The 210,431-nt window shown below is 42.5% G+C and overlaps 2 protein-coding genes across 3 annotated transcripts; both read right to left on the minus strand.

Annotated features, from left to right (window-relative positions):
* Positions 1–36,149: 36,149 nt before the first annotated feature.
* On the minus strand, positions 36,150–144,765 carry SPTBN1 (spectrin beta, non-erythrocytic 1). 2 transcript variants are annotated; one of them, XM_072140548.1, is made up of 36 exons: positions 144,606–144,765; positions 119,537–119,721; positions 81,852–82,003; positions 78,506–78,679; positions 78,141–78,232; positions 75,944–76,024; positions 73,575–73,690; positions 72,174–72,286; positions 70,666–70,853; positions 70,068–70,185; positions 69,097–69,255; positions 67,849–68,151; positions 67,517–67,670; positions 66,285–67,155; positions 66,067–66,204; positions 65,217–65,973; positions 63,844–64,046; positions 63,622–63,712; positions 62,552–62,698; positions 61,194–61,457; positions 57,831–58,055; positions 57,592–57,681; positions 55,791–56,069; positions 55,067–55,197; positions 54,702–54,906; positions 52,753–53,127; positions 51,973–52,217; positions 51,663–51,801; positions 48,665–48,749; positions 48,302–48,498; positions 47,661–47,773; positions 47,504–47,570; positions 39,576–39,814; positions 38,295–38,468; positions 37,535–37,577; positions 36,150–36,577 (listed from the first exon to the last, which is right to left on the minus strand). In XM_072140548.1, the coding sequence occupies exons 2-36, from the start codon at positions 119,676–119,678 to the stop codon at positions 36,362–36,364; spliced, it is 7,086 nt and encodes a 2,361-aa protein (XP_071996649.1). In that variant the 5' UTR covers positions 119,679–119,721; positions 144,606–144,765; the 3' UTR covers positions 36,150–36,361. The 2 variants fall into 2 exon arrangements, with proteins under 2 accessions (XP_071996649.1, XP_071996650.1); XM_072140549.1 differs by lacking the exons at positions 119,537–119,721; positions 144,606–144,765 and adding an exon at positions 99,770–100,151.
* A 40,096-nt stretch (positions 144,766–184,861) lies between these two features.
* CIMIP6 (ciliary microtubule inner protein 6) lies at positions 184,862–196,975 on the minus strand. Its single transcript, XM_072140550.1, is given in 6 exon segments — positions 184,862–185,153; positions 185,155–185,340; positions 187,886–188,001; positions 191,366–191,522; positions 194,743–194,971; positions 196,833–196,975. Coding segments are annotated over 6 exon segments (810 nt in total). The 5' UTR covers positions 196,892–196,975; the 3' UTR covers positions 184,862–185,090.
* Between the last annotated feature and the right edge of the window lie 13,456 nt (positions 196,976–210,431).

The following is a 210,431-nucleotide window of genomic DNA, read 5'->3' on the forward strand; positions in this document are numbered from 1 at the left end:
AAACATGAGTGGATTTCTATTGTTGTTGGTTGTCAGGCAGCTGTTGTCAGGATTCCATATTTGTGTATGGATACCTGTGCAGCTGGGTCAATATGTTAGGTAAATAATACAGGTAGATGGAAAGCTGTTAGCGGAAGGGTTGTGACTTTTCTAAGCAGCATTCAAATGTACACTGCAAGAAACTCCTAAAAAATGTGCACCAGAGCCACTGCTAGCACCAATTTATCATCATTTAGGCAAATTGTGGTAAAAATGACCAAAATCAAGGATCAAGCTAGGAGCTGCTGAAGATTTTATTCAATATAATCTATGAAGACTTTGACAGACCCCAGACCATAGAATAGGTAATAATACAGATCACAGGCCAGCAGACAAATATAATACAGACCCCAGACCAGAGAATAGGTAACAATACAGATCACAGGCCAGCAGACAAATAATAATACAGACCCTAGACTAAAGAAAAGCTGATAATACAGACAGGAGACATTATATAATAATACAGACCCAGGGACATAAGATAATTGATGATATAGACTGCAGAGCAGACAATAATTAATACAGACCTCACACTAGACAACAGCCTTTTTAAAGGGAACCTACCACCACGAATCTACCTATAAAGGTAGATCGGGTAGTAGGTGGATCAATAGGAAAAGTTTTATTATCCCTATATTCAAATTTCCTTATGCGGCTACTGGGGTGTGGAGTAGCCGCATCTCAGGTTACATGGGGCGGCTACTCCACGCCACGGTAGCCTCTTTTCTCCTCCTACCGAAAATCTTTTCCTCGTAGCTGCGCGCCCTCGTCCGACTAATCTGCTGTCTGCGCATGCGCAGAACAGCAGGCCCGCGCCTGCGAGGTCACTGCTCCGAAGCCGGAGCTGCATAGACACCGGCCTGCTGTTCTGCGCATGCGCAGACATGAGCTGCGCGCCAAAAATTTTCGGTAGGAGGAGAAAAGAGGCTACCGAGGTAACCTCAGATGCGGCTACTCCACGCCCCAGTAGCCGCATAAGGAAATTTGAATATAGGGATAATAAAACTTTTCAAAACAGTGCGGGGACGTGAGGATTAGCCCTTAAAAGGGCTATCCTCACGTCCTATTGATCCACCTACCACCCGATCTACCTTTATAAGTAGATTCGTGGTGGTAGGTTCCCTTTAAGTTCCCATATCAATCAATAGCTTATACTGCAGACCCAGACAAGTCAACAACTTATAATACAGACTCTAGACCAGACAATAGCTCATAATACAGACCCCAGGCCAGACAATATCTTATAATACAAACCTCAGACCTGATAATACCTTATAGCGCAGACCCGACAATTAGAGATGGGAAATTTGACTCTTTATAGTGAGCTGGATCATTTGGCTCAACTCACTAAAACGAGCCAGCACTTCTGGCTCCTGAACAGTTGCCTCTGTAATAAAAAAGGACACAGATTTCAGGTGGTCAGGCACTCAGATCCACTTCACTTTTAACTCAAAACTATTCTGTTAAAATGGGGCATGGTCAATAGTAGTTTACAGTAAGCTCAGATCAGGCAATAACTTCAAATACAGACCCGAGACCAGACAATAACTCCTAATACAGACCCGAGACCAGACAATAACTCCTAATACAGACCCGAGACCAGACAATAACTTCTAATTCAGACCCAAAGATAGACTATAACTTGTAATACAGAACCCTAGATCAGACAATAACTTTTAATACAGACCCAAGAGCAGACAATAACTTCTAAGACAGACTATCATTTTTTTTTTAAACAATTTTTATTGGTTTTAAAACAGCAACAAATAACTGACATACAATATATGCCCTGTGGGCACCAATTACACATCTCATGGGAACAAATGGACAGAGTGGGGCTCATTTACTAATGGTCCGAATCGCGCGATTACGTCGGATGTCCCGCCGATTTCCGATTCGCGCCAATTTCCACTGGGATTTTGGCGCACACAAACGGATTTTGGCGCTGGGTTGCATGCGACGGAAATCGTGGGGCGTGGCCGTCGGAAAACCCAACAGATTCGGAAAAACATGGTGGACATCGGGTGCACGGACCTTAGTGATTCCCGGCCGGACCCGAATCAGCGTTGGAGAACCCGCCACTGGATCGCGACTGGACCGGGTAAGTAAATGTGCCCCAGTGTGTGAGATATATCATATCATTTACCAATGACAAAAATTTCTTGCTCTTCTTATATCTCTGAACATTTCTTTTGAAATTCTGTATTGATATTAGCTTAGATCATAAGAAGTCTAACACATGACAAAAAGTGGCCATAGGACAAATACAAAGATTAAAGGGTAACGAAAAAAACTAACATTAATATTGCATAACAAATAGAGATGAGCGAGCACTAAAATGCTCGGGTACTCGTTATTCGAGACGAACTTTTCCCGATGCTCGAGTGCTCGTCTCGAATAACGAGCCCCATTGAAGTCAATGGGAGACTCGAGCATTTTTCAAGGGGACCAAGGCTCTGCACAGGGAAGCTTGGCCAAACACCTGGGAACCTCAGAAAAGGATGGAAACACCACGGAAATGGACAGGAAACAGCAGGGGCAGCATGCATGGATGCCTCTGAGGCTGCTTAATCGCACCATTATGCCAAAATTATGGGCAACAGCATGGCCATGACAGAGTGACAGAATGAAGCTAGATAGCATGTAAAACATCCAATAATTGACCCTGACACTATAGGGGACGGCATGCAGAGGCAGCGGCAGCAGCGGCAGGCTAGAGAGTGGCATGGCGACATACTCTAAATGGACTCAGGCTTCAAACCAATGGGTGGCAGAGAGGAACCAAAGGAGGTGAGCAAGAAGCGCTCAAATAATATCGGTACATGATAAAAGTTTGCCAGTATATTTTGTGGATTACACAGCAGGGTGGCGACAAAGTTAACATGGAAGCCATGAAAACAACCCAAAATTCTGCCTGACACAGCTCGTTTGATAAGGGGACCATGTATGGAGGCAGTGAACTAGTAGTAGATTAAAGGTGCTGCAGTTAAAACTATGTTAGTTGGATCTTGGCATGGAGCTGGCGCTCCGCTGCCAGGCGAGCTTTCGCCAATCCAAGCCCCTGTCTCTAGGCTACTCCCCAAACAGCACTTCTAAGAACCTTTTGTATAAGATCAAGTGTAGTAGCGTTCTTATAAGTTTGGGATATGGCGGGTGAGGGGAATGTAAACAGATGCGCAAGAAGCGCATGATGCGCATGGAGCTGGCGCTCCGCTGCCAGGTGAGCTTTCGCCAATCCAAGCCCCTGTCTCTAGGCTACTCCCCAGACAGCACTTCTAAGAACCTTTTGTATAAGATCAAGTGTAGTAGCGTTCTTATAAGTTTAGGATATGACGGGTGAGGGGAATGTAAACAGATGCGCAAGAAGCGCTGAAATAATATCGGTAAATGATAAAAGTTTGCAAGTATATTTTGTGGATTACACAGCAGGGTGGCGACAAAGTTAACAAGTTTGATGTGGAATGCCCTGTAATAGCTCTTGGGCGGTGTGCCTTTTATCGCCTAGGCTCAGCAGTTTGAGCACCGCCTGCTGTCGCTTAGCGACGGCACTGCTGCTGTGCCTAGAGCTACCGACTGATGGCGCCATGGCCACGGATGGTAATTCGGAGGAGGAGGAGGTGGAGGAGGGGTGGGAGGAGGAGGAGGTATACTAGACCTTTGAGACCTGGACCGAGGTAGGCCCCGCAATTCGCTGCGTCGGCAGTATATGACCAGCCCCAGGGTCAGACTCGGTCCCAGCCTGCACCAAGTTAAGTGTAGTAGCGTTCTTATAAGTTTGGGATATGGCGGGTGAGGGGAATGTAAACAGATGCACAAGGAGCTGGCGCTCCGCTGCCAGGCGAGCTTTCGCCAATCCAAGCCCCTGTCTCTAGGCTACTCCCCAAACAGCACTTCTAAGAACCTTTTGTATAAGATCAAGTGTAGTAGCGTTCTTATAAGTTTAGGATATGCCGGGTGAGGGGAATGTAAACAGATGCTCAAGAAGCGCTGAAATAATATTGGTAAATGATAAAAGTTTGCCAGTATATTTTGTGGATAACACAGCAGGGTGGCGACAAAGTTAACAACTTTGATGTGGAATCCATGAAAACAACCCAAATTTCTGCCTGACACACCTCGTTTGATAAGAGGACGATGTATGGAGGCAGCTATATGGACGACTTTTGGAGGTAGCAATGGAGACAACGTGTGGAGGCTGCTATGGAGACAATTTAATTTGGATAGTGCCTGTATGTGGCAGTCCAAAAAAGTTTTCAAACCAGAGGAGCAGGTAGGTGGCCCTCCAGAAAAATGAAATAGATTGAGTGCCTGTATGTGGCAGTCCAAAAAAGTTTTCAAACCAGAGGAGCGGGTAGGTGGCCCTCCAGAAAAATGAAATAGATTGAGTGCCTGTATGTGGCAGTCCAAAAAACTTTTCAAACCAGAGGAGCAGGTAGGTGGCCCTCCAGTAAAATGGAATAGATTGAGTGCCTGTATGTGGCAGTCCAAAAAAGTTTTCAAACCAGAGGAGCGGGTAGGTGGCCCTCCAGAAAAATTGAATAGATTGAGTGCCTGTATGTGGCACTCCCAAAAATTGTTTAAAACAGAGGACCGGGTAGGTGGCCCTCCAGAAAAATTAAATGTATAAAGTACTATAGCTAGAGCCAGTGGGCCCTGTCAAAAAATAGCCAGTTTCCTCTGCTTTACTGTACAAAGAGGAGGAGAAGGAGGAAAATGAGGAGGAGGAGGAGTGGATCAATTATTCAGGTTGAGCTTCCTTCACCTGGTGGAGATTGGAAATTATGAGAAATCCAGGCTTTATTCATCTTAATAAGCGTCAGCCTGTCAGCGCTGTCAGTCGACAGGCGTGTACGCTTATCGGTGATGATGCCACCAGCTGCACTGAAAACCCGCTCGGACAACACGCTAGCGGCAGGGCAGGCAAGAACCTCCAAGGCGTACAGCGCCAGTTCGTGCCACATGTCCAGCTTTGAAACCCAGTAGTTGTAGGGAGCTGTGTGATCATTTAGGACGATGGTATGGTCAGCTACGTACTCCCTCACCATCTTTCTGTAAAGATCAGCCCTACTCTGCCGAGACTGGGGACAGGTGACAGTGTCTTGCTGGGGTGACATAAAGCTGGCAAAAGCCTTGTAAAGCGTACCCTTGCCAGTGCTGGACAAGCTGCCTGCTCGCCTACTCTCCCTCGCTACTTGTCCCGCAGAACTACGCACTCTGCCGCTAGCGCTGTCAGAAGGGAAATACTGTTTCAGCTTGTGAACCAGGGCCTGCTGGTATTCATGCATTCTCACACTCCTTTCCTCTCCAGGGATGAGAGTGGAAAGATTTTGCTTGTACCGTGGGTCCAGGAGAGTGAACACCCAGTAATCGGTGCTGGAATAAATTCTTTGAACGCGAGGGTCACGGGATAGGCAGCCTAGCATGAAATCTGCCATATGCGCCAGAGTACCAACGCGTAAGAATTCACTCCCCTCACTGGCCTGACTGTCCATTTCCTCCTCCTCCAACTCCTCCAACTCCTCTTCTTCTGCCCATACACGCTGAACAGTGAAGGACTCAACAATGGTCCCCTCTTGTGTCTCGCCAACATTCTCCTCCTCTTCCTCCTCATCCTCCTCCACCTCCACCTCCTCCGATATGCGCTGAGAAACAGACCTAAGGGTGCTTTGGCTATCAACAAGGGAATCTTCTTCCCCCGTCTCTTGTGACGAGCGCAAAGCTTCCGACTTCATGCTGATCAGAGAGTTTTTCAACAGGCCAAGCAGCGGGATGGTGAGGCTGATGATGGCGGCATCGCCACTGACCATCTGTGTTGACTCCTCAAAGTTACTCAGCACCTGACAGATATCAGACATCCACGTCCACTCCTCATTGTAGACTTGAGGAAGCTGACTGACCTGACTACCAGTTCTGGTGGAAGTTGACATCTGGCAGTCTACAATCGCTCGGCGCTGCTGGTAAACTCTGGATAACATGGTCAGTGTTGAATTCCACCTCGTGGGCACGTCGCACAACAGTCGGTGAGCGGGCAGTTGGAGGTGGCGCTGCGCTGCCCTGAGAGTGGCAGCATCTGTGCTGGACTTCCTGAAATGCGCACAGATGTGGCGCACCTTCGTGAGCAAATCAGACAGATTGGGGTATGTCTTGAGGAAACGCTGAACTATCAGATTTAACACATGGGCCAGGCATGGCACATGTGTCAGTCTGCCGAGTTGCAGAGCCGCCACCAGGTTACGGCCGTTGTCACACACAACCATGCCTGGCTTCAGGTTCAGCGGTGCCAGCCACAGATCAGTCTGCGCCGTGATGCCCTGTAATAGCTCTTGGGCGGTGTGCCTTTTATCGCCTAGGCTCAGCAGTTTGAGCACCGCCTGCTGTCGCTTAGCGACGGCACTGCTGCTGTGCCTAGAGCTACCGACTGATGGCGCAATGCCCACGGATGGTAATTCGGAGGAGGAGGAGGTGGAGGAGGGGTGGGAGGAGGAGGAGGCATAGTAGGCCTGAAACACCTGGACCGAGGTAGGCCCCGCAATCCTCGGCGTCGGCAGTATATGACCAGCCGCAGGGTCAGACTCGGTCCCAGCCTCCACCAAGTTAACCCAATGTGCCGTCAGCGATATATAGTGGCCCTGCCCGGCAGCACTCGTCCACGTGTCCGTGGTCAGGTGGACCTTGTCAGAAACGGCGTTGGTCAGGGCACGGATGATGTTGTCTGACACGTGCTGGTGCAGGGCTGGGACGGCACATCGGGAAAAGTAGTGGCGGCTGGGGAGCGAATACCGAGGGGCGGCCGCCGCCATGAGGTTGCGAAAGGCCTCGGTCTCTACTAGCCTATAGGGCAGCATCTCCAGGCTAAGCAATCTGGAGATGTGGACATTAAGGGCTTGGGCGTGCGGGTGGGTTGCACTATATTTGCGTTTCCGCTCCAGCGTCTGGGGTATGGAGAGCTGAACGCTGGTGGATGCTGTGGAGGATCGTGGAGGCGACGATGGGGTTTTTGTGGCAGGGTCCTGGGCAGGGGGCTGACTATCAGCTGACACAGGGGAAGGAGCAGTGGTGTGCACGGCCGGAGGTGAACGGGCTTGTTGCCACTGAGTGGGGTGTTTAGCATTCATATGCCTGCGCATACTGGTGGTAGTTAAGCTAGTAGTGGTGGAACCCCTGCTGATCCTGGTTTGGCAAATGTTGCACACCACAGTCCGTCGGTCATCCGGTGTTTCCTTAAAGAACCTCCAGACTTCGGAAAATCTAGCCCTCGCCGCAGGAGCCCTCGCCACGGGAGCTTCACTAGTTGACACATTTGGCGCTGATGCACCAGCTCTGGCCCTGCCTCTCCGTCTGGCCCCACCACTGCCTCTTCCAACCTGTTCTGGTCGAGGGCTCTCCTCTGTCTCAGAAGCACTGTGTTCACCCGGCCTATCAACCCAGCTTGGGTCTGTCACCTCATCATCCTCCGATCCCTCAGTCTGCTCCCCCCTCGGACTTCCTGCCCTGACAACAACTTCCCCACTGTCTGACAACCGTGTCTCCTCATCGTCGGACACCTCTTTAGACACTTCTTCCACTACGTCAAGAAGGTCATCATCACCCACAGACTGCGACTGGTGGAAAACCTGGGCATCGGAAAATTGCTCAGCAGCAACCGGACAAGTGGTTTGTGAGTGTGGGAAGGGTCCAGAAAACAGTTCCTCAGAGTATGCTGGTTCAAATGGCAAATTTTCCTGGGAGGGGGCAGACTGGGGGGGAGGAGGCTGAGGTGCAGGAGCTGGAGGAGTGCCGATTTCGGTGACATGGGTGGACTGCGTGGAAGACTGACTGGTGGACAAATTGCTCAAAGCATTGTCGGCAATCCACGACATCACCTGTTCGCACTGTTCTGGCCTCAACAGTGCTCTACCACGAGTCCCAGTAACTTCAGACATGAACCTAGGGAGTGTAGCTCTGCGGCGTTCCCCTGCTCCCTCATAAGCAGGTGGTGTCTCACCCCGGCCAGGACCACGGCCTCTGACCCCTGCAGTAGTTGGACGCCCACATCCCCGCCCTCGTCCTCTACCCCTAGCCCTCGGGTTAAACATTTTTAAAATGAGAGTTATAACTTTAATTTTTTTTTTACTTTTTTTGTGTTTTTTTGTTTTTTTTTGTGTTTTTTAGTTTTTAAAAGCAAACGATGCTATCCTATTGCTATGGCTATTTTCTAGCCAAGTATGAAAGCACACTACTATGCCAGATGAGATGACGCTGAGTTATTAAACAAAATAAACGTAAAATAAAAAAGGAAATGGCAGACTGTGCCTAATTGAAATCCAACCCCTAATAAATTTTCCCACTTCGGTCTTTGCAATGGATATGTGCGTCACTAAGCGCAAAACACAGCGGTCGCAAGTCTCACTACAAATTGCTCACAATTTGCTAGTAGATGCACTGCAGCAAGTACAGCCACCAGCAGATCAACCAGAAATCAAATATATATAACGCTATTGTAGGCGTAAGTAAGCCGTTTGGATTCTCCTATGGCTATTTTCTAGCCAAGTATGAAAGCACACTACTATGCCAGATGAGATGACGCTGAGTTATTAAACAAAATAAACGTAAAATAAAAAAGGAAATGGCAGACTGTGCCTAATTGAAATCCAACCCCTAATAAATTTTCCCACTTCGGTCTTTGCAATGGATATGTGCGTCACTAAGCGCAAAACACAGCGGTCGCAAGTCTCACTACAAATTGCTCACAATTTGCTAGTAGATGCACTGCAGCAAGTACAGCCACCAGCAGATCAACCAGAAATCAAATATATATAACGCTACTGTAGGCGTAAGTAAGCCGTTTGGATTCTCCTATGGCTATTTTCTAGCCAAGTATGAAAGCACACTACTATGCCAGATGAGATGACACTGAGTTATTAAAAAAATAAACGTAAAATAAAAAGTAAATGGCAGACTCTGCCTAATTGAAATCAAACCCCTAATAAATTTTCCCACTTTGGTGTTTGAGGTGGATATGTGTGTCACTAAGAGCTAAACACAACGGTAGCAAGTCCCCCTGCAAATTCCTCACAATATGGTACTAGCTGCAAATAAAAAAAAAAAAGTATAACGTTATTGTAGCCCTAAGAAGGGCTGTTGGGTTCTTGGAGAATCACTCCTGCCTAACAGTAAGCTAATAGAACACCCTAACGCTTTCCCTGACCAGCAGCAGCTCTCTCCCTAGCGGCATCCAGACACAGAATGATCCGAGCAGCGCGGGCAGCGGCTAGTCTATCCCAGGGTCACCTGATCTGGCCAGCCAACCACTGCTATCGACGTGTAAGGGTACCACGTCATGCTGGGTGGAGTGCAGAGTCTCCTGGCTTGTGATTGGCTCTGTTTCTGGCCGCCAAAAAGCAAAACGGCGGGAGCTGCCATTTTCTCGAGCGGGCGAAGTATTCGTCCGAGCAACGAGCAGTTTCGAGTACGCTAATGCTCGACCGAGCATCAAGCTCGGACGAGCATGTTCGCTCATCTCTAATAACAAACCATAATATTACACCTAGAGCTACTAATAATCCAGTTTCACTCTTGGAAGTAGACGCTTTGCATCCAAGTATCCCACTGTGTTTTTAAAGTAATGTAATTATCATTTTGTAGGGAAATAGCCTTTTTGTAGGAGCAAGTAGTGTTGATTTGTGTGATGACTTCCTTGATAGTTGGACTTCGAGTATCTTTCCAGTACCTTGTTAACGCCAGACCCGAGACCGGACAATAACTATAATTCAGAGCCAAAGACAGACTATAACTTCTAATACACAACCCAAGAACTAATTTATTGTAAAGACCTCAGATAAAAAATAAATACTCTCCGATCCTTGTTCCTCTGATGCTCTAAATACGGAGCACCCAGGATCACGGTTACACTATCCTCTCTCGCTTCAGGTGCAGTTTGCATAAAAGCAAAATTTACTCTGAGGCTTTCACCCATCATTCTGCCAAACAGTCGGGGGGATCCACTAAATTCCCAAAAGGGCATGCAGATATATTAAAGACTAAATACTGTCCAAATAGTGTCTGTAATTCTAAGACCGAATATTGGGGCAGATTTATAAAAAAGTTAGACTAGACAGCCTTATTCTGCACCAGATTCATATAAGTGTCTGGTGCTGGGTGATAAATCTCTCCTAGTATAAGACTGTCTAGTTGTACTCTGCACCTCCTATTAATTGGCTTACTTTACTGGCGTACTTTGCCGTGAGACCACACCCCCTTTTCTTAGGGCACGCCCCATTTGTTGAGCTAGTGGTAGGAGAGCCAGTCTAAAACTGTCTAAAACCCTTTATAAATGTGGTGCAGACTTTTTTTTCGTGCAAACTTCGACAGAAATCTGTTGTGGACAGATTAATAAATCTCCCCCAATTTTCCATGTATTCTAGATTAATCTGCTCCAGCACCTGTGGTCTTTGGTACCTGAGCTTCATTGGAAGTTCTAAGGGGTCATGGGACCTGCCAAAAAGTGAGAAATCCTGGGACCATGTGCAGTCTCACCGCACAAGCAAAAAAAGTGTATACGATACATAGTAAATGCTGTAAAACATGCTTGCCACCTGTTGGGACAGATTGCACCACAATTCCGGAACATTCAATTTGCAGATCTTCTCTCGTATGTCACTACAACAAAACATGCTGATTTTTACTAGGAGGGAAGATGGAAACGGTAAAATGATGGGGCATCCCCCAGCCGTAGTTGGCCTGTGGTCAGTGCTGGGTATAGGTTTAGGGCATACAGCCAATGGGCAGAAAGTTGGCATCAAGATTCTAGTTCTATTTTTGTTCAGCTTTATTTTGTGTTCTCTTGGCAAGAAAAAAGATTTCCCCGCAGTGTTTAAATAAATATTACAACTCTTCTTCTTATGACTTTTTATTATTCAATCATTCAAGGCTGAATCTAATCAGAACATTTAGATAGGAATAAATATTGATATAACAGCATATCTTTGGGTGGCACGTAAGAGGCGGAGAGTTGCAGCACCATCACAAAACACTCACATACTTAGACATTGCCTGTGAACTAAAAGCTTTGGTATGTAGTTATACATAAACATAAACAGTTTAAGACTGGCACACCATCAAAATGATGCCAAGTGATGGATGCATAGGGGCAAAACTAGCAAGCATGGGGCTCCATAGCATATACATAACACTAGTGTTTGGATAATGCACACTGTGATGTCATAGTACTGGTATAATTACAGAGTGATGGAAAAGTAAAGGAACACAAAGGTAATACATTTACACATACATTTCACAGTATAGAGATAATACACACAGTGACGTCAAAATACATGGATATTACAGACATAGATTTCACAGTGCACAATTAAAACACACAGGGGGTCATTTACTAAGGGCCCGATTCGCGTTTTCCCGACGTGTTACCCGAATATTTCCGATTTGCGCTAACTTTCCTTGAATTGCACCGGGATTTTGGCGCACGCGATCGGATTGTGGCGCATCGGTGCCGGCATGCACGCAACGGAAATCGGGGGACGTGGCCGAACGAAAACCCGACGGATTCGGAAAAACCGCCACATTGTAAAAAATAAAAAATTGTCGCTCGGTACGCGCTTACCTTCACTCAGCCAGGCTCGGTGTACTCCAGTGCGTTCCGATACTCTTCAGCGCAGCAGCGACATCTGGTGGACGGCGGAGGAACTACCTTAGTGAATCGCCGGAAGACCCGAATCCACCGCAGAGAACGCGCTGCTGGATCGCGAATGGGCCGGGTAAGTAAATCTGCCCCACAGTGATGTCACAGTAAAGTGATTATACACACAGTGATGTCACAGTAAGAGATAATACAATTCAAGTAACGATGGCTAAATTTAAAAGGTAATTCCAATAATAATCATTTTAAAAATATGAAAAAGTACACTTAATAAATAGATTAAGCCACACAAGGCAATCATCTACACATTCATATGTAGACACTGGTCCACATTGATCAAAAAAAGTGCAAACAGCATTATGCGCAGTTTGTGTGTGTAGTGTGCAGAAGGTGCCAGATTCATGAATTGTGGTGCACGTTCTTTATGAATCTCGTGCCCTCTGCACTGCCCTGACAGAGTGCACCAACTTTTTAGTGCACCTTTAACATAGGGCCCTGCAGCACATTTCTGTTGGACTCTGCATGATAAATGTGTCACACGGTCCGACTGAGCTTCCTAAATATATGTGTAGGCAGTTTGCACATATGCAAAGTCCGACAGAAAAGTGGCGCAGGGGTTTTAATAAATCAGGGGCACTGTATAGCCCTGCTGCCCACAAAAGTTAAAAAACTTGCTGTGCAAAGGAACCTGCCCAAATGAAATACTTCATTAAAAACTATCATTAAAAAGCATTGCCCTTGGGGGATATTTATCATACGCTGGCGCTCATGCGCCAGTGTATGATCGCCCCGCCGCTGCAAATTAGCAGCCCAATACATCAAGAGGCTTCTGCCTCTTGATCTATCGGGCTGCTAGCAGCGTTTAACCCACTCCCTTCCGTCAGCGCCCCCGCTCGGCCGGTCGCGCCCCCCCTTCACGCCCCTTCACGCCCCACTGGCGTGAAGGTGGCGGATTGGGGAAAATAATCGCAAAAGCTAACAATAAGCTAGCATTTGCGATTATTTCAGGGCCTCTGCGCCACTGGCGGTGCGCAGAGGTCCTGATAAATATGCCCCCTTGTGTCTAAGTGGCTCCTTTCATGGCTGCAATGTTTAAAAAAATCAGTTTGTATCTTAAATGCAAATCACCTGATGTGAGTCCAACAACAGTAAGGACCTTAGATGACCCTGGTCACATGACATGCTGAGAAGAGGCGAGGCATGGGACACGGTGAGGAGTGGATAGGAGGGGTTGGCCATGCAGAACACCCAGATTGATTGGCTTCAGGGGAGTAACTTGGGGGGGGGGGGGGGTGCAGAGGGTGCGAACGCAACTGGGCCCAGGAGGGGCCTAGAAGACTTGTACTAAAATCAATACATTATAGTTGGGGGCTTGGCACAGACTTCGCACTGGGGCCCATAGGCTTCAAGTTACGCCACTGAATGGGTTCATGAGAGGAATCTAAGTAAGAGAGTGCTACACTTATTTATCTCCCTAGGTACAGAGTTAGTACCGCTGTGCATACCTCCCAACCGTCCCGCTTTCAGCGTGACAGTCCCGTTTTATGGGCTCTGTCACGCTGCCACGGAAGGGGGAGAGAATGTCCCGGGCCCCGCCCACTTTTTCCGCTTTGTCCCGCCTCCTCCAGCCCCCGTAGTTTAGAGCTGCAGAGCAGCCAAGGCAATGGGGCCGGGAAGGAGGTGGGACCAGCCCCTGCTCCCTCCTCACATAATGTCTGCACCAATCATGTGAGGAGCGCGCTCCGCTCCCGGCTGGCCACGCCCCCTCCGCGAGTCCAGGGGAGAAGATGGAATGACAGAAGGAAAGAGACTAAGGGGACAGGGGGGCCACAGGGAGAGGAGCCAGGAGGAGGATGGAGGCTACAGAAAGGACAGGGGGGGCTGGGGCACAGGAGGAGGACAGGGGGGGGTGCTGGAGGCTACATGGGGGGGGCTGGGGCACAGGAGGAGGACAGGGGGGGTGCTGGAGGCTAGAAGGGGGGTGGAGGCTACTGGAGGAGGAAAGGGGGGCTGGGGCACAGTAAGAGGACAGGGGGGGTGCTGGAGGCTACAGGGGGGAGCTGGAGGCTACTGGAGGAGGAAAGGGGGAGCTGGGGCACAGGAAGAAGACAGGGGGTGCTGGAGGCTACAGGGGGGAGCTGGAGGCTACTGGAGGAGGAAAGGGGGGGCTGGGGCACAGGAAGAGGACAGGGGGGTGCTGGAGGCTACAGGGGGGAGCTGGAGGCTACTGGAGGAGGAAAGGGGGGGCTGGGGCACAGGAAGAGGACAGGGGGGGGGCTGGAGGCTACGGGGGGAGCTGGAGGCTACTGGAGGAGGAAAGAGGGTCTGGGGCACAGGAAGAGGACAGGGGGGTGCTGGAGGCTACAGGGGGCTGGAGGCTACTGGAGGAGGAAAGGGGGGCTGGGGCACAGGAAGAGGACAGGGGGTGCTGGAGGCTACAGGGGGGTGCTGGAGGCTACCGCAGGACAGGGGGGAGCTGGAGGCTACTGGAGGAGGAAAGAGGGTCTGGGGCACAGGAAGAGGACAGGGGGGTGCTGGAGGCTACGGGGGGCTGGAGGCTACTGGAGGAGGAAAGGGGGGGCTGGGGCACAGGAAGAGGACAGGGGGGGGATGGAGGCTACAGGGGGGGATGGAGGCTACTGGAGGAGGAAAGGGGGGGCTGGGGCACAGGAAGAGGACAGGGGGGTGCTGGAGGCTACGGGGGGCTGGAGGCTACTGGAGGAGGAAAGGGGGGGCTGGGGCACAGGAAGAAGACAGGGGGGTGCTGGAGGCTACGGGGGGCTGGAGGCTACTGGAGGAGGAAAGGGGGGGCTGGGGCACAGGAAGAGGACAGGAGGGGCTGGAGGCTACAGGGGGGGATGGAGGCTACTGGAGGAGGAAAGGGGGGGCTGGGGCACAGGAAGAGGACAGGGGGGTGCTGGAGGTTACTGGAGGAGGAAAGGGGGAGCTGGGGCACAGGAAGAGGACAGGGGGTGCTGGAGGCTACGGGGGGGGGGGGCTGGAGGCTACTGGAGGAGCAAAGGGGGGGCTGGGGCACAGGAAGAGGACAGGGGGGTGCTGGAGGCTACTGGAGGAGGAAAGGGGGAGCTGGGGCACAGGAAGAGGACAGGGGGGTGGTGGAGTCTACGGGGGGGCTGGAGGCTACTGGAGGAGGAAAGGGGGGGGCTGGGGCACAGGAAGAGGACAGGGGGGTGCTGGAGGCTACAGGGGGGGCTGGAGGGTACTGGAAGAGGAAAGGGGGAGCTGGGGCACAGGAAGAGGACAGGGGGGTGTCGGAGGCTACGGGGGGGCTGGAGGTTACTGGAGGAGGAAAGGGGGGGCTGGGACACAGGAAGAAGACAGGGGGGTGCTGGAGGCTACAGGGGGGCTGGAGGCTACTGGAGGAGGAAAGGGGGGGCTGGGGCACAGGAAGAGGACAGGGGGGGCTGGAGGCTACAGGGGGGGCTGGAGGTTACTGGAGGAGAAAAGGGGGGGCTGGGGCGCAGGATGAGGACAGAGGGGTGCTGGAGGCTACTGGAGGAGGAAAGGGGGAGCTGGGGCACAGGAAGAGGACAGGGGGGTGCTGGAGGCTGCAGGGGGGGCTGGAGGGTACTAGAGGAGGAAAGGGGGAGCTGGGGCACAGGAAGAGGACAGGTGGGTGCTGGAGGCTACTGGAGGAGGAAAGGGGGAGCTGGGGCACAGGAAGAGGACAGGGGGTGCTGGAGGCTACAGGGGGGGCTGGAGGCTACTGGAGGAGGAAAGGGGGAGCTGGGGCACAGGAAGAGGACAGGGGGGTGCTGGAGGCTACAGGGGGGGCTGGAGGGTACTGGAGAAGGAAAGGGGGGGCTGGGGCACAGGAAGAGGACAGGGGGGAGCTGGAGGCTACAGGAGGAGGAATGGGGGGGCTGGGGCACAGGAAGAAGACAGGGGGGTGCTGGAGGCCCCAGGGGGGAGCTGGAGGCTACTGGAGGAGGAAAGGGGGAGCTGGGGCACAGGAAGAGGACAGGGGGGTGCTGAAGGCTACAGGGGGGGCTGGAGGCTACTGGAGGACAGGGGGGGAGCTGGAAGCTACAGGAGGACAGGGGGGGCTGGAGGCTACAGGAGGACAGGGGGGGCTGGAGGCTACAGGAGCAGGACAGGGGGGCTGGAGACTACAGGAGGACAGGAGGAGGCTGCTGGTGGGCAGGAGGAGGCTCGTGGGGGACAGGAGGAGGCTGCTGGGGGACAGGAGTAGGCTGCTGGGGGACAGGAGGAGGATGCTGGAGGACAGGAGGAGGAGGCTGGGGACAGGAGGAGGATGCTGGAGGACAGGTGGAGGCTGAGGACAGGAGGATGCTCGAGTAGGCTGGGGGACAGAAGAAGGCTGGAGGGCAGGAGGAGGAGGCTGGGGGACAGGTGGAGGCTGCTGGGGGACAGGTGGAGGGGGGAGGAGGCTGCAGGAGGACAGGAGGAGGAGGCTGCAGGAGGACAGGAGGAGGAGGCTACAGGAGGAGGAGGCTACAGGAGCACAGGAGGAGGCGGCTGGGGGACAGGTGGAGGCGGCTGGGGGACAGGAGGAGGAGGCTGGGGGACAGGAGGAGGCTGCAGGAGGATGAGGCTGCAGGAGGGGGGACAGGTGGAGGCTGCTGTGGGACAGGAAGAGGAGGCTGGAGGACAGGAGGAGGAGGCTGGAGGACAGGAGGAGGAGGCTGGGGGACAGGAGGAGGCTGGAGGACAGGAGGAGGAGGCTGGGGGACAGGAGGAGGCTGGAGGACAGGAGGATACTTGAGGAGGCTGGAGGACAGGTGGAGACTGCTGGGGGACAGATGAAGGCTGGAGGACAGGAGGAGGAGGCTGGGGGACAGGAGGAGGAGGCTGGAGGACAGGAGGCTACAGGAGGAGGCTGGAGGACAGGGGGCTACAGGAGGAGGCTGGAGGACAGGGGGCTACAGGAGGAGGCTGGAGGACAGGGGGCTACAGGAGGAGCCTGGGGGACAGGAGGAGGAGACTGAAGGACAGGATGATTGAGGGGGAGGTCGGAGGACAGGAGGATTCTGGAGGGAACTGTGGGACTGGAGGACAGGTGGAGGATGCTGAAGGAGGAGGCTGGAGGACAGGAGGCTACAGGAGGACAGGGGGGGCTGGAGGCTACAGGAGGACAGGGGGGGCTGGAGGCTACAGGGAGGGCTGGGGCACAGGAGCAGGACAGGGGGGCTGGAAGCTACAGGAGGACAGGAGGAGGCTGCTGGTGGGCAGGAGGAGGCTGCTGGTGGGCAGGAGGAGGCTGCAGGGGGACAGGAGGATGCTTCCGGGGGACAGGAGGAGGCTGCTGCGGGACAGGAGGAGGATGCTGGAGGACAGGAGGAGGATGCTGGAGGACAGGAGGATGCTGGAGGACAGGAGGAGGATGCTGGAGGACAGGTGGAGGCTCAGGACAGGAGGATGCTTGAGTAGGCTGGGGGACAGAAGGAGGCTAAAGGGCAGGAGGAGGAGGCTGGGGGACAGGTGGAGGCTGCTGCGGGCCAGGAGGAGGAGGCTGGGGGACAGGAGGAGGCTGAAGGACAGGAGGATGCGTGAGGGGGAGGTCGGAGTACAGGAGGATTCTGGAGGGGACTGTGGGACTGGAGGACAGGTGGAGGATGCTGAAGGAGGAGGCTGGAGGACAGGAGGCTACAGAAGGAGGCTGGAGGACAGGGGGCTACAGGAGGAGGCTGGAGGACAGGGGTCTGCAGGAGGAGGCTGGAGGACAGGGGGCTACAGGAGGAGGCTGGAGGACAGGAGGCTACAGGAGGAGGCTGGAGGACAGGAGGCTACTGGAGGGGGGCAGGAGAGAAGGAGGCTACATTATGAGGAGGATAGAGAACAGGGACCACACCATGTGAGGAGGGGTGGGGGTAGGGGTACAGATAATATTATGTGTAAGTTTGGGGAGATAAATAAAAGTGGAAAACGAAATGTCAAGGGAGGATAAAATTAAAGATGGGTTTTATATGTTGCAGATTTGCTTTATGGGATATTATACGGGTCCATGGGGGTGAGGGGGTTGGCCAAAGTAAGGGGCACTGTACTATGTGGGGACCGTCAAGGTTGATATTATACTATGCTTGTGGGTGGGACAATGGGCGTGGTTTAGAAAAAGGGGGAGGGGCTTTTGTCCCTCTTTCTCGTCCAAAAGTTGGGAGGTATGCCGCTGTGGCCTACATTCACGCAACCCGTCCTGATGGCGTGCTGGTACTTGTGTGTGCACATGACCAATCTATATACAGAACATTTGTTATTTCCATGATTGTACTGACCCATAGAATAAAGGAGGGGTGTCAATTGGACCACATTCTGAAAGCTTTAAAAACAAAACCCATATAAAAAATGCAGATAAGCACACAAATAGATCTGTAAACAGGAAAATAATAAAAAAGGCTATTTTAGCAAGTATGTTTTTTTTTACTTTCTATCATTTTTAGTGACATAGTCGTCTTATAGAGACCATCTAATAAATCTCACAAAAAGGCTTCAGCTGCAATAAGAATTTATATCTGCTAATATTACCCAGCGATGCTTCAGCTAATCTGCAGAAGTCCATCCGTGGATGTCTGTGTAATTGGTGTGTAAGCTTCCAAACTTTACGTGACGTGGCACATTGCCAGCTGCGGCCATCTACCAGCCTTCTTCATGGGATTGTTGCAGCACTAGGGACAAACTAAATGGCTTCCATTAGCAAATTAATACGCAGCAGATATTTCCTTCCGTACCTCATTCTAGTTCAGTGCAATGAATCATGTGAGTTCGGGCAAGAAGAGAGTGGATGTACTTGTTCTCCATCTAACAACATTTATTATTGTGGACTTGGGAGGAGGTATTTGATGCCTACAAAAATGTGTGACAACGAACTTACCAATATACAGGCGGTCCCCTACTTACCCCGACTTACAGACGACCCCTGGTTACAAACGGACCTGGATGTTGGTAATTTACTGTACTTTAGCCTTAGGCTACAATGATCAGATGTAACAGTTATCAATGGTGTCTTAAATTCAGCTTTATTGTACAGCAAAAAAGATTAGCTAGAGGACCAAAAAATACCAAAAGCATAGATAAATACCACCAAATACTTGAAAGGAGAGAAAAATCAACCCTCCAAAGTATAATCTAATATCATTCTTTATTGAGACATAATAAAAACACAAACATCACAGAGCAATAATGAATGCACTACAATAAAGTTTAAAATACATGTGTCCAAAAGTAGTCGCCATAGAGGGCATAAAGGTAGGTAGTACAGTCAATACAGAGAGATGGACCACACGCAAATAACACGCAAATGTCATTTGCATGTGGTCCATCTCTCTGGTATGGTCTTTCTTCCAGTCATTAATCTTCTGTTTCATTGGTGTTCTTTATGTAGTGTATTCACCATGTGATATCTGTTACCCCTCAGCTTGATACCTGCATGGGATTTATTATTTTGTATTGACTGTACTACCTACCTGTTCCCCTGTATGGCGACTACTTTTGGTAATTTTTTAATACTTTGATTACCTACATTTTTTAATTATATTTAAAAACTTTTTTTTATCCATTACACTTTTCTGTGGTGCCCTTTTGACACGTATAGTACCCCTTTTCTGAAGACCCCAATTCATGACCCTTTTCTTAACACCCCCACTTATAATAACCGCAACCTTAATTCCATTTCAGCACATTTGAAAAAACAAAACAAATTCCCCTCTTTAAAATAAAAAAAACAATGAATCACTCCTTTCAGATCCTGCAGGACTGCTCCTAAAGGTATAACATCCTGCACCTCATACCGAACATTGGGGCACATTTATTAACCCGGTCCATTCGCGATCCTACGACGCGTTGTCCGACGTGGATTCGCGTCCTACCGGGATTCACAAAGGTCATGCGCCCGATATCCACCATGTGTCGCTGCTGCGCCGAGGTCCGCCGGAGTTCACCATCTTCTTCCTGGTGCTTGTAAGTGCGTGTCAAGCGACACAAATTGTTTTTAAATACCACGGTTTTTCCGAATCCTTCATGTTTTCCGACGGCCACGCCCACGATTTCCGTCGCACGCAGGTCGGCGCCGATGCGACACAATACGATCGCGTGCGCAAAAAACCCGAGGCAATTGCTAGCGCAAAAATGGTAAAATTCGGAAAACCCGACAGAAATGCGCTATTCAGACCCTTAGTAAATGAGCCTCATTATCTTCTGACAATTGCCATGGAGCTGTCCCTATTAGGCCCCATCCAAACTTGTGTTGCAGATCACGTCAGAGTCTGATCAGGGAGCGATCAGGGTTTGGTCAGTGAAAAACGCACATTTTGCATCAGAGTGCAATCAGTTTTCAGTCAGAGTTTGTTCAGTGTCTCAGTTTTTCATGCGCGTTTTCAATGCAATTTCAATGCGTTTTTCAAGCGCAGAAAATGTGTGTGAAAGGACTCAGGGCTGAGCTCTATCTTTTCTATGGAAATTAATGCTTGAAAAATGCATTGCACTTGCATGTGTCTCTGAGTGCAATGCGTTTTTGATGCGTCTCCATAGACTATGGTGCGTTTTTCACGCGTTAAAAAAAAACGCGCGTGTGTGCGTGAAAAAAAATGCAAGTCTGAAAAGACCCATTGGTTTCAATGGGTCAGAGTGCAATGCAAGATCTGCGCGTCAAAAGCACGCACAGAAAACGCGCAAGAAAAACGCAAGTGTGAAAGGGGCCTTAGTTAGTCCATTACCCACAATGACCTATGGCACACAACTGGAGATGGCGTTTTGTTCACAGACTTTTCGAGGTTTAGAAACTTTATCTGTTCTCTTGATTGCTGAGGTCTTGGGATTTTTCTGAAAGGAAAAGATTTTAGATGTTCGCAATAGTAAGATTTATACAATAACTACGGTAATAGTAACATAGCATTAAGAATTCCTACAAATTCCCTTCAACTGATAGGACATGAACAAGGGGCAATGAGAACAGATTGCATCTTCTGGGCCATATACACTCACCGACCACTTTATTAGGTACACCTGTCCAACTGCTCGTTAACACTTAATTTCTAATCAGCCAATCACATGACGGCAACTCAGTGCATTTAGGCATGTAGACATGGTCAAGACAATCTCCTGCAGTTCAAACCGAGCATCAGTATGGGGAAGAAAGGTGATTTGAGTGCCTTTGAACGTGGCATGGTTGTTGGTGCCAGAAGGGCTGGTCTGAGTATTTCAGAAACTGCTGATCTACTGGGATTTTCACGCACAACCATCTCTAGGGTTTACAGTGAATGGTCCGAAAAAGAAAAAACATCCAGTGAGCGGCAGTTCTGTGGGCGGAAATGCATTGTTGATGCCAGAGATCAGAGGAGAATGGGCAGACTGGTTCGAGCTGATAGAAAGGCAACAGTGACTCAAATCGCCACCTGTTACAACCAAGGTAGGCAGAAGAGCATCTCTGAACGCACAGTACGTAGAACTTTGAGGCAGATGGGCTACAGCAGCAGAAGACCACACCGGGTGCCACTCCTTTTAGTTAAGAACAGGAAACTGAGGCTACAATTTGCACAGGCTCAACGAAATTGGACAGTAGAAGATTGGAAAAACGTTGCCTGGTCTGATGAGTCTCGATTTCTGCTGCGACATTCGGATGGTAGGGTCAGAATTTGGCGTCAACAACATGAAAGCATGGATCCATCCTGCCTTGTATCAACGGTTCAGGCTGGTGGTGGTGGTGTCATGGTGTGGGGAATATTTTCTTGGCACTCTTTGGGCCCCTTGGTACAACGCCACAGCCTACCTGAGTATTGTTGCTGACCATGTCCATCCATTTATGACCACAATGTACCCAACATCTTGCTGGCTACTTTCAGCAGGATAATGCGCCATGTCATAAAGCTGGAATCATCTCAGACTGGTTTCTTGAACATGACAATGAGTTGACTGTACTCAAATGGACTCCACAGTCACCAGATCTCAATCCAATAGAGCATCTTTGGGATGTGGTGGAACGGGAGATTTGCATCATGGATGTGCAGCCGACAAATCTGCGGCAACTGTGTGATGCCATCATGTCAATATGGACCAAAATCTCTGAGGAATGCTTCCAGCACCTTGTTGAATCTATGCCACGAAGAATTGAGGCAGTTCTGAGGGCAAAAGGGGGTCCAACCCGTTACTAGCATGGTGTACCTAATAAAGTGGCCTGTGAGTGTATATGTCAGTTTGTCCTGCAGCGCTCCCTGTGTGATAAAGTAATGGCACCAGACTGGCCCCACCACCTGGCACTTTCCTCATGTCATCTGGCTCCATTAGTCCAATTAGTTACAAGAAGCAATTTTTCCCTTAATGCTGATGTGTTTCACTCGCTAAACATTATCTTAGTAACATTAAAAGAATGTCCAGTGATCAGATTCTAATATCTCACAGGCAACACTGTAATTGTCCTAAATACCAATGTAGCAGTTCTGATAAACCCACTTGTATAGTATATAAGGCCAAATTTATCTACACTGTCTAACACTAACATTGTGTTTGATTTCCATTGCAACCAATCCCAGTTTAGCATAAACCAAATTACACCTATCCTAGGCCCCATAGAGCAGCCGCTTGTAGCCATTCCTTCCTCAAGATCGAGATAAAAATGCAGTTTTAATTATTTCAGTACACACCCCATAGCTACACAATGGAGGAGAGGTATCCTGCGCCAGAGTATGATAGCAGCCGTGCCCCCCCACCCCCCACCCGGATGCGCACGCACCCTCTGCACCCCTCAAATTACACCCCTAGCCGCGGTGCAATGAGCCCCGTTACTGTGTGCTTGCATCTCCCATCTCTAGTCAGCTGCAATGGGCTGCACATATTTCCCTGTTTGCGCCTATTTCAGCACAGCGTTGTGTGCATGAGGCCTATAAACACCTTCCACCCTCTCAGCTAGTTCACGTATTTAGATGAGGAAGGAAACAGCATAAGAAAATCCTCACCAGCAAAAATAGGATTAAAAAGCAAAAAAAAAAATAGTACACGGTAACGTATTTTGGACAGGAATAAATTGTTGTCCTTAAAGGGAACCCGTCACCACTATTTTCACAAATACAGCTAGTGACAGGTTCCTATAGAGCTCTAATAACTATTTGACACCCTGCTTGTAGCTAAAAATTATGCCCCTGAGATTCCCATATATTCAACTTTATAGTTTTATCTGGTAACTAAGCATGGCTACAGCGAGTCCAGGTGGGCGTGGCCTCCTCGGGCTGAATCCAGCAGCTCCTCCCCATCCCTATCTCTGTATGCTGCTATAATGTCATGTGACCAGGGTGACATCATCGCAGGTCCTATAGCTTTTGTAGCATTAGGAACTGTACACTATGAAATCACAGCATATTTTATCACATGAAATCACAGCAGCCTGCATGGAGAGGAGTAGAAGTCCATGGAGGCTGCTGTGATGGTTTTATGTGGTCAGATATGTACATGGGGTATAGCTTTCATATTAAGTAGCTCAACGACCTTTGATGATGTCCCCCTGGTCACATGACATTAGGCCACGCCCCCGTGGACTCGCTCCAAAGCTGCATAGATACCAGGCAAGATTATAACTCTGATTTTATGGGGATCTGAGGGGAACAATTTTTAGCTAAAAGCAGGAGGTCAGATAGTTACTAGAGCTCTATAGGAACCTGCCACTACCTGTATTTGTGAAAATAGTGGTGACGGGTTCCCTTTAATCATACCTCATTCATGTATTTACACACATGTACTATGGCTGCTTTGTGAATGTTTGCCGTATCTGCTTTCTTTGCAGTGTTTGTCCATGATTGACAAACAGCTAATGTGACAGCTCAAGCAGCCCATCTGAACAAAAAGATGTAAGGACTGTACTCCGGTCCCTATACAAGCACCATGATCATAGCATGCCCAAGGCCGCATAATCCAGCCACTATGATATTCTGGGCCCCGGCTGTTTACAACCACCGAAGAAAGGTTAGGCCCCGGTGGGGGGATGCTGCGATGTCATCACGTGCCGACACTGCTACATACAGAAGCAGAAAAGAGGAGCTGCTGCGGGGGAACGTGGAAAGGTGAGTGTTTCTTTTTATTTTGGCAGGGGAACAGTGATAGTCCAGAGAGCTCCAGACTACTGGCTCCCTGCATAATCGCTGAAATCAGCGCTGTCGGTGTTAGGATGCTGACACTGCTGACTGATGCTATAATCCCAGCACATACCTCCAGCTGGGATTCAACCGGGACTGTCCCGCTGAATTCGGGGCAGTTAGGAGGTAGGTCTTCTTCTGTAGATTTTCCCGGGATGTGAAAATGGAATTGTCATAAATCCCTTAAACTACACTACTACTGTATTACACCACTGATTTACTGTGCAGATACCCTTAGAGGGATTGTAAAAAAAGTGTCTACCACTCAACAATATCCCAAGAGGTGTGAGTGTTGAGAAGTAGCCTCAGGGAGATTTTATTACAGTGCAACAAGGAAACCAATGTTATGCCCTCTTGATGCGATGTAGATTTTAAGGGGTGTAAACATGTAGCAATTGTTTTCATGTATTTAATCCACAATGTGCCTTCTTTATTGTACATTCTGTGTGAGATATGTTATAAACTCTTTACGTACGCCATGTTTGTTTTAGATATATTTATTCCTGATTGTTTCTTATATTTTTATTTTCCACGGAAACTTTATGGAGTCCTAGCTTCTATTTAGCTTCTAATGATTTGATTTCTATTGTTGTAATGCCACCTAGTGGCTAAATGCCTCATTACATTTTGTTGCAAAATCTATGGGTCTTTCTCCCGCAGTGCTGCTGGGTCATGTGGGCGAGCAGTGACTAGTGACATGGCCAACCAGCCTGGGACTAGTTTTACCAGACATCTATATATCTATGAGCAGTGCACTAAGGAAGCAGTGGGGAGGGTGAGACAGTGTAACAGCCTGTAAAGCCAGATCAGAGAGGGGCTTGGCTAATCCTTCAGACACATAAGCATCATAAACGTTGATTTTAGAAGGAAGGAGGCCATGGATAACAAATATAATATAAAATATACTACAGTCACGGTGCCTGGATCTATGAGTAAGTGTCCCTAGTTTATCATGATAGATTTTCATGGTAGATTTCCTTTATGCCTGTTGCCCATGAGTTTGTTTCAATAAATTCCATGTACATTGGCAGTTTTTGGTATTGCTGTTCAGCTTCACTTAAAGGGCTTGTCCGGAGGTTAAAAACATGGCTGCTTTCTTCAAAAAATGGCACCAAACCTGACCATAGTTTGTGGCAGTATAGCAGCTCAGCTGTATAAAGCTGAATGGATACCATGCACCACCCATGGTCAGGTGTGGTGCTATTTTATGAAGAAAGCAACCATGATTTCTGGACAACCCCTTTAAATGGGAACAGTAAGGTAGGCAATTGTAAGCACTATTTAAACTTTGCTGAGCATTGCAGAGATTCTTTAATCGCTTTCCCTTTAACCCTTTCATGTCTCTGCCCCTTTTTCAATTTTGAGTTTCTGTCCTTTCATCTGTCCTCCCGTCATTCCAAAATCCACACCTTTTTTGCGTGAGGCCTTGTTATCTGCGGGACAAATTGTACTTTTTAGTGGCGCTATTTAATATTCCATGCAATGTACTGGAAAGCTGGAGAAAAATTCCACGTGCAGTAAAATTTACATATTTGCAGCGTGTTCTCCTGGGCTCTATTTTTACGGTATTCACTGTGCGCTCCAATTGACACCTCCCCTTTACTTTTTGGGTCGGTGCAATCGCAGGGAGCCGATTTAAATAATGGTATTATCTTTTAGCAGATTTAAAAAGGTTAAAATCTTTTGCACCACATTTTTTTTGCAATTTTGCCAAATTCTGAGGGCCAATAACATTTTCAGACTCTGGTGTACGGACCTATACAAGGTGTCATTTCTTTTGCCGGACACGCTGATGTTTTCATCAATTTAATCAATTTGGGACCTAAGTAAACGTTTGACCATTTTTTAATCAAATATTTGTAAATGGAAAAATGGCAAAAAAGGGTTGATTCGGACATTTGGGCGCTATTTACTGTTACGGTTTTAACAGCTGGGAATAACCGTTTTTACATTTAGAATGGGCGATTTGGGACATGGTGATACCGAACATGTTTATGATTTTTACTGTTTATTTTTATATGTGTTTTAGGGAAAAGGGCGTGATTTCCACTTTTTACTATTATTTCAGGCCCTCTAGGGTACTTTAATCCTTACGGTCTGATTGCACATACAAAATATTGCATTACTACTGTATGTAAAAAGCATACATGGCTGGGCTCTAAAAATAATAAACGTCTTGTACGCACTTCCTCTGGGGCTCAGTGCGCCAGTGCAAATCCATATTTGTATACCGACAGGGCGCAACACCTGTAATAATAAGGAACCTGGGGGGTCTCTGTCCCTATGGGAGGCCTCTGACATTAATAGTAATAGTACTATAACCAGGATGTTGAAGTACTATCTCTTTAGCTGAAACAGTCAATGGCATCTGTGTCTTTAAGATGCAGATGCCGTTGTCAGAGTGCGACTGATGTCAGATATGTTGTTCCAAGTCTGTGATATGTAGGATACTGGTCACATGACATGAACTGTGACCAGTAAGGAGGCACAAGGCATGGGGAGGAGTAGGTGGGAGGGGCTGGCTGAGCAGGACACACCCCCTCTGATGCAAGGTAATATAAGATATAAGATAAAAGGTGTGGATGTAAGCAAAACAATTTGTAGCTAAAAGAAGGGTGTCAGTCAGTTAATAGAGCTCTATAGGAACCTGCTACTGGCTGTATATGTGCAAATGTGGTCTTCAGAGATGTTTATATTTCTATCTAGACACAAATGTATGCAAAGCAGGATACACAACACAAAAGGGCACAGGAAAACAATTGCAATAACGCAAATTAGATCAGGTAAACATCACATCACATAACCCCATTAGATTCCCAACTCAGGTATTCAGGTATTTAGGGACCTTCCTTTACATCCCAGGATCCATTTTACAGCAGATTTAATCCCCTAGTTAGGCTGCATGGTACAATACCACTACCAAGTGGCAAAAATCAGGGAAGTAACTAGGAGAGGCAGGGCCCCATATCAGACTTCTTAACTGGGCCCCCCCTACCTCCTCAGAAAATATACATATTTGTATCCTCATACACTTATACACTTATGCCCATTTAAAGGGAACCTACCACCACGAAACTACCTATAAAGGTAGATCGGGTGGTAGGTGGATGTAAGGGACGTGAGGAGAGCTCTTTTTAGAGCTAATCCTCACGTCCCCGCTAACTTTTGGGAAACTTTATTGACCTAATATGTAAATTTCGTTATGCGGCTACTGGGGCGTGGAGTAGCCGGCATGAGGCTACACGGCGCGGCTACTCCACGCCCCAGTAACCACATTACTCCTCCTACCCTGTTGCGTGCGGCGCGCAGCTCCTCGTAGCTGCGCGCCCTCGTCCGTCATGATGGCGTTCTGCGCATGTGCAGAACGCCGGCTGAGCAGTCCCAGCTCCGAGGCCGGAGCTACTGCGCATGCGCAGTAGCCGGCTTGTCGGACGAGGGCGGGCAGCTACGAGGAGCTGCGCACCGCACACAACAGGGTAGGAGGAGTAATGTGGCTACTGGGGCGTGGAGTAGCCGCGCCGTGTAGCCGCATATCCTCGCGTCCCTTACATCCACCTACCACCCGATCTACCTTTATAGGTAGATTCGTGGTGGTAGGTTCTCTTTAAGCACTGATACATACATGTATACACTTACAAAGATCTGTCCCGGGAATTAGAGATGAGAGATCCCTAGTCCTGTCATTTTGCTCTAATTTCTTATCTGAGCTGCCAATTCATGCTCTGTACTGTGGAAAATGTGTACTGTTATATAAATATTATGCTATGAGATGTGCAGCATAATATGTATGTAGTGGTGCATATCCTCCATTTTTAGTGTGTAATGTGGAATGTTGGGGCCCCCTTACACTGCCGGGCCCCATAGCAGCTGCTATGGCTACTACCGCTGTGGTTACACCACTCGCGAGGGTGCCACCATAGTCGTCCTCTGGTCCAGGCAGAGATTCCTCCTACCTGCCACTGTTCGAGTTTTCCTAATAAAGGATCTATGTATTTTTCAAGATCTCCATTGTGTCCGTCACTTGTGTGTGTTCCTGGCCTTCCCCCACCATTACTGGCTTCCTTCTTATCCATAGCGAATATGGCTACATTATGTGGTATTATATATGGACTCGACAGGGGGGCTTTTTACAGTCTGGTTGGTGGGCACGGGACAGGAAGCAATATAGTATTTGCAGGTCCATAATGGGGGGGGGGCAATATTCAATGTGAAGGGCATTAAGGGAGTTATTAATTTATACCAGTAGTGGATTATAATATAGGCACCTGTGGGCCCATGGCCACCCTGACCACCCACCAAGTTTTATACTGAGAAAATCCTGGTACATCCATTCCTGCTCTCAATACACATGTACACAAGCAGGGCCGCATCTGTCATGAGGCGGGGTGAAGTCCCGCGGATCGCCAGTAGTACGGACTTGCCAGACACTGGCAAGTCCGTACTACCAAAATAAAATCAATTACCTTGGTGCCTTTAAGACGTCGAAGTAATTGAGAGTCAGAGCGGCGCAGCACAGACTTGCCTGTGTCCCTTCACAGTCAGCGCGCAACTTCATGGGAGTGATGGGGCTGGAGCCTAAAGGTAAGGTTTTTTTTAATGTTCTACAGGGGGTCGCTATGTGCTGCTGGAGGAGGGGGAGCTGTATACCCTGTGCTGGTATATAATTATTAATTATGGGGTCCTGTATGTAATCACTGCAGGGGGTTTGGTATAAATAATAATTTGTGGGTACCGTACATACTATAAATTACTAAGGGGATTATATTAAGCATATTTACTCTTTTTTTTTGGGGGGGGGGCGGCATTTCAATTTCCTTCTAGCAATAAGGCTAGAAACGGTCATGTACACAAGAGCCATTTAAGGACCTTTGAGGGTTGTCCAAAGGTCCTGAAACACAGATTGAAAGCAGGCAGAAGGGACTCATCCTCCATTCCCCAAGAAGCTGATTCTAGTACCATAAGTAGTAAGTGAAATCCAGACTTGTAGGGACTATAATATTCATACAGCCCAGGGCTCATGGCAGGCTTATTCTGCCCCTGTTTAATACTGTGTTTCTAGATTGTCTGACACTACCGTATGATGTGTATATTCTGTAGTTTTAATCAGCCCAGTTATGCTTTATTCTGTCCATCATTTTTCACAATGTCCATACGTTTTATCTGTATTTTGTCACAGCCAATGAAATGATGGATAGAAATGGATTTCGCCATTAATCCTTTTTTAATCTGATGTCCTGTAGACTTTACCATAAGTAAAAACAGGAATGATTGGAATAACAGATTAAAAAACAAGACGCATCAATTTCCCAGAGCTGGGAGCTATATGATATAAACACGACCTACTACTGCATATACAAAGTAAACCAGACATCACCTATCACAACAGATTTTTAATTATTAACAAGAGGACAATCCCACAGTGTAAATATTGACAGTGAATGTGACCGGGTTATGGTTAGGAGCCTGGTGGAGGTGAAGGCTTCCATATAATGGGATTGTAAGCCACAGCATTGCATTGCCAAGGTGTTATTAAGCCATTGTCTACAGGGCAACGCTTGGTTTGGCACAGCAACAGTTACTACAGTTACTACAACACTAAAGCTGTTGTAAAGGGCAAGGACTGATCACAGTATAACAATAGGATTCCTTGCTGAAGGTTGCAAGAGGAACCACTCATTGATGGTGAGTTATTGGGGAAGGGGTACAAGAATGTCAGGGGGGGTCGTATTAACCTTCTCCCCGAGAAATATGTTCTGCAATTTCTGAGGCGGCCATAGTATCAAATGGAGCAGCAGGACACATTGGGGCTCATTTACTAAGGGTCTTGCTGCTCACTTTTGTCGGACTGTGCACCTTTTTTCGGGGATTACACGGCTTGCACAGGTATTTAACAAGTGTCTGCAATGGGTTTTTGGCACACGCAATTGTTTTTTGGCGCAGCTGCGCTGGCTTCCGTGTGACACAATTTAGGGGGGCGATACGAATGATTCGGACTGAGTGCGGGATTTAACTTTCAAATTGTGTCGCAAGAGCAAGCACTTACATGCACCAGGAAGAAGAAGGTGAACTCCGGCGGACCTGAGCGGGGAAGTGTCACATGCAGGATATCAGGCACACGATTTTAGTGAATCGCGGCACAGGGAATTGCGGCACAGTGCATTATCGTCATACAATGTACTTTCTGTGAACTCCGGGACCAGTTAAATAAATGTGCCCCATTGTTGATCTGTTACTTCTCTCTGTTACTTAGAACAAGACCCTCATTATTGTGAACTGTGGGGGTCCCAGCATTTGGAACTCCACTGGTCAGATTTTCATACTAAATCATGTGGAAAATACTTTGTACAATCCCTGTAATCCCTTTTAGTAAAATTAAAAAAAAATTCCACCCAAAAATAGTCCCGCTCTTGCCTGTGGCTGTGTTTGGTATTGCAGTTGACCCCCTTTTCATTTCACTGTGACGGAGATGCAATACGGTTTATGTTTTTCACAGTGAATACTCATTTTCACATGACTTTGGATAATGTAAAAATTGTAACAGTAACTGTAACTTTTGACCTACAGTACAAATACTGATGCATATGAGGTGGTGAGGATATTGCCCCTTTTATGTATAAATGTGTGAAAGAGGACCTCTCATGGCGATTTGGGACATTAAACAACCCACTAGTGGTTTAGTGTTTGAAATCACACTTTAGCGAATCCCTCCCGCCTGCTATTAAAAAAAAAACAAAACAACTTTTATACTTCCGTCAGTGAGGAATTCCGCGCCTGTACAGTGAAGCCGGCTTCTCGGACCCATCGCTAGGCAAGTATAAAGGTTTATTGTTTTAATAGCAGCATCAGAGAGGCTAGCTATCGTTCCATGTGCTTATGGGACGCACAGGACTGAACCTACAATCAATAAAATCAGTTTGTCCGTTCAGTTTGGTGATTCTACGTTTTATCTGGTCAATTCTGCAAACACGTGGTGCTAGTTTGTCAGACCAAACTGGCTTGAGGGCAATAAGCTTATAGAACATCTACCATCAGATTACCTGATACTTACAACTCACCTGACCACCCCTCACCAGTGCCTACCAAATAACACCAGGAAAGGTTGAAATAATATACCATCACCATATAAGCGTAAATAAAATAAAATACAGGGTTCATGGGAACCAAACTACCAATGAGCCTAATTCCTATTTTCCATTTCATCCCCCATAAAAGCCCCACCTGGAGGGACAGGACAGGACAGGAAGTCGAGAGAGGTTACATTTTCCTCCCTAGCAACTCCTCACCAGTGCTTCCTGTCTCTACCGGGAATATGTTGCGAGAGGTCTCTCCTCCAAATGGGGTGGGGGGAACGAAGACGTCACTACTGCCTAGATGTAACTCCAGGGAATTATCCTTCAGAAGGAAGATTCTCCAGGCAGCGATCCCTCCCGAAGTAATAATCAGGTGGAGGGGACATAAGGGACTAAATGGAAAATAGGAATTAGACTCATTGGTAGTTTGGTTTCCATAAAGCCACCATGACAGCCCCGCTTATTCCCTCCCCTATTCTAATGCTTATATGGAGACAGTATATTATTTCAACCTTTTCTGGTGTTATTTGGTAGGCACTGATGAGGGAGGAAAATTTAACCCTCTCTCGGGAGGGAATAGGTGCAGCCTCCAGGTGAGGCTGTCATAGTGGATTTATGGCACCAAATTACTGGTGAGTCTAATTCCGATTTTCTATCTTTTAGAAGTGCCAGATTTAGTAGAAATAACACTTTTTAAACTATGCAAATGAGCCAATAAGTAATTTATGCATGCCCCTACATTATGCTTGAGAGCTGGTGACCTCACCGGCTTTCCCTTTGCTATTCTAGTGCTTTGTACGATTATAGCGATATCTCACTGCATTCTTCTATGCGCGCAGTGTAGGCGTGCTAATTGGCATGCATAAATTTAGTTATCGGCTGATCCATGAGGCGAGCAGAAGAGCGCCTCAGGCTTATTTGCATAGTTTAAAAAGCTTGATTTCTCTGAAATCTGAATAGAAAAAGAAGGTAAATCTGCACTGCCAATAATTAGCATTACTTCTTGTATGGGTGGCAGGGCTTGGTACATGTTAAAATAACAATTGGCCTGTGTAAATGCTATAAAATGTGATGCTCATTTACTGATCATTCACAAGTCATTCAGACCCAAAATGATGAAACATTGAGGCTTAGCTTAAGGCTTGAATTTTGTTTTTGGCAGCCAGTGCCACTTTCCAATTAGCATATTGGGTGCAGGGCCCCCTTTAAAGCAACAGTTTTCTGATAACATTTATCTTTTTGAAACTCCCCTCATGATGTCCATTACATGCCTTTGTTAGTTCTTGCAGTAGCATCCTATATATCTGGACAGAACACCAATAATTTAGGATTTTCGCTGCACACTCGGTAATGTCTCAGGTGCTCTGAAGAGGGGTCCAGTCCTTTGTAGTTCCAGTAAAATATGGATTCCAGTCACATTATGTAATATAAAATAATTTATTGAAAATTCATAGCAAACTTTAGGTGACATTAGGCTCAGACAATCCACCTTCTTCAGACTGTTATGGAAAAACAGGTGGCATATAGCAGCATGTAGCATGTGTATAGTGGAATGGCAGATGAAGCCGCATGTGGAGAAAGCGCTTTCTCCACACACTACATGCTATATGCCACCTTTAGGCCCCTTCCACCCTTGCGTTTTTCACGCGTGTGTTCTGCGCATGCTTTTGCATTGCACTCTGACCCATTGTAATCAATTGGCTTTTTCAGACATTTTTTTCACTCACGCTTTTATCTCAACATGCTCTACTTTTGCAAGTCACGTGCGAGAAAAACGCACCATACAAGTCTATGGAGATGCATCAAAAACGCATTGCACTCTGAGACACATGCAAGGGCAATCGAAGTGCAATGCGTTTTTCACGCATCAATCGCCATAGAAAAGATAGAGCTCAGTCCCGAGTCCTTTTCATGCGCGTTATCTGTGCGTTAAAAACACATTTAAATTGCATTGAAAACGCGCATGAAAAACTGAAACACTGAACAAACTCTGACTGTAAACTGATTGAACTCTGATGCAAAATGTCAGTTTTTCACTGACCGCACCCTGATCAGACTCTGACGTGATCTGCAACGCAAGTGTAGAAGGGGCCTAAGTGTTTTTCCATAAGCAAACGTAGTCTGAAGAAGATCGATTTTCCGATCGAAACATCACCTAAAATTTGCTATAAATTTTCAATAAATTATTCTTCACAACAGTGTGACTGGAACCTTAATTTTACTAGAATACCAATAATGTCCTAAACAGGCTTTTATGGATAGTTAATATCCAAGATTTGTTCATATTTTATAGTGTGCAGACTGGTGAGATTTTGGGAGAAATATTGCATGAAACAAAGAAGACTTTGCTTCATTCATTTATACCATATGTGCCACAACTTCAGGCACTGAAGAGCTACTGGTAAAATTTTGTTTGGAAACTGTACATCACAGGATCTTTACATATAGGAGTCCGATTATTTGAACAAAAAAAAAAAAAGAAAGATGGTCAGGTCAATGTTGCAGATACTTTTGAAAATGAATAAAGTTGGCCATAGTACGAAAAGTCTTTAGCTCTGTCGAAGTACAGGTGTTCGTTTTCTTTTACATGTTTTCGTGATCGATGTCTGCAGAAATTATTCCTCAGCTGAAGACAAGCCATACAGTTGTACTCCTAGGGGTGTGTGGTTAAAATGACTAATCTATAGGGATATATGTAAAAATATGTCATAGTAATATATAATACAATCAGTTCTTCCTTCCCACAATACAGCAGCACAAGCTGTAATCCTGATTATAGAGGGGAAGTAGGGACTACTTGTAGGCATCCCACCCTCTGCAATGTGGTCGGTCAGTGAGACCCAGCCATCACTAAACCACCACAGTCACATGCCACCAGCCTTAGATAACAGGAAAATCCAGCCTTAAAGGGAACCTGTCGGCAGACATTGACCTAATAAACCTCTACCAGTATGTTGCCCAGTAGCTGAATATCTTCCAGATTGTGTTTCTTTCTTGACCCAATATGGTGGCATAATCAAAGTGAGATATAACTTGGTTGTATAAAGTCAAGAAGGTGGATATTTTAACCCTCAAGTCAAGCTCCCCCTGCCTCTGAAAGCCCCCTTCAGTGGAATTAATGGACCTGAATCCAGAAACATCACTAACCAGATCTCCTGAGGTCTGATGCTTTATGTTAATCACAGAGGAGGAGGCTTTCAGAGCTCCCCACCTTGACTTCAGTGTTAAACTCTCCGCCTCCTTGACTCTATACAACCAATTTACATCTCACTTCAAAGTTGATTTTCTGGACGGTGCAACGACACTGGGCCTTGAAAGAAATAACAACATACTGGTAGTACTTTATTAGGCCAATTCCTCATGAAAGGTTTCCTTTAAATCCATTGTGAATCCATATGTAATAAATGCAAATAAAGAGTAGATTTTGGGATAGACTTTGCTCTAGAATCCCTTAGAATTTCTTCTCTAAATTAAAGCAGAGATCTGCTGCAAATCCACAACTCACAGGCTGCAGATCTGTAGATTTTTTTTTAATTGCAAAGTTTTGTAATGCGCTAAAAATTGTGCCCATACATGTACCAATTTCAGCTTTCTTATTTTCCAGATAGTCCTATGCTGATGTCATATACATATCCGATCACACACACAATGGGGGGGATTTACTAATTGTGGCACAAGCACGCCTGTCGGCATCGGAGATCAGTCTCCGCAAAGCACAGCTCGATGTATTTAAGTGGGGCAAGGCTGTTCGTAATTAATGGGTAGACGGAACTATCAGTCGGGCGCCATAAAAAATGCCGACATCAATGAGATGTGCGCCAAACATGGACTGCGCCTTAATTTTGCCATCTGACCAATTTTTTTCCTGGTCTATCGCGTGCCAAAAAAAAAAATCGGCCTAAAAATGCTGACAAAATACACATTAATATGGAGGATAATGTGGAAACATTAGGCCACGCCCACTTGCGCCAAAAAAAAAAGACAGAGGTGTCGGGATAGTCGGAAACATGTTCTTTCTGGCGCAAACTCATTATAAATGATCCGCAACAATTCTGCGCCAAAAAAACATTAAAACATTTTTTTGGCGCAGATGCGATAATACATGTGCCCCAATGTATCAGAGGGGAAAAAAAAGGGATTGTTTTATTCATATTTCTTTGTACTAAAAATAATGACTGACCCAGCACCAGAGCCTAAAGTACGCAATAAATGAGACCGACGTCTTCCAGTATCTGTCATTTTTAAAAGCATTTAATGACATAGCATATATTTAACAGATAGGGCAAAAATTCTAGAGCAAGGGGGGGGTCGGCAACCCTCAGCAATCCGACACTTACTCAACTGAGCCTCCAAACGTCACAGGCAGGCGGAGTGCATCATGGAGGCTGGAGTTCAGCAATGGTCAAAAGTGCACGGTGCTACCCCGACTCTATAGGTACAAGTTCCATTCAACTGAAAGCCAGTTCCAGGAATACAGGCCCCAGTCATTGGGAGGATATCATTCCTAATAAAGGTCATTCTGATTGTGCAGTAAAATGTAAATTTTCATTACAATAGTTACAGTGACAGAAAAATGCACACTATGTATCAAAGAGCAAAATAATGTAGCAAAATGATAACACACAGTGCTGTAGCCGACAAGCAAGTAATCAATTGAGTAACGTTACTTTTTTGTTCCAGTAAATGCTTCGTTTCACTTGTACATTTAAACATCAATGGTTCCTTTAAAGGGTTTATTATACATCTAGTTATAGTTTGTACTAGAATTTAAATCAGAAACATACAATATAGTGTATTTCGGCAAAAAAAAAAAAAGAGGAAAATATATAAACAAAAAAACAGAAATGTCGTAAAATTACAGGAGTATTTAAAACTGCTAATCCTTTCCTTTAACACCAACATTCGGAAGATACACACGTGACGCTGGAAAGCTGTGTTGTGTTAATAAGTAGGTGCCTGACCAATCTACTGGCAAGAAAAAAAAAAAGTGTCTGCACTCTGCTACCGGGTGGGAAGGGTTCTCTCCGTAACCCCATGCTAGCTCTCGGGTGGGAATGGTCGTGAACAATGGGTCTGAACTTTATACATCTGTCGGTGATGTGAACAATCACACTTGAAGCACCGCTGCCTTGCATATCTGATCAATATTAGAAAGGTCGAGTCGTTGTCAAGTCAGCCTCACAAAATTGAGGACGTGTTCAAATATTTCGGTATATTCTACAATGCCTTTGGGGGAAAAAAAAAATAACCAAACCAATGGTCCTCTCTCTCACCCAGATGCCCAATGTCCCTCAAACTTGTGTGTCTCCATTTTTTTTTTAGCGTAATATAAATATTTTATTTTTTTGTTATTTTTTTTTTTTAAATGTTTTTCTATGATGTCGGGGGAACATTAGGCACGGAGTAATGTATTGGTTCTGAGCTTGCATGCTGACATTTCACTGAAAGAAAAATAAATGTAATAGAAGTGCAGTGGTTTTATAATTTTTTTCGGTTCTTTTTTTTCATTTTTAGGCTGTAGTTCACTTCTTTTTTCCAAAGAGGCTGAATCTCTTCTCCTTGTCCTTCTCTTTGTCTTTCTCCCGCTTGCCAGGACTGGACTCTGTGGTGACCGTTACGCTGGCCGGCAGAGTTTGGGCCCGGCTGGATGCTGGGGTGCTCTGCGTGCTCAGAGACACCTCTGTTTTATCGGCTGAGATTGCGTTGGTGATCGCCTGGATCCAGGTGTTCATTTCCTCCTGTGAAAGAGATGACAAGTCATGTATATGGACCACCACGGATACAATGTACAAAGCTGGCGAATGAGCAGATTCAATGTTTGCAGGCTACTCAATGTAAGATATCTGTAAGCTGCATGACAGAAGAGAACGGAAGCGTCGGGCAGATCCTGAAAAAGTTTAACGACGTTATGGAGGCTGTGTGTGGATTTCAATGACATTCCAACACGTCCAGCCATATCGGCCAAATTGTAATCCATTCAGGATGAAGGTTTGTATTGTAAGTAGTGAAATGTATCCTCACATGGACTCTACCACACTAAAAGATAGTCTGATATTCTCTTATGCAGCCATTGACACTTATGGAGTGAGGTATCCGACAAAACTCGCCCGCCACTATAGATCTCAGTGGGGAATATGTACACAATGAGCTGATATACTAAGAGGATATATTACGCCTGATCCTGCCCGGCCAGGCCCATTCCCTATCCCATTGACGTGAAGGTAGAGTAGGGGGATACATAGTTACAATTCCAGGAATTTAACTTTTTCATGGCTTGTACACCCGGAAACTTCCCCAGAATGTGTCATGATACGTCCACACGTGGCATTTCTGAATTCGTTTTTAAAACGCCTCTAAAATGCATGTGGTTTTATGTGTTACCATGCAATATTCTTCATTGCTGAAAGTATATGAAGCCGTGTCCTAAGGTTAACACATCTGCTTACACTGCCAGCAATACTGAAAACGCTTATAAAGCAGCCAATTGCATGGTAACATGTAAAAACATATGCGTTTATGATGCAAGTGTCTGTGGGTTGTGTTCAAAAACACTTGTGCGCAAAAGGCCTAAGATGATCGGTTTGCCACCACGTGCTGTAAAATACCAGACCAAAAATTCCTCCACAAATCATTGAGAGAAAAGTCTCCATGAAATACAAAGCATATGTACTGAAAAATAAATCGGAAGAACTTACATCATCTTTGGCTTGGAAGAGGTATTCATTACCATCATTCAATCTGTAGGAAAAAAAAAAAAAAGATCAATACATTGTGATCATTACATCAATAGATCTGATGTATCTGTGCAATTCTACAAAATGTAACACGTATTCATGTACAGAAAAAGACTGAGTATTGATGGTCAATGCAGCATGGCTGTCAATTTTTGTCCCCGTCTTTATATACTGAATAACATTTATGGAGCCAAAGAGTCTGTAGGAGACATCACTTTTCCTCTGCAGTCTGAAATCAGGTTGTGTCTCTATTAGTAGTCAAGAAAAAAAAACCCTGTAGAAAAAGGGCACGTGTGAGGATATTCCATACCCACGACAAGTGATCTTACCACTATGAATGGGTAGAAGCTGACAACAGAGAAATTAATTCACAATTTAACGAACAGCCCTGCCCACCCACAGAATAAAGGGGAATGAAGGATGCGTCCCTTCTGCCTGCTTTCAATCTGCAGTTTCGGGGCCTTTGGAGGACCTGCAAAGGTCTTCAAATGGCTCTTGTGTACATGGGTATTGAGAGCAAGAACAGATGTACGAGGATCTCGTGGGTGAAGGTCTTTTAACTATACAATTTGGTGGACGGTTTTGGAGGCCAAGGGCCCTGGGTTACCACCCAAACTGCCTATATTATAATACACTACCGCTTACGCCATATCACTATATCATCTTTCACATCAAACTAGAAAAATGGTCCCCACAAGGTGGACAGTGCGCAGTCACTTACTTCAGTTTAAACACATGTTTTTTCTTCTTGTAGTCAGTGGCTACTTCACAGACGGCTTCCTTCAGATTCACTGGGATCTCGTTGTGGTAGGTAATACCAGATGCGGCAGTCTTGGAGTCTTTATAAAATCCCATTTCTTGGTTATTTATCACACAATACACATTGTGCCAAGATCTAAATGAAAGAAAATACACATCTATCAGAAGATTCAAATAGCGACCCATTCTGCGATTATGAGCCAAATTGTGGACAAGCTTCTCTTGCTTTCTACTCTTTAGTGTGGATCATCAATATCCAAGGCTACATTCACACGACCATGAGTGACGTATGTAGGGCCGCAAGCTTAAGGTGGTCCATACGTCCCCCATAGGCCGGCAATGGCCCGCGGAGCGATACGGTGCTGCACATGTGCAGCTCTGTACAAGGAGAAAAGATAGGTCATGTCCTATTTTTCCCCGTGTTATGGCGCCATGGATCACTAAGCAGAGGGGAGGAGTCACCCTCATGCCGCCGGCCGTAGCTGAGCGGGCATACGTCAGTGTAAATGCAGCCTAATTCATGGGGGTGTTCTGAGGTATCGTGTAAAGAACGAGTGGTAGTGGCGGGGACTGTGTGTCTGCCCATCTTAAAACAGATATTAATAAATTATCATGTGATAGAACATACAAAGGGGCTTCAAACACCCAAAAATATAGTATTATTATAACCCATTCCCTCTACAAATAAGAGCTGTAGTGTTGTGGAGTTTACATTTTTTCTTCTAGTTAGGAGTCTGTAACACATAACAAAATTGAATAAAAGAATAGTGAAGATGAAAACAGTAAACTTTGTAATATGCTTTATAATAGAAATTTTCCTGAGACCTTCTTTTTCATCTGCCTTTCTTCCTGGCTCAGTTTGTGTAAGTCAGATGTCAGTCCGGTATCCACTGACAGCTGAGAGATAAAGGAACCTAATAAAGCGTTTAATGACTTATCTCTTAACAGACAGTCCCTGGATTGTCTAATCCCCTTATAGAGCTAAATCATGAAGGGAAATATTCTCAAGGTGTGGAATGCTCACTACAGGAGAAAGGAACAGGAAAATAAAGCTTAGCTGCTATGATCAACTGCTCTCTTCATTTCAATAGTAAAGATATTTTGGTACCAATTCAATCCATCGACTATTTTGACTAAACATTTGAAATTATAGAGAAATATAAAACTGAATTTATTTTCCTAGAGTCTGGAAGATCATAGTATAGGAGTGAAACATGTAAGGGTCACCAGGTATTGTACCTACCTGCTGGAGGCTTTCTTATTATGTGCCTCCCATTCATGTTTGCGATGCAGGAAACCTTCAAACTGAGCGGAAGGAATGTCCTGCGTCTTGGCTGGTAGAGTGGAGGCGGTCTGCGGCTGCATGCCCGATTTGGATTTACGGTCAGCAGTCGGTGAGGGGATCGGACTGGATTCTTTTGAACTTGACCTCTGCTCTGTGGATCCATTAACCATTTCATTGGTTTCAGCATTTTCTGCCATCTGAAAACATAAAAGACCAGCATAAGTATATTGTCCAAAATATGTTGAAAAGCCAAACTTGAGATGGTTACCTAAAGACTATTCACCCCTGCTGCACAGTCACCATCAGAAATGGCTGCCTGCAGTTTACGGATATAAAAGGACTGAAGTACAGCAGATCTGCTCATACACCAGACACCAGTATAAATAAGCAGAAAGTCAATTAGATTTATCAATACGATTAGTAATCATTTATAGACGTGGAAAAACAGGGGGTGCGCACTATGCATAACTGTACCTCAATCCTTTTTCTAGAGTATAGGGTATAGCCATCAGTCACAGAATAGGGTGCCAAACGGCAGCCAATCTGTCTGTCCTGTACCACACAAGAAATGGGAATTTACAACAGGTCAGTTCCCATAAGCATTGTCAGAAACGTACTAGTCAACGGCCCCGGTTTCTGAAAATGCTCCTATTTTACCAGAGGTAAAACAAAATCAGAAGACATGCAAAGATTAAAATGAAATTACACCATGCATTTCCACTTCCATCATCCTGGTTAGCTTGGATTTTCAGGAGAGCAGATGGGAAATTAGGAATTGTGAGATACAAATTGTATGGAAACCAAAGTTACGGTATTGTTCATCATTAAGTCAATCGGATTGAAGTTAAGAAGGGACGAGAGAAACCACCACAGTCACGCAACACCACACGACTATTTACCCCCAAAACAAAGACAGAACCAAGGCCTTTTCCCATCGCGGGCTTTGTTGATCTGGTTGTTCGCCGCTCGCTGTGACCGGGGATGGCTTCGAGAGCCAAGTTATCCGTCTGACGTCGTCTCCAGGAGCCGTTCACTTATAATGGATTCCTAGTATCTTTTCTCTACGGATAGGACTCACACCCTGACATTCAGTTCTGCTATTATATTGCTATTTAGTATCACTGAAGCAGCCGGAAGAGTGAGATTAGCGAGTTATGGAAGCTCAGTGCTACTTACTATTTAGTACAAATAACGCCAGTCCTATTGTATGCCAAAAAATAAAAATAAAGCAAAGTGCCAGCGCTTTATCATGATGGGATTAATGCCAAGCGCTCTATGGGAATATTTGTGTTTTTAGAAAAATCTCTCTGTATTTGATACAATATCCTGGTTTTTGCTCAAGACACTGGGTGGTGAAAAGTTGTACCTTAGAAGGGTTGTTTGACCATCTTAAGATAGGACACACAAAACTCCTGATCAACTTAAAGTGTGGCTAATCACATATCATATTTGATAGCGGGAGGTCTGTGGGCACCAGTGAAGGGGCTGAACATACTGATCTGGTTCTGTAAAGTTGGGTGAGAATGTGCTAGGGAAAAAAAATAAAATTAAGGGGGCTGCAGAAATTAGAGTGTGTCCTAGAGGCGAAACCGCTACCAGTCATGAACAAGGGACTAATCCTTTAATATTCTGAATTGCCGTTTTGGGGAAACTCATGAATGAGCTACTTTGAGAATTACTTGCCTATCCCTCCGAGAATATGTTTCCACCCTTTTAAAAGTTCAACTATTTTTGTATCTATAAAAGTTTTTCATAACACAAAACTGTTGTCTGGTGTGAAAAAACACTCAATGTCCTTTCTTAAAGGAAATCTACCACTAGACTCGAGGATTGCAAACCAAACACACTGACATACTGACGTGTGCCCCCTCTTGCAGGACCTGCTCTTCTTTAAGCTTCTTATGCCCTTGTCTTTAAGAAAAAAAAAGTTTTAAAAATTATGCAAATTAACCCAAGGTGCTCTAGGGATCATTAATGCCTATGGAGCCCAGAGCCCCATTAGGCTTATTTGCCTCATTTTAGAAACATTTTTTTGTAAAAACCAGGGAACAAAAGTCCTGACAGAGGGGGCACACACCAGTATGTCAGTGTGCTTGGTTTATAGTCCTTCAGGCTGGTGGTAGATGTCCTTTTAAAACACTACAGATTGCAAGGGGTATGTGCTTTGCCATGAGCTATTGTAAGGCACCATTCTGTTTTCCTTTAATAAAATTTTGTTGAAACTAAAAACACTACAGATAAATACTGCTATCAATATTTAATCTATGTAAATGCACATATGTAATATCTGTAGCCGGCAATTTTTCACTCCTTGGCTAATGGAGGGGTCTTGTAGGACATATATAAGGAAGAGGTCTATGGAAAACAAAGAAGGAGGCTCTGAAGACTGGCGTAGAAAACATCACTTTTCAAGAAACACCTGATTTATTAACCAGCTCAGGTCTATTAATAAATCTGTGCAGCTCCCGCACTCCATAGAGCAGAATTTCAAGTACATTTTCTGATGTAAATGATAGGAAATCCTAACCCTGGCCCTATTTCCCTCCAAACATCCTAAAAATTTTTTAAAAGTAGCATATAGGACACAAACGTGCAAAAAGCCGCAAAGTTTGCAACTATTTATACATTTTTATCTAGAAAGTGAAATGAAAGATAAATCCCTTGGACTCTTGTTAATATCACCAGAGCTCGGAGGATTCATGAATGGATTGGGATGTGGAAAATTATTTGTGGAAAGAGTGCAAGTCATAAAGCTGGAATTACAAAAACGGCTTGCAGCTCTACATGGTATTCAAAGGGAGTGTCTATTTTTGTACTGGATATGGGAAATATACAAGATACATTGGTGATTCATTCATTACAATTTTACATATATTAAGGGATATTTTACTATTCTTAGAAACATGATAATAATGTGTTAAGACACTCCCAGTAAACATAAGCAATCTCCAGATGAAGGCAGCCACTTCTTCCATTATCCAGGATCACTAAAGGGTTATAATGTGGTTGGGCCCATGATCTGGCTAAATTTCTGAGTGCAGCTACACCTGCATACTTAACAATGACCACAACTATTTTATGCCAAAATACTGTTATTTCATTGGTCCAATGCTAAAAATTAGGTTAACACTTGTTGATAATTGGCCCATTATAGCACCATTTATATTAGGAGCTATTGGGTGTCTTCAACGGTAAGTGATTCAATTTGTGATAAGAATGCTAAAATAAACCTAAAAGCAAATATAGTTAAAATAAATCTCCCACCAGGATCGGAAATTGTAAATCAGGGACACTTATCTGCTGGTGTATGCCCCCTCTGGCAAGATCTGCTCTTCTTTTTGCTACTCATGCCCTCGTTCTTACAAAACAAGGCTTTGAAAATTATGCAAATTAGTCTGCAGGGCTTTCCGACTCAACTGATCGCTATGGAGCCCAGAGCCCCTGGACTCTTTGCATTTGCATAATTTTTTAACTTTTTTTGTGTGAAAACTATGGCATTAAAAGCTAAAAGAAGGGAAAACCCTGCCAGCGGGGGCACACACCAGCAGGTAGGTGGTCTTGGTTTACAATCTTTGATCCTGGTGGTAGATTTCCTTTAACTATATTTGCTTTTAGCATTCTTATCACAAATTGAATTACTTACCGTTGAAGACTCCCAGTAGCTACTAATGTTAATGGTGTAATAATGGGCCGAATATTTTGGCATAAAATAGTTGTGGTCATTGTTTAATATGCAGGTGCACCAAGAAATTTAGCCATTCATGGACCCAACCACATTATAACCCCGTAGTGATGCCGGATAATGGAAGTAGCGGTTGCCTTCATCTGTAAATGTGCTTGGTTTACAATCCTTCATCCTAGTGGTAGATTTCCTTTAAGTATTTTGCCTATACACTTTCTATAGCTGGTTCATTTGACCTACAGTTTCTTCTCCAGACTCCCCATACTCATGAATGCCTGGCTGAGCGTGCTCTCAAAAAGTAGAGGGGAATACCAAGCTGCCTGGTCCATTGTCTCTTGTGAGAACCAAAGGCATTTGAAAATTTGAAACCCCCCCCCCATCCTACTGAAATAATCTGATGGGGTAGAGTCAAACAATCCCATAAGCATAAATGCTGTATGAGGCATTATAGATCTATACATCCCCTATATCGCACACTAAGAATAGGAGATCAGTAGATAAGAAAGCGGCATGTGCTGCACTGTGTATGCGAGCTGAAATAATTCACAAGCGGACTTATAAAAGCCAACACTAACTTCACGTTACCCGTAGACACTGAACATATACACATAGATATAAAAACATAATCTGGATTAACATAAAAGACACAAACATGCTGCACATGTAAAAAATGAACAAGCAAATAAACTTTAATGGACACATGCTGAGAGCATGCAGCGGTGACGATGACATTCACGTGGCGCGGTTGTTAGTGACGTGATCTGGTCAGTGACGGGTGATGAACGTCAATCATTAGTGTCATGCATGGCATGGTTCACTGGATCCAGATGCACAAAGCTAGGCTCCATTTCATTGACATGTTGGAGTCTCTGCACCATTTTATTGACTTTCTGGTAAAATATAGCTCAAGAATATAAGAATATTTTAAAATAGAATAGTCATATCTTCAGATAAGAAAATACATTCATATAAACTTAGCATTAGGATCATGAAGTCAGAACTGCTGCCTGCGACACGATGAGGCGGCCATATTGAATTTAGGACCATGGTCAATGAGGAAGGCATACTATTATATACAAGATCATTCAGAAGTAACTTTGGTTATATACCCTAGATCTGTGCTTACAACATGGCCCCCTTCAACGTGTGCAGGCAACAGGTGCAACTTAAAGGGGATATCCAGGAATACAAATTATTTTACATTTTAAAGAAAGCTCCATTCTTGTCCGTAGACTGAATTTGTTACTGTAGGCTCTACTTCATTTAAAGGTATGCTATAACCATATTTTATAGGATTTTTAAAGTCCAGTCAGGTAGGGTATGAAATGTCCTTTTTAGAATTGCCTCTTTAATTTGAATTATTGCTCATTTACATATATATATATATATATATATATATATATATATATATATAAAAAATACTCCCGAGGAGATGTAAAAATTAGCAAAGAAGAGTCACTTTTTGCTCAGGATGAGGCTGGAGGAGGAGCATCATTTCAGTCACCCCTATCTTTTATTCTGTAGGACCTTCAAACGTGGTTTTGGTGCCATATCAACGATAAGAATCTCCTTTGAGGTTCTTGTGGTTCTGTGAGGTACAGGCAGTTAAAGACTGAGTTGGAAATGCGAGCAGCAGATCTTGTCCATATCTCAGACGCCTAATGAGATCTTCAGTATGAGATTCTCATCTCTAATATACCAAAAGTATAGCTCTGGGTCCTACAGATTGGACATCTGAAATCATACTTAGAGTACCGCAACTCACTTGCATCTCATGCAATACATGACTCTCTTCTGCTCTTTTGCATACAATTTTGAAGGCAATTTTTTTTTTTTTTTGTAAAATGGGTGAAATAAAAAGAGGGAATACTACAAAGGATATTGCATACCTCACCTGAGGTCACTAGTAGTAAACTCTGCTGATAAAGTTACTTTAAGTAATGTAAAGGATTTGCAATACAACTATGAACAAGAGCGGTGCTTTCTCTGTGGTAAAAAAAAATCCCTTTTGAATCCTGGACAACTCCTTTAACAACATACATTCATGTAGTCATTTATAATTGATTTATCTCATAAAATAGTCAAATCAGCAATAATGAATTATAATATTGGGATCTGACAAAATGTAGAGAGACTCAATTTTTTTTGAAGGAGAAATAATTAAGGAACAAAATATAAGATACAAGCAAAAATAAAAAGATATGTGAAATTTTTCTGATAAAATGGGGGGGGGGACATGCACAGTGAAGAGAAGAAATGAATGATGAAATACATGGGTTATGTGACTGCAATGCGGATGTTGGGGGATTAGAAAAATCTGGATTAGCGGCTGCAATCTGAATTTCATAGATAAAACATCCTTAGAATCCTGGAGATCGCCAGTCACACATCTACTGCATCCTAAGAGGACGGAAAAACAATGTTCGGCTCCTTACGAGCTGTGGGACTACAAGACCCAGCAGGTGCCAGACTCCAAGGACCTGAATTCTACTTTATAGGTTGGTCCTTACAGATTCGACTACATCTCATCTGCAGCTTTTGTATCTACTAAAGTGCAAAAGTCAAAACCCGTTCTAAGACCTCATACACACAAGAGTCATTACAAAGGCACAGAGTCCCGTTGGAGATGCAAACACTCGCTCCATACAGCAGCTATTACACTATTTTGACATATACTAACCAGGTGGAGGCCAGAAGGTTGATTTTTTGGCCTCCATCTGACAGTAGGACACATTAAGCTGCCCAACAAGGTTGTACAGTCCAGTCATGTGTACGAGGCCTAGTTCTGTATAAAGCCTGAAATTTAGTATATCTAAACAAATCACATCTACTGCCATCTACTGAACAAAGGCAATATTACATCTCCTGCTGCAATACTAACTAGACAAGTGGCCAAAAGGCTCTAGGAAGCATTAGTATAGGCTATAAATAATATTCTAAATCTTAAGTCCTAGTTCTCTGCGCATACTGATATGTTAACATAATCCATTCTAAGTGTAAAAGTTGTAAATGCTATAAGGTCTGTAACAAGTCACTTTGGGAGTTACTTTCATTAAAGTATTATTGTAACTACTTAAATATTAGTTTACGTCTGTATTATTACAGGGGAAAGTGGTGAAATATTCCAATATATCCTTTGTAAAAGTTTACACCTCCCAACAAGGAGGGGGTCAGTCATAATGGGGAAGTGAAACTTTACTATGTTACTATGAAGGGGAATTGTGTGGGATCCTTTTAGATAGAGATAAAGAGATTATATATATATATATATATATTTTTTTTTTTTTTTTTTTTTTTTAAAGAACAATATTACATTCTGCTCAAGTAGGTTTCTGTCTGACAATATTACAATTTTGCAATAAACACAATCAAAAAATAAAGCTCCAGACAACAATGAAGAATTAGGGCATTGACAATACACCAGCTTGATGGCATATACAGTACAGACAAAGTATATAATCCTTCAACAAGTTGCATAGTTTGAGACACAGAATGGTAAAATGTCTAAAATGAGCTACGAGACATCTATGTTATGGTCGGAAGCCTCTCAATCTAGTTAAAGGGAAATTTGGGACACCAAACCACCCAAATGTCCTTAAAGACCAGAAATTTAGTGTTCAAAATTGCGCTACATAGGTGCCGTCCTGGGGTTATTTACCAATAAGGTATCTCATAGATGTCCGAAAGTTGGAGGATCGAGGAATGGAGATCCTCCAGACCGCACCTCATAGCGGTTCTGACTACAAATGTGGTAAACTACTCTCCTATGGGAGAAGCGCAATTATTTTGTGCACATGCAGAGGGAAATGGACTAAGCCACAAAAGTGCAGCCCCTGAGATGGGGGTCCTCTATTGCCTTGTTTGAGACCTGGAGACGCATTGGGACCTGCATCTTTCCGATATCTATGGCATAACCTTTGGACATTGGAATTCCCCTTTAATATAAATACAAGACATATACATACAAAAAATATATATCTCCAAGTACCTGCTATTAGTCAAGTCAAATAAACATGAACTCTATATATTAAATGTTATTAACAGTACATCTCAGTGGGTGTAGGGTAAAAAGTACCAGCGTTACTAGACATTTTTTGGGGGGAGGTGGATGAAAGATTTACAGTCCAGACCACTGCCGGTCGTTGGCTGTTCTTCGGCTAATCAAGTTTTTGTAGCTTTGGTAGTTTTGGGAGCGGTAACTAACCCGTGGTGAATCCTGGTCAGACGGCAATCCATTCTGGGAAATTTGTTCTCCTTCTTTTGTTCCGTCCCTACAAAAAACAGAAAGCAGTCAGGAGGCCAGAAAAGGAAAAAAAAAAAAAGAAGAATGGGGTCAAGTCCAGATGGGGTCAAGTCTTTACCATTGTTGTGGTGAATCCCCTTCGTCTGAAACTTTAGGGCTTAGCTCAGGAGTAGGGGGCTTCCTCTTCCTCTCCTCTTCTTCCTGTAGTCGACGAACTTCCAACAATTCCAACTAAGAGACATAATGCAAAGAGAATTACAATCAAGCTAGGTGTCTGACCAAAATTCAACACATTGGATAACCTAAGGATGAACTACATTCAGTATGTTGTGCACCATTGCTGCTTCCCCATTCTTATATGTCCTTAAAAGGGGTTGTTCGGGGCCGCCTTCCTCACAAAAAAAAAACAGTGGCGCGACACTCATCTTCAAGTTGTGTGGCTTTGCAGCCCAACAATGAAGTGAACACAAGTGATTGTGAAGTGAACACAATGCTATTTTGTAACTTCAGCAACCAAACTGGACAACCCCTTTAACAATAGTATTTTGCTTAGCTTAATACACTGTTATTGTAGGTGCTCAGGCCCCTGTTAACTATTCAGTTGAGGTAGCATGTATCGGACACCCAACAATCTGATACTGTTGACCTATTTTCAGGCTGTGTCATCATTACTGAAATCCTGGAGAATCGTGGTATTTTTTTTAATACCGCGAGTGTGTGGTCTATCAATAAAACACTCCAGAATGCAGAGATGATTACCGTAGTAAGTCTTTCCAAGGCTGAAAACCTTTCATCCCAAGTGGCTGCAGATTTCTCGAATGCTTCATGCCGTTTGATGAGTTTTTCCACTTCATCTACGCTCTGGCCTATTTCACGACTTGACAGATATGGCTCCTGTCCCAATAACCAGGCCTCTGCAACACTGGCATCTCGGGAAAACTGGTGCACCTCCAAAACTAAGAGCGAATTATAGAAGACAGACAAGTGATGATGAATATCTGACAGGCCGAGCAAAGGTTCAAATACACTAAATTTAGGGATTTCTTCTAAATGAAAACAGGAAAGAAACTTTTAGTGAACTTATACTGAGCTGCTGCCAACGGTATTAAACCATGAACTTACTCAGTCTGAGCCATTCCCACCGGTCCTCCCACTTGTCAATCATCTCTTTCCTCTTCTCAGTAAGTTGAAGTAACTTTTCTTTTATCTAGTGTTAAAGAGAATATAATAAACCTTATCAATTAATGAGATCAAGTCCTACATGTCCTTCATTAACCAGGAATGACCACCGGCCTGACTGTATACAAGAAGCTTCAGTATTAAACTTAACATCCAGGTGTGGCAGATAACACATATAATGCATAAATACATGCATGGTATGGCCCCCCTGAGGATCACCAGAATGGTAAGACTAAAAAGTAGTGTCAGGTTGGACATGCACGCTCCATTCATCTACAGCACTCCATCTACAGCACTGATGGAAGATGACTAGTACTGAGCTTGGTAATCTACATAAGTGCTAATAAGATGAAGAGAGAGGAAGGCGCATAAGCAAGTAGCTTCTCTATTCCTCTGGGGGTACAACAGCCATTCTCGTGATCCGTTGGGGTCCCACATCTGATCAGCAAGTTAACCCCTATCCTACGGATAAGGAAAAACTTGTAGTTACCGGACAAACAATGCTGTGACTACGGTCCAGGATCTGATGTTATTTTACTATGTTACAACAAAGTCACAGGGTAACAAGCAGTCCACCCATATTTGCCAATGTGAGGAGGAGGACAACCCGACTCATCACTATCTGACAGGTTTCAAGACAACATAGGTAATATCTGCACAGGGGCAGAAGCATTGTAGTTTCTGGGCATGTAAGTTCTTTTAATACTTTGGGGCAGATTTACTTACCCGGTCCATTTGCGATCCAGCGGCGCGTTCTCTGCGGTGGATTCGGGTCTTCCGGCGATTCACTAAGGCAGTTCCTCCGACGTCCACCAGGTGTCGCTGCTGCGCTGAAGTCCGCCGGAGTTCACAATCCGTTGCTGGGTGCAGGTAAGCGCGTGTCCAGCGACCCTTTTTTTAACCCCTTAACGCTCTGCGCCGTAGCTCTACGGCGCAGAGGTATAAGGGATGTATGAAGAGGGCTCACGGGCTGAGTCCTCTTCATACAAAGGTGGGGGTTTTTGCATATTGCACAAAACCCCCACCGCTAATAACCGCGGTCGGTGCTTGCACCGATCGCGGCTATTAACCCCTTCAACGCCACCGGCAAAGTCGCCGGCGGCGTTTAAAAGACGGCGGCGCGCGGGCGCCGCCATCTTTTTTCCGATCGCCACGCCCCCGAACGTCATCGGGGGGCGGCGATCGGTTGCCATGGTAGCCTCGTGTCTTCTTTTGACACGAGGCTATCTGGCAGCTGCAGATTCGTTACAATGAGCCAGTGGCTCATTGTAATGAATGTGCTGCAAAAATGCCATATATTGCAATACAGAAGTATTGCAGTATATGGTAGGAGCGATCTGACCATCTAGGGTTAATGTACCCTAGATGGTCTAAAAGATAGTGAAAAAAAAAATAAAAAAAAAAGTTTAAAAAATAAAAAAAATTAATAAAATATTAAAAGTTCAAATCACCCCCCTTTCCCTAGAACGGATATAAAACATAATAAACAGTAAAAATCACAAACATATTAGGTATCACCGCGTCCCAAAATGCCCGATCTATCAAAATATAAAAACGGTTACAGGCGGCGGTGACCTCCGAGGCAGGAAATGGCGCCCAAATGTCCGAAATGCGACTTTTACACCTTTTTACATAACATAAAAAATGAAATAAAAAATGATCAAAATGTCGCACAGACCTCAAAATGGTAGCAATGAAAACGTCGCCTCATTTCGTCGCCTCATTTCGTCCCCCAGCTCCGTGCGCCAAAGTATGAAAAAGTTATTAGCGTCAGAAGATGGCAAAAAATTTTTTTTCTTTTTTGTACACATTCGTTTAATTTTTGAAAATGTATTAAAACACAATAAAACCTATATAAATTTGGTATCACCGCGATCGCACCGAACCAAAGAATAAAGTAGGCGTATTATTTGGAGCGAAGAGTGAAAGTCGTAAAAACTGAGCCCACAAGAACGTGACGCACGTGCGGTTTTTTTTCAATTTTTCCACATTTGGAATTTTTTTTCAGCTTCGCAGTACACGGCATGTTAAAATAAATAACATTACGGGAAAGTAAAATTTGTTACGCACAAAATAAGCCCTCACACAGGTCTGTACACGGAAAAATGAAAAAGTTATGGATTTTTGAAGTTGGAGAGTGAGAAATGAGCCGGAAAACCCTCCGTCCTTAAGGGGTTAAAAAAAAAAGCGGCGTTTTTTCCGAATCCGTCGGGTTTTCGTTCGGCCACGCCCGCCGATTTCCGTCGCGTGCACACCGGAGCCGCTGCGCCACAATCCGATCGCGTGCACCAAAAACCCGGGGGAAAGTTGGGGAAAATCGCCGCAAAGCGGAAAAATTCGGGTAACTTGCCGTAAAAACGCGATTCGGGCCCTTAATACATGACCCCCTATGTGTTTGTAGAGTATGTATATGTAGTACAGGCAGTCCCTGGGCTACGGACAAGATAGGTTCTGTAGGTTTGTTCTTAAGTTGAATTTGTATGTCAGAAAGTCGGAACTGTATATTTTATAATTGTAACCCCAGACAAAATTTTTTGGTCTCTTTGACAATTGGATTTTAAAACTGTTGGATTGTCATAAGAACCAGGATTTACAACAACTTAATTGTAGACACCAGTGATAACTATTATAGCAGTTTATTTTAGTCTAAAGCTAAAATACAGTAAATTTCTAACATCTAGAGGCCATTTGTAGCTAGGGGTCATCTGTAAGTCGGTGTGTTCTTAACTAAGGGACTGCCAGTATATAAAATTAATCTCCATTAGTCATCTATGTGTATTCCTTTATTTTGCCTACACATAAAGCACAGCATTGAAGACTATAGGACATTAGCACAGAGAGAATGTCCTGCCAAGACCTTGCCTAGATAGGAGTCTTTGCTGCAGCCAAGTACATGCAGATCTGCAATGCAGCTGAGCTATAAATTATCCTGGCGCCTCACCTCTTCTGATGCGTAGTGCTTCCTTGCCAAGAGAGACTTGCCAAGCTCAATGCATGCAGTAAAGCTGTCGTTCCGGGCATCAATCTCCGCTTTAATGCCTTGGTGATTGTTCATTAGTAATTCTACTGAAGAAACATCCCTGTAACGACAGTCGATGCAATAATTCATTTCTGGTGCAGTATCTGACATGATGACTCCAGTATACTGTAAAATGTTCATAGTACACATACGCTTGACTTTTTTAAGATTTAGACAGATTACAGGAATAATGGAATATAGTAATTTTTTACCACTACTGGTAGACTAGTACCTTGGCTTCTCTTGAGCTTCAATCTGGCGGATGACATCTTCCATCCAGAGCATGAGATCCCGGACCATGCTGAAGAAGCGGAATTTATCGCCCGTGTCCACCAGTCTAAGCCGCCGTCCCTCGCATGCATCCAGCAATGCCTTCCAAGCCTCCAGAACCTCGCTCTCCCTCTTCTGGATATCATCAGCTTTATCTCCTGCATAAGCTGCCTGCAGTCGAGTTGCATCTTCTTGCAGCTGCCTCACCTAAAAATTTTAAGAAACCATGTGAGAATAATACTGTATGTATGAGTTCCGTTTATTAAAGAAAACTTGTGAGCGTGGTATGGGATACTAAACCACCAACAGGTCCTTGTTGACTGATAGTTTACAATCCCAATCACCCTTAAAGTTTCCATTTAAGTAATAGAAAGTCATAAAAATTTTGTAAAACTTTAGTCTCTTTAAGCGTTTATCATTTTAGTCTAGATTTGTTAATGCTCAGGAATTGGGGAGGGATGGGAGTCACCAACCTACCCATGTGAAAATGTCCACAATTTTTAGCCAGATTTAGTCATGGATCTCGGTGCAGAGAAGTTTGCAATGTGTGCAGGAGCCCCAATAAGGTTGTGTTCACATATATCAGTTCCTTCAGTTTGTTGTACCAGTACTTATGCTGATTTGAGGATTACAAAGGTAACGAACTATATGGAAACTTATACATGTGAAGCACTTAATCGATTATACAGGCTTCATCATTTTCCCCAGAAGTTTAATAGAGACTATTGACCCAGAAACAAACCTGTGTGCCCAAGGCCTGGATGTCATGTTCGAAGGTCGTATGCATCCTCTGTAGTGTTTCTACCGTGTTCTGATCCCTCCCAAGCTCCTCCGGAAGTTTCTTATGCTTATCCTGTATCCGTCCAAAGATCTCTTTAGCATCATGATAGAATTTATGGAGTTCATATGAGGCAGCCAGAATCTGTGTTCTGGTATCAATCAGTTCGAGAAGGTCTGCCCAGGCCTCATTGAGACCATCTTTCCATTCTGCTATGGTAGCAGCGTCAGAATGTCCTGAATTGATAAGGTCATCTGCCATGTGATTGACAGTATCCACCCTTTCCTGCCCAATGTGGCCAGTGTCACGTGCAAACTCCCTGAACCTTTCCTGTAGCATCTGCAAAAAAAGAAAAATGTTAGGAATTACAGTAAATTGAGGATTCAGAATTTCATTGTTGTGCTGCGCATATGGAATATATGGAATAAATCTGAAAATCTGAAGTAAACACACAATCTGAAAACGTACATCTAGATACAGATGTGTTCTCCTTTGCTAAAACCTAGATGAAAATTGTTTATCTCTACTATCTTCTACTATTGGCCCCAGCCGCCGGCTTCCCTGTTTCCTAGGTTTTAGTGGGAGCGTTCTGACAATGCAACGTCACAGCCGATGGTGACAGGAGCCACAGTACACCGGCTGGGGCCCAAAAGTCTAAACTTAAAGGGGTTGTCTGAGAGTTGTGACAAAAAAACTAAAGGTGGCCGGAGGGGGCTGCTTAAAAAAAATAAAGATCTACTTACCTTCCGGCGCCCTCTGGTGTCCCGCGCTGCTGTCGCTCTGGTCCGCCGGAGCAGTGCTGGATTCAGCTTCCGGCCGCCCGTGGCTGGCCACGCCTATCCGTCCCTATTCACAGCATTGTGTATAGGGGCCAAAAGGTTGTCGGGTCTGGCCGGAAGCTGAATCCATTACTGTTCCGGCGACAATGTTTGTTTACATGGCGCCCGGACCGGAGCGACAGCAGCGCGGGACACCGGAGGGCGTCGGAAGGTAAGTAGATCTTTATTTTTTTAAGCAGCCCCCTCCGGCTACCTTTAGTTTTTTTTCATAACTCTCGGACAACCCCTTTAATGAAATTTTTAAGGAATCTAGTTTTTCACAAAACAAATTTACATACAATAGTGGATATGGAATAGTTGGCCACCTTTATATTGATTTACCAAATAGACATGTTTTTCTTTAGCAAATACACTGAAATAACGAGTGCAATGAATTGCACAAAAATCAACAAGATAAAGTCTTTGCTAGAATGTAGCAAAGATGGTAAAAATATCCTTATTTTTGGGTCAGTTAGGTTTACACTTTCCATTTCAGCACATAAGAAATTATTTATTACATTAAGGAAAGCTATGCACTTCTCCATTACATTTTCTGTATTGATTCATTACTGGGTTTAGGATCTCTGCTTCCTAGGGTGACTTACAGTATTTAGTTTCAGGGAAAATGAAACTGTTCTGGACATGTGATGGACCCTCAGTGGTTTGGGTTTTTTCCTTTTAGAAACCTTTGGGGATGTTAATATAACAAGCCATGTACTGTTGTGTCCATCACCTAACCAGAATAGATCTATATTCCCTGAAACTAAATACTGAAAGTCACCCCTAAAAGACAGAAAGCAGAGATGTTAAAACTAGTAAGGAGTTAAGTAGTAAACAAAAGTTACGGTGAAGTGACAGCAATAAGATTGTTTAAAGGTGATGTATAGTCACAACAAGCTATCAGCCATCCAGAGGTCAGGGTCCCAGTGGAGGAACCACCATGGATCACGAGAATGGGGGTCTGTTGTACCCCAAAGGAATTAAGTGGCAGGCGCCGATCCAATCACTGTCTATAGAACCAATGGAGATGGCAAACAGACCTCAATCACCAACAAAAAGCTGTGCAGGATGGAAACGCTTATATAGAACACTTACTGTAACATGTTCGTAGTCTTGACCCAATTCATGAGAACCTGCCACGACTTCCCTCTCTGCAATCCATTGCTCCAGATCATCCACTTCACGGTTGAGCTGGAACAGCCTGTGTCGTTCGTCCAGTTTTCCTCTTCTCTCTTCAGACAAATCTTTCAGACCTGCATAGAGTTTATCCACTTGCGACTGCCGCATGCTGATTCGCTCACTGTATCCCAAATATAAAAAGGGGGACAGAGGATGATGTTATGTTACCCGGAGTCATGTAAAAGCATCTTCTCTACAAACGCTGCATGTTTACATTTACACGAGATTGTCTATCAGTGAAAGGTTATCTTCAACCAGCATATACAGGGACAACCGCTTACCTTTCCGGGTGTCCATCTGCCACCAAAGCTCTGCTTGTTTTGGAGAGCTGGTGCACTGTCTCCGCATAATCCTCTACCGCCTGCTCCAGTATCTGGTGCTTCTTCAGCATAGACACTGCGCTCTGCTCATCCTGCAAGCAAATACCAGGGGTCAGCAGGAACTTGATATATATGGGGATGGAAATGTTGTGCGCTAATGATGTGAAGTGAGGAAACAATAGACATCCCAAAGAGAGAAGCTAAAAAAAAATGCCCCCGAAGGTTACACTCATATCACATCTTTTGTATACGCTCAACCTATATGTAGACCTATACTGGCAGACAAAGGTATCTGTTTTTTCCTCCGTCTGTACAGTATACATCATACACGTCGGAAAACAAAAGAGGCCATTAAAGACGGATGCAAAGTATTGCATCCATCCCCCGTCCCCCACTGAGTGTATGCTCAAGAATGTCCTTCAAGATTTCACAGTCCATAGAAAGACAGCAACATCACTGGGGGAAAACACCATAAACAATGGTAGAAGCCATTCACTGGCTGGTGTTGATGTTAACTCCTCCGGCTTTCAGGGGTTAGGGAAAGGAACGGGATTGTGTATCCCATAGTATGTACACACAGTGGGATAAGATGTTGCCCTTCGCTGTAAGGACACACTGGGAATCCACCCAACATATCCATACAACAGAGGTGTGAATGCAGCCTATGGTCACCCATTTTAGTTACCTTTGCCTTCTCCTCAGACATCATGTACAGCTCTTGCTCGCTCATCCAGGCCTCTGCCTCGGCTGCATCAAAGTAGTATTGCTGAGCTTTGTGAGACTCTTCCAGCCGCTTGTGTCTCTTCTCCGTCTCTTCAATGAGTTGGTTCCACAAGGTCTCGAGATCCGCCAGCCTCTGTTGGATTGGCTCAGCATTCAGGTTGGCATCTTCCAGAATCTTGTCGCTCCTTTCGAAGATATCATCGTAGCGATGCTGGTGCCCTTGGATCTCCTTCTGAAGAGTCTGTTTCAAACATCCATGACCAGAATGTTAAATAGAATAATAAGTCATCCCGTTTACATATTACAAATTATAGTACAGGCTTCCACTCTCTAGGATTAGAGGGCGAGCACAAGTGCACCTCAGTCCATGTTCGCCATAGGACTTGCAAATTTCAGTAACTCAGGGCCAATTTAAATATTAGCACTATAGAGGAGATTTATGGGGCATAAGAAGGTGTTGTACATAGCGACCAATCACAAGCTTTATTATAAATGTTAAGAGCTACAGGGAAGTAAAAAAATTCTCTTTAGATTCTACCAGAAAAATACACTTATCACAAATCAACTGTATGAAAGGAAACAAGGCTACGAAGGGGCAAGAAAATAAAATCTGCTCCTCATCTCCACCGCTCTTACTAATGTTTACATGAGGGTGTAGCTGCCACTTCAGCAAGGAAGGAAATGACGCACATCACATTCCTCAGGATGAGTACTGAGAGGCGGGAAGAGGCATTTTTTCTAGTGCTTTGGGATCTATTCCAATTAAAACATAAAAACTTTTCTTGGAGGTTAACTATCCAGGGTCACAGGCCGGTTTTATATAAAGTGAAAGCGCTTTTACCAAGTTATCTTCTATCCTCAAGATAGGGGATAACAAGCTGATTGAGGCTCTGACTATTAGGACTCCCACCGATCACAAGAACTGACCCCCAGTTCGAATAGGTGGAGCGGCCACTGTGTCCTGCCACTACATTGAATAGTATGAGAGTGTTGGAACTATTGGAGCACAGCACTCAGCTATCTCCGACACTTGCATAGACCAACGCTGTGCTCTGCAGTTTTAAACACTCCCATACCATTGAGTAGAGAATCAGGACACATGCTTGGCCTCCCACACCACCTTTTAACAGGTGGGGTGGGAGAATAGGACCCCCGCTGGATGTCCTTGCATTGGACCCTCACAGATCACTTTGTTTGCATAGGTACAACCCCTTTTCAGTAATTTGCCCCTTATCCTGTTGGGATATTCTTTCATCAAAGTATGTGGAAGAACAATGTGATTATGGCTATACTCATAGGATGTACAAGGAATCTGGTGCAATAAACCGGGATCCCAAAAGGCTACAGCCACACTACTTAAAAACTGTGTATTACAACATAGTATCACTATTTATACTTTTTTTTTTTTTTTTTTTTAATTGATTCACCCAGAATAGAGGAAGCAGAAAACTAAACTGCATGTGTGTTTCCACCATATTTACTTTCTTTACTGCCAATATTTGCTTTGGATCACAAATGTTAATAATCTATTAAAAAAATATGTTTTTTTGTTCCCATTGCAGATTTTGAGTAAAAATAAAAATGCATAAAAAAATAAAATGTGTCCTCATCCTAAACCTGGCCATTCACTTTAGATTAGCAAACAACTACCCGTCCAATCTATGAAACAATTTTTTTTTTACTTTTTAAATATTTGCAACACCGAGTTATACAGGAATACAGGGCTTATCAACAAAGCACCGCACATTGGCCCAAACACTGACCTGATTCTTCTTTATTAGCAGCTGTACAGTCTGGAGGTTGTGGCCGTGGTCAGTGGATGTTGCGATAGGCATTCTCTCTTCTACCCAAAGCTGGAAATAGATGCAACCAAGTTACTTCTCTATCCAAAAAAACCCATTAGATTCTCCAATGTACTATAATAAACCCCAAAATTTACAGTGACACATAATTTGGATTACAGTTTTCGGAAAACTTCAGATAAGGTTTTTCATTTACTTACAATCTCATCCTCCACATCTCGGTTAAACTGATGAATCTCTTTAGAGGCCAAAAGGTATTTTTTCCTCTCGTTTAAGGGCGCAAGTAGTTCTACAAATCTCTGCTCCACCACCACCCGCTGGCCGTCCACTTCATCAGTGCTCTTTCCCTCCTGGCTGAGGGCCTGAGCTTGGCTCCGAAGCTCTTCCACCTCCTTCTTACGGACATCCATCTGATTTTCTAGCATCTACCAAAGAAATAAGAAAAAATGAGATTGAGGAAGGAATATTTTTTTGTTTTGTTAAAGCATACTCAGAATCCAAAGCAATGTCTTTAAGAAAAAAAAGTTTATCCTATATTAATCTTGTATTCCAATTATACTCCTATATTAATAGGTGAATATTAATTTTACCCAACTAACTTTAACACTGACATTTAATGCACTTTATAACTTTCATTTCAAATAATGTGTTATATAAAAAAGTAACCCATTCCAAATAGGGATAATGGGGGGTCTGTACTTGTAATGTTCACTTTATTGTGTTGTAAAATCAGAAAACTTCAATAAAAATATATCTGATTAAAAAATAAATAAATAAAGATAATAGGTATATTTAGAATAAATCTAATGTTTTATCATAAAACCAATTTTACTGTCATAATACTTATTATTTATATAGCGCCTACAGATTACGCAGCGCTGCACAAAGCATGACAAATCGGTCCCCGTCTCCATGGGGCTCACAATCTAATCAACCTACCAGGTTTTGTTTTTTTTTTTTTTGGAGTGTGGAGGAAACACGGAGAGAACATACAAACTCTTTGCAGATGTTGACCTGGGTGGGACTAGAACCCAGGACTCCAGTGCTAGCCCATCAGCCACCATGCTGCCCTATAATTTGCACCAAACTTGTCAAATGGGGAGCATTTGGTAGATTTGGCATACCAATAAGTCTATTCTGAAAAGTGACTCTACTTTCTCTACCTCCCACTTACTGGAGTAACCTTGAGAACCTTTTGAGAGCACATACTTTCCCCGAGAGTAAGTGTACTCTCTGGATGTCTTCATCCAGTAAATTATACTTAAGTAAATTATTTTAATTTTGGGTTAGCTTCTCCTCAGATCTGGTTCATTTAACACAGCCTACATTGCCAACAAGGCCTCTAGCTCTTCAGAGACAGATGGGTCTGAGTCTTACTACAATGACCTTGCTCTGACTCCTATGTAAGCAAGTCAAATGGTAGACAAAAACCAGAACTTGTGTCCTGAAAACAACCTATGCAGAGTTAGGGCAGTATCAGTTGACCATTAATCATGGACCATGCAGTGTCCGACCACGGTCCAACCACCATGCCGAAGATAGGATTTAGAAGATCATAGTGATCTATGATGTAAGGAGTCCCTGCTTCCCCACTGTTTAGCGGCATTGGAGTCTGTCCGTGATTCTTGCACCAACAATGCTCGTCTGAAACTGGCTTTCTCTCCACACCTGCTTGTGATGTTTTTCTCTGTCAGCCCTTGCATGTAGGAGGCAGGATAGGGAAGTGTAAATCCACCACACATTGGAATACATTGTAGATTCCGCACACAAATTTCAGACTAAATTAACAAATGCATCTTTCCATCGGCCACTCAACCCCCGCACATTCTTTATGTCTTAATATTAATCAAAATTCCCATACAGGCTAGAAAAGACCATGTATTGTGTTTGAAGTTACCTACCACCTGTCTCCTCTAATGCTACAGGAAATATTTGGGAATTAGAATTATGGAGCTATGCATCTAGTTTTTATTAGAGGGTATCCAGAACAGAAAAGGTTACATGGCGTTTTATCAAATGACCGCCACATACATTGTGTATTAGTGGATGCAGATACCTACAGCATACCTGACCATCTGTAATGGTATCTACACATGTTTCCAATGTAACATTGAGTCTTTGTCCCAGAGGGGTAAAAGCCTCTATAGCCAGATCTGTGCTAGACGAGCTAAATATAACACTGTACCCAGGGAAATCGGGAAGGGGGTGGAATCAAATCTGTGTTAATTCCTTATTTCCAGTATACAGTAGTCTCTCAGTGTTTCAAATCCTTTTAATATGTGACATTTCAGAGATCACATTCCGCCATAACAATAAATGTGCATAGAGAAGCGGCTGTGAGTCTGCGGCAGGCAGGGGCTGTGTAGGAGCTCTGAGCTGTTTACACATTCCCCTCCTTTGTTCTGGGTTTTCTGGCCTCTTATAAATGGCTTATGGACTAATGTATAAAGTCACTTTACTCACTCTTGGGGCTTTGTACAGATTTATCATTGAGCCTTTAAAAAGGATTTTGAAAACCGTGTAAAAAAAAAAATATATATATAAATGTATGGAATCTGAGTGATGTGCTGTAATCCGCACCAATGCCCGGCCTTATGTGACATGTTAATTCCTAGGGCGATTTGCTATCTTTACATAATAAGTATGTTAAATGTTGTCATATGTAAGCAGTCTTACAAATAAGGCTGCTGATACCTCTCAAATGCCAGCGGGAAAACCAGCTACAAAAAAGCTCTAAAAACTTGTGCAGTGTGGCCTATGAAAGAAGGCATTTTCTTGTTTGGATATCGGGGTAAATGACCACCTCAAAACTGATCTAAATAATGCTAAGTGAAACCCAATTTTATGGCAGTTGCACACAACCGTGGTTGGTTCACGAATCAGGGAATCAGATGGCAGAATTTCACGGACAAATGACAGTGCAGGGGACTGAACTCTGTGCTTCATAATCATGTGACATGAGGAGTCCCTGCTTCCCTGCCAATCGGCAATGCAAGAACTATAATTATGATTACATATAACTATGTTGCATCCTCTGCAATGTGGTTAGTCCATCAAACCAGTCATTGCATGGTCCCCAATTACGGTCCTACATAAAAAGTGTGCCATTGGTCTAAAGGAGTAGATTAAAAAAAAAAAATTACATAAAACAATTCTGTTCAAAGCAGAAAAATGTAACCTGTAGGCGAATCTGATAGACCTCAAGCCAGATTTAAAAGACAGTCATTGGGGTTTTCTATATTATTGACAGCAGGAATAGCTCTGCAGACTGCTAGAAATACTCTGACACCCCCTGATCTTTCCTCTAATATACAGAACACAGAGGATGTTCTGTGTTAGATGAAGAGAAGGTCACCCAGACAGACACAATTACTGCATTCAATTACTTTCCTGACTCCTGCATGGCTTTGTAATGTGACCCCCTACAGTCTCTTCATCCTGGAAGCATTAGTTTAACCCATTCCGCCCCACGATGTAATATTAGGTTGCGCTGACGTGTTAATTAAACCCGCAATGCGATGATGCTGGTGCTATTAGTCGTGACCATCAGGCTTCTCACTCACCTGCTGTTTCTTCAGGAGGATATTGACACTGGTAAGATCCTTTCCATAATCATCAGACTGAATCTGACTCTCCAGGCCATGGAGCCATTTGTCCAAATCTGCGCAGCTCTGGGTAAAGAGTTCAGCCTTGTTGGCATCAAAAAGTCTCTGGGCCTTTGTCTGTGTAGTGGATTCAAGTTCTTCCCACATCTTATTCAAGGCCGTCATCTTCTCCTTCACTATGGCTTCAGTTTCTGGCTTCTCTGCAACAAGCTGATTTCCTTCCTAAGAAAGAGCAAGACAGTCACAGAATTTAGTGGAAATCTCTGATGTAAAGCATACGGCTGAGGAAAACGTGTAGAAAACCAAAATTCTATGAAACCTTTCAATGGTCATCAACATCTACAAAAAAATAAATAAATAATCTTGTACATTGTGGTATCAAACATCAATTTGGGATTGGTGGACTGTGTAAAAATAGAATATTAAAGGCTGCATAAAATCTTATTGTAACCTAAAAGTGCAAAATGTGAGAGATATTCATTTGTCTCATGTATGTCCAGTTTGCATTCCAATTTATTTAATTGCTATGCACGGCCATCAATCCAATGACGCCTAAGCAAGCAGCACCTCTGCCTGCTGGAGGGACAGTGCAATTATCTTCCTCTCTATATTCTCCTATACAATCTAAGAGACCATAAGTCTAGAGTTGCGGAGCTGTACTGCCATCTTTTTTTCTTATTTTAAAGAAGTTATGGCCTATACACAGGATAGGATAAAACAAAGTGATAGGGGAGGGTCCAACTGTTGGGACCCCCATGGGCACCACTGATCCGGGGAACAGGGATCCTATTCTTACTAGTGGGTGGAGCAGAAAGAGTGAGCATGTGTCCCATTCTATGGGAGTGCTGGAGATACCCAAGCGCAGTGCTTTGCTATCTACGGCATTCACATAATCAATGAATGGAGCAGTAGGGTGTATGCTTTGCCTGCTGCTCCACCCATTAGAGGGGGTCCCTGCAGTCAGACCACACCAATCACTCCGTTACTTAAGTTAAAAAGGTTGTCAAAAGTTAACAAATTATGTGACTTCTGTAATAACTGCAATAGGAGGTTGTTTCCCCCCAGAACACAGGATATTAAATTTGCAGGTGATCACCATGAGAAGGGATTTTTAGATTGAAACAACTAAATAAGGCAATAATGACTGAATTGCATATATTGGGAATACAGAGATGTAAAGGGCAAAAACTACATTTTCAGGAGTATCTAGCGTGACGTGCTTCATAGAGTTTCACCTAGATACAAACATATGTAACTAACAGCTAGTGCTCATACCCGATGGCCCTGGTTATACTGAACTCGCTTATGTATATTACCTTTTCTATTTTGTCAAGCCATTCTTTGTTGGATGCCAGTTCGGCCATAAAAGCTTGGTGCTTCAGCCATTTACTATGCAAGTTCCTGGCCTCATCATAAGACATATCTCGAGCAGTGAGCATTTTCTCATTGATCCATAGGGACAGCTGAAAGAGAAAAAAAAACTTGTATTTTCACCAAATAACAGAAAAGGCCCCAATCTACTGCCGGTACATCTGGAACATATCAAAACCGCAAATAAACTGAAACATATGGAACACTTTTGATATGATCGAAGACTAATGCTGGATCCAATAGATGACACATCCAGCTCTTTCTGGAGAGGCGCCCACTTCTCCTAGGAGCTGCAGAATATCATCTTTAGGATACATTTTTCACCGCAGGTTAACAGTATATAAAAACAGATACATAAAAGATATTAAAAAGCAAGGCCATAAATAAATGCAAGGCCTTGGCTCCTAGTTATCTGCACCTTCATGTGATAAAGAAATTTGGCTTTATTTCCCCCTCCTCCACAATTCCACAGCTAAGCTCATAAATAAGTACAAAGCTCCTCATAGACTCCATACATCATTAATGTACAAGTATCATGGGACACCCGAGAAGAGAGATGTGCGCTCAGACTGAGGGCACCCAATCGTATCAGCAGCTTAATGTAACGTTAGTCAAGCAGAAGGGTTGAACACTAAAGGATCATGTTAGAAATCGGCAAGATCCATTGAAAATCTGTATCAGGCAGTAAATAAGATGCTAACCCCTTAACCACCAATATGCCTTTTTATGAAGTCCCTTACTTCACAGTGACATAGAATAATCCCTGGGGTTATAATCTCTGGCTTTAGCCTATAAAATGGGTTCAAGATAGAAAACTTACTGATCCCTGCTGCAACTACTTTGTCTGTACTTCTTGCTCATTCAGCTTCTTCTATACCCTTATATAATACTTTGGAGTTATGGACATCAGATATCAACATGCATTATATAGGTTACCAAAAATTCTATACAGGACCGTAAATAAATGCTGATCAGTACAGACACTTGTTTTAAGTATAAGGAGGGTGTGAGGTACCTCTTGGCAATCCTGCAGAAACTTCTGCATCTCTCGGTTGTCCTTCAGACGAGTCAAAAGGTCATTGGCTGCTTCTCGATTTCTCTTATGTCTAAAACGAAACCCAAAAACCATATAAGCAGGAAAGGCATTGTCTTAACTTTGGCAAACACGTTCAATGACGTTTAATCTCCCAATGCAACCGTTCAGTGCTCATGTCTGAATCTATAACCTAGAACATACCTGCTGTCAATAGAATCAACCTTTTCTTCTATCTTATCAGAGTTTATGTTGCCATCGTTGACCAGTCTCCTTCCAGTTTCTACAACAGCATTGATCTTCTCCTCGCTGGCGTCCATGGTGGTCATAAAGTCTTCCTGCTTCTTGATTGCTGCTTCAGCTGCTTCCAAGTTAGTCGGCATCTCAGTGTGGGCCAAAACGTATTCCTATGATGAGAAGAAAGAACAATAAATGAATACGCTCTAGGTGGTCTCTCGGGATTTAACATAATTAGCAGAAGTTTACGGCTTCATTTCGTAGTTAAAGGGGTTTTACATGGCCATATATGTATACACTAATGGGAGAGATTTATCAGAAGTGTCAGAGCAGATCGGTTCAAGTTGCCCATGGCAACCAATCAGAGCTCAGCTGTCATTTTCCCACAGCTGTTTATAAAGTTAAAGCTAAGCTCTAATTGGTTTCCAGGGGCAACTAGAACAGTTTTACCTCAGACACTTCTGATAAATCTCCCTCTTATAATATATTTGACATCTCAGAGTAGATCACTGATATACGATCCCCTGACGAGACATTATGTCCCACCTGCAACTCTTCTACACGCAGGATGGAGCCAAATTAAGACATCCTGACCAATTTGTAGTGGTCTCACAGTTTCGGGCTGGCTTTAGACGATGGGTGCAGCCCGTCGAAACAGACCCATGTGTCCATTCACACAGACTACACAGGACAAGAGTCCTTACATCATACAGAAATATGATACAAGGACTCACCATTTGTCAGCTGAACTGCAGCCGCTCCATTGTAACTGTTCTTACAGTTCGGCCAGCAAACAGGGAGTTCTTGTATCATATTTTTGTATGACGCAAGGACTCTCATCCTTGTAATGAGTTCTGCCAACTTTACTCATTCACTAGACTCTTAGTCTTTATTGGCACTACACATTGGACATGGACACTACGCCTCCCATCAATAACATACAACAAGCTATCCTAAAGAAAGGTCCTAGCAGTTGGATAATTTCATAGCGTGTTAAAATCCTCCCCCTTCCCCAGTGTGGCTTTAAGAGGTGAAAAACAGTAAAAGGATGTTTTTTATCTATGTTACCCAAATGGCAAGGAAACTAAAAAAATATCTAAATCTATATAGCAATCTGTATATACTGAAACTAAAAAAAAAAATAATTTCTTTCTTGCTTAAGGTTGTGGAAAAATATAGCAAAACAGAAATTAAGCAATAAACATGCAACCACCCACATAGAGTGTAGGTATGCACGGACAGCAAATTCACCACGGCTTACCAGCAGTGATAATAATACGTTTGTCCCCAGCCAAATAGTCGTGACATGAATTGCATTTCAGTGCAATTTCTCAACACACCTGGTTATTGAGGAAAGCTTCTGCCTGTTTGGTGTCTCTTAAGAAGAGCTGGTAGGCATGGGATTGGCTTAGGAGGTTCTGTCTGTTCTCCCACATTTTGTGAAGCTCGTTCCATCCAGTATCCAGAGCCTGGAGTCGCTGGCGCAAGAACATGTACTGTGCATCGGTCTGTCCTTGTGTCACCATCTCACCCATGTCTCTCATCTTTTGGTAGTCTTCCTCATAGTTGTTAATTTCATTTTTGATGTTCTCATGTTGAGTGAGTAACTTTTCTGCCTCGGCTAAAGTGTTTGGCATATCTTCTGAGGCAATAGCAGTCTGGGTCCTCGATAACCAGGATTGGAAGTCATCTAAGTCACGCAGGAATTGTTGAAGTTTGCTGGCTTCACCAAGTGATTCTTCTCTGTGCTTCAAGGTTGTTTTCATCTCTTCCCAAACTTCATTAATTTCTGCAAGTCTATTCATGATGGCTTGAGCTTGATCTGGATGCTCAGCTTCTAGTTTCTCAGCTTCCTTCTGGAGATCAGTCAATTTGGCTTCGATAGCAGCTAAGTCACGTTCCATGCCTGTTAACTTCCTCTGGAGGGCCATAACTCCGGCCAGGTCATTACCCAGCTCCTGAGTGGACTCAATAACCTTGGTCTTTTCCCTAATCCAGGACTTGGTCTCATTGCACTCGAGGTGGTAATTCTGAATACTGAGGGCTGAGCTGAGGGCATCTTTTGTTCGATCAACCAGTTCTCTGAACTGACTCCACCTAATTGTAATGAAATGAGAAGAAATACATAATGTACATTCACCATATATGGATACTGAAAACCCAAGTTTTTTAACCTGTTCACACTCTTACCTGGTGTTCAGCTTGTCTTGCTGTGCTTTGATTTCCTTCTCACTTGGATGCCCACTGTGTATTAGCTGACGGGCAATCTGGTTGACAACAGCCACCCGTGAAGCTTGATTGTTCATTTCTGGTTCCAAGCTCTCAAATCTAAAATTACAACCAATTGAGATTAAATAACACATTTTATAAACTCTCATGCATGTAAAGAGCAAGGAAAGTGTGACTACCTGTGCTGAATAACCTCCAGATCTTCCAGTTTCTCTGGTATCTGCATGTTATTCAACCATTGCTCCTTTTCGACAATCCAAAGCTCACAAGCATCAGCTTCACTGAACATCTTATACAGAGTAAGGGCATCCTGAAGAGCCTGCTTCCGGAGCCTTGTCAGCTCTGCCAGCTCCTTGTATCTCTCCTCTATTCCAGACAACCTGCTCTGTACTTCTGAAGACTCAAACTGCTCCTCGGGTAAGGCAGCCGCTTGCTCATGAAGAGCATCGATGGTGGATCTGTAACTTGAAATTTCCTCCGCTACATCTTTGTGTTTCTTCACTAGGGACTGCGTAGAGTATTCATCATGTCCAACATCATTACTGGATACAATTTTCAAGACGTCCAGCATCCATGCATCAATGTCATCAGCATCTGCTTGGAACTGATGGAAACTGGAGGTTTCTCCCAGACGTTTCTTCCGAATAGCAGACAGCTGCTCAAGGTTAGCCCACTGCTCCTGAATATCCTTTATTCTCTCGCGTATCTTCTCAGATCCAAAGTGTTCCTCAGCAATCATCTCCTCACCTTCCTTGATGGTCTGAAGCAAGTGACCACTCCGTCCACTCATCTCATCTTCAAATGCCTTATGCTTGCAAAGCAAACGGACGACACTGGTCAAATCCTTTCCATAGTCATCAGAAGACAAGATCTGCTCCTTTTCTCTTATCCATCCCTCCTCTTCCGCCATTTCCCAGAAAAACTTCCAAAGGCGCCTCGACTCTTCTAAACGTGCTCTTCTTTCAGCTGCCAGTTGACACAATTCTTGGTAGCAAAACTCCATGTGAGCAACACGATCCCGGATGATTTGTGGGTCACAGGGCTTATAACCTGCAAGAAATGATGATACCACATATGATTTCATGCACGGCCACTCTTTATTCAACTGTATTTAGACCCCACCGATCTCAGGAATGGGACCACTCTTGCTCTTTCTGCAGCTAGGCTGAACAGAGGGTATCACTCTCAACTGAGCTGTATAGGAGAGCCGAGCATAAAGATTCATCGCTCTCAAAGAGTCCCATGAATGTGTCAAAAACTCCTGATATCAAAATATAACATTCATCTCTGATGATACATTTACTTAAAAACAAGTTTCTACAAACAACAGTCGCATATACTGTACACTGGGCTGCTGTGTAGGTTTACAAGTTTTATAGTTATACAACAACCACAAAACATGGCTCTTTACCTTCTCCTTCTGTGGCAAATCTCTGGGCAGATGCATTAACCCCTCGTACTCGCTCGGCTTGAATGGCAATGTCTGCTTCCACCAATGCGTGCTTCTGTAACAAGTCCTCAACCCCTAGTAAATGTTTCCCGTAATCCTGAGACAATAGTAACACCTGCAAAAAATGAGAAGATGGTACCTTACTAACTTTCTAATAAATAGAATGGAATTATTTTACATTTTTGGTTCAGCCCAATTCACCAAAATGGCCCAAACCTCTAAGGTAATAATTGCCGATTCTGCTACACTTGCCAACAAGGATCTAAAATGCATAGGCAGCGACTCCAACAAACCTTCATCTCGTCCATCCAGTCCATGATGTAGAGCATCTCTTGGAAAACCTTCTGCAATCCGAGGTTCATTTCCAGGCGTTGTCGTCTTGCACGTAGCAGTTCCAAGAGATATTCCCAAAGTCGGATGACATTATCTTTACGAGCGGTGATGCGTTTGATGTCATGGTAGTTTTCGGCTTCCAGTTCTCGTGCCACTGCCACCACTGCCTGTACACGCTCTTCATAGGCGGCAATGTCGGTCTCGATGGCTTCATGTTTCTTAGTAGCGGCTTCCACAGCAGGGAGGTCAAAGCCAAAGTTATCCTGTAACATAAAAAATACAATATTTTAAGTCTTAAGGGTCAAACTTGAGATTTAACAGTTACTTTTCCCTAAGTTTTATCCTTTGCAGATTGTATATTTTTATGAGCAGCCTTAGGATGCCCACACGTCTTCAACAGCTGATGGCCTTGTTAACCCTTTCCGCAGACAAATAAAGTACGCTTGTAGCTTGTCTAGGTGACAAAGTATTTTATTTGCCAAGTTTTGTTAAAAAACTGCTGTTAAATTGTATCGAACCTTACTGTTTATAAGAAACTACATTATCATTTTAAACACTTTTCAACTACTCTCTAGAATGTGCCATGCAGTTGGCTGGGCATATGCCATGGGGTGACACATCTGGCAGCATCTGCTGGATTTACCCCAGCGGTAATTCTATTGGTTTCTGATCCATATAACACTACGGTTGCAAAAGTTGATTTTGGCCCCTCTATCCACCACAATAAGTGACGCATCATATTTCCTGATTATGAGAAATCTGCAGCAGTGCAGGTATACAGAAGTCAAAAATTCCCAAACCCTCTTTCTTCGCCCGTCATCATCTGCTGGCACACAGCCTACCTTGATAAAATCAAAAAGGTTAGCCCATTTTTCCTGTAAAACGACATAAAGGGGTTTCCTCCACCAAAGACATTTATCACCTTTCCTGGCATCAAATCACTAGGGGTTGGACTGCTGGGGCCTCTGTATTCATGTATACAAGTGGGATATTGGTTCCCTAGGGGTCTGATACTTATCCCATTTTCAGGGTATAAGTGTCTTCAGCAGGACAACCCTTTACATCTTTAATACGGATTACCTGGAGGAAAGTTTCTCAGGAAGTTTCAGCGATTTGTTGCCAGTAAAAGAATATGTATAATCACTAATACTGGGCACATTTCACAACTTTTTGAAATTCTTTTTTTTAATTTTCCCACAATATCATACCTGAGATACCAAGCGCTGGTTTTCACTCAGCCAGGTCTCTCTCATAGCTGCCTTACGATCGAATCTTCGTGCAAGTTGTTCCAGTTTCTCCTGGCGGATGAGCTCATTGCGCAGTGCCAGTTCTCTCTCATGTTCAGCTTTTTCCAGTCTTTCCCAGGCCTGGGTACATTGAATAAAAAGAGCTTTTTACTCAGAGATTGGGAAACTTATCTTCAATAAGTGAACTCCAAAGCAACACTTTCCTAGGCGGTAGTAATGCCAATTCTGAGGAACAGAGGACTATTCTCTGAGACTCGGCACAAAAGTCGGCAAGAACAGGAGGGACGGGAGTCTTTTGTAAGGGATAATTTAATAGAGAATGTGATGGGGTAGCAGTGGCCTCTGTAATACTCAGCTGAATGATGCAAACCCTGACCTCAGAAGCCAAAGAGCCGACTGTAAATACTATATAAAACGTGTTGAACCAGTGAACAATGACTATGGCCAACAAATAGACAAATGTTTCCATTTCTCTCCATGTTTCACATTTAAAAGATGACTTATCTACTCTATAATGCTTCTATCCCTATTACAAAACACTATTCTGGACCAGATTCTATTTCTTATATTATTCCTACCAGTTGTCAATTTACTGACCGATAAGGTCACCACTAACTGGAAGGTGTCAGTCTTTGACAAGTGGAACAGCAACACCCTGTCTTGTTTTATGAGGAAGAACGTTTAAATCTGTAAGAATGCACAATAAAATTAACAATCATTTATGCTACTGCATTACGCTGCAGATTTTGTGCATAAAAATCCACAACGTGTGCAGAAAGCCTAAGTGACCTAACCAGCAGGCAAACAGCAGCAGCCTGGGGCTCAGACCATATATTGTGCCATATATTCCTTAGGCATCAAAAGTTTTAAAATCCACTTGGAAAACACTCCATGTGAACAAACCCATAAGCATCTGTTGCTCCATTACTCACCTTGTTAATATCTGAGATGAGCTTGCCCTCTCTTGGCATGTATACTTTCTGGTTGTTTGCCCTCATTTTACTCTGAATGGTAAAGAGCAGCACTTCCAAGTTGCCCTTCTCAGTAAATCTATATTAATATAGAGGAAAGAAACCCGTTATGAAATGGTCCACTGGCTCCGAAAATCAGATCCTTATCTTGAATCATCTGCAAAATCTGACAGATTTAAAAATATGGTGCCATTCAATTGCAGATAATTCCACAGGACAACATTTGCATTTTGATGAATATCAAAAACTACATAGAACCTGTGTATAAACTTATTCCCATTAAAAAAAAATTAAAAAAATTGGGAAAAACCGAAAGTGAATCTTCCCTATATACTTTAACGGAACTCCTGTTACACATCTTTCATTGAAAGAGGGGCAAAATTAAAAACAAAAGAAAAAAAGGATGCAGGTGGATGTGCTATAATTTTGGTTATTGATAACGGAATGTGTGTGAAATATGTCGGTTTGTGAAATATTTCACCTTCACAGAATACAATATGGGTGCCGTATTTACTATACTTTCTCCTATAAACACAGCTCCGCCTTATTGTGTTCTTACTTTGGAGGTTTTTCCACTGTACGGTAGGTGTTGAAAGCTTGTAGCTGCTGCTGCACACCGACCAGTGAGTTGGCAAATTTCCGGTTGTTCAGGATGATGATGGTTTGCTCAATCCATTCAAGGAGGTCAGAGGCGAGGGATTCATACTTTTCAATCATCTTCTCAGTTTCAATTGCGTTATCCAGCACCTATAAGAACACAGAATATTCATCCACTGCAGAACATCGCACTTACTCTGAGCCATCTGTAATCTAAGGGGGAAATAATTATTCCATCCATAATTTTCCACCAAATATAATACAACCACAAACTATAGAGGGCATATACAGTCTATCTTGTGATGGCATCTATCTTTATATCCAACTAACCCTCAAATCTGCATCAGATTCAAGAGGTCATACATCTTATATGTAATTTACATTAGATTTTCAGAACGAGGAGACCATGATCCATGAACCAAAACGTACCAGTCTTTAAAAAGGGAGACATGTAAGGAACTAACAAAAAAAAAAAAAAAAGTTTAAAAAATGGGAAAAACTGGACTGGATATTTTCATAAATTCCTTTCCCCTGAATGAAACTCATATTGGCAACAATTACAAAAGAACCCAAAAAATGTTAGACAGGGAACCAGTGGAATTAAAAAGCTTTGGACTTTAGAGTTATAATGCCATGTGCATCATGGAAATCTACCACCAGGATGACGGATTGTGAAACAAGCGCTCTGACATACTGGTGTGTGCCCCATCTGGCACTTGCTTTTACAAAAAAAACGCTTTTAAAAATATGCAAATGAGCCTGAGGGGCTCCAGGCTCCATTGCTGTTAAAGGATCCTGAAGCCCCTAAGGTTCATTTGCATACATTTTAATAAGATTGGATCCTGCCAGAGGACTCACACATGTATATTTAAGAATGCTTGGTTTACAATCCTTCATACATTTTTAACACAATTGCGCACATAATACATCTTGCCATATACTTTACTATAGAAATTTGTTCCTGTGTCCTTTTTCCTCTGCTTTTTTTCCTTATTTAAGCAATTTGTATAAATCAGCTTTCTGTCCTGTATCCACTGACAGCTGAGAGATAAAGGGGCCTGATAAATTGTCTAATGACCAATTTCTTTACATACAGTCTCTAGATAGTCTCATCTCCTTATAGATCTGAAATATTCTCAAGGTATGGAAAGAGTTAATCTCTACCCTCCTCCTTCCTTATCTCTGTGCAGGACTGTGTGCTCACTACCGGAGAAAGAAGGAGCAGAAAAAAAAAAAAAGACAGAATTTGCTTTACTTAGTGAAGTATATTACAAAGTTTGTCATCACATGTCCTATTCATTTCTGGAAAAAAAAACCATTGGGTTATGCTTTGAGGATTGCTCATATACACAATGCTAACACACATCTGCTGCATATGAGCAATACAATATAAAATCTCATACTTCTGTAAGGTCAACTGCTGACATGGCGATTATGAAATTGAATAAATGAAAAATAAAAATCGCTTACTTTTCCAATACGTTTTCCTTCCACGGCAAGAGCCTTCATTTTTGAGAAGTAATGATAGTAAGTGACAACATAAGTGATGATTGACTTTTCATCAGGATGATCTACACTGATATCTAAAACAAACAGACAAAAAAAAACATAGTGACAATTGTCTGCATTATTGTATTTGAAGGAAAAATAAGATTATTGCATCTCTTCTTATCATTGAAAGAAGAAATGCCCTACTGCACACAAGTATAGCTTTAACTTTGACTTATCTACATGTTAAAACCCAGGTAGGTCACTTTTAATTTTTTGCTGTAATTAACTCTTAACAACCACTATAGATTAAGATATGTCTACAGTCCTGGTCGGCTGCAGGTTTCAGTAGGCCCCTGGGCGACATAGCCTCAGTAGGCCCCTGGGCAACACAGCCTCAATGGGCCCCTTTGCAGTGAACGTGACAGCATTAAAAATTCAGAAACTAAAAAACAGTCTCCTGTTCCCTAAAATATTCACTAATTAATCATACCTAACAGCCCCCATGATAGTTATTTTATATAAAGCCCCCCTCACTGTCTATGGATTGATTAGATATACCCCCCCCTTACCCCCATGGATTTCTTATGTGCAGCCTTATGTGGGCCCCCCCCCAGGGAGCCCTCGCCCACTTGCCCAGTGCTGGCGCCTGCCCCGTCTACAGTGTCTGAGTAGAACTAGGAGTTTCTATGGTTACATACAACCCTGTGTGTAGTCAGACTTTCACAGTGCTGCCACCTTCTACAATATGAAAGTTTGTAAAATGAGGGGATGGATGAAAGTCCGATATTACACATGCAGGGTTTTGGAGTTTGTAACCACAGGTTCACATACGAGATTTTACCAAGAATATATACATTTTTGTGAATTAAACCATGCTGCAATCTTTCTTTAAAAATGTCCTGGAGGGATCACTGACTGGTTAGTTCTAAAACAGACCTCACCAAATAGTTCAAAGAAATGCATTTCCCACTAACACCACTAAGGGTGCGGGTCACACATGGCAGGAATGCATGCATTTTCAAACACATCAGAACAGCAGAGAACAAGAGATTTGGCCGATTACATAGCTGTTAAGATATGCATGCGTTTATTAATGCTATGTTAACACGTTAACATTGGTTAAACGCATGCATTTTGTAATCGCAATGTTAACAGCTATGTAATCAGGCAAATCTTCTCTACTCAGCTGTTCTGATGCATGTGACCGCACCCTTAAGATTCTCACATGTGGTGGTGCATGTCCATAACTACTATTCATTGTTATGGGACTGAGATAATGGCAATCTGTGCGAACATAGATGTCAACGTTGTCCATTTACATGGGGTACTAAGAGGACCTCTCTTTAGTGATGGATTGTCTGTCAGACAGTTAGTGTTTACCTTCTGGATCCAGGAGCTTGGTGAGCCCAAGGTGCTGTTCTGCCAGGTTGAAGGCATTCTGGAGATTGTAGTGTGCATTGGACTTCTTCAGCTTGTCAAAATCAATTAGATCCGGCCTGTGTAGAGAACACAGCAACAAACATGTGAAGACAAGTAAAATAAATAGTTTAAAGGGCATCTAAGCATAGGAATCATTAAGATATAAATTAATAAATGACAAGTTATATACTTTAGCGGTAGGAGATGCTAAATATCAATCTGCTCTGCTCAACTTGTTCTAAAGCAAGCTTTTTGCAGATAGGACACTATGGACAATCTGTGGTGACCTGCTCTATAACATGCCGTTTGCAGATAGTATGCCATGTAGCATATGCTTGCCTCCTACTGCTCTATAACTTGCTGCCTTCATGTAGGACACTATGTACACTCTACTCCTTGCCCTATCTACTGGTAGCATGTTATTGAGCAGTGGTTTCTGAGCAGATTCTACATGGCGGCTCCTGCTCTACAACATGCTGCCTGCAGACAGGACTCTATGTACAATCTGCTCAGAAACCACTGCTCAATAACATGCTATCAGTCGATAGGGCAAGGAGTAGAGTGTACATAGGGTCCTATAAGAAGGCAACAAGTTATAGAGCAGGAGGAGGTAAGCATATTCTACATGGGATATAATCTGCAAACAACATGTTACACATGCTGCAAATAAGACTACATTTGCGACAGATTTACTGTAACTGACGATAACACCACCAAGGAGCACACTATATTTTTTTATGAAGCAGTAGTGAATGGATTTAAGGACAGAAAACAAGCATCAAGTTTTGAAAATGGTATTGGATACCTTGCATCAGAAATACAATCTGTAAGTACTATTCAGATTAAACAATGTAAAGGAATGCAAGTCTCTCCTGTTCTGACTATAAATCTCATTACAAAGCAAACTTCCTGAGAATCAGCTTCTCGACTGTTTCGCTGGGGCCTTCAACAAGTGGTTTGAATTATAAAGATCATGGTGGCAAAATGACGTCGTATCGGAGATAAATAACAGGAATGAATAGTGCACTGAATAACGGGATAACGGATATTTCCTGGCACATAATGAACGTCTGTCTCTAAAGGCCTTTAACCCCAACAAAAACCTCAACAGCCTAGAGATATACTGACTGGAGGAACTAATTAGGAAAATTCCTTCTAGGTCTGAGTGTACAGAGCAGAACTGGTCCCCCCCCCCCCATCCACCCTTTACTGCATTGATGAACTTCGCACTTCCCTGATCCATGTACAATGACTACTCACTATTCTACAAAACGGAATTATTTATTTTGCTGTAATTCCTGACATTTCTCCCTTAACAAGTGTTGTTTCTGTAAATTGATACAAAAACTTTTTCTTTTTTTAAGTATAGGGACACCTCCCTGATTTATACATTCCAGCTTGTTATTAAGGCCCCCAAGCTCCATATTATTCCATATGCCAAGAAGCAAGACTTCATCGTGTTTTATGTACTAAAAAGAAAACTACCATCTATCAAAACCAAGCATGATAAACCACTTACTCAAAGATCCAGGAACCGTGACTGTGGTAATCTTCTTATATTTGTTATCCATGGCCTCCTACCTTCTAAAGTTAACTTTTAAAATTATGCTAACGAGCCTGAAGGCCTCCTGTGGGTGTTGAGAGTCCCACAAAGCACTTCTCCCCTCCCACTGTTTGTTGAAACGTTCCCTGCTGCAGTGAGATTACATCAGGCAGAGGGAAGTACTGAGTGAGCAGAGGAGACAGTGTAACAGCATGTGCAGCTGCAGCATGGAGGGGCTCTGGTAAAACCCGCAGAAGCATTTTAAGCACATTAGCGTAATTTTAAAAGTTGATTTAAGGAAGGAAGGAGGCCATGGATAACGAATATAAAAAGATTACCACAGTCATACTGCCTGGATCTATGAGTAAGTGTCCCTAATTTATCATGATGGATTTTGCTGCAAGGAGAGTCACATAAATGGATACGATTATGTGATGGCAGCCATATTACTGTAAAAAGGACTTGGCTAAATAATAAGAGAAGACTCCTCCTGACAAAGGATCTACTACCAACTAGATTTTACTACAGCAGTGTTACAATTGGCCAACAAAGGCCTTGTTTCTCAACATGGGGTACATGTACTAAACATCAGGCCAATGCATTGCCCTAATGGTGAAGTTTTAATAAGCAGAACAGGTTTGGGGGTATATTTTATCCATTTGGTCTAGGGAAGAGCAACATATATAACCTAATAACTAGATCAATACAATTTTATATTTCCCCATAAAACATTATGACTGTCTGTTTTTTTGGAAAAAAAAAACAAAGTTATATTTCGTGCTCTCACCTGTGTTTATGAATGAGTGCATTGAATGCCATGCCATCCCTCCAGCTGGTTGTAAAGTTATGGATATTCACATTTGGATACCTGAAAAACAAAACACATTAATAAGAATACCAATTACCAAATATTGATCAGTTCCTTAAATGAGGTTGATGACAATGAAAATCAGTATCACAGCTCTGTGCACAAGGTACTGAAAGCACCAAGTTGTTGTGCATTTGTTGCGTTCTTGTACTAAATCTTATATATCAGCTATTCCTCCCAATCACCCATACACATGCATACACGGCCAAAAGGAGAGAGAAATAAGCTGCTGTGTCTATCAACATATTCAATCCTTCTTTATAAAAAAAAAAAATAAAACAAAAAATTACACAGAAAATATTACCATGACCAGGTGTCATGGGAACATAGCAAGATTGTAAGACAGAATAGCGGACTGGTCAACCATCCAAAACATACTGGTAGGTTGATTATATTGTGAGCCCCATTGGGGACAGGGACCGATCTAGAAAGCTCTGTGCAGCGCTGCGCAATCTGTGTGCGCTGTATAAATAAAGGAATTAATATTAAATCTAATGTGTATGGGGATGTCTAAAACACAAAGCCAAAGTGACAAAGAAATTTTTCATCCTGACTTCCGTTATTGGGAGACAGGTCAAATATTTAGGATTTTCTGGTTCCCAAGGACGGTTTCCTGCCACCAGATTGTCTACAGTGCGAGTGCCCACTACAGCCTACAAACAGTATGTAGTGGGCACGCGGCTGTGAATGTGATTTCACCAAAGAGCCACTGTATACAAAGAGTCTGTAGTTGGCGTGCGGCTGTGAACATGATGTCATTCAGTGAACAAAAATGTCATTCAGTCCAAAAATATGACCATACAGGTAACTTTGCACAAACGTGTTATTTTTACTTCCATACATTAACCATTAGAACTTTCATTTGTTCCATCAATACACATAGGAAATTGTACTTTTCTCATTAATGTTCATTTGCTTGCAATGATATTAATACCTTCGGATCGTATGCACCAGTTACTGTTTCAATTATTCAACACTTTGAGTCTGATATATACGGTACATAAAATAGTAGCATACTGGGCTAGACTCGCGTCAACTTGATCCCCAGGGCAGAGACTCAACCTCATTCAAACGCCGAGCCATGATCTAGTAAGCTCCATGTTGGTTGTGACGTTTCGAGGGACACGCCCCCTTCCTCAGATGTCTGAGGAGCATACTGGGCTAGACTCACGTCAACTTGAGTCTCATTCAAACGCCAACCAACATGGAGCTTACTAGATCATGGCTCGGCATTTGAATGAGGTTGAGTCTCTGCCCTGTGGATCAAGTTGACGTGAGTCTAGCCCAGTATGCTACTATTTTATGTACCGTATATATCGGACTCAAAGTGTTGAATAATTGAAACAGTAACTGGTGCATACGATCCGAAGGTATTAATATCATTGCAAGCAAATGAACATTAATGAGAAAAGTACAATTTCCTATGTGTATTGATGGAACAAATGAAAGTTCTAATGGTTAATGTATGGAAGTAAAAATAACACGTTTGTGCAAAGTTACCTGTGTGGTCATATTTTTGGACGTTGTTCACTGAATGCGGTTATAGAGGAGAAGTGGAGAATCTCCTGTCCTAGACCACTGCCTTAGAGAAACTCCACACACTGTGCTTTTTCGTTTTATGATGTGAATATGATGTCGCCACTATATACAAAGAGAGGCATGCAGTGACAGGGTGCACCGCGCTGGCTAAAGGAAAATATATACTGTTTGTTGTGTTCATTCCTCCAAAGTGGAAAAAAAAAATAACCTCAGACAAGCCCTTTAAAAATGTGTCTAAAACTGTAAGTGCGTAGAATATGATATAAATAGAAGACGTTAAAAGCTGAAAGATCTACTAGTCTTTGATTCACATAGAACATATGCCTATCCGTTAATATTAGTGATGGTGTGTTTGCTCACAATAGGCCTGAACCAGTCCTCACAAATACGGGATTAGTAAGTGACTCCATCTAATGTATGAATATTCCCACAATCCCGGTTCCGGAGACACAGAATACGGTCAGTTATGTGCACTGTAATAATCCAGTTACAGAGGACATGTTTGTAGCCAGTGCAATTGTTTTTGTGAAAACTCGGTAAGAAGATCTTTTGAGGTAATCTTTTAATCTCTACTCACCCAGCTGTCTTCATCTGGCACCATAAAAGCAGTGCATCCTTAGCAGATTTCTTCTCCTTGTTGTCCTCTGTTTCTACACTGATATCTTGGATCTAGCAGAGACAAAGGGCGGTCAGTAAGTAGATGCCAGCACACGGCCATCGGGTGGTATGTGGTGATTTTTTGTGTAAACCACAAATTCTAGAACCTAATATTTTAATTTTGCCCTATAGTACTGAATGGTGATCTGTCACTCCATTCAAACAAGAAACCTTGGGACCCTTGTGTGGCCATAGGTGGGAGTCCCAGTGATCAGACCCTTGTATGTAGTACAATTCCTCTAGGTGTGTGTGTGGGTGATGATCATCTACCATGGGCGATTTTACCTGGAATCTGAGGATAATGGTCCATATAAGGCCAAGTGTCAGTCTGTGGTTTCCATCGACTATATCATGTGATCCCATATTTTCAAGATGGACTCTCTGCTCCTTCAGGAATTGCAGAGCTTTATCGACATTCTCCAGACAGTGGATGCGCATTCTTCCCTTGGTGGGCTTGGGCTGTGGAAAATAAAAAAACAAAAATCAAAGTTCAGGGAAGAAATTAAACTCCACCTGTACAGGTTTACCGAGTCTTGAATGCTATATAGGCTCCCCCACAGAGAATTCTGGGTAAGAAATATGCTAGCTGGTTTTTAATTTGAGAAAAGGAAAAATATGCCTACTTTGAATGATTAATGCCTCTACATCAATGCTCAAACTTTCAAAAAAATCTTACATAGCTTGGGATAGAAGCCAAATTATTAAAGGAAATTTACCACTGGGATCAAAGATTGTAAACAAAGCGCACTTACATGCTGCTGTGTGCCCCCTCTGACAGGGTACATTCTTCTTTTGGCTTCTTATGCCCTTGCAAAAAAGAAAATGCTCAAAATTATGCAAATGAGCCATTTGAGCAGGCTTACTTTACTGCCCGACTCCTCCCGTGCCTCCCCAGCCAGAGAGACATTGCCAAACTGCAGAGGGGAGGAAGCGGCTATAAGCCTGCACAGAGGTCCTGCTGGCTCATTTGTATAAATTTTAAAGTTTTTTTTTTTTTTTTTTTTTTTTTAAACAAGAGCTAAAAAGAAGAGCAGATCCTGTCAGAGTATACAATCCTTCATCCTGGTGGCACTTATCACTTCCCACTCCTGCCAAGCTCACAAGTCCGTTTACATCATGTGACTGATCGGTCCATTGCTTGGTTGCAGGGTGCAAAATATACAGTGGGCGATAGAAAAACTAAACCCCGAAACCCCCACCCCTGTTCCTGCGATGGGAATAAGAGATATACAAAGGTAATTTAGCCAATATCTTTGTAAATGACTGAATTGTGGGCTGTCTAAACCGTATTAAACATATGGTGACCATGTCCATGATTATTTGGGTGTGCCGATAATACCTTGTTTGCATAGCCCTTTCCTCCCACTTCCCTTCCAGGAGAATGTATGTAGGAATGTCTAGTAAAAACATACGTTAATAAGATTGTTTTATTAATCTGTACCCAACAAGATTAAGAAAATGCGTAGGTTACACCCGAAACTTCTGTCTGCACTACATCACCAGCTTTAGAGCAACTGAACATATTTACATAAAATATTTAAGTGGGTAAGTCACAGGGATTTGGGTTACTAAACCAAGGTTGGTGTCCCAAATCTCCATAGATCATAAAGGTCTGTGGTCGTAACAAAAAAATGTCACTAAGCTGCACCAGACCAGTCTCTGGGACTCCAAATGTGGAACCAGGCAAGTATTATGTGTGGTTTTCTACCAGGATCAAGGATTGTAAACCAAGCACACTGACATACTGGGCACGTACAATATGGATGGCCCTATTGGGGGGATTGTGATTTTTTTTTTTGTGGCCAAGTGCTTTAATCTAATATTGTATCTCCAATTTGACATCTTAAGGCAGAAATTTATGCCAACATTTTGGCGCATTAGCAGAATTTTTGCAGCATTTAGCTATGCTGAAGAGCCCCGCTTCTTATAAAAAGGTCTTTTGTCATACTTGTCATAAAAGTGTTTTGATATACATGGTGCAAGGCATGTTAGCAATGCGAGACATATTTCTGCTGTAAACAGACTGACATATCTGCCCCAAATGATATTCCAGTCCAGAGCTACACAGTGCATCACAATGGAGCTTATCTGTATAGACCGGTGCAGAAGATGCCGGTGGCATTGTATTAACAACCAATGATAATCCAGATGATTTTTGATTTTCCTGTATATTGCTAGCTTCTAGAAGTCTTCACATGTCACGTGATGATGAATAATGTGTTCATTGTGTAAACACATTACACACCCACTGATAACAGCGCTATCTTGCACAATGCCTTTATGTTGCATAGCAATTCAGGCAAACAACTCTCACCAAATTACTGGGTGTACCAGGTAACCCTCACTTTTACAAGGACATGAACTTTTTCCATTATAGGGCGATGTCAGAGTAGATTTGTAGTAACTGAGGATTCTCTGTATAAGTTGATCATGTGTCTCTGGAGCTGCACATTATCTAGAAATACCAAGGCTATAATGGTTGTTTGTTTACAATGGACAATGTTCCTTTCATTCCAGACTGAAAGCCAACATTATGGAATGAGAATCGTTTATGAGATCTGCAGGTCTACATTATCTTCACTTATTACAGTAATGCAGTTTTCACAATAAGTTGCTTTTTTTTTTGCGGAAATTAAATAGTGAATATTTGTGGGAGATAGCAAAAATGTAAAAATAAAATAATTCAGGATTTCAGATCTCATGCAACTGCCCTTCCGGAAGGTTGTTTTCTCTTAGTAGCGTTGAACCAACTTTGATAGTTATCCCCTATCCTGTAGATATGGGATAACTATCTGATCAGTATGGTCCAACACGTTCATGAGGTCCCGTTCTCACTATTGAAATGAAAGGGCTTTTCCATCCATAATGTGGGAGTGCCCGAAACTGCAGAGCACAGTGTCCAACTAATTCAGAGATACCTGAGCGCTGTACTTGACAATTATTTACGAAACAGTTTTAGTACTGAATGGAGCGGCAGGACACATGCTTGATAGTTTGTGAGAATGGGACATTCTTGTGAATTGCAGGGATCTGTTCATCTGGATTGTGAAGGTCCAAGGAGTTGGACCCCCCAATCAATCAGATTGCCAAGATTGGTAACTGGTATGACCCCTTTTCGAAGTGAACTATAAAACATAATTTTCAGCTGAATGAGCTACTTAAATTGATCTACTTTATGCACACAGATACTTGACTCTTGCAAACAAGGAGAGAATAAACCTACAAAACACCCATCTAAACAAAAGATTGGGCATGATAGAAACGCAAAAATAAATGTGGTTAAGTTCCTTTGCTTCCCAACATCTGGACATCTTGATGCATATTAAATAATACAGTATTACACAGTCTGCACTGACAATAGTCAGAATATTTAGAATCATTGAATTTCTATATAAAGCAGACCATTGGGTTTACAGTAGCCAGATAGCGTCCACAGACACGGTGTCTTACACATGAATAGATGGAAGATTGCAGTATTGTGAGAAAACATGCAGTAAAATAGGTAGTGAAAACCTGCCACACCTCTGAGCTAAGCTAGGGAAGGAAATGAAGCTTCTGATAACCCCACGTGAACTAAGAAATGCAGAAACGAGTGGCCAGAGAATGACACCATTAGTCATTCCCTACTTACAAGTTTTTCTCCAGAGAGAACCTCCAACAGCTTGATAAGCATCCGTCCATCTCGAAGGTCTGTGTACAGATCTGTAATTCTGCAGGAGACGCGGGCCAGGTGTGAATTGACCCATTTTGTGAAGGTTTTCTTTTGGACAGCCTCACGCTCATCTAAAATACAAAAAAAAAGAAAAGAAAATCAATGATCAGTAAAGTTGTGCAGACATGGGTACAGCGCTAGTATATCCAGCAACTATATACATAATAGTGTCCTCCTCTCAAGGATGAAGACATCTCTGGATTTATTACATCTTTACAGCTTTAGATTACGTTCACACAGATCTGAAGAATGCAGACTTATTTTTTAGCATCAAAAAACAGCAAACAAGGCGTCTGTGAAGTGCACTTTGATATCTGTATGAAACCTGCAACAAAGTCTAACTTTCCCACAATGGGAAAATATGTTGGTTCCAAACCAGACCCTGCACCCAGCAGATCCTAAATTTCAGACAGGTTACCAACATATTATTGACACTTTTTCCCCCTCCCCTTTATAGACTTAGAGAAAGTCTACAAAAAAATGAAAATCAAGACTAATAAACCAGTGACACTCACAGATCCAGGCACCTTGACTGTGCTAATCTTCTATTTGTTATCCATGGCCTTTTTCCTCCAAATAGCAACTTTTAAAAATTGCGCTAATGAGCCTGAATTGCTACAGAGGGGTGTTACCAGAGTTCTGTTGTGCTGCAGCTTCACAGGCTGATACATTGTGCAGCCTCTGAAACTACAGTGCAATAGGCCCATCATTGACTTAATTTTTGAAAGTTGATTTTAGAAGGAAGGAGGCCGTGGATAACAAATATAAGAAGGTTACCACAGTCGCGGTGCCTGGATCTAGGAGTAGTTCAGCATGCTTGATGTTGATGGTATGTTACCTTTAAATAGATTATCGCGATAGTTCGAAAAAAAGAAAAATATAATGTAGAAGTGCAGCTAAAATCATAAAAACGTAACATTTCAATAAAAAACCTAGCAAAAGTTATGGCACCTTAAAATAGTTTATACGCAACATAAATCCAATATATGCGCTTGGACAAGCTCTATATGTTACATTAAACATCTAAAGTCCAAAGCGCATCAAGAAAATGTGATGCTCGGCTTCCTTCAAGTAATGTGTTGACATTAAGGAACAGAATTCTCTCTGATGAACTATAACACAGTAACTCCATTGTGTTGGCCGAGCAAGAAAACAAATGCGACAGCAAAGGAAATTCCTTCACTTCCTCCAGTGCTCAGACTCCAAGGAGGGAAGAGGACGTGCTTCTTCCATGGCCGAGGTATTTGATGTGGAGGAAGGTAGAATGTCAAATATTCGCATTCTACACAAAATATCACGGCATAAGCCATCAATCCCTGCCTGGTTTGTACTTCTACACATCATACTGAGTTGTCATCTACTTGTAAAATTAGTTCTTTTCTTATATCAGTCTTAATTTAGCAAAAAAAAAAAAATTTGTACAAAATTGTCCACTGTACACCAGGGTGAACATGCGTGTGTTTTCAAAAGGGAGTGAGGAATAAGGCTCATCTCTAATGGGAAATGTCCAAATTGAACATGTGTAACATAACAGACTTCGGACACTTTCAGGCAGCGTGTCGGTTTCACATACAAAAAAGAACGCATCCGTTTTCAGTCAGTGTTGTGTCAGTATTGTATGCACTTCAGTCTTATTTTTCCATGTCATCTGGATGGTTGGTAAAAATTAGATAACAAACATGGTCCCCCAGCATCAACTTCGAGAAAATGGACACGTTACATGTGTGCCATCCATTTTATGTTGTGGATGCATTGACCACTATGGAAATCCATGGTCCGAAGGGAAGAAAAGAAATGGAATGTGCTGCAAATTATTTTGCCCAGTGTTTTGGGTCAGTGTTCTAGGTGTAAAAAACTTGGATTGCATATGGACGTGGAAAACGCTTGTCTGAATGAGCCCTTCGTTGGTGGTCTCCGGACCTTGGATTTTGAGGTGGGAAGTAGAAAACAAACTATCACTATATGATATTATATAGTGATTGATTGTTTGTTTTCCCACCTCAGAATCCAAGGTCAGGAGACCACCAACGAAGGACTCATTCAGACAAGCGTTTTCCACGTCCGTATGCAATCCAAGTTCCACTATCACTATATGATATTATATAGCGATTGATTGATTGATTGTTTGTTTTCTACTTCCCACCTCAGAATGGAAGGTCAGGTGGTCCGAGACCAACACCAAAGGTCATATTCAGACAAGCGTTCGTGTGCTATATAATATACACATACACACATATATACATCCACACACATGTTTTGTGGTAGCCCATTCCCCCCACCCCACCCGAGGTAAGAATGTTAGTGAACATGCAAATAGCGCAGGAAATCGGAAGAAGAAAACATGTAACGGTTGGAGTAGAGCAGTTGGCGGTTATCTTACACTAACATGAGGAAGGAAGTTGCCAGTAAGGAAGGCAAGAAGGTCATATAACATCTCTGCCAAGATCTGTTTCCCCATTAAAAGATTTTGTAAATGCACAAGACCTACGAGCAGAAGATCAGCCAAAATCTAGATATAATATAACTCAACTAGTAATAACTAACAAGAGGTTCACGTGCCTCAGCTTAAGACCTCATGCACATGATTAACTGACGGGCCAAACAACTGACCCATGGTCCCTTCTTTGCGGTCCATGTGTCATTGGTGTGAGGTCCGCTCACACTTCTATGACAGTAGAAAAGATGGTCAGGAATAGGACCTGCTCTGAATTTTGTGGCTTGGGCATTCATCTCATACACGGGGCCATGGAAAACGTATGTATGAGCCTATACAAATACATGAGGTGTAATGTTGCATCTATTACGTGACATTTTGTGTCCTTGGTCTGTACAAAGGTTTTTCCCCAGATACAAGTTTCTCAATCATCTTGAAACTTCTAAAAAGTCTGATGCCGTTACATACAAAACCAACACCTGTTCCACATTACATTGCGATGCTATAGTGTATATTAATAGCTACAATCAAGAAATGTTTTGAATTATCACTTTGGGGATTTCTGTTTATTGTTATACAAAAAAATAAAAAAATTATTTCTACAAATGATATTTCTTTGTAAACACGTGATCCATACTAGGGTCGCCCCGCATCGGACATATTTTTACCTACCCAGATAATAACCATATTACTGGAGGACTCAAAGATGGGATGCCACAAAAATCACCAGAACCTTAGTTAAATTTTAAATTGGAATATCACTTTATCGACGCTCAAGTCAAATTCTATTCAACCGACTGAGAAAATGGTTTTGCCAATTCTGATGAACCCAGAGATATAAAGAGAGGGGCACATTATATGATCACCAATTCACTCAAACCTCTACTCAATGCAGGGTGAAAGGGAACTTTCTGTGATCAGTGTGGTCGACCGGGTATCACTTATCCTATCCTAAACACTGGGAATAACTGATGTACATGACCACATAAAACATAGGAAAAACATTTGTTCGGGGACAGGAGCCCTCCATGTTAAGGGATTAGAGGATCATTGACCCCCAACATACAGTGCACATTCCTAAGATGATGTATACTTTGCGTGCAATGGGCGATTTTATTGCAAATGACCTCGCGGTCTGTTCATGATCAAGTCATTTGGATTTTGTCAGGAGACCCAAAAAAAATAAATAAATAAAAATATACGGTTTACCATGGAAACTGTGTCAACAGTGAAACCACATGGCTAATATCTGCTGTCACTGTGTATGCATTATGTATAGCACGTGCTGCATCTTTGTCAGGAAACGCTCTGCATGTGACCCAAATGTCTAATGTCACAAAAGAGAAGCGACATCTATTAGTCACAATATCAGAATTCCTGATACTACATATGAACCAGATGGGTTAAAATATAGACTCATCAAAGAAAATCTTTCACCAAGACCAGAACAAGCTGATTGCTGATCCAACTGTTGGGAGCTGCAATGACTGGACCGCTGGGGGTCCTGTTCTCACAAATTGGTGGATCAGTAGGATGAGCATGCACCCTGCCCCTCATTAAATATTATAGGAGTACCGTCTATGCAAGTACTGAAGACACCCACTCGCTATTTTCACTACTTCTAATCTATTCTTTGTATAAAGAGAGCAGTAGTCACCGTTAAATCAACAAAGATCTGTAATTTCTAACGATCCCATTCCATTGAAAAGTGCGTAGGACCACTGCTCATCTTACCACTCCACCCATTAGCCAGAATTGGGACCCCCGTTATCCCTATTGTATGGGGTACCGTTCTCATGATTGGCGGGGTCCACACAGTCCGGCCCTCAATGATCAGCTGGTAATTCCTTACACCCCTCAAGCTTTGCCGCTAGATTTTCGTGTTCATATACACACAGTGCATCATACGGTCCAATAAGGAAGGGGAAAAAAAGACCATGAAATATCAAAAATAGAAAGAAATAACGCACAGGGGATGTGGACATGGGGTGAACTGCTGCAGCTGCAGGAACATTTCCTGCAAGTTTTGGCAGCTGCAGACAAACCAGAAATTGTGAGTATATTTATAGATTAGATTAAAATTGGCCACCTAAGGCCGCGTTCACACGCAATTCCAAGGCTCCGGGGTGAATCTTGGCCCAATTGCATATGAGTTTACACTAATACACTTGCAACTGGGAACAAGGACCCCATGTGTTGCATGGTCATACAATTGTGCAAAATTACAATTAAATTGGATGATTGGAGATGTGTCTCCATCGTGGAGTCTTGAGAATTCTGCTTTGGTCCTGGACTCTGACCAGGACTAGATCAAAATTGAAATCCTTTATGGTGTGTGGACACACTTGGACATATTTGACGGCCTACCCTTAGGATTCACAAAATAGGCCATCAATATCTGAACGATGGAGGAGAAAGCTATGAGAAACTGAAGGCCTACAAATGAAATTTCCACGTGTTTCCATTACCTTTGGTGACAACTTCCCGTTGTTGGCTTCACAATGCGGAAACACATCAAGACAATCCTTTTTCCCCCTTTAGATCTGTCCAAATAATGGTCAGCAAACCCCCAAAAGTTAGAGGATGTTTCCACTTTAGGGGGTTTTTATGGTGTGGTGAGACCTTGACTGCTTACTGCACCGTAAAACAGGTGCCATAGACCTCTCTGGGCGCTGTGATACAGCCGCAAATCGTGTGTCCATATCCCCCATATGGTCGTGTGCATGGGGTCTAGCTCCATACGCATTTATAGAGCAAAAATAAAACTAATATCTTATTCAGTATAATATCCTAAAAGAGGATATGCTGTAACTAGAATGGAAAGCACTTTTGTGAATCTATCCCTTTACTTCCATATCCCTTTACTCAGTATAAAATGTACAGCAGCAGGAAAATGACATGTGTGCAATGTACTACACCCACGTACAAGCGACTGCAGATAACAGGGCAGCATAAAGATGTGTGATTGTGCCAGAGAAAGAATTGCTTCCAGAGAAGATTTGCCTTTACTACACGTCAATGATAAATTCTCAAATGATTCACCGGCTTCGTAGATAACAGAATGATACTCCCGGCCTTATTTATATGTGTGTATTTAAATAAAATAACATTCAGCTCTATATTTATGTACTTTTAGCTTTGTGTTGTTTACATGATTTTTATCTGTATTATTTTAATTTAAATCAATGTATTTGCTTTACTTTACAGATATGGATATAAAAATATTGATCAGTATTAAGCTACATGCACTTGAATACACATTTGCTTTTTATCCCTGTGCTATCCGTTTTTTTTAAGTGATGGCACAGTGATACCATGGGGGAGCTTTACCAAATGCCAGGTCTACGTGTGCCACCGTATGATGGAACCCTGACCCCAGCCGGATACACTCTGTACAAGCCCTGATAAAAAGTTCCCATTGATTACAAAGGACCCATGCACATGAACACATTTTTAAGGGTCCATGTGGAGGCTGTAGAAAACTCAGAGCAGGTTCTATTCCTGGGTTTACGGCTCAGGCTTTCCCATAGAGTCTATAAAAACATCAAAAATATGGATGCCGAATGGAACGAACTAGTGGCATATTTTGCCAGCCTTCCAGGCATAAGGTTTGACAACAGATGACACTGCTCACACCTGGACCACAAAAATAAACCATGAATCCGGTCGGAGAACAGCAAACGCGTGTTTGTACACGATGGGCGGTTTACAAACCCATTTGAAGCGCAGCAGAGTGGCGTTACTCCCAAACGCGGATGGGTTGAGACCCCCATGACACACTTTTATGGTAAATACTTGTAAGAAAATCCACAGCAGGGAAAAAAAAAAAGTTCTCGTTGCTTAAAGAAGTGCAGAAACGTATCTGGTTATTTCCAAATTTTACTAAAATATCAAATTTACTAATATGCAGGGATAGTAAGGAGTTTCCTTTTTTCTACCTTTCCACTGAAGGAAAAAAAAAAAAGGAAGGTGAATAGAAATATGCATGGGCAATATTGGTTCAGTATTAAAGGGCATCTACCACCAGAATGAAAGACTGTATGCAAATAAGCCTCAGGGTTTCCAGGCTCCATAGGTGTTAGTTGAGTCTGGAGCCCCTCGGGCTTATTTGCATACAGTCTTTCATCCTGGTGGTAGATGCCCTTTAAGTATATATTATGCAACTTCGACTATGCAATATATCATACTGTACATAATGTATAGAATAGAACTGACATATAAAGCCGCCCTTATACATAAACACTTGCGCCGACCTTCACCGATCCCACGATGACACAATTTATGTTTGGTATAACACACACATAATGGGGAGCATTTCATAGCAGTCCAGGTTGATTTGATCACTGGCCCAGATATTATATTATATGACACAGGGATTACATAAGCATCTCTTCCCTCTGGATATCCAGGCTGCAAATATATTAAAAGGGATCTGCAACGATTCCAGGAATGGAGCGCGCTCCAGCTGGACGTCAGCACATAGACCGGGGAGTCCAATTAAAATGGGGTGTTTTATGGCTTAGTACAAGTCGTATGACTCATAAACATAAATCGCTGACTGAATGACTTGACAGATGCTAATCCGCACTGAACGCTGAGCAACACTTCTATTCTGTGCTGTGTATGGCCCATCATCCATCACTGCACACCTCTTTATTACATCTGCTAGGCTCACGTGAAGTGCAGCAAGAAGGACTTCTTATACCCTGCATAGAACATGCATAGTTTGCTATGCGCCTATTCACATCCTTTCCTTATAGAAATTTGTAGACCTTTAGCGGGATGGCCTAGTTAGGATAACCCCTTAACTCAAGGAGTCGTAACAAGTGCTATAAGGTCACCTGCACAGGATGATATAGGAAATACTTTCCAAATAAGTGAACTACATATTCATTTGGCATATGGACACATACAGATTAGTTTTCCCTTCCTGGCTTTAGTGATTTTTCACTGATGCCTTACTGACCCATTCTTTTTAATGGGATTTTTCACACTTCAGTTTCTTTCCACGGATCCAATGTTGTCCGTGAACACAAAGAACTGGTTCTAAACTGATCACTGATTTGTGAAAAAAACGGAAGTGTGAAAACCCACCAAAAGGAATGGTTCGGTGAGTGAAAAAACTCCCTGAAGCCAGGAAGAGGAAACCAATCTGTAAGTGTCCAAAAGCCAAAATGGATTCAGTGAAAAATCACTGATGTGAAAAAGAAAAAAACGCCAATGTGAAACCTCCCTTATAGGGAATTCCCTGGCCCGTCGCCATAAAGCAACTGTTGACTCTTGATAGGCAATAATCTTGGCGTGCCAAGCAGACTCTCCTAATCTGAGGGCAGTTCTTATTTAATAAGAATATTACAGCCGCCATATAACAAGAAATGGATTAGTTTGCCAGATGACTTGTAGACCTACTGCCTGGCTACACCGCCCAGTTATACAAGTCATCATTATCAACTATTCCCAAAGCTTAGACTTAGAGTTAACAGAACCTTCAAAAAAATTGGATGGGTAAGGCTGATGGCACATGATTGTGGGTGGTCTGTGAAGATCGATCCCTAAACTGTCTGGATTTCACTGACCTAAATTGGGACTTTCTGTATCAGCGATATAGGATGCCTGAGCCATTGAAATCTATAGGGGCCACGATCTAGTCACAAACATGCGACCAAATCACGGCCCCCATTGCGGCCGTGTGAATGATGCATAAAACACATACACACACTGCTTTACACACAGTATTACAACATTACATTGAACAATATATGAATCAAAGCTTTGGCCCCAGTATAAGGCGAGTAAAATATGCAACAAGATCACGTTGCAGATATAAATTATAACACAATCCACAATGTGAACGCTCGCAAATGAGACCCAGCCCAGCTCACAGAGTACTGCCGAGTGTAGCGTGCAAAGGTCACTGGATGAAAGTTTAGCCCATTTTCTTCCGGTATTTGTTCACATGTGACTGAAATAATGAAAGGTAACCTGTCACATGTAGTCCTATCTATGGCCACCATATAAGGAAAAGAATGTTCCACAGATTGGTGCGTAAAACTTTGTAGGAAATTCTGTGCAACTTTTATTTGCATTTTATACATTAAAATCCCTGACTGGTGTATGATTAGGAGCCTAGTGGACAGTCAACTCTTTGGACAACCCCTGTAAATGAGCATGTACACTTTCAGCAAATAATTTTTATGAAAGGTTCTACAATTTTCTCTAATACTTTCTTTATCAATCCCTCAGTTTTTTAGATCTCTGCTTGCTGTTATTCTATAGAAAGCTTCTGTGTATACTTCCAGTGGATAAAAAACTGTTCCTGGTCATGTGATATCACACAGGTTCACGGCTCAATTTATCATAGAGAGTTGTGCGTTATAACCAGCAGTGCATCTGTGTGACATCACATGACCAGGGACCATTTTTTACCACAGAAAAGTAAGGAAAGAACAACTTTACAAGCTACAATACTATGACATTTCTTGCACAATAAAAACACTCACAGGTAAGTAATCACAAGAACAGGGTATAAACGGTTCATATTAAAATGGAAACACCACATTTATACTGAGATAAGTTTAGGGTGTTTTAGGGTACAGCACCAGTTCTAAACCTAAAAGTTTACGAACTACATTAGCCCAAGTTACCTCATGGCGGTTACAGTACGTTTACTGCCAGAATTCACATCAACCAAAACTGGGAGCAGATGTGAAAGGTAATGCAGGTATAAAGGAAAGCTTTATAGATCTTCCTTTTTGGATCCATTCCCAGTTTAAAAGAAAAAAAGTGGACGGGAAAGACTTTGTGCGAATCAGGCCTTAGGGCTTTGTTTACACTGCTGTAATTGAGCTCTACAAAACCCCTCGAATTTAGTTTTTGCCAAAAACTCCACAATGGCCAACCATAAAAGCTTACAAAGCAGATGAGTCGCTGGAGCCATCAATCTTACCAAGAACACTTAGTGGCCTACACAGAAGGAGCGGAATGGACAGAGCAGGTAGGTAGTCACAATAACAGGAAAGGTGAGAAAGTCACTGGACCCCAGAAATGGACTCATGAATGTTGCTTACAATGAGGAAACTTGTGCTCGTCTAGTGATCGGAAGGAATGTATGACAGAAGATTTCCAGGGAACTTTGAAGCCTTAGCAAGAAATCTAAACTACCATGTTCCACTTTCACTGTAATTTTTCATCATTTCGAGAACAGAGAGGCATTGAGGAGACTGTGAGAATTGCCATGTGATAGTTATAGGATCCAAGCATGAACAACAGCCTCTGTGTGCCTGCGGACAATACAATGGTAACATGGTGGAGCATGTGAATGAACCATCTAAGACACCGTGTCATCATCATCATAGTCAACCATCAACTAGTGTATTTTTCTCACAATATGGTAAATTAAAAGAGTTTTATAAGGTAGAGTAACATAAGAAAAGGATGACCTTGAATGAAAACGGAAATGTAGGGGGAGATTTATCGGAAGCGTCTAAAGGCAAAACTGTTTTAGGTGCTTGTGGAAACCAGAGTTTGGCTTTCATCTTTCCCACAGAAGTTTAAAAAAGATCTCTGATTGGTTACCATGAGCAACTAGAACAGTTTTAGGCCTCATTCACATAGGCCGTAGTGGAGAGAATGCTCACTCCTCCTGAACTCAGAGAAGCCGGCGCCATTATACGGCACAATATAGAGCATGTCCAATATTTTTCCGTTCTCTATCACGGTGTGGTAAGACCCTCACACTGACCCTTTTCCTTTGTGTGCATGAGGTCTTCTGATAAATCTCCCCCCATAGTATTTACAATCCACTGGACCTCTTATACCGTAATTGAGTCACCTTCTACCATATAACTGATACACCTCCATTAATTCCAACCAAGGGTTAAAGAACTATGGATCCATAGGCACTCTACAGGCAGCCATGAACCTCATCATAGGTATCACACTGGTGGTGGGTTTGAGGCCTACCATCCTATTAACACACAAAAAAACCCCACAAATATTATACCTTAAATGAAACCTACCACCACGGATCTACCTATTAAGGTAGATCCGGTGGTAGGTGCATCCAATGTATGTTTTTAGGGCTAATCCTTTACGTGGAATAGTCGGAGCTGAGGCTACACGGCACAGCTACTTCACGCCCCAGTAGCCTCTTTGATCCTCCTACCAGATGGCTTCATTGCGCAGCTTGTCGTCTGCGAAATCGGAGTTCTGCGCATGCAGAACCTTAATAGGTAGATCCGTGGCGGTAGGTTTCCTTTAAATGGTTGGTTTAACAATTACAGAGTGTACAAATTACTAGTGGACTTTCAGCCTGAACATTTTACCCATCTGGGAGTTACACATCTTCTATTTTCACAGTCAAGATCTGATAAAGCCCAAACTTGTGGTCACAGATAAAAAATAAAAAAAACCACACACAATAGCGGACATCTACAGACATGTTCCAGAGCAATAGAACATCTCATCTCATTGTGATATACTTGGATAAGATGGGCCTGCACACATTTTAGTCTTCGGCCCTGGGATACCTTAGGCCCACCAGTAAAATCTGATCTTGGGGGCCCACCACAGCTATTAATTTGTTACATAATCTATTAATATAATCATATACATACATAGGATGGTTGAGATGCTCTATGCTAAACATATGTATAAATTACAGAGAGGGTACCTTGTCCAGCACTACTTATGCAGGATCTGGGGGCCCACCTAACTCAGGGGGCCACCAGTGGATCCACCTGCTCACCTGTGGGCCAGTCCGAGCCTACTTATATGTTGGTGGAAGTTACTGGCACTGACAGCAGCAATGCATAATAACGCAAGGCATCCCAAGTTTGAACTTTCTGGCTCACGTGGAAAGGAGACACGCTACCACTACATGGCAGGTTAATTTGTCTTCTGGAGATCTAATGACCCTACATTTTTAGAGAATCATGTAATATAGTTATTTACCCTGGAGAAGTAACATGATCTAGTCTTCTTTTCTACTTTAACGGTTATAAATGATACAAATAAAAAAAACCCCACAAAGATGAACAATGTAGAACAATGTACAACTATATTGACATCACATACACTTGCCTGTTCTCAGCTGAAGTTTGTTAGCTCACACTGGGCCACATAACCTTCCCCAGATGTGCGTAAGGAGAATAGAACAAGAAAGGTGAAGTGGGTTACTAGGGGAATTCCTCTAACTGGATAAAACACATTCCGAGAAGTAGGACTGCCACCTAGAAGTTGGGAACTGGATTAACTTTTATGTTCTCAACCACTATCCCTATATAAAAGTTGTAGGAAACCTATATAAAATATGGGGTATTCAAATTACTTCCAAGTACATCAACCTCTAGTAATTCAACACAGGAATCAGATCTATAAATATACTCTACAATAAGAAAACAAATCAGGGCACTGTCCCTTTAAACCCCTTATCAGACTTCATAGCTTGAATTGGAGACAATGGTGCTCAACAGTATAGCAAGAAAAATGGCCACAAGTCATCAAAGTTTTCTTCATGAAGCATTTACTTTACGTAAATCAGTACATACTCTCAGATTTTCCTCATACATTTTCTTTTTAATCTCACTAGTTCCAAGGTATACTTTTAACACCAGAAGATGGGTGGCATGAAGCAGCTTCCAAAATTGAGTTGGTCGCAGTAGGTTTAACATATGGTGTAACCTGTACCACTTCATCACTTTTCAAGGTAATATCAAGGAAGTGAATAAACACTGGAGTTAAAACCATAAGTGAACTTGAGGTCCATGTAATTGCTGATAATATAATTGACAAAGTTCATGGCTTGTGATTCCTTGCCCTCCCATATCAGTAGCAGGTCGTCAATATAACAACCATACCATGTTTAATCTTGCTTTTAAAAATAGATTATGTTCCGTGATTGCTGATAGCTAATTGGCTCAAACAAGTCACATGATCCTATACCAATGTTACATAACTTTAGAGTCACTGTTCAATCAGATGAACATCTGCATAGAGTTTGTATGTTCTCTCAGTGTCAGCATGGGCTTCTTTAGGGTTCTATGGTTTCCTTCCACACTCCTGGTAGGTTGATTAGATTGTGAGCTCCACGTGGGGACAGTAACCGATTTGGCAAGCAACCAATTTGCTGCTACATAAATTAAGGAATTATTGTAGCCAAGAATTAGGATAAAAGAGTTTATCCAAACGCGTAGGCCTTGACTTGGAGTAGATTACAAAAAAAAAAAAGTTTTGTATCTCTGAGCTTTTGTCTTTTTTTTTTTATTGCACTATGTCCATGCTGCAGAACTGTGGCGCACGTGGCCGTGATGATATACTGGCGCAGACACTTTATAAATACATGTGCAAGCAGTTTACACAGTCTTTTCAGTGCAAAATCAGACAGAAAACTGGTGCAAACACTAATAAAAACTACACCTCTCTGCAAGTAATATCAATTATTAATCATAAAAAAATTAACAGACATGGCCCCGCCCATGGGTCCCCAGTAAACTAATTTGCATGAATATTAAATCTGAATTTTCTGAAACATAACGAATCACTGAGAAACAGAAAAGGCATGTGTAGAAAGCATATAATGGTTCTTACATAAGGCGAGTTTTTCTTGTGGGGTGGTAAACTCCATTTAACCCCAGCCATACAAAGTGATTGACAGTTTTCCTTTAACAAATGATTGCCTTATTGGTAGGGTTAATCAGGACTCCTACTGGCCTCTCCTAGGAGTCCTAAACTATAACATAGTAATTCAGCTTTATCATCCTAAAATGTCAAACCTGGATATACAGAATGTGAAACCGTATTTCATAAGATATCGAGACTTGTTCTAACTACCCCCACCGAGAAGCAATGACATAATGAATCCTGCGCCGACAGGCTTGGGAGATGGTACACCCACTCTGTGCATCTGATTTAGAGGCTTGAATAATATCAGACACGATCTGGCAGGGATTCAAAGCCGTCCGGTTACAACATATAAAATAATTAACATCCACTGTTTTCATTGCCGAAGCATGACCCATATTTCTAATAGCCCAGACTGAATCTTTTGATACATAGGTCCCAAATGACCTAACATACAGTCACACAGAGTTCACTCAAAGTGGACCTGTCATTACTGTGGAGACGCTCCATCAGACAGTGGGCAAATATTTGCAAAGATGTCCATATACAGCACACACACACGAAAAAAAAAATGGTGATCAGACCATTAAGAAGATGGGGCTATTAGAGTAAGACAGGCTTAACTGGCTATAAATATTTTTGGCAAGCAAGATGTTTGTACAACATCTTAGGAGCAAGTATCTGCAATTGTGTGTGCAGTCGACTGGAAGCGTAATTCACTTTCAATCTTCTGTGTCACGCCAGGCCCCATATGCATCTCTTGACATGGGTCTCATGGGGGTTTCTATAATGTGTTGACGGCGTTTAACACACATCTAACAGAGGTCACCAATTCTGACTATTTTTGCTAAGATGTCAAGTTGTCTGGCGGATACAAAAGTGTAAAACGTTATAACTTTTAATGTGACTTTTTTCCCTTGCAACAAAATGACACAAATATATAAAAATATAAAACGTATAAAAAGATAAAATTAAAGAAATTCCAGCAGCAAGGAAATACCACCAATATCAAGGATGGTGGCAGGATTCACACTTCCTTTAGCTTCTTATTCCCTTGTTTTTTTTAAAAAAGGGCTTTAAAAATTATGCAAATGAGCCTGAGGGGATCCTTAGCTCTTAGCCTGGAGCCCACCAAGCACATTTACATAATTTTTAAAGACCTTTTTTGTAAAAACCAGGGCATAAGGAGCTTCCTTTAAAAATAGCAGAGGCAACATCAGGCGGGGAGGCTAAAGAAAGAGGTAGCGCCTTCTGCTGCACGATGGGCAACTTTATAAAAACACCATTTTCAATGGGTATTCCATTACCGAGACGTATGTTTGCAAACAACGGTACGTGTGACATCTGTATTTCATGCGTTTTTGCAGATGTGCAAGGCTGGCAAATTATGTCACTAGCTTGTTCTAACCCAACCCCACAAAGGGTCAAATGATATTGTTACTTCGCAATTGATCTGCAAATGCGGATCACACATGGATGAAACCCATGTGGCATCTGTATTTTTCGCATTCTCATAGAAAACTATGGGAAGGCCTGAGCTGCAAACCTGGGCAGGAATATGATCTTCTCTGAGTTTTCAGCAGTCTCCACAGTGATCTGTGGAAAACACATTTATGTACATGGGTCTATTAAAAGTAATGTGTCAAATAAAAGAAAAAAACAATAACACATTTGTGTACATGAAGCCTAATGAGGCCTGTTGCGGTTCTGTCAGGACATCTGTATTTCTGACAGGAAAAATGTCACTGAAGTGTGACCAGAACCTGCATATATCTTTGTGTGAAAGAAAGTTCCTCATTTTCCAAAAAAATAACATGACCACTTTGTTTTCCCTGAATAAGTATCTGGACCGCTCCCGGGATCCACAGCATGAAAAAGTCTGTCACAACCTGACAAATCACTAATGTATAAATTGTCTGGGTGGTGTAGACAAAATAAATTAAAATCAACTTTATCTATACATTTTAAGCACAAGTCTGGTTTTGGCATTATAATAGTAAGAATTCTGTGTCACCATCGGACCAGCTGTATAATATTGATGTGAGCAGACATTTCCACCGGAGTTTGCCAGGCACAAAACTAAAAAAAAAAAAATGTGAATGCAATTGTAAATGATGGATGGGTAGAAGCCGCGCCAACTTCTTACTCAGTCTAAGAATACTCAAGCAAAGACTAACACAATGTCTTTAACCATCTGCCCTCCCCACACACACAATATTACACAACTTCATGGAGGAACAACCGCAGAGGTTAGCGATGAGTTCCCTATTGCTGGGTGCAGCCGCGTCACAACTGACTTATGTTAAGGCTGACAAGTAACATTAGCAGGACTAAAACATCTGCACTGTCAAGTGGAAATGTGATGCTGTCCATATGCAGGGAATGTATTCCCAGGACGGGTCCGAATTCCACTACACCCTAGGTGTATGACTGGAGCAGCGGACCATCCTTCATACAGATGTCAGACATGAGGCCTTGGGCTTTGCTCGGGTAATTTAAAGTGTTTCCTGCATGTAGACCCCACCCTTGACAAGATCAGTGGCGGTCTTTCCTCTACCCCCCCCCTCCCACCAGAGTGCAGAGAATAAGCCGTCTTTTGTTAAGCAGACCCACACCTCTCACACCCCCCTCCCTCTGTTGGAACTAGAGCAGGACTTATAGATGATTTTCATTGTAAGGTTTGCTGATCAGACAACGGTTATCAAATGTTTAGAATGTAAGCAGATTCTTTTTTCCCTAAATTCTGACAATAGCCTTGCATGCCCTGTACAACCTGCTCGGCCCAGAAAGCCATCCCCAGTGAGGCGGGCACAACACGATCAGCAGCTCAGTCCAATCCAATCTACTTCCTGCTAGTCCCTGGCACACACCACAGCATGATCCAAACAATGAAGAGGCACAATCCTGTCACCACAAACCCCAATGCTGAGCAATCATTCCAGCTATGCAACCGGGTAACCACAACCAGAGCATGCCAATACCAGGACACCAGACTATAAAACATCAAGCCTGCCTGTTATGGTTGGAAAGCTTCTGGATAACTAGAACCCTGTGCGATCATTGATTTCGGTCGGAAGTGGCTGATTACAGGGAGAAATACTCAACTACCAATTATTTTTTTAAGCTCTCATCAATGTTTGTTTTTAGGTATGATCCAAAATAATTTTGTTCTATTAACTTATAAATACTGTGATTGGATATTCCTCTATTATTCATACAGGAAATGTATGACAAATTTATTGACAATTAAGTCTGTGCATGCACAATACGACAGTGACAGTGAGTGAGACAGCAGGGCCACCCCCAAAGGTTAACAGTTGACAACTTATGTATTTGTTTCTAGGAGGAATAACAGAGGAACAGCACAACATAGTTTAGAGAAAGATGAATTTTGCTATTTTTTTTGTCAGAGACAATACTATAATAAGGAGACAGCAGCTCTTAAAGATTTGTATAGTCACAAAATCAGTTAACTTGTACAAAAAGAAACAACTTAAAAACTTTCATATCTCAAAAACTTAAAACCACACAATACTAGTCCAAACATCTCCTGGATAAAGAGTGCAGCCACATCCATGTAGATTATTTCATTATGTAATAGACGTGAATGATGCTCAACAGACCCCATTGACTATTATAGGGTCCATCAATTTTTTGGGGGTATATGGCCCCTCATTTTATTAGTGCAGAATTCTTTACAAAATCTGGCACTCTATAACACACAATCAACATGTCTTAACATTTTATGTGATACTTTACTTAAAATTGTATCAACTAAAATCTTAGGAAGCAATAGTTATTTTGTAGTGCACTTCCCACCACATAACCAGTCTGGGAAAGCTGGGTGACAACCAAAGAGCAGAGTGACTTCAGCTGGTGATAATACATGGGACCTAAGTTGACTATATTCGGTCTGTCACTGAAAGGGTGCAACAAAATGTAAGTATTTACTATCCTAAAATTTCATCATACAATTCACATTCCTGTTTGTCCCCACTTCTCGAATCTTTATGTGCAAAAATGTTATCAAAAAAGTCACCGAGCAAACTTTTCTCACTATCCTATCAGGTGCAGGTATAGTATGTGCAAGGAATGTGGACGTCATAAAAACCCCTTATACAATGGCGTGCTGCTTACTCATGGGTAAATAGGACATCTTTACTATACATATATACTCAAAGTTGGTTAAACAGAACTCCTCGCTACTGGGTGTGTCCTATATAGAGGTCGAGGGCTGTGGGGTTCATTTACTGTGGTGACAGATGGCAGCGCTGGTGGGTTGGCATTGATCTCTGCAATGGTGGGCTTATGAAATTTCATTTTTCATATCTAAAAAAAAAAAATGAAAGTTCAAAAAGTCTACAGCCGCCATATGCCATGGGTTCTTAAACTTGACCCATGGTCTAAAATCATTCATTTATTTTCTGCAATCTGCTTGTGGGAATTGTCAAAATTTTAATAACCAGGTGCAGTGAAGCCCACCATAATTTGCTGAATTGCACACAAAAGACCACTCCTTCCCCACCATTGTTCCCCCATGTCTGTCCATTCCACTACATGGGGCGTGAACATGTCAATGACAGCTTTCCAGAAAATACACACGGAATGACCAAAACCCCAATCTATATATAATGTTTGGCAACCCTAATCCCTAATTTCTAGCGCTAAGGCATGTGAGACTAGGTGGTTACTATTATACTATTACAGCTCACCTGCATTATTTACACTGTAGCCCGGGCTTCAGATATCATAGCAACCCCTACTAACAAGAAGCCATTCTTACCTTGTAGCTGCTTAAATCTCCCCTCTAGCTGGTTGTAATTGTAGGGTACCTGCGCAGTATACCCCGGGGACAATGGCCCGGATAAGCTAGAGGTCCTTTGCAATTCCATCTGGAGATAATACGCCGAGTGCTCCCACCATAGATCCCAACAGCTCCAACGTGCTCGACACAAGAGCCTGAAGTGCTGAGCGCCAAGTCTGAGTCAATACAAGCACAGTACAAAATCCACGTAAGTGTCAGACTGTGTGCACTAGACGTAGTCATGTAACGGCCAGGTCCTGCGTGAGATCATCTCCATAGGGGGCTTCAGTGCTGATCTAATGCATCCCCCAGCATGCTGGATAGCCTCATAGGCACACACAGGGAGCGGGGATAGCAGCACACCTCCCAAAACCTTGCTTGGTGTGTAATTTAATCAGTAGCCACACTGTGTATTTAGTGGTGATGTCACTACATTAGCATAAGACATTGTAAAGGAAACGGAGGCTGTACCAATACTAGCTCAGGATAGGGTAGGAGGCTGCCCCTCGCAGGAGCAAAATGCAAAAATGCCAAACATGAGGACACATTTGTGGAATGAGGATCAGATGCTGAACTCCCTGCACACCCAGCCTGCAGCCAGGAGGCTCGCTCGCCTTGTCTAGCGTGGCTGCACAAAGAGGGAGACAATGGTATGCTCCCGAACAAAGCTGCTGGAATTACAACCTTTTGTTTAAGAGCCTCATGTAACGGAAAAGTCTCAGATTACCATCGGATAGAAATGAGTGCGGCTGTTCTCCTTGCCCCCCCTTCACTCCAAATCAATAGCTGTCACATATTTGTGTGGAGCAATTTATTAATGTCGGACAAAAGCCTTAGAGGACAGCATGACTGCGGCCATTGTAGTCCAGGGATTCTCTCAGATTAGTGCTGAGCGGACAGGGCGCCTAGGAAATCGTGTAGAAAAGGTATCTACGGAGAAATGTAATAGAATAATCAGAGCGGGATACTGTATACGGTAAACGGATCACCATTTACTACAGAGGTTACATGCACACGGCCGTATTACAGGTGCAGCTTGTAATCTTAAAAAATAAAATAAAAACGTGGGCTAATTTTTTTTTTGGATCGTACATACAGGCCCATTATCATGGACCAAGGTGTCCATTAAAGTAACTAAGTCTGGGCACCAAAGACATCACCCATGTCTACATGCATGAAGATTGACAGAGACAAGATTTAGCAAGATTAGTTATTATTTGAGACGATCTTAACCAAAATGTATAAAATCGATGGGGTAGATTTATCAATCGGTTAAAGGGGTTGCACCAAATTTGCAAGTTATCCCCTAAACAGAGTATTTGGCACAACATGCTGATTGGTGAGGGCCCAACAGCGGTGATTTTTCATACTATGGCGCTAGGTGCGCCAGTGTGTGGTTTCTTCTAAGGTCATCCGAATACCTACATACCTATTATACCTACATTTTTTGCGTCTTAAAGCAAACAGTACAGGTAGCCCGAGATGTTTGGTTCTCCTACACGAATGTATAGCTGCGCCCTCTACAAACAGCGCCCTCTCTATAGCAGCGGCACACTACCCTAGAGCGGCTCTAGATAAGGAAGACAAAGCAAGAGGGAGACATTTTTTTGTACTGAATGCAACCTTGGGTTTGGCATTAAGGAAATATATGTTATGTGGCTAAAGGAATTAAAAAGGCCAAAATAAACACAATGAGAGTGCCAAAGAGTACAAAAAAGTGTAATGTAACTGGCACCTTCTGCCCATCACTCCATGTCATTTCCATTATTTGTCCCAATGAAGAAGAGCGGAGGAGTCTGATATATAGGTTTATCAGAAAGTTTACAACTTGCAATATATAGGTTTAAATTCCATAGGAGTCAGGTGGGTAGACTCTTAAGTTAAGCAAAGCGGAAGTCAAATTAAAGAGGACCTTTCACCACCTCACATGTTTAATGGAACTCAAATGGCGCGCAAGCATAGCCGTGACGCAAAAGCCTTGTAAGCGTAAACGTGACGCAAAAGCCTTGTAAGCGTAAACGTGACGCAAAAGCCTTGTAAGCGTAAACGTGACGCAAAAGCCTTGTAAGCGTAAACGTGACGCAAAAGCCTTGTAAGCGTAAACGTGACGCAAAAGCCTTGTAAGCGTAAACGTGACGCAAAAGCCTTGTAAGCGTAAACGTGACGCAAAAGCCTTGTAAGCGTAAACGTGACGCAAAAGCCTTGTAAGCGTAAACGTGACGCAAAAGCCTTGTAAGCGAGAACGTGACGCAAAAGCCTTGTAAGCGTAAACGTGACGCAAAAGCCTTGTAAGCGAGAATGTGACGCAAAAGCCTTGTAAGCGTAAACGTGCCGCAAAAGCCTTGTAAGCGTAAACGTGCCGCAAAAGCCTTGTAAGCGTAAACGTGACGCTAAAGCCTTGTAAGCGTAAACGTGACGCTAAAGCTTTGTAAACGTGAAGCAAGCGCCTCGGAAGTGTAAACGTGCCGCAAACGCCGCGTAAGCGTAAATGTGACGCAAACACCTCGTAAAGGTAAAATGTGAAGCAAACTCTGCGTAAGCGTGACACAAACGCCGCATAAACGTGCCGCAAACGCAGTGTAAGCGTAAACGTGACAAACACTGCGTGAGTGCCACCATAAGCAAAACTGCCGATTATGTAAACACAATGTCAACAGAATATTAGCAGAATGTGTGTGAACACAGCCATTACCCGTAGAAAAAACTCACAGCTAAATATTCATAACAGCTTCTCTGACATTGCCTGCCCCTGATTGGACAGTATGAGAGAAGATTAGCATAACACACGCCTCCAGATGCAGCCCCAGCATCTCCTCTGTGACCATACACAGATTACAATGGTCAGATACTGGGAATTATATCTCTGCAACCGCGGGGGCTAGAAGGAAAATTCTAAGTGCCCCTGAATCTATGTAGCAGCATGGTATGATAATCTCCATATAAATGAGGTAGTGAAAGGTCCTCTAAGTAAATTAATAGAATTTTTCAAAGGTGCTTGTGCACTGGGATAAGTTCTTATTGATGTATAAGGTAGCACATGTAATGCTTCCCATGAGAAAGAACAGATGTACAAGTTACCCAAACCTCAACATATAGGATTTTACGGAATGGTTCAACAGAATACTAAAGGCCAATCCATTTCGTACATTTCCAACTAAATCTATGAAATGAGTCGTAAATATATGGCAGTACAAGTATGACCATTATCCTATATTCCTTAAATAGCATGCAAAGGTCAGATATTGAAGTCATCAAGGGTCACTGGGCCATCTCCAGTAGTCTCATACAAAGTTTCAGAAATACGGAAGCAACGATGCACACGGCACCCAGCAACCGCACCCCCACAATCATATTATCCCCTGATAACAATCAGACTTGCTACAAGCCCATTAGTTTACAAGGTTTTTTTTACCTATTAAACCCTAGTCAGGCAGTAAGTTTTATGGCCATCTAGTCTCCAAACCTATAAAACACACTAGGAAATTTTTGCAAGTTCACTACTGGATAAAACACAGTTTTTATGAGCATGCTCCACAATGGCGCTGTACATGAGCCATGTCCACCAATATGTTGTTGTGTCTCATTAAGGTAAATGTCACTTCGTGTTTTGGTCAGTGACTCATGTGAAGAGTCAGGAAAAGTAGGCCATAGCAAAACATGCTGAAATAATCAAGTTACAAGGAGACCAGGCTAAGCAGTGCTACATCCAGAAACCCCCTGCCCGTCATCTCCGAGGAGAAGGCGATTATTTCACGGATGATATTCATTTCCTGCTGCCAAGACAAAAATGAGGGTCATATCTGATCTAACAATCTTTATATAAGATGTGGACATGACTGGACATGGTAACCTAAATTATATTGATGTGGGAGGGGGAGGGCAATTGCTACATACCCTGTTTCCGTGAAAATAAGACCGTGTCTTATACTCATTTTTGCTCCTAAAACGCACTGGGTCTTATTTTCAGGAGGTGTTCAGGAGGTGTTCAAGAATTCATAGTTGTTGCTGAACATGGCCAGCCTATCAAGAATTTCTTGTGACTATTTCCATGTTCAATAATTAATTATTTTACGATCCTAGTATTTATTAACAAAAAGCAAACATTTTTTTTTATTTAAAGACCATCATGTCAACAACTTTTCTAACATCCTTATGTAGACTGACAGTCTTTGATTTTATCTGTGTATTCTGTACGTGGATTGCAACAATATGCCCCCTAGTGGCGGCAACCAAAAACATGTCCTGGGCTTCATTGACATGGCCAGGTGCTCGCCAAAACCGGATCCTGGGTGTAGCACACAGCGGGCAGAGAAGTGAGGCTTAGTGAGCGCTCCTCAACCCTGCCCTCTCCATTGAAAGCCATTGAAAGTCAGGCAAAATATAGGACGTGGGCCTTAAAGGACATTACCACTAGGATGAAAGATTGTAAACCAAGTATACTGACACACTGGATCTGCTGTTTTATCTTATAATGTCCTGTTTTTGTTTTTTAAAGTCTTTTAAAATTATGCAAATCCAAGGGCATAAGAAGCTGAAAAAAAGCAGATCCTGCCGGGTATAGAGGGGGGGGGGGGGCAAAGTGTATATGGTTTATAATCCTGCATCCTGGTGGTAGATGTCCTTTAATTATGAAACTGCCTTCAATAAAGCTACATGCGCACCTGACGTAGTTTTATACGACTTGAGAACAACTGATCCATTTTTCTTCAGTTTCTCTCCCGTATGATCAACATATTTAAAACACAGACATTTGTCAAATTATGTTATTGACTTGTTCCAGTCTCTTCATTTTGCGTTAGGCTACATGCCCACCCAGGCCGAATCCCATGCATAGCACACGACCATGTAGAAAGGAGGGAGCGCTTCTCACCCTCCACCTGAGCTATCCGGAAAAACATAAGACATGTCTTGTGCCTCGTGGTGTGGCTGCCCAGTCAAGGGTGCGGCCAGATCACAGCCACAAATATGGTCATGTACATGGGGCTTACCTAGCAACCGATCTACATATACAGACAGCATATGGATGGCACCTGTGAAACAACAGTATTTTTCACAGCTCCATAAACTACTATAGGAGGGCACAGGCCACAAATACAGACAGAATAGGACCTGCTTTAAAGAAAAAAAAAACACCATTAGTGTGAATGACCACTTTAAACATTGAAACGGGAGACTGTCGTCTAAGATAAGGATGGGACACGTTCATGAAACAGCATAGTGTGCATGTAGCCTGAAGCCTCTTACCCGGCCGAACGTGCAGAAACCAGAACTGAACTCAGCAAGTCAGGTCATTCCAGTAACGTTGCGTTCCGGTCCGGTTTCTGGGCCGGACATTGCAGCAAGCACACAATAGGAGATTGATGGGAGTTCAACGCATAAAACTCAAGCGTCAAGCGGCCACTGGAAATAAAAAATTTTTAGACAGCGAGAACTGTTTTTTGTAAAACAGAATCAAAGCGGACAGAGGCAGGTCATGGTCCATAGCATATGCGTTGCTATGCGAACGTATGCAATTGGCAACCAGCACCCACTGTCTAAATGCAAGAAACCAGGGTCTGGTTACCGATAACATGCATTCACATAGTAACAAATATGCGATTGGCCGTGGCACTTCCCTATACACTTTTATTCCATTTTTAAATAGTTTTTAAGCGCAATTGTGTGATGGCACCCTTAGATGTTAATAACATAATATCCTGCTCGACCAATATTAATGGTTCTTAACCGCTGTCTTGATATATAAAGTGAAGCCTCCTGTCTTTTACCTCATCTGCCAGACATTCCTTTCCATACAATGGCTGCAGATGGAGGGTCATGTGATCTCTATCTGTCCATGAACAATCTGCCTGCCAGGACCTTATGATAATATTCAATATACCAAACCAGATCCCATACCCAGATTATATTCTGGATGGAGAGAAAGAAGGCAGACTATTCAGTCAGAAAGAGAAGAGACGCATAAGAAATGAACCAAAACTTGTGTCAAAATGTACTTTTTACAATTCCAAAGGCAATACAATATGGATTGTGTCCACCCTGCCCAATTATGAATCTTCCCCAATATGAAAATGCAATGTATGTGCCAGCATATGGGTCCTCCGAGCTTCCATACCAGGTGGAAACGGTTCATTTTTATGTGATAGTCAACATTCCACTGTACACTTATTTTTAACCTAGGAATCACAAGGGTTTCATGTGAACACATCCCTACAGCTATTTCTCTCTCACGTACTTGAATTGGTGAATACGTTGTCTGTTTAATGCTACGGCCTCAGCTAATTTGAAAGTGATGATCTAAGGAATGCAAAACCACCTCATTATCATACTTTCTTTTACTCACATAAATTATACATATACATATCTATATCTACACATGTGAACAAAATTGTTGGTACCCCTTGTTTAATGAAAGAAAAGCCCACAATGGTCACAGAAATATATATAGAAAGGGATCATGATAAGGTTTGTAATATACTTCATTAAAGGGGTTCTCCAGTGACAAGTTAACCCCTATGCACAGGATAGAGGCCAACTTGCTGGAGTCTCCGTGATGGGACCCCCATGGATCACAAGAACAGAGTTCAGTTGTACCCCCTCTGTGGCAGAGCTGTCTCCATCAGCGCCATAGAGATGAATATTGCAGACGGCACATGCACAACTAGCAGCTTTGTGAATCAGGAGTGCAACAGACTACCGTTCCTGTGATCCGTGGGGGTCCCATCACTGAGCCCCCTCCCGCCCCGATCAGTAGATTAAACCCCTGTGGATAAGGGCTAATTTGTTGTCAATGGAGAACCCCTTTAAGTAAAGCAGCTTCTCTGTGACTTATTTTCAGCTCCTTCTTTCTCCTGTAGTGAGCAGAGAATCTGAAGTCCTGTACACAGCAAAGGGATATGGAAAGAAGGCTAAAGCTTAATTCTTTCCATACTTTTCCCTTGATGATTCTGCTTTGTAAAGGGATAAGACTATCTAGGAACGGCCCAAGGCCATTCCTGATCGCAAGTGCTTAGCTGTTAATACAAACGCATTCAGTACAAGACACTGACTGTCGTCTTTGAATTGTGTGTCAAAACACAATTCAAATGCAGAATTTGAACGTGGCCTAAAGAGTTATTAGACTATCAGGTTCCTTTCTCTCTCAGGTGTAAGTGGATACAGGACAAATATCTGAATTGTACAAACTGCTTAAAAGAAGTGAAAAGTGAAAAAGAAGTGTAAAGGAACATATTGCCTTAATAATACATATTACATATATCATCATAGCACTATTCATTATTGCAATTTTGTTAAAAAGATATGTGTCCTCTACTCCCTATTCTAATTTTTAAACAGACAACACATACTATACAGTACATTTTATCACTTTATTTTGTGTAAGGTGTGAACACATCTTACATTCCAAGACACACAAGAATTGGGTTACCAGGGAGTAATATCACCTGGCAGCGCTGTATAGCATTTCAACCTTTGGGCACATATATCTCCACAGCAAGGTAACATAATAGATGGTCTGCGCAGGGCTCAGGTGTGTAATCTTCAGAATAGATTTGATGTATTTTTAGTGCTTCTCTTCTTTATTTTGAGGAACCAAGATCCTTTCTTCAAGATTTTAACCCCACAACACATTTTTAATGTGCTTATGAAATTCTTAAGGTGAGGGCAAAAAATATATAAGTATCCAACAGCTAAAAGGTGGCCATACACCTTATATATCTGTAGGCAAAGCTTTTATTCCAACAACAGCTATTCCTCACAACTTTTCATACACATGAATGCTCTGTTAAGCCACTTATTTGGGTAATAAGTGACTGTCAAAACAACTCTAGCTGCAACATATAACTATAAGAATATACAAAAGGACATCTTTTAACGGGGTTGGCCACTTTAACTCACATTTTTTGTATGGGGGCAGGATCAGGGACGTCATCACTGGGCAAACCCGGGCAGCGCTGCTGGGGGGTGCCTAAATAAGGCTGTAAATAAGGAATCCATAGGGCTGAGGTGTGCTTTATATACAATAACCAAGATGGGGCTGTTTGGGATGATAAACTAGGGAAAATTTTAGGGAACAGGAGACGGTTTTATTTTCAAAATTTTTAATGCTGACATGTGATTTTACTGCGAAGGGCCCCACTGAGTCTCTGTCGCCCTGGGGCCTACTGAAAACTGGAGCCGACCACTGGCAGAATATTAGCAATACAGGCGGTCCCCTACTTAAGAACACTTGACTTACATACGACCCCTAGTTACAAACGGACCTCTGGATATTGGTAATTTATTGTACTTTAGTCCTAGGCTACAATGATCAGCTGTAACAGTTATCACAGGCGTCTGTAATGAAGCTTTATTGGTAATCCTGGTTCTTATGACAATCCAACATTTTTAAAATCCAATTGTCACAGAGACCAAAAAAGTTCTGGCTGGGATTACAATAATAAAATATACAGTTCCGACTTACATACAAATTTAACTTAAGAACAAACCTACAGACCCTATCTTGTATTTAACCCGGGGACTGCCTGTATACATCTAATAAAAGTTCTACACTGCTTCCTTGATATGTAAAGTGAAGCCTCCTGTCTTTTACCTCATCAGCCAGAAATTCCGGTCTATAACATGGCTGCAGATGGAGGATCATGTGAGCTCTATATGTCCATGAACAATCGCCAGTTAAAGATCACCTGACCCCCCTCCCTCCCCCCCCCCGCGCCCCCATCTGCAGCCATTTTATGGACAGGAATCTCTGGCTGATGAGGTAAAAGACAGGAGGCTTCACTTTACATATCAAGAAAGCAGTGTAGAACTTTTATTAGATGTATAATGGCAAATTACCCAATTTCCTGCCCCCCCACACTTACACACACACTACAAAAAACATGACGTAAATTGTTCAACACTTTTAAAAGATCAGAGTTGGAACACTGCATGGATATTTTGCAACTCTGCAGGTTTGTTCAATGTTTATGTAACATGTCTGACACCTTTCATCGTTATAAAGAACTTTCTGTAATATTTCAAGACATTTTTGGTCATATCTCATTACAGGCAGTCCCCTATTTAAAAACACCCGGCTTACAGACAACCCATAGTTACAGACAGACCACTCTGACCTCTGGTGACCTCTCTGGATGTTACTATAGTCCCAGACTGCAATGATGTAAGGTGTCTGTAATGAAGCTTTATTGATAATCCTTGGTCCCATTACACCAAAAAATGTTTAACCTCCAATTGTCACTGGGGCCAAATTTTTTGTTGTTCGACAATTATAAAATATACAGTTTCGACTTACATACAAATTCAACTTAAGAACAAACCTCCGGACCCTATCTTGTATGTAACCCAGGGACTGCCTGTATATAGATGAATATTTGACAAGGAAACCATCCCAAAAGACAAGGGTGGACCATGGAGAGTATGTGAAATATACTGAAAGGTCATCCGTTATCAACATATCAATGAAAGCCTAGGTTACAATAGTAAGGGGGAATATATTTTGACTGGCTGCTCCACCAAAGAACTTCCTTTCATCTGTTTCCCGCTTCTATGTCAACAAGGAAATGGCCTTTGAGGAAAAGCTCAGGCGACCGAAATGCGAGTATATCTCATCTCAACTTTTTTACGGACCCAACTAAACTGAATATGTAGGGCAAAAATGTTAGCATCTACTATATATAACTAAAATAGCTGTCTTTACAGATGGCATTATTTACTATGGACAAAATAAATGGATATAAAATATAAATGAGTGGGTTGCATCCCAGAAAACAATGTGAATCCCAGGGTTTTTTTTCCAAGTCTACGAACAAGCACCCGAAAACAACAGGGGTGCTAGGAGTGGCTGTCAATACATCCTACAAGCGAGAACTAGAGGCCTACAAACAGCACTTCTAATTCAGAGTCCATGTTCAGGCTCCAGAAGCAATTGCCCCCAGGATGGTAAACTGATTAAATGTACAGTGAGACAGACATCTGCTAATGTGGTTATTGTGGTTTAATGTTCCTCTCCTGTATCAAGTGAATCCTTCAGATGTCCTTCTCGTCTGACCTTGTTCTCTGATGCACTCAGCGCTGCGGCACGCTCGTTCATTATTCAGCAGCATCCCTCTGGCCTTGTATCCCCAGCTAAGATGATTTTCTCTTCAATCAATGTGTTTTCATATAGTCCTAAATCCAGCTCAGCTACAAGTATTTATCTATAAAATACTCTAGACCCTGCGGACATAGATTTGGGGTTTTCATATATTTTGGGCGGAGTTTCTGACTGGCTGTACAAAATTTCAGTCAAAGTTTAACTCTGCCACCATACAATTTACTAGTGATTTATAGCAAAAAGTCAACAAGACAAAGACTAGCACAAGTTCATATAAATGTGTGATATGTTAAAGGCAGCCAAATGTATATGGTGCACACACATCAAAATAACGGAGCAAAGCTAGAATGACTTTTGGTCAGGTGTGGTAGTGTCTCTAAGGTCTCTCATCCATAGTTTATTTGGTAATGTATGCTTTTCACAGATGCTTTTCACAGTCTGTTGATCAGATCATGATCAGGAAAAAAAACGCAGCATGCACGACTCTAATGGTCGAGTTTCATGCACGACTCCAGATCAAAGGACATCTACAATCATTCCTACTAAGAAGGACCTGAGGAATGATGCTCCTCAGGACTTCTTTTATGATGACTCTATATTCCGCGATTGTGTCAATATAGCATTATATAAAATTATCCTAATTAGCTTTGGGGGGGAGGGGGGGTGTTGTCTTTTAATTTACTCACTACCCCTGTTCCAATACTAGTCCGCCCATCACCTGCTCTTCACACTGTGGGCTAGTGAGACTGGGCCTGACTTGTATCAGAAAGAGGGGACTAAATAAATTAAAAAGACAGGGTGCTCTGATGTGTTCCGGTGAAGTAGTCAGAGCGGCCGGACTAATTAGCATAATTTTTATAACTCTATATTGCCGCAATCACAGAGTTATAATAAAAGAAGTCCTGAGGAGAGCTGTTCCTCAGGAACTTCTTAGTAGGACACGACTACCATCTGCAAAACGGATGTCCTTTAAAGTCAATGGGTGCCATCCTAGTGCAGTCAGTTTTACAAGCAAGTATTGTAAGAAAGTAGCTCATTGCTGTATACAAAGTCTGAAAAGCTGACACAATTAGGGTGTCATTAAGACTATTTTAAAAAAATTGATGTACCAGGAATCGGACAAACTAGGACAATTTTCATATACAAAAATTGGACAATTTAACACTGTGTGTAAGTAGCATTGACCTTTTTTCCCCCAAAACTAATCAGTACCAAAAGTTCGGCCCCAAATCAATGTTTCTACAATCAATGTTTCTACAATTAGACATGGGAATGAATTGTGTCTAAGTTCTGCCCCCATGATCCAATAACAGATCTGTATAATGTATTACCGTGAACTTCCTTACTATAGATTGATCCTTACTAATGGCTTCCTCTTCGTTCTGCTCTCAAATCGAGGCTCCAATGTACCAGTGTCTACAATACCATTAATCAGCATGAGCTAGTCAAAATGCATTTAAAGGGGACCTGACCACTCCCCTGACTAGTCCTGTGATATTCATCTATTTGTGGTTTTTTTACTTTTTTTTTTGATTAGTTGCGCACAATTTTGCTGAGATTTGCAACTTAAAACTTTTTAGCAAGACCAATAATGCTGAATAATAATACAGATTATTCTCAAATTTTACTTAGGGCGACAAACCTTTAATCAATTGAATATAGAGTATATTGTCATTGGATTTGGCACTGAAGTTGCATTAAATCCTTAACTTTAAGGTTAGTTTTCAAAAATAGCTCAAACTAAGTTTGGGCAATTTCTAACCAATAAAACAAAGGCCGAAACGTAAAAAAAAGGAACTAAAAATAGAGAAAATCTACATAACAGACACACACTCCTGAAATATCATCAGAGTCTTCACTGAAGACAATGACCACTAAGCAGCTTGGAGTACGTAGAGGGTGAGGTCGGGAAGACATCCTGTTTATCTCTGGAGGATTCTGACAGCCATGGGAATGACGACTGAAGGAAACACTCCAATAATAAGATGGGCTACAGTGCGGAAACTGGCCCCTCCAACTCATGAACAGGGGGACATGTGAAACAAGACTTCAGAAGCCACCCACTCACATTTCCTCTACCTAAGGGAATGCAACAAAAATACCGGATTCTGCCCCGGAGAGCTCAGTCGCAGAGATAAGGAGACATTTGTCCCTCTTTTGTTAAACTGCAATCTGTGGATAAAAATATTGGAAGGGACGTGCACAGGGACAACTGATAATCCATAAAACATATGGGCTTCAAATACATTTTATAGTTATGGTTGTTTTACTGCCAAGTATTATAAGAAAATAATATAATTGCCTTGTTCCATGTAATTTCAATAATTCCTTCTAAGCGTCGACACAGGGTGTGGCCACATTGAAAAGTACATGAAAGCAGCAGCATTTTTAATCTGATTTCAGATTTTATTTTCACGTTTAAGTCTCACTGCAAAATTCCTATTGTTGTGTAATCCAAGGCTTTTGATCGTCGGATGCCCAACTCCTTCCCGGGAAAGAAGCTTTACAAGCTTTATACCCTCACACATAAATGAATTTTCTAGATTTTCTGCACAGGATTTGTGCACAGGATCCTCAACTCTTGGGAAACAGACGGCCACTCCATCCTGCATTTCTGTACATAGACACCTCAATTTATTTTAACACGCTGCAGAGAAACTGTAAACTTACCGACCGGTCATCCCCACAGATAACATGATTGCTGGAGGTGCCTGCAGCAAAATACTTACGAAACAATTTATGAACAAGTTTACCGTCTAGTAGAACTTTTCACCAACTTCTGGGATTTACCCAACATAAAGTAAACTTACCACCCGGTCATCCCCACCGATCACATATAATTGCATTACACATTACAATTCTAATGAGACGCCAAAGGTCTAAATTACGACTAACCAGAAGTCGTACAAGATTATTCTACATGCCAGATCTCAACAACGGACAATCTCGCATGGAACTGCAGAATTCCTCAGCGAAGAGGTGATTCAACGCCTCAATCCACACAAGTGACAGCTGCTAATGGAGAGGAAATGGGAATGACATCACACGGCAATAATGATGGAGATCAGACTGAAAAGAAATACACCCACACACCCACAATTAAATATAATTGAAGCAGTTAGAGCCTTTATAAACTGGCGGAACATGAGAACCATAACACAACTTCCCATACTGCCGCATATTGGGCAAAGGAATGTCTGACAACATATTAGACTGGCGTACCAGCTTACACTGTGCCAGAAGCATGTAGAGGAGTACTTGTAGAGGAGTACTGAGCATGGCCAGTGATCAATCCCAGGCTGCGTCTGCCACCATTTATCACCACAAGCCATGGTTGCACAGCTGAAGCTTTGCACATGCACATAAGAGGGGGACGAGATACAGTAGCTTCCAGCTGAATACAATTTTGGCCAACAACTGAAGACATATAACCAGTATATGACATGGGTGAATGATCTGTGGTCCATTGGGTTCCAATCTTTGGAACCCCTATTGTTTTGACGAAAACCAGGAAAGACACAGCACTAAACTAATGTTGTGTAGCCTTCCAAGTTTTCCAAAATTTGGATGGCTGAGAGCACTTATATGCTGGGTCCAGGATGCTTAAGCGCTGATCTAAACCATAGCTTCATCCCTTCATTCTGTGTATTAATAAAAGTCCTAAATATAAAGTAATACCAGGTCTCCTCCTTTTAGTCCCTTATGCCCTTTTGGGGGTTTTTTTCGAGCTAAATTAACAGCTATGGATCGGTGGTGGTTTGGCCATGGAAGCGTGAGGCAGCACTGCTTGTGAGCTCCCATGCTGATTCCGAGAAATCTGGCTATTATAACCACCCACTGACTCCAAAATTGCTTCTAGCACCCATATAGGGAGCAGAAAGGGTCCTGGAGCAGCAACCAATCCTCTCCACCTCTCTGGCCGTACCTCTCCCGCACCCGTTCCAACAATGGAAGCAGTGCACCTCATCGATCTCACCCAGAGGATACCAACCAACTCATCCCGATCACCTGGAATGCACACACCAAGAGCAGGTCAGCCCCTACCGGACTTTCCCTTCAGAACCATGTGGAGCGTTGCCAGTGCTGCCTGCCCACGTGGAAAGTCTGAGATGGTGGCCGTGGGAGCAGAGCACTACTCTGCCCCAATTCTCCTCATTGGACCAACATTTCCCCATTAGGCACACCTCTGGCACCTGAGCAAGAACAGCCAGGCATCTCCACCATAACACACAAGATTTCTGGTTCATCATGACACTCCGTCCCAGTTATGCCCAGGACCTCTGAGGTCATCATACCTAAACCCCATTATGTCCTTCCATGACGCCCATTGGCAATCCCAGGCATTTAGGTACAGCTGTCATGCATCTACCTTTATAACCTGATCTTGCAAGATCCTTAAAGGGGTATTCAGTTTCACTAATCTGCCATTTATAAACATTTCTTCAATTGGATGTTATTAAAAAAAAAAATGCTCCAGTGTGAAGATAATTTCCTATAAACATAGCCATGTTGTCCCTTAGAAACGAGATCAGCTTCCTCGGTTACGACCACGTCACACTCTGGCAGCAGTGGCCAGACGTGTGCTATAGAGTCCTGCCTGACCACCAGGATTCAGCGTTCATTACAACAGGACGGCTGTGCGACATGTAGTAAATCCCGGACACTTCATATACAAAACCTTTTTGTTTATTTGTGCAATCTCTCAGGCAGAGGTGGCCGTATCTGAGGAAGCTATATCGTTTCCAAGTGACAAAATGACTACATTTATGAGAAATTATCTTCACACAGGAACCTTTTTTGTTTAATAACATCTAATTGAAGAAATGTTTATATATGGCAGATTTATCAAACTGAATGTGAATGCCCAGACGAGAATACCCCTTTAAGGTTTGTACCCTGTATTCTGTTTGTAATCTGGATTTGTACTTTCTGTTGTATGCAAGCCATTTTATTTTTAGTAACGTATATTGAATATAAATTAAGAGCTATGGAGCCCAAAGCCCCACAGCCTCAATTGCATAACTTGTAGAGCCATTTTTTGGTAAAAATTAGGGCATTAGAAGCCAAAATTAGAGGAGATCCTGCCAGAGAGGACACACACCAAGTGTGCTAGGTTTACAATCATTGATCCTGTTGGTAGATTTCCTGATTCCTTCTCCATTTCTAGTGGAGAATAGTGAAAGATTAATTAGTTTTGGGCATGACAAACTCTGAACAAAACGCTTATTGGCAAATCTAGACGATCATGCAGTTCTATTAGATATGCCGGGTTACATAGATCTTTCTAACAGACAAGTTAGTGCTATGAACTTTATCTTCATCATAACAGAGTCACATGCAGACCAATGACAAGTCACATATCCTATAAGATCAGCACCCTCATATGACAGCAAGAGTAAGCACGTTCTCCGATATCAGTTCCAGTTCCATACACTGAACTGGTTTGGAAAAAGCTGATCGTTGTGGGGTCCGGTTGTTGGACCCCCGGCCTATCACATTCTGGTCACCTATTCGGAGAATTTTGTCTTCATTATGAAAATTGCATAAAAGGTCAGCAAAGAAGCAGTCCTAAAATAGTAAAATGTGCATGGAGCTAAAAATCTATACAGCACAAAGTGCACTGGACAATTAAAGGAAGTATGTGCCATACTCATAAGTGCAATATGTCCCACAGCGCTGAGACATTCTGCTTCAAGGTCAGAAATACAGCAAGTAAGCATGGGACCTGGAGAATCATTTACAGATTGTGCCATTAGGGCGTGAGGCGGAGGATGACATAACCTCATACTTCCTCACATATGAATAATATACAGCATACGACTCTTGTTTGCCTTGAGCCTCCCTGTTACAATCTTATCAGACGTCTACTTCATAATAACCTTGTCTCACAATTATTTCTAGAATGTCTTCTGCTGATGGACGGTGGGTGGAAAATTCCAACTTATCCAAAATGCATCAGGGTATATTGAATTTGACAGTAAGTTGTCTATTTAACCCACAGCTCATTCTGCATCTTTTGTCTTATTGCTGCTGTAGCTTTAGCTTTGTGGTTCGCCTTTGCAATTAACTGGCCTAAACAGACCCAATGTAACCCTTAAATCAACAAAGGGACACTCCATCGAGCCAGATTTATTTTGCCTAAAGTGAGAGAAGATAATTTAATTAATCAACTGTGATAAATCGGTTACATTTAAGACTCGATCTTGTTTGACTCTGCATAATTTTACACACCATTATTATCCACCCAATGTGTGTCCTAAGAGCTCTTCTATTCACCTCAGCCTCTCCTCCTTAGGCTGCATACACACGTGTGAATAACGTGCCGCAAACAGGCCTCGTTTGCGGCCGTTTCGGCTCATGTCCAAAGGAAGAGAGTGGCCACAACCCAATCTGGGCAAATATAGGAACTACTCTATTTTTTTTGCTGCAGCTGCTCTGTAAATTCACAGAGCGGTGACATGTGGTGCATAGACCATGACCGCATGCAATAGGCCTCAATGGGGAGAGAGAGGTCAGGCTACCTTATAGCCCCCAAATACGGTTGTCGTGTCCTGTCACAGGTGATAAAAGTCAGTTGGCTGGAGCAGGAGCCTCCCTGCTGTGCCTTTAATGCACAACAGAAGATTGTTAAGCCTTATCCCATCAGCCAAAATTCATCAGCATTAGGTTAACTCTGGTGTTTTGTACAGAACATTTTGACCAGACTTTGAAAACAGACAAAGATAGTTCAATGGAAGCTATATTCCATGTTTATTCATTTTTAAAGGGGTTGTCCGAGTTTTAAAAAAATATATATATATGTGGCCGGGAGCGGGCTGCCTAAAACAATAAAGCTGTACTTACCTTCCGGCGCCCTCCGGTATCCAGCGCTGCTGTCGCTCCGGTCCGGGCGCAATGTAAACAAACATGGCCGCATTCAGCTTCCAGCCGGCCGTGGCCGGGTACGCCTATCCGTCCCTATACACAGCATTGTGTATGGGGGCTGGAAGGTTGTCGGGTCCGGCCGGAAGCTGAATGCAGCGCTTCTCCGGCGGCCATATTCTTGGGCGCTCCCGGCCACATATATTTTTTTTTTTTCAAAACTCGGACAACCCCTTTAAGTTTAGTCTCCATTGAAGCTCTAAGTTTGGGGTCCCTAAGGCTGCATTTACACAAACATGTGACCAGCTGGCAACGAGCGCACAAAGCCCAAGTTGCATGAAGACATTCTTGTGATTTAATGGTTCCAAATCTACTGACAGGTTCCCCTTAAACGGTTGTATAAAATCGGAACAAACATGTCTACCGTATTCCAAAAAAAAATGTTGCCACACGCGTCAATGGATTGGTGTCAAGTATTACAGCTTCAACTGATACAAAGCATCCAACCTGTGAAAAAACATGGCACTGTTGCTGGGAAAAAGCAGCCATGATTCTTTATATCCTATAACAAACCACTTAAATGTCCTAAGGGTATTTCCATTTCACGGTCAACAACAGAATTTTAAAGCAGAATGAACTGGTTCATACTCCTATGTCTATATCTAGAGTTTAGCACCCTAATCCTTTCCAACTTCAAAACCCTCTAAAGCAGGGGTCCCCAAACTTTTTACATAGGGGGCCGTTCACTCCCCCCTCAGACCGTTGGAGGGCCGGACTAAAGTTTAAAAATAAATAGCGGTACATGTGACCGCATCCATAATACACTGGTACCCCCTCAATTAATTAGTTCACAAGGGGGTGCAGTATATTAAATATTTTATATATTGGCCCAATTAATTAATTAATTGGGCTAATTAATTATTAAATATACTGAGATCCCTCTCCATTAATTATTGAATATGCCTCCCCCCCATTAATTACTAGACTGCCTCTCATAATTAATTATTTCCTATACCCCCACCATTAATTATTTCCTATGCTGCCCCTCATAATTAATTATTTCCTATACTCCCCCTCATAATTAATTATTTCCTATGCTGCCCCTCATAATTAATTATTTCCTATACTGCCCCTCATAATTAATTATTTCCTGTGCTGCCCCTCATAATTAATTATTTCCTATTCTGCCCCTCATAATTAATTATTTCCTATGCTGCCCCTCATAATTAATTAATCCCTATGCTGCCCCTCATAATTAATTATTTCCTAAGCTACCCCTCATAATTAATTATTTTCTAAGCTGCCCCTCATAACTAACTATTGGCACCGGCCACCACAATCTTTTTACTGCCCTTTTTGATATAAAAATAAAAAACCCTGCACTCACCTAACTTGTTGCCGCGTCCGGACAGGAAGGGGTGCGCGGCCGCGTGATGACGTCATCGCGCGGCCGCGCAGCCTAGTTCATGGAGCGATGTGCGCCGGGGTTGTATTCCGGCCACATCGCTCCAGTTATAGTGCCCGAGCACTATACAGTGACGGCCAGGAGCTTCCTGTCCGGACGGACGGAGGCTCCTGCCCGACTGTGGAGCGCCGTGGGGGCCCAGGTTTGGCGCGGCAAGCGTCGGGGGCCGGATCAAAACGGTCCGCGGGCCGCATGTGGCCCGCGGGCCGTAGTTTGGGGAACCCTGCTCTAAAGCCTGACCCATTACTAGGGTGGAGAATATGTCACAGTTCTCCTGGACTTTAAGTATTATAAACTTACAGCACATCCAGTTACAACAAGCGTGTAGAGGGTTAACTAAAGATGGCCCTCCTGACCTTGAAAAACAACTACTGTACTTGTAACATGGGTTTCAATCATGTGAACTTGTGGTTAGAGCTATTTGGCTGTGCTTTTCCACAAGAAAAAAAAAACCCAGTGTAAATCCTGCTCATTTTAGAACAGGAGAAAAACAACTACATCTCAGTTATATAGATTTTTTACTTGAACATGACATTTGTAGGCACAGAGGTGAAGATTCCATATTATTTTGCCTTATTTCAGCTCATAATGTGCAAAGTTCTATCCCTACTAAATATAAGAAATCTGAGGTCTATAATCTGTAGGTCTGAGGTGAGATTTATCAGAAACTAGGTAAAACTGTTGTAGTTGCTCATGGCAACCAAACAGAGCTCAGCTTTCATTTTCCCACAGCCGTTTACAAAATTATAGCAGAGCTCTAATTGGTTGCCACAACTAGAACAGTTTTACCTCAAACATTTCTGATAAATCTCCCCCAATGAGTCTATAACCTGTACAGGATAAACTGTATACAATGGATTCCAAGGAACACGCCAGACAATTACAGATGGATCCAAGACAATGAAATTTCAACAGATCCTCCATGTGTTGCATCATTGTTGGAATTTTCTCTCTAGCCCCCACTGTTTCCGAACAATCATTATTTTCCAATCACTAGTGTCAGATGGGTGGAGCCATACTGTAACTTCAGCTTAGGATCATCTACATGACAGTCTAATAAGCATATTGGTACAGAATTGGTGCAAAATTAGGCCATTGTCAAATGGGAGGTCCTAATCTAGAGCAGACAGCCTGGATCCACCCATTTGACAGAAGACAGATGAAAATATTCACATGGATTGCTCTCGAATGGGGGAGGAACTAAATATTTCAACAGTGGGAAAGTGGATTCAATTGTGGAATAGCTAAAGAATGTGAAATGTCTTCTTCAAATAAATAAATCTCCCCTAGGTACATGTACATGTGAAAATTCGTCCAATTCTGAACCTACCTGCTAATGCCTTGATGCGGGATCGTTCGAAGAGCCTGGCAGAGCTGTTCTCGTTGTCCCATTCGTCGTCCCAGCGATTGTTGACATCGCTGTACTGCTGTGTAATCTCAATGTTGTCATAGTCTGTCGCAACAGCCGTCATTCTGGATCTTCCTAACCGATCATCAGCTACAGCTCACTCAGATCTGAAAGGCAAGTGAAAGCGACGTAAAGTTATGCGACAGGACACTGGGGAATCATCCATGACATCTGAAACATTTCACTACCGGGACATGTAATGAAGAGCTGACGCCCAACAATGATGAAAAATACCCAATTATCTAAGCGTGCTTCCAATGCTGCGGCACACAGCCCTGCCGGGAAGGAAAGAACAATCCCAATCTATGTTCACCCAAGAACTTCAAAGTCCCTAAAATAAAATTGTTCTACTAGTTATTGAATTCTAACCCACAAGTTGTGTCCAATTATATTCAATAAAAGGCATTTTAATTTCAGTACATTTTTCTCAATGCTATGGTTTGCACATAACAGCCCCTAGAGAGTTTGGCCCAAAAAATTAAATTCCGATCCAGTGAAAGGTCCAATAAATGTGTATATAAATTAGGAAGAGAATGTTGGGTATGTGAACAAAAAAACCCTGTTTGCCTTTCATTTAAATTTTCAGTTAAATGCAGTCACCAGAATTTTACCCCTCACAGAAGTAATACCTTCTTGTAAAGGGTACATCACATCCTCCCCACATCAACTAAAATTATCTGCCACTAAAGCTGAGTCAGCCTCAAGAGAAGAGTCAAATTTTCTCCAGGCTGCCAGTGAACTATGGTGCACATTTACTTACCCGGTCCTGTCACGATCCCCGAGTTGCGTTGTCCGACGAGGATGAAATTCCGGCGCGATTCACGAAGATCGTGCATCCGATATCCTGCATGTGTCGCTTCCCCGCTGAGGTCCGTCGGAGTTCACCTTCTTTATCCCGGTGTATGTAAGTGCAAGTCTTGCGACACAATTTGAATTTTAAATCCTGCGTTTAGTCTGAATCAGTCGGGTTGTCCGACGGCCACGCCCCCCCGATTTGTGTCGCATGAAAAACCCCAGTTAAATGCGGCACAAATCGGAAATAGTTGGGAAATGCAGTCCGCGGGCCCTTAGTAAATATGCCCTTAAGTCTCCTTCTTTTGGTTGACCGAACAGTCTCTCTTTAGGGACCAGTGGGCGGAGCCAACAGACAAAGGCAGAAAAAGTTTGGAGCTTCCTTTTACTGGTGGGAGGGGCCAGATATAAGCTGGGACACCTGTACTGCACTTTTTTTATTTTTTTATTTTTTTTTTTTACAATTAAAGATAGGATTCCCACAAATGTATGTTCGCTGGGCCTTAGCCATGCTGGCATACATCCGACGCAATGGAGAGGAGGAGGGGTGACACGGGGAAACATGGGACATGTCGTATCTTTTTCACCATGTATGTAGTGGTACGGTGCCGCACACTCCACATCGCTCCGTGCAGCCATTGCCATCTTGCGGCCGTACATACATCCCCCATATGGTCATGTGAAATCGGCCTAAGGTTTATAGTGGCTGTTCTTGATGACAGGAAGCCCCATTACAGGTGTGAACTAAGCCTTGGGAATCAAGAATGGATTTTAAAACTATTATATGCAAAAGAACACAGAGCTGTGGAAGGTCCCCACGTACAAAAATAAAGTAATGTTGGGTTGTTTTTTGTTTGCGTTACCTAAATTTCTGAGCACAAGAATAAAGACAAGCAATTTTGCATATGTGCACTAGCCAATGTGTCCCTTCAGGTGCACCCGTGTGCATTGGCCATTGCGTCTCCCCGTGTGCACCCTTCTACCAGTGTGGTCATTTTTGTATACTCTTGCAAATAGCAAACACCTCTCCTATTATGCCGATGCCAACACAACCCTAAAGGCTTCTGGGAAAAACACATTAGTCTCTCTGCCAAGCCCCTAAAACAAAAGCAGCAATTGTAACAACCTTTATTTACAGCCTCAGGAATCACAGATTTACAACTCACACAATGTCACCTCTTTTTTGTGAGTCAAAGGAAATGGCTTTTCATGAATGTCAGGCAACTTGAGAATATCTTCAGAAAGTTAAGTGCAAGTGTAGTGACTTGTCAGCAACCTCCGCTCTATGTGTAGTAATCCGCTTCACCATGTATACAATGATTGTAGCCAGAGACAATGCGGTGCACAGGATGCCCATTATTCCCATGTTAAGAGAGGACTTCCCTGTTAGATTACTGCCATAGTGATTCATGTGCGCTTTCCAAATATTTGGAAAAATAAACAATATAATGGCTGACACCAGCTACTTTTGTGCTGATGAGATATTTTCTATACTGTATGTGTAAGCCCAACTTTTCCAAAATATAAAAATTATTTTAAAAGGGAAAATGGTTTGCAAGTTTTTTTTTTCTGGTAAGCTCCTCATCATGTCATTTAAAGGGATATGCTGAATATATTAAGTTATCACATAGAGGACCAAATTCTAAACTGCTGGGAAATCTTGTGGCTTGTACCCCAAAAAGAACAAAGCAGCTAAATCCATGAAAAGCCGCTGCCTACACGACTCATTTACTGCTACCTCCAGCATTCATATAGAAGAGAAATGAAGTGTGGGCTGAAGATCACAACATTCATTTGGCGGTGGGTGGCAAGAACCTTAAAGTCTTTAGCAACTCTCATCTTGGGTTCGTAGATTTCTCTTCCTCGCTGCTTTGCCATCAATCCCACGATGCCTCAGCACAGCATCACATTATTAGCCAATGATGAAACATCTCTGCCAGATCTAAATGCACTGAGACTATCCTTTTCATCTACTGTGTAATCTTCATAGGATAAGTATGCAGTCAGGGAGGCTGAGTGTTAGCTCCTTTTGAATAACTGCGCAATAGGAGCCTGTCTAATTATAAGTAGTAACTGTGATAGAGGTTTCTGCCCCTCTCTTTTACTATGGAAACCCAGAATGTTGCAGCCCATGTAATTTTCAAAATAAAAGGTAGAGACAATGGCTGTGATGGGCGACACATAAATCTCCATACTCTCAAGTAAAAAGGAGTCATCACACAATCATCCGAATGCAATATGAGAGATAGAAACAGCAAGAAAAACGTAACAGGTGATAGACCGACGCCTGTTTTACTATAGACCAGTGATGGAGAACCTTTTAGAGATCGAGTGCCCAAAATGAGACCCAAGACACACTAGCTTTTCCCAAAGTGCCAACACGGCAATTTAGGCAGTAACAAACTTATTGCTACCAGAATGTTTGAGCTCCAATTCCGCCCTGTCCACACCTTCTTACCCTTTGGACAGGACCATGCAGCACAGGATGGGTCACTTTAAAATAGCAGGACTGCCTGAGACTGCAGGAAGGTGCCACGTCAGGCAAACTCTGTGCCTAGGAGACAACCCGTGTGCCCACAGAGAGGTCTCCGAGTGCCATAGGTTCGCCACCACTGCTATAGACCGACGCCTGGTATACTATAAACCGACGCCTGGTATACTATAGACCGACGCCTGGTATACTCTGTAGTATAAAATTTTGTTTTGTACAAAGTGTCCATTACTTAAATTTAAAGGGTTTCCTTCTGACTTCCAATTTTCATAATGAATTTTACTACATAGACATCAATATAGTGAATAGAATGAACTTCTGTTTTTGTGCTTTAGATAAAAGCAGCAATAAAAAACACGCTTGGCGGAAAAAAAAATTAATATTTCAGCTATATTTCCAGTGAAGTCGTTTTCCGCAGACCATTCAAAATGCTGGACAGGATCCATTATCATCTGCTCCACCCAGGATGAAAGACGTACTTATTGATCCCTGCTACAGGAACAGATGAGTACAAGAGACCAAACCCATGAGAATAGGGCGTGAGCTCACTGTGAAATTGATTTATACATTGGTGGATAAAAAAAAAAAAAAAAAAAAGGCTTTACATCCAGCAAAATCGTGTCTGATGTGTACTTCTTGTGTTGTGACACAGTAGATGATCTAATGTATGTGCCACCTGTGTTTGTTATGCTTGAACTTTGTTTCCAAGATTCAATGGAGGGCCAACCTACTGTCCTGTGGTGCTCCCCTTTAAATTGAATCTACCACCAGGATGAAGGACTGTATACAAATGAGCCTGAGGGGTGTTAATAGAGCCTGAAGTCCCTCAGGCTCATTTGCATACAGTCTCATCCGGGTGGTAGATGTCCTTTAACTGGTTGGCAATCTCAGTCTGAGGAGATCCCTTTTACAGCACGATACCTACTGCGAAGGATGGGGTGGCAGCATGATGCTTTGGGGCCGTTTCTCTGCAAGAAGACCAGGACGACTAATTCATGTACATAAAATAATGGATACAGCTATGTGTTGTGAGATTTTGAGTGCAAAGGACACAACGAAGATGAAACACACCACCAGGGCAACTAAGGATTGGCTTCAGAAGAAGCATTTCAAAGTCCTGGAGTGGCCTGGCCAGTCTGCAGATCTCAACCTCATACAAAAACCTTTGGAGGGAGTGGAAAGTCTGTGTTCACCAGCAACAGCCCCAAAACTGCTCTAGAGGAGATCTACATGGAGCAATGGGCCAAAATACCAGCAACAGTGTGAGCCAACCTTGTGAAGATGTACAGAAAATGCTTGACCTCTGTCATTGCCAACAAATGATATATAAAAGTATCGAGATGAACTTTTGTTATTGACCAAATACTTATTTTCCACCATAATTTGCTAATTAATTCTTTAAAAATCAGACAAAATGAGCTTCATTTTGTCTCTCATACTTGGGGGTCTACCTATGATGTCAATTACAAGAAGTGTACATTGTACTGTAAACATTTCACCTTTGACCTCCAGTTGCGGTTAAGTAAAAATGCATCCTCCATAAAGTGGAACAGAATGTTCAGTTGCCTCTGGTAACCATCAAGTACCATGTCCTAAAGAGAAGTGGTAACTGGCAAGCCTTGTACCTAATTGTATCTGTAACCTCCAAGCTGTGTGCCTTGTACTGAATCCCTAACACCTTGCACATCCTAAAACAGAATGTTAAAATTCATCCACGGATATGGGCCCTGTAAAGTTGACTCCAAGTACTGACCTTACACTATATAGATCAGCCTAATTGCTTCTATATAATACATTTAGGTTCAAGAGTAGAATTAAAGTGTCAATATAAATGCATTTGTATGTAATATGATGCCTGACATTATGGGCATCATCTATCATGTTAATTACATGTTTATTCCCTATGATAAGCCACATCCTATAATGCACTAAGACACTAAAGGGAAAAATAATCAATTTCTAGGAAATACAGATCAGCTAATCTACTGCAGCCATGGTCACATTAAAATCAATAGGTCCTAATATCTATGAACAAAGGAACCATTTTAAAGAGTTTTATGGATATTATGCACTAAAGACAGAATACAAATAGTAACAAAAAACTTATATTCTTGTTACATGAGAAGCCTTCCAGGTAATACAATTATAATACAGTATATTGCCTTGTAATACACTATTTGGCCTTGTTGGAACTTACAAGAGACAACAATGGGGACTTTTTAGGCCTGTGACTAGTAACATACAAAATTATAATCCAGGTTTGTATCTGGATCACTGGTGTGTGAGAACACATTACAGACGATAAAGCAGTTAAAGGGGTTCTCCGGTCATAGAAAGTTAAGCTTTAACTTGCTCTGAGTGGAGAACCCATTTAAAAATTTCAGTGCACCAGAGTGCTCCGAGTCCAGCTACAATCTTGAAATACAAATGCATTTTTAATAGCCCTGCAGCTACTAACAACATACACAAAGTTAGTTACACAGCTGTTACCCAACACGGTCTGCAGCTTTGCACAATGAAAATTGCTGACCGATTCCCTTTAAGGTGGGTACCATGTACTAGGAAAAAAAAGAGACAACACCTATATTAACAACAACCCCCATCGATCATAATGGTCTGTGATGACAATAAAAGGGGATTCCTCCTAATCTACAGCACAATAATAAATCTTAATCAAATTACAAATAAGTTCCTGTAATTAAGATTAGCATTTTCTCAGATTCCGGCAAGATTAAATCTTTAGTCTTTTATTAACTATATGTTACAGTGACCCTCCAACCAGATCCAGCCTACACAATTACCTTCATATAATAGTTAGTACCTAAAGTGTCCTAAACTGCTTACCATTGACTTACCACATCATAAAGGAAAGGGTTAATAAGGCAGGGGGGCTGTAAATATACTGTACATGTGATAAGCCCCCCCAATGGCGACTTATAGAGACAAGTCAAGAGGAAAAAAAAAAAAAAAACTTTAAAAGATTATTTGAGGTCAAGTAACCAAAATGACAGAAGTATAAAAATAGAATTAAAAAAAATACAACAGTACTTTTAAAAAAAAAAAAAAAAACTTTATAATTTGCAAAAACAACCTAAAACTTTCACTACTTTTCCACTAAAAGAAATGAAACCATAAACCCTATAAGATAACATAACACCACTGCTGGAAACCACAAGCAGAAAAAAAGTGTTTTTACTGGTTCCTTTTTTGGCTACAGATTAGCAGAGCAACCACAACTCCAAAGATTTCTCTTTATCCACAAAATTATTTCCCTAGAAAGTTACTGCTGAAGATTACTATAGCACACTCCTAGTAACCGCAGACAGTCCTATCAAGTGCACAGAGATCTGCTGCCACCTACTGGCAAACACCCCATATAGGCCTACAAAGAAATGGAAGCACACAAATAGAACTTATAATAGGGATTTGACTAATATAAAGAAGTTTTTACATTCAGAGTTTACATAAATATTTCAGAGCAAAACTAAAAATTCTAAAAAAAAAAAAAAACATTGCCAATTCAAGGTCCTTGTACAAAACTGCACCTCTCTACATATTGTCATATTCATCGTTTTGGTTTCTCCTAAAAATACAACTGCCTACATTATGACAATGAACATAAAAATAAAAAGCATTTTTTATTAAGACCTATGGTGCAGATTGCTTACCAAATATAGATTATTTAGTAGTCATAGCTCAAAACTGAGCTCCAAATCCCCTGCATAGTCACCACTAGAGGGAGCTCTATGCATACTGTATTGGGAAGTTTAATGTGAAAACTTTACAGCACATAGGTGAGATCAAGGACTTAAAAGGGGTTAAACTTAAAAACATATGAAAGTAATCAATGTGAACATTAAAAATCTGTAGCTATCCCCAATGCCTCTCCCATGCTGTGCGTTTGTGACTCTTCTTTCTCAGGCTGGCAGTGAACCACGCCCCATTGTTGTCACTGACAGCTTTGTGTCTCTTCAAATCACTGCTCTGCCTCCTTAGGGTATATTCACACTGGAGAGGAGGAGCAGGTGACCCCTCTCCCCTCCATAGGAAACAGCGACGCATGGCCGCACAATTGGGTAAAGATAGAGCATGCTCTACCTTTTCCCCGTGTACAGCACAGAACATGTGTGGCAAGGTACTGCCTCCGGGCAGTGATTGCCGTCTATGGGGACGTATATGGGGCCGCATATACACCCACCCAGACAGTTGTGTAAATGCACCTTTATACTTAGGGACAGTCTGCTAAAATTCCAATACAGACATATATATAGCTTTATGTACTAATGCGAAATATTGTGGCAATTTTTTATTTGATTTTTAACACGGTGCCTTTTTTTACATTCATGTCATGTGACCAGTGATAACATCGCAGGTCTCTCAGCCTTCTAACATTAGCAAACTGTACACCATGTATGTGATTACATGAAATGACAGCAGCCTCCATGGAGGATGGAAAAGAAGAAAAGTCCATGGAGGCAGCTGTGACTTCATGTGGTCAGATACAGTACAGTGCAGGTACAGTCTGCTATTGTTAAGAGGCTAAAAGACCTGTGACAATGTCATCATGGTCACATGGCATGCTGAGCCATGGGGAGGTGTAGATGGGAGAGGCCAGCCAAGTAAGACAAGCCTTCTCTGATGCCAGGGAATATAAGATAAAAGGTGATTTATGTGGATGTAAGGGAAACAATGTGAAGCTAAAAGAAGGGGGTCAGTTAGTCATTAGAGCTCTATAGGAACCGGTCACTAACTGTATATGTGAAAATGTGGTGACAGGTTCCCTTTAAGTCTTGCACTTTTACAATACACCTACATTGTTTTGTGCAGTAAAGACATAAAGGTAACACTAGTTTGTTTTTTTTGAGTAGTAGTAGTAGTTAGGTAGTAGTAGTTTCAATGCCCTATAAGCGGCTGCAAAAATCCAAACTTTTAGTTAACCCAAAATGGAAACTAAATGATCTACGAGTACCACATTCACATAGTTTTCCATACTTAGAACCAAGTAATAAGAATACATAGCATCCATGTAGACGGAGCAGCAGAGAACTCAATATAAAGAAAGCCCTTTATGGGATCATGTTACCAAGGTAATGATGTAAGAACATTAGATCAAAGTTAGCGGGAAATGATCACATACAAACTAAACCGTGGGTTTCTTCTACTAGAATAGAATACACAGGCTCTAACAAGACAACTAATACAAGGGCAATTAGAATAATGACCTCATAGCCCCAATACACAATGCCCACAGGACTCTATTGTAATCCTACAAGCGTTCTCACAGAGAATAAAGACTGGGAGGATAGAAGCGCAAAACCAGCAAGAACCTAAATTATATCATCTGTATTTATAGCAAAACGTTAAAGGGGATGTCTATAAGTATCGTGACCTCTGACAAGACCGTTTACCAGACACTGCATTTTGCACCTTGTAGAAGATTTCTAATCCCATTCACTGGACTGTATAAACTCAATACGGATTAGACCCATTTACAAGAAAAATAATTTTCCACGTATTTCTATAGTACAGAACACTCCTTCCCAACGCTGAAGATTTATTTGTGCTGCAATGTACATTTCACTTGTGTCCGACACGTGATCAGAAATCACGGTGAGGCTAAATACGGTCACTTGAGGCTAAGCTCAAATCTGTGTTTTCTCCGAGTCCATCACACGACAAGAACAAAGTCTTAACCACAGGAAAAAAAAAAAAACTTTAAGTGTTCCTATTAAAGAGCAGCAAGCGGACATCTTGTAAATTGATAGGAAACTATTCAGAAAGTATTCTGGGAAACGACACATATTCGCTAAAACAGGAGAACATCTTTAACATTGATTATTTTGTCTATAAATGATATTCAAGATGAACTTTTACATTTAATAGGAAACCAAACCGGAGATATTAACCATGCAGGTGAATGTATGAGGCCGCACAATAAGCGGCTGCATCACAGCCCCCATATACGTCTATGGCACCCGATCACTATGCGGGGAGCATACACTGTCACAGCAATGTCACTGGAGCCAGGCAGGTAAAAAAAAAATAGGACATCTCGGGTGGGACGAGATGTCGGGCACTCTTGGCTATTATGCTAGGAGAGGGAGGTGTATTCACGGCTCTTGTATGATAGATGCCTCCCTCTCCCAGGCAGGTGAAATCACGCAGGGGGCGTGCATAATTAGCATCCCGAAACGCCGGACATCTCGTCCCCGTGCTCAGGCCTGCTAATTATAATTTTTCTTTTCGAGGCGATTCCGGTGTGTCACGCTAAGAGAAGACAAGCGCCGGGTTCAAGAGGAGGATGGGTGAGTATCTGCATGTTTTTTTTTTACTTTTTGGTAATGGTAGATTCCCTTTATACTCTTTAAAAAAATAAAGTTGCCATCACAGATGCTTCCAGTCAACGCTGTTAACGGTTATCACGACTTGTCTTTTAGGCCTCATGCAAAGATCTGTATTAACGGACCATAAGATGATGTTATGCCATCGTATGTGATTCGTCTCGACCTCAAACTTGGTCACCCGATTGGCCACACTCCACTTTCTCTTGTGTTCTTGTAGCACTGAGAGCTTTGTTAGACTCCATTGCTGCTCTGGCAGTGGTTAAAATTATTACTTGTTGGCACACTGCTCCTTGCACAATACTGCATTGCAAACACCTTCCAGACTATTCCCTCTCACCTGAAGGTCCCCCTGGTAACCATCCACAAATACAGGGCACGTACAGCTTGTGTGCGCCATAGACAACCCATATTTTTACATTTCCATAGACTTCTACTGGGGCTGAACAGGTTTTGGAAAATGGACATGTTTTCTATTTTACAGACACCATATAGTGCAGAGGTATATATACAGGACTCATTTTAGAGAACCCTATTTTACATTTAAATCTATGGGCCATGTTCCAGCTTCAGTATTTGCGGCTAACACTGACCCTAAACTTCTGGACGTGTGCATGAGGCTTAACAGCAGCGCCCTCGTGTCTGAGTAAATAGATGGACAAGAACATCGAACTATACAAAACATCTTATTTTTAACCTAAAGGTTAATGAACCTTATGTGAAAAATTAGTACAACTTATTTCGGTACTCTCACGCCAGATGATAATCCTACGCATCCCACACCTGCCCATCTGCAGCCTCCCCTGACAGCACCCTGCTAGACGGTCCACAATCCCACAAACAATCCCCCCCCCCCAAATAGTCCCATGGTGTCTCTTTCAGCTTGGATGACTACCAGGACCTGCAGCCTCTGTAAAGCTCCCGGCAAGTGAAAAGATGATCTGGAAAAAAAACCCCATTGGTGGCGCCTGGTCTCGGGAGCGTTACAGAAGACTACCCAGGCTGCCAGCTTTGCTCACAAACACAGTAAAGGAATAAATATGGATGTGCGAGTCATTGTCGAGATAAAAACAAATTAAAGGCTGCAGAGACATTAGGAAGTGGCACAATGAAACCGCGTTTATACGGGTTTATTTATATCGTGCGCATAAGACGTCCAGATGCATTAGTGGATTTAACAATTACATCTCTGCAGAAGGATCATTATCTCTGAGTAATATTGATGCAAGCGGAACAACTGCAGCAAAAAGCGCATTTGTGTAGCGGCTTGTATGAAAAATACCGCTTATTGATTTTCTGTTTAGGAAAAACTGATCTTGTGTTACTGGAAATCACGGGACAGTGAAGGACTTTTGAAAGATGAAAGATGAGTTTGAAACAAAATACTAACGGTAGAAGAAAAAAAAAAAAATAAATTACTGGAGTCCGTCGTCAAAATTACCAAAATCTGAAAACATTTAGATGCGTCTATGTCTGGTTTCATGTCTGTGGATGTGCAGAGTTTTTATTTCTTGATTCAATGAGTGGCAGATTACTGCATATGGTTATGTTACACAATATTACTCCATAGGAATTTCGAGTTAGACAACTACTAAATTAAAAGGGGTTTTCCACTTTCAGCAATTAACGGATATTGTTCCTGCAATGAAAAGTTGATACTTTCCAGATCTCTGCTTGCTGCCATTCAACAGGGATTTATTGTTTGCTTCTTGAGGATAGAAATCTGTCCCTGGTCATGTGATGTCACACTGGTGCGCGGCTCTTATATCACAAAGCCTAATCAGAGCTGTATGTTATAATGAGCCGTGCAACATCACATGATCAAGGAAAGGGTCTTATCCTCCGGAAGTAAACAATGAATCTTCCTGTTGGATGACAGCAAGCAGAGATCTAAAAAAAAAAAAAAAAAAACAGTGAGGAATTGATACAGAAAGTATAAAAGGAGTTATGGAAATTGTTGAGTCAGGACCTTGGGGCTTATTGACTCCCTGGGCAACCCCTTTATTAAGGCCAAATTGGAAGCAAGTGAAAACTTATTTACTCTTAACCAAAGGAGATAAGAATGGGGTAAGTTAGGACTTCATTAAGTCCAGGTTCACTTTATCGAGAGGCCAAAAGAAACCCACTGTATATAGGCACATTTCCGATCTCTGTGGATCAATGTCCCCTTATCCACAGGGCTTACAGATTCATTAATGGATGGTGACCAGTTAAATATATTTCCCTTTATTTATATTATGCTACGTCCATACATTGCATTTACGTTAACAGAGACCAAGATATCCAGTGCCAATGGAAGGAATTGGTGCAATACGTAACGGTGCAATCGGACAGCCCTGTGTACAAAGTGTAGGGAACAGAGGAGCACATCCTGGTGGTTCCATACTAAAGAGCCATTAGAAGTTCACATATCACACTGCATTATGCAATATGGCATCTAATATTTCTTCCGATTCATACATAAAACTAGGTAGATAGTCCTTTCGGTCATGAAAAGCTGGCTTTATGGGAAACACCGCTGATTGCAAGACATATATTCACAACTACGGTAGAGCAATATTTTTAACAGGATTCGGAAGAAGTTATACCTAGAACGCAAGAAAACTGTATGAATGAAGACTATGGATGGTGCTCCACTTGACACACTATGTGTTTTGGGATTCTCATCAGTGCCATAAGTGCTGCCAAAATTTTGAGTTTTGTGTTCTCAAAATGGTCCCCTCTCTCAGACACATCTCAATGTTAAGGAGGTGCTAAAGACTAATCAAGGCAATTAGGGGTTGTGTGTGACAGGGCAGCTGAAAAAACATGGAGGCCTATTAAGGATCATTTCCCCAGACACTGGAACCTTTGTTCAGAAACCTGCTCCCGAGCTTTATGTTACTCATGTGTCACCACGTAGCCTCTTCATCGATGACAACATTCAGCTGACATACAGCCGAGACACAGACGTTCCAGTTCCTTATTAAACAGATGAAGAAAAAAATAAAATCCATTATTTTGGAGTACAATGTCATGCATAGGTGGTGGTCTGTAATACCCTTCAAATAGAAATCTTTCTTTATGGTGTGTCCTACACTGACACTAGCAGCATTTGTTCAAATCTTGCACATAATATCTCAGGGGTTTTATATGGCTTTATAGTCATATTCACGCAATGCACTTCAATCGCATCAGGAGTTACTCCTCCACTAATGCATATACATTCAGACCCCAATCTGAACCCGGCCCAGGATTCTTCCGCCACTATGAACTCTGTCAAGGTAATGTGTGTGTTGTTTTTTTTGTGGGTTTTTTTGGGGAGGGGGTTGAATATTAAAGATGTCAAGATAATAATTTAAAAATACAGAAAAAAAAAGTCCAAAAAAAACTTTATACAATAATAACATTTATAATTAATGAAAAAAAAGTTTTAAAAATTCTATTTAAAAATAGATATTTGGTTACAAGTGAATTTATGCCAATTTAGAGCCCAAACTGTATTATCGTAACCTCATTTAGAGCCCAAATTGTATCAACCCCATTTACAACTCTATTTATATTTTTGGTTATTAACACTACCCTTCCTGTTGTGTCCAGCCCTGAGACAACTACCACAGGTCTTGACTTTTACAACTACATAACTAGAGGTTTGGTTTTAAAAAATAGATATTTGGTTACAAATGAGTTTACGCCAATTTACAGCCCCAACTGTATTACCGTAACCTGATTCAGAGCCCAAACTGTAATAACCCTGATTTAGAGCCCAAATTGTATTAACCCCATTTACAACTCTATTTATATTTTTGGTTATTAACACTACCCTTCCCGTTGTGTCCAGCCCTGAGACAACTACCACAGGTCTTGGCTTTTACAACTACATAACTAGAGGTTTGGTTTTAAAATATTTTTTCACAACATTAGGATTCTAATGCACTCCGTTTTGCAGGGATTAGGAAAATGTGGACCCTCCATGTTGAATTTCTTCAGTACTGTACTTATATATTCTTCTCCGCCTAATATTAGGAGTGAAAGGTGATCTTCCCACCATAAATGGCTACATGGATGTTTGGAGAAGATAAGTTGCATGTTCTACTCTCTTGGTAAGTTGCATGTTCTACGCTCTTGGCATTGCATTTAATGTACTCAATATACCATTTGGTATTGCACTTACATATCCTTAGGTCAATACAAAGCAAATAGACGCAAAGAAAATGTATTAGGAAAAAAAACCACCAGTATAGCGTAGGTTAGTTGAGCCGTGCCTTAATAACTTGGTAAATTTTGTCTTCCACTGCGCAAGACTAGTGACAAGTGGACTTGCACTTGCATGTGTGTTTGTAGCTGGAGACATTGCCAAAAATGGGCTTTAATTCCGAAATGCCAGCTAATTTTAGGTGCCAGGTTATCAGTCAAAGGGAAGTAAATGACAAGTTTATCTCATCTGATGACAATTCATTTAATCCAGGGTAACATGGAATTTAGGTGGATTTTCCTGGCAAGGGACAAAGGAATTCAACCTCTGTGTCATCTACCTTATGGCCTTACTTGTTCTCATGGATCGCAAGTTCCTAGGGACAGGACCCGCCTTTCCATTGTATCATCTGAGCGATTTGATTACCCTGTAATGTCACACAGTCAGCTTTGAGGACAGTACACAGTGCCTTGCAGGCAAGTACCTTCCACATAAATACTGGAGGTTGCAGAATGATAGAAGCACTCAAAATGATGACAAGTTTTACAAAAAGTCATTGCGGTTCTACAAAATATATTTAAAGGAAATCTACCACCAGTTTGATTTTTTTTTTTTTTTAGCAAAAGGCACTTTCTTCTGGGCTCAGTGCTGCAGATTCTGGAAAATGAAGCTCAGGTGCTCCTGCCAAGTCATAGCGCAGATTCGGCACTCCGTCGGGTTATAATTATGTATTCCTCGTCTTTCGCTGGCCTCCTCCCCCTGCCTTCGAGAGCCAGTAACGTCACCCAGCTCTCGCCACTTCTTGCACATGCGCATTATACTACACTTGTGCAGCCGGCTGTTTCAGGTTCTCACAGAGCCGCAGTAAGGACCAGCTATTCTGCACAAGTGTAGTATTATGTGCTGCATAATGAGCATGCGCAAGTAGTGCCGAGAGAAAGGCCCTCATTTCTATTTCACCTGAGCGATTTTATTTCTCGGTAAGGTCTTATTATAACAATGATAATAATTCTTTATTTATATAGTACACACAGCATATCAAATCAGTCCCTGTCCCCATGGGGCTCACAATCTAATCAACCTACCAGTATGTTTTGGAGTGTGGGAGGAAACCAGACTACCCGGAGAAAACCCACGCAAACACGGAGAGAACATACAAACTCTTTGCAGATGTTGACCTGGGTGGGAATCGGACCCAGAACTCCAGCGCTGCAAGGCAGAAGCGCTACTCACTCATCCACCGTGCCGCCCTGTTTTATTTACATATGTACCTAATGATCTGTAAAACACTGCAGTATATGATGGTGATATATAAAGATTAGTAGTAATAGTAGTAGTAGTACAATTCAGGCCAGGACACTAACTCTTTTAGTAGATTATGCTACATAGTACAACCTCTTTAGCAGGTTCCCTTTAAAGGGCAATTTAGTAATAGTAAGGTGCCTGCACCACGGTATACTACACACGGAGCACCAGATATGAGACCAATGCACCCTACAGGACTCATTTCTAAACTTTTGAATCTCACAAACCAAGATGTTACAGTATGATGCGAGACACTGTAGCACAGCTACTTAAGGACCTGTAGTTGGTTTAGGGACAGGCTCCCTTTAAAGGTTTTTACTCACTTATGCTCACGGCAAATGTTTTATATGCTTCTGGCAGCTTAAACAACATATGGTGGCTTTCAAGGGCATAAGGAACACCTTAAAGCAGACCCTTCACATGGCAGGGACCTTAAAGGCCAAAATATGTGCCATAATTCACTGCAGATATTACATTCTATTTTTTAGCCAAAATATAATAGCAAAATCTACAAATAAAAATGTAAAAGATGTAACCCTGGAACGTGAACGTACCCGCAATACTAAAACTTTAATTAAAATTCAAATGCCAGAATTAACAGCTGTGATATGTCACCTAGTGCGGAGGACATTCCTGCCCGGCATGGGAACACTGCTCCGCAGAACAGCCCTAAAAAGGTCACTTGTAGGTTAACAGCCTCCATCCACCAGAGCCGAGATGCTGCATCCCCAGAAGCCCTGCTGACTGCCTTTATTTACAGCAAACCGGCAGCAGCTGAAGAAACAGCCCAAGAAAAGTTTGGTATTTGCTTGACTATGTTCCTGACCCCTGAATGTCCTCCACCTGGTAATTCAGGCACTGAAGTAAATCAGTGAACCATGTCATGCTTAGCAAAGTGCAACCCTTTTATGGGAAGTTGTCGATCTATAAGGCTAGACACGAGCACGTTTTAACACTAGGCCGTAAACCGAAATTTCCCACATCAAGGATTTTTTTTACATTTTGGGGTTCTATGGATAAAATGAAAGAGTTGAGAGGATTATGAAAGTTTTGAATGTATGCTAGGAAGTTTTTTTTTTACTGATGGCACAGGAACACACCCATTTTAATGGACCCAAGCACATGAACGCGTTTTTCATAGATCCGTGTTGAGGCTGTAGAAAACGTAGAGTAAGCTCCATTCCTGGCCATTTTGGCGGCACGGGCCTTCCAACAAAAGTCTATGGGAACATTTGCTCACAAAGCTGTGACATTCGCCAGCCTTCAGTTTTTGCGGATATACGTCTCGGGCAAAAAAATTGCAGACTGATGACGCATGGATCATTAAAACAGACAAGGGACCTGTGGCTCGAGAACAGAAAACGATCATGTACATGTTGTGTTAGGTTAGTTTTTTCTCAGATGAGCAGCCCTCGCTGATCTTTCTGCCCATTGAAAACATTCACACCTAGCAGAACCACATGGAGATGGTCAATGTAGTCATTATCAACGGATCCCTCTATTTTGTGCCACTCACTTCACTGGATGCCCATCTCCTTTATTCAATTCAAATTAATCACCCTCACCCGCAAAGCTCTGCACTGTGCTAACGCTCCCTACCTCTCTTAGTATATCACCCAACACATGCTCTTCGATCCTCCAGTGATCTAAGATTACTTTCTTCCTTACATCGAACCTCCCACTCAAGTCTCCAGGACTTTTCCCAAGCTGCACCTATTCTCTGGAATGCACTACTATCAGGCTAATGCCTAACTACAAAACTTTACCTTCTGTGTCACTCCTTCATCCTCAAAGATTGTAAGCTCTATCGGGCATGGTCCTTTCTCCAATCATTTCACCTGACCTCTAGCTAGCCATAGACATGCATTTGCTGCCTTTTGATAAAGCAGCAAATGCATGGCTATGGCTAGCTAGAGGTCACCCAGTCAGTCTGAAGGAAGATGGACAAGTACATGTAGGCAAATAACCCAAATACTGCCACAACGGAGATATGGAAGGAAGATTTTTAGAATAATTTGCCAAATTGTCTGCTTTGGATCCATTCCAACCCAATAGGAGCTCGAGTTGTGCCAAAGTATCCACACGGCAATACAGGCAGTCCCCAGGTTACGTACAAGATAGGTTCCATAGGTTTCTTCTTAAGTTGAATTTGTATGCAAGTCGAAACTGTATATTTTATCATTGATTATCAGGATTATCTATGACGCTTCATTGCAGACACTTTACAGCTGATCATTGCAGTCTGGGGCTATAGAAGAACATTCATAGAGTTTCACCAGAGGTCACAGTGGGCAGGGGGGTCCGTCTTTAACTAGGGGTTGTCTGTAAGTCGTGTGCCCTTAAGTAGGGGACCGCCTGTACTCGTTAATGAAGCCATAAGTCAGACGCATCTAAAAACCTGATCCCACAAGGATCAGTCTGAGCAGTAAAACCCCAGAAATCTCCATGTTCTTTAGGGGGTGGGGGTTTGTACTGTAGAACAACCCAGCAAATCTGTATTTAGGAAGGTAAGAAATGAGAACAATAATCCTTATGTGATCAATGTTAAAAAGCCATCGTCTAGGCCAGTCGGTATAAGGTTACACACACATCTGTAAATGGTTTATGTAAAAGCTGTTAATTTCTCATCAAAAACTAGATCCCATCACAGAAACAAAGGAAACCGATCCCAAGGGTAGGATCCATTTCATAGAGATATACGTTTAGTGACCCCCAATGTTAGTCACAGGACTACTAGTAGTAAAATAAATGCGGCAATGTGTCTTTTACATTAACACGGAGCAGGAATTTGTAGGAAATTACTCATACTGTTATTATGTCATATTTTCTGGTACAGCCCTTTGCAGCCCGATCAGCCCAAGTCTCAGGGGACCGAGCCACACCTTACAGCAATAAGCCAGGGACTACACAGCCATGATCCCGAACAGGAATGGCCTCCTCTACTACACGCAAACCCAACTGCTTCAAGAGTTATTGCAGATGTACATTCCCATTTATCCATTTTACGGGAGAGGGCACCCTACACAAATGCAATTTAACAAATATTGGCCAAATTCACAATAAGCTTTTACCATGGAGCTCAATGCAAAAATTCCTTGAAGGGCATACAGTTACAAAAATGGTTTACAAGGCTGCAATGAGGCAGGTCCTCTTTCAATGGAGCTAATGTGTGCGTTTGGCCACCTTTAGCAAAGTATTTTCAAGAACTCTGTATTTCAGAAAAATTACCTTAATCCCAATCTACTGTAGATCAAGGCAATTATGCCGAAACACGCCAATTGGTCTTAAATAACAATGGATGGATTTTATCTAGTGTATATTAAACCCTAAAGCCTCAGGCTTCATCCCCTCACCAGGTGCCATCTTGGTTAGCTGGCACCTTTATATTTTGTGTAAACATCACAATAGTCCATGTATCTACAGGGAAGATAACTACGAGGCTGAGAGACCCAAGTCTGTGCCATCTGCAACATGGTGAAAATTGTGCACAATTTTTTTGGGGTTAATTACTTTCACAGGCCGAAAGCTATCGATCCATGGTCCAGTTTGTGGCCCGTGAGTCATCAGCATTCATAGTGCGTTCACACAACAATAACAGCAGAAAAGACTTTCCAAGCTTCAAAAATAGGAAGCAATAGGATCGGCTCTGAGGTCGTGTGCATGAGCCCATAAAAACACATGTACCCATGCGTTATCAGCTGATGCAACAAAATCCACTTCATGCGCATGAACACAGAACCCTAAAAAAAATTTTTTATAGAAATAAAAATATATTAAGAATTTTGGTGCACAGCAGGTCTAGGATATGTAGTTACTACGTTACCTATTACGCAGATACTAGGACGAGTGGTAAATGACACATATTCAAGGCTCAGACACCATTACCTCAGTTCTTGGGACCAGAGGAAGAGTCGTATCTAATTGCATATTGAGTGCAGAGCGGAAATGCAGGCTGCTGACATAAACCAGACAGCGCTACGAGTGGGTGGGAGAGTGGGCACAGGGAAAGGAATGCATTAAGGGAAGAAGAAGCAGAGATGCATGGATCTTCTCCGTAATCTTAAGCACTTAGTCTGTTTCACATCACTGACAGCTATACACACACATACACTCGTGTATGTATATAATGAATAAGACACACCCAATTTGTTAAAAAGAGGTCTTGTTAAGACAACCTGTGGGTCCTCCTCTCAGCTCCCCTTCTAGAGCAAAATCGATTATATTTTGTGAGCTGTACACATAATAATATATATCTTTATATAGATCCTTCATATTCCCCAGTTGCATACAGAACATGGGGTATGTATTCAATACAAACAAAATAAGACATTACAGAGTGATAACTTGGTCAAATTAACCAACAGGAATGAGAGTCCTGCTCCCGAGAGCTTACAACCTATAAATATCAGCCCATCATTACACTGGCTCCAATTTAGACGGGTTTTCCATCCCAGCCGGCAGCATAAGCGACACAGGAACCGGGTGGGCGAGAGATCTGATGGGTAGCAAGAAGACCATACACACAAACCAAGTGCTGTTCTTGTGCCACAAACGGATCAGTGATCCGTTTTTGCAGTCCATGTGTCATCTGTTGCTCAACATGTCCATAAAATGGTCCATGGGTCATCTCTACTTCATACGATTTTACAACAGGCTTATCTCAAACTCTTGATTTCCTTAACTGTTCCTCAAACATGGACGATACACAAATGAAATCTGTGTTTTCACATTTCCACAGACTTCTGTGGGAAGGCCAGAGCCACAAACACACAGGCAGGAATAGGAATTTTCTACAGCCTCTACATATATATGTGAAAAGGGAATCTCTAAGGTCCGATAGAAACAGCAGATTCACCATAAAAAAAAAAAATAATAAAAAAAAAAAAATTCTTTAGAATTTTCTGCAGAAAATCCACTGCAAATGACACCCAAATGCGTTAAAAAAAAAAAAAAAAGCGTTTCAACGTAGATATCGACCTAAAAAGGTTGTGGGTTCCTCTCAATACGAGATTCTGAGGGAATTCACTGTAGATTTCTATGAGCATTTAGGTGTAGTCTCTCTAACAGTGTGTAGTTACAAGATTCCTCATATCATCCTATGTTGACTCCACAAGGCCCCATAGTCTTCTTCAGAAATACAACTTCGTAATGGCACAATGAAGAACATCATGGGTCTATTTTGGAACATTTGATGTCTCATAAACATTTGGATAAAAATCATTTTAATATTCATTTGTTTACATGCTATATATCTCATAGGATGTATACCGATGGTTATGGTATAAGCATCACGCGCAAATAACATTTTTTCTTTTTTCCTGCTGCTTCTGTTGCTCCTAGGACTAAATGTACAATTTTAACTGCAAACTAGACAAGATGATATCCTATAAAAAGGATATTTTTGCCATTCTTATCCTCAGCTATAAAAAAAAAAAACACCCTGCCATGTGATCATTGTTACAGATAGGGGACCCATAACTAGTACAGGTAAGAATATGGTGTGAATAAACACTTGCAATGGTTTCCAATTTAGATTACAGGCAGTCGAAACTGTATATTTTATCATTGTAGATCCAGACAAAAAAAATTTTTTTTTTACCCCAGTGACAATTGGCGTTTCAAAGTTTTTGCTGTAATGGGACCAAGGATTATCAATAAGGCTTCATTACAGACACTATACAGCTGATCATTGCAGTCTGATCATTCAGAGAGCTTCATCAGAGGTCACAGTGGAAAGAGAGGTCCGTCTTTAACTAGGGGTCATCTGTAAGTTGAGTGTCCTTAAGTAGGGGACCGCCTGTAATGGTAGTTTGGGACCCACAATAACCACTGAAAGAAACCAGCTAAAAGACGAAGCAATTTGTTCCATCGAGTCTGTGTTCACATGTTGCTTTTCAATTAGATTTTGAGCCCCTCCGTTTGTTGTGTTTGAATTGCATTGTACAGCACAATAGAAATGCAATCTCACAGAAAGACTATGGCTTGTACCTCGCCCCGACCCAAGATCAGCCTGACTAATCCATTTGTACCAGCAACAGGTAGGTATCTGTCCCGAGATCCGCCACAATGAAAAGATCCAGAATGTCGCAATCCAGAGTGGTGGCAATAAAAACTACTATTTTGGCGGAGTTCTGGATCTACCAGTGTAACAGCCTGTGAAGACACACAGCACCCCGGAGTTCTGGTAACACTCCCCAGAACCCTTCAGTCTCATTAGAATACATTTTAAAAGATGATTTTAGAAGGAAGGAGGCCAATGATAACAAATATAAGATGATCACAGTGCCTGGATCTATAAGTAAGTGTCCCTGGTTTAACATGCTTACATTTGATGGTAGATTTCCTTTAAAAAAAAAAAAAAAAAAAAAAAAAAAAAAAAAAAATCGCAATATTCATGCAGAAATAAAGTGCAGAGCTCTGAAGTCAAAGCATATATTATATCAATGTGATAAGCATTATTATCCGCCCTTTGTAAATATTTAAAGTCTTTAATTTGCCAATTCCATCAATGTCAGAGCCACCAGTGCTGACAGCTGCCACTCGAACGTAATGCAGGGGGCATTCCTCAGCCAGGGTATGCTATGCCAAGCATTTAGCGCAGATGTCCTGCCCTATATGTCATTCCAATCTGACCAAGCATTATATATATATTGTTACACAATAATGGCTGTTCTATAAATGGACAGACATATACCGTATATCTAAGAAAAAAAAAGCAACACAAAAGTAACAAGAAGTTCTACTGTGGTGTCATAATATTCTCTCGGCCCGATCGCATATGCATTTCTATGGAAATGCATGTGATCGGTAACCAAAACCAGGTGTCATGTATGAAAACAATGCAAGACACTGGGTGCTACTTGCCGATTTCTTGCGTTTCCATCGAAACACATACGCAAACGGGTTGAGGCCGAGAGAATATTATGACACCACAATAGAACTTCTTGTTACTTTTTTGTGTGGTCATAATATTCTCTCGGCCGGATCACATTTGCGTTTCTGTGCATGAGCCCTTTGCAGTCAATAGTACCAAGGACAGGACAAAAACCATTCCTTGGATGGTTTCTATAGGCAACAAGGCTCCATCTTCTCTGAGTCACTTTTGAACCCTCTTAAACAGTGTCATAAAATAAAATCACTTATACATGTCAGACAGCTCATGAATAATATATCGCAGTAACGTCATTTCCAAAGCAAATGCGGATTCCAATATCCTGTGCAGAAAATCCATGTCTAAGCAAGAAACACACAATACGTGAACCTTTTTGGAAGGGCAAACCCCGTGAGCGGGTTATCCGGTGCGCAGTGTCTATACACACATGTACAAGCAAATGCGACACATACTTTAAATTATATAGCAACATATGATGTCCGTGAATATAAGATAGGTTCACATCTATATTGCTGCTGTCTTTTGGTGGAAGTTTTGAAAACGCATCCATTTTTGACCAGTTTGAATTTAGATAATTGGTCAAACCTGTCAAAAATGGATGCGTTTTTGACGGACTGCTTAAAAACAGGTGTAAAACGCGTTCAAAACGCCACGTGTGACATCACCCTTGGCAAAACAGGATGGACACAGATGAAGTTTTATAGAACAGGAGGTCAAATTCAGATTGTTCAGAATCTAACACTTGGACCCCCAGTTTTCACAACACAGAGAAAACAGAGCTAGAAATCAAGCTTCATCCTTTAAGTAGTGGCCAATGTTGGGAACTGCAGCTAAAGTTATGTCCATTTGAAAACTTCTGTCTCTCACTGCTCTGTTATTATACCATCCAGAATAATCCGATTGCCCCCTACCGATGTAATATTGTTTACTTCTATGAATAAAAGCTTGATATGCCTACTCTGGAAAAGCCCTTTAAATGCTCAACTGCATCAAAAGTTTGTTTGCTTCCTGTGTGGTTTTGAGTGTAGTTTTGAACCATCGCATCCAAATGCACCCTTATACTCTTCCTTCTTTTTTGATCCATTCTTGGCTACAGTTAAAATGTAAATAAATGTAATAAAAAACTGCCACCAAAAAGACGCATTTCTATAGCATTATTAAAGGGCTGCTTTCTTCCAAAAACAGTGCCACGCCAGACCATGGTTAGTGCCAGTATTGCAAATCACCTGTATGGTAAAATGGAGCTTAATTGCAATACCAATATTTGGTGTGGAGTCATTTTTGGAAGAAGGAAGAGATTTTTTTTAAGCCCTGGACAACGCCTTTAAGGATGGGAAGGAATGACCATCCAGGTATAATCTAGTAATGAGTAACAGAGCCACTAGGAACGGCCTGGAATTATTCAGGTGCTCACCTAACAGGAGTGCTGCATGCATACCTGTACGGTGGTAGTAAATTTCCACTATGACCCTTACATCGGACCACCATTAAAATAAATGTTAATATAGCAATTCCCCAAAAAACGTATATATTCACATCGATACAGTCCGCCACAGAGAGCAAGTCTGATAACATTGTGTGGAGACATCATAAATCATAATAACATCAGAACGGATACAAATAAAATCAAAATATAGATTATAATTATACTCAACATAAATGCAATACAATGATACATACTATAGTAGTAAACACCATACACTAGTAGTCTCCGCCAATAGTTATCCTTGCCCTGGTAGTTGTGCCAGGAATTCCATACATCCTGCCACGCCTGGGAACTATTCCGTGCATCCACTACCTCAACACATGGATTTCCCTGACATTCCTTACAAATACAGTTAAACAGGTGCAGAATTCCCAAGTTTCCAAGTTGGTGACATTGAGGAGTTCTCCAGAGCCTGGAGCAGAGAACTTGATGATATTAGCTCTCACTTGGCACCTTGTCAACAATAACTTGTCGTGTAATTATTCCTGACATAAAGACGTATGATGGAACTTATGCCCGCTCATCATGGATCTTAAACACAGACCCAATATTAAAAAAAAAAAAAAACACTGTATGAAATAAGTCGAAGTAGATGCAGCTAACTTGCGTAAACTCATCCGAATTTACGAATCGCCCCCTATAAACTCTTCCAGAAGTAAAACGGTTAATGTCCCAGACCTTGGGTCTGAATGCATCTCCATCTGACCGCATTAAATCTGCAGAACTGTAATTAACCAACCCCTCCTCCTTTATAACAGGGCACCACGACAAGCCATGAGCTACACACAAGTGCACCGAGCTCCCAATATTACAGCAGTAAATCAAGTGGATGTTCACAGCTTGACCAAAAGGAAGGGTGGCGGAGGGATGATATGGCTACAAACATCCTCCCAATCCTTGGGTGGGGTTGTACTGGGCACAGCAGCCTATGCCCAGGGAAGCTGCAGGCTACACACTGGGATTGTCAGTTTTGCTGCATAGTGCTGCATCATCCCCGCGCATGTAAACGCATACACTGCATCGCATTTCAGACACCCAGGTGGGATCCCTTCCAGACCAATACTTTGGAGGATTGGTGTATCCCAAATGTGCTACAATGGGCATAGGAGGGGGCACCTTGTAGAGTCATAACCTGAAGGGGCGATGGTTTGGACCTCTAAATGACACCATCATCCACCTGTACAACAACATTACTGATGACAAATAAGATGTAAGACTTGTTGAAGGAGGGGCAGCGGGGTATAATCAGGGGCAATATAGAAGATACATATTATAATGTGGAGGACCACGCCTGTACCGTTATCCCTGCACCCAGCACCCAGGGGGCACCCAGCAGGGACCAAGCCCCTCCTTGACATCTTCTTCCCCAGTAGAAGGAGAATAGAGACTGCAATGTAATGTAATGATGCAGACTGCAGCCCCCCTCCTCCTCCTCCTCACATCCAGTATACGGATGGCTACAGCGTGCAGCCCCCATCACCCCGGCACCTAGCGATGCGGCAGCCATTACCTGGAATGCACTGGAGTGTGGAGCCTGCAGGGTGGCAGCCGCCGGAGCACGGAGCACGGATGAAATGAAGGGAGTGGACTGGAGGAATCCGCCGCAGCCTCACACACAGCAACAGCTGCACTGATTCTTCTTCCCGGAGAGGGGCGGGGAGAGCCGGCGCCACAGCGACCCCAGCAGGAGACTGAGAGGCACAGCAGCCACCCTGCCCTGCCCCGCCCCCGCTCCATCATCATCACCATCAGCAGCAGCAGCAGCGGCAGTGCTCCACCCATCCCCCTCACTGCCAGGACACTGCGCTGCAGAGCATCGCGCCACATCCATCCCCGGACTGCTGCAGTGACAAGTTTACAATCTCAGCTGCTGCATCACTTCTTCAGACACTGCATCTAGTGTGAAGCTACCACATGTACACAACACACTGAAGAATGATGGTTTTTATACATTTCCTCATTACCTAAATTTTTTGTAAGCTCCGATCCTGCCATCTGACCATGTTTTGCTCTGTAATGTCTTATTGATCTGTAAACATCCAAGGGCGGATTCCCATTTGGCGTTTTTTGTCGCTTCCAAAACACAAGTAGGAGGAGGTTTGGCCGAAACGCAGTTGGGTTTCCCATGATGATGTTTTTCTATAAAGATTTTTCCCATTTAAAATAGTATTCCAGGATCTTCTCATAAGACAGAATGGAGTCACAGGCCCCATTGAATACAATTTTAGAACCGTGATAAAATACATCCGCTATACTTTATTACTGTGACAAGTTTTTAGAACGTGTTTGGCTGCATTCACACTTTGCATTTTGATTGCGTTTAGAGACACAATCCAAAGGCTTTCCCTGTGATTAAATGTCGAGATATCATTACTTTTCCATCACATTTGTAAATGCAATGTTACCTTGACATGTGATCACTGGGAATGCCCTTGGATTGTGTCTCAAAACGCATTGGGGCACATTTACTTACCCAACCCGTTGCAATCCCCAAGGTGCGTTGTCCGACGAGGATTCGGAGCTGCCGCGATTCACTAAGATCGTGCGTCCAATTTACTGCATGTGTCGCTTCCCCGCTGAGGTCCGCCTGAGTTCACCTTCTTCTTCCCGGTTCATGTAAGTGCATGTCTTGCGACACAATTTTGAATGTAAAATCCTGCGCGTTGTCCGAATCCGTTGGTTTGTCTAACGGCCCACCCCCCGATTTGTGTCGCATGAAAGCCGGCGCCAATGTGCCAAAATCCGATCGCGTGTGACAAAAAGCCCTTCTAAATGCGGCGCAAATCGGAAATCATCGGATATTCTGACGATAGTGCGGACCCTTAGCAAATGAGCCCCATTGTGTCAACCTCGCCTTATAGGCAGTGTATCGATCAGCTACCTTAGGACTGACCCGTACCTCAGCTCCAACTATTTTTATGTACTTAAACTAATCAAATGAACATGGAAATCTTTACTCAGTATTTTGATTCAACCTACTAATGAACCAATCATAGGCTACCGATTTGGCAAGCTCTGTGCGGTGCTGCGCAATCTGTGTGCGCTATATAAATAAAGGAATTATTATTACTCTCATTTCAATGGTCGGGACCAGCATGAATAAAATGATCGACAGAGAGAAAAAAGCTGTAAAACCAGCACATTTACGCCAAAACGTTTACCGTTTAGGTTGATGCCACATGCAGCGTTTTTGGTCCGTTTCAGTCCGTTTAAAAAGGACTGAAAACGCATGCTTAAAAACGGACCAAAAACACCATGTGTGGCATCACCCTTAGGCCCCTTCCACACTAGCGAGTGTGATGCGATGAACTCGCATCACACTCGCAACGCAAGCTGCCGGGAACGCACGGCCCGAACCCTGCACCGCGGGAGTGAACTGACATGCCGAGTTCACTCCCGCGGTGCAGCGTTCGGGCCGTGCGTTCCCGGCAGCTTGCGTTGCGAGTGTGATGCGAGTTCATCGCATCACACTCGCTAGTGTGGAAGGGGCCTTATACCTCAACCTGAAGTAAAATTAAAAGAAACGTTAAGTGAATTAATAAGGGGCCGTGACACCATGGGCACCCTCACACAATTATATCCAGGGAGCCCCAGACTACCACCATATATTATACAAAAGTTTAGCTTGTGTGGGACTGACCTGCAAAGGCCCATTAGCAGAAGTGATGCTCACTGGAGCGCCACAACCGCTTGAGACCCCACTGGGGCACATTTACTTACCCGCCCCGTTGATGCCGCCGATCCGGAATGTCCGACGAGGATTCGGAGCTGCCGCGATTCGCTAAGATCGTGCGTCCAATTTCCTGCATGTGTCCCTTCCCCGCTGAGGTCCGCCGGAGTTCACCATCTTCTTCCCGGTGTATTTGAATGACACAATTTCATTTTTACATTTCGAGTTAGTCCGAATTAGTCGGGTTGTCTGACAGCCACGCCCCCTGATTTGTGTCGCAAGAAAGCCGGTGCCGATGCGCCACAATCCAATCGCATGCGCCAAAAACCCAGGGCAATTCAGCGCAAAACAAAAAATTTCGGGAAACCCAATGGGAATGCGTCCGACGGACCCTTAGTAAATGTGCCCCAATGTGTGTTTTTGCTGTGTTTTGCAGTGCCTTTGCCTACCTGCACGTGAACAGGGCCAAAATTATCATTAAGTATCATTAAATTCGCATTTCATTAGGAAATATGACAATCTAGGACTCATCCAATATGATAATATCGGGTTAAAAGTGGAGTGGTGCGGGGCTCCTGACTTGGGAATCTATGGTTTCCATCTCTTGTGTATATATGGATACCAGGCAGTCTGCTGTTTGTGGGCAAAAAAAGAATGGAACTGATTTTCCGCAACAAAAATGAATAATAAATCTGTATTTATGTAGAGCCATCATGTACCGCAGCGCTATGCTACAAAATCTGCCACTTGTGAACATACCCTTCATAAATATGATATGTGGTACCAAAATTTAATGTATAACCAATGTGATCAATCTCATAGATTTACTATAACGCTACATATATCGGCAACTGGCATTTTACATTTGACGGAAATAGTTGTGGAGATCCTATGTCCTGACATGATACTCATTGCACATTGTGGTGACTGTGAGATGATGGAGCTGCCCTGAGGACGAGCCCGCACGTCCTGTAAGCCGCAGGCCGCCCCTGACATGTTGTGTGTGTTTATTCACAGCCATTTCATGCCCTGTTATAATTACAACCTGATTACTGGTCCTTGACAAGCAGCAGGACAATAGAACCATTCAGCTGAGGTTGCATTATACTTGTTTTTTTTTCTCTACAAAACCATTTAGATTCCCAAATCTAACCAAATCTGAAAGTAATTACCCAACTTTTTTTTAAATGGGGAATGTAGTTGATTTTATCTTGTACTTTTAACAAAAAAAATAAATGACAAGAAAGTTGCATATTTTCTGCTTAATCCATTTGTAGAAATTGCAATCAGAAATTTTTGCCCAAACAGAGATGCAGACAGTGTTTGGTATTGGTCCTGGAGATCTGTGTAACCGTAGCTGTGTGTGTGTTGCAGCAAGCAATGTGGAAAAAGCATTTATACTCCAAGATTGTAGCTGTACTGCTGAGCAGCCCCATACACAAAGGTATGGTTACACAAATCTCCAGGACTAGTTCCTAACACTAAATGCAGTTTTGTATGGTCAAAAATGCTGAATGATTCCTTTATATACTAAATGGCCACATACCCCCCTACTGCCTTTCAGTTGCTAGTCTGCTAATCCCATCTGCACTCAATTTCCTAGGTGTAGACTGGATGGTTGTGCCTGGCGCCTCATGATGTGCCTGGTTGGTGGCTGGCCACATTTCTCTTCACGATGTGGTGGAAAGGGGAGAATAATTGTAATTTCTGGTGGTTCGCTGACATGTGTCTGGAAAACATAGAACTGCTGTACCTCAACTGACATGTCAAGTTCAGTTCAGCAGTTCTATGATTGGGCCAGTAAAGCCCATGGACAACAGAGTGTTTTGCTAAAAAACATTACTTTAAAAACTGTTAATATGTCTAAGGGGCTCTTGGGGGTGTCACCAGAGCCCCAACGGGCTCCATTGTCTCTTAATTATGCATGCCCTTTTTGAGAGCTTACTGCCCCCTCCTCCACCTCAGCCACAGAGCCGATGACGTCACCCGGCTCTTGGAAATCCCAGGTCCTCTCTGCAGGGCACAGCCACCTACCTCTCTGTGATTCCGGCAGCATGTAGGTGTCTTTGGTTAATATTACAGGATCCTGGTGGTAAATTTCCTTTAAGACTGACTCCAGGCAGCCATCCATTTTTTACAGAAAGCCTAAGAATTCTATAATACTGATAAATGGTAGTTTAATTTGTACATCATATGTATATTTCTCCTGCTCACATTGTATTCTTCATTGTTTTATCCAGGGTCTGGTGCATACACTTTGCTGTGCTGCATTTTTGTCAGTGGAATAAGTATTAAGTCATTTTGGAATGGCAAGGCATTCATTGTGCTTCTGCTTTAGGAAAAACTTACATTATGTAGTAAGAGGCCTGTGCTCGGGCCAGAAATCACTGGTGTGGCCACTTTTATACTCACTTCATTACATCTTCTTTCCAATAAACTCTCATTTATTAAAAACAATTCTTATTATGCTATAAAACTGGTTTAAATGGCAAGTGCATCATAATATAGGACAGCGATGGCGAACCTTTTAGAACTCGAGTGCCCAAATTGCAAGCCTACACCCACTTATCTATCGCAAAGTGCCAGCATGGTAATTTAGACCAATAATACCCACAATAACACTATTTAAATGCCAAATAATACTGGCACATGATGAGCATCACTATTACAACAACATAAATGGAATCATGCTTAATATTACCGTCATACAGTAATTGCTTTTAATGCAAGTGATGAACATTGGCACCATATAGTGATAATTATCCCCGCCATACAGTGAAGATATGGCATCATGTAAAAGGACACCAATGCTACTGCTACACCAGTAGATATGCATTTCTATGCAAGTGCATTAAATAGTCAACTAGCACCCTGTGTCTCTATCTCAATCACAAGAATTTAGGTTTAAGGCCCCTTTCACGCCTGTGAGTGTGATGCGCTGAACTCGCAGCATGTGCTGCCTGGATCTCCCGGCCCGAACGCTGCAAACTGGACCTGAATTCAGCAGGTCAGTGCAGCTCTGGTATGCAGCATTCCGCCTGGGCAATCCAGCGCATGCAAATTCAGCGCATCACACTGGCAAGTGTGAAAGGGGTCTTAATCTGTCAAAATTTAGAAGGTGAAAGCAGCACTGTGGGAGAGGGAAACAGGGGCAGGGACTGAATGTGCCAGGAAAAGTGACTAAATGAGGTCCAAATCCAACCTGGTTAAATAAAAACAAACTAGCAGGCACTGAGGGGGATGGGGAAACCTATTTAGCAAGATCTCCTCACTGGGGCAAAGTGGGTGTTGTGGGGTGGAGGGCACAAAACACTGAAATCAATTATTTAACACTTAAGCTGCTGCCTGCTTACACAGACAGCAGACAATGGAGTACCTGGCTTCCCCTGCCTGTAGTGAGGGACTTCCTTATCTTATCTTCGTTACTGCTCTGCACTCCTGGCTGCCGGCTTCTGTCTTCCCGGGCTCAGGTTCAGTGAGGAGGAGGAGGGGGAGGGAGCAAAGAGGGAGCCAGTGACCCGCTGCTGCTCCACAAGTGATGGCAGAACAGGTCAGCTGCAGCCTGCACTGGGAAGCTTACAGCCCGTCAGCTGAGGTGTGTGTAGCAGAGCAGAGAGTGTGTTACTCTGCTCTGCCTCTCCGATGCACAGAGAATCACTGGAGCTCCGGCACGCAGCAGCAGCAGCTTGTGGTGTGGCCGGAGCTCGATTAATGAAGCACACACAGTGGAGGACCATGGCATGCGTGCCAGCAGAGAGGGCTCTGCGTGCCCTGTCTGGCACGCGTGCCATAGGTTCGCCACCACTGATATAGGACATAAACTAAAATACTGATTGTAAAGGTCCAGCATCTGGGATCACTCACATCTCACATGAGAAATGAATGGTTAAAACGTGGGCACCAGTATAAAACAAGCTGCACATATTTGCTCTTAATTTAAATACATGGAATTATGGAAAGTGGCTTTAGTGGGTGTTAGACCTCCCCTCCCAAAATGTAACTACTATAATGTGTCAACTTTTAGATGAGTGTAGCAGATGAAAAGCCTTGACCTTTGTAATGTATAAAATATGGATATTGCAGGCTGGTAATAGTCTTCAGTAATCTGTGCAAGAATACAGAATGAATAGGTCACTTGCAAGTGTATGAGATACAGTAGCTCCGCTATGTTTATTCATTTTATCTATGGATTGCAATGGGTAAAGGGGTTTTCCCACTTAGTACTGTTTTTATCAATGCAACATCAGACATATAACTGATCCTCTGCAAGGTCTAGAAAGTGCATGTGTCTAGCAAAGGACAAAAATATTAAAAAATGTATCCCCTATACCAGAGGTGCCAAACCTATGGCACGGGTGCCACAGGTGGCACTCTAAGCCCTCTCAGTGGGCACTCAGGACTTAACAGATCCTCCTGCAGACACACTCAGCGTTATTTTAAAGTGAAGCATCTGGGTCTAACAGAGACTGCAGGAAGAGAAGGTGTAGACCGGATTGTCATTGGGACAATTAAACGATATTGGTGTCCTCAGGACCATTGAAAGCTGTGCTATAGCATGAGAAAAGAAGATTTATGCTAAATGCTAGAATTTCTGTGTTGGCATAAGTGGGTCTTGGTTGCAATTTTGGCACTCGGTTTCTAAAAGGTTCGCCATCACTGCCCTATACGGAGCATATTGAGTAATCTTGGGAGGGTCCAATAAATACTCAGATGGTTTTGTATGTAAATCTCACATCAACTCACTTCTTCTGGTGCTGTGGGATTATCCAGTCCTTATAGGACATACTGTACAATGCCCACTGGCAGGGACCGATTAAGACTGTATGAATATTATAGCCCCTACAAGTCTGGAAATCACTTCCTACATTTGGTACTAGAACCAAGCTTCTTGGGGAATGGAGGATGCGTCCCTTCTGTCTGCTTTCAATTTGCAGTTTCAGGACCAAAAGGTCCCAAAACTGCTCTTGTGTACTTGTTTATTTAGAGGATGAACAAAAATATGAGGATTTCATGGGTGATGGTTCTTCTAAGTATAAAATTTGGTGGATGGGAGAGCCATGGGCCCCCTACAAGGCTTGGGCCACGGGCTACCACCCCAGCCTCCTATATTATAATCCACTACTGCCCACTGGATGTTATTTGGCTGGACTGAACCAACAAAATTGTAGAAAACCTAAGGGTGAAGCCACACATCCCATTTCTGGACCATTTTAAAGCATGCGTTTTCAGTCCGTTTAAAAACACATGTTTTTTTTAAACGCATCCATTTTTTACCGTCTTCCTATGCGTTTGGCTGCTTTGAACCTGTTTCGGACAAATAAAAGTGCCAGAAAACTGGTGGATTCACAAGTAGCGCCCACATTTTGTGCCAAAAAATAGAACAAGTCAAGAGTGTCAGAAAACACCAATATTATGGCGCCGACACTATAAATTCAGGTGCAACAGGCGCAAAAGAGGAAAAAAAACATTAAAAAAACCTAATTTTCTATAGTGGGAAATAGGAGTTATTGCCATTCTAAAAAAAAGTTACATAAACCTAAACATACATTGACCTAAATGGGTTGGCCATTTTTCAATAAATCTGTTCCATTACACATGCTTCTACATGTATATGTACCTGTGCCATTGCCTCCTTTGAGAGCTTCTGTCTTTTCCTGTTCTCACAATGCTGCTCTATGCATACATACTCTGCTGCTGCAGCCCCTCCTATTCATCACAGCTCACAAGTGTAAACAAAGAATCATGGAGAGAGTGTACACAGCACAAATGTAAGTAGCAGGAATGCTAAAACCCTTGATGAACATTCAGGCATTATTATTAAGGCAGTAAAGGTACATGGGGAACTTATGTAAAAGAGAGGCCAACCCCTTTACAGGAGTTGTTCAGGATTTGAAAGATATTTCTGCTTTCTTCTCTAAACAGCACCATGACTAACCAGTTTAGATACAATAATCTCCAAAAACTGAGCTGCACTACCAAAAAGAACTGTGGTGAGGGGTTGTGGTTTTTGGCCAAGTTTTTCAAATCCCAGACAACCCAATTAATTACAGTAAACCATTTTTAAAAAGTTAAAACTTGTAGATAAACTGTAAGTGGTCATTACACTGATACACCATTCCTAACCTTGCCCATGACCTGCCAAAAGGTCTATTACTGTCATATCTAATTGACCTTAGCCATTATGCATGTAGAAGGCATAGGGAACAGTATGTAGACACAATTATGATAATGAAGGATGTATATAATGGAGCTACAGCTACATAACTGGTCACGTATCCAATGAAATATCCGTCAAGCCCCAACAGTAAGTAGGAAGTGAAGTTCCAAACATTGCTGCATAAAAATAAAGCAACATGTGCTTAACAAACAAGGTCATTGCAGTTAATGATCATTGTATCCCTAAGGCTTTCTCAATGGCCATCAGCTTGTGAATTACATGGGAAGGAGGACAAGTCACTACTTTACATTCCTCCCTCCCCCTTCTGCTTCCTGATATGTAGTGTTCCCAACAAATGTTCCTCGCCTGGACAGTTTTCCTTTCTTGAAGTTAAAAATATACACATACTTCAGTAAATTCTTTTCTTCCTCTTGGGACTCAATGAAAGTAATCCTACCCCTTCCCCATAACCCACATTGCAGACAAAAGCCCTTATCTAGGCCCCCATGCCTGCTAGATGTCTGCTTGACTTAGGGTCCTGATAACATACATAGCGTTGCCATAATGTATGGCTACAATTTGTTAGTCTGCAGAAAACACATCCGTAGGCACGTAGCGGTATATATAATGACCATTACTGGCTGCAGGACTGGGATGTGACCTGCAAAGTAGAAGAAAAGCTTTTTGTATAAGTTAATGCTGTTAAATATTTATAAACGTAACAATTAAAATAAAAATCACAATTATAATTGTTGTATAAGTTAAAAAGCAAAAAATTATTGATAACATGTCCCTAAAATAGGTCCTCGATTTTAGTTTGATGGGTGCCAAGAACCAACACCCCACACGGATTATCTGTTTTCAGTAGCTGCTAAAAAAAGAAAGAATGAAACAGGGTTTGGGACACAAAACCAAGTACAGATCCTTATTGACCTGAAAGAAATGAGGTGATGCAGCGGCTCTAATCATTTTGCTGCTGTTTCTGATGTAAACAGTTTCCACCAAGTCTCTGCTTCCATATGTTGCATTTGTAAGTTAATAATAATAATTCCTTTATTTATATAGCGCACACAGATTACCCAGCGCTGCAAAGAGTTTTGCTAAATCAGCCCCTGTCCCCAATGCGGCTCACAATGTAATCAACCTACCAGTATGTTTTGGAGTGTGGAAGAAAACCGGAGGAACAGGAGGTAACACAAGTTAATTGTAAGGTATTTGTATTCCGGCTTGAAGATGCGCTAGTAAGCGCGAAGCGGCCCGTTGCCGTATGGCTCCAGTGTTCCCCCTGTACCACACCGTTTGCTGAATAAAAGAAGTAGTTCCACAGGCTCGGTGAGTGCCGCCTCTTCCTTTCTTTATTTGCATTTTTATTCCTTTTTTTCCCCTTCCTGTAGGTCTGAAAAGTTGACCTGTCTGATTGGACCCAGAAGCAGCAGCACGGCTACAGGGGTAGCAGCCATAGAAGCTGGTAAGGGGCCCACAGTGTCAGGAGGTCTAAGGAATGGAATGGGGAGTGGTGTATATGGTATGTATCTGCTGTATGTGTGTATATATGTATGTATATATTGTATGTATGCGTGTTAATACTGTATACATTTGTATATCTGGTGTGTATATATTGTATGTGTAATAATACGATGTATATATAGTAAATGTGTGTGTATTTGATGTGTATATACTTTATGTATAATTCTATAAATGTATATATCATTGCATTAATGTGTGTGGTTGTATAAACATGTGTGAGGAATTAAACATAATAGGAAGGTGTAATACTTTAGGCTAAGAGTCAGCCCTTATAGATATCGTAGGGCTTGGTTTCCAATGGTAGACCACAGCTGTCTCCTGAAACTGCTATTCTATTATCACTAGAAGGCATAATGGTTCATAATCACCGTATTATGAATCATAACCTTTCGGTGCTAATGGGACAGAAGGGTAGGGCATCAATGTAAGACTATTATCGGGTGTAGTAGTTAGATGAGTTATTGTTTACTCTATTGATTAGTTTAGGAGTCAGTTCCTCATAGATATTGTAGGGCCCAGTTTCCAATGGTCGCGCAATGGTGCCCTCTGAAGCTCACGTGCCATTGTTACTGGAAGGCATGAAGAGTGATATTACCCTTGTTAGGGATCATTACCTGTCTTTGCTGATGGGATGGTGGAAGAAGGCATTACTGGTGGTCCGTCCGACTACTCTTGGTTTCTAGATTGAATAAAGAAGTTGACTTTATGTTCATCTCATTTTACAGCGTCTTAATGAGAATTTATTTTTCTTCCAGATTCTTGCTGGCTGGAGAAGACTTGGGACATTGATCTTCTGTGATCTTTTGCAGTAATCACTGTATTTAATATGAATAACTTGTGTACTTCTACCACAAAGAAATCTACCATTAAAATCAAGCATGATAAACCAGGGACACTTCCTCATAGATCCAGGCACTGTGGTAATGGTAATCTTCTTATATTTGTAATCCATGGCCTCCTTCTGTCTAAAATTAACTTTTAAAATTATGCTAATTTTAAAAACCCTAGTTTATCATTCTTGTGATTATCAAGTAAATTGCAAAAAAAAAAAAAAAAATTGATGGCTTCTGTATAATTTTAATGGTTTGTGTGGCATGTCACTAATTTATGATTGATTTGCGTAATTACACTGGCTTCATCTTTTGTATTTTTTGTCTAGAAAATTGGGCAGCTTTACCTGCATCTTTTTAAAATGACGCCAATATTTTTGCACGAAACCTCTTACCGTAATATATCAGTGAATTTTTTTGCCGTTTGACAAAGATCTATCTACCAGAGTCCAAGTATTATTGAGCACCAAAAAAGTTGCAAATGATAACTTTCCCCTGGTAAGCGCTTTCCTGCAGTCTCATATGCTTGTCGTACATTGTGACTGACTAACGTAGCTATATCATAACAGATCTATTGTGGGGCTGATTGACACACTTTGGGAGACATGTATAATAGTTTGGTCTCTCTGAGGTGCATTTTAGAGACTTTTGGTGGCTAGTTTTTGCACCTTATGTACGATCCTGTCTTTTTACTTGTGATACATGTTCAGTTTTTCCTATCCTGGCAGGCGCAAATTTTGGCTTCTTTGTTGCATGACACAAGCCACGTGAGGGGGTTATATACAGGAGTGGACACAAGCCATGTGAGGGGTTATATACAGGAGAGGAGACAAGCCATGTGAGGGGGTTATATACAGGAGTGGACACAAGCCACATGAGGGGGTTATATGCAGGAGAGGACACAAGCCACGTGAGGGGGTTATATACAGGAGAGGACACAAGCCACGTGAGGGGGTTATATGCAGGAGAGGACACAAGCCATGTGAGGGGGTTATATACAGGAGTGGACACAAGCCACGTGAGGGGGTTATATACAGGAGTGGACACAAGCCACGTGAGGGGGTTATATGCAGGAGAGGACACAAGCCACGTGAGGGGGTTATATACAGGAGAGGACACAAGCCACGTGAGGGGGTTATATGCAGGAGAGGACACAAGCCACGTGAGGGGGTTATATACAGGAGTGGACACAAGCCACGTGAGGGGGTTATATACAGGAGTGGACACAAGCCACGTGAGGGGGTTATATACAGGAGTGGACACAAGCCACGTGAGGGGGTTATATGCAGGAGTGGACACTACTGTTAATTTGGGATTTAACACGTTGCGTTTTTAATGCATTTTGAAACCTATTACAACAGTTGAGGAAAGGTGATTTTCCTAATTACCTCACTGTTAACATTTGATTTTACAAAACATATAAAAAAAACCAATGTTAACACATGCGTTAATGTGGCGTTTATATTGCGTTTTGTAAATGCAAACGTTAACAGTAATGTAATTAGGCAAATCACCTCTCCTCAGCTGTTGTAATAGGTTTCAAAATGCATTAAAAATGCAATTAAACCGTTAAGTGTGACCTCACCTTTCAAAGTAACCAATAACCAATAACCTTTGCACCTGCCCTGGACCAGGTGCAGATTTCCGCCCAAAAAGTCGCAAAAATGGCGCTAAAAAGTGAAACCTAAGTGAAAAGTCGCACAGAACATCTGGGAAACAATGATACATAAGGCACACTCCACAAAGGTACAGCCAAGGCGTACTTGAAAAATGAGTTAAAAGTCGCAAAAATGGCACAAAAGCGGCTAAAGTCGCTAAAATTTGACAATTTGCCTAGCAGAAATAATGATACATGCCCCCTTTGCCACACTAAACATTCTCCTATTTTTATTTTTGTAATTGTTGGATGTTCTTTATCCATCCAGTAGAAATCATTGTAAGCTATAGCAGCAGTCAGTTACATTAGTGATATATAACGCACCCAGTGGATACGGTATGTTTTTGGTTACCGCCGTCTTTGTTCATTAAATAGCAGACTTACGGCATTGTCTGGTTGTGCGTCTTGTACAAAACTGGAATAAAGTCAGGAGTTGATCGTCTCCCTGGGGGCATGTAGTTCAAACAACTAGACAATAAAAATGAATTTACTCAGTGGGTGAAACGAAATGAGAAACTGGAGAGGTTTCTATTAATATGTAGGTTAAACATACACTGAAGTCTTTGCAAGATTTGCTTATGTGCAGTGTTTCCAAACCAGTCATTTTTGTCAGTAAAGTACAAAAAAAAAATAATGTCAGGACTGATATGTACAACTGTATAACAGATACAAGGGGTACAAATTTGCCATCTGGTTCTCATAGACTACCATAGACCTGTACCTCTGTGTGCTAAATGCTGTCAATTCTGATACTGCAGTTTGTGTCCACGAGAACACCTATATAAGTAGTGGAAGAGACAGAACAAATATCCACAGTGTAAACCTAAATCTTGATTCCAAATTAACAGACCACCCAAAACAGGGAGCATATGCAACCACATAAAATCAAAACTTTATTGTTACAATGTTAAAAGACATAATAAAATGAAGATATAAACAGAGAAAAAGTCTACACAAGAGGTCATTAAATCAAACACAAAGGGGGTCATTTACTAAGGGCCCGATTCGCATTTTCCCGACGTGTTACCCAAATATTTCCGATTTGCGCCGATTGCCCCTGAATTGCCCCGGGATTTTGGCGCACGCGATCGGATTGTGGCGCATCGGCGCCGGCATGTACGCGACGGAAATCGGGGGGCGTGGCCGAACAAAAAACCGACGGATTTGGAAAAACCGCCGCATTTAAAAAAAAAATCTGTCGCGGAGCTTGCGCTTACCTTCACTCAGACCGGCTCGGTGAACTCCAGTGCGTTCCGATGCTTTTCAGCGCAGCAGCGCCACCTGGTGGACGGCGGAGGAACTACCTTAATAAATCCCGGCCGGACCCGAATCCAGCACAGAGAACGCACCGCTGGATTGCGAATGGACCGGGTAAGTAAATCTGCCCCAAAGTGAAGACAGAGCTACTACACATACACTGGGCAATACTACCCTAGAAGGATAACAAACCTACCCTTACACATGTTAGTACAATAATGAACAAGGGAGACAGGCACAGCAAAGGAAGTTGCAAGTGTATATGGACGACGGAAGACTTTCCCCAGGGATGGCATCCTATACACAGATGCCATTATACTACTAGTAGTAGTCATGGTCCCACTAGTAGTGTGCCACTCGCTAAGATTTTAGAGCCTATTTGTCTCCTATCAATATGCCTTAGCCCCACCACTGATGCACACCCTGGTAATAATTGGCACCCTATCCCATTGGGAGATACCTGGACGTCAAGATTCCTTTGTATTTCAAGTATAGGTGTGCTTTGTATTTGTGTTTTGGATTTCCCGTGTTTGACCCCTGCTACTATTCACACCGGGTCCACCTTCAGTAGCACTTGAGGATTGCAGGACCGAGAATGATTTTATTTTTCCATTCATGGAGCTTTGTTTTGGGCTTGTCATTTTCTGAAAAATTTTAGTTCAGCACCATTTTTTATTGTGATTTATGCACTCCCCCTGTAGCACTTGCAGTCCCGCTCAGTTCTGCCTCCACAGAGCATAGATAAGTGACAGGATGGACCCTAGTGCTACGGGGTGTGTGTATAAATTAAAATATGTGGCTCCCTGAGGCGCTTGGGTGACATAGCCTGAACACCCTAAGGTAATTTGAATATGTTTTATAACTTTATATTTCCACGGCATATATAGTTATAATAAAAAAAAAGTTCCTCAGCAACTTCTTATTAGGACACTTTCATTTAGGGAAAGTTTGGTCCAATGTAATAATATAGTAATTTTGTCAGTAGCTTAGCACCTATTGAACTGAATGGTAGTATTGCATCTGTCACTGGTGGTCCTGCTACCCATGTCCCGGTCGCAGGCGTACCCGTGTGCCTCCCTGTGCCCCCTCACACCAGCAGCAGCCTCACTTACCAAGTCACGCTCCAGCAATGGTCTCCTCGCTTCAGGGCGTGTATCCCCGTCTTCGAGGGCGCGCAGGTTGTCTGAAATTATATACCTATAAATGCTCAGAATCTTCCTGTGCCCCCTGCCGAATCTTTTGTGCTTCTATGTCTGAGAGAAAGCTTTGTTCCATGCCCTTTGTGATTATCCTGATTTCCTGTTGTGACCTCGATTCCGTTCCTGACTTCGCTCCTGTGCCGCCTGTCCTGACCTACTGCTACGTCCCTGACTCCGATTCTGTGCTGCCTGTCCTGACCTTATGCCTGTCCCCGACCACGCCTCTTCCTCACGACTTTGTACTACGCCATGGCCGTCACAGCCAACAAAGTCGCGCCTGTGAAGCGACACGGTGGCACCACCACTCCCAATTGTTGGCTTACGTCATCGTCTGCGGTGGTCCAGTGGATCCACTACCCCTGGTTCCTGACAACATCATAGTAAACAAAGTTGCCAAAACTATAGTAAATCTCTTTACGGCAACTAATTTACAAAATATATAATGGTTTTACATAAATATGACATGATGGAGTATGGAGTTGAATACAACCTGATACTTATGTTCTTCAACCTCTTTTATGACGTGAACCATAAAAAAATCTATGATAAAAAACGTAAATCAACAAAATAAAACCTCAAATTACTTACACATCACACAGCACAGTGGTTGGCCATATTTGTAATTTTTTAATGTGTTCTTTATGCAGTTTTATGACCTTTAGTTTTAATATTAACATCATTTTTTTTCCAAAGTAATTATCAAAATAAGTACCTGCATCTGCCTCCACTATGACTCATTGCAATTATCTCTGACTATTAAGAAATACAGCAATTTCAATTTTAACTATGAGCATACCATATTTTTACAACAGGCATAACAATGCAAAAAAGGCAGAATTAATAAAATCCCCAGAATGGTGCTAGAAAGCAAGTTATGCCACATGTATGGTGTATGAGGACATATTATTGCATGGTTTTATTGGGTTTTTCCAAATTACTAATATATGAGAGCACAGGGGCGTAACTAGGAGAGGCAGGGTCTCATAGAAGACATCTGAATAGGAGCCTCCTTCCCCCTTCTACAAATTCTACATATTTGTTTACTCACACATGTGCAGGGGCGTAACAACAGTGGTAGTAGCCATAGCAGCTGCTATGGGGCCTGCAGTGCCAAGCGGCCCCATCACCCTATCTGACATACTAAAGAATGGAGGATGTGCACCATAATATACATTTTATGTTGCACATTGTACTGCATAACTTGTATACAACATGTATGTGAAGTATATATGCTGTATCTGTGTTGCGTATATGCTCTATACTGTATCTGTGCCGATGTGTGTATAAATATGTGATTGTAACTTGCATGTGTGAGTATACAAATATGTATATTTCTTAAGTGGGAAGGGGGACCCCATGCAGAAGCTTGCCATGGGGCCCTGCTTCATCTAGTCACGCCACTGCACATGTGAGCAACAATCACACACATTTATACACTCATACATACACATTTTTATATACATACAGTATACACATACATAAAGTACCATATACACCCATGAAGCATACACATGTACTTTATGGGGGTGATTTCTCATATGATAGCCCCGCCTCCCCTTTGGCGCAGCTTAGGCTTCTTGATGTATCTGGAGTATAGCTACGCCACTTCTTATTTCTACGCCAGGTGACATGTGAAAAGTCGCTGCCTGCTATAAGTGTGGGTTCCTGTCCCCGTGCTGGACCTCTCCCCCGCCAGCTGTGCACCCCTGCCATGCAGGTGGCAAAAGGGGGAAATAATCAGAAGTAATAGCGATACACTAGCATTTGTAATTATTTCAGGGCTTGTTTGCCAGTGTTCTGGCGCAGAAACCCTGATAAATAAGCCCCTATGACAGTGGTGGCGAACCTATGGCACGGTTGCCAGCGGTGGCACTCAGAGGCCTTTCTGTGGGCACTCAGGCCATGTCCAAGGACAGAGTTCACCAAACAGGACCAAGTCTTTCTGCAGTCGCAGGCAACTTATGAGATGCTGCTCTCAGCGCTATTTATAAGCGACACTTTATTGGCTGTTTGGAACTGCGAAAAGTTAGAAGGGGTTGACAGAACTGCATTATCTTTGGAGGTCATCCTGCTAGACCCACCATTCTTCCTGTACAGAGAGACCCTGGAGAGAAGCTATTCGCCCTCTTTCTTTCAACTGTATTAGTGGCATTAGGGGCTGATACAATTGAAAGATGTGGAAGAACAGGTAGCAATAAGTTACTGCTTAAAATGCCACGTTGGCACTTCATCGTAAATAAGTGTATTATTGTGTTTATGAGTGTAGAACATTATTTCTGTATTTTGTAGTATATAAATGTTTGTGATTTTACAAATATGCATATATTTTTCAAAGGGGAAGGGGGGCCCATGCAGAAATTTGCCTCCCCTAGTTACGCCCCTGTATATGTGAAGGCAGTTTGCACTTTCTTTCTCGTACAAAGTCAGACAGAAAACTGGTGAAAACTCTTAAATAAATGTGGAAGTGCTGTATACTACTGGAGGGCAGGCTGGGCAGTGCTGTATACTACTGGGGGCAGGCTGGGCAGTGCTGTATACTACTGGAGGGCAAGCTGGGAAGTGCTGTATACTACTGGGGGCTGGCTGGGCAGTGCTGTATACTACTGGAGGGCAAGCTGGGCAGTGCTGTATACTACTGGAGGGCAAGCTGGGCAGTGCTGTATACTACTGGGGGCAGGCTGGGTAGTGCTGTATACTACTGGAGGGCAGGCTGGGCAGTGCTGTATACTACTGGGGGCAGGCTGGGCAGTGCTGTATACTACTGGAGGGCAAGCTGGGAAGTGCTGTATACTACTGGGGGCAAGCTGGGCAGTGCTGTATACTACTGGGGGCAAGCTGGGAAGTGCTGTATACTACTAGAGGGCAAGCTGGGCAGTGCTGTATACTACTGGAGGGCAAGCTGGGCAGTGCTGTATACTACTGGGGGCAGGCTGCGCAGTGCTGTATACTACTGGGGGCAGGCTGTATACTACTGGGGGCCTGCTGTATACTGCTGGGGTGGCTGTATACTACTGGGGGCAGGCTGTATACTATAGGGGGCTGTCTGGCTATATACTGGGGGGGTCTGTGACCAATCCATTTCCCACCCTCGGCTTATACTTGAGTCAATAGGTTTTCCCAGTTTTTGGTGGTAAAATTAGGGGTCTCGGCTTATACTCGGGTCGGCTTATACGCGAGTATATATACGGTAAGTATTATCCCGGGGGGTATCCATTTACCCCCTGTCCGTAACAAAGAACAGGACGTAGGGTGTGCCAGAGTCAGTATAAATTAAATAATTTCCCTTTGGGGATAAATAAAGTTTTATTGTATCTTATCATAAATCAACTAAATTGAAATGAAATAAATACAACAACCGCCCCAAAAAATAAAAAGTATTTTACTACATGTTCAAAATATTGCATTCCCCCTCTGTAGTGTATACACCTTTCTCAAAAACTGATGATGATTATGACTACTGATGATTTATCCGTGCTCCACGACTCCCTGAGGTGCCACCACTTTGACTTGAAAACCTTATATTGGTACCATGTTGCTTAGCAACCACTTGCCGCCACGGTTCCTAGCGACGAACAGAAAGAAAAGACGACCGCAGCAGTCTTCTGCTGGGGTATAATAACATCAGTGATATCAGACAGCGTCTCCAAACACTAGTTTATTTCTTTAAATAGAACGATTCTTTCCCATCCCTGCGTGTTTATTTTACCCTAAGAAGAGCAAATAGAATCTGTCGACGTCTTGTGAAGGCAGCGGTCTACAGGGACAATGGAGGAGATGATATTCACCAACAATCTCCAGAGACTTCATCCAGCTGTTACTGTATGCACTAGATTAGTATTGTAGATGTTGATTTTAATTTGATTGATTTATCTTTGTATTTCTTATATATTTAGTATTTCTACATCTGTTGCTGTGTTTTAAAGGGACAAGAACGTTGGTTGATCTGCATCCTGATCCGGCCGACGACTCCCTGGGTGATACATCTCCCTGCTCACATGGGAATGAGCACTTTTGAATTCCCACTTGTACCAATAGTGTTTACATGTCTGTAACTTTAGCTGTGAATGTATTTAGGGATCTTTTTTTTTTTTTTTTTTAATTCTTTATTTATATAACAGTTTTCAAGCATATCAAACAAATACACAAGACAAAAAGAAAAAAAGCAAGTAGGTGACATGGCTGGAGAAATGCGGTCTGGTTTTGATTTACTGTTGGCTTGACTGGGCGGCCAAACATTCGCAAGTATGCCCAGAGTGGGTGGCCAAATACAAAAAGAAAAAGGGGCGAAGTGTTTTCTGTGGGATGAAGAGAGAGGGGACGGGGGGGGGGGGTTGAAAAAGGGAGGATAGAGGAGAAGGGGGAAAGGGAGAGATAAGAAGGGGAAAAAAGGGGGGGGGAGGGGTATGGAGAGGGAGAAAGCCCTGTCTCACGCAGGGATGAGGGAGGGAGGAATCTCCAGACAGCCCGGGCAGCCATTGGAAGGGTGCCTATACTGGTAGGCAGAGTAATCGCCGGTGGCCAGAAGGGACCTATATGCTGCTGTTTGCCTGAACTGGATCCAGGGAAGCCAGGTCTTGTGGAATTTCTCAAACGTGTCGTGAATTGAGGCAGTAAGTTCCTCCATGAGCATTTAGGGATCATTTTTTTTAATGTTATTGATATGTCTATTTTAGTCAATATTCAATAATACATAAATAATAAAAGCAGTAAAGTGGCCAACCCATTTAAGGTTCAAGTACCATGGGGTGGGGTGTTGTTTCTGGACCCGAGAAAGGTAACCAGGTCTATTAATTACTGTTTCCATAAACTCCCTGAAAGCACAGGTGAGTTACAGTTGTCCACCCAACCTCCGGTATGGTACAACACTAGCTCACAACCAGCGCAGTAGTCTGCCACCAACTCTCATTTGATATAAACCCGATCTGTAACCGGATTATATCGGGTCAGAGACAACCCAGTAGCGTATCGATAATCAAAACACAGACATGAGAAATTGTGGATCAAGATGAAAGAACAACACAGGTTAAAGTTTATACTAAATTGCCTTAAGGGCACACTTAACAAACGGTACACACAATGGGGATCATTTACTAAGGGTCCGTGGTCTGCACTATTGTCGGAATACCTGACAATTTCCGCTGTGCACCGCATTTAGAAGAGGTTTTTGGCGCACATGAGCGGATTTTTGCGCATCGGCGCCAGCTTTCACGCGACACAAATCGGGTGTGGGGCTGTCGGACGATCCGACGGATTCGGACAAAGTGCAGGATTTAACATTCAAAATTGTGTCGCAAGCCATGCACTTACATGCACCGGGAAGAAGATGTTGAATTCCGGCGGACCTGAGCGGGGAAGCAACACATGCAGGAAATTGGACACACAATCTTAGTGAATCGCGGCAGCTGCGGGGATCGCAACGGGACAGGTAAGAAAATGCGCCCCAATATATATACAGTTTAGCAGAGTACAAATACAAGTGTGGGACTAAAAGTACAAACAATTCCATACGTCATCCTGGACTAATTGGGCAAAGAGCTTAATCCGCACTTGTTCATCTTTCCTGCTCTTGATGATGGTAAAAAGTTCCCCCAAGCAAAAAACAAAGGACACAAGAGGTGCCCTGATTATATTAGGTACAGACACACCCCTTCACACCCATCAGAGGGCTCTAGGAACCCTCCTATCTTGGATCAGATGCACCCCTTCACACCCATCAGAGGGCTCTAGGAACCCTCCTATCTTGGATCAGATGCAGGACCTTGGAGGAGTTCTAGCTTCTCAATGGAAAGCCATAGGGTGAGGGTTCTGGTCTCATTGGATCCGTATCAAACCCTACATTGAGACTAGACATGATCCACTTACCATGCTCCCATTGAGTGTTATTTATATCTTGGTGCCCAATGATGCTAAAACAAATTGAGACACAGGTATGTGTTACCCTTGCTGTCTATATTCCAAGGGGGTTATTTATCATATGATAACCCTGCTGCTGACCAGCAAAGGCTCCGGCCTTTCTATGCTTTGCCTGGCATAGAAAGAAACGCAGGCTGTGAAAATTTGCTGGCTGTAGCAAGTGCGCAGGCACAGGGACAGAAATGCCCCATGCTGTCTCACTCTCCCCCGGTCGCCCCCCCCCCCCCTTCACGCCCCTGGCATAAAGGCAGCAGATAGGGGAAAATAATCGCAAAAGCTATAAGCTAGCATTCACAATTATTTCAGGGCTTCTGCACCACTGGCATGGCACAGGAGCACTCACAGATGCACCCCTTTATTTGCATTTGCAACTGTCCATAACTGACATATTGGTCATACAAGCACATGGGTTTTTATGATCTTTGTTTAAAAAGTGGAGGGAACTCTAAGGAAAGTATGGAGTCGCTAAGACTTAAGAGGTGTTAGATGATGGCTACCCCCTACAAAGCCAGAGATCCTCTCCAGTTTGTGATGTAGGCCTTCCAGAGTTCATTAGTTATTCAAGAGATAAGGCTAGGGGAAAGCAAGGGACATTTGGGATGCTCTGATGAACAAGACATAACCAGGCATGTGACAACCCCCCCCCCTTGTGTCTGTACATATATATATTTTATCACATTGGCCTTATTATAAAAAATATACAAAAAATGTAAAAGAAAAGTATAAGACTCTCCCTTTCTTGAAATAAATAAACATAAACATTTTAGGTATCCCTGAGTTTCAAAATGTCGGATATATCAAAATATAAGAATGATAAGCAGTGAAGTCTGTAATAAAACAAGAACGCCACTTATTTTCCTTTTCGCAGGATATCAGCTGGTGCCGCAAAAAATGACACCTTAGACAGCTCCTTACACCACAGTATTAAAAAAAAAGATCAGCGTCACAATATGGCGATATAGTAAATTTTTGATTACAAAAGATTTAAAAATGTTTTAAATGTATTATCCCATAATAAAACCTTAATGCATTTGGTATCTCCACGATTGTACTGACCTAATAATAATAATAATTCCTTTATTTATATAGTGCCAACAGATTCTGCAGCCCTTGCCAAATCAGTCCCTGTCCCCATGGGGCTGATAATCTAATCAACCTAGCAGTATGTTTTTGGAGTGTAGGAGGAAACCGGAGGACCCGGAGGAAACCCACACATACACAGAGAGGCCATACAAACTCTTTTCGGATGTTGACCTGGATGGGATTTGAACCAAGGACCCCAGCGACCTAAAAAATAAAGAAGAAGCGTCATTTGAACTACACAGTTAAAGGGAACCTGTCACCAGGGAACTAATTTTCACCAAAGACTAGTTGTAAGAGCCCATCACACCCGCAGTGCAAATATGCAGGAGGGAGGAGCTGTACAGGAGCACAAAGATGGGGGCTGAGAGCTGTGCAGTCTGCAGCACAGACAAGTAACATGTTGTTTTTTTCAATGCATCCAAACCAAAGACCAACCCCTGGGACTTAACAAAGGATTTTGTCAAGGCAAATGTTTAGAGAAAGCAGAAAGACATATTTGCACTGCAGGTGAGATAGACTTCTGCAACCTGTCTTTAGTGAAAATGAGGTAACAGGGTCCCTTTAAAGCCTTAAAAACTGAGCCCATAGGTCCAAATGCATTTTTTGTTAATTTCACCCCATTTGTAATTTTTTCCAGCTTCCCAATATATTGCATTTAATGTTATAGGATATCTACCAGCAGAAATGGGTAATATAAAGAAGCTTCGCGTACATGTTGGCATGTGCTGGCTCTTTCTGCATCTCTCTTTTTTTTATTTTTATGGGGTAGTTTTGCTAAAAAATTGCATTATAAAAATATGCCAGTGAGCTCGAGGGGCTCTGGTGGGCATTATCAGAGCCCCTCCAGGCTGCACTATCTCACAATTATGCACGCCCATTTGCAATCTTTACTACCCACCTCCTCTCTCCTACAGCCCAACAAGATATCTTGTGATATAACCGGCTCTCTGCAACCTTGCATGCGCAATCATCTCTTTGATGTGTAGCGGCTCACTAAGAAGACAATCTAGCATGTGCAGGAATTGCTGGGTCAGATCTTCTATCTCTCTCTCATGTCTATATATCTTCTATCATCTATCTATAAATCTATATCATCTTTTATATTTATCATCCATCTACCTATCATCTGTCTATCTCCTATAACATTCTCCTACAGTCCCATATTACGGATTACCTTAGCCTACTACTGTGTGTAACTACAAAGTGTTATCATTGTGCAGGACTGCAGGAGCCTCTTACAGACTGTTATTGTTTATAATATACTTTTATTTTGGGGCCCCACTTTTAGTTTTGCCCAGGCCCCCCCGTTCTCTAAAACCGGCACCCTGGGAACAAGATAAGACTAAATTGTATTTCTGAACATACAAGGCCTAAAGAGTTAAGGCTGAGACCATATAAAACTTGGTAGTGTGGTAGGGCAGCACAGTGGCTGAATGGGTAGCACTTCTGCCTTGCAGCACTAGGGTCATGGGTTAGAATCCCACCCAGGTCAACATCTGTAGAGAGTTTGTATGTTCTCTCTGTGTTTGCATGGGTTTTCTCTGGGTCCTCTGGTTTCCTCCCACACTCCAAAACATACTGTTAGGTTGTGAGCCCCATGGGGACAGGGACCAATGTGTCATGCTTTGTGCAGCGCTGCATAATCTGTGTGTGCTATGTAAATAAGGAGTTATTATTATTATGGTAGTGCATAGTCCACCAGAGCCAAAACCACTCTTCCATTGCACACCCCCAGCCTATTGGGTGAGATATAGCATTAGACAGGTATTTTGCACAAGTTTTTAGATTCTCTTAAGAGTTGTGTTTGCAGATTGTAGTGATTAAAATAAATCTGGTATAAGTGGTGTAAACCTATATTGAGCAGCTTTTTTGTTGAAAAGTTTCTCAAAGGTTTCAGATATAGACACAACTACCTGTATACTATTTCCTGCACCAGCAGGGGACTAAAGCAGATGTGCTCCCAAATGTGTGCTTTTTAAAATCTGTTTTCCACATCTGTATTCACTTGGTAAATCTGGTATTAGTAAAAACATGTCACAGAAAAGTCATAACTTTGCCACAAAACTGGCAATGCCACTATTCTGTGACCATCAAATACCGGAAAACTGGGATAAGGGTCGCACTGCTCACTTTCCTCGGACTGTGCGCCTTTTACTGGGATTACATGGCTTGCACAGGTATTTAGCAAGTGTATACGCTGGGATTTTGGCATCATCCCATCATCCCAGGACAGTTTGCCATAAATGGCCTCCTGCTGCAGTCCAAGGAAGCCCAGGCTAAGTGCTACAGGAGGAGGGAGAAGGTGTGGAAAGGGCTCTTGCTCCAGACCTTTGATTTTTCTGGTTCAGGAGAACTTTGATAGAAGTTACAATGATAATTTCAAATTTTTTCACCTTTTTCTTCTGTATTGGTGTCCTCAACAAACTGATACAATTTAAAGCTTTGACAGGATAGAGCAGATTGAGTTTTTTTTGTAGTTTGGGCACTCGGTTTCTAAAAGGTTTGCCACCGCTGCCCTAGGTAATAGACACTGCTAGCCCCCAAAATAAGTTTTCTTGTAGTATAAGGTAGGTCCAGTTTAAGAATACAGCCAGTCTGACAGTGGGTGCTAACATTTCTTTTATCAAAGCAGGGAACAGTCTAAGGCTACATTCACACGATGTATGCATCATGTGAATGTAGCCTTAGACTGTGCCTTAGACTGAAGCCTTAGACATCGGTGCCAGGGAGAGGAGGAGGGGGAGGGGGATAGCGCTCACCCCGCGAATCTCCATAGAGTAACATAGGACCCGGCGCCGTATTCTGTCAAAAGATAGGACATGTCCTATTTTTCTACAAGCTACATAACGGTACGGTGCCACACATGTGGTGCACCATACTGCACCCGTACGGCGCCGCAAGGCCATTGCGGTGTATGGGGGACGTACATACGTCCCCCATACGACCGTGTGAATGTAACCTAAGATTTGCAGCCCTGATAGGGCAATTCCAATCATATATAAGGATACACCTCCAATCGGAGAAAAACCCTCTAGTACATTTTTTATTAGGTCCTCCATAAAACACCTTGTCTATGTCAACACTTTAACATATACTTTTCTACTACAGGCAGCCACCGGGTTACGCACAAGATATGGTCCACAGGTTTGTTCTTAAGATTAATTTGTATGTAAGTCAAAACTGCATATTTTATAATTGTAGATCCAGACAATTTTTTTTTTGCCCCAGTGACAATTGGAGTTTCAAAATTTTTTGTCGTAATTGCACCAAGGATTATCCATTAAGCTTCATTACAGACAGTTTACAGCTGTCTGGGACTATTGTAAAGCATTCAGAGAGCTTCACCAGAGGTTGCAGTGGGCAGAGGGGTCCGTCTTTAACTAGGGGTCATATGTAAGTCGAGTGTCCTTAAGTAGGGGACCGCCTGTATTTCAGACCCTCTAGGGTATTTTAACCCTGCAGGGTCTGATTGCTCATACTAGTTACTGCAATACTACTGTATTGCAGTATATAACAATTTTACTGATGATCTCTAATAGCCTGTCTTCGAGGAGACAGTAGGCTGTCATGGCAACCGATTGTCCCCTTCCAATGATGTCACTGGGGAAGGTGATCGGCCTTCCACGAAGGTGCGCCTATAGGCAGCAATGTTAGGTGCCGTGGTCGGGTTTGTAGATTACCACCAGAAATCATGGTGTAGTTCAGTCTTCCATGGATAAATGATATAATCTCTGGTGTCTAATGTGTCTGAAGGATTACTGAGAATATATTTAGTTGTCTAAAGGAGGGGGTTAGGAGGCAATGATAAAACTTGGTGAACTGGGGCGACTTCGGAGTTGCACAAGAAATTCTTATTAGTCTTTCAGTTCTGGTCAGTTCCAGTCCAACATGGTATACAGCATCGTTCCATGCCAAATATTTGCTTATTGGAGATTATATCTCACAAATGAAAGACAAACCTGTTATTGTAATGCTTCTGGATATTTCAAAATTACAATATTATTCCTGGCTTAGATTTCCCACTTCCCATTTCTGCCTACCAGCTTTTGAGGTTTGAGTACATGGGGCCTTATGTCTGCTGTCCCAGTGTTTCAGGCCTAAAGAGTATGAAGGGTCAAATCTGCTCTGTGACAACTAACTCTCATCAATTGGGCAATTGCAGCTGCGTTTACGACAGACGCGTCCTTCCATAGCTGTTCTCTTCACAGTACCCGTGACAGTATACAACACATTTTAATTCTGTCGGAGTTTCCATGCCACCTAAACCACGAGTCGGAGGTGGTGGAAACTCTTATTATTTCTGGTGCCGCCTGCTAATAAATAGGTCTAAAAGGAGAACATATGGTGAGAGCACCATAAATCATGGCGGAAAAAGTCCCCCAATATTATTTTGAAGTATTGTAGCAAAAATTAATTTGCTGTATGTCTCTATGTCCCAAGGTTATTGGGTGACTTAAAGGAATTTCAAGAAATTCTAGTTTTTTGTTGGTAGGTTGTGACATTTGAGTTTAGGGTGAGGGGAGGTAAGCGTAGGCCTAATGCCATAGCAAGATTAGGCTGATATTACTGAAGAAGGAAAATGTATACACTATTCACACAATTCAAAGTTCGCACAGTCTCTACTCAATGCAATACTAAGATGTTTCGAACTTTATTTCATTTTACAGGAAAATCCTCTTTTGAACTGAAATATTCTTAAAGGGAATCCATCATCATGATTTTTCTAGCCAAAATAACTGCTACTTTACGTAGGGCTATGCCCTCACATGCCACCAATGCTTTTGTTTTTATTGTGCAGATACTCCTCCCACTTCTGTGCCAAAAGTTAAAGTAAGAAATATGCAAATTAGCAGCGCATCTTAGGGCTCTGGCGCCACGGCAATAACAACGTCCTCCGATACACTTCCAATGCCCGACGCCTTCTCTTATCCTTCCACTTCAGCTCTGGCACTTCTGGGTCCAGTGAAATATGGAGCAAAAGGAGGTGCAATGCCAAAGCACTTCAGCCTAATTTAAATATTTCTAAAGTGAAATCCGATATAACATAGCAGTTAGTTTGGGTAGATAAATTGTTGAATACGGGTTTGTTGAGATACACATTAGCTCCAAGCAGCAGAACTTAGCCAAATACTGTATAAGTTATCCATGTGTTAGTAATTTACTGTGTCTTTCCCACACACAGAGCCACCCTCAGAGCTCTGAATCACAGCCATACCGCCAATGTGTTTACTTCTCATTATTCACATCACTATCTTTTATAAAGTGAGATTTTTTTTAGTGAATTTTTCCCCATGGGGATCCATACTATACCTTTCATTACAGTTATTTGCATAAGTGAATACATTCAGGGTAATAGAGGCACATCAATCAGGTAAGTACCTTTTTTTAATTGCATTTTCCCTGCTCACACAGACACAGAATACATGGGAGGATACCTCTCCCAGGGATGGATGAGAGAGAGGAAAGAAATTACCCAAGATACATTAAATTATATACTGTCACGGGTGCCCCTGCGATCCGCTTCTCGGATCTCCATGGCGGCGATCCGGCCCAGGCTCACTTACCTCTCAACGCTCCTGCTCCTGTCCCGGCTTCCCAGCGCTTGTCCCTGTTCCTTAGGATGCGCGCATGCCGATGCTCGCAGATTTAGAGGGTCAGCGTGCCACTGATTGGCGCTGGCCACTTCCCGGAATTCCTGAAAAGCTTCTCCCAGCATTCCCCCCCAGAGCTTTGCGCTATATGCCTTTGAGAACACTTCCCTCTGTAATTGATTCCTGTGTGCTGACCTCCTGTTGTGACCCCGGACCTCTTCTCTGCTCCTTAGCTCCGTCCCTAAACCTAGAACAGTTGTCACTTGCATTGACCACCTGCCCTAACACGAGATTGCCTGCCGATTGTGTATCTCACCCTTGGCTGTCACTGCGAAAAAGTTGCAACGGTGGAACGACCTGGTGGTATCACGCCGCAGCAAGTCAAACCCTCTTTACGGCGGGCTCCTGAGAAACAGAGCATCAGTGGGTCCCTTTGCAGTGAACTCATTTGGCGGCTTTAAAACTTCATAAACTAACTAAAATATTTCCTACTTTATCATTCCCAAACAGTCCTGTCATGGTTTTTTTTATATACCCCCCCATATTTTCACCATATAAATCTCCATCATGGTTCTATAATATATTACCAGACACTGCCAGGCTCGGCTAAGTGGGCCCCCCAGCAGCTCAGGTCCCTGGCACTTGCCCAGGTATTTGGCTGTGCTGACAAGCATCCAGCACAGACAAATACATTGTGAGCCTCTGGCCTATTGATGTATCCTTAGGCCTGTGCAGCATTTATTTCTAGGTCAAGCTCTACTTGGTGTAGAAATAAACACAGCGAGTGAATTTTCATGTATAAAAATTTGCCAACTGCAGCGAGTGAGCAGGCGCGAGGACAGGAACGCCCAGTGCCAGCGCACTCCCTGCCATTTCCCTCCTATGCACCCCCCTGGCGTGGAGGTGGCGAAGAGGGAGAATTAATAATGAGACAGCATTTGTGATTATTTCAGGGTTTCTAGGCCACTGGCATGGTGCAGAAGCCCAGATAAATACCCCCCATAGTGTCTAAAATGTATTTGAAGTAGGCCTGTCCACTTTGCATCTCATATTTTTTGGCACCAGAGAATTGTGCCAAAATTTTGGCTCCTGTTTTTGGTGCACGGTGTCTCAACTTAAAGAAAACCCACTTTCACAAAAACCAAGGCCAATAGTCATTAAAGAAGTTGAGCATGTATACTTTCACAGGGTAAGTAAAATATCCAAATTAGGTCACCCATATTATACCTACCATGTTTACGATAGTTGTTTGCCCTGTAATCACTGCTGTAATCATTACTATCTGCACACAGCCTCCATCATAACCACAACCATATCAGTGGTAGGTGGGGCATGCGGTTACATCCGCCACTATCCAGCAGGACATGGACATCCCGCTGCACAAGGGACAAAAAATGTAACACGGTAAGTATAATAGGGGTGACTCCATTAGGGACCTAAATAAAGTGTATATTTTGGCTGTGAGATAGCAGTGCTCACACACTGACGTCAGACTAGCCGCAAACAATTGCTGTTTTGTCTTGCTAAAGTTTTGTATAAGTGGCCAACCCCTTAAAGTATATAAAAACTGCCTAAACACTTTATAAAGGTGCTGAGATGTAAAATATCTAATAAATATCTATAGCTGCCTATACAGTGTATGCAAATTTTTAACTTTTTTGAAACAAGGGGTACTGTGCATCCAAAAAATAGTTCCCATTTCAACTCTACAGGGATTAAAAGGAATGTATCATAAGATAAATCAAACAACCCACTGTTTATGATCTATATTTGAGTTAAAAATCCTACAATCTTTCAGTCTGGCTATTGAGCCCCATAATAGGCTGACACTTCCTGTTCTGTAGAAATCATCTCAGCTGTCACTTTATTATCATCATTGGCAGGATTACCATGTATGATAACACTTATATAGATAACACAGAATATACTGTTCAGAATAGGTAAAACATAAACATAGGTCAGCTCCACACTCCCGGAAGAATAACTTCTGCTAAAGTCACAAAACTTTTCTGAAGTTTTCTGACTTCAGATTTTCCATGGTTGATTTTTATTTTTTTTTGCTGAATGTCATTAACAGAAGCTTAGAAATGATGGAAAGGGAGTAAGTGTCTACTGGGAGCCTGACCACTGGGATCAGTCATAAGACCAGGGTTTTATGAGAACTGAGCAGTGGTGTACATGCACAGCGGCCGTCTGGTTCACTTTTATTTTCGGCAGTCCAACATGTGTACTGGTAGGTTGATTAGATTGTGAGCCCCATTGGGGACAGGGACCCATATGGCAAGCTCTGTGCAGCGCTGTGTAATATGTGTGCGCTATATAAAGGAATTGTTATTATGTGTAAAAAGAGTGGTGGCCGAGCATGCACACCACTGCTCTAGTAACAGGAGGGGCCACCTACCTTGTGCCTGAGGAATAAGTATCATGTTATTATAAAGTCATATGAATAAATGTCCTACTCCCAACTGGGATTTGCCACAGTGTGTCAAGTAAAAGTAGACTTGTAAAATATCCATGTACATTGAACAATCTGGTCTTTGTACTGGAGAAAGATGGTGGTGCATAAAGTGTGCTACAGAAAAGTGGGAAAAGTTGGTTGAGAAACCTCCATCATTATTGTTATAATTATAACTTGTGTCATGTTTTTCTATTATGCTGACCTTCCTGTCAGTGGCGTAACTAGGAGTGGCAGGGCCCCATAGCAGACTTCGGCATGGGGCCCCCTTCCCACTTGAAAATTATACATATTTGTATACTCACACATGCAAGTTACAATCACACATGTGTACACTTATGCACATATGCTCATATAGAGCATATACACACACATAAAGTGACATTTACAAACACACAGCATATACACACATACAGAATATGCAGACGCCATACACCGTATACACATAGCACATATACACATCACAGATGCAGCATACATACATCACATATATGTTATATACATATTATGATGTACAAAGTGTAGCATAATATGGATATAATGATGCACATACTCCACTCTTTAGTGTGTCGAGTCTAATGCTGGGGCCCCCTGACACTGTGGGCCCCATAGCGGTTGCTATAGCTGCTACCACTGTAGTTACGCCCCTGCTTCCTGTTATTAGTTATTCTCATAGACTGTAAGCTCTTGTGAGCAGGCCCTTATTCCTATTTTTTCATATGACTGTTATTAGGCTGAACGTAAGCCTGCATACTTCCTGGGACATATAGAAGAGGAGTGGTGACCCCTCTCTTCTCCATAGAAATACATGTCTTATCTTTTTCCCGTGTACGGAGCGGTACGGCACCACACGTGTGCGGCCCTTGCTGTCTATGGATGACGTCACCCATATGGTCGTGTGAATGTGGCTCTGTAATGTCTTATTTTATTTGTATATTTTCTACAGAATCTGTAAAGCGTGACGGAATTCTATATAAATATAGAAAATTATTATTATTTGTAGAGAATCTGTGTGCAGATTTAGCACTGTGACTATGTATTCTGTACTGCTCTCTCCAGGATGGTATTTCTTTGATGGGAAATCTCGCTTATTCCCAGGCAATATGGGAAAACATATGGATAAAATATACAGTATGTCTATATATGTGTGTGTCTGTCGCAACTTCTTAGTTCTAAATGTGTTCTGTGGTATCTGGCATCAAGACGTTGGTAGCAGATCCTGTAACTTGCATGATGGGGCTCCCATGGATTGGACTTGTCTTCTAGCACATCCCACAGTTGCTCAGTCACATTGCGATCTTGAAGATATTAAAGTGAGGTCAGTAGGTTTTACCTTAAAAGAAATCTACCAAAATCCATCAGAATAAACCAGGGACACCAGTGACACTTACTCATATATTCAGTCACTGTGACTGTAGTAATCTTCTTATATTTATTATCCATGGCCTCCTTCCTTCTAAAATCCCCTTCTAAAATTATGCTAATGAGCCAGGAAGGTGATAACAGAGCACCTCCGTGCTATAGCTTCAAAATTTGTCCATTATCAATGAGCCTTAGGTTCCCACTATCATTTTTTGGTTTTGCTCCCTCGGACCACTTCTGATACATACTAAGGCTAAATTGGAACACAATCCCTGAAATTTTGGAGATATTTTGGACCGATTTGGCAAGCTCTGTGCAGCGCTGCGTAGGCTGTAGGCGCTTTATAAATAAAGAATTATTATTATTAAGTTTTGGAAACTGACTTTGTATCTCTATGGATCTACTGAACTGTGCCGATATTGGGCATACTTTAATTTCTTTCATCTTTTTTTTTCTACCTTTTAAATTCATGGCAATAGAAATCATATAGCATGGGGGACCATATTCTGTGCAAAAATGCGTGGATATATTTATCCCAAACTAAATATTAATGATGGCATAGATAATAATAAAAGTAATAGTAATTATATTAAGAAAAAAAATGCTGTCAAAAATGTATGAAACCTCTACCAGCTGTTTTATTCTCGCTCTTCATGTTGGGAAGTTGACTGTCTAGTCGATCAGCTGTTTCATTCAACTGTTGGTTAATCCTGTTCTTGCCATCTAGCAGATGGGAACTATTTTGGTGGGTAACATCAGACTGGAGATTGTTATGGCACCAGGTAAGGGTATGTTCATATCTAGTTATTGCCGTCCTCATGTCCTTACACTGGAGAACTGGGACCTATGCCCTGTATGCACATACAGTCTGATACATCATACTTTTTCTTCCCAATGAAAGCAGGAGGAGGGGGAAAGCCAGTGATTGGCTGCTACTGATGTCTGTCATTATATTGGCGGTTATATACAGTAGTGGAGTTTAATATGGGCAGATTGGGCAAGTCCAAGTCTTCTAGGGGTCCCATGGCCACCCAAACTGCCTACCAAATTTTATACTCAGAAGCACCTTCATCCATTAAATCCTCGTACATCTGTTCCTGCTCTGAATACACATCTACACAATAGTCATTTCTGGACCTTTGAAGGTCCTCAAAAGGTCCTGAAACAGCAGATTGAAAGCAGATAGAAAGGACGTCCCATTACCCTTGACTCTAATACCGTTGGTAGAAAGTGAATCTCATACTTGCAGGGGCTTTAATATTCACACAGCCCAGGGCCCATGGCAGGTTTAATCCGCCCCTGAATATATCACTGGGGTCCTCTTGTGAGTACATGCTGGGGGTGCATGCAGTATTGTTGCATCCGTCCCCATTAGGTCATTATGGCCTCTGCTAAAACGCTCAGCAGGAGGAAGCAGGATCCAATATATACTTTGCAAAAAAGATGCCTCTGTCTGCCAGAATATAGCTTTTCTGGCGAATATACACTGAAGATATCAATAAAACAAGAGACAAAGGGGGACATTTTTATCATACGCTGGCGCTCGTGCAATGTATCGGGGCAGGATGTTGCGCCAAAGTAAACGTAGCCAGCGGCAGCGAGTGTGCCAGAGCGGGGGAAGTAACGCCCCGCGCTGACCCACTCCCGGCCGGCCGAGTTCCCTCTCACGCCCCACTTATGTGAAGGCATCGGAGAGGGCTAAATAGGCACAAGTGTTAGCAATAGGCTAGCATTTATGATTATTTCAGGGCCTCTGCGCGTCCTGATGAATATGCCCCAAAGACTTAAAGATCCTTCTAGAAATGTACTGATTGTCTAGGGTTGCATGCATTGGTCCAGTTTTTGGATGGCTACAACTCCCAGGTTGGAAATATGCACAATTTTTTCAGATGTTCCCTTATAAAGACAACAGTCTGTACAGTCTGTAGGTTTACCTTTTTCAAGCTATCAGTGATTATCAATTAGGCTTATTAGGTACTTTATTGGCAGGTGGTGGTTCCTAGCTGTATGTTCCAGTCCAGGAACACCCACTTGACAATAGAATGCCTAGTTGTGCCAGTTTCAGTAGAGCGATTCCTATGGTAGGATGAATAGACTTGAAATTGGTGGTGAATACTTCTATAATTATCTAATATGAAATATTATTTGTGCGATAGGCGGTATATGAGTTGTTCATGAACAACCAGAACCGCCACTAGGAGAGGTTGGGGCCCGTGACTGGTAAATTTTGATGGCCCCGCACAGAATGATAATCCGGCTCTGTGGGCACAGGGAGTTCCCTGCACATGGTAAGGGAGGTTTTTTGTGATTTGGGGTCCCTTCCCCTCCTTGGGGCCCCCTGAATACAGTCTCACTAAACCTTCCCTGATGGCAGCCCAGCGTACAACGCCCCACATCTCACTGGGGCTTATTTACTAAGGGTTCGCGGCCTCACATTCGTTGGATTTTCCCACGTTTTCAGGTTTTGCGCAGCTTGCTTTGACAGGTATTTATCAGGGAATTGTGTCACACGCAAACGGATTTTTGTCACAGCTGCGCACGCTTTCATGCGACAGAAAACAGGGGACATGCCGTTGGACGATCCAATTGATTCCGACTGAGCGCAGGATTTAACTTGCAGATTGTTGTAAGATCAAGCGCTTACATGGACCAGGCAGAAGAAGGTGAACTCTGTCGGACCTGAGTGGGGAAGCGACACATGCAGGATATCGGGCGCACGATCTTAGTGAATTGTCATTATCATCGGACAATGCACTGTGAACTCCTCCGGACGGGTAAGTTAATGTGCGCCGCCCAATATCCTGCACCTTCTTCCCGGTGTATGTGAGTGCATGGCTTGCGACACAATTTGAATTTTAAATCCCGTGCTTTGGCCGGATCAGTCGGGTTGTCCGACAGCCACGCCCCCTGATTTGTGTGCAATTGCCCCGAAAACGGATCGCGTGCGCCAAAAACTCCTGGGAAACCCGATGGAAATGCGGTCCACGGACCCTTAATAAATGTGCCCCACTGTGTCTGCTCTTGACATTAACAAATGTTAAAGCCCGTAAGAGATAGAAATCTGTCACGTTACCTGTGCAAAAAATAACATAATTTTGTATCTCTTTGACATCAGAGGGGACTGATCTTGTATCACTGATGGTCCTTCCATGCTTTGTCGCTCCTCTACTTCTCCTCTCAGGTCCTGGCTGCGGCTCGTCTGCTTTCTGATATCAGTGATGTCACTCAAAACATGAGTCATGTTCCAAAAATGGGTATGCCAGTGAGCTCTGGCTTAGCACCAGCAGTGAGTGGGAATAAATTAAAATATGAAGATGAGAACGGAGAGATGGGTTTTGGTTCCTATGGCAGCAGTGCATAATGATACCATTGTAACACTCTGTTTTAAGGCAGCTTATAGCTGGAGCTTCTTAAGGAAAGAAAAAAAATGTGCCTGCAAATTTCAAAGGCTGTATTTTCAATGAGAGCAGGGACTTGGAAAGACATCTGATACACCGCAGACCACTCAACTCTTTAAACATTTTCACACTGTAATCCATGGGACATAGACAGTGCCCTAGTCAAGTAGTCAGAGATTTAAGGAGGGGAGAAAGAGTGTGCCAGAGCTTTCAGTAGTAACCTATTAATCCAATTCCAAAGCTGAAAGTCTCTCAGGTTCTTATAGCATGTCAAATAATAAGGTGAATTTATTATGAAGAAACCCAGCAGCAGGAATCAGAGGATACATATCATATGGGACCATAGCAAAAGTCAGGTTTGAGCCCCACCTCCACAAAAATAAAAATGTTTTCTTTGCAAGAAAATCCATCTCTATATTATGCAGCCATTATGGCTGACAAATTTTTGCTGTCTAGAAGTCTTTGTTTTTTGCAGCAAATCTCCACACTGCGCCCCTAAAGAAATAATGTACAACACTGTCCTCCTAAATAATATATACCTCCCACAACTGCCGACATTTTTTTCCCAAATATAAAATACATTGTGATCCCTTAAGATATCTTACTTGAACCTTACTCTAATTTATATAAATTGCTCTTAAAAAAATATATAAACAGTGCCCCCTAATCAATTCAAATACCCTTCTACATATGCACAATACTCATTATTGTGTTAAAAATGTTATATCTAACTTAGAATCATCACATTTATCAAATATATCAAATTTGGAATCATTTTATTATTTAAAGGAAATCTACCATTTCTTTTTATACATTGTGAACCAAACATATCTTGAGAAGGCTGTAGACACACTGATGCAGAAACATATCTTGTTTAAACCCTGCACCAAGTGGTTTTGCTCAAAAAACAATTATAAAATTTAGGACCTTGGGAAAGCTGGGTTTTATGCTCATAAACACATAACATGCTCATGCAACATAAACACATTACACAGAGCTTTCTGAACTGTCCAGACAGGACTAATCAACCTGAGCTGGATGACTTGTATACAGCAGCTGTAGGATGGTGCAGTGAATGATTACATTTGCCTGTCAGGGACAACACAGTGATGACGTATTCTGGGCAGGACTAGGCTGGAGCCGTGCATAATTATGGTGAGGTTAAGCCCTGGAGCAGCCACAGGAGGGACACAGCCTCATTATCAGAATTTAATAATCGTTTTTTTTCAGCAAAACCACTCAGTTCAGGGATTAAACAAAAAAAAATTCTGCATAAGTGTAGCTAGAGCATTCTCAAGATATGTTTGGTTCATAATGCATAAAAACAAATAGTAGATTTCCTTTAAGGTCTGAAAGAAGCGACAAAAGAAACCCTTTAACAGTGGTGCTGTTAAAGGGGTTATCCGAGTTTACTAATAATTTTGTGCTGGGCTATTTAAGAATAATAAACGTGTACTTACCTCCTCCTGTCACCCATACTTACAAGGGTGACAGGGAGCTTCTGGCAGTCCGACACCATCTCCCAGCGCTTACAATGCTGAGAGATAGGGATAGTTGGGAAGAGCCGGCCACATCGCCGTCCGGAAGCTCCCCGTGCCCGGTTTCTGTGCACCTGTATACAAACAGGGGCATGGATCAGATGGACCAGGGCACGGGACATCAGTGGCATCAGAGGAGGTACACGTTTATAATTTTTAAATAGCCCTAAATTATTAGTAAACTCGGATAACCCCTTTAAGACCACAATGTAGATAGAGAGATTCAGTGCATGTGTGACCACTATCATATATCCTTCTATGGGATTAGCAAAAACTTGCGGTCATGCACACCACTGCTCCATGAACATTGGGGAATTAGTTTTTTTTTGTGATCACTGTTGGTCCTGATGATTACACACTTAATACCTGTCATGTAGGTAAGGGGTTAATGTCATTTGAGGGACAATCCCTTTAAAAATCTTTAATGTTAAGAATTTTTCTGTCGGTGCTCCCATGGCAACACATTCTGACCCTTTGCTGAAGGAGTTCATATTCATGTGTTCTAGAAAAATGAAATATATTTTCTGATTCTTCTATGAGAACAATGGACCTCATGATGTTACTGAGCTGCCAGCCCACTAGAACTTAAAAAAAAAGTTGTCATAGGGACACTGCAGGGGATATAAAGAACAGCACAGAAAGCGCCAATCTTGATAAATCTCTGCCTCCTCCCACTGCCAATCACATTGGCTCTTTTATAATGATCATGATGTTTTTTTATAAACAGACACGATTGTCATGTCGGTGTAAGTAGTGCACACTATGGGGGACAATTAGCAGGGCTTATGTGCCATTAATCTGGCGTAGAAGCCGTGAAATAATGGCAATTGCGAGTGTGACCGCCAGCAATCGCAGTTACTCTCCCCTCCATCTCCACACCAAGGGGAGTGGGTCAGAACCAGGCGTTCCTGCCTGGTACCAGCACATTCGCTGCAGTTTCTGAGCTTTCACTAGTGTTTTCATTCTGCATATATTTCTATGCCAGGGGGCAATCAATTTTTTTTTTACTTTTTTTTTTTAATCTTGTTGCCCACATAGCTATATACCACATATGGTGAGATCCTGATTCCCATACATTATTATATACATATATATATATATACCAGATGTTTACTACAATCCCTGTGTAGTTATATTACTGATATTAAGTGCACTTTTCCTGGTAGATTGGATAGTTTTTGGCGTCCATTACATGCTGCATGCTGCTAAATGGTGCATGACTGGAGACAGGCCAAACCCCATAAAGTCTTCCTTACAAAGCTCTCCGAAGCAATTATGTTACTGCTTGGAAGTTTCCCCTTATCCTTTCATCTGTGATACATCCGCACCTTGGTGAGGTGCACTTAAAGTCAAATATAAACTGAAAATATGAAATTTTTTTTATAATTTTTTAAATTGTAAATGTTTTCTTCTTTATTTAAGCTCTGCAGCCCATGGGTGATATTGTGGAGCTGTGCACTATGTTAGTAAGTATTTGACTGCACCAATCACTGGCCTCAGCGGTAACTTCTGCACAAATACGGGGTAACCTCTGCCAGTCAGTGGTGTCCTGGTTGTGGAGAAGTCACCATTGTTAAGGTTCTAGTAATTGGACCTGCCTTGCAGCGCTGGGGTCCTGGATTCAATTCCCACCCAGGTCAAAATTTGCAAAGAGTTTGTATGTTCTCCCCGTGTTTGCATGGGTTTCCTCCGGGTCCTCCGGTTTCCTCCCACACACCAAAACATGCTGTTAGGTTGTTTAGATTGTGAGCCCCATAGGGACAGGGACCAATTTGTCATGCTTTGTGCAGCGCTGCATAATCTGTGTGCGCTATATAAATAAAGAATTATTATTATTATGCAAGAAGTTTCATAGATGTGCTCCAATGTGCCAGTAGATATTTGCTGTCTTATTTGACAGAAAGATATCAAAGAACCTGAACGCGTACTTTGTGATATATACTGACAGGACTCCTAGGAGAGACAGGGAGAGTCCTGCACACCCCACCCACAACCAGTGATGGATATGTATCAGTGTGAGTGCACAGAAGGCTGTCAATCATCCTGTGTGGGTGGGGTAAGCAGGACTCTCACTGTTTCTCCTAGGAGTCCAGTTTACTCATTTGTTTTACTTAAAAATTCTGGCTAAAATTTTATAAAACTATATGTCATGGAACTCTCCCTCTATCATATGCTTCTCTCTTCGCAACAGAAATGAACAGACAGCTTCGCTTTAAAGAAAATCTAACATCAATATCAAACATGGATAAACCAGGGACCAGAAATTTTAGAAGGAAGGAGGCCATGTATAAGAAATATAAGAAGATTACCGTACCAGAGTTACGGTGTCTGGATCTATGAGTAAGTGCCCCACTTACTGGTTAGTTTATCATTGCTTGATTTTGACGGTAGATTTATTTAAGGGCTAGTTCACACAGAGGATTTAGGTAAGCTTTAGATTTAGATGTTTTCAAGAGCCTTAATTCCCGGGGTATTCCGAGAATATGAATGTCTGATACAAAAACCCATAATGCTATAAATGACTGAAAAGAATAAATTTCAATGTTGTTAGACACAAAATGGAGCTTAAAGAGGAGCTGTCACCCAGAAATTCGGCACTAGGAGCTGCTTACTAACATAAGCACCTCCTAGTGCTAAAACAAATGCAGTAGTGTTGCAATTATAGCGTTATCGGAAACCTCCAATAACGCTATCTAACAACGCTGCGGAGTACAATAGAAACGCTGGACCGCTTTGAGAGCGTTATTCATGAGGGGGCGGGATTGTGGGCGGTGACTGCCACGAGCTATGGAGCTTGGAGAGTGGTCCGGTGTTTCTATTGTACTCCGCAGCGGTGTTAGTTAGCGCTATCGGAGGTAACACTGCTGCGTTTGTGGGTTACAGGTCCTCTTCAAATAGCTTTATTTTTATGATTCACAAACTGTTATGGGTTTTCCAAAGTAGGCAGAGTTTTTACCAAGATGGCCGCCACTAAAACAAAAAGTCCCACGATACAGCAGTTCTCAGTAACTCCTCCTCCATCTTATGCTCTGCTCCCAGTGATGATGTGACAGACTGTCCTGCTCTGTTACCATAGTAATGGTATGTAACTGCCATCACTGCACATCACCTCACTGAGATGACGTCTCTCCACAACACTGGCCATACTGGATGCACTGCAACCAACCGACTACAGCCAAACATAGTGGTGATCACATGACCTGCAGGACATGTGATGTGGACATGTGACCAGCGGCCATCTTCTGTCCTGTGTCTGCTCCATGTGGAGAAAATCAACGGACTGATTAAAGGGCCAGTAGCATTTTAATTCTTCATTACAGTCTATGTCCACGGCATTTTCTGCTAAGGGGAGCAAAATTTTAAATAACAACTAATTTCATATTAGCTTATATTTTAAGGACCCATTTTATATGAATTATGCTGATTCCTGGAATACCCCTTTAACCATTCAGATGAGTGATCTTTTTTATGTCCTATATTCTGGATGCTGTCCTATATGTCTGAAAGCCCAACGGTGGAGTTTGACCCAGCATTTTACCCAGGTTTACTTACAGAAAAGACGTTTTAATACGGTCATGTGAACCTACCCCAAAGCAGTGGTGGAAAACCTATGGAATAGGTACCAGGAGAGCCACTCAGAGCTCTCTGTGTGGGCACTCAGGCCATCACCCAGCATACAGTTTTCCAGACTGGTTCAGTGATTCAAGGCATACTCCTAGAGTCCTGGTTAGCCAAGGATTTGCTGCATTCCGTGATATTTTTAAGCAGCATTTCCTGGGCTTTCTGGGACTGCAGGAGGAGCTGGGAGGTGTGGACAGGGCTAAATTATCAATAAAGCTCCTGCCCCATGATTCTTTCAGTTCCTGGGGACCCTGGAGGGAAGCTACAATGCTAATCTGGATTTATCCTCCTTCTTCTTTTAACTATATTGGTGTCCTCGAGATGCCAATACGATTGAAATCTGTGGTGGAGCATAGGTCAATAAGTTACTGATTAAACTGCTGTGTTGGCACATTGTGATAAATAAGGGTTTTTTTGGCTGTTGTCTAGGCACTCGACCTCTTAAAGGTTCACCATCACTGCCCTAAAGATTATTTTTGGATGCGAGCAAAGACAAGGAGAAACAGAGTGAGATTCCATATACTTATATTCAATGATGTCAGATAGTGTCAACTTAGTTGTACATTGGGATTGATTTGCCTCCAAGCCTTATAAATGTGCTGAAATTTTCAGGAGGAAAGTAAAATAACATTTATTTTGAATAATTAGTTTCCATAATATTACTACCCGTAGATGAGAGGGACATTCTTCTCGATGCAGGAGGAACAGCCCGAAATGTTGGGATCTGCGGCTGTATTTTAGGGATAGGTCTTGGCCGCTTCCCTGAATTCTGTTTTTGATAAGTGAGCTTGAGCAGTAAAACATCTGCTGGGAACCATGCAGGCAGATATTGGGTGAGGTCATGCTGCTTTCCACTGAATTTCCTCTTTCTGTTTGTAGCTATTGAGCCGCCTGTGACCCTGTGGCATTTAGGAACAGCCTTGTTCCCTGAGGAACGGCTGAAGCACTCTCTGTTTTTATCTCTTTCCACACAAAGGCTCCATGACGCTGAAAAAGGAAGCAAAGTTGACATTAGCCAGAGGAACACAAGCAGAAAAAAGTACAGCTGCGGACAGAGCTGAAATACCCGCCAAGTATCCATATGTTTTTATGGCTTTCTTGGACATCAGCCTGCCGGTGATAGCATAATGACCTGTGAGTGAAGCCCTCCTAGCCACATTACTATGACACCTAGGAGCAAAACATAGAAGAGCCTTAGGGCCAGTATATAATAAACCAACCTCAGAGGACTCTCAGATACTATTTGAGTTCATGTTGTTTCAGTTTTATGTTTTTGTTGGCCCTTAGACTCTAGTATCATAAAAAAAATATTACTATTTTCAAGATGAATGAGAGTCTACTCCGCATGTTGTTATTCCACTGTTAGTATTTGGTCTCTCACTGTCCGCATTCCAGGGTTAGAAAGAGAAAACTTGGAATATAGTGGGAAATGTTTCGCTTTGCAGGAAAAAGTGTTACTATATCCCGTGTGTAGACACTTTTACTGTGCTGGCTGGATACGTGATATCATGACGTAAGAGGACAGACCAGGTGCACATCCTGGCAAATGCTTTGGTGGGAGTTTTTACAGATTCTGCATCTGTTTAACTCCTACAGCCTGACACCTACATGCAGCAGTGGGTTATAATATGGGAGGTTTGGATGGCAGCAAGGCTTTTTAGCCTCCCAAATCGCCCACCAGGTTTGACACTGTCCTGTAGAGATGATAAGAGAGTTCTCCAGCTCTGAAATACTTATTAATGTGTTTGTAAAGACACACATGTATGCAAGAGTCATTCCAGAACCTTTAAAGGTCCTTAAACTGCAAAACTGAAAGCTGATAGTTTTCTGAGAAACTTGGTTCTTATACCAAATTTAAAATCATTAAAAAATGTGAACAAAATTTTCATATAGCCCTGGGTCCACGGCTAGCTGAACCCACCCATGCTACCTACATATCTTGTCCTGTCACCAGGTTTTACCGCTTCAAGCTATGAACCCCATCAGGTAGGATATGAAATGTCCTTTCTTGAATTCCCTCTTTTATGTGAAATCTGACTAGGTTATCTGTAAAAAGTCAAGCAAATATGACTCTTCTCCTCCCATTTTCACATTTCACAAGTCAAGTTTAGTGGTTTAGTGTCATTTGAGAAGCCTCTATCTTTGCTCTATAATACCTGTCTAATATTACAGATACAACTTTCAGATCCAAACAATCTTATGGTTCTCTTAGATACAGAACTGAAAATAGGAGCAGTTAAAAAATAAATGGGAACTGGATCTTTAGCTTCAGATTTCATTTCCAACTATGTCTTGATCTGCCGGTATCTCTGGTTCTGTACGAGATCCGTATCTTTAATATGACACAATAAGCATGTTTCTAGCTACTACAGAACAGAAGATATGGGCCTCTGAAGTGACTCTCCACCTGCAACCACAAAACTTGACTCATCTCATGTGAAAATGAGGTGAAAAGAGTCATATTTGCCTGACTTTGTGAGAGATATATAATATATATACGTACAGTATATTGAGATTTCAGATAAAAGAGGTAATTGTAGAAAGGACATTTCATATTGTACCTGGGGGTGCTAGCTGGGCAAATGTAAAACCCGATGACAGGTTCCCTTTAACAATGGAGACTGTCAGGTTTGCTGTGATACCTCCGTATGGAAAGAATAGTGGGATATGTAACACTTCTATGGCTGTGTTTAGAGCCCTATGGCGGTCCCATGGATCGCATCAAAACTATAATAATAAAAAGTGTTATGCTAGGTTATATATGGATTTTGTAGACATCATTGGACCATGCAAAGTCTGTATTTTTGTAATGTTACAAGAGGAACATAACTACATATGCCAATTGCATAACACAATGGAAGCGTCAGGAGTAAAATCAATATAGACAATCTATACAATCAGGGGGTTCTCATGAAAATCTCTGAATAGTTTTCTTATACATTCATATATTATATGTGTTGTGTAACTCACCACTAAATCGAGCCAAAAAGGAATTAATGTTTGTTTAAAATCAGTATTTCATTATATTTTAGGGTGTAAATGTTTAGAACTAGGGCGACTATTAAAAAGTCATGTATCTAGAGTAACGTATAGTCAAGTGTAACGTAAACTGATTTTGTACATAAAAGTTCACAGTTTTGTTTGATGCTGCGTTGGATCAACCTGCAAAGGCAACTTGGCAAAAGTCACTAAAAGTTAAAAGCGACCCACAAACTTGGCCCGTAAAACAGTCAGATCCATTACATTTTACTTTAACACATTCACTATGAACATACATCGAGTTTTATGCAAAAGCTTCTCTTGGTAAAATCAACAAGAGACCAATGTACCCTGCTGTAAATCCTACGTTTACACCTTACTCCCGCTGTGCACGGAGGGGCTTTAATGTCAGGTCCTGGAGGCTTTACACAATGTATACATTATAAACTTTCCTATTAATACAGAAAGGAAAGCACATTACTCACTCACTATAATGGGACAAAAGGGCTTAGGATGCTTGGATAAATCTAGAAAGAGATCTGTATTTTCTTACCTTCCCCCGAATGGGTTCATTGGGTGTTAATCTTGAGTCATACTGATGCAAAAAGGAAATCTCTTCCTGTAATAGTTTTGGCAGCCGATTTCTCCCCCTTGGAGATGCTAAAGGAGCTAGAAAACAGTACATCCGTTAATGACATAGAAATTTCATGTTTGGAGATACATTTCAGATTTATTGTGTATAATCTATTAGTAAAGAATCCAAATATTTGCACATTAAGGCTACATGCACACGATGTATGCCCGCCGTACCGTAGCACGGCGGGCGTACATCGGCGCTGCGAAGAGGAGCAGGGGATGAGCGCAGCTCACCCCCGCCCCTGTCCATAGGAATATATAGCGCACGCCGCCGTATCATGTAGAAAGATAGGACATGTCCTATCTTTCTACGGGCTATGGAGAGGTACGGTGCCGCAAGTGTGCTGCACCCATACCGCTCCCGTACAGGGCCGTGAGCCCATAGAAATGTATAGGGGCCGTATATACGTCCCCCATACATGTGTGTGAATGCAGCCTTAGTCTTTATCAATACAGTATTTAGAGGTGATATAAAGAAAATTGTGATACAACTGCCTTGGATCCAGGGATCTTCTAGCAGCCATCTAGGTTGGGCCATGGGACATTTTTACAACTCACACCAGGCAAGCCTCAATCAAGGTGGTTTTTTTTGTCCGCAGGAAATGTTTCATAAATCTTCCCACGGACAACGGATCAGTGAAAATACAAGCTAATTTGAAAACACCCATAGAAATCAATGGATTTGTGAGGCATCCGTGGAAATCACTGAACCACGTGCATGAAAAACAAAGCCAATGTGAAAGAGCCCTTAAAGGGGTTTTCCCATGAAGAAAACTTAGGCCCTATCCATGGGATAGGGCCTAACTTGCTGAGACCCCAACAGATCGCAAAAAACGAGGGGTCTGTCGGATGGGCGCGCATGATCATTCTGCTCTATTAATCTCTATGGAGCTGACGGAGATCACCAAGTGCTGCGCTCGGCAATTTCTGTCAGCTCCATAAAGATTAATAGAGCAGAACGGTCATGCGCGGCCGTCTGCTCCATTAGTCTAAAGGAACGACGAGGGGTCCACCGGAAATACCTGGGACCCCATCGGTCCCCTTGTTTTTGTGATCTGTGGGGGTCTCAGCACTGAGACCCCCACTGATTAGCAAGTTAGGCCCTATCCCATGGATAGGGCTTAATATTTCTTTGTGGGAAAACCCCTTTAACTTAACAGATTGCTGTGAATACTTCTGCCGAAAAGTGTTGATTTTTCTCTCCATGGTTATGGGGGCTTCCATCTCCCCTAAGTCACTAATAACAACAATTAGAGATAGGCATGTGGGTAATTTACCCTATATCAGATCTGGCTCTCCAGAAAAGACATCTGAGGTTTTCATGTGTTAGTCCTTAGGGTGAATCCAGTCTAGCTTCATTTTAACTAGCCCCAAGGAACACATGACCCACTCACTGGCAGTAATGTCCCTAATGTTTAGTAACTAGAAGGTGTTGTGCCTACAAACAGTGATAAGTTGAGATGGAACCCAAAAAGATTTATAAACATAGAGAAAATCTAAGGCCATGTGACTATGGTCAGTCTGTGAAAAATGGAACGTTCACAACACAGAGGATGTGACTCCGTGCATCAGTCATATATACTACAAGGAGTCCCTGCTGTATTCAAGATTATAGTGTTGCTTCCTCAGGATAGCAAGGACTCCTTGTATCATAAATCACTATGTTGCATAGCGTCTTCAGCGCTGTGGTCGGTCCTTGAAATCGCGATCGCGTGCCACCACAACTTCCCTTTTCTGATGGACCGTCTTCTGCCTTTACCCCAAACAATGGCATCAAGAAGTTCAATTGCATTAAAATGATGCAAGAAGCAAAATATCGACAGGGTAGTAATGAATGATCATGGCCAAAAACAGCAATAAAATCAGGTTAAACACATAATTCATAAAACAACATGTTATATCAAACCCATAAAATACACAGAAATAAAAAACAGTGGAGAAATAAACTATAATGGCTCAATATAGCTATAAAACTATGTTACTTTGCCCAATAAAAAGACGCCCACGTATCAGATGTTAAATGAGATTAAGTTTGGAACGCAGATTTTTATCCCTTCTGCTTAGTTCCTGCTGTTTTAACCCTGAAAGTGCTGCTGGGAAGAGCTTATATTTATATATAAGAGGTGAGTCTTCCTGTATGGCACCTACGAGGTTAATGCGGGAAGTGAGGATTTTCATTCGGCAGCTGCTCATATCAAGAAACTGAAAACCCGATGTGGAAGGAGCAGTTGTAGAGATATTTGGTGTTCATGCAAAGGTTTTATCATCACCATGTGGTACGGATATAAATCCTATTTACAGCGATGACAGTGTAAATATATATATGTATATATATATATACACACACATACATATATCATCCTCCATTCTAATTGTGTTGACGCCAATAACATAAGTGGAAAGCCTCTATGTTTAGTGTAATGTGTGAATGATACGCTTCATAGCTATCGATTATGCAAACACTGGTTCAGCAATGAAAATATATGTGTGATTTTCATGGGTGACCATCTCCAATGCCAGCCAATACAATGCCCATAGAGGTTGCCCACAAGCTCTTGGAGACCCTTGCAGCATAGCCACACAAGTGATGGTGGGTCACCATTCTAGCACCGTAATAAGTACATGTAGTGTAGAAAGCTAATGAAAGAACCACTCACTTTACTGCACGTGTTATTTTGCTGCACTCCTGCCATAAAGGAGACAGATGGAAATTACATAGTACATTCTTGAGACTCCAACATGTCTTCATGCACGCTAGCAACCTGCAATATCCCTATAGATACATGGCAGCATAATAGAGTGGCCATATTTATACCATTGGAGTATAAATATGCATAGGTTGAGGACTTAGATATCTCTTATTCAGTTTCTGCGCGAGTACTGGAGATAACTGAGCGCTATGCTTGGCACTTCCCGAAACTTTAATAGTATCAAATGGAGTGGCAGGACACTTGCTCAATTCTTGTGGTCCCAGCACATGGACCCTCACCCATTAGATTATCTCCCACCTGGTGAATAGGGGACAACAATCCAATGTGGTACAATCTCTTTAATTCCCATTGATGTACAGCAGCTCAGTTGGTCATTACTAAATCCAATATAAAATTCCTAGTCTCTGCCACAGGTTTTAGGCATAGTTTCTGCAAGGTTAGTTTAAGGGAACCTGTCATCTTGAAAATGCAGTGTAATCTGCAAGTAGCATGTTATAGAGCAGGAAGAAGCAAAACTGCATGATTAATGTATGATCCATTATCCTAAAAAGTCTATGCTCCCGTGCCTTGCATGCCGCCTCTCTAACTGGCCAATACATTCACACTCCACCAGGGCTCGTCTCCCCGGCATTAGAGCACTGCTGTGCATGCGCTGTGGCTCCTTTTTAGAAGAAGAAGTGACTTACCTATTCCATGCAGAGGAGATTTATGTGGATTGCAGCCGTGGCGCGTTCTGGGAGTAGAATAAGTCATGCGGCCAAAGTCACTTCTCTGTGTAGTCATCAGATCGTAAGAAGGTTTGCGAATGTTAACATGTTCTTCATGGCTTGGCCACCATTGTGTCTTTAAATTAATATAAAAATCATATAAGTTATGTAATATTTATATTAGCTGTACCTAACCCAATAACCCAAGAGAAACAATGGGGCATATTTATCATAATGGTTCCCTCAGGACCTGCTGGATCTATCAAGATACTGTAGTCTCCTGATAAGTCCCAACAGGCAGCTGCAATGTTCTGCGGGGGCGGGGCACTTCTACGCCAGGTTTGCCCCTGAACAGACGCAGCCTATAATCAGTTCCCAGGCAGAAATTTCCCGTGCCCACCCACTGCAATGCCGGTCATGGCCGCTTCACACCCTCCACGCCGACTTGGCGTAGATGTGGCATAAGAAGGTGCAATTCCTGGCCATATGCTGGGAATTTCCCCTACTTTAGGGCAGAATTCTGCTACAAACCAGGTCCCAAGTTTAAGAACATCAACAATCAGAACAATTTGAATGGATGTTGCCATTTCTAGATCCAGGTTAAGATCCAGATCCACGGTAAGAAAGAGCTACAGATCATTTCTGCTGATCCTTACTTTTTCTTACATTGTTTACCAATTACAGCACTGTACACAGTATGGTGGCTGTGCTTGGTACTGCAGCTTAGCCCAATATGCTTGAATGGGACTGAGCTGCAACAGGCATGACTGATGGCACCTGGGAACTGACTGGTGGACTGCAGATTCTGCACCAATATAATATTAATGACCTGCCATTAGGATAGATCATCAGTATTTTAGTCCTAAAAAAGTAGGATCCATTTTTTTTCTCCATTTTAACAATACAAATATAAAGGGAATAACAATGTTTTGTAAAGCAGGTAAACTCTATAAACACCAAGCTAACAAGGCAGCAGGTATCCAAGAATAAAGCTAGATTCACTGTAGTCCTTATGGTGAAGTCCTACTGGTAAAGTGCAAATGGGATCAACCAATCCAATGGGATAACCAAAGTTCTGTTACAACTAACTGGAACTTTGCCAAAATAAGCCGTGATACAAACACTAAAGGCCGTATGAAATGTGATTATCTGCCTTTGTTCACGCTGTGTTTACAGGAGAAAAGCCAAAATCATTATTTGTGTTTATTTTGTTAGAGAAACTAAATGTGAGAATAACAAGCACAGAACAATACAAAAAGTATCTTCAAATTCTCAGCTCATGAGAACCTGTCAAGGGTTTATTTAACCCTAAACTGGCCCCTGTTAGTGCAAGTAATGATCTTCCCTATGGTGCCCATGAGAAAGCTTTCTGTTACTGAAACATTCTAAGCTTTTAAAATCTTAGATTGGTGTATGCAAATTTAACTTGAAGGGGCTGACACACATTTGAGTGTTATACCCTATACATAACAATCTAAAGGAGGCAATATAAACTGCCAATGAAATGGAAACTGGCGCAACAGGCCGACCATCCCATTTGTGCACGGCACTTGGCCATCTACGGCACTCTTCTAGGAAGATAGCTGAGAAATGTACTCTGCAATTTTCAATGCTCCCATAGAACTGAGTGGGGCGCATGCCAAACCAGTCGCTCCATAAATAAATGAAAACAGGACACCTGTTTTAGTGATCAGTGGGGTTACCAGAAGTCAGAACCACACTTGTCAGATTGTAGTCCCCTATTTTGTGCCTCGCGAAAGTTTTCGGCCCTCTTGAACTTTTCTACCTTTTGCCACATTTAAGTCTTCAAACATAAAGATGTAAAATTGTAATTTTTTGGTGAAGAATCAACAACAAGTGGGATACGATTGTGAAGTGGAACGAAATTTATTGGATTTTTTAACTTTTGCGAAGAATAATAAACTATAAAATGGGGCGTGCAATATTATTCGGCTCCTTAAGTTAATACTTTGTAGCGCTAACTTTTGCTACGATTACAGCTGCAACTTGCTTGGGGTATTAGGTCTCCATCAATTTTGCACATCGAGAGACTGAAATTCTTCCCATTCTTCCTTAGAAAATAGCTTGAGCTCAGTGATGTTGGATGGAGAGCGTTTGTGATTGGATTCAGGTCTGGACTGTGTCTTGGCCATTCTCACACCTGGATATGTCTATTTGTGAAGCTTTCATTGTAGACTTTGCTTTATGTTTGGGATCATTGTCTTGTTGGAAAATAAATCTCCGCCCTAGTCTCAGGTCTTTTGATGACTCCAATAGGCTTTTCTTCCAGAATGGTCCTGTATTTGGCTCCATCCTTCGTCCCATCAATTTTAACCATCTTCCCTGTCCCTGCTGAGGAAAACCCAAGATGCTGCCACCACTATGTGTGACAGTGGGTAAGGTGTGTTCAAGGGGATGAGTTGTGTTGCTTTTACGCCAAACATATCAATTGGCATTGTGGCCAAAAAGTTTGATTTTGGTTTCATCTGACCTGCACCCTCTACCACGTTTGGTGTCTCCCAGGTGCCTTGTGGCAAACTTTAAACAAGACTTTTTATGGATATATGGATATCTTTGAGAAATGGCTTTCTTCTTGCCCCTCTTCTGTAAAGGCTTGATTGGTGCAGGGTACGACTGATTGTTGTCCTATGGACAGACTCTCCCACCTCAGCTGTAGATCTGCAGTTCATCCAGAGGGATCCTGGGCCTCTTGGCTGCATCTCTGATCAGTCTTCTCGTTGTGTGAGATGAAAGTTTAGAGGGACGGCCGGGTCTTGGTAGATTTGAAGTGGTCTGATACTGCTTCCATTTTAATATGATCATTCGCACGCGGCTCCTTGGGATGTTTAAAGTTTGAGAAATCTTTTTGTATCCAAATTTGGCTTTAAACTTCTCAACAGTATCACAGACCTGCCTGCTGTGATCCTTGGTCTTCATGATGCAGAACCCTGAGACTATAACAGAGCAGGTGTATTTATACAGTGACTTGATTACACACGGGTGAATTATATTTATGATCAGACATTTCGGAGACATTGGATCAGTCAGAGATCCTCAATGAGCTCCTGGAGTGAGGTTGCTGCACTAAAAGTAAAGGGGCTGAATAATATTGCACCCCCCACTTTTCAGTTTATTATTTTTTACAAAAGTTTAAAATATCCATTAAATTTTGGTCTACTTCACAATTGTGTCCCACTACAATTTTATATCTTTATGTTGGCAAAAGGTAAAGAGTTAAAGGGGGACGAATATTTTTGCAAGGCACTGTATATACTTTTACCACAAACTAGGCAGGCAATTGAAAAATCGTAATTTTGTAGCGGATTTAGCACTAGAGCCGTATAAGCAGCACTTACCTGCTGGTGTTTGGTGTTGGTGGTCAACATATATGTAATGGGTTCATTCAGAAACCTGACATTGTCTCGTATGAACTTAGCATGGTACGGATGGGGCATGTTATTTCGATTCGGTGACCTCGGATGCACTGGAGGATCTGCTTTCTTGAACACAACAGGAGGGATGATTTTACTTTGATCGAAACTGGCGTCAAATAAATTTTCATTGAATATTCTGTAAGTATTTGGCCTGTTGACAATAACATTGGGATTGAATAATGATTTTGGGAGGTTTCCATAAGTAATAAAGTAGGAGTCATAGATGCGGCATTGGTCACTTAATAGAAAGAAGAAAAGATTCAGCTTAGTACAGTTTTTCTTGTCTATTACAGGTCCATGCACTGCAGCAAGCACAGTCATACTTGCTTTCTTGTGGAGGATAAGCATTTTGATTTGTAATAGAAATCAACCGGATTTGGCCGCTATTCCTGTAGTACCGGGAACTGGGTACATTTTTAAGGTAGCATGGGGGCTGAGTGGGTAGCACTTCTGCCTTGCTGCACTGGAGTCCTGGGTTCTAGTCCCGCCCAGGTTAAAATCTGAAAAGAGTTTGTATGTTCTCTCCATGTTTGTGTGGGTTTCCTCCGGTTTCCTCCCACACTCCAAAACCTACTGGTAGGTTGTTTAGATTGTGAGCCCCATGAGGACGGGACCAATTTGTTGTGCAGTGCTGCGTAATCTGTGTGCTATATAAGTAAAGAATTATTATTATTAGTAACTACATCAAGCTGAATACCATGTGATCTATAACGGTATCATTATGTCAAAGTACTTTCTGCTGTTAAAAAGCAACCACAAGGCAATGGATCTAACACCAACCATCCCAAAGTGAATGGAACTGACTTGGTACTATGCAGTCGAAAAGTGGCTTTAGTGGGGAATATTTGTTATCCCATTAACACTGGATAAACCTCTCTATTTGTAGGGTCACTGTAGCTCTAGTTATGGGACGCTGTAGCCACATGGTATCTTCATCGAGGCATTGTATCTCTATTTATTGGGTCACAGTAACTATATTTATGAGGGATCTGTATCTCCATTTATGAGGGCACTGTATCTCTCTGTATGGGGATATTGTATCTGTATTTATGGCGGCACTGTATCTCTATGGGGTCACTGTATCTCCATTTATGAGAGAACTATATGTCTACTTATGGGGCACTGTATCTCTATTTATTGGGGCACTGTATCTCTACTTATAGGAGTTCTGTATCTATTTATGTTGGCATGGTAGCTGTATTTATTGTGGTACTGTATCTATATTTATAGGGCCACTGTATTTATATTGATAGGAGCACTGTATCTCTATTTATTGAGGTGCCATAACTCTTTTTGTGGGGGCTGCCGTAGCTCTATTTATGGGGCACCATATTTCTATGGAGGAACTTTATCTCTATTTAAAAGGGCACTTATTTCTACTTATGGGGCACTGCATCTCTATTTATATGGTCACTGTAGCTGTAATGATAAGAGCACTGCGGTTTTATTTATGGGGGCAGTATAGCTATATGTATGGGGGCACTGTATCTATTTATGAAGGCAAGCTGAATTTAAGGGAGCGCTGTAGCTCTATTTATGAGGGAACTGTAGCTGTATTTGTGGGGGGCACTGAGGTTGGACTGTGAGCTCATAGTGATATACAGCAGCCGCACAGCGTGTAGGATGACATTGATCCCATTCACATGCTGCATAAACCAAGTAAAGTGACTTGTGCAGCACATATAAACCTGCAGAGTGTACATTTCTGTTGGTTGTTTTTGGAGCAGAAAGTCAAAATCCTAAAAAAAAAAACATTATGGGGGCACTCTGCCATTGATTATGGGTGGTCTAAAGTTATGGGGAGACATGATAATCCTCCCTCCTGTGTCATTCATAGGGATTTCTAGGATAACTATTCCCTACATATGATGTATTATACACATAGGAACTTACATGACATTAGATCTACCTGAAAATGTAAAATAACTTTTATTGAGCTCAAAAACCCAAGTCATGGAAACCATTGCTGATGGTGTAGTAAGAGAAGGCAGCACAGGACATACAGGACTTACAAGACGCGCTCCTGCACTCTCTTCTTCCTGGCCATGAATATCTCCATAGTCTGATACATTGTGCCGCAGCTGCAGCGGATGAGCCGCACTCCCGGGAAATCACGACGTTCCGGGAATACAGTAACGCGTTCCCGTCGCCAGGACAACCGCGCGCATGCGCAGACGGTCGTTCCATGTCTGCGCGCGGGGATTCGCATTGTGTCTGAATTGGACTGCACTGCGCCCCGTATAATGTGGTGTGACAAAGTGCTGTATATTATAGAACTATTGCGGTTTATGAGGGTTTATGAGGGGTTTATCTTCAAGATATACTACAAGCATGACATTGTGGTGTCTGGGTCCCCAAAATTTTAAATAAGACCCCTAACTATAATGCACTGTTGATAGTACTAATTGAATCAGGGTTAGGGTCGCACCTGTGGTCGGTATATAAAAAAACGCAACATGTGAACGGGTCCTGTCACATTGTGGTCAGTTACAGCCAGTCTGTGCATAGTGAGATTTCCACCCACCAACCATGGTCATGTGAAGCCAGATTAAGGCTATTTCCACACAAACGTGATGTGATATTGGACATGAATGTCCAATTTTCATGAGCAATTTGCAAAAGTCTGGCTTCTGTTTCTACAGATGAGTTATCTGTGAAAAACAACTCCGAGTAGGACAGGGGCGTTGCTAGGGTCAAAAAAGTTCTGGGGCAGGGGCCCCAATGCAAATTCTCTCGCCCACCCCCTTAAAAATAATCATTATTTATATAGCACCAACATATTCCGTAGCACATTACAAATCATAGGGGACATATACAAATAAATACTACAGTACATAGTACAGACATTCATATGGAGCAATAGGAGTGAGGGCCCTGCTCACAAGAGCTTAGAGACTATGAGGATGTGGAGGTGACACAAGAGCTTACAGTCTATAATGGGGTGACACAAGAGCTTACAGTCTATGAGGATGAGGGAGTGACACAAGAGCTTACAGTCTATGAGGATGAGGAGGTGACACAAGATCTTACAGTCTATGAGGATGAGGGGGTGACACAAGAGCTTACAGTCTATGAGGATGAGGGAGTGACACAAGAGCTTAGAGACTATGAGGATGAGGGGGTGACACAGGAGCTTACAGTCTATGAGGATGAGGGGGTGACACAAGAGTTTACAGTCTATGATGATGAGGAGGTGACACAGGAGCTTACAGTCTATGAGGATGAGGGGTCGACAGAAGAGCTTACAGTCTATGAGGATGAGGGAGTGACACAAGAGCTTACAGTCTATGAGGATGAGGGAGTGACACAAGAGCTTAGAGACTATGAGGATGAGGGGGTGACACAAGAGCTTAGAGACTATGAAGATTAAGATTTTTTTTATTAAGTTGTGACGTTTCGGTCAGACAATTGACCTTCATCAGACTCAGTTTGTACGGAGGTATAGGAAAAAAGGGTTTGCGTGTAGCAATGTGGCGCTGGATAAAGAGAATGGCGGTAGGGAGCGCTTTACTCCACAAGCGCTACCTACCGCCGTTCTCTTTACATGTGTGTGTGAATTTAGCCTAAAGGTGACATTAATCAGTACTGGTGTATAAGCCCTGAAATCATTGCCATGCCCAGAGAACTTACAGATATTGCAATTATTTTCCCCTTGAAGTGATGAGATCACGGTCAATGGACTGGTGTGGGGCGTTCTTGACCCTGAGTCTATGCATTTGCTAATGCCTGAACAGTTGCTGGTGTAAGTGTAATTCTATAGCAGGCGGGCACATTACGGACCAAACCCAATCCTGGGGACAGAACTCCTTATATTTATATATTATGTACGGAGTTCATGCTTCCTTGAAATGCAGCAGTGCCGAAGATGTAATGATTACAGTCAGCTTGGCTGTATATTAAGGAAGATGGAACTGCATGCATTATACTGTATATCAATAAGATGCAAGGAGTTCCGTCCCCAGCAGTGTGGTCTACCTGTGAAATAGCACTCTTCACGTTCTGTAATCAGCCCTTCAGTGTGTGTTTTTTGCACCAAACCACATATCACTTGTAGTTAGTAAAGAAACCCTCTACCTTGCACGCACATCTCATTGAGTTGGCTACCATAGAAAGGTTGACCACACATTCTCGATTCCACATCCATAATCTAGAATCTTAGGCTGTCTGCATACACTTCAGATTGTCATGTATATTCTTGGAACTGAATTTTTATTATTTTGTTAGTATTTTGTAAATCCAACTTTAGCTTTAAACATTGCCGAATCCTTCTGGACAAGCTCTTGATCAGATTTATCGATTTCTTAGACGAGATCTGAGCCCAGGTCTTATCTACAAATTTCCAATGTTGGTGTACACCAGTTGACTAACATGGGGGAAAATCTACCCACAAGTGTTGGACTGGGTTGAGGTCTGGGGGCTGTGAGGGCCAATCCAGCAACTTTACTTCATTCTCATCATACCATTTTCTCGCCAAACCTACATTGGTTTAACAAAGTCAGCAGGTTTACTAATCTTAAAGGACACCTGTCATCAGGTCTGTGTAACTAGTCCTGTCACCTCTACCTGTTGGAACAGCTCACAAGGATCCCATCCCAGCCTTTATCTAGTTATTTCATACATTATTCATTGTAAAATCATCTATTCTTTATCATGTAAATGAGGCTGGTCACATGGTCAGAGGCAGTGATGTCACTCCTGTTACCCCTCCCCTCTCCTCCCCCTGCTCATGTCTGTGTGTAATGTATAGTAAAGCATTGCTAGTGTGTGTGCTGTATCTGCTGACATGCTGCATCCTCCTAATACACATGTAAGAGACACAGACATTAGCTACACAACTACCTGACATGTTCTGCTATAACACGGCTGCAGCCTGGAGCTGTTGTATCTCTCCTATACACACACACAGGCTGCAGGGGGTGTGGCCACCAGCAAGCACATGGAGCAGCCATTACATGGAGCAGCTGTCAGTCAAGCACTGGGGTGGGGCTGTGCCTCCCACTCATGCATAAGCTGGACAGCTTGAATATGCTAATGACTCATTGGACATTTCACAGGTCATTTGCATACAGCTTTAGGACCTCAATGCTTAGGTTTAACGGCATGTAGAGGGACAGTGAAGGGATAGAGGCAATGCTCTCTAATGGCAGTTTATGAAAATATATTTAGTTAAGGGGGGTTGTTTTGCCTGACCGGTTCTCTTTAAATGGTTTGTCAAAGTCAAACACATGTTGTTTGTGTAGAGGACACACCAATATGGGTGCTTGTACATAAAAGAAAAAGTCCAGCTCATCCTGTGTGCAGCAATCCACCCAAAGACAACACAGGTACACACTGATCCCCCCGTAGTCCAAGAGAGCAGAACATGGAAAAAACTGATGATCTCAGCAGAAACTGGCAGATGTACATGGTGCAAAAAACGACTTCTTCTGTCTTGAAATAGAGTTAAAATACACGACCAGGCACATGAGGCAGCAACATGACCTGCGCGTTTTCGGCTAATGAGCTTGACTCCACAACAAAACTGAAAGAGATTCGGAAGTAGTTACATCCTCTTCCTCCAGCTCCCACCAGAGGGTACGTTCGCTGTCTCCCCACCTTCATTGTGGGGCATTTATTCATTTTGCTGCAGGGTTTTTGGTTTTTGGCACACAAATCATGCTATAAATTTTCACCGATATGCTAGATTGTAGCGCAAGGTGTAAGTGAATGGCGTACGACCTAAAAGTTTTAGAGCTGTCTCCACATTCATGATGGTGAAATAGAACTCCACAGACTCGCTTTTTGCAGCTCGCGGGTGCCAAATTGCTGCAAAAAAAGTGTTGGGAAACTAGAAGTGCAGAAAAAGTGTCAGGATTTCAAATTTCTGCCCAAATTGTGCACCCAAAAAAAGAAAAGGTGTAGGTGTTGGAAAAAGACACATTTTGTGACGCCAACACTTTATAAATAAGGCATGACAGGCGCAGCAAGGGCAAAAAAAAGTCAATAATAAATGTCTCCCATTGTCTTCCCCAACAGTAGTGCTCCCCACCAATCAGTGCTCACCAAGGGTTATATAGTCCAGCATGTCCTCCGAGCAGAGGTTCCTGGTTTGACTAGTTCTGCTATACAGTGTTTATTATCTAATCATGCGACCCTTGGCTTGTTTTGTGACTATGCTCCTGATCTGTGTCCCTCTGTTTACAGCCATGGCTTGTTCCTGATCTTGAGCTGCCTGCTATGACCCTCCCACTATTATCTGACATTGCTTGTATGCAGCCTGCCTTTACTATGGGCTGTTCCTGACCATTTTCTTCCCTGATACCTCGGTGTCATGTAATGGTGTCTCTGTGCCCGATGCTATCCTTACTGGGAACTATACAAGAGGTATAAGCCTTGTGATCTCTCCTCTGCAAAGTCAAGATCCAGAAGTTGAAAACCAGAAAGGTCAAGGGATAATGTCCTTAGTGGTGGCCCAAGGTCAAACCAGTTGGATGACATAGTTAGTTTACAAGTAGCTGCTGGTTACACAGGCCATTTGAGTTTTTGCAGCAGGAGAACCTCCACCGGTTGAGTATGACTGATCTAATATGGATGGGCAGTGTCATTTCCTGCCAAGAAACCTTTTGTGCTACTTCTAACACTTGGATTTCCGCTCCTGAACCCATCAAAGCCTAAAGCTGATTCAAATATAAATGGAAGACTTTTATGTTTTTAAGTAATCCTAATGCCCTAAGTCCAGATCTTGGTTTCCTTCCCCTTCAAACTACAATCCGGCTTCCAGACATGCAGACAAGATTTAAACATCTACAACTGAACGGCCTTCTCTATATATTACACTGTCCCTCTAAGAGATGCCTATGGTTTGCTGACACTATGAAAACAAAGTGATGACTAGTGAGTAATGTGCGCTCATAACAATGACTGATAGATGGAATGAAAAGAACTAAATGGAGCATTTGTCAGGGTTAATCCTCTGCCTGAATACTGGAGTGCTGATTGCCTAAATTCATTATGTGAGCGGTATCATCCGCATTTTGTAAGGTACATGGGAGAAGGAATGTCTTTTTGCTGTAACTGTTAAATTTCTTGGATGTCTGACAGTTATTTAATGCAATCACACTTGGCTTTACTCCGGTCATCTACAATTTTGCAGTTTTTAAATGGCGGTGAGTTTTTACATACTCACTATTTGCAAAAGCTTATCAGGTTTAGAAAACCCATTTACAAATATATTTTTAGGGAATTTGGATTAGACAGAGGAATCCTTTATTCCAAACCCTGCCTTTCCAATGTGAAAGAGTACAACATGCCCATATCTTATGTACTTGGACAATTCAAAGTGAATATTTGCCTCTTCTCATCATGTATTTTTTAGGTTCAAGATTTTAGGCTACTTAATTATATAATATATCTTTACATCTTTGTTTTTTTCTTGTGAAGCACTCCAAATTCTATGTGTAGACAAGTATTTAAAAGATAATGGGGCACATTTACTTACCCGGTCCCTGCACGATCCCCGATCCGGAATGTCTGACGAGGATGAAGTCTGTCACGTTTCACTACGAGCGTACTCCCGATATCCTGCATGTTTCGCTTCCCCCGATCAGGTCCGACAGAGTTCACCTTCCTCTTCCTGGTGCATGTAAGTGCTTGGCTTGCGGCACAATTTTAAATGTTAAACGTGTGTTGTCCAAATCCATTGGATCGTCTGACAACCCGCCCCCGCGATTGCGACACAATCCAATCATGTGCGACACGATCCCCGGCGCGATCCCCGAAAAGTCTGGAAACCCGACGAAAATGCGGCCGTGGGTACCTTAGTAAATAAGCCCCAATATGTTGGTGATCTACATCCACCACTAGAGGGAGTATGGGAGCCTCCTGCATACAAGGGGTATTCCTATTGGGACGTTAATGGTATAGCAATGGGATATTGCTATAAAAGTCAGACAGATAGGGCTGCCTCATAATTTTGAACAGAGAGGAGGTTGTGTATGTCTGTCTTTCTCCATTGACTTGAAGGAATACTGATAATCACCAAGCACATTTGTGGGGAGTGAGGTTTAGGCTTTTCTCAAGCTGAGACTACCCTTTGAATGTCAATGTTCAACAGTAAAGTAAAACTGCAGCACAGCACGTTTTTGACACATTATGCCTCCTCTGACCCACCCCATCGTGCCAATCTGTGCATGCATGCTATGCCCCTCTAATTTAGTGCTACAGATAGTGCTGCATTGATTTTAGAAGAAAGAAGGACATGGATAACAAATATAAGAAGATTACCACAGTCACCGTGCCTGTATATAACAGTAAGTGTCCCTGGTTTCTCATAATGGATTTTGATGTAGGATTTCTTTTAAAACAAACAAGCAGACTAATAGTGTGTATGCGCAAGTTGGAACAAGAGCAGTAATGTCATCATGAATGGGCAGCACCAGAGGAGACAGAAGGCGTAGTAGTAGTAGAATATCTACTGGGGACTGCATTTTTGGAGGAAATCTACCATTAAAATCAAGCATGATAAACCGGGACATATTACTGTTAGGCTACATTCAGACGAATGTATGGGGGATGTATGGCTGATATACGTCCCCCATAGACGGCAATGCATGCATGCCGCCTAATGGGAAAGAAGAAAGAAGGACATGGATAACAAATATAAGAAGATTACCACAGTCACCGTGCCTGTATATAACAGTAAGTGTCCTTGGTTTCTCATATTGGATTTTGATGTAAGATTTTTTTTTAAACAAATAAGCAGACTAATATATATATATAATAAAATTATAGCTGTAGTACTAATCCTAATTAAGTGGTAGATTTCCTTTAGAAAAATTCAGTTGATTTGTAGGAGATTGATTCCTACTGAATATACACTCACCGGCCACTTTATTAGGTACACCATGCTAGTAACGGGTTGGACCCCCTTTTGCCTTCAGAACTGCCTCAATTCTTCGTGGCATAGATTCAACAAGGTGCTGGAAGCATTCCTCAGAGATTTTGGTCCATATTGACATGATGGCATCACACAGTTGCCGCAGATTTGTCGGCTGCACATCCATGATGCGAATCTCCCGTTCCACCACATCCCAAAGATGCTCTATTGGATTGAGATCTGGTGACTGTGGAGGCCATTTGAGTACAGTGACCTCATTGTCATGTTCAAGAAACCAGTCTGAGATGATTCCAGCTTTATGACATGGCGCATTATCCTGCTGAAAGTAGCCATCAGATGTTGGGTACATTGTGGTCATAAAGGGATGGACATGGTCAGCAACAATACTCAGGTAGGCTGTGGTGTTGCAACGATGCTCAATTGGTACCAAGGGGCCCAAAGAGTGCCAAGAAAATATTCCCCACACCATGACACCACCACCACCAGCCTGAACCGTTGATACAAGGCAGGATGGATCCATGCTTTCATGTTGACACCAAATTCTGACCCTACCATCCGAATGTCGCAGCAGAAATCGAGACTCATCAGACCAGGCAACGTTTTTCCAATCTTCTACTGTCCAATTTCGATGAGCTTGTGCAAATTGTAGCCTCAGTTTCCTGTTCTTAGCTGAAAGGAGTGGCACCCGGTGTGGTCTTCTGCTGCTGTAGCCCATCTGCCTCAAAGTTCAACGTACTGTGCGTTCAGAGATGCTCTTCTGCCTACCTTGGTTGTAATGGGTGGCGATTTGAGTCACTGTTGCCTTTCTATCAGCTCGAACCAGTCTGCCCATTCTCCTCTGACCTCTGGCATCAACAAAGCATTTCCGCCCACAGAACTGCCGCTCACTGGATGTTTTTTCTTTTTCGGACCATTCTCTGTAAACCCTAGAGATGGTTGTGCGTGAAAATCCCAGTAAATCAGCAGTTTCTGAAATACTCAGACCAGCCCTTCTGGCACCAACAACCATGCCACGTTCAAAGGCACTCAAATCACCTTTCTTCCCCATAGTGATGCTCGGTTTGAACTGCAGGAGATTGTCTTGACCATGTCTACATGCCTAAATGCACTGAGTTGCTGCCATGTGATTGGCTGATTAGAAATTAAGTGTTAACGAGCAGTTGGACAGGTGTACCTAATAAAGTGGCCGGTGAGTGTATATATCTGAGACATTCTGCAACCGGGTTTTCAGTGGGACAGATGTCTTATACTGTAATAAGAATTTAGGACAATAAATTGGAAACAGGTATTGCAGTGTCTGTTGTCTCATACCGCTGGAAAGATGACCAAGCAGGGGTTTACTTCTATTATTTATGTATTATACACATAAGCAAAAGCACAAAGTATTTATTAAAAAAACACCTAAAAAGCACAAGCTGTTAACATACAGAAGATAGATGTGTTTCCGTTATAATATTTATCCCAAAAATAAATATATTTATTGACAAAAATATAGCAAATTCTCCTGCTACTCCTTTTCAAAAATTTTTTAGAGAAAATACAAATTCATTATATGCGGTCCCTGGCTTAAGGATGCCCAACTTACAAACGACTCATAGTAACAGAGACACCTCTCTGCCCACTGTGATCACTGAGGAAACTCTCTGGATGCTTGACTTTAATCTCAGGCTGCAATATTCTGTAATGAAGTTTTATTGATAATCCTTGTTTCCATGACAGAACAAAGTTTTTAAATTCCAACTTTCACTGACACAAAAACATTACAATGTAAGTTCCAACTTACATAAAAATTCAAATTAAGCACAAACCTAAAGAACCTTTCCTGTAAGAAATGTGGTGACTGCCTGTATATGAGCCCTCTGCTTGTTGAGGTGCTGCAAGAATAGGGACTTTTTTTTACTCTATACAGTGAAAGTATAAATTTTAAAAAACGCAAATAATGTAATAATGCTGGAGCAAAACCTTATGCACACGACTGTAAGCATTTTGTGGCCTCGTTTTTTCAGCCTTTTTGTGGCCTTAAAAACGGCACGTGTCACCCGCATGTAACCCATATGCTACCGTTAACTGTCTCTATCCTCATACAAATATAGTGGGCTGGGACATATGTGACCTGGTCTCCTGGGCAACCTACCACAAAAACAGGACGTATATGGTGAACACCACAGTACATAGGCCTTTTTTGTACTCCCATAGACTTCTATGGAGAGATTGTAGGGATTTTTCCTATTTAAAGGGGTATTCTTGTCTGGGAATGCACATTCAGTTTCATTCATCTGCCATATATAAACATATCTTAAATTGGATGTTATTAAATTTTTTTTTTTTACCTGTGTAAAGATAATTTTTCATTAATGTAGTCATATGGTCCCTTAGAAACAAGACGGTGTCCTTGGATACGGCCACCTGTGCTGGAGTGATTGCAAAAAGAAGCAAAAGCTAGCTCAAGCAAGGCAAAGGATTGCACAAAAGTGGCTCAATTGGATTAATCCAAACATTATAAATTTTATTAGGCAACGAACCAGAAAAATCGGACATACATTTAAAAACATTAAAAAATATATATACTGTTAAGGAGGTCGTACTGGTTTCGGACGCCATCTTGACTACTGTCCGCCATCTTAGATACAGCGGCCACCTTGGGGGGGGGGGGGTATGCTTCCCTCTTAGAAGCTATAGAGTCAAATGTTTTAATTCAGCTATTTTTCTCACTTAAACTGTTGTTTGCCTTTTTCACAATATCCTTGGCATTTCTTACCGTCCTTCGGGCCTCTGTATTCTTGTTATTTATTTTGGTTATGAAGAAGCTTCTAGGAGCCATTGTGTAGATAAGCATGGCTGTAAACAAGGCCTAGTCATTTTTCCCAGAATGTGCTGGTACAAAAGCATAATGGCCAATAGGATCTAGGTATCTTATCAACACCCCAAATGCTGATCTCTATGTGTTAAAATACAGCTGTATCTGTTTGAAATAAACAGTTTGATTTGAGTGCATTGGAAGACCGACTGTGTTTTTCATTTTACTCTGTCAGCTCGCTGCCGGCAGCTATCTCATCCTCCCTCAAAGGGTTAATTAGGACTCACCTTACAAAAGTCAAGAGGGCTGTTGGGGCCCTGCATAAAAATCCCTAACAATATTTGGCGTCCCTGGGTGGGCTTAGGAGTAAACAACAACAACACCGAGACAGCCTCCGTGAAGTGTCCCCGCCGGCTCGGTGAACAGAACTGACCAGAGAGCTCTCAGGGTAAGATATTAATTTTTTCTTGTCTACCTTGATATGTCACTTCTGGTTCACTGGTTGGACGGACCGGGTAAGACTGTCTCTGTGTTATGTATTTGCCACTGTTGTTCACTGTAACCTAAGCTCATAGTTTTTGGCAAAGAACCACTTTGTAAGGTGATGGACAGAGACTGAACAGAGACTGGACAGTGACGGATGGTCAGACAGTCTGTGGTGTTAGCTGAAACTGTGGGACGGGAGGGAGTAGCCCTTAGAGGTCCGCACTGCTAAAGTAGGAGATACTTTGTTGTGATTGTCAGATTATCATAGTGTCTATAGTACTGTTTGACTAGTGTCAATAGGGTTACCCATAGAGGTAGAGAGCTCAATTTGTGCATGTGCAGCGGAGACCCACTCTGATCAAGTGTGCGTTTAGCTTCATTTTGGAGTCTGAACGACTTTGTGGATGACTGTAAGAACTAGTAGTGACTTGGTAAAGAGTCAGTAAGAGAGTTGACTTGGTAAAGAGTCAAGGAGAGAGTAGTTCAGTAAAGAGAGTGGACTTGGTGTAGTCGGTGAAAGAGTAGTGACAGGTCAGAGTTGACTTGGTGTAGAGTCCTCTGTGGAAGTCTGGTATCTAGTTTCTTTGGGGTCGGTAAATCGAGGTGTTGGCATTCGCTGTGTCTGTGGGGACAAGTTTGGTTGTGTTGCAGTAGTAGGCATTTATGATGAGTGCTGAATTGGAATTGAGCCAAGTGCATTGCAGACAAAAAGATGTAGGTAGACAGAAGATTGGCATGATGTAAGTAGACAGAAGGTTGTTGAGTTAAGTAGGACTGATGGAAAAGTGCAAGTTGACATGATCGGACATAAGGCTGGTAGTTTTGGGTTTGAAGTAGAAAGTATTGAAGGTTTGAAGGTTTTGGGATGTGTCAGATGATCTGATGATTGTACAAGTGAGAAAACTTGATCAGATTTGCAAAACAGACATTTATAGCCTCTGACTTTGACGGACGGACCAGGACAGAGTGACAGGAATCCTTCAGAGTGCCCAATGAAGAAAGAGACAGGCGATAAGGGACATTTCAAAGTTTTTGATGTGGAAAGAATTTGAGAAAAAAGAGATTTTATTATATTTTCCTTGGAGAGAAAAATGGCCCCTGTAATCCAGACTCCACCCCTGTATCTGGTGGTTAGAGAAGATGACCCGCCCTACCATTCTTCAGTGGCGGCCATCTTAAGACAGTTTATTCTTCAGTGGCGGCCATCTTAAGTTATATTCCCTTCAAGTTGATGAAAGTTGATTGCTGTTGGCAGCCATAAAAGCTGTTGTGGGGCTTTGTAGGATAACAGCTGACCATGCTTGGGGCATCTGCTAGGGGTCTTTGAGTGAGGGATGGAGGTTGTTTGAGTATTATTCAAATTTATTGATCCCGACAATTAGAGAAAAATTACTATAAAAAGTGTTACAATGTCTCCGGTACCTGCTTTCTGGCATTTAAGGGGTTAACAGAAGGGTGGAAGATCTTGACTAAGAGATTGAGATGTCTTGGTCTCTATGTTCAATCAAGAAAGGGTTAATTAGGACTCACCTTACAAAAGTCAAGAGGGCTGTTGGGGCCCTGCATAAAAATCCCTGACATATACAAACAATGTTCAGGCGTAGACCCGGGTATGGGTCTGGGGTAAATGCCACTGTCCAGACACTGAGTAATGTCTATAATCCTCCCTAGAAATACAAAATATAAAAGGAAGACCTGAATAAAGAAAATTAAACCATGCTGCCTATCTCCATACGTGCAATGTGCAATACAGTAATAAAAGCTGGGATATCTTTCATTTTTTATGGATGGCACACTTGAATTACTTTATTCACAATGCTCTCTTCTATCAAACTACTATCAGGGGGGGACTAGCGTATTTGTCCCCACTGTGCCACCATTTCAATTGGTCATCTTACTAATTGTCGGCTTGGACTTGATACATAAGCTTAGATGATTGTACCCTTTTTACCGCCTCTTCATTGTACTTTTTCAACTATCCAGCTTGTGTCGTCGTCTTAATAAATAATATTACAAAGGAAATCAATCCTAAAAAAACAAATGAATACGCAGTTACCATGTATCCAGCACCTGGCACTTAGCGGATATGTATTTACCAGCATGCTGGTCTCATCATCTACTGCCTCAGTGCTGCACTCTACATGTACTAAAGGCAGCACTTCCTCTAGGTCAGTGGTTCTCAACCTGTGGGTCGGGACCCCAGCGCGGGTCGAACGACCAAAACCGGGGGTCACCTAAAGCCATCGGAGCCGCAACTTTTCTGTGTTTTTACTGCAAGTTGCATGATTTGGGGTCACCACCACATGAGGAACTGTATTGTGGGGTCACAGCATTAGAAAGGTTGAGAACCACTGCTCTTTTTTTTTTGCCGGTTCAGCATCAGAGGGTTTTTGATATTTGCGCCGTATATGTATCTATTATTTTATTTTCTGCCGGGCCCGGCATCATAGGTACCGTATCTCTATATTTGCGCCGTATTTGCAGTTGAGACAGGTACTCTAATTGCCGCTGCTTTAAATTGCATCTGCCATTATTCTTTGTATTATATATACAACAACAGGTTACCTGTCATTTTCGACACTATCCCTATTTTGATTATCCGCGTTGTTGCCAGGTGTGGATTCTAGCACTTTAATATGCCTGCATCTTCGCTACTATGTCGCTCGTTACCTGTATTTGTTACAATGGTGTGTTACTAGGGTTACCAATAAACAAAAGTTCCCGGCGGCAGCGCGCATGCGCATTGACTCACTGACAATTTCCACCGTATGTATCTCACTTCTGCTCTTGCGCTATCGCTGGGGCATGACGCCAATAGGGTTTGGCACTGCTTGGGGAGCATATATAAGGTGAGCGCAACATCCAATGGTCACTTACCCCTGAGGAAGTCGTCCTAGGACAATGATACGCGTGGGGAGCCTCTACCACTGCTCCGACCTCCCTTCCACCTCTATGCCCACTCCATACGAATTTGGTATTGTAGCCACTGTACTTGGTTTTGTTATGCTAGGGATCGCATTTTGTACTGCATCATTTAGCACTTAGCACTTTTTTCACTTATGTGTACTTGTTACACGTCTTTGGCACTAGCACTTTGTTCATTACAGCCTTTACAATAGACCATTTAAGATATCCCAGCTTTTATTACTGTATTGCACATTGCACATATGGAGATAGGCAGCATGGTTTATTTTTCTTTATTCAGGTCTACTTTGGATATTTTGTATTTCTAGGGAGGATTATAGACATCACTCAGTGTCTGGACAGTGGCATTTACCCCAGACCCATACTCGGGTCTACGCCTGAACATTGTTTGTATATATATTTTTAAATGTTTTTAAATGTATGTCCGATTTTTCTGGTTCGTTGCCTAATAAAATTTATAATGTTTGGATTAATCCAATTGAGCCACTTTTTTGCAATGCTTTGCCTTGCTTGAGCTAGTATATGTGT

This window comes from Engystomops pustulosus, chromosome 3 (assembly GCF_040894005.1).
Source record: "Engystomops pustulosus chromosome 3, aEngPut4.maternal, whole genome shotgun sequence".
Classification (NCBI taxonomy): Eukaryota; Metazoa; Chordata; class Amphibia; order Anura; family Leptodactylidae; genus Engystomops; species Engystomops pustulosus.

Bases quoted from the DNA above. Each gene is read 5' to 3' on its own strand.
- SPTBN1 (XM_072140548.1), bottom strand. From the start codon at position 119,678: ATGACGGCTGTTGCGACAGACTATGACAACATTGAGATTACACAGCAG. The intron at 64,047-65,216 runs GTGTGTTGAGAA...TTCTCATCATAG, and splicing joins AAGCTTTCCTCAATAACCAG to GAATACGTTTTGGCCCACAC. The intron at 48,499-48,664 runs GTAAGTTCATGG...ATTCGCTCTTAG, and splicing joins GTGGGAATGGCTCAGACTGA to TTTTGGAGGTGCACCAGTTT.